The sequence below is a fragment of the Anguilla anguilla genome, chromosome 1 (genome assembly GCF_013347855.1).
Source record: "Anguilla anguilla isolate fAngAng1 chromosome 1, fAngAng1.pri, whole genome shotgun sequence".
NCBI classification, from domain to species: Eukaryota; Metazoa; Chordata; class Actinopteri; order Anguilliformes; family Anguillidae; genus Anguilla; species Anguilla anguilla.
This window is the reverse complement of record NC_049201.1, coordinates 64985319-65263347: the sequence shown is the minus strand read 5'-3', so window position 1 is coordinate 65263347 and position 278029 is coordinate 64985319. Positions and strand designations below refer to the sequence as shown.

Below are 278029 nucleotides of genomic sequence, written 5' to 3'. Positions count from 1 at the left end.
AGGGATATTTTTGGTCCAAAAATGAAGAAATGTCCAGAAAAAAACATCTGATCAGCCTATTCTTATCAAGCATTCTAGATTACAATGGGTCCTCCTAAAGTGGTCAAAGTTGGTCAAAGTTAAGGAGTCAGTCGTACTAATAATGCCAAACAGGCAATTTTGTGAAACAACCACTAGATGGTACTATTATATTTGTAATTTGTGCTGTCTATTTTAAATAAAATCTACAATAAAACAATGAAGATAGGGCATCGGTGCAGGAGAGATTTTTGAAGTGGGGGGGACCAAACTGTGAGCAAAAGAAAGGCCTCAACTTTTAAGCTTATCGAACTACCCCGATCCGGGGGCACGGATAGGGGTCCCTATGAAGCTGGGGGCGACGTATCCCCCCGCCTCCCCCGCCATCTGCGCCCCTGAGATAGGGTGACTGGAATTAATCATCTTCTTAGGTGTAGTTATATAATCTTCTTAATTATATTAAATCCAACAAAATTGTCTTTTTGTTTCTATTTTTCCTTTTTGGGCCCCCAGTTGGCGGCACTTGTCAGTTTTTATATTTCTGTTCATTCCCTCATTGGTTTCCCGTGTTAATTGTATTATTGTTTTCCATTATTGTCTCATTATTTAATCATCATCCCCACCTGCCTCTCATTATCCCTTCCCTCTCGTTTGATTATGTATTGAGTTCACCTGTGTCTTGTCTATTTAAGTTCCTTGTCCCCTTGACTTGGGTGCTGGTTCCTTGTGTTTGTTTCTGACTGTATGTATCTGCCCGCTTTGGTCCTTCATGTGAGTGTTTGTGCTTGTGTTTCTGCCTGTGTACTCTGCCTGCCTGTGTTCTGCCCTGCCCGTGTTTTGAGTTCCTCTTGTTTTCTGTTCTTAGATATTTTGGAGTTTGTGTTTTTGCCCCTCGTGGCCTTTTGTTTGTTCCCTGTTTATAATTTAGTAAAGTCTTTGTTTGAATTTTCCTTTTGGAGACTCCTGTGTTTTTTACTCTGCGCCTGTGTCCAACCGCCTGAATCCCTGACAAAAATCCAGATTTATCCATCATTGATGAGCGCCAGTTATGACTCTCTAATTGCTGCTGTGGCTCAGCTCTCACACACTATACACTGTTGCTTAGGTGTGTGCATCCACCTGCAAACACTGATCTTTTATCTCCACCCAACATCTAGCAGAACAATCTCACCATTGCACATTTGCAGCCAGTAAATGATATGTCCAAGGCTCAAACCTTTGAAGACATGGCTAGCGTCTAGCCTGCAATGGTAAGGGTATCGTAATGCCAGGACCAAATTGACTCCTATCGATTGCTCTGTACGTCATGAAGTCTTGTATTTATTTACTTATTTACACACTCCTTTTCTTCCACCCCATTTCAAACACTCAATCACATCAGCATTCATTGCTGGATCCCCAGCTATATTTAGGAATGCCATGTCATGGCTGAATTTTCATCACATTGCACAGAGATGAGTCTGAAGAAGACAATCAACATGCAGCTTAACAGACAGACTTGCAGGTGCCCAACCAACCAGCAGGGGTTGCTGGAGAACAATGAGGATTGAGTCCCTGCTAACTGAATCCTCTGTAACCCTGGGTGAGGTAACCACCAATTATTTGTCGCCCTTTGGGGCTACTGGCCCCAGTAAGCACTGACACAAGCTGTGGGGCTCATCCGTGCACTTTAACAAGAATGGTGCCTTGATGATTTTATTTTCAATGTTGTTAAATGTTTTATCCAATTAATTTTAATGTGAATGTGAGTAAAATATTTATATTTCCTATAGTCTTTTTTCTGTTCATTTTTTAAATAAGCACGCTGCTTAACCCTCTGCAGAGGGGCACAACTGTCTCCTTGACAACCAAAAAGAGATAGACCATTTTAAACTACTTATTTATTTTCATTAATGTTTATAATGCAATTTTTTTCAGAAACCAGAAATCTAAGCCCTGTAAATGGTACCATAGAGTTAATCACTCTCTTACTGTTAGTGTCAATGAATAAACAGCTCCAGTCAATGCAAAACAACAAGGTTAGCATTCAAAAGCAAAAAAAAAAAAAAAACTCAAAAAATTGCAGCCCTGGAATGATTCCTGTTCAGGTATTATATTTAATTCAGCACATGTTTTCATGTCTTTACCTATGACCCCTTTAGTCATTAGGTTGGCGGTATCACAAATTCAACAATTAAGGCTAGCATATGGAGTAACCTATGCAGTATTCTTAGCAAAACGAGCCTGTTGCTAGTTGAACACAATCTGCTGGGCAGACGCAGGCATGGCCCATCACTCAGCTGGACGTGTGTCTCAGCTTAAGAGTTACTGATACCCCCTGCAATTTTTGCCGGCAATGTCTTCCCCCATACTGGGGTGGCCCCATGGCTGCTCACGGCAGCAGCATCAATAGGGTCAATCACATGACCCCATACAGTGGGGGATATCAGTAGCCTAAATGGAGGTTTGCCTGTAACGTCTGATGTATTTAACTGTTTCTCAGAGACCTCCCATCTTTGAGCTCAAGTCTGGGTCTAGGCTAATTCGCATAGCTGGGAGCTGTCCTAATATGAATTGTGTAATGATGATGACGATGATGAATTTTTTTGTTTTATTTTAATGTTCCTGTATTCAAACTCAGAAACACACTGAAAGCAGGCACCCGTTTTTACAAGTGTACCAAATATACACATAAAATACAACAATTAGAAAAGAAAATAAGTAGCAAAAATTAAAAGAAATATTTAAAATTCAGAAACCCAACGTGTAGTTATTTAAAATACTAATGACAGAGAGAATAAAATCAATTAAATAGATTTTTTAAAATGCAAAAAGAATTAACTTAAAGCGATCACAATTCAGCCAACCAGATTATTCATCATCATTCTGAATTCATTTAGAGACACTAAAGTATTTAAGTACTAAAGTAGTTTCAGAGTTTGCAGTAAGATGATGATGATGATGATGATGATGGTGATAATGGAGGTGGTGGTGGTGATGGTAATGACAAGAAATATAATTATCACTAATAATCATCACTTTTCTTCATCAGACAGTCTTCTATCACTCTGTGGACAATAAAAGCATCTGGTATTGCCTCTAACATTACTGATATGTTTATGGATTTTATTTTTGTTGATGTAAATTCCTGTTGTAAGTCTACAGTTAAATAAATGCCCCTGTGGAATCAAAAGTGACTTCTCTTCAGTTTTGGGAAATATTCCATCAGTATGTTGTGTATTTTAAGGTAAATAATCATATGCTTCAGTCACAGAAGCCCTGGAGACAGGCCTCGGCTTGGCAGGCACCAGAATGATGCCTCTACCAGACTGTCCACTGCCAAGTGTTTTATGTCTACTGGTGATACATGGCTGTGTTCTTACAGAATAAACTGCCAAGACCAGGTCGAATTCAGCAGCAAGGCTGCTGAAATAACAAATTGAGGGACTGTGGGAAAAGTGGATATCTATACCTTAAATTGGATATGAACACTGTGAAACAAGGGACATCACTGAAAAATGTCACTAGTAATCATGTTGAATGATTAAACCCAAATGACACGATTCATCTGTTGTGAAAAGGGCTTTTACTCCACGACAAAATCACTTTTTGTTTTGATTTCCATCCTTAGATATCCTGCAGGAGACAAAACCCTGGGGGTTGAAGATGGACAGTGAGGTCAAAGGTGACAGCTGGTATTTATTGGGGTCAGATGAGGAAGAAGGGGATTCCTTAGGCAAATACTCCATCTACATGTGGGCCAGTTTATCTACATTGCAGCCATGGTTGCTAATTTTCTAGAGCATTTTAGCTGTGAATATGGAGTAGAGGAATGAATAATTAATCAAATGTTCTCAACATGGCAGGCTCATGTGGGGGAAAAGACCCTTTTTCAAAGCTATTATAAATCTGGGATTTTCCATTGAATGCAGGCTATATTTCAGCAATTTATGTGAGTAATGTGATTTGTTGTCCCAGGTGTCATTTACAAGCAGGATTCACATGGTGAGACTAACAATTACAAACTGTTGTCCGGCAATACGGGGTTGTGGTGAAACTGCACGATCAATAAAAATCGTAGTTTTAATGTCCATAGTGTCTACACCAGTGCAAATGGCTATTTGTTGAAGCTGAGCAGCTCAACTCCGGTCAAGAACAGTTGCTTTCGTGCACAAAAAAAAAAAAAAACATCGAATCGGTGCTCGGTGGTCTGCTGTGGAAACGATTATAACATAAAATCCTGCGCTCATTACCTGCCTGTCTCGAATTTCCTCTTCAGTCATCCTTTGGTTTGTGTATCCGCTGCTCCCCAGTAGACTCAAAGTGGAATTTTAGCGTGTTTACGAGCGGTGGGATCGCTGTGTCTTTGTTGCTGAGTGTTAAGTATTACATCAAATGAGGCTGTAGACCCTCAGAAATTCAGAAACATTACTGGTAAGGGATGAATGCTAAAACGCGCTTAATGTTGAGCCCCTGAAATCATCAAAGGGTAAAACTAGTTCTAAACCCTGCTGTGCGTAGCCTATTTGTCCACGTTCCCCCTTCACTTATGACACCGCCTCGCCTCAGGTAGGTCATAAATCAAGATTGCCTGTTTTTATCATGCCTTTTAAGATGAAGAGCCTTCTTATCAAGATTGCATACGGGCTTAATAAAATATTCATGAGTCCACTGACGGAAATATTGTTTTCATTTTGTACTGAACTAGTATTACTGTTAATTGTTGGGGCAAATGTGGTTTTGGCACGTATCGTGTTTAGCAGTAGCTTTCGTGTGTATTTACATCTGAACTGGTGACTAAAAGATATATTATATGCTCCAACAGTACGGCCACTCTTGGTTGATAATTTTACTATCTATGTACCAAAAAAAGGGGGGGATTGTTTTTCAGTTTTGGCTTGGCTGTTTTTTCCCTCTTTCTTTTTTATTGTCCTCAAGGTCGTGCCAATTCATACTCTAAAATATTAAACACCTGCTGGTGAGGGAATGTGATTTAGAAAACCCAGGTAGATTGGACAGGTGGGCAGGCTAGGACAGGTGAGACAGCACTAGAAAGGCCATGGATCATTGGCCTTTACTGGAATTCACAGAGCATGCAGGTGGTTATTTCTGTAATTGTCAAATGAGGCCTGTTATTAGTCATTTCCAACTGCTGTAAATCATGTTATTTGGCATGCCACAGAAATATGACTTTTATTTGTGCTGTAGTTCTTTTGTAACTCTATCATGAATGTGATGTCAATTTCACTGTGTTGTAAATGTTATGTGGTTTGTGCAAGAGGGACCCCTTTGTGTGTGTGTGTGTGTGTATGTGTGTGTGAGGCTGTGTTTGTGTATCACTATTTTATAGTATTCATTTTTAACCTCTATAAATATAAGGTAGTTCTCTTCTTAGAGGTACTTGAAGTCTAATTAATTCCAGAGTTGTGTGATTGCGACATTTAGTTTATTAAAAGAGACCCAGGCTGCACTAGGCTAAAAGGCTAAGTGCTGTACTTTTCCTGTGACTCAACGGAAAGTTGATTGATTGCTTGTGCAACCACACAGAATGAAATCATTAGTTTTTAACAGTTGAAATTATTATAATTCTCCTTTGAAACTGGATCTAAATTTCAGATAATAATTTCCCCCTGTATTATACAATAGTAGCCTACAGTGTGTATATTGTGCACAGCCCTACATGATGTCAGATTTGTCTGTGAGATTATGCTTTAAGGCATTTTTTAAAAAGATACAGTAACAACACAAACAGATCAAAAGAAAAAAACATACAGGAAAAAAATTCAAAAACGCACTTGGTTCTAGGAAAAACAGCTGCTGACAGTAAAGATCCAAGCAAGCTATTCTTGCAAACTAAATCACGGGATGCACTATACAATAAGAAAGTGTGTGTGCGTGGAAAAACTTCCACTTTTCAACAAATAATTGACTTTCCAGACTCGTATGGTTTGATAGTCCGGGAGATTTATAGCAGAATTTGTTCTACATCCGTTTTGAGCCCCAGTTGCCCAGCTCTACTGGATGAAGTAGCCATGGAACCCTCATGAAGCTGATTATGCTGTTATGTCTGGACGTATATGAGGTACAAAGGAATTCAAACCAAACGATTAACCCTCAAACAACTCAATTTTGAAACAGTCCATATCGGACAATACTACCATTACATTTCTGTATTCAGCACATGCCCCTATCCAAAACAACTTGCACAGATCTTTTTTTTTTGCATCCAACCCACTTCTACCATAGGGTAGTTAATGTAGGTTAAGTACCTTACTCCTGGGTACAATGGCAGCACCTCAGCAGAGAATTGAACCCGGAACCTTTGAATCTGTGAATCTGGAATGTTGCTGTGCTTTCTGACTGAGATATTAAATAATTAGATGCTTACTTATCATCCCAGGACTTTATAGTTTTATTTCACCCTGCTGATCTCAGTGAATGTAGTCAGTGACACCTGAGAGGAAATTTTAATTAGGTTTAAGCCAAAGGATTGCAATATATAGTGGTACATACCAAGAACAGCCTGTGACAATCTTTTAAATATGAGTAATAGTTCTGGTCATATGCTGGATTACATTACAGGCATTTAGCAGACGCTCTTATCCAGAGCGACTTACACAACATTTTACATTGTATCCATTTATACAGCTGGATATATATACTGAAGCAATGCAGGTTAAGTACCTTGCTCAAGGGTACAACGGCAGTGTCCTTACCTGGGAATCGAACCGGCGACCTTTCGGTTACAAGCCCAGTTCCTTACCTTACCTTACCCACTGTGCCACACTCCGTCCTGGATGTTAGAAGGTCATGTGTGTTCTATATGCACTTCAGTGTGGTTGCCCCTACAATCAACAGACATGATGTCAATGGGCTCTTCAGTTGTGTAAGTTGATTCAGCCATCATGGAAAATTGTATATCATGTTGACAGTTCGAGGTTGCCAAAATGCAAACAGCAGATGGTTCATTTTTTATACCAGAAATGATTTTCACATCTTTGGACAGGGTGGAGCAGCCTTAATTAACGCTGGGCAACAGATGGTTTCTAGCAGCCTAACTCCTCATACAGACATCCTCCAACAGATTGTGTTTAGCTCATTTCACGGCTGGGAACCTCTGGCCGTCCTGTATTAATGCATAAAGCTCGGCCAAGTGTACACAGAGAAAGATGAATAATTTTGTCATTTTTAAACCTTAACTGTTTAAACGGAATTAAACCAGTTTGTCATGTTTATTCACTACCATAAACACCAGAGCATGATCACAGGTAAACATAACAGATCTTCTCTGGAATTTCACCTTTGCAAATTTGCCTTTGGGAAGTGATACAAATGGCACAGTTAGAATTTATTGAGAAAAATACAGGCTTGGTTTTGTAAGTTCAAATTCTTTGGCAGTGTGTGATTTTCCAGAAGATTCAACCATCTGGTTTTCTGTTTAGCAGAATGGTGCCTAATGAAATATCTTAAGACTCACAGAGTACAGCTGTCTTTGTTACCTCTGAAGTTTTTGCATTTCAAAGTATATATTGTGAATGTGAATGTGCATAAGTAAATATTCATGCCAGATGCTGCTTAGCTAAAATGAATCTGTTCAAGTCTTTTAAAATTGTTTTGTAAATAAAGTCTTTACAGCTTTGAGCACAGATGTATGGAATGTGTTTAATTATACCTTCTGGAGAAAATTACAAGGCAAATTACCTCCATTGCTTTGTGGCATTGCTCCAGCAGTCATTTTTTTGAGTGAGACATTAGTTAAAACACACTTTTTTTTTACTTTTGTAAAAAAGAAACCTCTAACATGATGACAGAAACATTGCCTAGGATTATTTTTAGAAGCTACCGACCTTCAGGGAAAAGAGGTCAAAGGTCTAATTTGTTTTTGTTTAAAACATAGGAAATTACACTGTATTACCTTAAGAACAATACTTAATTCAATTTTGGCTATAGCATTTTTTTTTTTTTTTTTTTTGGTAAATTAGCAGCAGCTAAGTAAGCCAACTGGATATGTGTGTTCTGGGCTTTATACTGCATATAGTTTTAGACCGTAAATTGAATTGCATATTCTGTTTGAATGTTGGCATGGTGGGTGGAAGAATAGCATTGTGCAAATTAAACTGGATGATGTACGACAGTGGACCAAGAGTACACTTTCATACACTGCATGATGTCTCAACGAACATATTTTTCAACCGGAATAAAGTAAATCACATATAAATTATATTTTCTCATTAATGTCAATGGAATTTACGCAAGTAACATAATTGCATAATTTGTTATACAAATGATCGGAAACATTCCCTTTTTATAACGTTTTGTAACAGGGTCCCTTTCTAATTCTTCTTCAGCCTCTCATTACTATCCATAAAGTTTTTAAGTGTTACCATTTATTATGCATACATACATTCTAGGTTAGGCGAAAGAACGCCCCTTCTGTTGTGATGCTGTTGCAGAATCTGTGGTCACATACCGCAGTTTAGACCGTTCGAAATGTGCTGGACTCGGGACGGACAGCTGAGGCAACAGTAGCAAACGTTGGAAGCTCTTCAGGTGATTTCCTTGAAATTCCGTCATGAAATGGGGACTTTCACAAAGTTATTCCAGGTGAGAAAACACGGAGAGTTTGAATGTCGCTTTGATGTATGAAGGTAAAATTCATGCAGAGTTAAATAACCTTGGCAGTAATATCTTGGTACATGTACAGGACCATGGGAATACAAAATCCAGTGGAACGATTCCTACTGTGCCTTATTCCTTCTATCACCTTATTAACGACCAGTGGCTATTGTCAAATGGGTAAGTCAACCATTTTCATTTCATATGCGAGCGTGTGCAACAGCTAAGTTTCGTTGGCCTCATATGATTGTTTTTCATGTTGTTCTGAAGTTTATATCCTGTATTTAAGTAGGTGTTCACATGTGGAACTGCACACTTGAATTATGAATGCACTGAAATATTACCGAAATTATACAAATATTTAGTTAAACATTTTTTTTCTGACTCCTCGCTTGTATAAACACATTGCTCTTTATATCTTTTATATCTTTAATGACTCTTTTTCACGTTGGCCAGTTTATTGTTGAAAAAGGAAACTTTAAATGCAATAGAAAGCTATGTCCTTGGCACAGACTTTCCACAGTAAAATTGTCCAGTTATTATTGATGCGATGATGAAAGACGCTTTAAGGGTGTCAAGTAGCACGATAGTAACAGCTTTAGTTCATAGTTCACCATTCATTTGCTCTGTAGCGACGTAGGCTACAAGACGGTAGCATTGTGTAGGAACAAAATACGCACAGTAGTGTAGCCTAAGGACTTCTGGTTGTGAAGGCTTAGCTTGTGATAATTAACTCTACCCATAAAATGGTGTCTAGCTTTCCCCTGAGGTTTTCGTTATTTACTATGATGTGTAAAGACGTTTTGACACGACCTCTCTTGCGTGTGCTCTAACTCGTGGCCTTAAAACTCCTGGGCTGGGTAAGCACTTTCCCACAGCGGATTCGAAGTGCAAGGGAATCTCCAAGACCGGATTATACACATTTAGAATGATCCCAAACCTTTCGTATGCAATGCAGTTTCAGGACAAAATATTTTCACCAATTAAAACAATAGAACGCACGACTGCGTTTGAAAACATGCATCATTTTCTGCCTGGCGTTTTCCTTCTTGCAGCCCTCAAACATTTCTTGTTTATGCATTTCAACAATTTGTTTGAACATATAAATATAAATGATTAGTATTATTTTTTTTAGGAATCATCTGTAGACCTACTTGTTGTCATAAATAGGCTCTCTTCATTTCTAAAAGAAATTCAAATCGTGTAAACAGTCTTCCTGCAGCTGAAGTGAGATAGGCAGAGACATCTAAGTAGGCTTCAGCACCTAACAGGCTGATGCCTGCTGACTTTCACGATGGCAGAAGTTAGTGTTGTGAACCATCATTTTAGTTCTCACCCATGGTTCTCTGGTCTCTAAAGCCCATGTATATCAGAGGCCTTCTCAGATGTCCTTGCAGTTTGGGTCACATGATTGAATGGTCCACAAGACTAAGCAGTACATCCAGTCGAAAAATCTGTTCTTTAAAATCAAACAAAATGCTGCAGGTGGTGAAAGTGAGAAAACAGCGGGTGGGCTTGTACCCTTTTTGTCACACCTCCTCAATGGTTTCGCTAGAGGAAAAATCTATCAGGAAACTGTCCAGGTGGAGCGCAAGTCAGGAATATCCACTGGCCATGTGCCTGGAGTTAGTTATAAAAATTCAAAAAGGTGTGCTGCCGCAAACCTCTCAGTGAAAGTTTTCCATCCTTCCATGTTTTTGTCTGACTGTCTGGCTTCCACTGAAGAGGGTCCCTCCCCACTGCAATATGACAAGCTCTGACCTCACGTCCAACTTTCACAGCACAGTTGAAATGTGATGGACATAGCCTTTGTGACTGCTTGATTGAGTGGTATTGTTGAGTTGTTTGGGGGCAGGAATGTCAATGATGTTTTCAGGTAATTATTTTTCTCTGTAGAACATTTTTTCTTCTTTATAGGAAAACAGTTTGTCATTCCCACCTTTAAGCTTTGATTTTAGCCTGGTCCATTAGAGTCCAAGCGCACTCGGCTGATGAGGGGAGTTTTGTTTCCTGTTGTTTAGTCCTCAAATTCAATAGATAATTCTGGCTCTGTGGACTGATAGGCCTATATTACCTGGTGTGCACTGACATAGATTTTGTCTTTGGCTCCACATTTCTAGACACACATTACAGGAAAGGTCAATTTAGTCCAAACTGTTTGGAACACATACTGATAGGTGCAATTAGTCTGTGGTCCATTAAACCATCAGGTTCATTGTTCACATGATAAATTTGTGTCTGGCATTCTATGCTTCCGATAAGAGTGTCTGGAAGACTTCAATGGACAGCACGATAAGCCATGATTACATTTATTTAGCCTACATAAATAAGCTTTTGTCCAAACTGACCTTCAAAGCAATTTTAGGCTGAACCAGCTGTGACTCAGGCATAATCAGGTCACTTAAGGTCCTCTATTTTGATGAAGCATTCAAATATCAAAGTCTGTTACTTAGTCTGAAGAGGCATTGAAGTTGTTAGTTTGTTTGACCTTTCTGCTTATCTTCAGATGTTACTGTCTTCTCATTTCTTCTGCTTTATTTATCTGTACTCTTCCTTACAGAACCTTGTTTCTATTTCTTTATTTTGTTTATTCTTCTTATCAAGCTCTCAGAAGGGTACAGGAAAAGCTCTTCGCTATTACTTTATTGTCATCAAAATTTAGAATCTTTACCATTTCACTTCATTTTCCTATACAGTGTCGCTCAAGTGTTCTGGGACACTGTCCTCTAACAGTTTGTGGAGTCTAGCCATTCTTGGGTCCTAGTGGTGTTAGCATTGCCTGGATCTATAATCCTTTTACCTATCTATAATACTTCTGTAAGTCTATGAAACCTCCTTGGACTCTTGGGCCTTTTGCATTTTGCCACACTGGAGAGATTGCAATAGTTGAGCCATGCCTTTAAAGGCGTTATATTTGAAACATAAAACTTTCAAAAGTGTATTGACTTTTGCTGTCGTATGAACCTTATTTGAAATTTGGACATCCGCAACATTTGGACATGCACATAATAATTGGTACTGAACCAAAAATGCTTTTTAGGGTTAATGAATGCTGAGACTTGTGGAAAAGAGTCCATAAGAAAGATGCTATTCTGTGGCTTCGTATCCCCCAGCTGAAAGTTCAGATATTTTTCCCCAGAAAAGTAAATATCGCTCTTTCTATGCATGTAAGGGCCAGATATGGTTATCTTATTAGGCTCAACTGTGTATGCATATTTTAAAAATAGTTGACAGTGTGCTGAATAATTCCATATTTATATTCTAAAATGCTTTCCCCCCACAAAATGTTAAGTATTGCCTAGTAAAAACACATGACTGTGTTACATGATAATATCTAAAATGTGAAAAAATACATTGTCTGTTTTTTTTAATTATAAAATACTCGTCCTGAGACAACACTTCAAACACCAGATGGGTATTTTAATACATTTTATTTTACCATGTAGAAATAACAGCACTTTCAGGTAAAATTCTATTATACAAATTGTTTTTCCTGAGGATATGTTAGTTTTGACTGAAGAAATGTGTTTTTCATCAAATTTTACATTTGTACCACACACTGCTTTTTATGTTATGCAACATACCATATAATTTGTCACTTGAGCACACTGCACTTGTCCCATTTTGATCGTATGTCTTCTCTGTCTGATACTTTTTTTGTTTGTGCTTGTGCTTGTGTGTGTGTGTGTGTGTATGTGTGTGGTTGTTGTCAGGAATGCCCCCGGAGTGCGCTCCAGGGGGACACACGCTTCTTCAGAACCCCTATCGGAGTGTCAGCTTCAACTCTCAGCGGCTGCAGCATTCCTCCCTGCAGGACTTCATCTGCGATCACTCCCTCACTCCTGGCTGGTATCAGTTCCAGATCTTTGACAAGCCTGCCAGCATGCCCACTGAATGTGTGGAGGTAAATCCCCACTTTCCCCTCCCATTTTTGATTAGCCGCCTTGCACAGAGTGCAGTGCCTTAGAGTTCCAGTGCTTCTGTCGTTCTGGAAGAAAATGGGCACCACAATCAGTATCGTGAAGCACTTGGTAATTTGACTCTGGTTCATTAGCTTTTCATCTTAGATAAGGCCCAGCATCGAAATCTGGAATCGACCCATGTTTGCTAGAAAAATAAGCTGAAGTTTGCCTTTTTGCTGCTACTAGCACTAGGGCAGAGCCATCTTGGAATAAGCTAAGTTGTGATAGCACTAGGTTAGTTTGTCTCAGCTGCTCAAGCTATTCCTATTACTAGAATGTCTTTCAATGAGCTCAGTGAAAACAGTGAGCCCAAGGACAGTACTTTTGTATTGACCCAGAATAGTCAATTGAGTATTATCGGAAAAAAAAAACATTCATTTTCACAAACTGCCTCTGACGAGACCACAGGTACTGCACCGCTGGCTGGCCGCCCTGAAATGTCCACCTGTGGGATGGGGGTGACGGGTCTGAAGTGACTTAAAAATAAAGGAGAGGAAAAAATTCTCATACTGTTTTCTTTTGCTTAAAATAGAGTGTACAAATGCCATTTGCTTTATGTGTATTTTTGCATAGCATAGGCAGTAGCAGGTCTTTGAAGTGAACATTGGGTCTTTGTTCCTGGGAGAGTGGATTGAATCCGCATAAACAGTAGCAGAGTTCCAAAGGACATCTGAGATGGAGTGTTTCTCATTTCCTTCCAGCTGGAGATCATGGCCTGCTGTTAAAGCCCTTGACGGCTCCATTTTAAATGTCAACTGCACCTTTTTCCTCTCAAGGTTCTCTGATTCATCGAGGGGTGCATTTATTTAAAACATTAGAACAAGGACACTAATATTCGAGTGGCATGCTGACACAAGATGAACAGAGGGGGTACTCAAATAGCAGCTGATACAAAAGATATATATATACACGCATTTAAAAGGTACACTGAAGGGAATTTTCTAAGATCAGGCATATGCACATAATGAGGCAGAGCCTGACCTTAGTTCTTGATTAATGTGTCCTTAAGTGACCACTTAAAGAAGTGAACTCTGAAAGAAAAGAACATGTACTAACTACAAGTGGTTCTTTCACACTTGTATGGGTCTGTAGGTGAACCACTGTGGGACCCAGGCTCCGGTGTGGCTGTCTCTGGGGGAAGGGGAAACTCTGCCACGCCCCCTGGAGGTGAAGCAGCTCACTGCATGTGCAACCTGGCAGTTTGTCTTCAGCAGCAGCAAGGACTGCTGTCTCTTCCGCATCCCCGTCACTGTGCGGAACTGTGGTGACTTCTACGTGTACCTGCTGCAGCCAACACAGGGGTGTATGGGCTACTGTGCGCAGGGTAAGATTAAGTGCTGAGGATTGTGGGTAAATACGCTGGCCTATGTGCACAAGAGTTTACGAGAGATGATTTTACACTGCACTGAATTTGAAGGGCTCTTTACCCAGTTTGATTTGCATTACTGGCATCTATTGGTGCAGATGGTAAGAGTATATGTTTCCTCGAAGCATTATGGTGATTTACTGCAAGCCCCGACCAGAGTTCATTAAAGGAATGCTCGCCATTAGCTTACACAAACAAAACATTTGATCCTTGTGTCACACCAATTGAGTGTTATGCCCCCTACACCAGCTGTTTGTACAGGGTCTTATTTGTGTGTCTGCTTTCCTTTTAACAGTAATGCCAGACTCAAAGCCAGCTGTCTGTGGCCCGGAGGAGATGGACATGGATGGGATTTGTAAAGGTGAGGTAAACAAAAGCCTCTGTGTGCCACGACAGGGCACAGCCAGACTGTCAACCAGACACCAGAATAATTAATGTCAGAGTTGCCGCACTGGCGGAATGCACCCTTCTCTTCCCGGCCCTCCGTAATGAGCTTAGCATGTGTCTCCTGCATTTTCGCCGCTGACTGTGGCATCCTCCGTCTGCTGGCTCGTTAATTATCCCTCAGCCAGTTTTACTGCTCGCTGACAGGGGCATGGGGCTCTCATCCACGTTTCAGATCTGTCCCACAGCAGTGAAGGGTGAGAACCGGGTTAGCCTTGTCAGACGCACTCTCCCTGCTGTGATAAACGACAGCAAGCATGCACACCAACTTGAATATTTATAACGCTGTCCCCTACCGTACCCTTCACTTGCTACACAGTGTTTTATGTGGAACAGAAGTAGTTACAAATTGTTTCTGTGCGCATCCCAGAAAAAGGCCCCCCTTCGCCAAGGCCACCTGAGATCGCAGCAGAGATTTCGGGCCACAGCGTCTTCCTGAAGTGCAGTTTTGGGGGTCAGAGTCCAAACAGCTCTTTGGGGTACATTGTGGCATGGTCTCGCCTCTCCCCCGAAGGACACAAAGAGGAGCTTAAACAGGAAACGACCGTCCAGACCTTCTCTTTCATTGAGCTGGATGGAATTAACCTACGACTGGGGGACAAGGTAAAGGCTCACACATACACTTTCCTTAACTGTAAAACACTGGGTATTTGCTTTTGTGATCTGTCATCATGCTAATGTTTACCCGCTGTGGCCACTGTTCTCCACTGCCAGATTTACTGTGGCTGCTCCAGTTTCTTCCTTGACTCGCCACATGTTCGAGGGACGCCCGTGGAAAGCAAGGAGTTCTTTGCTGGGATCAGGGTATGGAAATTAAGCTGATTTGCAAGACTCAGTACTTGTAAATATGATTTCTTTTTGTGCAAATGGGTGGTGGTTAGTGAGGAGTGCCTCGGTGTTGTGTATCTAGTTGAATCCAGAGACGATATCTATCTCAGAGGATGGAGAAGAGTATGAGTTGACCTTGGAGAGCACGGTTCCTGTCCCCTGCTCCTCTGAAAGCCAACCAACTGAGGAGTGCACTCTCACATTACACCTGAGTCTGAGCAATCAAGGTAAATGCATCACTAATAACCCATACCTTACTTTTGAGGTGAGAAACCGGGCCCCTCAAGGGTCACTGTCAATCATGTCTTTGAGGTTTCACAGCTTTGTTAATGTTCTGCTAGAACATAAGAACAGTTGATATGATCAGATGGACAGATAAAGACCCATAACTGAGTTGTGAGGAGAAAAAAATGATGTCAGACCTTTCTCTCAATCTGCTCAGGGGAGGATCACCTAGGCCCAAATCTGGCCCTTTCTGCCTGTCAGGTGGAGCTCCCACGATCTCCCTGTCACAATGGGAGCTGTAGCTCCGCCTCGGTCCACTTCACTGCAGTGACTGACTTTGTCCAGGATGGAGACAGGACCACCGCCATCTGGGTCAAACCCATTGTCAGTCAAAACTTCCTGTGGAGTGGCTACACACCCGAGAGTGTGAAGGTAGGAGAGCCATGGCTATGAAACTATACAGTAGTATGCAGTTAATCGTACTCTTGCATTCGTGTAGCCTAATGTAATTAGTTCCAATGTAATTATAATGTAAGTGCTGGCTTAATAACTGCTTTACCTGTTTTTTTTAGATCCATGTAAAGGATGTTCCATCTGCATACTGCTACTCTTTCACTGACCCTCATATCATTACATTAGATGGCAGGTATTTCAACCATGAGCAACTTTTTATCCTTTCATAATTCGTTATTTCTATGTCAGTGCTGCCGAAGGCTGCAAAGGTGATCATAGATGCAATTGTACTGCGACTGTACAGAGGGCCAACCAGAACACTAGCCCCCCAAAAAGACCCAATGAAAATGATTCATGCTGGCTCTTAGAGTGGTTTTATCTTTAGCAAACTATGTGACTAATTTGCACCAGTGGATGTTGCCTGATGTCACCAAATCCATTTTTTTAATACCAAAAGTGCTGTTGACTGAGAGATACTTGGAAAATGTAGTAAGGTTTACTGGACCAAAATACTGATAATTCGTTAATTAGCCATAGCTGGATGACAACCAGTGAGGTGCCTGAGTTTTCCTGTGGTGGCCATTTACCATGTCCACAAATACGTACACAGCATCAGACTGACCTGGCCATGTTTAGAGGTATTATATCTGGATATGATTTTAAGTTTTGTTCTTGTTTGTTTGTGATCCTTTCATTATTTTACCGCTATATTACTGAAGACTTAAATCAATATTGGTATATGTTTAACAGGAAGTATGATAATTATAAGACGGGGACCTTTGTGCTGTACAAGAGCACTGTGTGGGAGTTTGAAGTCCAAGTTCGCCAGTGGGAGTGTAGCAGCCTACATTACCCATCATCCTGTGCCTGTGGTTTTGTGGCCCGAGATGGAGGCAACCTCATCTCCTTCGACATGTGTGACGGAGAGCTGCATGACACAAAGCCACAACTCTCTGTGAAGAAAAGAGACACTGCACGAAGGAGCGTTCGCATTACAGAGTCATACCAGGGCAGGAAAGTTACGGTATGTGTCAGGGTATAAATTATTCACACATACTCATTCCCTCAAATTATATCTTGTACTCTACATGAACTTTTGTTTCATAAATTCACTCCAAAGATAAACATTGACTTCACATGTACATAATCAAGATTACAAACAACATCATTGAAAGGGGAAATGTTACTACACATATTTTGTAGTGATAATCATGTCATACCATGTGTTATTACTTTTATTACAATAATAAGCAGTTGGTGATACTGAGTACCAATTTTAGTAGAAGTGTCCCCAGGACACAGTGTGTCAGCTCTACCTGCAACTAAATAGAAGAATGCTGCAAAAGATTCACATAATGTCATTTTCTTTGGAAGAAAAAGGAGCAGTTGGTCCATATGTTCAAAGTACTGTTTGGCTGCAATAAGAATATGTTTAAATGACCAAATATCAGTCTTGGCCTTTTACCTGATTATGGGTGTTTGTGTGGGAGTAAACAATGTCCTGAATTTCAGATGTTGTTTACAGGGATGAACTGATCCCAGACTGCTTTTTCTTTGCCTTGCACAGTTAGAACTTGTAATTTTTTGAACTATAGATCACATTCTCTTCGGGAGCCTTCGTGCGTGTGGACGTGGCTGAATGGGGGATGAGTCTGACCATCAGAGCCCCCAGCTCAGACTTTGGCCACACAGAGGGCCTGTGTGGGACCTTCGATGGGGATCCCCAGAATGACTTTCACAAACCAGGGGGTGACTCTGCACAGGATGTTGGAACATTCATTTCTGCTTGGAAGTAAGTTTCAGTAGCTGTCCAATCTAGTTTCTGAAAATCAAAACAAAGTATTCTTTAAATTTCACAAGAATATTTAAAGAAGCGCTATAAAATCATCATGCCCCTTCTTCTGTCACATATAAAAGCGAATGCTTTACCTCATGAATAATTATTACTTTTTCAATTTCTGCAGCTATTTGTAGAAGTAATAAATATCTTGTTTAGACTATGCTTTATTTGAATATTTAGTTTCATTCCAAAACTGGACAGTGTGAAGAGATGCTTTGCTATCCTGTGATCACGTAGATTCCAGTAACACTTGAGAAGTATTACAGTATGTACTGAATTGGTGTATTTTTGTCCTCTACTTGTACTCATTAAATTGCACGTTTCTATCTTGCCAGGGTGCCACCTGGCAGCAGCTTGTTCGACAGCATGCCATCCCTCGAAAGCTCCTCAAACTCCAGGAACTACTGCAATTGTGAGCGGGAGTCACGCCAGTCATCTGCCAGACTCCAGCCTCATCTGGAACCCGGTCACCTGACCTCCTGCTCTCACCATGACAACGTCAGGCTCCCGGCGGTAATACCATCCCTGGATGTCACAGCTGAATACATCAACTCTGCGGATCTTGTCAAAGGGGTGGACAAGCAGCAGGTTGCGAGCTCCCTGAGGGGACAGGCTGTCCGCCACAGCCAGGGCGGATGGGCCAGTGATGGCGCCTTTCACCTCACTCTGGGGGCCCACCCCGACGGACCCAGCGACGGGCTGCGAGCTCGGAGCAGAAGGAGGCGACAGGCCTACACGTTTGTCTCCAACTTCCCCTTCCAGAGCCTAAGTCAGTCTGACATCGAGGGCTTTGCCTACTTCTTCCCCGAAGACCACGTGGATAGCCAATCGGAGCCCTCGGCCCCACCCACCTGGCCTACGGAGTCCGGCCTGACACGGGGCCACGCCTTGCAGCTTTGCCGGCACACTGTTGCCAACTCGAGCGTGGGTGCGGGCTGCGGGCGGTTGCTGGGAGAGGTACTGGGCAGCGTGGTGGACATGTGCATGGCTGACCTGCAACTTAAGGATGATCTGGCTTGGCTGGGCAGCGCACTGCCCCTGCTGGAGAACGAGTGCGAGCGCAGGCTGGTGCGGGACGGGGAGAGCAGTCAGCACCAGGACATCCTGTCTTTCCTGAAGTGCCCCAGCCTCTGCAGTGGGAACGGCCAGTGCTCCGAGTGGGGCTGTGTCTGTTTCCCTGGGTTTGGATCCTACGATTGTAGCGTGCTCTCTGGTAAGTATCCCTGGAATACGTATGTGCACTGTTTGATTCAAGTTGCATCTGCTGCTTAATTTGCTTAAGACTCATTTTTACTTAAGTGTCTGCATAGCGCGGAGGGTCCACATTGACCATGTGACCACTGCTCAAGGGTCAGGGCAGCATGCCTCCCAGAGCATATTATTGGTGATATCACAAACCATTACATTACATTACATTACATTACATTCGTTTAGCAGACGCTTTTATCCAAAGCGACGTACAAAAAGTGCATTTTCATGATCGTAGACAACTTCTGAACACGGGTTCAGTAAGGTACAATGACTTATTTTGTAAAGCTATTTCTAGCTGAGAACAAAGAACACTATCCTGGTCTAACATCTGCAAAGCCAAACTAGGCAGAAGAATAAGCTAGAGTATTAGGACAAATACAATTTACCAAGAAGTGCAGGGATGGGGCAACATGTAACAAGTGACAGGAAAAAGGGTTTTTTTTTTTTTTTTTTTTTTTTTTTTAATATATATATATACACAGCGTGGTGGTGGTTATTCTAGGTATAGTCTGAAGAGATGAGTCTTCAGGCCACGGCGGAAGATGGATAGTGAGGGGGAGGTTCGGAGAGGGACGGGGAGTTCGTTCCACCACTGGGGAGCTAGGGTGGAGAAGCTCTGTGATCCCTTTGGGTGGGTGGGAGGGGTTGCAAGACGCCCTGCTGCCGCAGAGCGGAGTGGTCGAGCAGGCACATAGAATTGAGTCATGTCCTGCAAGTAGATGGGGGCTGTCCTGTTGGCAGCAGTGTAGGCAAGGGTCAGGGCTTTGAATCGGATCCTGGCAGCGACCGGTAGCCAGTGAAGTGATCGCAGCAGAGGAGTGACGTGGGAGAAACCTTGGCCTTCAGGCCTTCAAATGCCTTCAAATGAGTGTATGGACACCTCCTGACTGCACCACTCTACTAACCCAGAGCTGCACTGACCCATTATTGGCCAGTTTGATGTTGTATTTTAATTTGTCTTGGCTATAGTTCACATTTTGCAAACATGCTTTGGTGCTCAAAAAAGTGCTCACTGATGCAAACTCCAACACTGCCCTGGTCCATTTTTATAGCTTGTAGCTATGCCTTGTTATATAGTTCCTGTTGTAAGTACAGCAGAGGTTACTGTCAACATGTCTGACACATCTATCAGTGGTGCGTGTGTCTTTGAATGAGGAATGCAGGGACAATTTCTGTCCACCAGGCTGTCAAGCCTATTTACAGCCTTCCATAAATATGCTATATGTGCTAGTCAATCGCATGTCATATCTGAAATGCAAGTGCTAGCCAATTGCATGTCTTTCCTTCACCAGAGAACTAGGCCCACCATCGTCCTCTCTGGACTTGTGCAATGGCTGTTGCACACACCACACCACCTTCTGGTCTTTTTTTTGCCTTCCAAGTCTATGGAGAACCAAATGAGCATTGACCCAAACACCAGCCAGAAAAGCTGGATGTAAATAATTCAATTATCAGCATTTTTGGGTGGAAAAACACCATTGAAAATAGTATCACTGGGTAAAAATATTTCAGGTAGCAGGTGGGAGTTTTTATTTGTGCAAGCGAGAGTTGTAAGTTTCAGTTTTTTGTTGTTTTTGTCAGTGAAACTTCTCTCTTTTTCCCCTCATGTCCCTGGTGTGTCGTTTGGTTTTCTGATATTGTTCCGAAGATCAGATCCCAGAGATCACCGAGCTGGAGAAAGCAGGACTCTGTGATGTCCGGCAGTATGACTGCTCCACCGTCCGTGTGTTTGGTCAGGGGTTCAAAGACTCCTTTGAACTCAAATGTGAAGTTGTGAAGGAGAAGGTATACTTTTGCCCCTTTTATCTTTGAACTAGTATTAATTAAATAAATTAACATCATTTGAGAATAATTACTAGTTTTAACTCGAAAATGTAGTTTCATTCATTGGCCTCTATTTCATATAACTACACTGTATTAAGGGCTAACATTTGATTTTGTTTTGTTTTTACCTTACATAAGCATTCTCAGTTTCAGCCACCCACTGAAGCTGTTGTGTAAGAAACAACAGAAAAGTGAAATGTATCACTCAAATCTTAAAGATAAACCTATGATAAAGATAAGCTTTCATTTAATAGAGGTCACTGTTACATTGCAGCATGCATACCAATAACCTTTCCCTTCATATGTGTGTGTGTGTGTGTGTGTGTGTGTGCAGTTTGTCAATGGGGAGTGGATACTGGAGGACCCACAGTTCATTCCAGCCTCCTTCCTCAGTGCCACGTCCCTGGACTGCAGGCTCCCTCTGGAGAGTAGCCAGTCCTTTGACACCCCGGACTTGGACATGGTGGACGACAAACCAATCGCCAGATGGCAAATTCGAGTGAGTATCAATATTTACCAAATTAAAAAAATGAAATAAAATCAATATAAAATAAAATAACCACATGGCCCCTCAACCACAATACCAAACTATATGTATACTTTTTGCATGTTTACATTCTATGTTAACTTTCTTATGAAATTTTTTATACATTTATGTAATTCTTTATTTGAATGTGTTTCACATGCCAAAAAATGACTAAGCAAGACATTAAAATGCAGATCTCATGCTCTAAGATTGATATCAAAACAAATAAAAAAGACAAATTCACTTGACGAAACATTTAAAATGTACCTTTCAACAAAAATGTATGTCATTACCAATGAATTTGTAGTTGTTGGATCCTGACTGTCAGGCCCATCCTGTAGGTGTCCAATGATGGGTACAGCTTCAGCAATGCAAAGATCCTGACTCTGTTTGATGGGGCATGTCAGGTCTGCACACCCCAGACTGAAGGAGTCTGTACTCTGAAGGTGGGTGACATACTTCTGCTTTCTACTGCATGGGGCCATCGGGGCGGACAGTGTGAACATATATGTTGGTAACATCCATATGCTGAACATATAAACATGTCTTCACTGTTGCCTAAAAAACATATATTTCTGAAAATGTAATTTTCAACTAAATATTTAACTTGCACAGGCAACTTTATTACTTATTACACAGTGCTTAGAGCTTCATGAGAACCTTTGATATGTGTGAAAAATGTAAATGACAAAACAATTGTATGTTTTGACATCCCAAGATACGTGCAGTAATATGGCCATAGTTACCGAAGGAATAAGACATAGCAAAGGCATGTGTATTGGGAGTATGTAGCATTAAAGAAGCCGGAAGGATAAGGACAAGCCAATTCCTTAAATGCAGTTAGATAACTAGGCAGACTCACCTTTGCTCAGCTGTGCAAATGGCCCATTTCAACTGGAGAACATTGATGCTTGTCTTCAGTGGTGTATTGAAAAAGGTCCCAGACTCTTGCAAACGCATTTAAATTTTCCAAAATATGACATAAATATATCAGTATATTACCACTTAAAGATCTCCTGTAAAATATATTATATTGCGGTATATTCCATTTCTAAATATGACATGCCCAAAAAGAAACACAATAGTGCACGTGTGTGAGATGTATTAGACCCTAATCCATCACATTGACTGAAATGAAAATTTCTGCATGACAATTTAAAATATATTGGCTGTGGAGGTACCATATTTATTCATCAAGCCACTGGCCTTGTGTGCACTTAATTTTTCAAGTTCTTTACTAGTCTCATAATGTTAAAACTTAGGCACATTCTTTTTAAACAGTAAAATTCTTCCTGGGCTGGCCTGGGTCTTCAAATAAAACTGATAGAATGCCAAAATACCATCATAAAATGAAAGGCCCAGTGCACCTTCCTCTGTTGGTGCTTATATTTCTTCACAATTACATTTAGAAAATGTGTCCAATGTTCTGTGCAGAGCACTGAGTATATCAAACAAACTTCTGAAGGGTATAACGAGTTGGCAGTGTGCTTTGAGTCATTTTAATGGGTGCAGTATGTCAGCAGGACAGCTAAACAGACTGCGGGCAAGATGAGGAGCTTGGTACTTAATCTGTTCTTCCAACTGTTATTAATTCCCCCTCCCTCAGTTAATATGACTCACATTTCCTCAAATACAGGAAACAATTTTGTGTTTTTTTTTTTTTGTTTAAACTACACATACAGCACACTTAACTTATTCAGGCTCCTTGCTGTGTTTTGTATCAAAGCAAAGAAAAGGTTCTTTTCTGCCTGCTGCCATTTGAGAGGGGGAAGGGAGCATTTTCTGTTTTAACCCTTCCCAGCTCTCATGCAGTGTATGTACCATACCTTTGTAACACACTCCTGTTAGCTTATTTTGCTATTTGTTCCCCTGGATACCATAAATCACAATAAAATTGAAACATACTGCGGTATCATGAGTTATATTACAGTATGGTGCCTGTTCATTGGTAAAGTTACAACCGATTTAACCATGTAAGAAGCACACATGTTCTCTGAATACTGACTCCTTTAATGTTTTTCAGGAGAAGACGTGTAACATTGACGGACTGTGCTATGGAGAGGGGGACCTCAATCCCAGCAGCCCTTGCCTGATGTGCCGCCCTGATGTTTCCAAATTCTCATGGTCAATCACAGAAAGTACATCTATCTCACTATTATTTAAAATTTTATTATTGAATCACGGGATATGTGTGTGCCTATTGAAGTTAATCCAGGTGGAATGATCCTTATTCATTTATTTAAATGCATGTGTGCACTTTGTATTATAAGTCGTGGATAAGTGAGTGTAACGTGATTTAACATATTACCACGTTCATTGACTGGATCCAGCGGGCTGTACTACAGTGTATGCAGGCATGTGTTCATTTGTCCGTTAATTCGGGTGGTGCTCTTGCCTGGACAGAGAACGAGCCCCCAGTGTTCCAGGCAGCTCAGGCCAAGCTGCAGACCTTCCAGGGGGAGAACTTTGTGTACCAGTTCCTGGCATCGGACCCCGAGGGCTCGGCGGTCCTCTTTACCCTGGAGTCGGGTCCAGAGGACGCCGTGCTCTCTCCAGCTGGCCTGCTCATCTGGAAGGTGTCGTCCACCTCTCCGCAGACCTTCCAGTTCGCTGTCACGGATGACTGCAGTGCAGAAACAAGGGCGTTTGTACAGGTGCGACTCACATGCAGAAACCTGCTTCAAACCTGGTTTTTAAGTGATTGTTTGAAACTGAAGCCACAACCTGACCGGCAAATCCATGCAAATATTGCAGTGTGTGGATATACCCATTTAACTGATCATTTTGATGCTCCATTTATTCAATACACATGCAGTATACTGTAACTAATTTAGATAACGTCCATGTGCAGTGTAGACAACTTACAGCCACAAGAGGGAGCTGTGAAATTGAAATTCCTTTTGGCTTTCTTCGAACACAAAGAAAAAGCCAGTGTTTGTGAGCAGCAGTGAGCTGGCCTGTAGCAGTACCTCTGTGTCCTTTCCAGGTCTCAGTGCGACCATGTGACTGTCAGAACGGCGCTTCCTGTGTCACAGATATTAAGTTCCCCCCCGGGAGTGGAGAGTACCTGTGCGTCTGCCCTCCAGGGTTTGAGGGGGACAGGTGTGACGTTGACACAGACGACTGTGGGTCCAGCCCCTGTCACTTGGGCAGGTGTGTGGATGGACTTAACTCTTACACCTGCATCTGTCCACCTGGACTGACAGGTAAAACTCAAGCACTGAGGATGATTGAGAATTTTTTTTTAAATTATGGTTTAGTATTTAGTAATTCAATTTAGTAACTAAGCCATTTGTCAAACCCTAGTACCCATGGTACCTAGTAATGATTTATGAATGTTGATGATGATGATGATTATTATTGTAGATTTTATATCTGTTTTTTTTAAATCAGATGCCTTTCTCACTGTTAATTTACAATAATTTAAGCAATATAGAATACAAAATATTGGTTACATTCAGAATATATTTGGAATATAGAACAAGCATTAGGATACACTGTGTGTTCCAGGTACATCGTGTGGAGAGGATGTGGATGAATGTGCTTCAGCACCTTGTTTCCCTGGAGTTGGCTGCAACAACACTTTGGGATCGTTTATGTGCGGACCCTGCCCTGCGGGATATGCTGGAGATGGGAGGAGCTGCAAACGTGGGTTCAGCCATAAGAGCACTGCTGCATGCTCCACACCGCTCACACTTTCATGAAACAGCAGCCCAGAGGAGCAGGGGAACGTAGATCTGACAGACGTGTTTCTCGTCCTCTCTGTGAAGGTGATGACCGTGATGCAAGCCCTAGTGGGAGGAGCCAGGGATCTCTCAGACCCAGATCTGGTCCTGGTTAGCATCACCATTGCAACTTATAGTCACTGTTGTTTAACCTATAAATAAGATACTGTATGTAGTGTTGTATATCACTATTAGAATGAATTTTCATTTTGTTTAACTGGAACAACTTCTGGCTGTTGGAAGGTTCCCTCTGTTTTAATTGTTCTGTGTCATTGCAGTGGCCCTGAACCCCTGTTCCAGGCGACCATGTTTCCCAGGTGTGCAGTGCTTTGAGAGCCCACTCCTGACCGCTGGCTACACCTGCGGGCCCTGTCCATCTGGGCTCCATGGCAACGGCCACACCTGCACAAGGGGCTCTCCAACTGGTACGAAGCCACATGTGCACCTGATCACTCGCAAGGCATTGATTACAGTTTTAACATTGACACCAACAATCAGTCTCCTTTAATAGTTTATAGATGCAAAGTCTATAGTTGAGATCTCTTACAAAAGAGCCTGTAAGCTGGTCTGGTTCATTTTTAAGGTTTGTCCTCTAACTTCCAGTGTTTTACAGGGCAGAGGCCTGTCTCTGGCACTGCAGTCGAGGTGGAGTCCGTTTGGGACAGGCGACTGTCCTCCAGTGACCGGAGGACTCCCGCAGGCACATTGACGCAGGACAGGAACACAGGACAGGTCCGCAAGGCCGGGGCCAGCCGAGACAGGACACCGCCCCGGCACACCGGTCCAGAGGGGACAGTTCCCCCACGTCCCCTGGTGACATGCGCAGACTCTCCCTGCTTCTCCGGAGTTCCCTGTGAGCCCTCCCAAACAGGGTCCTTCAAGTGCGGGCGCTGTCCCTATGGATACACTGGGGATGGAGTCAACTGCAAAGGTCACCGGACTCTTCCCTGCTGACAATACCTGCTTTTAGTTAATTTGTAACGTTCCAGGACGTTAACCATTCAGTACGGTAGCACACTCAACTGTTCTGATAGGTTACATTTTATTTTATATTTTATTTTATATGACATTTCTACTTGCCCTTTATTGTGCTTATCCCAGACATTTCTCATTACAATCATTTATTATCCCTGTAGAGTGTAAAATGATAACAGTCATTGAATAATGTATTACAGCGGTGTGCCGGTACCCCTGTGGACGTAACATGGAGTGCTCCAGACCCAACACCTGCACCTGCAAGGAAGGCTACACTGGATATGGCTGTCACATAGGTCGGAGGAGGGGGTGGGGTTTGGGGGGGAGTATGTGAAAGCAGCTGAGATGGGACATCCTGCTTGAATTTTACTCACACTAAGACTAAATGAGACCAGAGGTCATGTTAGGTATTCAAGTGGTTCTCAGTTTAAGTTTAAGGGTGTGATTTTGTGTTGTGTTCATAACAGTATCTGGGCTGCGTGTCTGAGCTTTGGCACGGTCGGCCCCTCTAGCCTGGTTCTGTTGATATAGCCACACACAAACACACCCTGACTGCACTGTGCCTCCTGCAGCTGTGTGCCGGCCGGACTGTAAGAACCGAGGGAAGTGTGTGAAGCCAAACACGTGTGCCTGTGCCCTGGGGTACAGTGGGCTGTCCTGTGAGGAAGGTAATGACACCAACACACTGGCCAAAACACCCTGCATCTGACATTACACTACCTGGCCCATAAGGACTGGTGGAGATTATCAATAAAGCCCAAGATGCCCCACTCCCTACAGTATACTGTAAAGTAATAATGTTATCCCTACATTGTTTATCATAAGGCTCCAACACCAGAACTGTTTATTTCCAGCAATGCAAATGGGAACTCTTTAGCCCTGTATGATAATCAGTGTTTATTTTTATTCCATAATAGAATTCTCAGCTGTTTATTAATAACTGAAGAACAGAAACAATACTTGATATAAAATAGGTTTGAAAATGAGTACAAGTAGCCTAAAATAATGTGGTTATATAAAACAGTTGGATATGGATTGAGAAAACACTCAGTTGGATACTTTGAAAAAGGAGCCAGTTAAATGGACCTCCTGTGTAAGAAGTAGTCCCGGAATGGTTGCAATGATTTCCTGTGACTTTAGATATCGACACCTGGCATGATAGAAAGAGACAGAGAGAGAGAGATAAATTTCCTGATCTGTTCTTTCATCTTCTTGTCCAGCTAACTGTGAGCCTCCCTGTCAACACGGCGGAACCTGTCTCGCCAGAAACCTCTGCACCTGCCCCTACGGCTACGTGGGACCCCGATGTGAAACAAGTACGACTCATTTACTCCAGTCCAGTTTCATTACAATTCAATAGATTTTAGTGCTTTCTTTATACGTCTATGCACGTAATAGTATTTAATAATGCAGATGTGATTGCTGTAGGACATGTCAATTCTAGGCTGTCGCTGTGCTTATGTTTGCGATTCTCTGAGGTGCAGTACTTGCGTGTTTCTTTCCGCAGTGGTGTGTAACAGGCACTGTGAAAACGGAGGAGAGTGTGTGTCTCCTGATGTATGTAAGTGCCAGTCGGGCTGGTATGGGCCCACCTGTAGCTCAGGTAAGTCTTCCTTTTCCCCACAGTTTAGTCAAGAAAGAGAATAAAGTTCATCCTGGGAAGATGCTGTAGCATTGTTCCACTAATGTTTTCAATGAAGTCATTTGGGTCTAAAAGTACTACAGGTACTGCCATATGTTTGTAGAATGGTATTTCTGCTTACTTACAGATGTCATTCTTTATGTAATTATGTCTGACTATACATTCCCTTTGCTCCCCAGCACTCTGTAAGCCAGTATGTCTGAATGGTGGGACCTGCATAAAACCCAATGTGTGCGTCTGCCCCAGTGGGTTCTATGGCTCTCAGTGCCAGATTGGTAAGATTCTGTCTCTTTATGAGACACATATCACTGTGTCAGATGTGTAAGATGTTGTCTCTACACTGTGTAAGGAGTGAAAGCAGTGTAGTTTGCAGATTCTACCTCCTCATTTAAATTACACTCTCAGTGCTGGTACATTAAATCATAATGAAATAATGAAAATCATTGAGTGATATGATCATTTTGGCCACAGTCCTGAGTTAGAATCCATATGTGCAAAAAAAAGTCTATTTGAATTCTGCACACTTCAATGACATCTGCTCAAAATTGAATTTGTATTCATGTGAAACTCCTTGGAAAGTGTGTTTGTGCATCATTAGGCAGCTCAGCTAATGAGCAAAATTAATTTGATTGAACATGCATCAACATCAACAAATTACCACCTGAATTTGAGATATGTATCTGTGTGAGATATGTATATATTAAAAAAAAAACATTTCAATCATCTCCAGGTCAGAATCCAGCCCTGTGTAAAGGCTATATCAATGGCTGTATGGTGCATATTGTTTATAAATGCTGTACATGCCCTGTTTGTGTTCTAGCTGTCTGTAATCCTCCTTGTAAGAACGGGGGGCAGTGCATGAGGAACAATGTGTGCTCCTGTCCTGAAGGCTACAATGGAAAACGATGCCAAAAGAGTGAGTATCTCCCGTTAAATATTCCAGCTGAAAACAGATGTGTCTGTGTTTACAATTATCAGGGAGTTGCTTTATACGATGTTCCCATCGGAATGTTAACTTTCCATGGAACAGGGAAATGCATAGCTGCTCCAGATTTAATGTAGCCGCGTGTGTGTATTTGTGCGTCCGTGTGTGCGTCTGTGCATGCATGTGTGTGCGTGTGTGTGTCTGTGTGCGTGTGTGTGCGTGTGTGTCTGTGTGTCCATCCTCTAGGTGTGTGCGATCCTATGTGCATGAACAAAGGGAAGTGCGTGGGCCCTAACGTCTGCTCCTGTGCATCTGGCTGGAGAGGGAAGAAGTGCAGTGTCCGTGAGTGAGACGCCGTTATCCTGTTCACCCTCCACCTCACGCTCAGGGCCTGGTCACTCCAGGCCCACCGTGTGCCATCATGTCCTCTGTGCCTTTCGATGCCAGCATTATTTTTAATGACCTGCAGGCTGTAGTAACAGTGATTAGGACAGGGGGGTAGGACACCAGGGCCTTTGGTGTTTTATATTCTCTCAGGTTCTATGTCAGTATTTTTCTTAAGTGATTCAATACCATTACAGTAGTGCAGAATCAATAGTTGCATTTTTTATTTCAACGCATAAATATTTTAACATTTTGCTTCCATGTTTAATTTTCTTTCTTCTTCTTCTTATTATTATTGTTTTATCTTTTATTGTTGTTTCTCCACCCATGTGCTGAGTACAGCGGTATGCCTGCAGAAGTGTAGGAATGGTGGTGAGTGTGTGGGTCCCAACACTTGCCATTGTCCAGCTGGATGGGAGGGGTTTCAGTGTCAGACACGTGAGTTTCCCATAATCCTTTGAACCCTGTCAATCATGGTGGTGCTCATCTTTTCAGGTAACCTTGACAACTAACGCTTGTTTTACAGCAATTTGCAAGCAGAAGTGTCTTTATGGTGGGCGATGTGTTCTACCCAACTTTTGTCACTGCCGCCCTGGCTACACAGGCGTGGCCTGTGGGAAAAAGGTAACATACAGTTCTTACTATATATCTTATATAAATACCAGGATATGACTATTTTCAGTGAAATCTCATTTTTATTTTGCAATTGTTCCCTAATTGTGACTGACCCTGGCTCTGGAATTCTGCCATTCTTAATGTAATTTTTCAATAGCAGTTTATTGGATTGAATAACGATCCTTCACTATTTCTCAGTCATGCCCGCCCACACCCCCCTCCCCCACTGGCTTTTATATGTTAGAAGAATATGCTTAAATAAACAAAATTTGGCCGGCATTATAATGACGTTTAAATTAGTGTTGATGATCTTAATGAGCTGATTAAATGAACACTTGTGTTTTTTAATGAAATGTTTCAGGTTCCACAGGGATGAGTGTCATTTAAGGGGGTGCCGAAGGAGCTGCAAATGTGATAAACTGCTGGGAGTTCTAAACCCATGAGAAGTACAGCATTGAGAGGAAGTGTGTGTGTGTGTGTGTGTGTGTGTGTGTGTGCGTGTGTTTCTGTATGCGTGTGATTTGCTTTGAGATAATAATCAGAGACAATGAAAATAGACCTTTCTCAGTGTCCATCTGTCACTACCTCATGACACTGTGTACTGTGTGGGTTCTTTGGGTTTTCTCAAAACTTAACCCGCCTTTAACCTTTGACCTTTGTCTCATAGTGTGATCTTTTTTCATAATTTGATTGATATTATTCTCAAAAGTTTTATTCAGTCCCGGCTTTATCATGTAATGCTACTTAAGTTCATTTTTAGTGTGTGTGTTACTGAGTGTGTGTTTTTCATTAATTGATGTGCACTGTGTCATTTTACACAATACTATGCCTGAAACAATGTTAAAGTAACATGTTTTCTCATTTGTATACAACATACATAATTGATTAATTTAATTCCCTCTTTGCTCATAATAGTTTAATGTTTCCCTGAAAGCAAAACATAAACTAGTAACACACTTTCTTGACTGTTCACATTTGCCAAGTCTGCTTGTGAGTAATTATGAGTTTTATTTTTCTCTTTCATATTGCTGTATATTAAAGAGTGAAAGCAAATTTACTTAAAAATCTTGTGCATTGAAAAAAAGTCAGATGAAGAAAGTCGAATACAGAACTTGGATCTGTATCAGTATTTGGAGCATTAAACCTATTCTGAAAATAAATTATAGTTGTTCAGTATTTTAGATATATTTACTTTTGCTGTAAATCAAGTATTTTTAAAATAAAATATTTTTATCTGTATTTGTGGGTTATTTTTCTTGATTGTTACTGACTTTTGTTCATTCTAAAATCTGAAGTTGGCCACTACAATCGACTGCAACCGCTACCAAGACAGATGTTCTCAAATGTTGTATGGGAAAGTAGTATCAGGTGCTTTAAGCAACTTCACATGTAGTGCCAGTAACAACTTAATCATTTGCATGTGAGAGCTATTCTTTTTTAATACAGTCAAGATGTGAGGTAAGGCTTATGTGCATTTGTGTGCATACTGCTGAAAGCATGCTAAGGTATATAATTTTTATTAAAACTGACAAAATCTACTCTGCATACAAATACTGTTTACTGGAAAGGTCAACTTTTTCACATGTTTTCCCAACTTTCCTCTGTTCCATGAGTTCTGTTCTCACAAATTCACGTGAGGAAAAAATAAATGGATACTTTAATTGTATTTTACTAAATTTGGGTTAGTTGCAATTGCATTTTTTTCTTACTGCTGGAAAGAAAATATGCATTGTGGGAGATGTTAGTATGCTAATAATCAACAATAACTGAATAAATGTATTTAATTCAAGTAAGAAGTCCAAGCTGTTAGGTGTTTTGTGACTATTATTTTGCCAATTAAAATACAACCCCCACAGTTGTAACTGACTGCCCGTTTCCAAAACATCACAGTGAATCATGACTCCTATTAACTATACTTTTTTTCCTTTTTTAATAATTGGTATAGACAGAATAAAATGTTTTCAAATATCAGGACATTTTTGTCCCAAATTACAGTTCAGTGATTCATACAATAAATTCATACCAACATTTAAATAGCAAACAGTTTACCTATAGCACCATTGTTTAAAATCGTTAGGTTTACAGATAAAAGTGAGTTATTTTCCCCTTGTTCTCCTGTAGTTCTGGAGTATAAGGCACTTTGTTACCCCCGGTTGTAGAAAGCCTTCTTCTTTTCCTCACATCGTGGTCCAGAGAAGTGGGGGTGACATCTGCACACATCAGGGGAAATGCACTTCCCCCCATTCAGACATGGACGCTTACAGACAGCTTCAGGAAAAAGAGTGGGGGGGGGGATTCAGTATTTATCCATATGCAGCCACAGGAGAGGTGAGGTTAGTCTGTGGATGTATGTCATATCTTGTTCATGAGAGGCTGCTTTGTACTGGTGTCATGCCTTTCATCCCTAAATTTTATCATCTGAGAATTTGGTTTATATAACAATGTCACTCCATATAAACCTTCAAGAATGGATATAATTTCTCATTTACCCAATTAAAACAAAAAAAGGAAAACGTAATTGACCTGTATTTCTGTTTCAGTAATGTTCTTTTTGTTATGTGGACAATTAATTGGTTTTATATAATAATGTATATAATGACATCATACATTTCAATTCCTCTGACAGATATTTGTTGAACTTTGCCTGACTTCATAACCTGAGTAATTAGGAGCCAAATCCACTGGGAGCATGCCTGAAGCTATGCATTCTGGGAAATACATCAGCCAGACCGCTCATTTGTTTTTTCTGGCAAGATATAATATCCCAGACTAAACCAGATCTCCTGTAACCAGGCCAATCCAAAAATCAAAATCCCACTTTGCAAAGAATTGGTTTAATTCACTAATACATAGCACGTTATTATTTTGTAAAGTATATTCTAACACACGTGAGCCTCCTCAGGATGTCTTTATCTAAATCAGACGTATTTGAACATGAATTCCAGCAGTTTTGTTGTGTGTGGCTGTTTCCTGATAAATGATTTGTGTGTTGATGGTGATGGTAGGTGGAACTCACCGGTGTGGCAAGCCCCGCCCAGCCAGCCCTCAAGACAGCTGCAGATTCCTGGGGCCACACAGCTACCCCCGTTCCTGCAGCCCTGGGGACAAATCGCTGCCGAGACACCGAATCATTCGCACAGGAGGCACAAATTAACTTGTGTTCCATAAGAACATGCAGACATTTTAACACTGGAGACAAAAGACTTTTTGCACTGAGGATCACACAGTCATTTACAATACACTGAGAACCATGCAACCATCCACAATCATCTTTAACTTTTATCTCTATCCCTTCTTCTGTTTATATATATATGGGCTGTCCATCTCAATATATAGGTGGTCAGTTTCAATAGTCAAATACACAAATGCTCAAAAATACCATAAAATAAAAGTAAAGCATTTTATCAATAATAAAAGGCATTAATTGCATTTTTTGTTATCTTTATTTTGTGCAACTATATAAAAATCTACGTAAATAATGAGCTGATTGTATGTACAAGTAAGGACACACCTTCTTGACATTTAGACCCAGTCCAGCTGGAGGGACAGAGGCATTTCACTACTCCATTCACTGCAGTGCAGTCTCCTCCATTCCAGCAACCCCCATCACAGACCACTGCGAGACAGAGACACAGTAAGACAACACACATGCACACACACACACACACACACACATGCATGCACGTGTACATACACACACACACAAATGTGCACAAATCACAGAGGGGGAAACTGTGGAAAACATGCATCAAAAATCTTGAACATCTTTTTTCAGAGATGTTCTCCATTCCAGTACAGCACACCTTGCTTGTAATTACAGTAACTACCAAATTTTGAAGCTGCCATACACATTGTTCCTTGCATACCTTGAAATATTCACATAAATGGGACAGTCAGATAAATGTGATGCAGATGCAAAAGTTACCTTTATGACAATATTTTCCTCCAAATCCTGGAGGACATCTACATTTCCCAGGACGAAGGCACTCCCCTCCATTCTTACACTTGGGATAACAGTCAGCTACAATCAGAATTAGTCATTTTTTAAAATTAGCATTATTGCACATTTTAAGTTATTATACAGTGAGTCTTCTCTGACCAGAAGTTCCTAGAACACTATTCTACCACTCAGCATGAATGTATCTAACACAGTCTAAACTTACAGTCCTAAAAACATAATGATACATAAGACACATGCAAATGCAATACATTAATAAATTATTAAATACATACATTTTGAGTTCATTGAAAACATTTTTAGTACATTGAAAACTATTTTCATTCAGCAATACTCAGTGTATGCTAAATTTGTAAATTTAAAAGTAAAACTTACATCATCCAAACATTTTTATGCATTTCCCTGAACAACGGGCCAACCAATATCAATACAATTTGTTCTAGCAAAAGCATTAGCATGTATCTCTAGAAACTCTTGGTTTGACTGGGTAAGGAAATCAAAAGGACGCTACATCACCATACTGGCAGAGCTCTCCCTCATAGCCCTTGGAGCAGAAACAGGTGTTGTTTCGGATGCAGATTCCTGCGTGCTTGCATGGCGGGTCGCATATTGCTTTGGGGTCAAACACGAAGGGGATGACCACCCCACGGGACGCCTCTGAACGGCCCTCACAGACGCTCACGAAAAGACCAACGGAGGCCAGCAGGAGCCCCGTCCTCAACGGGCCAAGAGAGCAGAAAAACAGCACCATCTTCTTCAGAGAGTAGGCAGGAGGAACTGGAGCACACCAAAGCTGAACTCTACTGTAGCCCCACTCAGAAACACTGTCACAGGTTTGCCTCTCTGGTGCCCCCACTGGTGATATGTGGAACTCACAGAGCTCCAGGTACAACAGCTGCAGCTACCCAGCTACCGAGAGGCCAAGAGGGGGAGAAAATGAATTACGCACATGTGGAGATCTGTAACTCAGCTCGCTGTTTCCTCCGCAGACAGGTCACTACAAAACGCTGTATTTGGTGATATATTTCTGCTAATATGAAGCAGCACAAACAGTGATAAGTTGACTGTTAAAACACTCAAGTCTCTGGGGTCCAACGAGATGTCAAAGGTCAGCTGTCAAGTTCCTGTTATGTTTACCCATCTGTGTAAACTAGCATGATATAAAGGCAGTACACTAAAACTGCCACCTTGCAGTAAAAACAAAAATGGCATGAGGTAAACATATCTTCGCTCCCTTAGTAACAAAAATATCAGGTAAAAAATCACAAAAGTGACAACTATTATGCCAAATTACTGTGCCGTCATTTCCTGAATTATTACACTTTTAGTTTCTTTGTAGACACCTTTATCTTAGCATACAATTTTACAATTAAACTTAACTTAAGCAGTGTACAGTAGCAGTTAAGTAAATATTCAGAAATATTCAAATATCAACCCCTATGGTCCAACATGCACAGTTCTAACCACTACACCTCACACAACCTCAAAGTGCAATTGGTTACAAAACATGGTGATGGAGGAATATGAAACTTTAAAAGTAATTTTAAAATAAGAGGAAACATACAACGTAATTTCATTTTGCACCATAACTTGAGGGCGTCATAATGAGAATTGAAATAACAGCATCAAACATTCATAATCTTCATTCGCCTCTCTTCATGCAATTTGAAAGAGATCTTCTCATTGCTTTGTGCATCAAACAATTCCCCAGCGATAACAAATGTGTACATTTGCAATGCAAATGAGCCAACTACTCCAAGAAACAGAATTTAGAACAGCTCTCTTGAACTGCTCCATACGGTCTAGATGCATGTTAATGTAATCATATGAACTGCTTCCCTAGACTCATAGATCATATTTATGTTTCTTTTACCAGATGTTGTGAAATGGCTTCAACAGATGCATTTTTGTTCAGTTGACATTGTGTGCGACTTGCAACTCAACATTTCCCCCCTTTCGTATTTAAGAGTGCTGTTGAAGCAAAAAATATATTTCTGTTTTGCATTGCTTTGTTATTCAACATGACACAGATTAAATGTCATAACCTGAACAATATTGCAAGTATAAAACATATGGACATACAAAACTGGTCAGTTCTATTCAAAATAAATCAAATAAAATTATTTTTGTTGATTGTTCAAGAATTTCCTTTTAAGTCACAGAAGCAGTCAGGCAACTGATGTATTTTGTTTCAGAAGTATAACCTATACTCAAGCTGAAATAGATATAAAATGACCCAAAATAAAAGAATGTTTTCACAGGAGGAAAATTGTCAATGAGAACAACCTCCTCTTCCAGTGTCTATGAGGACAGTGAATGTGAACCATTTCCTCAAATAATTTTCTCATCTGACCGAAAGGATGGGGCCCAGTTTCACCTGATGTAGAGCCGCTGAAGAAAACACTGTTAAAATCTTTCTCACATGTTAAGGTTTTGGCATTTTTACCTCAGTGAACACTGTACAGGAAACCTGAAACCTGCAAGGCTCTCCAGAGGGATTTCAGCCTCACCCACGTGACACAGGGGGTCTTGTTTCTGAGTTGTTAAGTGAAACGAATCTGAGCCTCCATCCTGCTCAGGCGTCTTTAACGACACAAGCAGATGTGCATGCCTTTATCCACGGGAGACTCTCACTTCTAGAGCTTTGTCTCAGGGAACAAAAAGGTAGCACACTGACACACATACACAACACCAGATGCAGTCCTCCTTGGTACAATATCACATCAAACCACTGTCACAAAGGCATTGTTTAAAGCACGGTCAAATGCTGAATAAACCAAATCAAGCAATATTCTGCATTAGAACTCGCATTCTACACGGTACACACTGAGCATTCTCCATCCGCAGGCTGCTGTCCCTGTTTTCCTGATTTGCTGGCTCCGTTCGATCTATATCCTGTCTGTGCTGACCTGGACATGGGGATCAGAGAGCATTTCTCCAAAGCAGCTTGCCACGGGCGACACAGATGGATCGCAGGAGCTTAAATCTTTATGCAGATGTCAACGGCATGGAATCGCTTCTCAGAAAATTTCCCACAGTGGAATACAGACATTTTGAGAAAGATGTTTTTTTCCTATTTGATGCATGCTGTGACATTTTAAAGCATGTGCCAGTTTGAAGCTGCCACTCAGCCTTAGTGCTTTGGATCATGAGCAGTTCCTATAAGTACTAACCTGGCCATTCTGTTCTTGATGCTTACTAGTAATTTGTCTTGCAATGAACCCACTGAGGATATGCTGGTTCAGTTCTTTTTATTTTAGTCTTTGACACATATGCCTATATCCTGAAGAGTCTTCTTGATCAGTTTGACAGTTGAAAAGGGGTTTTCTTCAAAATTGAAAGTAATCCACTACAGTGGTCTTCTCAGGTCTACCGGCTTGTTTGCTATTGCTGAGCTCACCAGTGTGTTCTCACTTCTTGTCAATGTACCAAACAGTTGATTTTGACACACCCAATGCTTTGGCTGTGTCTCTGATCAATTTATTCAGATTTTTCAGCCTCATGATGGCCTGCTTTACAGGAATTGACACTTCTTTGGTCCTCATGTTGAGAGACAACAGCAGGAGTGTTCATATTGCCAGTGGGTTGGCTTGAGTCTACAGTAGGGCCCCTGGTTTTACAGTAGCATTTGTCGTAGTTTCTGTAACAAGATGGCATTTTACGGGGTGGAGTAGTTAGCCCCACGCCCAACCCCCAACCTGGAGGACCAGGTGCTGTTTTTTGTCTGGCCTCTACCCTGAAACCTTCCCGGCTTGGTTGGACCTGCTGGGGGTATGACCCCTGCCGGTATAGCCTTCAGACAACAGCAACAGACACCAAATGTAAATTCCACACCTAGAATCAGCTGTAGACTTTTTGTCAGCATTTAACTGCACATGTTCATTATTTTTTTTTCCTTTTTGAATAAACACTTCAGGTTAGTTAGGCTAAGTAGCTATGTACCAAAAATGAAATATAAGTTCGGAGAAAACTTGACATTGTAGGGTATCTTCAAATGATGTCTACTGCATTCGTTTCTACCAACAGATGCCACCCTGTGGATACTATAGGCAATAGCAATCTAAGGAACATACACAGGGTTAGGGTGATCTAGTCTTGTAATATAGATTTTTTTCTGATATAGATTTTGCTCCCCCGGAAAGAGATGTAAAATTATATGCATTCAGCTGTATGACAGGTAAAATTCTACTATCTTCTACAACCCTCAAAGCAGTCTCACTTATGTTTATCCATTGTTCAATAAGGCTACAGTTTAATTTAATATAAAAACTAATTGTTGAATACAAACCAGTATTTAAGGAGAAAAAGGAACAGGTAATACATTCTCAATTCTCCAAATGGCCATTAGCTAAACTTCAAAAACTGTAGGGCATTTGGGATGCTCTGGTTATAGGAAAGCGAGGCAGTTTGTTGCTAAAGTGAAATTAATGGGCATAGATAATTCATTGCAAGCTCACAGGTAAACTCCATGCGCACCTTCACAGCAGAATGCATGGACATGACTATCCTCCGTGTCCAATCCCCACATGCTTTACCAGCACCATTGTTTCAGGATGCATTGCATTGCACAATATTTATCTAATGTGCACGGTACCAATTAGTGATATGGTATTTAAAGACCTCCAAGTAACATCCAGTAAAAACCCAATAGCTTCTAGGAGCCCCCACAGGGCAGAGTCACTGGATTTTTTAAAGGATTTTTATGTAAATAACAGCTCCTGCAACGGCTGCTTTTATGAATTAATCAACTGATTCTGTATCTAATTAAGGCGTATTTTCACAAATACGCTAATAAAAGCACATTTTCCTTCCAAAACACAATAATGTAAAACATGCTATAATTTATCTGGTAACTAAATTCCCCCAAAAGAGAAAAAAAGACCACAGCTGTAATTTTGGATCATAAAACAAAAATGTTTTGTGGAAGAAAAAAAATAGAAGTCCAAGAGCAAACACAAAATGCACAATCAAAAGTGACTGAAATTTCCATTTTATTTTCATGCTGGGAAGAAACAATAGTATTACATTAGAAAAGCACACATCAGTTAACTGTGGGAAAACAAAATAAAAAATAAACTCACAAAACAAGTATGTAACACATGCCATGTGATGGAAATGTGTGTAAACAAGTGTATTACCAAAGACAGTCCTCTGTGTACTCTCACACAGCTAATTCTACAGCTATGGTCTTAAGAATGTGTGAAGGCTATACAGCAAATAATTGCTGTTCTGCTGTCACCTTGTAATTGGAGGTGACACAACCTGGACATGAATCCTTCAGTTAGATTTTTTTATTATTATACCTTCCACTGTAATATTACTATTACGAAATGCATTTGTACTTTAATATCCATTCCCAAACAAACAGAAAACAAACAGAAGTTTGAATGGATAACATCATCAAAATAACCATAGCTATAAATAACATGTGCAAGACTGCAAAAATGATGTATCATTTGCAAAACATCGTTCTGACACAGAAATCTGAGAAACTGACTGCATCAATTATGCACCATGCCGTGATGACAAAAAAAAAAAAAAAACAAATGTTCAAATGACACTACATTAAGAATGAGAACTAATGCACCGTCACGTGCTGAACACCAGGCATCAGCCTGACGAGCATGCCAGGGCACGGGTTCTAAACCCAATCCCTTCTCACATTCACAAACAGCCATTTCAGCGGCTCTACCCAACCTCTTCAGGCGTCCATTAATGTTACTGCTGAACTGTTAACGGCCTTATCTTAGCAACCATAGCAAAATACAGCATTAGTCTAAACAAGCTGCGGTCGTGTAGACATCAAATGTTTGTGTATGCATTCAGATTCTTGTAAACTTAATTCAAATATTTACAAAGAGAAGTTTCCCAAACCTTTGTAGAAATTATCAGTATTAAAGTAAAGCATAATTTTTAAGTAATTCATCTAGTATAACAAAACCTATCCCATATGCCAGGTAATTTCTTCAACATTTTCCCTTAATAATATGCAAGTCACAAGTTAAACATTTTTTTTACTTGCGAATGATTACCTTTTTTAAAACACGATGAAAGGGACAGCACTTCCAACCTGAGGCTTAAAGGAGACTGTGGCTGCTCCTCATTATCCTCACATCTAAAATTCATCTTGAAATTAACTGTACCTTTCACATACAAGTACAGGTAACAACTAAACTGGAGCTCAACTCTTTAGATGAACGAAGACTTAAGTGTTTGTAAATTCACTGCAAGTAAATTCATTGCTCAATGCACCAGTCTCAAACATACATGGTTTATTTTGTAATGCCTAGATCATGAACATCAATTAGCTTTCCTTGTTTTTTATTTTCTACACTGTGGTTTAGACTGTTTTTTTTGGGGACTTCCCTCCGTAAACTGGGCCACATATTGAACAAACTTCCAGTGGTGTTTCTACATATACCACTGTGTGGTGCTGAGACTTCGATGGAGAAGTGCAACATGAAGAAAAACATGCCTTTTCGACTTTTCAAAATGAAGAGACTATGACATGTCAAATTTACTCAGTAGACACAGGCAAGTAAAGATTCCATTGGCGACAACCCAATTGGGTCATTCAAACAAAAAGCCTTCCCAAAGACTTTTTCACATTTACATCATTCATACAGCAATATTGCACAACAGTGAGATCTGAACAAATAAATACAGAGTAAAGGCAATAAATATTAGTAGTACCATCACATGAGATTATGAGGTGATAATGTCAAATGTAGTAGACAAGAGGTACTTGCACTAAAATATGACAATGGAGAACAAAATGCCTGCTTTGAAGGCAAAAACTGTAGAATAACTCAGAAAAGTAGCATACTGTCCTACCACCATTTACCATATAAAATGTGCTTGAAATGAATTTGACCTTTTATTGACACAATAAGAGTCTGAAAATGAAACCAAGGAAAACTCTTAGTTGGGACAGACCATACCAAACACATTCACAGTCCCTACAATAGAAATGTATGAATGCTTAGTACATCAAACTAGCTCTTTCCTAGGCTTTCACTTTCTCACAAAAGCCTGGGTGTCATTTAATAAAGTGCAAAACATGAAATGAATCAAATATAACCCAAAACTGGTTTGAGATTAGTGAGTTAGTGGTTCTACCATTTTTAACCAAGACTTCTCTTCTGTTTTATGCCATCACAGTGCACTGAATCTTCAATATCCATCTAAAGTGCATCTTTCCTTCCAACATAACAGGGGAATGTGAGGACCATAGAGATGAGGACAACTTTACACAAATGAGCCTTTTGCCCCCTATTCCCACTGCTAAACTTCTACTCCTAATATCACAACTGAGTAAGGGTATCTTACACCAAGATCACCTACACACACACACAGAAATGCATGACGCTTGCTTTCCCTGCAAACTAAGTATAACGGAACACAGTGAACCAGCTGGATGGCCTTCATGAAGGACTATCGAACAGCACTTTTCAATGGACAGTGGTGTTATTCAGGGAGTGCAACAGGATTGGAGATCTTGGCATGCCCATGTAAGGAAGTGGTGTTCCCTCCACAGTCCACATACTGGTACATCTCCTGAGAAACCTGCTCGGCATGCCCAAAGTACGCCGTGGTAACAGTCACACTAGTGACCAAGGAAAAAAACAGTCAGAGGATTTCACAGCATTTTGTCTGCTTGGCTGCCAACAGCGGACATCCAACTGTCATGATTTACATTCTCATATTTACAAGAGAATCGTCTAAATAAGCAGCTATTCTTATAGAATACACTTTAGATTCACCATTTATTAGTGTTTCACAATGAAATCTACTCAGTATCTGGTGGGGTTCAAACACAGGGGATGCAGCTAAATTATTCACCTGGGGTACATTTTCTGATTCTTAATAATATTGAATTTAAAACACAAACATATGTCTATATAAAAAAAAGGGGTACTTACTGCATCATAACCACAATGTTGTGTACTTTTATGGTCTGCAAGGTGCAGTAATCACTAGAAGAGAAAGCAGACAAGTGGTTAAACTCGCCACTTATTTTCTATACCCCAAAAAGAGCAAACATTTTATGTACTAAATTTATTAAAACAAAACATAAATGACAGAGCTGTATACTTACTACATGTAGCTCATTTCATCCGCTATGGTGGTGGGAACCATATAGTCGATCTGGAAACGACAGGAGTGTTACCATTCCCTTCATTTAATCACGTAATTCTTCAGCTGACATAAGATCACTTATAAACAACAGCAATATGGCTGTTGCCCTTTTTACTGCCAAAACGAATAAGACTGTTCCAACGAACCGCTGTTACAGTCATTTATGAAGCCGTGGATGCTGCCTACAGTGGAATTCTCTGTTCGTAAAAGGAAACATGAAGAATAACAGCACTGGCTGGTCTGACCGTTTGAACATGACAATGGGAGGAGTAGCTGACTTTTGAAACAAACGGTGTTCTGCAGGGCAAGTCCAGTAGGTCTAGGGCTACTATATAAATCACGGACACTAGCAACGTTCTCACACTGAGGCCTATAATAACGGATTATTTTCTTTTCACTCCAATTTGTCACAATAGGGGGTGAGCTCCAGCAGGGAGGAAAGTGAGTGATAAGGCGCATTGTTAGTCAGTGCACGGTCATGCCTTTCAGTGTGAAAACTGGTTTTCTGACTCCCGAAGCACGGCGGGAGGTAGCCAGGCTCCAGGATGGATCAATGTGACTTAATGCCAGAGATGGGGTTGGGTTTTCACATTGGAATTAGGCCGAGCCGGCTGGTGCTCCTTTGAAATTCTGAAGCTCAGTTCAGAAATAGGAAAGGCCGTTACACACATTCTGTTAAGAATGCAATTTCACTTGGGTACCTCCGTCACTTGAAAGGCGCCCAATAGACAAGGGCCTGGCTGTATAGTACAAGTTCTCTTTCGGATTTTGACCTGAATTTGGACCTGAAAAGTTCCAACAATGTGGAATGGCTTACCCGCTAACAGTTTAACCACGTGTGGGAGCCGAGCCAAAATGGCCGTACCTGCTGCATGTCCAGGGGTCTGATGGAGGTCACGTTGCTCATACGAGTCTTGCCAATCACCGTCTTGGAGAACTGCACCTGGGCAGTGATATTAGCTACCTCCACAGAATAGTAGTTATTATTGGTGATGCTCAGAGTGTTCTAGAAGCAAAAGAGATGGCAGTTATTTCCATCACCAGTGCACCCACCAGGATCAACAAAAAACCTAACATACACAGCAATGGACACAGTCTTTTTTTAACATCGCAGTCAGTAAAACTGATCTAAAGCATGGTTGATCATTGATGACAACCAAATCAGCATCAGTGTCACTCTGTGAAGACGTTAAGATAAAAAAGGAATGAGGAACAAAGAGTAAGCGGCTCACCGTAACGTTGAGATAGACGATGCGTTTGGCCTGGTCGTAGTTGACATAGACGGACTTCACTCCCACATAGGAGACGTCGATGGAGCGGGGAAACAGGAAGAAGACAGCGAGGCCGGAGAGTAGTAGACACACGCTGACTGACGCCGTCACATACAGCTTTCTAAAGGACCACACGTCATCATTAGGGAGAAGGAAACCCATTAGACTGGACTACAGGCAACACTGAAAAGACTTTCGCTACAAGACTTACAGCTGTCCCCCATATTAGTCCAATGCCCAATGAAGTGGCTATTAAGAAACTGAGATTGAGAGATCATAAACTCACGTCCTTCTGGGTCGGAGCCTCTGGTCACTGTATGGAATCAAAGCAACAAGCTGATTTTCTTGACCTGTGGTAGAAAGAATTTGAAACGGTTAATGGCAGGCAGAATGATGTGGCATGCAGAAACACAATCACATGTGCAGTCACACAAGCATGGTGTCTCCAATCTGAACTTGTACTTCCTTTTTCCTCTCTGGGTAAGTTCACTCATTAACTCTGGCAAACCATGACCGTCTGCCCGACTCCTCCTAATTACACTCACTAAGTACGTCCCAGTGCTTAATCTGAGGGGCTCATTTCCAGTTTTAGCGGCCCTATCCAGGACATTTCATTCCTCAAGAGCACTGAGCCCAGTCATATAACCAATTATTCCCTAGGTTGCACATACTACAAATACAGATTTCTAATTTCCCTGATTCCCAGCCTGAGTAATAGAAAGTGTTCTGGCTTGTAGACATCTGAAAAACCTCAGGCTTGCAGCCATCTCTGTCTGGGGCTGCCAAGTCTGATCTGAACACAGCGCTGAAGAGGAAACAGGAAGCAGGCGGGTTTAGCGCCGTCTGTGCCCGCACCTCGTGGGATCCGGCCGGTGCCCTGGCATGTGGGGCAGGTGACGCTGTCCCGGCCGGTGAACTCCACGTAGGGGAACTGGGACACGTCGCCGCCCCTGCCGTCCTCGCTGTGCGAGTCGGTGTACTCGGGGGCCGAGGTCAGGCCCTCCTGGCACTCATCCTTGTGCTTCGGGTGATGGGAGAGCGACTTGCCCATGACAACAGCTGCTGAGGCGAGGAAAGAGAAAAATGGGACAAGGTCCCAATGGCTTTATCTGCATCCGGTCCCTCTGCCCTCAAGCTTTCCCCAAAGACTTGGTTTTTCTGCGTCGCCAAGAGAGCCTGCGGCAAGGAGGCTATCCCTAAGCCGAGGGAGAGATTCCGACAGAGTTTAGGGGCACTTGGACAGCAACTTGCATAGGAATGCCCAATAATGTGTGGTACAGGTGCAATGGTCTGGTGCACGTGACTTAGGTGAAAGGCACTCTGATTTCCAAATACAAATTTGGAACCAAAATCAAAGTTACCACTTAGTTTCTGCACATACAGTATGTGTAATAAACATTATGCTTCACAAAAGTATGTGGACCTCTATAGGCCTAGACATAAAGTGCTTGACAAGGAGCTAGCTTGTTTATAATAAAAATTGTCTAGCCTATTCAAGTAGCCTCCAAGGACAAAGCCCCTGCTTGAACAAACCAATGTAAGCCAATTTAGAATTTTAAGCATCTAGCCTACACAGCATAATGGTAAGCAAATTATTATGCTGAAGCCTTCAAACTGTAGTTAGTAAAGACAATACATTTTCTTGCAATCAGACTGTTACTTTTTCGGGCAATCAAATGAATTGAGGGTCTGGAAAAAAAAAAACTAAATGACCTGTTCCAGCATAATTTTTGACTGGGGTTAAGAATAGGCTATAGGCTATGTGTGGAGTGTTCCGTTCACAGAGTGCAAATACTCATGCTGACCATTTGTTTCAGACCTTGTGCTGCAAATGGTGAAGTGTCTTTTTAGAAAATGTGCTGACAGTCAACAGATTATTTTCACCCCCTTCTGCAATGTGACATGCGGAGGCTAGCTGCTGCAGCAGCGACTGTTAGAGAGCACAGCTGGCAAAGGCAGACAGCAGGCATCTGATAGATCATAGGAATTACCAGCTAGAGATGAGGTGGGTGTTACCTGGCCGACTAAAGCCCTAAGTCCCTGGCAACGCTATAGTCAATTATGATTCACTCCCGAGGTCTCCCGGCAACAGCTGCCAAAGGCATCGCCCAGATTCTATTCTGGACAGAACCAATGTAGTCTGCACAGGTGCCACCACTGAGTATATCAGTTCAAAGTCATTTTTAAGCATTGCATTTTTGATTATCCGTTTAATCTAGTGGACCGAGTTTAAATAAATTGTTTTGTAGCGTTTCAAATTCAGAACAATTCAATTTGATCACGATCACTAGCACAATCACTACTCCACATAGATCACATAGACTGAAAACAAAGTGGACAGTAACTTTGTATTTCTATTTCTCTTATTTTGTTATTATATCATCATATTAATACAATTCCACTTGATACTGCAATGTGAGAAAATTAAAATGCCATCTTTAAATACCCATAATGCCTCCATTATGTGATCACAGGTAATGTCAAAAATTGTTTCAGTTCTACAAAAAGTAATATATTGCCCATTTTAATGTATAGACCACCTATATTCATACAGAATACAGCAATATTTGAGCACAAGCCCAAGAAACTGTTGTAATCTCAGTCAAGTAAAATAATTTTACTTCAGGCCTTGTTATGAATCGGTGAGTCAAGACATGAAGGTTAACAAAAGCTGTTTAAGCTTTTTTTTTAACAAATTGCCCTCATTTTAGATATATCCAATATTTCTCATCAATTTTACATCAAAAATAAATAATAGCAAGCCAACTGGATTGAGAAGAGCTTCATATTAATATGTGAAAAACCGGGATTCCAGAAGGTGCAACTGAAAAAAGTGTTACATTCGACACAGATCAAAGTTGTACCGTTTTCAATTCATAAAATTAAGCATTTATTTTGAAACTCACTGGATATGTTTGTTGTCATTTATATAAAATGTTGCTGACCTTGAATTGTATTTAGTTTGCTTTTGATCTTGGAGGGGTGATTGTGCTTCTGATCCCATGACTATACTCCTCCAAAGATTTTAATGGTGCTGATTACATTAAAATAAATGGGAGTTTAATCGCTAATAAACTGGCCCTGCCTCCCACATAACCTTATCAGTATCAGAGCCAAATTATTTTAATTGGTTCTAATGTAAGGGTGCATCCCAAAGCTGAATAATTAATTACCTTGTTGCCCTTAAACTGTCCATGTGGCCCTTTATGTGTGTCAATCACACATAACAGGAAGGTCACTGTCAGAGAGGTCCAGTCTGGGACAGTCATTGTTGCAGGTGTAGTGGGTTTATGCCCCCATAGCCTATCAGGCTAGATGTTTTAGTCGTTTCTAAAGTACTCCATAGGCCCCTGGTTTAGAATGTGTTTCATCGCACCTAAATAGGCCACGTTCATTTGGAATTGTTCTCAAGGGAAACGTTTTTACATTTATACCATGGCTTTACACCGGACTATTGAGGTTTCTGTACAGCTTGAAAGCACATATTTCCACCTCTTGCTACCAACACAATTGCCAATACTTCTGTGATTCAACATATTTTGATTTTGTCACACCGACATCCACTTACTGGAAATGCCAGTGCTATGCAGGTATTATTGATAATAATTAGCCTACCTGAATTCAGCCTCGCAAACAAAGATTTATGCTTCGGCAACAAGCATTTTGTTCATAAAATAAATAAGGACTTAAATGTTCCTACTAGGTACACAGCAACAACAACAAAAAATGAAGTTAACGAATAGAGCCCAGCTGTTTGCATTACAAGCTAGGGAGCGTTAGCTATCGATAGTTTTTCTTTAAAAACAAAACCCTGGACTACGAATAAGACAATTGCTAGCATACACGTACAATACTGTAACTCAGTTAGCTATCGATACGCGCAATACATATTTAACGTTAACAAGTCTAGCACATTTCTTTCAATAGTGCACATTCAGCAAGTAACTATGGCGTTAGTGCAGCGTTTGCTATCGGGCACTCTCAACCGCAAATGATGATAGCTCGTGCACAGGGCTATGGCAAGCCGTTTCGCATCACATGTCATGGGCATTCGTCAAAAATAACGCTATCTTGCTAATTTATTAGTTAGGTCGACAGACGTTGGCAAACGTTCGCTACCATAACAACCATCAGATATTCTTTAGTAAAACGAGCATGTGGTCTAGCGTTAATTAGCAATGATCTCCAAGCGCGAAACAAATGTTAGTAAATGGTTGTCTCCAAACACAGAGCTAACGTGATAATGGTAGCTGACAAACTAGCTGCGACTGGTGATTATCACTTAACGTTAGCCTAACAATGCCGTTCGCAGAACATTACGTTTTAAGATAGGGTGCAGCCTACCCGCAATCTGTCGTTATGGATGAATGCGGTTCACGTTGATAACGTTAGCTCTTAGCTAACAGCTGGGTAGCTTCATAACAATCTAAGCTACGGCTGTGGCTAGTTCGGCCTGTCCACCAGTGCGGTCAACACAGTAGCACAATAGTGTGAACAACATGCATGTATCGTCATTGACAAGGTAATTATCACCCTTCATAAAATACAGCGAAACGGCTAACATCCATTCTCATTTGAACAGTCAGATATTCAATGCCATTCCACTCTTACCGGAATGTAATCTTCTGTAGCTATTTTTTTGGCAGTCGTTGGAGATCCTTGCTTATTCCTCCCATTACTTTGACCTGCGTTATTCTTGGTCACGCCCTCTTCGGGTCTCGTGCCAATGAGGATGACGCAACTATCCATTTGTATTGATGAGTAAAAACTGAAATATAGCCTAACTTAAGTATATTGTTAGTTAGTTCCTCAGTGTTGCACAGTCTGATAATATGGTTCATTATTCACAAATGAACCCAACAGACTAAAATAGACAGGTCGACAAAAAACTGGTGTGTGTTTGTGTGTGGGTTACAATAATGGTTCTTTAGGGTTCTATATAGAACCCTATGGAATTTATGGTTCTATATTGAACCCTACGGTTCTGTCCTTGGCTGCAAAGAACCATTTCTCAAAACAGCGTTCTATATATAACTATTTGATAGTCCCTTGCCTTTTGTTTTTGCTTTGCATAGTTTCATAATTGTTGAGGTGATGACTAATGGGGATCTTAAATAAATAAATAAATAAATAAATAAATAAATAAATAAATAAATTCCAGGGCCTCAGAATTTTAGAGCCCTGAAATTGCATTATGAAGCTAACAGGCTATTAACGAGAGCAAAGCAGCAGAAGCCAATGAGCTGTTTGCGAGTACTATTAGTCAATTTACTATTTACAAGGTCACACAAATATTAAAGAATTATGCAATTTGGGTGAACTATCACTTTAAATTTATTGGCAGCAAGCACGGGTTAAAATATAAACCTTCAACCCTACTCAACAATTTACAAAACATATGTAACAAAAAAGTATAGCAGATATATGTGTGCGTGTGCGTGTGCGTGTGCGTGTGCGTGTGCGTGTGCGTGTGTAGTGTGTGTATGTGTGTGTGTTTGGTAATTCAGCCTTAAAGGGCCATACCAGCATTTTTTGGAATCTTGACATATTTGTCTCTTTACCTTGACAGTAATTGTTTGCCCCATGAAGCCTTTTGTTTTATTGCACACTTTGGTTTCTTAAATATTTGGCAACACTAGATTGTTTTGAAAATGCCCCCATATGGGCCCATTCATTTTGAAAGTATATTGAAAACACATTTCAAACATGCACATTCACCATTTTATTATACCAGCATGCCTCTCAAGGAATTTAGTCTGATCCCCCCCCCCCCCCCCCCGATCATTCATTTTATTGCTCTGTCATCAACTTATGAATTGTGTTGCTAAAATGATGCAAAACACCACATCTCAAATTTTACAGCAATAAAATAATTAATAAAAAACTAATGTATACTGATACGTTGGTATGGCGCTGATATGGTCTTTAAAAAATAACTCTAGAGATGAAAAAAGTCATGAAATACCGTAAAAAAGCCAGTTTTTCTGGACTTGCATTCAACAGACAAAGGATGGATTTCACTCTGGAGTTGTAATGAACATGTATCAAGAGTCGGTTCTGAATACCGAGGGAAAATAGTAGAATGGTGTGGACTACAGATCGAAAGCTGTGTGTGTGTGTGTGCGTGCGCACGATTGACTTCCACAATATTCTGCTGTGAAACAAATATATCATTCTTACTCGGGTGCAATTACCTAAAATTCCCATGTTTCAACATGCCCCGCGGCAAGTGTAGGCCTATATAGGCTTCACAACAAAAATGATAGCATAAGAAATTTTGACTACAATAATTTAATTAGCTAAATGAAATACGTGTTGAAGTTTAACATTCAAAATTTGCCATGAGAATGATAAAATCTCAACGGAAAAGCGTTTTTACGCTGTTTTGCGTATTGTAAAACGGTCACACGATTAAACGTTGGCTCTTTGTCGTGCGAACATTCATTTAACTACCGTAAGCTGTGGTGATAACACATACATAAATAAAACTAGAGTGCTGTGGGACAGATGGTCGACATTTCTGTCCTGTTCCGCAGGACGGTGGAATAATCTGAAACGCAGTAGTTCTTTTTGACAAAAAGCCACGTGAGGAACGCGCGACAGCTGTGCTCTTTCACATTATCTGTGTGATTTGATTTCCATTTTAAATCAAGAAAATGCAGAACCGGCATAGAGACCTTGCCGGTGTCCCCGTCCCAACGGACTATTTAAATTGGGATGTGTCGTTCTCAGTCAATGGGGGAAAAATCAGGCAAGATACAACAGAAGATATTTTGACACACATTATTCAGAAACCCAAGTAACGGGGTATCTTCTGGGATGCCTTCAATATGGCGTTTAATGTAAACTATAATACGTAGGCTAATTCATGTATCGTGTTTTGCCTTCGGCACATATACTTATTTCATCATTTAAATATAGGCTACAGACAATGTGTTACGTGTTCGTAATACACCGTGCACAAAGTAACAACTTGTAAATGCACATAATGCATAATAAAATTGGAATCAATAACCCCGCAATAAATTACGCTACAATATGACGAAAGCCAAATAAAAGTTAATCTATCACCCTCTTCATTGCTTGTGGACATGCATTCTGACAAGCAGAAAATCTGAAAATAGAAACCATCGGCAAATTTTAGAGCTTGCACTACCACTTTCTCCAGACGATGGCAGTAGGCAGCTTTTGACATCCATTGGCACCAGATAACAGGGTGTCTACACGTTTTTGTCACGATGCGCACACAAACACATAAAACAATAAAAATAAAAAATCTGTGAAATTTACTGGTCTAATCATGGAAATATTTTATTATATCGTTTCGTCTGTCAGGATGGTCTAGATCCGAACTTGTCGTACTTCCCCGCCGATTTGCAACTTGTCTCATTTTGTAGGGTAGGCCTACTTCAAAGTTGTTGGTATTATCGTTTCCGAGTGCACGAACATATAATCAAAATATTTTACGATACTTCTGTTCTGAAACGTCATTTGGCATGACCTGGGAAAATGAAGGTGGAGGAAAGTAATTCTTCAGGGATGCAGAATAAATACAATTTTGTCATTGTGCCAAAGAAAAGAATGAGCATACATAATCAATGCATTGGTGGTGGTAATCTATGTCTTTCTACCTAGATCCCCTGTGTCAACAAGCATAGATAAAGTTTACCTGAGCAATCTTTTCTCATATTAGTCTTTGAAGAAAGTAAAATTTGCTGATATTTGAATTGTTTAGCAGCGGACCATTACCAACTGGAGCTCAGTTTCACAGTATTGAGGTGAAATGGACAGATAGCTATTAGTAGAGAAGCAGAGGATGTGGTAAGGGTTGTAGCAGTTAGTGTTTGTAGATATGTAGGAATAATGCGGTGGAATCATCTTTGTTGAAAAAGACCCGTGGAGTTAGACAACATGACAATTACATTTATGTTTCATTGGAGAAGGTGGGGTTAAGGTGAAGACCAATAAGAGAGCAGCATTCTGGTGGTCAAATAGATAACAGTCCTGACTAGAACAAGTGAAAGTAGTCCATGTGGTGCAATACAGTGCCCTGGTAAAAATGGCTTTTGAACTCAATGGGAGGTGTTAATTGGACAATCAGGTTGGATTTTGGACATGAAGAATTAAAAGGTTATGGTCTGCACTGCAATGTGCCAGGTACTGTCAAGTTTTACATTGATATTTTTGCTACCTCCCATCCCTCAGGGTCAGGAAGGGGGGAGATGACAAGGTGGTTTCTAAGGTGATTATGAGGCCCTGGACCAGTGAGGACCATCTGCAGGGACACCGAGTGTTGGACTCAGAGAGGCTGAGTGAAGGCTGGTGGGTAATCCTGGTATTCCCAGCAGAGACAGCCCTGTTTGTCATAATAATGGCATGTGTGAATTAAGTAACTGCCATGAAGAATTATTGGATGAAAAGCTAATCTAACACATGCCTAAACAGATGGAGACTTCAGGTTCATACAGTAAAGATATCTATTAGGTAAGCTTTAACTTCCCTCATCCATCTTTGTATAGCCCTGACACAGTTTTAGTGGACTGTGGTATACAGAATCTGCTCATTCAGTGTGTAATATTTTTTCCCTCCTGTGGAGTCCTGCTCCTCTGGCACACAAACATATTTTGTGAAACAGACTCTCGGCTGGTGGGTGCAGCTGCCCACAATATTGGTGAGGTTATACGGCCAAAGTGAAATCAAACAACCTTACAGATCCCTTGACCTAACAAGGCTTGTGCAGAGGCTTGTGAGCTATGGATTGTGCACTGAACATTTCCCACTGCATTTATATAGTTTGCACGGCCAATAGGAGAGAGCTCTAGAAGAGATTCAGAGAGCATATATTTCTAGGAATATGCCTCTCTGATATCAGGTAGCTTGAATTCAATATTCTGTATTATATTGCATCCTGATAGTTTTGCTTCCCCTTTGTCATCTAATCTCAACCATTCAAATCATAGAGGATCTAATGCTCTGAATTATATAAAGAGCTCAATCGGGACTAGAGACAACAAATTCCAAAAATAAACACTTATCTTCACAGATATATTATTTTATAAATGTGCCTATATTCACATATAATTTTAGTGTATTAAGTACTTGTGAAATAAGTACTGAGAGACTCAGTACTTGATTAGTATCTGATCATAGGATAGCTGGCTATGCTCACATAAATGAGGTCAGAAAAAAACAAACAAAAGAAAAATATGCAAAACACAAATCCTTCCTTTTAAGAAACATGCTACTTTCAGTCTCAATGCTTTTTCTTTTCAAACAGCAACAACCTGAAATCAAATTCTGATCAGCTGTATTTCATCAGTGAAAATGCACTGATGCTCTTAATTGATTTTTTTCCTCACTGCTGTGGTTGATATTACCAATACAAATAAGGTTATGAAGTTAAATTCAATTAATAATATAAATTGAAAGCTAATATAATGTAGTTCTATTTGTGCCTGAGTGGTTTAAGTGGTTAAGACTTTCCTGGACCAAGGGAGAAGGGGAAAAATATAGGTTACTTTTATGGCATGAAAAGATACCATTGGTGGTCATACCTCTGTATTTTTTCATTGTGAATTACTATATTTTATGATTCAATGATATCATTTTGGTGATGGAAAGTATATTACAACTGTCAGCGTGGGCAAAAAAGGGCATTGATGGGTTAAAACTCAAAAGTCTGGAGGAATAAGATGTTCTGTGGTCCTCTCATGGAGTGGCAGTTGCCTGCTCAATTTTAGAATGTACCATTATCGGAGGCTGCTTCGCACATACAGGGTTATCCACTGGAACGTGATCAGATTTGCAAATAAATCAAATGAAATAAATCCAGGTGAAAACCTGCTGGACAATGCAGGGAGGTAACAGTCCCCCAGCAGGTCGGCCCGGTAATGCTGCCTGTAAGGTTGAGATAAGGCAACTTGGACTGCGGTGAGGGCATGCCGCACCTCTTCAGGTGTCAGCATTTCAAACAATCATCTGCTGTACAGCGTCTCAGGATTAAGTCCCTGCTGTGAGGGGGAAGATGAGGACTGTGACACAGGTCCAGCAGTGGAATGGAAAATGGCACAGCGGAAAAAGGAGTTATCCTCAATGCTAGTGCTCACCAAGGCAGGGTGACTAATAATTAAGAGCTATGCTGATTTCAGTTCTGCTGCATCTACTACTACCACTACTACTATTACTGGCTAATAATAATAATAATAATAATAATAATAATGTGTCTACAGGTTGCTGGGTGGTACATCTATAAGGACATTTCTTCAGTGAATTGATGTGTTCCACAGTCTAGGATGGAATCCTGACCATTCCTATGCTGACTGAGGCTGGCAGCCCAGTAGATTAGTGCATCATTTCTGCAGCATCACTCAGGGAGGAAAGGTTGTTACTTTCTATGATCTGACTGCGCCAACTTCACTTGTTTTGCTGTCCTCCAGGAGGTAACTTTGAGGCAGTAACATTGCATCTAATCGATTGTGGAATCAACAGAAGTCGAGGCTGGCTGTGCACCCTCCCAAAATGATGCAGGACAGGGCTGCCCAACCCTATTCATGGAGACCTACCCTCCATTAGGTTTCCACTCCAACCCTAACAGAGCACACTGCGTTCAACAGCTAGGGATCTCGATGAGTTGCTAATTAGTAGAATCAGGTGTATCACTTTAGGGGGGGTTATCCTGACCCCCACGGACACCAAACAGATAGCACCTGTACTTATAACACTTTATCCCCTTGCACTATTGTTTATTGTTTACTGTTTACCGTTTGCACTATGTTTATGTTATGTTATGTCTGTTATGCTTCTATTGCACTATGTTTATCTTATTTTATTTATCTATTTTATGTTCACTGTTATGCACCACCTGACCAAAACAAATTCCTTGTATGTGTAAACCTACTTGGCAATAAAACCTGATTCTGATTCTGATTCTGATTCTGAGTTGAAATGAAAACTTACAGGACGGTAGATCTCCAGGAAAAGGGTTGGGCAGCTCTGATGTAGGACACTGCAAAGATGGGAAACTTCATTTTCACATTCAGTTAAAAATGCTAACACCTATCATTTACAATATAGGGGCAAACAATTAAACGGGGAAAACTGTGCCCACTGCTGCTTATGGCCCTCTACCTCTGGACAACGTAACACGGAAAAATAAGAAAATATTTATTTATTGTCATATATGTGATACAACTGCTGGGGCGAATTTATCAAATGAAAAGGCTGCAATTGTCAGTTTGTACTCATAATGGTTCATTTGTAAGTTCACATTTGCACAATTTCCCATTACCCACTGGTTCCGTGACAGGTGTTTTTCCTATCAAATCAACACATCTGACATGACCTTTTCTTCCATCCTGACGCCTGTCACATAACATATACATGCATGTCATCTGCAATAAAAGGCTGACATATGCAAAAGGCATATCACCGCCCGACAGCAGTTGTTTCTTTTTATTTTCTCGGCTATGCTGTTGATCTAGATTAATTTCTCATTTAGTTTATCTGTCTGCCTATTTTTGTGCACCAGTTCTCTCTGTAGCATCACTTCTGTCTTTGTAAGAGCTTTATAGTCTACGCTTCCTGGGGGAGGTGGAGGCTTTGCCTGCCGTATTGGGTAGATGTGATATAGATGTGTCACCTTGTCATGCAATTGGGTGGGTTTTGTGGGGCGTATGTGATGGAAATGAAAGTAACTGTCTGCAGTTACTGTGCCACTAATGCCACGTTAGATGATAAATGCCCGGTGATACCTCCTAAGCTTTTTGTGTGTCACTGCACTGCATGACTTGCACTGTTCATATCTCGCAGATGAATACTAATTGCTTCTTAATCTCCCAGAGGATGGAATTCACAAGAACTAGAGTGTCAGCTCAGAACTCATGCGAACACAAGACAGTGTATAAAACAAATGAATAATCATAATGATGTTTTTTTTAGATAAGCCTTTTATTGTAATCCTGTACTGTATAGCAAATTGCAGTTTGTAATTAATGTAAGATTAGTTTTATTGTTTTATTATTTTACTCAGACTAAATTCTGTTGACATGACCGGGTATTAAATGTGCTGTTATGGGAAAATTTTTACTCAGGGCTTGTTGTTTTTTTCTTCTAGGATGTTTAAGAAGACATGCAACATGCTGCAGGCACACATGTTTTGAAGGGTGTCAATTATTATTGGTGGCTCTTAGTAAAATAACTAAATATTAAGAATAACACAATACCATTCATCATACGAAATATGAAATGAAAAATAAAAAATGACAACAACTAGCAGAAGTAGTTCCTGTATTCATATCCATAATATGTAGTAGGGTTTGGTCTTTGTCCAGTGACTAAATGAGAGGGGGTCACTGTTTTTCTTGCTGATCTAATTTGCTTGGCTCTTACTTGGCACATTATCATCTAGATCTTAGTGTCCTGGGCCAGTCTGGCCCTTGGTGGAATTTTTTAAGAGCATAAAATATCCCCCTGCACCAATCCAATTTCTTTAACTGAGACTTCCCAAAATAACTTTATTAGATTAGAAAGATAATACAGCATAACGACCCACATTAAAATACTAAGGCTATATTCAAATCATGTTTTGCTTCAAATTTAATAACAGTTTTTCTTTGCTTTGCCCTTTTATATCCAATACTATCACATAAATGATGGTGAAATAACATGATATAGGATCCATAAGTAATTAAATCTCAATCTCAAATTAATTATAGTAATTGCAGAGAGTTGAATGTACTGTTGGCTGCTGAATGCTGAGTTGATCCAGTAGAATGCATCCTTGCTGACAAAATTTAAGTCCCCTGAATGACCATTAAAGTGGCCAAACAACAGACTACATTTGCACGGTACATTCAGCTCTTAGCTTGTTTTGAAACTTAACAGATTTCCTTTCAAATGTCCAAGGTCAATCACTTGGTCTTCACCTGTAAATGCGTAAATGAAAAACTTTTTAATGATTTATTTTTTGTTTGTTAAAGGCTATAATTGGATCAGCACACAAACCTATTTGTCTTCTTCTACCTGTGTGGAGTTTATGTTCCATTTTAAAGTTTTGAAATAATAAAAAGAGAGGTCAATCGTATATACCTGCATGCACGTAGATTAATTGTTTATGTTGTGTTGTGTAATAAGATAATTTGTGTGTGTGTGTGTGTGTGTGTGTGTGTGTTTACATGCACGTGCGCACGTGAATGCTTGCCTGTCTGTCTGTCTGTCTGTCTGTCTGTCTTTCTGTCTGTTTATTTGGCCTTTAGCCAGGTACAGAGATGTCAGATTGAGGCAGAGAAAGGGGATTTAATTACATTCACTCCATTGTAATCTCCAAAGTAACCTTTTAATTTATCAAATTGCAGAGCGGTTTGAGGACAGCGAGTGACAGGGCCAGGGCAGGGATGACTGTAGGTCACGCGCGATAAGTCAGACCCGCCGGGCGACTAAGGTCTCAGCACCCTGGACAGTGTCTGATCACTGTCTCGGGGAGGGAATAGCTCAGAGCACATTTGTTGTTCTCCCCCTTCACGAGACGTTGCAGACTGCAGACAAAAGACGAGCACAACAATCCCGACTGCCGCGAAGGGTGGGCTTCCGGAAAGCTGTGCCTCGGTGAGCCAGCACGTCTTGGTACTAATTTTCCCATTGTTAAACAGCCCCTTGGAAATGGAGGATAGGTGGTGTAATTGGCGGCGATGAGAGGTTAACGAATGCTGGACTTGCTCAGTCTGCTCCTCCTGCTTGTCAGGGCTCATCAGTGGAAAATGATGTTGCAGTGATGATGGTTGCCATGGCAGGGGTGAGTGACATGTGTCCAGTTGTACGCTTATCCTGTGGCATGTTCATTAATGAAGGAGCTGCAGAATGGGCCAGGGGGGGATTATAATCACAACCCTGAAACAGCAACATTCCTACTCATTCTGCTATTATTATCTCCTCTCCTCTCATTGGACAAACTTGGATTCTTCCTCACATAGGCAACATCATGCATACATCCATACACATATATATTGTTTGGATTATATTATTTAAATATATGTTATTCCTTTATATCATACATATCTTACACTATCCACATGAATATTAATATTCACATTGCATGTACACTCCCATTGCAAGCAGTTCAAATAGCTAGCGCTCTACAGGTACTGCAATGCTGTATCATAGTGAAAATTAGTTTAACAGATTAATAAGACAAAAAATCTGTGATAATAGTCCTGAACCAGCAGTTCAGTTTTGGCTGTATGTTTGTTTTTAGGACATTGCTTGGAAGTTGAAATTTTTATCCGCTAGACTAAGCTATATGAGCTACATTACTAATTGCCATATTCATTTTCAATCCAATTTCATTTTAATACTGTCTTCACATCTGGTGGATTAAATGACTCAGCCAGAGAAACCTGGTGCTAATAATTTCATAACGCTGGTTCACTGAAGAGCATAGTCTGGTTTCGAACAATATTCCTACACAGTTTCGTGGTGGGAATTTAAAGAGGGATATGCCTGAAGTCTTAATTATTTGTCTTTTAGTCATATGCGAATGTGAACAGTTTTCTGCTGTTATAATCAAGCAACAGGACAATTTCATTCTCATGTTGAGACAACATAATGCACAGAATGGCGGATGGAATTTTTGAGATGCAGTGGCCGAACTGAGAGAGATAATTGATTGCATTCACGCTAATAGCAAATTGGACAAATTGTGGTAATTACGTTCTGTCAAGACAGAGATTCTTGATCAATTGAAATTTTAAATGGTCTCTTGGTTTGATAGGTCTAACGCTAATTTGATTTACATTAAATTTTAACCCCAGCCCGGTTATTGATGGTTCCCATTAACAGTGGTGTCACAATGTTCTTGGTGCCCAGAGTGTGAATTAACTCCCCAAAGAGTGGTGAGGTATTATTTTTTTAGCAGGCACTGAGAGCATAATGGCAGCCCAGTTTTCATTTCCCCAGGGACATGGTTCTGACAGAGACAGACACGTGTCACCTTTATAACCATAAAATGTTTTGTTTATTTGTTTCATTTCATTACTTGGGTAACTCTTAACTACAACCCATTAATATGGACCTTCAATTAAAGTGTTTCCCTGCTTTAGGGTATAAGCAATGTCCCATTTCTATTTTGAACCAATGACCTACGCTTCACAAGTCAGCACCCCAGTCGCTTCTCCACACCAGTACTTAATGCCTTTGGCCCCATGGCTACCCTTTATGTAGGTCATTCTGCAATCACATGAAAAAAAAACTACTGTAAAAGAGTGAAATTCTAAAATAACACAAATGCAGATTTATGTCAGGAGTTAACCTTCAATAAAATGAGTGAATAGTCTGTTATGGTGACACTACTGTACTGTACATTAGAAGAAAATCATGTATGCTAAGTTGTTGTCGGTAATATTTCTGATAGCTCTTATGGCACATTCTGTACAATTATTAAATCTATCTAGCCACTGGGACTCACCCTCAGGTCAAGCACAGCAAAGGTTTTTAATATCAAGAATAACTTGCTGAACGAATAAGACACCGGTAATAGCACAAAATAAACAACAACAAGGACAATAAAAATAAATCAGTTAAAATAAGGTTTGTTTATCCAGGAGTGTCACAGTATGCTATGAGAGCTTCATAGAGCTATGGTTTCCATGGTAACCTGTAAAGTACTAAATGGAATGGAAATGACAGAGAGTATTGTATTAAGGGTATCACATTATTTATATCCTGGACTATTGGTAGAGCTTCAGTCATAATTTGTTCACAAGTGAAAATTGACCCATATTCTGAGCTGCAGTCTCTTTATGCCAACCTACTATGTCCCCCAGAGAGCATTTGATCTGGAGAAACATGTGCTTCTGCAGTGTAAAAAATTCTCCAGAAGAGTGCTATCACCTATTTTATCATAAGACATATACCTTTTTCATTTTAAGCATCTAATTGAATTGCATTTCTAATTGAAGTAAAAATATTTAGGTCACATTGGCTTAAAATGAAATCTCATGGCTGTACATTTGACATTCTATAGATCTTATTTACCTAAATTATGCCATTCATTTTTGAGTAAAGCACAAATTATGTATTATTTTGATATAGACCTATAAGTAATGTTACTTTTAGCTAGTTACATTGTGCAGCTAGATGGCATAAAGCCCTATGAAGCCTTATGGCTATTACATAAACGAAACCACATTTCTGATACCGAAAATGTGAAAATCGGTCAAATTTGACTGGAAAACAACCCAAGGGTTAAGTAAGGGAGCACTTAGTAGTATTTCAAAATTACAGTCTTCTCTTCTGTGATTATACTGATTATGAGAGTCTATGGAAAATAAGAAATGACAGTCTACTGGCTGCATTATCGAACATGTCGTTCCCTTCCTAGGCAGTCTTCAGGAGCAGAGCTCTCCTCTTAAATGGCTTGAATTAAAACATTTAACTGGCAGTACTAAAACAGATTAAATGTTGTAACTGGTGCTATATTTTATGAATGGATTATTGATTGCATTAAGCATTCATACCTGTAAGGGGTATTGAGACCATCTGGTGCCGGCCATAGGAGAGCCAACTCTCAGCCCATATACAAATTCCCCCATGCGGCCAGGAGTTTCCTGCCATGGTGCTCTCTGTGCTATGATAGCATTTTAAATAATTTATAAGGCATATACCAAACATCGGGAATGTGTAAAGAAAACAAAAACAAAACAAAAAGGTAGGTCTTCAATAGAAACAGAATAGCTTGTCAATGTTTCATACACTCAAAATGAGCAGTGAAAGTCTCTCTGATACCAGTAAGAACATAAATTAAGATGCTGAGATGATAGACTGATGCTATTGATGGCTATTGGTCTGTCGTTTTTCTTAGCCACTGTGAAATCAGTCAAAATTCTGACCACTCTAATTATGCAAAAAAATAAGTTGAATAACTGGGTTCTATAAAAAGCGGATGAGCTATCTGAGTTTCTGCCTGTTGAACATTGTGTTGAACCTGATTGTAATGTAATATGCAATGCTAGTGGTTTGCATGCGCTGGATGTGATGGATCTTCATAGGTCCGGTCTGTGCAATGTGTCTTCCTGGTGGGATGTTCTGTTTTCTCATCAGCCTAATTGGTTTTGGCTTCATTAACTGCAGTTGAGGACTGTTATTATGGTTGGCCAGATGGGATTAGAATGTAATCTTTTTTTCCTTACTTTCCCACCATCATATGGTGCCCTGTGACCCATCTGTGTGCAGGGTAGGATAGTGGAGGGCTCTGGAGGAGCCACACTCTGAATGCACATCTATATCTATGCCCCATGGCTACTGACCCCCAACCTCTGCCTAACTGGGGTGAAACACCTGTTCTGGCACATGAGGGGGTAGCTGGGTCTGTGTGCAGTGGGAATGAACAGGAAGATATTGAGGATTGCCAAAGATCCAAAGCATCTCTTTAAACCACCGAAGGTCTGCTACCCTGATCGCATGATTAATCTGTATTTATGTCCTTGTGTTTTGATTCAAGTGGCAAGTAGGAATTAAACAAAACCTAGAGACCACCCAGCTTCATTGGTTAGTATAAAATATTTGATAAAACCCTGTTTGTCTCAGTTCTCTTCAACTTCTGGCAGGACAGAACTGTCAGATGATGGAGCATAATGCAGCATTCGAGCTGATAATCTGAGTCTGAAATGTTGCTCGCATTAACCTTAATGTGTTGCACTTATTCCAGACATATTCAAGCTAGATGTAATTCCTTGGCAGAAGACATACTTCAGACAACTGTGAGCTAGGAAGATATATGGGGCCTATTTAGCTGAATGTAACATGTTTTCACCCCATTACAGTCAAAGATCAAACTGTTTTGTTGAAATAGTTCTGCATTATAGCGATATGGTGGTTTTTTCCTGCTCTTGAAGGAGCTGTTATAACATGAATCGAGTAACATGTGAATAGTGATATTTTCTTTCTTCTGAAAAGCTGTAAGCTTTCAAGTGACCATCTCTCTCTCTCTCTCTCTCACACACACACACACACACACACGCACACACGCACAATATATTTGAAATGCTTTTTGACTGGAATGCATTGTTGTTTGTTGTTGAATTGGGAACAAACATATTCATGACGAATATATTAAAAACAAACAGATGGGATAAAAGAAGAATGATCCCTGCACATCAATAGCATATTGTGTCTCTAAGGACAAAGCAATGTTTCTGTAGTATTTAAAATTGTAGAAAGGTATCATCCACTGCTGCTGCTTATCCAAAAAAAATCTGTCCAATTTGCTTCATGTAAAAACAGAATTTGGTGCCATGTTTGGACAAGATAGTCAATCCTTTCTTGGCAGGTTGAAGACTGGTAGATGAGCTAAAGTAATACAAGCACCCCCATTGTATTCAAAGACCATGTAAATGAGTATTTCCATGTTCACCAGGATTGGTGCACAACTTATATACGATATATATCATTGGGTTTAATATGTAACCTTGTTCTCTGAGTGAAAGACTGGGATGTTTAATGAGGTGTATGCTTCTGTTAGTAGATGCATGCTTAAAGTGCACCTATGAAAGCTGTAGCCAGTCAAAATACTAATGCTGGCGGTATGTAAGATAGCCTTTTGGTACAAATTATTTTTGATTGTCATACAATAAGCTTAATGGCTCCAGTGAACGTCAGTGAGTCACATACTGTATAAATAAAGCTTTGAGGTCAATGGATCAGGGAGACCTTATGTGTGACCAGCCAGATCATAGATTAGGCTTGATGCTGGATATTTTCTGGGGAGGTTATCCATATGTCCACCAGCATTTGTTGCTGAGATATATTTTAAACACAATTAAGTTAGGGTCTTACTTACTTACTTAAGCTTGCTATGTTCATATTGTTCAAAGTGATGTGTTTGGATGCACTTAATTATTACTAGTAGATTGTACTTAAATTATTATCATTCATAATGAGTTAGATTAATTTATGTTACATCCAAGCTACTGTTTGTTTGTTGTTGAAGTTAATGTTTTTTGTGTTAGATCACAAATACACTATTGTGCAATATTAACCATTGAATTTATGAGGTTACTTTTATTTTTAAAGTTACAAGTGCTCTGCGGCAAGGGGGAGTAGGTGGTTGGAGACATATGCAAATTGTGATATGAGGGTGGGAAGTTAGAAGTTAGTATATAATATATTTCTTTATTTTCATCATCACTAAAGGAAGTTATAGTGTATTTATTATAATCTTTACATGTATACAAATTCTGACCTATACATTTTGATAACCAATTTTCATCAGAAAATAAAGATAACTTTCATTCCTGGTCTGGATTGCCAGTACATCTACAGTTATTTCATTACTTTGTTATATTTTGTTTAGTTTTTGAAAAAATAATTTGCCTCCAATTTTTTTTTCCTGTGTGGAATGATATTCATAGGCCTGTCCAATTTCTGCAACATCTTCCGTCAGTTTAGGACAGTTTAGACAAGCATTCACAGCCTGCAAATTGAATAGCCCCCTTTCACTCTGTACTTCATCCTCTGAGTTGTGCTGACATTGTGTCATTTTAGCCGGTGCAGACAGACTGTAGGCTCCTACCTAACTAGAGAAGCAGAATGCCACCTGAATCTCTCATGCCTGGAATGACACTGTGGGCAATTATGCACATCCCTGCAGTCTGAACTCTGAATGAATGCTGTTCCCGAATGTATCACTGAACCTTCCTATTTTTTAAATATTGCAATAGTGCATTGTCACTGTCCAGGGCATATAGATACTCTTATATCAATGTTTATTTTGTGCATTTTAATGATTTTTATAATATAGATTACAAATTATATTATGAAAACACTAGTCTGTTCATCCTAACAGGTTACATTTTAATTCTCAAAGGGAGTAGTTGACTAGGATGTACTGTATGCAAGCAAATTTTTAAACGAATGATTTATTATGAAACCACATTAGTACACATTAATACTCAACTGATTCTATCTCTGGTTACGGTTACACAATCTATATGTGACTATGCTGTGAGTATGAATGTATGTGCTGCACTGTGCAAAGATGGGGGAGTTTATGCAGTCAATTCTTGGATAACCTTAATCTCACTTTACAATGTTCAGTGCTTACCCAGTAGGGTGACTACAAAAAGTAACACGAGTAAAGCCCTATTTACAACATTGAACTAAAAATAAGTTTTTTTCTGGCTGAGTCTTCCTTTACACCAGCTGTTCCACATGTAGGTAGGGAGTGATAACAAGTGTGTGTCTGTGTGTGTACGTGCTTGCGTGCGTGTGTGTGTGTGTGTGTGTGTGTGTGTAATTTGTACTTGGCATATGTGTGGCATTTTGGATCTGTCAGATCTGATAATTCCCAATTACACTGTATTGATATTTTCCTCAATACATAGTATTGGCTCTGACATATTGTTCTATATTCAGTGTTTGTGGTGTAACAGGGTTCATAAAGAGAAGGGTGAATGATAATACAGATCTCTGTCTTCCTCTCTTTTGTTAACCTCTTCTCCTGTGTCAGATGGAGAGGGCTCAGTAATCAATTGCCTGTGCAGCTTTGTCTTAAGAAATGTAGCTGACAGCTCTGAATCTCAACATTGTGCCTTGCTAGTGTGGTGTGTCAGCACCACTGATGCACAGTACTCTATAGGACAGAAGGGTCAAGCTTTCTCTTAACAGAGACTCGCTGCACATGCTCTATGTAGCCATGTATCATTTGTAATTCAGTTCTATTTTTTATGGACGGGTATATTATATACGATTGTTAATAAAATGTTGCTTGTTTTATTGAGTGCGACAAAGCAGTGTAGTGGATAGCACTGTGGCCTCATAGCAAGAGTTTGAAACCCAGCTGGGGTTTTCTTTGTGAAGTTTGCATGTCCTCCCACAGGTTAGAGTCTGAATTTCCCGTATTGTTTGAGTGTGTGAGTGAACGGTGTGTGTGCCCTGCAATGGACGTATTCCTGCCCTGCGCCCAGTGCCTGCTGGGATAGGTCCCAGTTCCCCTGTGACTCGGACCAGGAATGAGTGGGTTAGATAATGGCTGGATGTGTTATTAAGAACATTGTGAGAACAGTCCGGCAAAATTCAGCCTTAAAAGACGCTGACACAACGTATCAACATCGAATGCTGGTCCATGATTTAACTGCAGAGATATAAGACTTCAGCCTCCATAAGTGCCAGCTGAGATTCAATGTTGTCTGAAAACATATTGATATTGGTATTAATTTTCCATGAAAGAAGCATTTATGGTATGTATGAAGTTAAAGGAGTTTTTGAGCACTGAGGCACAAAGGTATAAACAGAGCCAGGATTTAGTGTGACTAATTCTCTGGGGTTTTTGTGCAATTACAAATTGATCCATCGCAGTGTATAGGGTTAAATAAGCAGGAAAGAAAAGGACAAGCAATGCAAATAATTCCTCAACATCAGAAGAGACTTAAGGGCAAGCAATATATATAAAAAATCATTACACATGAGAACAGCTTATCCTCCCACTAAAGTTCAGCCTTCAAAGGTTGATGAAAATGTGCAATGTGAAAGTTGGAATATCAAAATTATGCACACTTCTTCCATTATGATACCTATTTTCATGGAATGCATAACTTGACTCTCACTGAAACCTTGGAACAATGTGATTTGTATGTACAAGGTATGGTAATATGAATAAAAAACAAAGTCCATTTAACATTCTTGTTCCTGGTCTAGATTTCAGACAGCTGCAGTCTTCCCATTTGGAAAAGTCACCTGACTTAAGACATCACTATTTCACTATATCCTGGACTGTGAGTCCTGCCAGACTTTGGCTCTATTGTTGCCATTCAGAAATGAGTCACAGCATCACATTAACAGCTCCAGACAGAGGGAGGTGTATGCTACAATTTGAAGCTGTCTAAACCAGACAGCAAAGGCAGTATTCACTCATGCTCTCAAGCTCATGTCATCCTCATGGCTTCTTCTCGATCCTCATCATCATCTTCTGATTATTATTGTCATGACGATGATGATTATGATTACAATATTATTATAATTATTATTATTATTATTATTATTATGAAGATGATGGCAGGCAGACACCCTTGCCTTACAGACCACAATTTGCTTCATAAATGACTAATTTACACAGAGTAATATTCACTAAAGCACCTCAAGCTGAGTTCCTTGGCCCTCTACAGAATCAAACTGGTTACTTTCTGTTTCAAAACTTCTTCACCTTTTCGTTGATTGTTGTAGTGTTTGGCAGATAGGCAGCGTGCTGTGGTGTTGTGGATGGTGTCAGGCAGCTGTATGGAGCCCATCACAGATGTGACAAGCTGCTAAAGGAGTGCTACATGAAAGACTCCTCCTGCTCTGTGTTGCTATTCCAGGACCAATTACCCCAGTATTCCCACAGGACAGATCCATTCCTCAGCAATTTACTTTAAACACGCAGAAATGCATATATTTCTCTAAGTGGACTAATACTGATAATTTCCCTTGTGTTTCATGCAGGGTTAATTCAGTATTCAGTTGTCATCATGACACCCAGTCAGGGAAAGGCATATGCATATTTTATGCAGCATATTGCATCGCACCCATTAAAAATGTGTGTGTTTGTGTGTCTGGGTATGCGTGTGTGTTCATGTATGCGTTTGTATGTGTTATCTGCATATATCCACCCTTAACAGTAGCAGTCTATAAAATATTATTTACTACTTAACCCCAATCTGCCCATCGCTTTTTGTTAGTTTTCTTCTTGCAATGACAGACCAGCTCACAGGTGGTCACATAAACTCCGCCTCACCTGTCAGTCCCAGAGATAATAAGCCCCTGAATGTCAGCTGGTCAGTTAAACTCAGAGAGACCTTATGAAGTCAACAGTCTCTAAGGCTTGGGAAACCATGCTGCACATGGTAGATTGTGCTTTGCTATGGCAACATGGAGGTCTTGAACTCTGCTGGAAACACTGTTCTGGATCCTAAGAGATTATAATTATGGCTTTGTTCACAATCTCCTTAAAGGCTCTGGACCAATGAAGCAGAAAACACCAGGAATACTGGGGAGGAGATTGGTGCTGGTGTGCTTGATCTGCATGATTGAACTCATTTTAAGGATGATTTGCTATGACAGATATGAACCATTTGGATTAGCATAGAGCTTTGGCTTACTTATTGGAGAAGTGTTAGAGCTTTTAGTCTGCATCATGCATTGGTTTGAGGATTATCAAGCTGAGACCCAATTTTATAGCATGGAGTTATTGTCAAATGAATTTGCTACCTTTAAATATCACTCTAGACCTATACCGCGTGTTTTTTCTTGTCTAAAATAAAATGATTACACAAAATAATGTTGTGCTGCGCATTTTCCAAGTCCCTCCCTTTCTCTGTTTGTGATATGTAATTCTTTCAGGATTAATTAGAGATGGCTTCTCTTTTTTGGCAAGTGTTCTGCGGGGAGATTTTAAATGGTTAGTAAATGATTATTAGTTATACATTATCACACTTGCCTGTTTATATTCCTGTACATTGTAACAGACAAAGTGTCAGCTTTGTTTATATTTTAATAACAGAAAATTATAACAGTGTTAATTGATGTTTATTGAGCCTGTTCAACCCATTGAGTCTCACCATTTTACATACAGGCTATAAGCTAGATTATCTGCCATGGTGTCAATCCTAGTCTTGAACAGCCAAAGTCTCAGCTTTATAGATTTCTCATATGCCTCAACTATGTACCGTGTTGGACCAACTGTCCCCCACAAAGGTCCCTTAAACTGCCGTTTCCAATAGTTTTTGAATTTATGCACTGTAATGATGATTTTTGATATCTCTGTTTTTATATGTCTATAATGATAGGTCTCTTGATGATTTTGTATGCAATGTATCAATTTTACAATACATCATTTATATTGTATTGTTTTTTTGTCATTGGAATCAAGGAGCGTGCTCAAGTGGTTTGCCTTTTCTGACAACTATGGAATAATTCTCCCCCATTTTCAGTTTTTTTCCCCATTCCTTCCTCAATGCATAATTTGCTTTGTTCAGAGCTTTATGAAAATTTCATTGTAAAACATGTAATATACGCTTTTTGAATGATTGATTAATTCAATTATTACACGTTTGAAAATTTATGAATTATACCAATAGGCCTCATAAAATAAGGAACAAGACCACATTTGACCTTGGAGAAAACTAAAGGCCCTCTTTGTTGTATCTGATCTAGCCTCTGATGTTCCAGTTTGTGCAGTCTATTTGCCACCCCTCCTCTCCCTTACCCCCTCCCCCTGCATGACAGCTTGTAAGTGCTGGGTATCCTCTAATTGTTTTTGTTTTCATGTGTCTGCTTTTCATTTTAAATAGCAACTAATTGTCCTCACAGTTGTGAGCTAAACAGTTGTGAAAAATCTAATTACATTAGCTGCTATTGTCCGCTGCTACGCGAGAATATGATTTGTCGGTCATAATTTTCTTTTATTCTTCTTGCACCTCATTTGCATATCTAAATTGGATCAGCCTGACAGGGTTTGTCCCTCCCCCTCCATTGTGGCCCCCTCCCCCTCAAGCCTTCCCCTTTAGCCCTTTTCTTCACTAAGTCACTGATGGGACAAGGTCTGAGTGCACAGGTGCAGTTTTTTTGTAAATCAGACAAATCAAAGCAAATTGCTAAACGTTAATTTAAATATTACTGGGGAAACCCAGATTATTCAACATATGCCAACTCATTTCAGTAAACCCAAAATGACCGACATCATAGAGAGGCCTTGGGGGAACACTATGGAGAAACTGACTTCATACCTAATAAATTATTATTACTATTTTTTATCATGTCTGGTTGTGTTCAAAAATCACAAATCAATCTGAAGTCTGAGGGAGGTTTGTTTCTATGTACAGCACTTACTTGTAACACAGAGGTTTCAAATCCCTCTATAATCAACAAAATGAGTCATTTCAACATGGTTGGAATGAATGGGAGTTCTTGTATGTCTGGTGATCAAATTTCAGTGGCGCATCAATACTTCATATACTAAGCAGAAGTCAGTCGTGAGCACAGCTTTTGCAGTTGACAGCAGTCACGCGTATGCGTATATTCAGAATTAGGCAACATTTGCCGAAAGAATATACACTATGTGTTAAAGAGGCGGTACTGTAAAGGGTGAATAGTGATAGATGACACACCACTAGGATAGACAGGCTGTCAGTTTCTTCCATCCAACATAAGCTGTGATAGACTGGCAGTAGGCAAGTGGCAAATATTATGGCTGTTTGTGGTAATCAGAACAGACGTCTGGGTGCTACATGAATGATTAGAACTGCGCTCAACTGAACAAAGTAATGGCACTCCACTATCAACGGGGAGGGACCTGGCACTTGTGCAGCTATGTGTTTCGGTGATTAAATCCATTAGTTCACATTTTTAGCACATAATCATTAGACGCTGCGTGTGGTACTTTTCTGTTCCCCATTATAAGGTTGATTTGAATGTTCATCAGGAGAAGGCCGATGTTATATTGTCAGCTATCACATGGCAGATGCTGCGTTTGCCGTGTAGTAAACTGAGCAATTTTTGTTCACTGCCATTGTTCAGTGGTGGAATTGTGTGCTGTGCTGAAGTTAATTAAACACTATGTGCAGGAGGTGCGTCTAACTGCGCGCAGCGTGTGCGGCAGGAACTTAATGAAGTGAGAAAATAAGATGGACACAGTGAATTTGATCACTCTCTCATTCTCCCTCGCTCTCTGTCGTTAGTGAAATAAAAAAAGTTAATTGAAATCTCAATCAAAATTTTTTTATTGGGGATTTTATATCTTTTACATTGTAATTAAGATAAGCAGGATATCAGAGACACGCGTTCATGCCTTGAGTTGTCTAGATGATTATAGAGTCGCGAGTTTGAAACAGGGTTTTTGCTGTATGGTGTGATTACCCATACCAGTAAGTAAAACTAAGCAGATCTGCCGGCACAGAAAACCACAGAACAGCCTATTTTGATGATATGGAAAAAAAATGTGCATACTGAACTGTTTGATGTTTTAAAGTAATGTCAGTCTAAAAATTGTTTGCACTACACTGACATTTTCATCCTTGCATTTCTTTAACACTTCCCTGAGTGGGAAGAACGGGGGCTGGAATGGCCCTTCAGGAATGTGGATTGTTCTGAATGCATGGCGCCGTTGAATTTTAACAGAATTGAAAAATCTTCCACCAGACACTTGATCATAGCAACAGTAATTATTTACTGAAAATACCGGGACAATTGATTGACAATTGGGGTGTTTATGAGAAAAAAAGAAACATGTTTTGAATATGTTGTTTGGGCATACACACATATACAAAGTGGAAACACAAATTATTAATATTCAAACACAAATTGTATCATCAGCTAAGTAATTCCCATCCCCTAAGCATGAATCAGTAAGTTGTTTCCCTATTCCCCTTATCGCCTACCTTAACAATATGGTGGCAATATGGTGGTAGGGTATACATTACTGACCAAATATTAGGCTAATAGCTGTGTTACTCCTACATTTAATGGACAACATAATCCAATTGAAACCACATTTTTCTACATACGATTATTAGAGAACGATATATTCTATATATACAAACCCTTAGCTCATTCACAAGTTTTTAAATTCAAAGAATTGAATTAAATTTTAGCATAACCGATAGAAACACATTCCACAAATAATTTCGTAGATATATCAATTTGTCTGCCTCGTTGGTTTTCCTTAGCTAATTATGGAAGGGTGGCAAACATTGCATCAGACAGTAGTGCCATTATTATGAACTGTAAGAGTGCCCATTCTACAAATGTGCTGATGGATTGTGATATAAAATGACTGAAAACACACACTTTTCACCAGTCTGCTCATAACATCTTTGTTGTGGCCACATTTAGCACCTCTGCAGTGTGCAATATCAATGTTACATTTTGTGCATGTGATTGCCTCATAGCAGCCCCAGTTCAGGTGATCTTCCCTCTGAAATGATCAAAACAACGTGGAGTCTTTGCATGTCAGGGGCACACTGTAATTCAGCTAGCATTTCAAATGCTTCAGATACGGACACGCCTCCGTTTGATCTGCGGCTTGTTTATGCCGATTGTGTTTGCTTCCTTAACGTAAGACCCAGTGTGTCTGTGTAATTTCATACATGCAAACAGTACACTTGATCAAGTTAACAGTTGTTTACATAGTTTTTATTGACAGAAGTCTTCGACACACAGCTTAGTGTTTATTTAACTTTAGCACAAAGTGCAAATTACTACCCAGCGATCGTTTTTAATACGTCACTCCAATATATCAATTTTAATAGCAGTTTTATAAGTTTTCATTATTTTCCCTTTTGACCTCTGTTGGTTAAGAAATGTTTTTTCCATGTTTCCTAAACCAGAGAACATGATGGTTAGGCTTAATATGGCCTGGACAAAAGAGATTTGTAGGGTCATAGCCTTTGATGTAGGGTTCAAATGATTTTCAAATCAAAGTGGGATAAAGCATCATAATACATGTAGCTTGGCACTAGATCTATTTGTTGTTTGCTAGTTTTTTATCATATAAAAATGTGTCAACGTAGGCGGTTGAATTGTGTATCCAGTTGCTGTTGCACTACTTGATCGAGGAGAAGACTTAAACAGCTGTAGGTCATTAGATTCTATTTTACACAGCAACACCATGAGGTGTGTGAAATGGGAATGGTTTCTCAGTGCATGCTGTGGGCGCCAATTTGCCAAAAGGTCAATGACATATGGAAAATAAACTGCTGTGCACATTACCGTGTTCTTAAATGGTGTCCTTGCTGGTATTTTAAATTGAATTCCATTTTTGTACTTACATCATCAGGACTGCATTGTTACATTTATTTTTTGATCAAACTATTGAAGTAGGGTTGGGCAGTACAGTTCCTGCTCTGACATCGATGCTTTTTTGCTGTTGTGAACCCTTGGGCTATTATTACTATTATTATTTATGCTTGTTTAAGAATTCTTATCTGTAATCTGTAACAATTACAGACATACACATCTGTAGTCTGTAAAAACTACATTAATGGTGTGTTTTTATGTTTCACATAGTTATATTTGTATTCCTTTTTGTACCTTGTTTTTACCTTTCACCGAATTTGTAATGGCCAGTATGTCATATTTTAGGACTGTCCCATTGTGGAAATGACCTCTGACAAAGCAGCATGCATGTTATCCAAATGTGCCAATATTGTAATGGAGGAATGCAATTCTTGTGTAACAACTCATGCAGGTGGCCAGATAAACCGGAGTTGCTATTGTGGTCCACAGGAGGAAACCCTGCCTCCTTGGGCAGTGCTGTGGTTAGTGATCCATTCCCACATGGGACATATGCCTGTGTGACATTTGGCACAGAAATGGTCAGAATTTAAATTCTGGACCTTAAAGTGAATCACTACACTAAAGACTGGTCTTTGTCTGGGTCTTGAGTAGTCACTCCAACTCTGGTGTCTTGCTAGTTAGCCTGACCTAGGTTCGCTTAAAAGCTCTTCGATACTGATAATCCCGGGTTAAGTTCTCCTACCCCAGTATTAAGCTAAGGAATTCTACACAATCAGTGGAATCTGTTTGTCTCCTGCACAGACCAGTTATGCGCCCTGCAGGGGAAATGCCCAGCTGTTTATAAAATGATTTGCGCGACTTGATATGCCACTGGGATTTTAAATGACTGTCCACACAAGTAGTCAATTCAAAAAAGGAGAGCTGCGCACAAATCTGCCATTATTGGAATTCGTTTAGGAGTTCTTGCTGAGTTTAGAACTCAAAGCTCCTCATAAGAACTGTGAGAGCATATGGTAAACGTTACTATAACTATGAAGCACACAATGGGTTTTGGCTTACATCTTCTTCTGGCAGTGAGTAATGAAAGCAAGAATTTCTTATAAAGGAAGCGATGTACAGTACACCGACAATAAGCTGATAAGGTGTAAGTTCACGTTTGCAGCTTTGCCAGAATATTCAATGTGAACACACCACAGTCTGTAAACTGAGAATATTGTTTTCCCTAATTGCTCTTGCTGCCTGGAATCAGAAAAATGACATCTTCCAGGAACCTCAAACCCAAAATGTTTTTTAGAGATTTAAGGTGGAACAAGCTGTGTGCTTTGTTTATTACTGTACGTCTTGACATCTTCATTAACATTCATCAGCATTTTAAATTGATCATGAGTCAAACATTGGGCAAATACAGCATGAGAGGGTATAGTAATATAGCAGATATTGTAATCCTGTGTTATAAGAGCCACCTCCCTGGTCAGTAGTTAAAACCAGTTTGAGAGAAAATGTAATGCTGCTTTCACAAAAATAGCACAAAGGCCTCATTTTTGCTCCACTTTCTCATGCATTTCTCAGAACTGATCTAGGTTGATGCCTGCCCACGAGCAGTTTCAATTCTCTCTCCCCCCAAAACAACACACAACCACACTTATTTTATTTGTTCTTTGAAGTGAATGCCTCCTCCACAAGTCCATGAGTCCCACTGTGGAGTCTTCTTCACAAGATTCTGTAATCCTGTTGGCTGATCTCCTCTAATTGTTGCCTTGTTAGTACTTCAGGGAGATTTAGTCCTTAATGTTCTAATAGGCATATATTTGTCCTTCAGGATTGGCTGGCAAAAAAGTTTAACGACCCTGAGACAAAGAGGCACACCTACATTTGCTGACCTACTGACCAAGTGGAGGCAGATAGACAAAGGTAATGTGACATCTATAGACAAACTAAGGTCACTATCTATAAGTACATCTATAGATACAATATACACTGCATTCTAACCTGCTCTAACAGTTTTAGGAACTCCCATCATGATTCTCTGAGGGTACTTTAGGTTTGACAAGGCTGGGAAAGATCAAAATGGATGTTTTTGAAACTAACAAATTTCATATTTTCTGCTGGTTTTTGTTTTTCATTTGTTTTCGTTTTTATTTAAATATGGAATGCCCAATCACAACTATATGGTCATCCAAACTAATTAGATACAAGGTAACTAAATGCACCTCCTCTATAGCCCTTCCCATCTTGTATGATCCTGAAAGAAAAATGTTTGTTTCATGCTTGACCAGAAAATTATTACAAATTGGCCTTAACTGAAATCATTAAGGTATTACTGGCCAATAGTGTAAACAGGGTCAAGTAACCATAAAAATGGTTCCTCAGTCACCACGGCAAGGTGCAATTTTGAAGCATCCTCGTGTGACTTTGGAGCTGCTGAACTACACCTTATTCCTTGTTCTGGGACAGCCTTACTTGAGTTACACTCCGTGCAAACTCTTTCAGTCACTGTGGCAGGGACCCTGGCGAGGACCACCGACAGGGCGCCGAGCGACAGAATGCGACCTGCTCCATGCGCTCCGAGAGGCGAGGACTGGAGTGTTACCAAGACAAAGAGGTGCTCGTCTAACCGCAGCCTGGCTAATTTGTTCCGCTGCCTGCGAGCTCGGGGCGGGTGAATTATTTGATCAGCCTCGCCGTTAATCTAATCGGTGTGAAACTGCTGAATTGGGCATGATCGCGATGGCGAAAGTGGGGGTAGGGTGCATCTCGCTTCACTCCCCAAGGAGACTCCCTGAATGATTCCCCTCTATGGTGGCAACTGTCTCGGGGGCTGTGACCTCTTTCACTATCAGGGAGTGAGAATGAACAGCTGCTATGTAAGCAGCATTCATTTGGTTACTTTGTGGTTGGACTCAGATTAAAATGATCACAATATACAGATCTTTAAAAATATATTATTGTCAAATTCAACTTGAATTTCAAGGTACACAGTCTGAAATGACTTTGTAAGTGTCCAGCAGTATTAATGGGTAAGATGAGACGCATGCTAAATAAGGACATCTGCCATGCAAATGAATAATGTAAAAGGGCTCAAAATGATTTGGATTCGCAGTATCATCAAATTAAAGTGATATATTTTATTTCTTTAATGACATTTTGATGCGTCCTGTGGCAGCAATGCATGTAATGAGGAAAAATCTAGATTTATAAAGCATGTGACTCATGAAACAGGGAACAGCTATTTATGGTTCAGCTCAATTCGACCCTAATAATGACACAGTTAAACTTGCTTTCACAAAATTATGCAAATTATACATCAAATGAAATTCCAAGCATAATGACGGATTGGATATAGTTTGTACATCTGAATAATTTGGATCATGCTTTTTTTGATAGACAATTCTTCCCTGAAGGTGATACAGTCTATTTTTGGATGTCTTTAATGACAGGCTCATTCATTTAGGACTCCTTGCCTGAAGGAATACCCAAGACGATGCCTTTGGCTTCTAAATATCTCACAAGGTCAAACTGAACCACTATCAATTAATAATTCATCAGGAATCTTACTTGACTGAGTCAACTGATTTTCCCCTTTTTTGAATGGCTTAAGAGGCTATCTTTCCTCTCCCCTCTTCCCCCCTCTCTCTTTTTCTCTCTCCTTCACCCACACACACACACACACACATACCCCGCCCACTCCTCTCCATCTCTCCTTTGCCTCTCAGTAGCTCTCTCTACCAGCTGGTGTGCAGCTCCAGCTCTCTGCTGATCCTGGGTAACCTGCTTCGTGTGCTGGTGCCCCTCCCACCTCCCCCCTCCCACCACCCTGCACCCTGTTGTTCTCCTGGCTGACGGGAGCGTGGAGGAGTGTTCGCGTGCCCTGAACGGAGGAGAGAGGGGAGGCGCCGCGTCCGCCACGGCACGCGCAGAACCCATCAGCGAGCGAGCGGCAGCAGTGGCCGAGGGCTCTATTGTTACCGCGCGCCCGAGTTAGCGCTCGTTCTCCTTCACTGACAGCCAGCCGGTGGAGAGGAGAGGAAAGGAGAGGATCAGCCACCTGGACTACCCTTTCGGGACGGACCGGACTACTTCGCCCTTCTGAAAAAGGGACAAAAGAACGTGTGCGCTTCCCTTTCAGTCTGCTGCATCTCATTTTTTTGCTCTTCATCTTTTTTTTTTTTGCTTTCTTTCTGCGACCTTTCCCTGTGTGGATTTACTGGCCTCGTGAGAGACATGAGGCTGGACAGCAGGGGTGCAGGGATGCCCGGTGTTTCCACAGAGGTGCTTCCATGCCTGTTTAGAGCCGCTCTGCTGCTCTGTGGCATCTGGGATGCTCGGGGACAAACTACAGCCACCACAAAGTCAGTGTACGTCTGGGAAACAGGTACGTCCACCAATTCTGCATATAGATATCAGTCTCGGCTATTGCAGTAAATATTTAATTTCTATCTTGAAGTGAAATTTTCTGGAAAGTGTTGCAGATGACGTGAATTAAGTTTTAAATGTGAAGCATCCTTATTATCAGCAGCAGAAGTGTTTCTTTTATTGGGAAGAGTTCTAAGTTCTGCTGATTGTGGTGATGTTCTGGAGTACGCTGCGTTTGGTTTGAGGTGGGTACTACAACAATGCGCTTCTCTGAATGTAAGCGTTGCTCAAACTGTGAAATCTCTTTAACCCTTTTGAGTGTTTTCACTCTTCAGTAGTCATCTCTACATAATGATACAAATGTACAAATTACTTTTACTCACCTGCAGTGCATTATGGATTTTACACCCAATTGATTTTCAGTCATTTAAGTTTGACACAATGAAGGATGTTACAGGGATCCGATACAGGAGTCATACCACTGTTTCTTGTGCATATCCACTGCAGTGCTTGATATTTAATTTCTCTCTCACCGTGCTTAAAGGAAGTCAAAAGAAAGTTTCCACATCCACTGTATTTTGAAATACAGGAGTGCTATTGAATTGTAATTCATGTCTATAATAGAAACCATGTAGCCTTTCACATAAATAATATATCATATTAGAGATTTGAGAAGAACAGCTGTATACCTGAATTTGAGCAATTTGACCATATACTGTACATTTATCTCCACAAACGGTGTATATATACATGCGTGTATGAACTGTAATGGAACATTTTTTTGTGGATTGAAATTGAACAAAATGTCAGAAAGGCAACATTCTAGCTCAGTCTTCAGTGGTGCTCGATCAATATAAAGTTTCACTGTAAAACCAGCCTGAAATGGTGCTGGGTCAATGGGTGATTAATTGCCATACCGGACAGAGACGGTCATGGATCAATGCATGATTTCACTGATATCCTCGACAGCAATACCACTTGATCAATATATCGTTTTGCCGCTATCGACTTGGTCCGAGTGGCTTTGTGGAATGAAGACAGCCAATAAAATCAACACATAATTTATAGGCTTGTCTCTGGGTCAAAGTTGATAACCATTTTATCGAACACAGGTTTTCAGCGTATCTAATTATGTGTAACATTGAAATTTGTAAGGCATTTGTTCCCTGAGTCATGTGCTAGCTTGAAGATGAAAACATGGACACAATATGTTTCAATATAGCTTATATATGGACAGGACATGTTATCAGCACCAGCTGTGGCAGTGTTACTAATGAATATATATATTGAAACTAGAGTACGATTTTTCATGAGTTTTCCCTCAATTTTTGCCATTTTGAATCTTAAGTTTAAATGTACATGTAATGGCTACCTATTAACTATGTAACCAGACTCCTCACATTAGGATCTCATGTTCCCCCTCATGTGGCACCCTCGATCAATGGACTATTTCCCCGCTGTCTGGACCAGAGAAAGTCCAGGATCAATGTATCGCTTCCCTGTGCTCTTGAATTTTTAAAGAGAATGTAGCTGAGTAAGGAGATTAAGGAGCCGAGGTTTATACAGCGAAAACACACCACTGACTGTGAAAGGAGAGAAAGGGATCGCTACTCAGAGTTAACCTACATTTGACCGATCCGTAGATCATAATAGGTACAGATGACCGCACCGTGAAAAACCCCTACATTCAAGGTACCTGGAAAAAGTCATTTTCGTTTTATTTAGAAATTATGAAGCGCGCAGTCATTTCTGCAAATTAGATTTTTTTCATCCTTTAGAGATTGAGCGGATTGTATTTCTTTATTCTGTCGTCTGTTCGGTTGTGAGTTTGGGTTTTGATTTGTTCCCTTTCATATTCTAGCCCTGCTCATGAATGGAAGCAAACTTTCTTTGTGTCCTGGGGCACCCCGATATGGGCAACGTCCCTGTGGGCAATAGTAACTTTAACATGGGTGCAATGCGTCTCCCTGATGTGCTGTCTGCCTCCAGAATGTGATGGAAAATCTTCTAATGGCAGGCATGGAAATGTGACCTATGTTAAAGGTGGACGAAGTGATATTTCTCTCTGGAGGAAGGTATTCATATGAAGATAAAGGAGGTGAAGAAGTTCTTTATTCAATACTCCTCCAGGCAAAGGCCATTGCTTTGAAATCCTGAATAAAATATCAATATCTATTTTTATGATGATAATAGTGATGATGGGGATAATTGTGAATAAGGTCAAAATAGACTTCTGAATAATAATATCGTAAGCATGCATAAAGTTTATTATGGAGTACTACCAGCAATCGCTTATTACCCATATGTTTAGCTTAGTTTGTTTTTTGAAATCCAGTCTTTATTTGATAAAGCTCAGCAGCACTTTTTACAGCTTCTGTATGAATCATGCAATATAAATCCTCCAATGGAAATCATGTCAGTAGGTCACATGGCACAGTAAGCTTGCCATATTGGATTTTGTAATAGCTTTTCAGAATACCTGTGCCAAAGTGTAAATGGTAAACACAACATGGCTCAGACTGCCTTTATTCATTTCCATCCTCTGCAGAAGACATGTTACACGTCAGACTAGGGGAAAATGTGGATGAGGCATTAGATGAAACACTGCTTATTTGAAAGCTACAACATCCAAGTAAATTGAATGCATTAAATTACCTGTCAATAATGAAGAAAAAAGGTGGAAAATAAATGCAAAAGTATTGCTTAAAGAGCCATGCTTTTTTGATAAAAAAGTATTTTAAAGACTGCAGTTCTTTTGCTGGTGAGCAAGCAGTTCATTGCACCACTGAGGAAGCTACTGAAGATAAGTATTAATAGAAGATAAAATGGAAACTAAAGCACGATAGACACAGCTTTGTGGTAATTCTTTAATTACAACATAACAAGTAGATATGTGTTTTGTGATGCATAGTTGTGTAAGTTAGTTATGCTATGAATCAGAACTGTCCATATGGCTCTCATTCATTGAGAAGTTTGTGGGTGAAATGATTACTGTTTAATGATAACTGCTTACATTCAGCCTGCTCTTGTGTGGGCAGCATCTCTCTGATGCTCAGAACTGAAGCGTGCTTCGGGCTGCAGGATTTGCTACAGTGCCGCTTTCAAGACGCTCCCCTCAAAACATGCACATCTGATTTTAAATGATAAAGCGGTTCCATTTCCGCTCATCTTCCCCCCACCAGCGCCGCATCCCCCCACAACCCCTTTGAGAGCCGACCTTTGAACCTCTGTCTTAAGAGGCCCCTCTGAGGGGACCTTATCTTGGGGTGAGAGAGGAGCTCTCAGCACTGCACTAAACACCCTCACCCCACTCATGTCCCCCGGCTTGGCCTGCATACGAAAAGCATAATTTGGGCTTCACAAAAGCATTCAGCATCATAATACAAGGCTGTAAACCTCATCTAATAATCAAAACCCATTGTGTGTTTATCGTTGCCTGCTGCTGATGTTTCTTACATTGCCACTCTGGGGTAAGGTGCATACCTATTCAAGACCTGAAAGGGGTTTGAAAGTCATCATAGTTTAGCAAATAATTTGCAAGTATAAAAATTGTCTGCCATGGAATAATTGCAGATGTCCAGCTGCTCCCTTTAATGTGCTCATTCCCTGACCTACACAAGCACTTGGGGTAGCAGCCAAAGGGTGATTTATCCCACAAGATACAGGCACTCGAGCGAGGAAGCCCCGACGGGGCCATTGTGTTTCTTTCTTTCTCTGAAGAGCAGTGGAGGCTCTCCTCACTCTTACTTTCTCCTACCCCCTGTTACTGCCTCTCCTTCATCAGCCTCTTTTCTTTTATCCACTGATCTACTGAATAAGAAGGAATGCCTAATCAGCCACCTGAAATATTCATGGAGAAAGAGCGGGAATGATTTCATTTCTGCTCTTCTCCAAGAACCCTGCAAACCCTTCAACAGAGAGAGAGAGAGAGAGAGAGAGAGAGAGAGAGAGAGAGAAGGATTCCCTCACAGTTCTGTGTGTCTCGCGGTTCATTAGTTTTCGTTAGCGGGTTGACGCTGAGAGTTGGGATGTGCTGTCAGTACCCTGCCGCTGAACACACCCCTTGGAAACGGGAGTAATTACCAGGGAGCGGAGCCAACGCCAGACCCAGATTCATGGGAAAGCTCATCCAGCTGTGGACAACATGTTCCTGCTCGCTTTCGTCCTGGGATCCAAAAATGTTCTATCTTCAGCCTCTGGCAAACACAACATGTCCTAAAGGCATTTGTGTGTGGTCGAGGGAGATACGAGGCTGGCCAGTGCTCTAGCTTGGCTGAAAGGAAAGGTTCACCACGGGATGATTTCATGTGGGTTTTTTTTTCAGCATTGCCATGGTTCCAATTCAAAGTGAGGTTAAAGAAATGTGAAACTGTGCTGCAGTTTGGGTTTTCAGTGTGTTTATTATTCTTATATAGTAAAGAATGTTTATTTTCTGTTATCATTAATAACAGGCAAAATTATATTCTCAGAGGAGTAGCAGCAGGGTTTTTCATTGTTTTAAATGTAAGTCAGTAGCTTTTATGCTGTTCTTCACTCAAAGTTGAAAAGCTGAGAAAACTTTCTCTCCCAGGTTTAGTAAGTCTCACTCAAATGTAGGCTTGTCTAGCATTAATATCCAGAAAACAAAATGGTACTTTCTATGTATGTTTTTCTATCTCCCCAATCGTCCATGATTAACCCAATTCAACTGGTCTTCTCGCCCATTGCTACACGATTCCGCTTTTGGCTTATTAGCCCTGCTGAGCATTAGGATACTCATGCTGAACTGCTTTACACTAACACCTGTGCAGTCTTATCCTAATGTCCCGTGGGTGCTGTTTCACATCAAAGCTTTAATTTCACAGTTTAGTCTGGGGAACATGCAACTTCATCAAGCAATTTCGCCTGAGATATTTTGATTGGTTGACAGCACTGTCAGAGTGCACAGTAAAGGCCATTCAGACTGAAAGGATTGAAAGAGGGAATGTCCAGCATGATGTTAAAGAAATACTTGAAAAAAATGTTCTTCTGCAGGCCTTTTTCACAGCTAACTGTAAACAAGGATGCTTCATCTGGGGTGAAAATGGGGACAGTGCAGAACAAATCTTTTCCTGCAGTTTCACCAAGGAGATCATTATTTTGCCTCTTGTGTCAGTAGTTTTGCAATATTACGGCCTGTCACAGGGGGCTTATGACTATCAGCTTATCATCCATCCACCGTAGGCATTCGAATCTGATCGCCGGCATGAACACCCTGGTTCTTTAAGGGGTGAGCGGTCGCTCGGTTCTTTGGCGGTAGTTCTGGCCGCAGTAGGTAGGGCACGACTTTCTTTGTGGTTCTCCACATCTGCGGCGAGCAGCTTGGGGGATGCTCCCCGGGTACATTTCCCAAACCACGCTGTGTGCGTCTGTGAAAAAAATACATCACCAACCGCGCCTCATTACCCGCCACCCATTGAGCCGCACGCAGCCCACAGCATCCAGGAAGTGTGGCGGCGGCTCCACTCACATAATGAATCAGTTTGATTAGTGCTTCCTCATTAGTGTTTGGCAGATGCCAGTATTCGCTGTTATCGCAAACTGCATGGCAGGCAATTATATTTTTGAAATGCATATGGTGTTAATTTTATGAAATATGCCATCATGGCGTGCATTGAAGTGTATTCAGTGTTCATAGCAAAGAAGACCAGCAAGTCATAGTTATTTTTCTTTCTTCACCCGTGTTATTTGTGATATGGTAATTAATGGTAACCTGCTCATAGTTCATTTGGAAATAGGCCCGTAAACCCTATGACTCTACTGCCCACATTATAGAGGGGAGGCCTGCCAGTGACCCGTTTGGAGGTGTTTTTTCATTGACTGCGGACCCCTGCTACATAAATGACCTGTGCAGATGACTAATTACATTACATTACAATCACTTAGCTTCCTCTCTTTTCTGCAGTGACTTACAGAAGTGGAGATGCTTCACTGTTAAGGTGATGAATGCAAATTGAATTCAAAACACAATTCTTGTTGAAAATAGTTTTTGCTGCTGAAGGTTATGTCAGCACAGTCAAAGAGGCAATGATGACAAATCTAATTATCCGTCAGCACTATAATCATTATCTCTCTAGATTCTCTTCCGCTGATAACTTGCACATAGTAAAGATGTTTGGAAAAAATGGCTGTAATGAATCTGGGAATTTTATTGAATATACACAACTTCTGCACTTTCTGTGCAATTATCAAGGGTATTATTAAACAAATAATGATGGGCTGCTACAGCTTGCTACTGTATATTTGATCGGATTTCCGAAAGCAATACTCGACTTGTACGGAGAGGACAGAACATAAAATAATTTGATGTTGAATATTGCACAAGTAGTATTGCCTCTCTATGGTCCGTTTCTCTTGGGACTTGCATCTGAACATGAGAAAATAATTTCAGACGACAAAGACACAGCAATGTCTGTAGAAGTTACTGACCTTTCAGAAACTTCAGCAGGGTCACAGGGCAGTGAGGGATGGACAGTGAAATAAGTTACTGGAACATTGCAGGGTTCATTCCTAGGTTATGTATTTCTCTTTGCAAATCTAAAATTGCCATTTTAAATGACTAGTTGTATAACAAACTGTGAGTTATGAACAGTATGTCACCCTGGGTAAGAGTGCTGCTAAACAAACAAATAATGATATCACAGGGGACAAAAAAAAAAAACCATAAAATGCAATTGCAATAACACATGTTTAAGAAGCACGACATGACTGAAAAATGGCTTCATCCCATGTGTATCTTTTTCAGTTAAACCCCAATCTCATTTTAGAACATGCACTTCAATACCACCCTCTATCACCCTCATTTCCATATCCCCTGAAGGCAAACATGCCCAGGGAATATGATTGGCTGGCTCACATTCCAGACCCTTGACAACAAGACTGATATTTAGGACATGCATACGAATTAATTCTTTTTTTCTGATGCATTAAAAAAAAAAAAAAATTAAGTCATCAAGAGACATTTTAAGACCAGCATTTGTTTGTGAGCCAATACATTGCCTTTACAGAGCATTTGTTTGGATTCCAATGGAACATAATTATAGGCCGACAAATGAAATTATTTTATAGCAATCTCAGTGAAGTACCCATGATCCTCCCCTGCCTGCTGAACGCTTCACTCGTGATAGTGGTCTACATGAGAATAATGAGCAACACGTTAAGATCTATTCAAACAAAAAATATAATCATTCAAGTATACAATTCATTTAAATTGAGGGTGGCACACATTCCCATTTCTGTGAAATGGAATGAAGACATCAAGATTTTGGTCAGGTCTTGTGGAAGATAAAGAAGCCCTTTATTCATATGACAAACCATGTGGTGTGGGAGGGGCTTGGGTGCTTTTGCAAAGTAGAGTTTCACATCTTTCACTGAGATAAAGTCAACCCCTGTCCGACATTCTAAAAAAAGGAAAGATCTGCATACAAATGGCTCCAGCTGAGAATGAAAATGATTTGACATATTTGGGCTAGATCTATCCTGATTGCTGCAAAAATGTTGAACAATTTTATGTAAGGTTTATAACTGAGCTCCTGGTTAAGCCATAAGAAAAAACAAAAACAAAAACAAGTCAGAGCATTAGATGTAAAATGTATTCATGAAAAATAAGAATTTTTAAAAAAGCTATTATATGATGCTACTAATGTTAGTAGCATGTGCTTTTTCCCAAAAGAAGTGAATTTGATCTCCCTAGACTGGAATAAAATAGGTCAGATATACATTTACACACATTTCGGAAGATCTGCTCTCTGTTTTGGACAAACCTGCATTCATTTATCTGTCCAGTGCAATGGATTATTACAATATTTTGGTGTTTTTGAGAGATTTGGGATGGGAGATTATTCCTGGTAATTAAATAGCAAGTCTTTATTACTTAAGCATACATTGCTTGAGATTTGATATGCTTTGCTGTTTGTTTCTTTTTGAGCCATTTAGCTAATTTGTGGTATCCTGTACCACTTGTCAGGCTGTAGACAGACTGTAATGAAGACAGCAAAAAATACTGAGTGGATATATGTTGTGAGCGAAATGGGAACAAAGGACAATTTTCCAGAAACTGCCCTAGGATAGTGCATTGTGTTTGTCCTCTGCAAGGTTTAAGTGAGTTGCATTAGGTTCTCAATTTATCATTGTTAGGGGTGGGCATTGAGCCGTAGTCCCCACAGGTGTAGTATCCAAATAAAACTCCAGCCTTCCCACAATGCATCATTTCACTCTGTCTGTCACTTGTGCCTCTGGGGTGTATACAGTCTCAGCACTCTCTCAAATGCAGATGAATGTATTGAACAATGTGCTGATCATTGAAGTCTCTAAATGGACTTCATTGAAGCAGATGAAGCACTTCAAATTGAAGCACATAATCATCATCATTGTCATCTTCATTATTTTTGTTTTCATCATCAGCATCATCTTCATCTTCAGCATCATCATCATCATCATCATTAGCATATGACCTACATGACCCTATACTCAGGTGAGCAATAATTTACCCAAGAGGTAGAAGCATATTTTATGGCATTCTATAATTACACTTTGATTTTTGTACATCATTTTAAGCCAGACAGGTGTTCAATGGCAAAAGAAATGTGTAGAAGATTTGGAAAATATGTGTCTGTCATTTCAGAAATAATGTGAATAATGGAGAACCTTTCTGGGTCTGGGTTAGGCAGGGCACACTGTTCTATGGAAATAATGATACAGCCATTATGAAAATAGGACGGCTGTGTATATTTGTACACTTGTACATGAAGTCTCCTGCACGTAGCCTTCAAGTGCTTTTATTGTTCAGAGTTCATGCTCAATATAATGACTTCGGTTTTTGGATATTCAGGTTTTATAAAACATGGTCAGAAGCCCAGGGGAAATCCTACAATATTGCACAATTTACACTGAATCCAGGTCTCTGGGTTCACACATCCTTGAAATGAGGGGGAATTCAACCATTTTTCCACTTGGTCCGTAAGGTGAAATAAAGGTCTCGAGAAATAGAAGTGCTGTGATTTCTTCCAGATGCACCCATGATCATGAGTTTGGCAGGCACCAGAATAGATAGGCACCAGATAGGCATGCACAGAGTACACATTTACAGAGCCCCATTGAAGTTGTCATCTCTTGTGCAACATTAAACATGACAATAGTGTAAAACAGTGATTTAGAGCTGTCTTGGCAAGAACACAGCATGAACAGGGTATTTTAAAAAAGGTAACAGCGTGTGTGAGTCAGCCTGATATTTCGAAACATTCCAGCTCTAAAAATAACATGGGTAAAAAGATAGTTTCCATATCATGGCCTTGTAGAAATAACAGTGAATGGACCTTTAGATGAATTAATGAGGTCAGTCCAGCCCATTCATACGGAAGACAATGGCAGGTTAGTGTGTATATATTGTGTGTTTAGTGTGTGTGTATAGTGAGTTTTTGTGTATATGATGTGTATGCTGGTGTATGTGTGTGTTTGTGTGCATGTGTGTGAGATAGAGAGAGAGAGAGAGAGAGAGAGAGAGAGGCAGGGGGTGCAGAAAAAGAAACTTTACTCATGGCATCTCTTCCCCTCAACTGGCTTGAAATATATGTGAAATGAACTGGCTAAATTATCCCAGCTATAACTATGTGTGAAGCTTTCCAAGGTGGTAATTCAGACACTGATCTAAGAGCAAGAGCCTTGCTGAATTATGAAGTAAATTAAATTTGCTTTTGTATGTGCACATATGTGTAGTGGAATACAATCTACTTTTTCTTTCTCTTGCAGCAAAACATAGGCACAGCTTTGATTGTTATTGTCATTCAGTGCATGGTATTTTTTGTCAGCTACTGTTCATTCATAATTTGAGCCATTGTTAAAGTCCTGAGTAAAGCAGAATAATAGACTTAAATATGACTGAGCTTAGTTCTGTATTTAAAGTAGGATTTAAAAAATTGGTCATGGGAAAAACATCATGTTATATAGGTCATGGAAATTCAACATTTTTGTCATGAAAATCACGTAAAAATCATGGAATTTTACATATGGCTTAGAGTGGGAACCTGGACACAGCTGCTTAACATATGGTTATTCAAAGTCAGTCTTTGCACTGCTTTGATTCTAGACTGAATTCACCATTCTGAAAATGGTAGTGGCTTCCTTTGGCCTGAAACTCCTTGGAGACAGTGCTGTTTGCTTTTATTTTAATGGCAGGGCTTACATTAAAACACTGTCATCACAGCCACAGGGATACAACTTGGATTATTTTTATTCTAAAAACTTTATTTTAAATGACATAAGGGATCTGAGCATTATACCCATTTCTACCGCATCCTGTGGTCAAACAGCATTTGATGGGCATGAAAGACTGTATTTACCCATTAGTAAATTTGATGATTTGTCCAAGATAGGCTCTTATCCTGACAAGCAAAACAGCAGGACTATTATAATAAACATTGAAAATTCACTCTACTCAGAGCAGCGGGGTGATATTACAGCCCAGAAGCTCCTATAAGGAACGTGCAGATAAATGATTGAACAGGCTGACCTACACTTCACATTAAAACTAATCCTCTCCAGAGTCTCGAATAGAGATGAATAGACTCTGATGGCTGGTGGATTGCGAGAGGGCAGTTTCTTTCAATGCAGCGATGGGCAAACACAGCGAGGCTGGGTCAGACAGGGAGCAAGGAAAATGGTCATCCTTCACACAGCCGCTGAATAGGAAACGAGGTGTTTTGATTGAGACATGTGACATTTAAAATTGTGCTTCAAATTACTGTGAGAGGCAATACACCAGCTCCAGTGGGTTTAAAAGAAAAGATACCGTCTCTGAGGTCAGTGACATTTAGTAAAGCAGTCTACCCTGGGCTCCAGTGAGTAATGATGGCATGGAAATTATGAATGGTAACTCTAAACAGACTTTTAAAAGAGAACATGGTCTCTTGTCCATTTGTAAATAGGTCCATACGCCATTCACCTATTCATTTACCTTGTTTCTCTGTCCTGCACTGAAGGATTATATTGCATTTCAGTATTTATTTTATTTTTGATATAACCTGCAGGATGTACAAATTAGAATGATAACCGATATAATTATTACATTTTGCAATCTGTGAATGTAACATAACATTTCACATGGGAAATTTAAGAAGAAAACAAAACAAAGAATGTGATAAAAATACTTTGGTTAAAGTGTTTCCTTTATATATTTTATTTGAATGTCCAAATATACCAACATCTTTGATTATAAAATTATTTTTTGGAGCACAACAAAGATCTCATCTCAGTAGAAGTGGGAGCGCCAATGGAATACATCTGAAATTGAGTAGCCCCTAAAATACGGACTTGGGGTTATACTTTTGTCATGTTTGAACACAGAGCTGTGTATCTGTAATTCAGTGTGATTGGGGGTTCTCCTGTGAATGGCTCATGATCTGCTCCAGAGTGTGTTGGGATCAGAACCCGTTTGAATGAGAGCCTTTGGAATGGACACTCTGACCTACCGCTGGCACGAGCGGGAGTCAGGGCTGAGGGCGGAGGAATCCTTAATGTCAGATTCTCACATGGTCTGGCTAATGATGCCTGACAGTCCGCTGGATTTCCCTGGGCCTGACAGATGGCCCCAGGCTGGGTAGACCTTGGGCAGGCAGTGGGCTGGACTGGCCTGGCACACCCACCCTTCCCCCATCTTCTCCTAGCTTTCAGATGCCTCTTTCATCACTCTATCTCTGCCCAAGTAGTAGTATAAAATAGAAAAAGAAAATACAATACTAATTTTCATTTATAAGCAGTAACGAAGATGTATACTATATAGTATAATAAATATATAAAATAAATCCATATATAAAATCTATGATAAATATAACCTCTATTTGTGAATTATTATGCTGCCAGCTTTTTTTTTTCATTTTCTCCCTCTCCATTTTCTACCTTTCCTCCCCTCTGCCAAATTCAAAAGGAGCATTATTGACATGACAAATTAAATTGTGTTTCTAAAGCTTACAGGCAATTATAATATAAATAAGCATACATTCTTTCTCTCTCTCTCTCTCTCTCTCTCTCTCTCTCTCCTCTGTCTCTGGTGCATTGAGTGCACAGATGGCTATGGTGCCACCTCTCTTAAGTGCCCCTTCACACTGTGGTTCCCTCTCTTCCTCACCACACCTCCACTGCATTCACACCCCACACGAGCGATCCCGTGACATTCACACCTACGGACCCCATGCGTACATCAGACAAGACTGCACGTTTCAACAAGTCTATTACCAGAGAGAAACGCCCCCGAGATCCATCCTGTTTTCACATAAATACTGAGAGGGAAGGGGTGATAAACATTTCTTTATTATTTCATTTTCCTCGGTTCCTCGTTCCTACCTGTCTGATACATTCTAATCCGTCTTGGGAGCAATTAGCTTTAAACAGACCTTTACATTTGCCATGGACGTGGTTGCCTTTCAGAGGTTTGATGCAATGCTACATACATTGTATTCTGATACAAATGGAAATGTAAAGGGCACTGCACAGACATATATAGTTCTAGGGAAATAAGAAAATAGTATTGAATGTATTTCCCTGTCCTGTTGCTGATACTGTGACACATTTCCAGTCCAGTCCAGTCCAGTACATTTATTTATTTATTTATTTATTTTTGACCAACACAATCACTATTACAATTAAATGGCTTACATGTTGAATTGCTGACAGGATGCACTGTGTTGCAATTAGCTCAATATCACAGCCAAGGTTTCATAACAGGATAAAACCCACAATCATAAAAAACACTCCTCAACATGGTCTGAGAAGGCTGTTGAAATATGTTTGGTGGATCAAGAGAAACTATTATGTTGCACACAGTGAAACCGCACTTTGTTCTTGAGAGGAAATGTATTGTCGCATTAAAATGAATACCATACCTGATAACTGACTAGAAGTCACTAATAGCTGATTAATTTGTGCTGTTGTTTGTGGAGAGACTGCATCTATCATGGCACCCTTTCCTGGATGATATTAACCATGGCAGGACTGAACTCTCATTAGTTCACATGCAGTGTTGACTCCCTTCCCATAATCCTTTGCACCATGAATTCCCTTCAGTGCTATGTGAACTCCTTTGGTATCCATTCTGAATTTAAATATATTCTTAATTACAGCTTGAACCCAGAGCAAGAGAAAACTATATGGAATAATGGATCAGCCTAAAACATCAACCAAATGAATCTGCATGGGTAGTGCACTGAATCAGTGTAGTGAGTAGCATTTTTACTTCAATATAAATGGAGGAATGGCTCAGATTTAGTAATGCCTTTTGTGGGGGGCATTACATTAAGTGCTATCTTTATCTTGCTCTTATAATATTTGTATAACTGGTATTGTTAGTGGCAGAGTGCTCCACTCCACTGTCAGAACAAATATTCACTGAGAAGAACCTGTGCTGTGCATCGATCCCCATTCTGCGCCTGACCAATAGATACAGATAATCATAGTGACCTTCTCTCTGCCTGTCTCCAGTTAATAAAATCAATGGAATCCTTGCTTTTTTCTGATGTCTAATATAAAAGCCACTACATGAAGCTGCACACATCTCACAATTTCTGCAAACAAAAAAGCAGTAACCAGAGTCTCAGCGCTAGAATTTCCTTGCCAACAATGTCCTGTGCTTTTGCATCTTAAGGTATCAAAAAAGTCACAATGACCTTTTGTTTGTGCGATGGTATACTGTTCCTTCTACTTCACAGCTTAAGGGAGTCATTACATTATATTACTTTCTTTTTCTTTCCAGATGCCCTTATTAAATGTGGGTTATATTGCTCGTGCTCTGAATGTGATTGTCACTGTGAATATACATGTGATGGGTGTATTTATAATTTTGTTTTATTTGAACACCCTAAACTTGGCCTAATGGGATCACAAGATTCAGCTTACTCTCTGCTGGTTTTAAAAAGGTAATGTTTCAACATGCGCTACCAGAAGTCTATCTATTTAAATGAACATGTTTTCTAGGATGATATTCCTGCAGCATCAGGGATTATATCACATTTTATAATTGCTTAATGCTATGAGCTATCTCATGCCCAATTGAGTGGCATTTCAGCTTCATGGAATAGCCAAGCCATGCTGTTGCCATTGGTGTTCCTGGAAAAAAAAAAGGTTTCATAATCTGACTTTGCCAGGAAAGGCTGCCTTCACTTTAGTGTACAGCATCCATCCTTCGCCTGCCTCCCATTTGGCTGCTCTCGGGTCCAGGCTTTAATGAAGATTGCGCTTTCCGAAAAGGGGACGGAATTACGTCCCTGTCATAGCTGTCACTCATAGCACAAACCTCTACGCGTAGCTGTCAGCTGCATCTATGGCAACTGTGATGACTGAATCAAATTGAGCAACGCCCCTCTTTTTCGCGTTCGGCAAGCTTTGCTTTCATCCCCAGCGGTCATAGTGTTCTTGTTCAAGACCTGGCCATTGGTTCCTGTTCACCAGTAGTGTCATTGAATATGTGTATATATGCGTTAGGTATGTATGTATGTATGTACATGTTAGATACATACATGTGTTAGGCACTGTCTGTGTCAGGTATGTATTTGTACATCTTCAATATGTGAAATGTCTATGTCACAATAATTAAAAGCAATGGGAGACTGTGGCCAAGCTTCTGAGATTCATAAGCAATGCAGTTTGCTAGTTTGTGTGTGTGTTTGTGTCAGCGTTTGTGTGTGTGTGTGTGTGTGCACGCGCGCGTGTGTGTGTGAGAGAGAGAGAGAGAGAGAGAGAGAGAGAAGTAGATAGAGACAGAGAGAGAGGGAGAGAGGGGTGGGGGAGTGAGAGAGATTGCTTCTGCTCTTGTGTCCATTGACACTAAGGTTGTGTATTTCTGGATCTGGGACTGGCCACATCCCCAGAGCACTCCCCACATCAGCCACCCCCTAGTAGCTTCTTGTGCAGTACGCTCACTGATAGCACGTAAACGTCCGCAAGATGAGTGATGTCGTACTATGCTATGTATCTGCTCAGCGTCATTAGAGTGAAGATCCCCCCATTGACCTCTGGCTTTGGCCAGTGGCTGTTTAAAGAGGATTTGTCTCATTAAAGTGAATGTGCATATTTTGCAGTTTTATTCAGTTACCATGACTGTAGATGTGTTTTCATGGCTCCGGGACACAAAGCAGCCGGTGTTCCTATCATCACAGTCAAGAGATTGTCTGTGTGTGCCTTTATGTGTGTGTGTCTATATGTGTGTGTGTGTGAGAGAGAGAGAGCAAGAGAGAGAGAGAGAGAGATGGGGGAGTGAAAAAGAAACTCCCCTCATGGCATCTATTCCCCTCAGCTGGCTTGATATATCAGTGAAATGAATTGGCTATCATCAAAGGCTTAGGTCTATTGCATGGGGATATTCAGTATTAACCTTTGGCAAAGAATGACATTATAAGATGAAGACGTTTGAATGAAGTTCTAATCATGTGCAATGCCATCCTTGTGGAGAAGGCTTTGTTTTCTAAGGTTGGGCTGGATATATTAGAGTGAGAGAGGGAGAGGTGAGTGGGTGGGAGAAACAGCTTCTAATATGCCGAGATATATGTAGGTTTTCAGGAACTGGCAATATTTGCTGAAAGAATAAGCAAGCCGCACAGAATATATTATTTCATATTCAAAACCAAGCCGCTGTCAGCTCCTGTGTGTGATTAAGTCAGACGATGTCTCATTACCAGATCCCGCGCTGTACCATGAGTCTGCTTGTAGCGTGGCAGTATTGCTTTTGGGCTCAAAAGAGATGAACACAGCCAATTTTGGCTGCCTTTCACTCTCATTCCCTGAAACTGGAAGGGGAAAAATGTATCCGCAAATTCAGACACGCGTGTGAAAACCTCTCAGTCAAATCCCTCATGAGAGAAGTTTTTCAAATGAGCTGCCGTATTGCATCCAGCTGATGGAATGGATGGAATTAAGCTTAGCACTGGGAATAGCAGGATTACAAACCCCTTCCTCATTTGTTTTATTTCATTTTTTTCCACCTTCTCTGAATTTTTTGACTGTCACATCAGCAGTTTTAAAATACCATTTTTTGTTATCCAGTGCTGTTCATTTGAATTATTTGGATCCCACTTGTTTTCACAATTACGCCTCCTAATATCACATAATTAATATTTATGAATCAGTCTCAGCACTGAAAGACAAACTGTTTCAAGTGTTTTTAACAACTGTGCGACATGGGCAGGATGTGCAATTTATTTTCATATAAGCTACAAGTCATAGAAAAAAAGAGCCAGGAGGACTCAGAAAATGGTTTCTTATAGACAATATATCACAGGTTCAGAAGCACACATGAAACTTTTAAACACCATCAGTGAAGCCCACTGCACTGAACTGAAGCTGGGAAGAACGCCTTCGGATCACTCTCTGACCCGTCTCCAAATTCACTCCTTTTTCCGTGAGGTACAGGGGGTTCACTGGGGTGTGATGCGCAGGGTACACATGAAGTGCAGACCATGGGACACAGGGAAGTATCAAGCGTCTTTGATCTCCCACCCGCTGGTGGGACTTTGAACTCCTTTCTCCTGATCCAGACGCTGTGACCCACACAGGCAGACGTGCTTGGCTTTGACAGCCGAACCTCTCCTCAGAAATGAGTTCTTTTGGTGATGGAGCCTACTGGCCTGTTCGTTTCATGACCTCTTTCTCTTCTAAGAAGTCAATAGCGAGCTTCCATTTTGGTATTTCTCTTTCGGTGAGTTCCAATGCTTATTAATCAAGTTTCTGTTTGTTTGTCAACAGAAGGCTCTGGAAGTCCTGTCTGAACCTTTTTTTTTTTTTTTTTTTTACCATGCTACACATATTCTGTGACCTTCTGCAATGTGTGCCCTTGTTTTGACAGCTGGTATTGTTTCACTGCTGAAACTGCCTGGATCACTAATCTGGGACGTCTCTGTTATTTTTCATCTGAAAGAGCATTTCTCAATCTTGGACCATATTTCATGGTCAGCATATTATCCTGCACAGCTGTGAAATTGCTATAGATCTGTGTGCAATTGCTGCTTTTTCTCCACTATTTGCTCACAAAATGGATGCGTTAAGTATAATTTCCTCTGGAGTGCCATGGATAGCACTGGAGTGGAGTTTATGGTCTGTTTGTCCAATTCTCTCAAATTTCAAGCAAGTTAGTCTCTATATAGTATAGACGTTGTGCCATTCAGTGTCTGATTGCTTCACGGAGAAGGTTTAATGGAAATGAAAACTGAAAAGTAGAATTTATTGGAAGGCTGCAGCAATACAGTACCAATGTGGCCTGCACATTCAGTCAAGATGATGGTATTTTCAAAGAAATCTATTTATTTTATTTTTCAAAGATAATGGCTGTGCCTTATTTTATTACTACCGATGGCATAATTTTCCTGTTTCCTGTTGGATTTGCGAAAGCTAAGATTTCCCCCCCCCCATATATTTACTTGATGTGAAATAAAACATTGTTTTTTTGTTTTGTTTTTTTTTTGCTCTCCTTATTTGGTTGTCTGAAGTGACCATTCCAGTGATGTCTCGATCTCCAAGTGAATGGTGGATTTGAAAACTTGGCTAAAATGTGGCAGTTAAAAATAGACTGAAATAGGCAGAAATCAACAAATAAGTGCCATTTATTTATACTAAACTGTACTCTTCTGTTTGGAAGACACATGGGCATATATTGGCATGCATTAAGTGTGTTTCTAACCCTAGATGAATACAATGAGAAGGGAGCCTAGCAGTGTAGGCTGTTAGCCACAGACACCACTCTGCTCAACTGCGCAGGTGCAAGCCACCCACACATGCATGCACGTGGGACTTCTCTCCATCTGCGCAGGACTTCTCAGCCAGCACGACCCTTCGTACTGCATCTGATTACGTAGCTTCGTGGTCTCCTGAGCGTGTGTGTAGTCACCCAGTGTGAGGTTCTCCCTCACTGGGAGGAACGAGGTCTAGAAGCCATTGGAGATATGTTCAATACCGTGGATAGCATTTACACATTCTGCCCCTCTGTGTGTATGCCTTCGTATGGATCACATGGGTAGATCTTTTCTTAAATAAATAAATAAATAAATAAGGTTTATCTTATGGGCAGGATTAAAGGGCTGCTTTGATCACTGTGGCAATGGATGTGAGATTGCACTGTTGAAAAAGGCATGCTAACTAGTCTCATAAACCTGTGCTGTGTAGGGTAGAGAATCAGAAAGTTCCCACAGTGCATTACATTATTGATTGCCTTAGCAGGTGCTCTTTTCCAGGATGATTTATGTAGCTTACATTTTACATTTTATCAGCTGGGTATTCGCTGAAGCCATCCGGATTAGTGCTATGCTTCAGGGTGGAGCTTGGTTATAGATCCACTTCCTTAATCACTAGTACTACACAATATTCCAGTAGACAGTTTGCTGAGCACACTGAAAATTCAGAGTCACAGTCTATTTTCCGTCATGATAGACTTCGGTATAATCAGATCTCACAATTCTGCTTACTGTCACAATTTTCTTTCGATGCGGATGTGCTCTGAAGAGAACACGGGCTTACACTGTCATTAAGGAAACACACAAACACAGGGACGCAGTCATGGCGGATGCTGTTTGTTGTGTGTTCCCTCCTCCTGAATCCTAAGCAGATGGCCTGTGCATGAGGCAGAGTGTTGTGGGAAAAGGTGGGGTCTGTGGGAGTTGTGAAGTATGACACCAGCTCGTTCACCTGGCATTCCTCCACTCATCTGCCCCTGCATTGCTCTCACGCCGAATATCAGCGCAGTCCAAACTGAACGGATTCAGCTCACTCTCTCGCAGTTTTGATGCCATGTGAGCAGTGGCGGATGGAGACATTTTTACATGGGGTGGTGAAAAGGTGGCAGGGAGTGTTGCTCTGGCGCGGTTCTAACACCCAAAGAAACGATCAGTTTTGGTGACTTCTGAAAGATAGATACATTCTACCAGACTCAATGTAAATCTGTGAATTTATAAAGGACGCACAACACAAGCATCACGATTATGTGCCTTAAATATTATATCACGTCTTACCTTCTATATGATATCATGTGTCAGTCCATGGGCAGTGCAGTGGGCAGCACTGTTGCAGGTACTCCGGTTTCCTCCCACAGTCCATGCAGGTAGGCTAATTGAAGACTCTAAATTGCCCATAGGTATGAGTGTGTGAGTATAATATTGCATAGTTCATTTTCTCTATGCATGTGAAGTTCTTTACTGGAAGTTTCTTGGCTACTGTATTTTGTGTGTATGTCAAAGAATCCAAATATATATAATCGTAAACAGTTATTTGTGACGAACAGATCAAATAGTTTTGATATAGCATGCTAGCTTGCTGAGATTGCTAAACAGGAAAAAGTGCGGACACCCCACCTGAGGGTTTAAACCAGGGTTGTTAGCCTGTTGTCAGTAGACTATCAATTAACAAAATGATTGGATTTGGTCAACTCAAACCTGATCTTCGTAAATATATTAGACTCAACTTAAGGCTACGTGGTGACATGTGACATCGACGACTGATACAGCTGTTTGGATCAAAAAGACACTAGATGGGAACTGGAGAATGCCACCCTGTAGATCCATCCCTGCATGTGAATAACCAATAGATCCAATAAAATGCTCTTAGCCAGTTTAAGATCGTATGCTATTTTATCCAACCAGACTTACATTGTTTCCTATTCAATCAGACACACCTTAAAGCGTTCCGGCTAAGACCAAAAAATCTGACAAACAGGAACAGTGTGATCTGAAGGCTATGGGGGATATGGGAGGTTTTGTTGAAAGAACTGAATTTTCTATGGCAAATAATCATTATAGAGTAAATTGTTCTGCCTAAAACCCATTAATAGCAATCAAATGTTCAATGTCAAATGAATTAACCATCAAAACATTATTGATTAACATTACATTAATGCATTAAAAGCAGCAGGTATTGTTTAATGTATAATTCAAAGAGCGACCAATCAAACAGAAGCATGGGTGTGGGTCATTCTTTAAAAAAAAAAAAAATGATTGGCTTAAAACATGAACTTCCTGTCATTAAATTGTGAAAAGTAGCCCTGCTTAAATGCTGTGGGAGGGATTGACTGAACTGCATATCCCCTTAAACAGATTAAGTGCATCTGTTTGAATAAATCTGTGCCCTAAATCTCATGGAGTGGAAAGTTCCAGATTTTATTGTGGACTCGGCATGGAAAGGTGCTTTTTGTTTTTGTATCCTCTCTGGAAAGTCCTCTCTTTATAAGACCAACTGCCACACATTCCCACCCATGCCATTGGTTTTGCAATTCATGTTAGCTTATCCTATTATACCAGTACAGAGAAGAATGGCTCTGAGATAAAATGAATACGTCTCTTTTATGTACAATGGTAAAAAAAAAAAACGTGCATGTGTGGTGTGCCTGGTAATTTTGAGGGGGTAGGATTTAAATGCATTCCATGTGGGGAATACAGAACATGCACATGGCTATAGTGGGTCTGCCTCTCACTGTAAACCAGCATCCCATTTTGCAGTATTCTCTCTATGTTCTCTCTGTTCATAGCCAAGCAAAGTCACCACTTAGATGGTGCACACACGCGGCTCGTGTGCCGCAGTGCTCATGACTTGTTTACCGCGCTCTGCCATGTGGAAAAATCAAAGCGAGCAAAGGAAGGAAGGTCATCCATTTACCCCTTTGAATCCAAGATGGCAGCCTTTTATCATCTAGTCATCCGCTGTGAATTACCACAGTGCAATCTCTGACAAGCAGTGTGGTAGTAGGGCCTTGTGCATTACTGGCAAAAACTTTGGTCTCTGGTCAAAACATACTGCAGGCTACAAAATAAAAAAAAATTACACATCATGCATTGATTACATTAGTTTATCATCATAGAAAGCCGCTGCCATACATTTACAAAAAACTTCTGTGAGATGTGAATGGGCACCATGCAGTGTTAGAAGTTTGCAGCTGGAGTGCAAGGAGAAGAGTCAAATGGAAAACATTTACATCCAAATCCGACATTAAATCATGGCTTGTAGTTCATATAAAGCCACTACCAGTTTATTGAAAGGATACATATATCCGTCAGTACTGTGCACCACTGTCCTATATACAATGAATGCAGAGCGGAGTGAACTGTTCATTGGTCAGTAAACTCTAAATCGAGCACTTGAGATTTTATCCTTCATGGATTTCATATGAATTATTGCGCAGTAACTCAATATGGCAAAATTTTTACACAATCATGCGTGCAGGCTCAAGTCCTGCACAAACTGATCGATGATGCTGCTATGTACTAACAGTCTACTTAATTATTTATAAGCAAATCCACCTATTTATTTCCTAGACAGTGCATTCTTTGGGGATCTCCTACTGCCTTGTTCAGGTCAGGATGCACTCATAATCAGAAGATCACATGCAACTTCCCTAGTCTGGGACTGAAATGAATCACTTTGAGTAAAGTTTTAATGCTGGCTCTTGTTCGGCAATGATAATTACTGTACAAAAATATGCTTTAGATTTTCAACAGAAGAGATACATAATGGAGAGTTATGCCATAAAGATTTGACTGACTGAATAGCCCTTGAAACAGTCCCTCACATACAGTACACACTCACTGACCTGTACAGAAATGGAATATTCTGCACTGTACTGCAAACACATGGGCTTTTTGGAATGTCAATAATTATGTTTTACGGCAATGAATTAAAAAAAAATCTACCTGAACGCAAGTATGTTTTTAATATGTGGCCATGTATTGTGTTGTTTGAACATATTGTGGCATATTCCATTTCTGTAAGGGTACTGACATAAAATAGCACTATCCCATAAAGCTTAGGCTCCCTAAAATAAATCAAAGTGAATAATGAATTCAATCTGTGTTGACAGAATGTATTTTTATGCAACAGCACCCTAATTATCATGGTTTAAGCAAATGACAAGCATCTGTACTGTCGCTGTATAGTATATACATTACATTCACAGTACACTTACCACATATGTGGAGCATTTAGTGAAAACACCTGTTGTTCTGTTTTACTGATATTTTGCGAGGATTTGAAGTAACTTTTCGTTACTCTATTCTTCAGGCATTTGTTTGTATTTTTGTCATAATAGACACTCTCTCACTCTCTTTCTGGCTCTCTCTCGTGCTTAATTGAAATACTTATCACCATCTACCATCAGTGCAAGTGTCTAATATAAAACACATTAATGTTGTCAACACCATAAAGTATTTTCATCATTATTCTATATTAATTATGAGTCAAATGCATAACTCAAGAAACCACCCATATTGAATAATGCTGAAAATTCTGACAGATTGTCCAATAAAAATGTACAGAGAGAGTAATCTTTGAATCAAAAGATTTTTGTTTGGAAAACTGAAAATTCTTAAGGAAAGTATATTTTAAGTGCATATTTCACAGTTGAGACTGGAAAATAAAGTTATTTTCTGAATAACAACAGACAATTTTAACATGAACACACACACATCCTTATTTATACAGTGCCATGAAAAAGTATTTGCCCCCTTCCTGATTCCCTTTATTGTTGCATGTTTATCATACTAAATGTTTTCACTGAATGGGGAAGGAGAGAGCTTACAGCAAAGTTCCCCTGATTTCCTGATTGATGATACAGTAGAATTTATCACTTTCCACTTGCATTCATAGTATTGTGAGAACCTCTTTTATTTTGACAGACTTAGCTTTGATTCATGTCAATGACCCACCCAAAATATATGATTTTCCATTATGGTAGCATCTCGTAATCTAAATGATCTTGTCATTTATATCACTGTATCAGATTCCATCTTATAATTTGCAGCTCAATGGTTTTGTGGCAGGAAAAAGAGGTAGCATTCTGAGTGCAGAACAGAGGGGGTGCCTATGGTTCCCTTTGAGGTGAGGGAGACTGTCCTAACCCAACCTGACCCCTTCTTCACATCACAAGCAGGTGATAAATCACAGGTGAAAGGCACAGCAAGGTTTCCCATTAATAACTGCCTACAGCACTCTGGAGAGCCCCATACCTCTACAGATCCGGTGACACACTCATGTGTATACACACACACACACACACACACGTGTAAACTCACCCCTGCATACTCTGCTGCTGAGTCAGTGACACACGCACAGACACACAGACACACACACACACACACACACACACACACACACACACGCACGAACACTGACACATACAGTACATCTTACCACTGATTCATTCAGTCTCATATACTTGAATCAGTGTTTCTCCCTCTCGCCTAAAAAGATTTAGCAACACTGTAAAAGCTTATGTGACCTGGCAGCGCTGAGTCTATTGTCTGTTGGGTGATGAAGCAGATGTAGGCAATAAAAGGACACCTGCACCAGTTTTCTGATGAGAGTCATTTTTAATAAACAGTAGATACGGCTGTTTTTAACTTTCTGTACTGTGGCAATAACACAAGATAAGTAGCATAAACAAAAACACTTTATTTTGAATAAGAAAGAGGACAGTTGGTGCATCATAACCCCCACTTCATATTTACTGCAGGCTTTGAGTAATTCTCTAGGATACTTACGACTGCATTGATGAAAGCTTGTTAAAATGCTGCTTCCGTACACTTCAGGGAAAGATTGAGCACAGATGCCTAAATCTAAAAATGTGTGTGTGTGTGTGTGTGTGTGTGTGTGTGTGTGTGTGTTTGTGTGTCCATCCCATTCACCCCTCCCCCAACCATTAGTATTTCCCCATCTGGTCTATGAACAGAAGAGAGAGGTGTTGGGTTTACAATGCCTGAAGGGTAGTCTCAGTTTTATCGCCTCATCTCAATCTCAAGAGGGAGGGAGACTTGAATGCTATAATTATGAATGCTTTCAGTTTTATTTAAATGTAGTTTACATAAACATCAAGCAATGATCATGCGCCAACACACTCATTATTTTATCTGTGTGTATATAATAGGAATCATAATGATTAACTTACATTGTCTGTTCCCTAAGAATCATTATTACACGCTTATGTTGTCTGGTCACATAGGATTATTTAAAATTATTATAATGATAAAAAAGTGTATGTCTGCATCTCTGAAGAGTCTGATTTGTTCTTCTGAGAAATTAATTTTTGAAGGATGCAAAATCAATTCACAAAGGAAATCTATTCCCAGAAACAGAAATGTATAGGTTACATGCATGTAAATAAAAACGTATTGGAGCATAGTGTGTTTGGGCTACCTTTAACCAAATAATTTATTAAAGTGTAAACCAATTATATGGACATTAATTCAATCAGTTTATTCAATTTATATTTCAGAAATCCTATTTTACGCATATTATCTGCATGAGGTGGCATGCAAAATGATGGCTTAACGAAGGTTGAAAATGTCGAGTCAGGAAATTTGACTTTTTCCAATTTTTTTTTTTTTTTTTAATGAATGTATAGTGAACCAAATGTCACATTACTTTCAAATATAAAATAATTGCTTGTATGATACAAGTGATTCGAAGCAGTTAGACAGATAGAGTGAGTTCACCTCCATTACACTCGTATTTAACTGACTTTAATTGACGGCCAAAAATGCTGCATAAGGGATTCCGGACACCACTGAATAATTCAGCTGTGTTGTTCTCAGCCATTGAATCGACAATGAGATGATAACTCTGGCAACGTGGCTCTGTCCCATGTGTCTGCAGTCATGCCATGCATGTAAAGATTCAATACCGCCTCCTGGAGAAGTCTGATGGACCTACTCTGTGTCATCGATGCCACATCATTTCAATAAATCAATAAAGATTTATTTGTTACAATGCAATAAAGATAAAGATTTATTGTTACAACTTCATTGAGCGGGTGACTACCTTTAGGAAGTGTCTGTAAAATTGCAAAATGAAGGTTACACATAAAGACACCGTAGCCATGATATTTAGTGTAACTTGCTCCAAAAGGGCACAGCTAGCATGGGTTCTCCTCATCAGCCTCTTCAATCACAAATGAATTTGTCTGTAACGTATTGTTTTTTAAAATGTATTTATTTACATGGAGTGTTGAAGTGCATATGCTAGTGGTGTTAGAGCAGGAATAGAGACGGATTACTGATAGCAGTACAGACAGATCACTAATGGGGTTATATGTCTGTCATTCCTTACTTGTTTACATGTTGTATTTTTATATAAGAAACAACAGAATAGAATTGTTTCTATCACTGTCCATCCACTGCATTGCTTTTACTGTTCAGATCATTTTCAGAAGTTAAATAGTTAAGTAGTTCAGCGACATTCCAAGATGTCATCTAAGTAGACGTGAATCCAGGAAATAGGTCTTAAAACTTCAGGGAGACAGTAGAAGAATTCCTGAACTGTGCACTTAATGATTCCTGAAGTCACCACAACCTGGGAACTCCAGAGAGAGAGAGAGAGTTCCCATCTCCCTCTGACCTTGCAGGGAAAAGCTATTTTAAAGGAAAATGTAATAATAAGATAATAAGTGATAATAAATAAATAATTAATTATAAATTGAGTGTACAGATACAGCCATGGTGAAGCAATGCTGAAATTCGACAGTGACCTTTAGGGGAGATGATACTGTGGACATGCAGAGAATATGGATGTGTCAAGACTTTCTCTCTCGGTTTTCACGGTGACAGGCCCTGCATCCATAGTCAGAAGCTGAAAATAGACTTATATTAACAGCTTTGGCTCCTGTCAAGGGAGGCCTATAATAGGACTTCCATGGCCTCTCTATGGTAACATCTGTCGACATGTTCATAACTTTTTATATTACTGTCAAAACAAAAAGTGTTGATTGGCTGAAAACTGCGTTAGCTGTTGGCTGATGCTCAAGATTGTGTCTTTCTGGTTATTATGATGTTAATATGTTATGAAGAGAATCTGCACTCATAGGAGACAGCAGAGATAAAAATGTTACCAAATGCAAGGTTAGCAGGATAATGCTTTTTCTATACCACCACTCATGTAAATAGTGGATAAACTGGGCCCTGTTTCAAATACAGCATGTGGCTAACACAGTAAATCTGATTAGTTTGTTGTCATTTTGGGATAAACTCAGAGGTTTTCAGATTCACAAAGCAATTTCACAAATTAGCCAGACTTGTTCCTGGGGCAACAGTGTCTAAAGCCCAAACCAGCAAAACTGCAGGTCTGGGCTTAAGTTAGCTGGATGACATGAACATAACCTATAAGTGATTGCATGTACATAAGTGTGCATGTATGTTAATGTGTGTGTGTGTGTGTGTGTGTATGTGTGTGTGTGTTTCTGATGAATCATTCTTGGATTCAGATACTTAGTTTAGTACAGTAGTAACCAGTGAAGCCAGTACTCCCACACCCTCTCCTACGTCCGCACTGTGCTTCCCGGATCCAGAACATGGGACTGATCACTGCTAGCCTACATGTGCTGAAATCAGTACATACTGAACTCCACAGCCTAGCTTTACTAATTGGTTCCTCCATGTACTTGGTTTTTGAAGGTCTCATAAGTGAAAAGTCCCGGGTTGCTGCATGTTCAGAATCATTAACAGAGTCCTGAAATATTTTCAGTTAATTTCAGTTAATTATTACTGTATTTGATAGTCAAAGAAATATAATTTAACCATGAAACATCAAATATTTTGATGCTTAGCCAGGTTATTTTGCAGCAGCAGTAGCTTGAAGCAAGATGAAAAACATATTATATTGGATTCAAACTGTACAGCAAAATCTGTTTCCTGAACATCAAAATACAATTATTCCTTGACATCGGTGGTATTCTAACTGTATAATTTAAGCTCCAGGAGTCATGCATTTGCCACACCTCTTCAATTATTACAAGTGCTGAGAGGTTGCTAAAGAAGAGTGCAGTCACATTGTAAAGATTATCTTTGCCCTGAACAACTCAGTACTTGATTATATATAATATTTGTCTTCATATCATGTTGTTTGCCGACAGATTAAAAATACCCCAGGTAATGTAACTTTTCATCAAAAGGCATATCTGCTTCAGCATTTGAAATGTTTAGATCCATGTGTTATTCTCCTTATTTTAAACCCAATCACCAACTACTGAGAAGTTTTTCTTTGATGTTCAAGGAAAAAGGATACAGGCTCTCTCTCTCCCTTTCTAGCCTAGATTTCACTGTATGTCATTTGAGAAGTGGGTGACAGGATGCCCTCTTGTAAAATCACACTGTGACAACTACTGGCGAACTCCTGGAGTTCAGACACCACAGCCTCTGCCTTTCACACTGAGGTTATTGGATTTCCTTCGTTCAGAGCTCTTTTCCCCTCTACACCCACAGCCTAATCTGGTAATGGCGTATAGAAAAGGTGATTACTTTTAGCCAGGTACTGATTTGATTGCATTCAGTCCAGCAAAAGGCCTTGAATCCCCCCAGACGTCTCCCACCCACCTCTCAGCCTCTGAACTCTGCCACATCAGGGTCACGGCTGCCGCCAAGGCCCCCCAGGAGGGTGCAGCTCCCGCCTCATCCCCTCCCCCCTCAGAGTATTCCTTATTCCTTCACCACTGTGGTGAGCTCGCTCCTTGCCCTCGCCGTCACAAGGTAGAAATCTATGACCTACAATTGTGAGTGCGGGCCCACATTCTCCCAGCATACACTTAGCTGACAGAGACAGATGGAGGCTGGGGTGGGGGGGGGTTACATGGGAATTGGCTGAACCCTCAGCGGATCCAGCACAGTTTCTCCTCATCTTTACAGAGTCATCAACTCTGCTAACGCCTTGCAAACAGAGAGGGGATCAAGGCCCATTCAAAGAGGCACACTAGGTTTTTTCTTTGGAAGTATAAGAATCAAGAGCAAGGGAAAACTGTATGGCCAGATGTATACAATCATTCAGAAATCAAATATAAGGTCATCCTTTTGACTTTCAAACACTTTCAAACACTTTCATCAAGATTGATTTGAAATGTGTATTGCATTGACTTTCAGAATCTAGAGTGTCCTTTTATGAACTAAGTGGAGAAGCATGACAGAATGTCATCACAAAGATCATTGAGTACTTAGGCATACCATCTTTTTTCAATGTTCTGCACATTGTCTTAGTGTTTGCTATACTGTGTATAATGACAGGAAGCTACAGGTGCTTCTTATTGTTTTTCTGGTTTATTGCATTGGGCTCATAGGCTAGTTTTCATAATAATTCTTGCACTATCATCACTATACATTATAGAACACACTATACCACAATCAAAGGAAATTCCAGAAGGAATTAAAATGTTGTACAGTAATAAAATATGTCAGGTCTGAAAAGGCCTATAAAGCCATTCTCTTCAAATGGAGAACACTGGTGAACAGGGGTGAATCTTTCCAGGAATGACTGACCTGCAAGGATTTCTGCAAGGGTGCAGCAACAACTTATCCAGAAAGTCACAAAAGATTCCAGAAGAACATCAAAAAAAAAAAAAAAAAAAAAAAAAACTACAGGCCTCCCTAGGCTCAGCTAAGGTCAGTGTTCATGACTCCATAAAGAAACTGGGCAACATCGGATTCATGAGAGAGTAGCAAGGCGGAAACCACTGCTGACCAAGGGAAACATCAGTGCTCATCTCATTTTTGCAAAAAAGCACCTGGATAATCCCCAAGCCTTTTGGGATAATGTTCTATAGACGGCTGAGTCAAAAGGGGGCATTTTTCGATGACATTTTTCCCTTTACTGAATGTCTGGCATAATGTAAATGCAGCTTTTCTCAGTAAGAACATATGATACCAACAGTCAGACATGGTGATGGCAGTGTGACGGTGCAGGTATGCTTTACTGCCTTGGGACCTGTACAACTTGCCATTATTGAAGGGTCCATCAATTCTGTTCTGTACCAGTCATTAGGCTATGCAGAAAGAAATTGATCCAAAACACAAAAGTCCACATCTGGATGGCTTAAAAGAAACTACATTTAAGTTTTGAAGTGGCTTAGTCAAAGTCCTGACTTGAGCCCAAGAGAGATGCTGTGGCAGGAGCTGAAACAAGCAGTTCATGTTCGAATACCAACCAAATTGTCTGAATTAAAGCAGTTCTACAAAAAAAAGAGTGGGCTAAAATTCCTCCACAGCAATGTGGAAGACCAGATTATAAGAAGCGTTTGGTTATACGTATTGCTGCTGAAGAGGGTGAAACCAGTTAGTGGGCATAGAGTTGGTCAGCCCTGCTCTTACTGTTAAATGAGGTACCCTTTGTCTAATATTGCATTTTGGTCTGAATGGTCTGAAACCATTCAGTGTGACAAATATGCTATAACAGAGAAAAACAGAGCAAGAACTTTTTCACAGTACTGTATTACGGTACATCTTTTGCTATTTTTACTGCAATATTTTTACACAGTGCTTTATCTAGAGTGGGAATTTAAAAAAAATACTGTATAAACAATAGAATGTATGGGAAACTACCCCTAGAAATATATACATCAAGAACAAATCTGAAAGTCTTTTCAGCAGCCTCAGGATATGTAACCAGACCCAGACTGAACAGCCACAGGAATCACCTTTTATGTAAGCTGTGTTTTCAATAATGTCCCCTCAGCATCAGACAGATGAGAAATATGCTTGGATTAGGTTTTCAATTGCTGTTTATTTTTCACAATGTGCTTTTTAAAATGAAAATTTAAAGGGCAAAGTATTCTGAGAATGATATTGGAGACCTTTAATATAATCTTAGGCTTTGACTATAGAAGAAATTTATTGTGATCCAAGCATAAATCTAAATTGTGTGTGTTTGTTTGTGATGTTTTTCTTCTTAAAGGCAATTAGATTGAGAAATGTAGAATGTAAAAGAAGTATTTATGTTGTTTTAAATTTGGAATGCAATTCATTCTCCAATTTATACAAACTCCAACCATCATTGACTGAAAGCACAGAGACATGCACAATGCTTGAATTTCAGCAGAATTTTATTGTGGTTGTAATCTTTTCAAAAGAACTGCGAACACACACAGAAAATTAATGCATCATAATTAAGGGGTATGCAGCATATAAAAATATAATTGCTCATTAATTTAGCTTTCTTCATATGTAGTACAATATTATCCAAGTACATATTCATGTTCAAGATACATACAGTATTTCTTTCAAAAATCATGTCTCCTGAAAATAGACAATTTTGAGGTGCAGAACTGTGAAAGTGAACATTGCAATACTAGTAAATTGTATAATCTTATCATGCCTATGGAAGGTGGGTGTGTTGTAAATTCCTGCTTACTACAAAAATCCCTTGGTGATTTACTTAAAATAATTTTCCCCCTTTATTTGGAAAATGGTTCTAGCAACCAATATAGACACTGAGCTGAAGTTAACAAGCTTTTGTCGTGAAATCCCCCCCCCCCCCCCCCCGACTTGATGTTACATTCCATGTTTTGTAATTCAGAAAAAAAGTTAAATCGTACAGTCATATTCAAAACCCACTGTGTTTAGATAAAAAAACAAACAAACAAACAAAAAAAAAAAACAGGGAGTACTGTTTATTCTTGGTTGCCATGGCAGCTGAATGGACATCTCACATAGCCCTTTGCATTCCCTATCACTGGTTGTTATGGTGGCAGGATGATAACCATGACCACTGTCTTCTCAACTCTTTTTGGATGGTAGACAGGCTCCCTTACCTATTCCATGTGCTCCCTCTCATCATGACAGCCCTGCTCATCTCTGTGTTGTGCTCTAAAGTGGTCCCAGAGCACACAACCCTATCTGCTGGATCACATTTCACCTTGTTTACCTTCCTGAGCCTGGTGTGTAAAACCGGCCTTCAGTGACTGATGCTTTTATCTAAAGGGCAGGGTTTTTTTTCTTTCTTTTTCAGAAAAGGCTCACCATTCTTTCTCCTCAGCCACAGTGAAAGCCTCTCTTCCTCCACTTTCACACCTCCCTCAGGGAAGACTTTCAAGGGGGAGCCTCTTCTGCTCACAGTTGTAATCACATGGCACACTGGGCCCTTATTTATATTAACCACTGTGGGCACCAAAGCCTTTTTATTATTATTTTAATTAAAAATAAATATTTGGTATCATAATGATATATACACCTGGAATACCTGTTATTTCCATGTGAAACCATGCTTATTTTATTTACTGTCAATGACCTCATTCTGTAAAGCTGAAAGCAATGTTTAAAGCCGGACAGTTGTTTGCATAATATAGGTTACATTCTAATCACTCTCTTTCTTGAGTCTGATGTGAAAAACAAAAACACAATTTTCTATTTATATTGACGACTTTCAGTTATGTTCTAGTTTCACAGCATTGTCACGTTGCATGTTTCTGTTTCCCTTTTAAATAGGTGTGCTGTGATCAGAGATACAGAGAGAGCTGCGCTCTGTTTGTGGGAAGTAAGGTCATGTGATCTCACAATGTGCCTAATGTTGCATTTAGCTAATCAGATACAGTGGCTGCTAAGCCCTGCGCGTGATGCTCAGTTGACAGCCTGCTCGTTTAAAAGCTTCCTCAAGCATCCTAGTTATTTTCAGATGCTGTGCCTGTGGCAAATTTGGAAAGCCTCCATGTGCTGAATCCATCAGGGTTGGGATTTTCCTCAGTTTTATAAGGATGCTACCGCACAGATGTCTGTTTTCCTGGCTGTGCTGGATCTGGCTACAAGCACAGGTGAATCCATTTATACAGGGGCACAAGGAAGATATTGCTTGCTCATAGGAGAGTGAGAATTCTTAGTCTGTAGACTATTGTGAAGTCTGTAAAAAAATCTGCAATCATTATTAGTTTTATAGGAAGTGCACTATTTCTTTCATTTCCTAAATCTCGGATCTAGTCCTGGCCATGAAAAAATGTGCATCTGGAATTATAGTAGGCCTAGTTATAGATGCACCGTGCCTTGTTATCCTGTGGTTTAGTATTATCCGTTCCCATTTTTCTGTTTATCTGCCTCATTCTAACTGCAATGATACTTATGAAAGTTTGAATGTAAAGGGCTGTAATTGGTAGATGGTAAACCCAGTATGAATGTCTGGTTGATACATAATGATAGTGAAAGGTGATTGGACGATTCAGCTTCCTAATTAATAGGCCTTTTCTATACAATAAAGCATACCGATTGGGTGGGCTGGAGATAACAAGTTTAAAAATGTTCAATACTATCCTACTAACTATTTACTTTTTGAATGAAATTCAGTTTACCAGCTTAATTTTGTGCCCAGGTGATGTAACATTAGCCTACAGCCAGCCGGCGATGTGAAGTGGAGGGTTCTTGAACTACAAATTTGAGTCAAAGTATAGAGATAATTTTATTATTAGCCTGCAAGCATTAAAAAGTTGTCCATTAGATTCTGAACTGCATTAACGTAAATGATCTAGCCAAATTAAGAATAGTCTAAGCTTTAGCTGAATATTTCCATTTATGGAGATGTGAAGCCTACTATCAACTAACTATTGAACTGTGTTGAGCTTTGTAAACTAACTTGTTTTTCATTCAAACCTCCACAATGAGCCGATTTAGCCCAACAAAGATATCCAGGTAGCTAGCAAAGTCCTTGCTTCGCTGGCAAAGAGCTGTTTGTTACTCAGAATTGACCAGACTTGTTTGTGAAGTCATATCAGTGCTATTATTAGGCATGAAACTGAAGTTTCACATCCAGGAGTTCTAAAAGCAGAATTCTTACTAAAATAGCAGCCACTGATTCAGAAACAACTGAGTGCAGAATGTCTCAACTGACCTATCAGAATCAGCTATTGCGCAATGTGTAATAACTACAGATTTAAAAATTCACTGATCAAAGAACATCTTGAGTTTACATTTTCTAAAAGTTGTGGGGCCATGGCTTGCCCTCCAACCACAGTTCCGGCTCCTATACTCAAAATTTGGGAGGAATCAAGAACACTTTTGGGATCTTTTACAATTCTCGTTCCTTTGAGTTCTTGCTTTTGGAACAGAACTTGGACCAATAAATATCACTTCACACAAGTTCACAAGCACACAAGAGCAGACAAAAACGGAAAACTGTCTGCTGTGAGCATCAGCTGAGGTGGCTCTCTGTCTCTCTCCTGCACCATTTTTAAAACTCCCATGAGTCCCCCGCCCCCTCAGCCTAGAACTGAATTATGGAAGCAGGCGAGGGTGTTCAGAGGACAGACACTCCGCAGGCGAGCAATTTCCATCCTCCCATTACTCAGACACCACTGGACACATCTGCAGATGTTTTCTACAGAGACGAGAAAGAGGAGCAGTAACAACGCTGTGCAGGAAGAATAGCTTACCTCTTTGTTTGGGTACATTTAAATGTATCTGTAAATGTTTTATAGTCTGTGTTAAGATTGGTGAATGCAATAAAAATTCAAGTATAGCGTCTTATCCTGTTGCTCACTTTGTACTGTGACTTCAAGCCCGACTGTCTGCCTGAAGTGTTTGTTTATTACAACTATTACATTTGGGCTTAACTGCCATTCAAACTCAGCAGTTGTCATGGTTACACTGTAAATGTATTGGACTTAAATCATGTACATATGAAGTCTCAGCAGATGTGTTGCAATGTGATCAGAGAATGAAAATAGCGCTTTGTGAAGAAAACGGTCACAAAGACACTTTACAAAATAGCAGAAAAAGAGCAAAAACCAGGCCTGAACCCCCAAATAGCAAACATATGGAAAAAAAAAAAAAACTCCCAGTGGCATATTTGGAATATTTTTCTGTAAATATGAGGTTTATATCATAGTTTGTCTGTGAATGGTAAGATATCTCTTTGTTCTTTTCATATGTTATGACCTTTCAAAATCACTTTGGTCTGAAATAGATCCAGCATTGACAATATGGCTTCTGTCATGAAAACATGGTAAAAACAAAGAAAGTCTTCTGCTATAGCAGTTAAATATAGTAGGAATGTCTTACAAATCCAAGGTATGACATTTTGCATATTATTAAAAGCCTTACACAGTCATTTAAATTCACTGCACAGAAAAAAAAAAAAAAAAAAAAAAAAAACAGCACAAATGTAACAGCCCTAAAAAGAGTTTTTGTATGTTGGAAACAACAGCTTCTCTTTAAGAAAGTCCACGAATCCCATGTTTTTTTAATGATACACCCAGTTATATACTATACTGTAATATTTACACTTACTGGTTGCAAGGCTGCAATTTAACATTTCATTTCATTTTTAACTGCTTTCTTCTGATTTGGTACCAATAAGTAGAAACATTAACAGGGGAACCATAAACAGTCTTTACCATATTTTAATAACGCTGGATACATACATAGAGTCTTGCATGTCATGCTTTGAATAATATGCAAGTCTGAACCTTTAACAGGTCACTGGTGTGTTTGTAAAACAGGGACTTGCATTTATCATGATGAAGGCATACGTTTTATAAATCCTCTTCTTAGAATGTGTTTGGTGATGGGTTAAAGCATACAGCTTGTGAACTATACAGACCAAATTTGTCATGTCCCAAAGGCCATTGTTTGTTTCTTTTTAATGAGACTTGCCTACTAATTTGAACTTAAATCAGTTTAAAGCTCCCTAACATTTAGTTGCCATTTGGGTCATCTGGAGAAACTGAAAAGTCATAGTAACAAGAGCATGATGGCCCTTACAAGATGTAGATGTACTTGGCATATCAAGCCAAGCACTTTGCCTGGATTTGATTGTGCTGTAGCAGTACAAAGGCATAGACATACCCAAAAGGTACATGTGTAGGATGTGATTTAGGCAAGTAGTATATGCTCCTGGATCAACATCACTAATGTTGTCCCTGGAACAACATTCCATTTGGGTCATCTGGAGAAACTGAAAAGTCATAGTAACAAGAGCATGATGGCCCTTACAAGATGTAGATGTACTTGGCATATCAAGCCAAGCACTTTGCCTGGATTTGATTGTGCTGTAGCAGTACAAAGGCATAGACATACCCAAAAGGTACATGTGTAGGATGTGATTTAGGCAAGTAGTATATGCTCCTGGATCAACATCACTAATGTTGTCCCTGGAACAACATTCCTATTCTAATCACTGCTCTCTGATCTCACCAGTGTGTGCCGAACAACCTTCCGCTGAGCCATTTCAAAATTCTCTAAAACTCCCTGCTTTCCAGAGAGATAAGCTATTGTGTACCACATTTATAACACTGAAGAAAATCATTGATAAAAAAAAAAAAAAAAACGAACAAAAAAAAACAAAACAAAACAAAACAATACAAAAAAAAAAAACAAAAAAAAAACTGGGTGCTCTTGTAAAAACACCGTATTGTAGTAAGATGGGTGCTCTTGGAACTGGGGGAACAAAGCAAAGCAAAACAGAAATGGTTTTCAAGGTACTCAAAAAATAAAAATAGGAAGAAAATAATAGATAAAAAATCCTTCATTGTAATGGCTCTATTAGAAATGCCAGGACATAAGAAAAGCCAACATGTTTTGACATCAGCTGGGCTTAAAAAAAGGAAGTTCAGGTGTGGTCTCAGCTATATTGACAAGGACCAATAGGAGGCAAATGTGTCACATGAATATAAAACAAATTTGAATATATATACTAAAAAATCCTCGATTTACTGAAAATGTTATAGGTGCACCTGTTTGTTTAAATGAGCACTCTTTGTTGTTTATATTACTAGCTAGCCACACAGTTAGCTTGCTAGTTAAGCCAACAAGTATATTTGTCAATAGTTAGACTAGTATATCATTAGATTAACATTAATACTGACAGCTTTACCTTTGTGAACCACACAAAGACCTGCGATGGTCACATTTTATCTAATCATTATCTAATCTAATTATCTGTCATTTCATTTAACATTATCCTGTATAGATTTGTTAATTTTGATGCAAGGACCATCATTGGCATATTGATCCTGGATAGATTTGCTAAAGTTGAGCCAGGATAATCATTGCCAAGTCGATCCTAAATAAATTTGTTGATCCAGGACCATCACCACCACGTTGATCCTGGATAGATTTGTTAATATCGACCCAGGACAATTATTACATTGTTTGTCCTGGATAGATCTGTTAATGTTAATCCAGGACTATTGTCACCATGTTATCCTTCATAGATTTGTTGATCCAGGAACATCATCGTCATGTTAATCCAGGATAGATTTGCTAATGTCAATCCAGGATACATATCACATTGTTGATCCTAAATAGATTTTATAATGTTGATCCAGGACCATCATTGCCATATACTGTAGATCCTGGATAGATTTGTTAATGTTGATCCATGACCAACATCTCCATGTTGATCCAGGTTAGATTTGCTAATGTTGATCCAGAATGATCATGTTGTTGAATTTTCTTAATCCTATTTCCCTAATCATTTGCCTGTTGTATCACATAAATTTCACATAAAAATGGAATTCACTCTTTTGATAGATATCCCAATTATTGTAACAAATTAATTACTTAATTAAGCATTCGTTTTGAACAGTAATGTGTTACCAGCAAAGTTTAACTACTAATCAGCTAGTTATTTCATCTCAGTTAGGCTCTGCACTACCTCAGCTACAAATATAAGCCACTAAAATATTGCCCATCATTGGCATATCTGTCAAAAAAATGAATGCAATTTTAAAATTAAGTAACCTTAGTCACAACAGACTAATTAACAACAGAGAAACAACAGTCATAACAGCGAAATAGGATTATATATATATATATATATATTTATATATGAATATGCATGGTGGAAAGTAGGTGCCACTGAAATATATTTTGCAAACAGAAAAGCAGAGCCATGCACATAGTAGCACACCTCATCTGGAAACTGGAGGGAATTTTGAAAAGGCTCAGGAACCTGAGGTTGTTCAGCACACACTGATGACATTAGAGGGCAATGATTGGTTAATAGGAATGTTGTTCCAGGAACAGGTCTTGGGTAAATCACATTATCCAGGTAGCACATATCCTCAGCTACTACATTACCTTTTTATTTTTTATTTACAGCTTTCTTTTCGTTGTTTTCTTTGTTCTTTCTTTTCTTGTTTTGCAAATTGTATGGTGTACAGAAGTATGGCATCCCCAATGGACCATAATGAGTTAGTATTACATATAAAAACAAAAAAAAATAGTCTCTTGCTTTTTACAGCTTCATTAAAATTACACGAATGTTGTGTTGAGCTTTTAGTATCATGATTGTTTCATGTCAATGAAAAAAAGACATTTCCCAGGTTACCACTGCATTAGCTCCTCCCAACAAGGTGCCCGATGCTCACAGACTCCCAGCTCTAGTGAGTGAGAGACATGCCTCTTACCTAATTGGCTCTGGTTCTCCTGTGCTACTGTGTCGGTTGTAATGTAGAAAATAGTTCCTGGCTTGTGGATAAATGTTTGAGCATTGTACACACTTCAACTTTAACTTGCAGGTGGCAGAGAAACACAACTGATATTTCTGTGTTGGAAACCAGAACATATACATAAAATAATTGCATCCAGACAATGAAATATAAGCAAAAACGATGTGAACAATTATGAGCAAAATCCTTTAAATTGACTGTTCTCGACCAAAGATAAATGTCTTATTTGCTATTTTTTTCAGCAGGACTGCATATATAAATGAAATTTACCAGAGGAGGCACTTAAAAATGTGATAAACTATTCTGCTAGTACATTCCACCAATATGGAATTTAGGTCAAGTATTAGTAAGGGTGTATTAGCCAACATGGGGCTGGAGGCACAGCCAAAACACTAATGCAATTATTCCAGAATGCTCTCAGTTTTCACATTAAATGCTTCTGGGCCCCAGCTTACTCTATTCTCTTAAGGCATTGGCTCAAAATTTAATCTGAACTCTGGATTTATATTGAATACAACTGTGCAATTTTAAAAAAGGAAATTCATTTGTAATTCAAATGAAGTGATGAAATGATGATTTGGGTTTTGAAGGAGTTATCAAGGATACAGCACTGGGTGTTTGACTATGGAAAGTATCATTCTTCAGCTGCACTGTTGGTACGGGTTATAAAATCTCCTTTCATATCCTAGCTATGCTTTATTGATATTGGCATATCTTTCATCCAGCATCATACTCTGATGCTCTACACTTCTCATGCAATTAAATATGGTGACATTGTTGGGGCACAGTGCTCAGAACTTGAGATTAGCAGGTTCATTGGTGGGGACCTGTGGGCAAGTATTTTCTGCTTCACCCAAATTAATATGTTGTATATCCTGTACTTTATTAATGGAAAATTTGAGCAGTGTGGAGTTAACCAAGTCATCCTGGATTTTACTTTATATTACTGCTAATGACAGAGAGTCTCATAAGCAAATGAGCAGTAAAATACACCACACGTGCTATTCTGAGAACAATATACGAATTGAACGAAATAGACAAATAGGCCTGTAAGTCATTCGTTTAGCTGTTTTTGGCAAATCATTACATTTTTATTTATTTTTGTTAGTTTACATACGGGCTTGTACAGTATTGTTTCAGAGTGAACGACCAAGTTATTACAGATATTCCAAGCATCATTAAACTCCCACGCTGTGTTTTTATTGTGGAAATCGGTGCTGAGCTGTTCTGGAGTGTGGAAGCAGGTTTGTTAATGAGGTGCGGGCTTGGATGGCCTCCAGCTGAATCCTTCATTCTGACAGCTACCTCGCCCTGACTCCGCTCGAACACCTTGTGAACCAAGGGTGTATTTCACACAGCAGGGGGATATTGGCTTTTGTCAGGTGAATACAGCCTCGACCTTGACAGCTCCTACCGGAGATCAGCGTGGGGAATGAGGGGAGGGGGAGGCGTAGGGACAACACAGGATCCGGCTCATGTGCGCACATGACCAAACGCTGTCTGACCCTTCAGAAGACCCCTGTGCTCGGTGCACATGACACTGTGAGAGAGAAACACTGAGTATGAATTAAATAAAATGTTTAATGAAGGATTGCATGGATTGTGTAGTGGGCCTAATATTGTAACCTGCAAATAAGTAAATGCAAACAAAAAAGAAGGGTTAAGGAAAAGCAAGGTTAAGACTAGAGTGAATGTTCGGATACAATAATCAGAAGAGAAGCCTCCTCCATAGTATCTTTTAAAGTCTACCAGTATTTTACAATAGGAAAGTGATGTCATTTTGCTGTTACATTTATTTGAGAGAGAGAAAGGTATGTTTTTGCACTCAGTGTTGAAGTAGTGTGATACTTGATATTGCAGAATTTGATGACAGTAATTGTCTGTCACTGTTGAAGATTCAATTTGCTGCAAGGTTTGCATTGAAAAACTGCATTGAAAATCCAGTTGTGCTTTATGTTTGGACTGTTGTGGAAAGAAAATGCCAATCCACTGGTTTCTCTTTCCATAAATGCTGGCACAAATCCACCGACCGGCACCAGGGGAGCATGGGGAGTCTTGAAAGAGGAATCCCATTATTGTTGGTGAAATGATTTTGCACAGATCTCATTTATTCTGCCAAACGCCAGAAGAGATTAGCCCCATGAACAGTCCCAATATATTTTTATCCCCTACGCTCTCCAGGCAACTAGCACAGATACCTAATTTCTGATAGCTATTAAGTAAACTACATAATCTTATCTGTGAGCAATGTCTGGTTGGAACATGTGAATATGTCTCAGATGCTTGCAAACTCCAAATTCATACACCAGTGGCTACAGTTGCGATGGGGGACGTCATGTTGAGATGGGGTGGTCTTTAATTGATGGATAAGATAAAGGGAATCCATTAAATAACAGTAGGGCATATATCTAAAAGGAATAGTCATGCTAGTCATTCGTGATTGATTTAAGAAGAAACAAATACAGTTCTGTGAAGATGTGTCTGCGGATTTACAGGGCAATCTGGCATAGTAACAAATTGAGGCCAATTACAACCAGCCAGGCTGGCAGCAGGGAGAGCCAATGAGTGTGCTAATGGGTTGTTGTATTTGGCCTTTGGGCCTGCAGTTCACATGACTACAGCGGGCCAATCATAATCCTACTCGTGGCAGACTAAAGCCTTTTTTCTTTGTAGTAATGAAGATGGCTGATCCATGGGGTAAAACCACCACACTCTCACCAACATGCCTGCCCAGTTGTCACATTGCCTTAGGCAACGTGCAAATAAAATTGATTGGAGATGGGTGGTGTTGTCCAATTATTTTATCCCCCCATTATTACCATTGGCCCATGGATAACTGTGTCAACGCGTGACATGGTCATAAATTACAGTGAACACCAGCCGCGAGTTACTTAGCTGAATTACAATACTGCAGTCTCCCTTGGGTTGTTCAACTGGTAATGGGCTGGTATGCAGCATGAAGAGATTAAACAGCCCACATTTTTTGTTACAGAGAGTTATTGGCAATTGAACAGTTTCATGAAAAGTCAATTAATACCAGGAATACATGGTATTTGTTGTTTGGAGGTTTGAAGACCAGCAATAATTGATCTTAATATGCCTCATAGTTACATTAATAAACCAAAAATGGAAGAAAGAAAATGTACTGTTGTTGATATAATATAATATAATATAATATAATATAATATAATATAATATAATATAATATAATATAAATTGTTCAGTCTATTGTGCCTGCAGATGATATGCATAACATGTTAGATGGTTAAAGAGTGAAAACTCCAAAATTGAACCATGTTGCCCAACAAAAAACCCTTGAACTAGATGGGGGCTCCTCCATGGATACACAGAGGAGCCTTTTAGAACCCTTTTTCTGATAGTGTAGGCTAATTTTTCCTGCTGGTTCATAAGCTGATGTTTTTATAGCCTCAGCTTGATTTTTCATAACGGATCCATGAACTGCTGATTAAAATTGGCAAATAAGATTTCTTTAAAGCACTTAGGAGTCAGGTAGCTATTTTAAGGGTAATTGTTAATTATCAAGCATTGTTATATGATTAGATTACAGTTTCTTGTTTCTGTGTTTGTACTGCAAGAGAAAGAAAGCAAGCCTTGGAAGCTTATTCTTTCACTGAGCTCTCGGGAGTTGGGTGGTAAAGAAGTTATAAAACTAGCAAAGTGAAACACATTAGCAATGCAAAAATAGTGGTGTCTTCTAATGTGCAGCCACAAGGCATTTTACCAGACACATTTTTAGTGGTTTAGTTAGAAAAATAGTCAAGCGTATGTTAATATATTCCGAAAGCAGAAAATAGTTGGCAAGGAGAGCAGAAAAAAACAACACGTATGGACTCCATTTCTGTTTAAACCAGACAGAATGAGTATGTACCAGAAGCACAATTTACAAGTTTTTTTATTTACACATTTTTATAAGTTCATTTCCTGTTTCCAATGAAAGTCAATCTTTGTTTCATATCACATCAGAATTGTAGAGTAATTAAATAATAAATATTAAATATATAGAACAAGTCAGCCATTTCATAAAAGAACAGAAATCTGGGTGAACAGTGGCTGATTCATCACACAGTCATTTTAATATGGATAGTATTTTCATTTTGTTGTGTCGACACATTTTTGTGATTATGTTTTAAGGGACTGTATCTGTGAGGTCTCTCTAAGGGAGGGAAGGAGTCTTTTAGCTGGCCAGCATGTGTGCTCAGAAAGACCACTCTAAAGGCGGGGAAGTGGTTTGCATTTTCTCTTTCAAAAGAATATTTATTTCAGGACGGCATCAAGTGTTTATAGAAATGTTTCAAATTTGGTTCAATTTCATATTGTATGTAGATTTCATCTTGGATCACGTCCAACATTTCTTAAATTAATAAAGTAATCTGCCAGTTTGTTGCTGTTTGCAGAGTAACACATCTTATCTCTGTAGAATAGAGAGAAGGAAATGTATTGAGAGAAGAGGGTTGTAAGGCTACCCATGACATGCCTTCCTGTCATGGTGAAAGATCTATTGAATCTCTCATAATTGCTATTATGTTTATTTGAGGATTTTTTGCTTGCTTGCCTTTGAATAAATGTTTCGCTTATGGCTATTTTTCATTTTAATTGAATTATTTCTCAGAAGATGCTGGCTGTTTGTCTCAAACTGCACCCTCAGTTTGCCCAAGGCTTTTAATTTGTTTTGATTTAATCTGTCATCCTGTTATTAAGAGCCTTCCATTATTCGGCTTTGAGAAACACAGCAACATTATTCTGCATGAAAGATTTAACAACATGGGATGGGAATGAGACAACATGAAGAACGAGAAGATGCTTATTTCCACATGACACATGTTTGTTCTCTGTTCCCTGCGCAGGGCCTTGGGGAAGGTGCATGGGCAGTGAGTGTGGTCCGGGCGGGAGTCAGAGCCGGGCGGTGTGGTGTGCCCATATAGAGGGCTGGAGCACCCTCCACACCAACTGCCTGCAGGCAGAGCGACCGGACAACCAGCAGAGCTGCTTTCGCGTGTGCGACTGGCACAAGGAGCTTTACGACTGGAAGCTGGGGGAGTGGGGCGAGTGCGTGCCCGTGTCGCTCAGGACGTCCGGCGGGCAGCGGCCTGCCGTGTGCACGCAGGGCGAGGAGGGCATCCAGACGCGGGAGGTGGGGTGCGTCCGGAAAGCTAACGGGACGCCCGCCGAGGACGTGATCTGCGAGTACTTCGAGCCCAAGCCCCGCCTGGAGCAGGCGTGCCTCATTCCCTGCCCACGGGACTGCGTGGTGTCCGAGTTCTCCCTCTGGACCGCCTGCTCCAAGACCTGCGGGACGGGCCTGCAGAACCGGGCCCGCGCCGTCCTGGCACCGCCGCTCTTTGGCGGCTCGTCCTGCCCCAACCTGACCGAGTTCCGGGCGTGCCAGCCGGGGTCGTGCCAGGGGGAGGAGAGCATGTACAGCCTGAAGGTGGGGCCCTGGAGCGCCTGCGCTCTCCCCCACGCCAGGCAGGCCCGGCAGGCCAAGCGCAGGAAGAACAAGGAGCGCAACCGCGAGAAGGCCGGGGCCAAGGACCCCGAGACCCGCGAGCTCATCAAGAAGAAGCGCAACCGGAACCGGCAGAACCGGCAGGAGACCCGCTTCTGGGACCTGCAGATGGGCTACCAGACCCGCCAGGTCACATGCATTCACAGGAGCGGGGAAACCGCAGAGCCCAGGTGAGTCTTTGCTCAGAGCAGATTATTCAAACTACTACCTGAAAAAGTCAAGGTTAGTCAGGTATGATGTAAGCTTGCTGTAATGGTCGATCATTTTTAACAAATTGGAAAGTGGCCATTTTGTGATATGGTTTTGAATAAAAGAACATTTATCGGGGACATGGTGGAGTCCTGTAAGAACGTTTGTGTGTTTTTAGATCTACTAATTGTGGGTCTATTCGTGCTATAAACACAACTTATTAAAATATGACGATGTGACATTTTGTGTGTTTTTGTTCCTGCTGTCAGAGAGCGAGAGGCAGGAGAACATGATTATTTACCGTATCTTTTTTCTCTGTATTTCTGTCAATGCAATAGTGTGCTCCAGCCTTCTGAAGTCTTCACTGAATGGGAAATATGACAGGTCTATTTTCACCTGTACTGATTTTGTAACATGAACTGAATTGCAGATTGCACTGTACAGTTCAGTTAGAATTGTTATTAATAATCTTAACAGGCAATAGATGGACACACACAAAACAGATCCAGCAGCAATGAGGATTATTATTAACCTTCATTCATGTTTGGGAGGTTGACTGCGTTTTTTTGGATGTGGGATGAATCCGGTGTACCCGGGGGAAGGATAGTCTAATAACCACATGGTGGAGGTTAAGACTGGCAGCATGCAGCAGGCATGCATGCAGCAGGAAGCAGTTTTAGACTGGCAGCGCACAGTGAATCTGGTGTATGTTCAGTGAATTTGGCCAATCAAAGTCTAAACAGCATTTATAGTTTGTTTCTTTCATTTTGTCTGAAGCTTTTGATTCATGTGCAATTGCAGTGTAAAACTCATCTTTATTCATATGCAATTTCAGTGCAAGGCATCTGGAGAGGCTTTGTTGTATTCATTTTCCATATAATGACTTAAACATACCAGCAAGAAACAACCATTATGCCTCTGCTTCACCCGATTGCATTCTGCCTCCAATGAAAACTTGACAAGAGAATTCAGATAGGTTGATGCTATATTTAGGAATAGTGACTAGGAGTGTGCCAACTCATCTGAAGTATAACTGTCACATCAGCTTATGAAAATTAAAAACATGCATCCATGCTTGCTGTTATCATTTTGTTACTTGCTTGCTAAGTCCAAAATTTTCTGACTGGCATCAAAGACTCTCTTTTGATGGGAAATAAGCAGTTAATAGGTCAACAATTTAGACCCCAAAATCCATAAAAGAAACAACAAAGAAAGCATGAATCTTGTTGTGAGGAGCCTCATTTAAAAGTATTTGGGTGTATGGTGGGCTGCAAAATTATTCAAATGAGCTGCATGATGTAAGGTTGGGATGAGCTGTGTTAGGCTATTGCAAGATCAGCATAGCCCTACTAGTGACACACAATGTCATTACAGTAATCAGGAAATGAAAGTGTTCTGGAAAAGGAAATTGAAAATATTAATATTTACTAATAGCCTTTCTCTCTTTCATATTTATGATCTTTTGTCACACAATTGTGACAGCTGCTGTAACTGTCAAAACGTAAATGCTCATTGAATCAAAAGTCACATAAGATAAACAGAAGTGTAAAAAACAGCTGCCATTTGTTAAAACTTGGTGCTACACCATTCTCTGTTACATGCAGTTCTTAGTCTTGGTGTACAGAAGATCTCATAGGATCAATTTCAATATTTTGCCAATTAAATGCAAAGCTTATAAAGAGGAAAAAAACTGGAAGGGGACCAATCATGCATTCCCATAGAGCCTTTTATTGATCTGGATTTGATTATCACACTTCTAAAAATGTGCTGTTCTAATATGAATTATTCCATCTATTCGAGCTTCACTATGCTTGCCATTTTATTTCATGAGTATTCAAGAAATGGCTATTTAAGTCATGTGTGACTAATATACTCTCATTTCCATGACATGCCATGAATGTCTTTATTTAGCCCATTACTGCATGTTGCCAGCCCAGAAACTAGTAAGTCTACAGTGTTACAGAGGCTGTGATGGCAGCAGCATCAACATGTGCAAAATATTGGACTGGAAATGCTTAGTGTCTTTAAACCTGCTGTCTCAAACAACTGAGAAGGAAAGATTACAGAACTATAAACACCACATCTATATGCTCAAAAGCTCTAATTCATGCCAGATATATTTATTTTGATAAATTGAGAATTAAGTTGATATGTTTCAAAATGGTAATATCAAGCAAATATTTAAAACATGCTGTAGATATAAGCACAAAATAATTGATTTAACTTGTAAGTCATATTAATATTTTAATACTATCTACTAATTGTATGTATTGTTTAATTTGGCCTGTGACATTGTTTGTTTATGAAATAATGTTCACTCACAGATTATTCATTGTTTGTATAACATAATTATGTTACGCTGTTAGCCTTTCCACAAGGGCATATTTCAAACCTGATTGATTGAAAAACAAGATAAAATAAGGAAATCGTGGAAGTTATTTTTCCCTCTCACAAGTGTAGTGGTTGTTCTTAAATGAGACGTTTCTAAACTAGGTGGAGAGGAGAGGGAGTGTGTAGTTTTTTTAATAGCATGTCAGTTGCTTTGTTCAAAGATGAAGTGGAAAAGCCAAGTGCCAGAAAATCTTTAACTGTTCTTTGCCAAATGACTGGTCATGACGACTTTGAGAGAGACCTTGCTTTCACTGCCTCGTAACAGGGTGGGGGGGAAATCTTGAAAAAATAAATCACAGGGTTGTTCATAAGGCTTGTACAGATTCAGGTCAGTAACATACCTGGACATTAAAGTGCTTCACACTGTACATCAGTGCTTTTGAAGGGAGCTAAACTTCTGTTTCTAACTTCTCTGAAAAAGTATTACACTTTCCCAGTTGTGGTTATGTTTAATTAAATGATTTATAGATTGACAAATGTGGCTTATGAATTTATTGGTATATTGTGTAGTTCAGTGATTATATATTTGGTTACTTTACTGTTAGACTGTTGACTGGTTGATTTGTTGATTGATTTGTTGAGTAATTGTTCTGTTTATAGGGGTTTTAAGTGGTTGACTGATCAGTTAATTGTTTCTCCATTTGATGACAACTGTAATGTTCTCTCACATCATCACTATGATATCTGCACCAGTGCAATTGCAAATGTGAGCTCATCTCTTATACTGTTAAAAACGTGGAAAGTGTTGGTAGTTATTGAGTGGTCCAGTTGACGCCAATGATGTGGTTTCCTGAAGAAGGAATCCAGGCTAACCTTTGTCCACCCTACCGCAGGGAGTATAAGGCAATCCCTGTTCACAGTTCACTAATGACAAATATGACCACATATTGTCTGTGCCACTGAATTGACTAGCTGATCTATTTTGACTTATTGATGAACTCATGGATTGCTCCCCTCCCTGCCACAGCTTGTGCACGCAGCAGACCCTCCCCATGACGTTCCAGTCCTGCGTCCTCACCAAGGACTGTGAGGTGAGCGAGTGGGCGGACTGGGGACCCTGCTCCAAAGGCTGCCACGACCCCAGTGACCCCAGCGGCGTCCGCTCACGGACACGACGGGTGCAGCAGTTCCCTGTGGGCAGAGGGGCGGAGTGTCCCGAGCTGGAGGAGTCAGAGCCCTGCACCCCACAAGGAGACGGCCTGCCACCCTGCGCCACGTACGCATCACTGTGCCCTTGATTAATCTTCCTGCTTCACACCCGAACCTCATTTTTCACTGCTGTGTCGCCAGCAGGTTAAATTCAGTTCTACCAAGGCATCGATTATGTACACAAACACAGGTGCACTCCAGGGGTGCGTCCTCTCACAGTCGTCTATACATTATTAACTAATGAACGCAGAGCTATACAACAAATGTACAACCTCATTAAATATGGAGATGATACTGATTGTACAATACTGATGATACCAGATCTTTGAAACACAAGTCTGTCATCCGTGGATGGTTTCGTGAGAGAAGTCTCCGATTTTGTAGACTGGTGTGAACAAAAATAGTAGTAGTAATAATAAAACCTCTGCAGCAGGGGACTATAATATATATTATGAAGTGATATGTGGATTTAAAGTGGTGAATGTCATGAATAGATTTCAAATAAAAAGTTTAACATTCTTTTCTGTCATTGATTGACATTGAGTACAATTAGTAAATTTAACTTCAGTTGTATCCCAGAATTCTCCAGTTGACATTGCCGTGTTGTTTTCTTGTGCAAATAATTTGTAAGTGCCCTGATTGATTCAAGACTTGAAAAATCTGCAACTGAGTCTAGTTGAAGTGTTGCCATATTAAGTCGGTCCTCTTGCTTAGCATCAAAAATCCTGCAACATTTAAGAAATTTACGAGTTAGTTAACAGAAATATGGCTTGCATTATTTTTATCAGGGTGGAAATACAAAGTGAATCTCTCTGCTTCTTCACTGAATTTTTTGATATATTGGTGGTTCATTGTTTTGCCTGTGCTGTGCCTGTACTGAGCCCATACCAGTTATTTAAGGTTTGTTTTCCTGTAGACTTCGTTCATTCTGATATAACGACCCCACCATTTATTAGATGCTTGTTTAAAAGTGTACATATTTTTAGATTTTTCACTTTGACCAGTAGAATATTTGCTTCACTTCAATTCATTAATTACAGTACAGATTTTTTATTTTATTCAGGCAGACTTACATGTTTGGGCATCTTACGCAAGGGTACATCAGGTGTATCCCATTATATGAATATGAATCAAAGGTCTTCAGTCCTGTCCTCTTAACCAGTACCCCACGCCGCATATGCCGCTGCACCCTGTGGCAGTGGCAATAATATTTTCTGTCTGCTGATTTGATATTGCACCAGGGAAAAAAACAAACAATGCATGTGGAGGGGGATGTGCAGTGTGCACAGAAGATGAGAACATATGGACAGAGATTGAGATGAAATAGCCAAGAAATTGGGTTGGTGCCAGACAGAGAGGAGGTGACAAATGGAGCAGTTCTGAGAAGGCGTCCGTGTCTGCTCTAATCTGATCCCCCACAGATGGCAGTTATTGACACATCATCGTTTTCCCGAGCCTCATCTCCTGTGTTTCCTGTAGCCGTTAATGTTTTTTTCCCTTTTCACTCCTGTTCTAACACGTGCACTGATACTCCTCAATTTTATCAATTAATATCGCACAAAAAACATTACTGGCTATTACAAATGGTTGACTGAATCTCCCCTCATTGTTATGCTTTCCAAAGAGTAATTCAGATAAGCAATTGCATCATGTCAAGTAATATGTTTCCATACTCATTCAAAAGAGTGCAACCATATTCTAGGCTTGGTCTAGAATTTGTTTTTCCTTTTAAGATATCCCTGAGCATGGTGGGAAGTACAGGGAAGGTGTTTTTCTTTAGAAAGTGCTGTACCCCTCCAAGATTTAGTCAAACATCATGTGTGCTTAACAAACTTGTAAAAGTGTTACATTTTTCAATATGTGAGTGGGTGTGGCCAAGGGGCGTAGGGCCCATTCAAAAATGCTTATTTTGTCCCCCCCACTTTAGGTGGTTGTTTTCAAACGCCACATTGCATTGTGTGCCGACACATTTGTTATGATTTTTAGACAGGTAGGGTGCAGTGGTTGCTAGCAAGATTCAGTTTACGTGTGTGTAGGAAAAGGCACAATAGGTCAGAGAGACTGTCAATAAGTCCAGCCCACTAGAGTTTATGCTGCAAGTCCACCAATCCCTGCTTAGAGATGGTTGCTATATATAACTTCCTCGGACATCTAGCTCCGACAGTGTGTGCAACGGTATAGGTGATAGGAAAAAACGAGTTAGCTAGCTAGCTACAAGTTACAAAGATTCTGTAGTTTCTGTAGATTCTGTGGTTGAAAGCTATTGGGGAACTTGCAAAACTGACACACGTTACCCTGAACGTTTGTATGGGAGGGGGTTGTATTTATTCCATTCCCTAAGATGAAAACACAACTTGGAAAAGTGTCTGTTGTGGATAAAGCTTGGACACATGCGGTCAATGCCAGATACAGACAGATACAGCTAGCTACATTTGCACGAAGGTAAACTATAATCTGCCTATTAATTACATTAGTTAACAGGTCTAGTCTATTAATTGGAGTTAGCCAAGTGATCAAATCAAATCACTTTGTTTAATGTATTTGTCAGATGCACTGTTAACAATACAGCTGATAGGCAGTTGTTAGGTGGCAATGAAAGGCTTAACGTTAGACCACAAGCAGGTCTTTATAGCTACTTGTACACATATTACCGATTTCTCAGTGAAAATAAAGGTTGTGTCACTTAGTGGTTCATGTTACAGTTGAATCAATATGTCCATGCTGCATCATTTACATAGTCATTAGGAGCCACTAGTTATTTGTGGTGGATCTGTCTGATATCCTACACACAGCACACTCCGTAGAGCACCATTTTAATTCTTCCATCTTCATCATTCTCGTCTCCAAGTTCTTGACTTGATTTAAAATAATGTAGCAAGTGAAAAGTGGCCCAGACATTAGGCATTTCTTTGAAAAACAACCTTAAAGACAAATAAGTTGCAGAGGCTATCAGCATCATTCTGTTTATGATCAAATACTTCTAGTTTATAGGGGAATTGTTGTTGTTATCAACTTATCAATAATAGCATTATTAAGGCAATCATTAGTTTTTAGTTTTGTTTGGTGGCCATGTAATAAAATCACCGCATGAAAGATATCTTTGCTACACATTCCTACAATTCACTGGTAAACTGAACCATATCAATTCCTGATAATACCGATAGAGATATGCCATTATTCACCTAGTGTCCTATGGATTAGCACCTTGGTCAGGAAAATATGTTAACTGAGTTTACTGCTCTGGGTGTGTCATCAAATTTTTTGCATTAATTAGCAGTTTACACAAGAACCATGTGACTGTGTTACAGCCACAGTAATTAGTATATTCTGTTCTCAAAAGTCACCAGAAATAAGAATTTACGTGCTTTATTTCAAAATAATTTCCCAGGGGAGCATGCCCCCCTACGTCCCTAGCAGACGTCCCTAGCATTTAGGCATCCTCCCGCCCCCCACCCCAGGATCAAAATCACTCCTATACCCCTGGGTGTGGCCGAAATTTATGAGAAAAATGTGTTACTTTTTTCACTACATGCAAAACTATTCGCTTTGTCTCTATTATTATTTGCCTTAGGTTGCCTGAATGTTACTTTTATGGATTTAAATTACCACAAAGATGACATAAATCAACAACTCGGCTTGAATCAAAAACTGTTATCCCTAAATAATTTTATTAACGGGAACATGGGGTACAGTTTGCAAAAATCTTTAATAAGATTTCCGTACACCGCTATACAAATGGCATAGTCTCCGGAAACAGTCATAACGAATTTAGTTCCGTGATTCTGTATTTGTTGTTCAAAATGTAAGCCTGTTGCAAAGGAGTGATAGGGTCAGTTCTCAGCTTTATTTCTGTGTGTATGAATCCCCTTCCTGTGTAATTACCCTCTGGACTGTGAAAGCCTTTGGTTTTATTTAACTTGGAACTGAGCCTGCCATCTTGAGAGGGCAGAGCAAACAGTCTAATCACAAGGCTGCTGAAATTGTTTAACACTGATACAGTTACGCCGACTTTAATAATACAGTAATTATTGCAAATACTATAGTAAGCAGCACATTTTCTTTCTCAATGGCAAAGTATACCCTCCCAACAGTGGAGCCACTGGCCATAAGGCTTATAATCACGGTACAACATTTACAATATTTTTCGAAAAGGGGAACTTGAAAGGTTTATAAAATTTAAATGTGTTTCTTTTTGCAAATATCATTTGATCATTTTTGTGATGAAAAGTCAGTGAAAAGTCGGCGAAACGCTGCCTATCCGTTCAGGCGAAATGCAGCTACATTTGGTTGAAAAATGAAAGTTTTCAAGCTGACTAGGATGTAGCCAGGCTATATTCAGGTAAAACCTGAGCTATACCTGCAGTTAACCTAGTCTGTTTAGGTAAAATCATCTATCAAACTAGATTTCCACCTCTCTAGATGACTAGATTCTGTTTTTTGCTCACTGAGATACTGCCTAACTTATGTGTGGTAATATTGTTAAATTTCAATTTCAGTCACAGTATTTCATCAGTATTTCTTCTGTTCAGAAAAAAAAAAAAACACAACACCCACTTGTGATTTTTTTGTCATTCACTTTCACTTTCCATGTAGCATCTCAAAATCCAATAAAACAAATGACAGCTAATCATTCTTTAAGTTGTCATCCCTACAAGAATCATAGGTAGGCATGCTAGAAGATTCTTAAAAAAGAAACCCGTGGGAGAACAGACCATTGAATGATGTAACAGCAAAATGTCAAAATTAAATGAAACGTCAAAAACGCATATGGACAAAATTGTGCTTGTTGGTGTCTCTCACAGTTACAGCTGGAGGACTACTGAATGGAGTGAATGCAGAGTGGACATGTTGCTAAGCCAACAGGACCGACGTCGTGGCAACCAGACAGGTCTGTGCGGAGGCGGTGTCCAGAGCAGGGAGGTCTACTGTGTCCAGGCCAATGCTGATCTGCTGTCCTACCTCAGCAATCTCAAGGACAAAGAAGGTAACTAATGTTATGTTTTCTTCATCTTGGCCATCTGCGCCCTCTTGTATGTATTCTCCAACACCTCCCAAATTATAATTTCATGGAATACTTAAAGTGCTGAGCTGTGTCAGTAAGAGTTTTCTCTATGTTGCAGTGATAGTGTTGTGGCTGTGGTAAAATCACACTGGGGCTATAGCTGTTTCCTTTCTTGTCAAAGATCTAAGGCTATCACTGTCTACCATAAGACATTAGATTGCAATGAAATATTTGGCATAGAAAGGTCCCAGACATCCATCTTGTTATCAGTGCTGAAGTCTAATAAAGCTTCCAGTAAGATTAAAGGAGTAACATGGTGGTTTTCACACTTTCTCAGTTTTATGTGCTATTTGCACAAGAGGCATTGAAGAAACACGATGAGTAAAGTATTAAATATGTCCGTTCTTTATTTTTTGGAGAAATATGCATTTTAAATTTATCGTCCTATTTTCAACCGGTTGAGAATGTTCTCAACTTGGTGCTTCACACGTACAGTAACCACTCCCCTTTCCACGCCCCGTAAAGAAATCTGCCTGGACACACCCCCCTGCTCTACACTACAGTCTCTGGCCCTGCTACAATCAGTGTGCTGTGAAGTTTAGGTAGCAAACAACAAGGCTGAATCCTTCTGATGTAATTTACATAGCAACTATACGTTCAGATTGCCTAGTTTCACTCACTGTGGCCAAGTGGAATCAATAACGTTTCAGAAAATATATAACTTTAAAAGGTTTAATTCAATCTCCTACTGGGACTTTTGCCGTTTATTGAGGCTGTGAAAGAAAATTTTGGTGCCGCTGACTATAATCGAATGTTTTTCACGTTTACCATTTGATTGAGCAAGTACCATTCAAAGTACATTTTTATGGGTTAGTGCAGTCCGATTGTGCTAGCTACTTCACATTGACCTTGTACGGCGATAAGTAAAGGCTAACAGCACAGTACCACAGTAGTATCACAGTAGAAGTGACCAATTCTTGTCACTTCTACCACCACTGTAATGAATTAAATAAAGGCGACAAACTACCTTTTCTGTCAGAAACGTATTGTCGAGCTCACGCGCATACTCTGCTGGCGACATTCTAAAGCTCCGTTTTGCCCTCCCTACTGTCAGTCAAATTGCTGTGATACTAGCTAATTCTATCTATCTATCTATGTATATATATATATATATATATATATATATATATATATATATATATATATATGTATATTTGGGAACCCATGGATAACTCGTGACCCATAGTTTGCGCCGCTGGCTTACAGGCAAGACAATGCAAATATTTGATTAACGTTCACTTAAATTAGAGTGCCTTTTAAAAACTATTAGACTGTTTCTGGTTATATTAATTTAGCTAGCTAGGTAGTTTGCTTTCATAAGGTAATGTTATCAATGACGTTAGCTAACTAGTTTTCTTTCATACGGATGTTATAGTTGTGCTTTTATCTTAACACTGCTAGCTAGCTAGCAAAAATTATTATTGGATATAAATCAACGTCCTTATCTTAGCTATCTATCGATACTTGATATACTACGTTGTCTAGCTTGCGAAAATTCAGTCTCCCAAAATGAGCGTGCATCATGGAGGTAGCTATGGTAATGGGGCACGGTCTGTCAATCATAGCTAACTGACAGTTCTCATTACCACACCCAGACAGTTCAGGTGAACTTTTATAGTGGGAAATTTAGGCTTAGAAAAGTTTTAAAATACATTAAAATGACTGAATAATAATTTTAAAAAATGCCCATTTGTTTTGTTGTTGCCTAAAGACAACTGAAAAGTGTTACATTCAACCACCATGTTAATCCTTTAAGACATACTGTTCAGCTAAACAGAGTAGAATAGTAGTATGTAATAAACACAAAAAATGTGTAGTATAAATTAGGGAACAAAGGATTTGGAAAAGTATACAAAATGTCAAATGCAGAACCAACAGTCATAGCTGTTGATAAAAAGGTTGTACTGTTAACATTTCCTCTATTTGTAGATAATGGCAATATGATTAATGAATAAATAATGAGACAGCACTACTGTGCAGTGTTCTGTTCTTTGTAATAATGAATGCCTGGCTGGCTCTGTTAACTGCAGCTAGTTAAATACACACATTAGTGTTAAACGTCTGAACGCACAGTTAAAATTATAGGTCCTTGACATATTGGCATTTACCAATACGGTGAAATATATTCCTCTTGTGCTAATGAGTACAGAAAAGGATAGGACTCTTCACAATCTATTAAGTGCTGTATGCTAGAGCCTTGAATACATTAAAGAAATGAAGAAGGACAACACTGATATGGCAGTTATGTATGCAGATGTGTGCTATCATCATTTGTTCATGTGGCCTTTGTGATGAACACCAGGCTATGACTGTCACAAAATGAAGAAACAAAGTTTAAACAAGTAGAATTAAGTCAAATGTATGGCAATGTATGTTGCAAGCCTTCTGTAATATTACATTTTTTGAGTTCATTTCACTTAATAAATAGTACAGCTTCAATATAGGCAATCATCCATTCTCCGTTCAAGTGCCCTTTCAAAAAAAAAGAAAGAAAGAAATGATTTGTGCGAGTCGGTCTTGACAAGAGCGTCTACTAAATGCCGGTAATATAATGTAATGTAATCCTCAGTTTAACATTTATCTGCCTAAAAAGCAAACCCAGTCAATCTTTCTGTAGACCGTTGGTGTAGTCTTATGGTTCTAAATGTTTAGAGTAGAATATTGCAGCATGTGCTTTGAGCAATAGTTGTAAAGAAGTTATAGATGATGAAAAACTGGAGATGAATGAGTGAATTCAAATGACACGAGGTGGGGAGCACACGTTAACCAGTATCCCAATCATGGTTGCTGTTCAACGAAACCATCCTTATCAATGTGAGACAGAGGTAATCAGGAGGTAATCTCTACAAACTGCTGAGGGAGAGCTTATTAAAACACACAGTGACCAGCCCTCCAATGCATAAACATAAGGGAAAGACAGAAGGAGAGCCGTATCACTGGAGATGGTGTCGCTGATGAGGGACGGAGGGAACACAGGGCAGGAGGTCTCAGCTCCACCTGGGATGACTGAAGGGTGTTTCAGCTAACGAGAGGAGACAGACGCCCACCCCTCTGGGGGTCGCCCCATGAGGTCACACAGAGAAATGCTGATCCCGTTGACACTCGCCATAAATGAGCTCCAAAAGCCATCAATGTCTCTGTCTTTGACTGCTTCCCAGCTGTGAAAGAGAAAAAACAACCTGATGCTTGTGCCGTTTTGATGCTGTCATTTCGTTGATTATGAATAGCCTTCCTCAGTGCCGTGGCTGTAATGCTAACGGGCATGTTTGGCATGTTGCAGAGGTTCAGCCTCAAACCGAGCAGAAGCCCAGTGTCCCTCCCCTCCTTTCAGTCTCCACTGAAATTACAGGTAGGTGTTGAAGCCAGACTGCTGGTGTGACTTTATTCCACCCACTCCATCCCTGCCCGCTAGCACACTGGCAGTGCCAGGATCCCCATGACTCATCTCAATAACGCCTCATCTCAGTGATTAAATTCATCGGTCCGTTTTCAAAAGTTCTGTTGTTTTCAATAAAAGTCATGTTGATTATTTTAAGTGAAATAATTATGCTTGGCTGTCCTTACGGCTTGGGTCTTCAGATACTCTTTGACTGATTGACTGCAGAAAATGCATACTTATTAAGAGCAGTGAAAGTGCAACTTACAATTTATTCCTCTTGGGTATCTGAGTGTCTCTTTGGCTATGTTTACACTGCAGGTCTTGATGCCCAGTTCCGACTTTTGCCTATATCCAATTTTTTTGACCACCTGTTTACATCTACTTTTTAAAGTGACCCGTATCCGATACCTGTGCTCACATGGTTTACACTTGAAACTAAGGTGACTAAATCGAAAGTAAACAACCACTCCACCTTTGCCATGTTTCCATCCACAATGGACACAAAATGAGACAGAAATAATAATTCAGGCTGTTGCTATTCTGAGCATCTTTGGTTTTCCAGTATTTTGGCCTATACCAACTCTTCGCCCCACATACTTAAAAGGAAATAATTATTTGCCACTGGACTGGGCCTTCGTCCTCCATTTAACTTATTTTAACATTTACCATTACCAGCATAGATCAGTTGTGCCTGTGATATACTGTCTGTTACGTATCATTCAAATCCAAAAAAGTATGAGAATATTGCCTTTTGAATGACATGCAAATCGTAATAACCGGGAAATTCTGATCTGTGCATTTAGATGACAGTCGCATTGGCAGATATTCAATCAAATTTATTTCCATATATGAATGTGGCCCAAACGGATCAGAAAATGTCCTATTCTATGTGCGTTTTCCTGTTTACACAGTCCTAGTACATCCGATCTGTGCCGCATGTGTGCAAAAAATCTGAATTGGGTCACTGTTACCAGGCAGTGTAAATGTATCCTTTGTGAACACCAGCGTGGTCAAGATTCCCCAAGCTGGAACTATTTCAGGAACTGATCTCAATTGCACATTTATAGCACAATTTACAGAACAATGTGCATCCTCAAACAACCCGGTCATTTGCTTGACCGTTACACAGATTACATTTAGCTGAACTCTGGGGACTGCTGCTTTCACTGTGCCTTAGAGGGACCTGCAGTGCCTCGGCCTGTAATGTGTGCTTTGGCATTTATCAGGATTTCCAACACTGGGTGGGGATGGCTCAGGGGCTGTGACATGACGGACACTGACAGACAGGACAGAGCAGGGATTTCATTTCTCGTCTCCTCCTCTCTTTTCCTCCAGCTCTCTTTCTATTCCCTTTTCTCTCCTTTTTTTCATTAAGAAGCAGTGCCCAAAAATAAGATGCAAAAAATGCATTATCCACCAGCATGAATATTCATTATTCATGCAGATATGATACAGAGATTGTGTCTCATTCATATAGATACAGGTGCAAGCAATAGATGTGCATCAGCAGGGGGTTTGCTGCTGCTTCATCAACATGTATAGATCTTGTAAATTGCCATCTGATGCTTCTTACGAGTGAAGCATTCTCAGTCACACACATAAAATACCCACATACATAAACATGGGGAAACATACAAATTCTAATATTTTCCATTTCCTTGTTTGTAGGCTGTCACACTGTATGCCTGTCAGTGTGTGCTTATGTGCGTGTGCACTTGTGTGTGAATTTGTGTACATGTGTGCAGTGTGTGCACGTGTATGTGTGTGTGTGTGTGTGTGTGTGTGTGTATGTGAAAGAGGCAAAATGAAGATTGTAGACGCACAGTAAATCCATAGGGGGTCCTTAGAGAGCTCATTACAATACATGTTTCTCCCTTTTTCTTCCTGTCATGCTGTGGAACAAAATCATTGTTCTGTTGTGGGTAAATCCAGTTGTAACCCAGGGATGTGGTGTCTGGAGGGTTCATAATGACTAGCACAGATTTCAACTTCATAAGTTTGACATAAGCCCCCTCCAAACCTGATGCACCATTAAAGAATACAATTAAAAGCTTGTTTACAATCTACAACTTTGTAAATTTCTTGGAAATCAGAAAATGGAATGAAAATAATACATGCCTCATAAAGTTTAAATGAAAAGAAGATAACACATTACATATTCCCTGCTGTTGCTCAAACATCAATTGCACTAATTGAATTATAGCAGTATATAGTATTATTCATTAAACATTGAATATTACATTTTTTAAAATACCTAAATTTGAATATATATATGTTCCTTTGACTCGATAATTGTACAGGCTTCACCACTCCATTGTAATACATGCTGTTTAGTAATAACATTTGTATTTATTACAATTAATAAAATGTAACATGGTCATAATATTCATGTTATATTTATGTTATTTAATGTCAGTTTTATTTTCTTGTTCAGCCGCATGAATTAAATATTTTTACCGGTGGCTCTAAATGAGTTTAATGTGAATTCTGTATAAGCAGGATTAGGTGATTCAAAGTGAGTGCCTGTACTGCTAAGCCATATGTTGGATGCGTGTCACTGTTGAAATTTCCCTGAAAGTTTGACTTTGAGCTAATGCATGACCCACCTCCATTCCAATCATGTGCGGATTACTGCTGACTTTCCAAAGTACGTCTTGAATGCAAAAATGTTGCTGAGGGAAGCCTCGATTTTGCATATCAAAAGAAGCATTCGCATTCTGGCTGTCAACACAATCTCCCCAAACTCTTTCCATTTCAGGCTTTAGCAAGCTCAGAGTTATTAAGAGATCTTTAGGGATCTGGGATTGCAGTTGCTGGGTGGAGTGAAGGCCTTGTGTAGAACACTGCAAACCCAATCAATGTAACCCATAAACAAGCCAGAAAGCACCCCGGTTCATGTTGTATTCCATTGTGTGTTAGATTAGTCAGTGGTGTAGTAAAGGGCGAGGGTTCTATCGGTCATTACATTTTGAATTATGCCCATGTCATACCCGGACATATGTGTGCACTGTGCAGTTCTTTTTTAGACTAGTGCCCCTATTAATTATTATCACCATTGATAAAAATGAGCAAAGAAGGCTATCTAAAATTATTAAATATACAGTACAGGTAATGAGCTATAGTGTATGAGCTATATTAACAAAGAGGAAAATCTGTTGTTAATTTTTACAGAGATAACTGCTCAGATCTTCATATTTTCCAAAAATAAATGTATCGTTATTCACAAATTAAAAAAAAAAAATCTGCATCAAAACACTACTTTTTAAACTTTGTATCAATCAATTATGCAGAAAAGTAGTGTAAAATTGATCTAGTTTCTTTGGGTTCTGTAGTATTTTGTTGGGTTTTTTTTTTGTGTGTTTGAGGTATTATCTGTGGTATTGTGTGTCAAATTTAGGCTGACCAGACATATTCCTAAAAATGTCCTTTCAGATTTTGCTGGTTCTATAGACCATATATAAACAGACAAATAGCCTAGTCTTATGTTTGTAATGCTCTATAATTTGAGAATATTGTTATTTTGGTTGACTCCATTGAATCATTATTAAATAGGGTATTTTCCACGTCAAATTTAATTATAGCTCAGTACTTGTATTATTATTTCATACCCTTATCTTCACACATCAAGGGTTGATTATGGAGGATACTATATGTGACAAAATGCTAGCTGTTTACATACGTGCGTGTATAATTGTGTGTGTGAGTGAGTTCCTACATGTGCATGTCTGTATGTGCTTACACATTTTGGTCACATATCTGAACTAATTGGCTAAATTAATAGCACACTGTTAATGTGTCTGGTCCGGCAAGAAGTTTGTGATGTACCTCGGTGGGACTTTCATTAGACAGAGAGTTGCATTGTTACAATGGTGGGGGGTCTCCCCTCCTCTGTGAGCATGGGAGTTATTAATAATAATGTGCGGTGGAATGGGCAATCTGTGGGCCACTGCCGTGACTCAGGGGTCCTAATTAGGGACACAAACCCCAGGATGGGGGGTTCCCACCATCTGGCGGGCAAACAGGACACTTACCGTCACAACAAGGTCAACCAGCAAGGAGAACTTTCTTAGTAAGTCTTTACTATGATGAGGAGAAGATAAGTTTTTGTCGTCCTCATTCAAGGAAAACTGTAGTGTCTCCCCCACATTTATAGATTGTATGTTTAAATCTAAATGGTCTCCACCATTTAAGAAAGTGCCTTACAAAACACTTAAAGCATGAAATATTATTTACTTTAAGGTCTTGTTCTGAGGGCTTAGATGAGTCGATGTGTAACGCAATAAACACCTCCATATTTGTTATATCAATTATTGTTACAAACGCAAACATGGCTATACACAAGCAATGGCAGACATGTTTGAAGTACAATGTTGTTTTACTGCTAAACTGATAATATTCACATGATTGTTTTTCTCTATTTAAATTGTATTTCATTTAATTGACTGGATTCTACTAGGGTGACCCTTGGAGCATTTGGCAGGTTAATTGGTTCTTTAACATTATGCTTGCCATGCTTGTTCAGCTCAACTTTCTGTGCTATGAAAAGAAAAGCTACAGTATTTGAACCCTCACTTGTCAAGTGATTTGGGGATTTAGAGGAAAACAAAAAATCTTGTTTTGTTGTTTCGTGGGAATTACTTTTGTTATGAGCTTCAGCTGGAAATGGAAAACACACCACTTACCTTTCATGTTTCTAAATTTGAGACTATACAACTGGGGAATGGAAAGTTGAGGGAAACTGAATAGAATATTCATGAATGTAAACAACAGTGTTTCTCACACCTTCAAAAATGCATTCATGCATCTGCGATGAGGGAGGCTGCAGATGATTGCTCAATCTATGTCATGTGTATCAAATGATAGCATCTGATGGTACCTGGTTCGGTCCCAGAATTACCATTTCATAACCCATGGTGTAGGATAATAAACTGTGTATTCTTTGCATCCTAGGAAACTGTTTGCAATTCCATCAGCTGTGGTTTTTTTCCCCTTAAATGTTGAGTAACAAATAGCAAGTATCTCTACAACTTTCAATAACTGAGCAAGTACACCTTCAGTTTTCAATAACTGCCAATGGTTACTATTGGGGAAAAAATCACTCTTGCTTAAACGTGTAATTCAAAGTGCAAGTATTAAATAAGGGTTTAGTATCATAGAGGTTGTATAAACTCGATGCAGAGAAGTGCTTTTGTTTCACATGCATTTTTATGAAAGCACGGATATAAATATATTGCGGCATGACAGTTTCTTATTGATATTTCAGTTATCCTTTAATTCTTATTGGCTGTTTGTTATTCTTCTTGACATTGTGATATACATTGAATGTACCTGACTGCAGTAATGATGAGTAATGATGATATTGTTATTATACAGTTCCTACACATTTTATGGCTATTGCACAGTTTTTATTCATCAAGGTGCATTAGCTATTTTGAAATGCATGGACATTTCAGTTATGTAAAATGCCATGCATTCCAAGCATTCACCCCTTTTTGTTTTGCTTTGTTCTGCATTATGTACAGCGTCCTGTCCAGTGGACAAGAAGCTCTGCCAGGGTGTGGTCCCAAACACTACACAGCTGTGCCACATCGCCTGTCCCATTGAGTGTGAGGTGTCCTCCTGGAGTGCCTGGGGTCCCTGCACCTTCGAAAACTGTGAGGAGCAAGTCGGAAAGAAGGGTAAGACACTGGAAGTGATGGCACAGAAAGCGAGAGATAACACTGCAAACTGTGTTAAAGAAACATGGCAGACATCCTAGATACAAATATATTTATCCTTTCATAGAACATTCATTGAATTATTATAATATTAATGTGTATGGAAATCTAAATATAACTCACTTAGCTATACATTATATTTGTTAGGCAGTGCTGGATTGTAATTGCAAATACCTGTATATTCTATGATGATTTATTTGTGTTGATTTGTTAGAAAAGACTTACTTTGTGGACTTAAATGCTCTTTTGGATGAATAATAATATCCTACTCAGCTTAGGTATTTCTGATATTTAGAAATGTATGGCCAATGTGCTAATGCTATTCCACTGTGCTACCTATGGCAAATATGTGTGGGCTGTCTCAGATGTGCTTTTGTGAGCCAGTGAATAAGAATGATGCCTCCTGAAAGGTTTGTTAGTGGAGGACTTCACGGGGAACATTGGGTGAGATCGCAGCATTTATCCCTGTGTGACAGGCAGTGGTATTTAGTTTGAGCCTGCCTGACATGCTCTGTGACTCTCAGGGAAATTCAGCCATAGACTGATTCATATTTGTTTTCACCTAATGAGCCTGCTGAAGTGAACAGATAAGGGAGGAATTATTTGCCTTTAATTTCTTTTGCGCACGACTGCGTCTGATGGGGCTTTTACTTGAGACACTGAAAAAAGAAGAAGAAAAATGAGCATTTGTGTGTATTGATCTTTGCACATTTACATTCCATTGGAACTCTAAAATCTTTGTGTTGTTTTGTGTGATGTACTTTATGAAAACTTGTCATATGTTCATACTTGAAAGTGAAACTAAAATCTTATTAAACTGGGACTAGGAAATTACAGCATCAGAACTGATCTTGAGCTTTTATTGAATACGATAAAAAAAATGTGAACACTTGTGTAATTAAAAAAATAAGCTATAATTTTAAATTCTGCTCTTTCCCATGCCATTATTAAAGAACCATTAAAAAAATTATTATCTGGATGCCATGATAAATTAGTATATTTTATATAAGACATAAATAATGAGAAAGAATGTTCAAAGCCATATGTCCAAATTATTAATTTCAGTCTCACCTTATCATCTGTTTTCAGCAATAAGGAGAAGAGGTTAGGGCTTCAGTATGGATCTCAGAGGTCATTGATCTTCACTGATATACTACTGCTGTGTCCTTGAGCTGGGAGCCTTTGTGTAAAAATCCCATCTTTCTTAATGGATTCTAGAATATATTACTATCACTTTGGATAATAGCTTATATAATGGAGCAAATTATAATATTCATTTTGTTAACCTATTTGAATAATTTCAGGTTTATCATCTAGTCTAATGGAATCATTCTCCTTGTTACTTTTGAAAATACTATGATTATCATGGCTATGACACTGTGACGGTCAAGTATCATTCGTTTAACTTCACAAATAACGCATTAAGATAAAAAAGCAACAACAAAAAAACCGTAATATTGAACAAGGAAGTGATTAGTAATCTATTTTTTTTTAAATCATGGTGCTTGACAGGCTTCAAGCTGAGGAAACGGAGCATTAAAAACACCCCTACTGGTGGAATGGGGAACTGCCCCCATCTGGTGGAGGCCATACCCTGTGATGACCCAAGCTGCTATGAGTGGCAGCTAGTCAAGCTGGAGGAGTGTGTCCCGGACGGTGAAAAGGAATGCGGGTCTGGGACACAAGTCCCGCAGGTCCGGTGCATTAACAGTGACGGTAAGTCTGGAATTATTTACTCCCTGATACATTAGTTAGCTACAGCCTAAATTCTGAGTGAACTCAGTGTCATTGTCTCTTGAGCATTATTTATCATCTTACAGTATGCATCTATGATGCACAATATGCTGAAGTATTGTAATACTGGCAGAGCCTATGGGGGTTCAGATTAGTTTGAACATTGTATGCAGCCTGTGTGTGTGCCTTAAGGGCTGTAGTTCTCTCCTAGTTTACTGCAGAATTATACTGTAGAAGCATTGCACTCATTATTCAAATCTTACACTTAACAAGTGTTATCAGACCACAGTATCAGTGTGATTTTTCTTCTTTATCAGCTTTTAATGAGCATATTGTATAAATAGAGTAACAGCATTCTTAAACAACCCATAAATGTGTGGCAATGCCAATTCATTTAGGCAAAGCGACACTTGCATAGCTAAATTTTTGTCACCTCTTTTGCAAGTAAAAGTGTTTTTCATTTTATAACCCAAAAGTGTGGAACCAAATTGACTTAGTGGGTTAACAGGATGAAAAAATGTAAGTGATTTCTTAAAAAAAAAAAAAAAAAGTAGTGCAGATTTATTAAATTATATATATATATATAAATTATTTTTGAATTGTTGTTACTATTACTCTTTAAGTAATTCATGGAAAAGCAAGGTAAGGATTAAACAAAAATCTGTGAAAGTTGAGCAAAAATAAATTATTACGAGTGACGTCTTCTCATTTAAAATAAACAACATCATTATTTCAACCACAATTTTAGTCAACAGTGACTCTCCATTTTTGACGTGCTCGAGACAACAACAATTCATTGTTATAATTCTTACATTTTGTGTTAATTGCTGTTGTTGGTGGGGACAATTATGTTGTTGCGGTTGTTAAATTGAAAGAGCAAGTCTCTGGAGGCTTCTTCCCGCTCTTTGTGTGGAAACAGAGAGGCCTGCAGACAGCGCGCGCTGTAGCCCGGCGGAACGTTCTGTAATTTCACCGTAATTGCGCTGACTGTGCGCTAGACAGCTGGGGACCCGCGCGCGCACACACACACACACACACACACACACACGCACACACACATACCGCCTGAGGGATCAAACGTGGGCTCACCTTGAGATGGAACGGGAGGCACACTGACTGCTCCCTCCGCTGGGTTTGCAGGCTTCGGCTCTCTCCTGATATTAATGCTGAGCCTCAGCCTCCATGTTTCAGCCAGAGAGGAAGGCTGCATCTTAATGGGGGCAGTAAATGTATCTGAAATCCTTTAAAAAGTATACAGTTAATAATGGGTGCATACCTTTCAGAAATTATTTGGCAACCTCTGCTGTAAATCTATTTCGAATGACCAGTATACTGTGCTGGCCTATAGTGATTCCAGGGAATCAATTTTAATGGACAACATGCTGATGTGGTTAAACCTGATGTTATGGATTTGCGATTTTGAATGCATTGTACGCACATAGTGAATAGGTTTTTTAATCAAACTATGTATAAGAAAAAAAAAAAAAAAAACATTAACATAGAGTTCCAGAGGCACTGTAGACTGTAGATTGGCAGCTAATGAGGACCCAAGGGAGGATAGAACATCAGTGGCTCTCAATCAGACATTGTGCTAAATTGCAATAATCAGGTTCTCCATTCACTCAAGCAAAATGTGACATGAGGGTGACATCCCAGATGTTTCTGTGGTGATGAATGAACATGGTAGTCTTCATCAGTGAAATAAAAAAATAAATCAAGGCACATTATTAAAAAGCTCAGAGAGAATGGCTGTATTGTTCTGTATCCTATCTCTGACCTGATTACTGCAGGAGTCATGAAATCTCACTATTACAATAGTGATAGCCACTAAGAACAAGAGCATTTACCAGCCAAACCTCTGTGTAGCTAAAGTACAATGAGAATAGAGTATGGTTATGCAGTGGTAGATCATTTGAAAAATACACGTTTTGTCAGCACAAAAAAATGAACAGACACTGCACATGCTGCTGTGGGTTAGGGTGTTACTCCTCATAGACTCCTCATTGATCAGTTGCCTCCAGAAACCTGGATTTAGAATCATGTAGTGGAACGCATATGCGCTGGCCGAGTCTTTAAATATGTTTTTATGCGCTGGACACTCACTTCTATACCCATCATTCTTAGAACACTATTTCATATTGACCCATTTAAAACTGTGATGAATAAGCCGGCCCTTCACCTCTATGAAAAATAATGTGCATTGTTCAAGGTGACCCGCTCTCTGTTGCCACCAACTTGCTGAAATTCTGGTGCGCTGTTAAAGGCTCCTGTAATTTATCATGGCTACCACATGCTCTCTGTGGATGCTAGTCCTCCCTGCATGCGTCCAACTATTGCCTTTCTCTGTGTGCCAGCTCAATTTCTGCCCTCCCATCCCTCACAATTAAATTGTACTTACTGTAAATCAAATTAATTCTCTCTGGCCCAGAAAGTGAAGTCTATTTGAATTTGACATCTGCATCTCTCTCTCTCTCTCTCTCTCTCTCTCTCTCTCTCACACACACACACCATACAAATTGCTTTTTGAAAAACTGACATGGCTCGTATTCAAATGAATGCTACCCCAAATCATGGTACACGGTCAGAATTTCACTGCAAAACATCCAGTCGAATAAATTAATAACATGTAATCATTTTAACGATTCCCTGGATACATATGTATATGAAAAATCTGAATCGGGGGATTCTAAAGCTGTTATGAAGCAGAACTGCCCTTTCAATATCTTTAAAACTACCACTGTGTTTCACACAAGTGCTGTAAACACTAATGACTTGTGGAAGGTGCCACGCGGAGTGTTCCCCGTTGTATAGTGCTTTGTTTAGTGCCGCAAATGCCCCTTTTCCTCCTCCCCCGGCTGTCCCTCTGTGACTGGGTCTTGTCTGAAGATGATTGATCCCCGTTCTCCGCTGATGAAAATTGATTTGCTTTCCCCCCTGGGGTTTTTCGGCCTGTCTTCACACTTCCTCTCCTCCCCCGCCCGACAGGAGCGTGATGGATCAGTCCCACAAAAGGCAGCGGGCCGCGCCGCAGATAGGAATCAATACGGTCTGGCTGGGGGGTCTGGCTGTCGATAGGAAACACCTTGAAAGTCCCTCTGACATCTGAATCCGTGGCGCTGCGTGATGTTGCCCGTTTAAACCCGCTAGCCTGGGCTCCCTCGCGGTTCCGCCACGGCCTTACCCTGCCGGCGTCTCACGCCACCCTCCTCGTTCCCTCAACCTGCCCGCTAACAGGCTCTCTGAGTTTTCCTGTCACATCACATTTGCTTGTTTGGTTAAAGGAAGCTGGACAGCTAAAGATGCATCAAATAAAAATCTTAATACGGAATAATGTATGTTGAAGGAGGTGGACTGAGACTTTGAATTATGCTGGTTTTGATAGTAGGATGTTTTAGAGATGAGTCTGCTGGTGGATAGATGTGTCAGAGATGAGGCCAATATTCCAAATATGGTGATGGCTACATTGTAGGAATACATATGTGAGTTTGAAAACCAAGCATCCCCATGTTAAAAGCCAATGAATAATAAACATGCCTCTGTGAAATGTTTCCTTCTGTGGTCATACCATCTACTAAGTAAAGATAATATGCTTGACAGTTAATAATAATTTGGTTTGAGTTGAAGATCTAGTCTATCCAAGGAGATCCTTGCACTGTGTAAACATTGTCCAATGCAAAGAATGTTTGATACTGAGGGAGATTTATTTCAGACTATACCTTGATCACCAGTGCACTGAAAACAAATTAAAGTAGTTATTTAATCATTTTTGGTAAATAAGATACAACATTCCACTTTCTTAAACTAATAGAAATCATTTCAATAATTATTCTGACAAAAAAAATGGATTTCATTGTTTCATTTCATGAAGCTTTGCTAAGCGTTTTTTTCACTATTGATTTCTGCTCTGGAGTTGGCTTCTCAGTCAATGTATCTTGAGGCCGTTCTGGTCCTGTCTCCCCAGGCAACTCGGTGGACAGACAGCTGTGCCAGGATGCCATCTACCCTGTCCCCATTGCCTGTGAGGTGCCCTGCCCTAAAGACTGTGTCCTTAGCTCTTGGTCATCCTGGTCCTTGTGCTCCCACACCTGTTCCGGCAAGACCACCGAGGGGAAACAGATGAGAGCGCGATCCATCCTGGCATACAGCGCTGGAGAAGGTGACTGTCTCATTTCGATAGGCTGATTCTAAAATGTCAGTGCCTCTTTCTCTCTGACACACACACATGCACACACGCATATGCATGCGCACACACACACACACATGAATACATACTCGCACATACATGCACACATATACATACCCACATATACACACATACATATACACATATTCATAACTTAACATACACACATGCACACACAAACGCGCTAGCATACACACACACGCACACACTCTATTCCTGTTTTTCACTTAGTTTTGTACACCTCCCTGGTTTTATATTAGGATCAAAATCGGTAACATGCAGGAAGCAAACACATTCAGTGCACTGTTTGCTTCTCCACAGCAGCCACAAAGGTATTCACATGGATCACATTGATGTAGGCTAAGAGTTCACAATGCACTTTAGCCTTTAGCCTTAAGGGTACAATAATAAAGTGGTTATGTAACACTGTAAGTGATATCATTGCACAAAAAGTTGTCTGTAAATTGATGGAAGATTTCACACACAGATTTGCCATTATTTAACATAGTGGTAGAAGTTTTAGTTGTTGTAGAAAAAAATCTAGCTTTAGATTTATTGTTTTGTGTAAATGTTTAAGCTATGTAGTATAAATACACCCATAATATATGTCACATATGCATTGTTATTTTTCAAAGGTCTTTCAAGGGTGCCAGCACTGTTTGTTATATCTCTTCTCTGCAGTTCTGTTTGAAAATCATAGTCATATAAATGATACATGGTTCATGTACTATATAGACAGAGGCATAGACGTGCAAGCTTTTCTGAAGTGAATAAATCTGTCTTTGTACTAATGGGGCTTTCTGGCCCAACTTGGGTGCATATTTCCACACTCCCCACAATATGATCTATGTGAAACGTGAGGATATCCGTGTAAATCATGTTAAATTTCTCTCCTTCGGGCAGAGAGCTCGATTGAACAAGTGCCTGATTTGGGCTGTAATGGAGTCATGCTAATGCAGTGGCCTATGGGTTTCACCCGACCCACCGAGCAATTGTCCGTGTCCTGGAGGAAGATTCTTCTGAGCATCTGTTTCCCACGAATAGACAGTGCATGCGAATCGTAGAATTGCCCTTTCTCCGAATCTCGTTTTTCCCCCTCTGTAATATGAAAATGCACCCTCCGTGGAGGGGTCCCATCAGACCGTTGCATGTCGTAATGTCAGTTGCATATTTAATGCGTCTGCAGAGGCAGGAGAGGCATAATGCATTATGGATTTCTCACGGAGTGGATCTGTGAATAAATCAGCGGAGTGTGGAATTTCATATCGCGGACGCGAATAAAAACCCTGCTGCATGCGCCGCGCTCTGTGGGTCGCCTCCGAGCGGTTCAATCAACCGCATCCAAACTGGGGTCCCCCGAGGGGCCGGGAACCAATTACGCGGGTCATACTTCAGTTGTCTGTGTTGTTTAATGAAGTTGTGTAAAGGTCTTTTTCCCCCTAAGTCTTCATTCTAAATTGTGCAGAATTTCAGTATGAAAATATAGTTGGGTCAGGAGGGCCCTGACAAGACAGTTTTCAAATGCCTGTGTTATGCTCAGCAGTTTCTTGTGGCTTGTGGTCGCAACAGTATTCTCGTTTGGCTCTGTCAGCCCAACAAATCCATTTGGCAGGATGCTGTCGTAGTTACAGAGCTTAGGTTGAATTCCCAGGGGTAGGATTGCATTTGTATTGAGAATGGTACTTAGCTTTATCGGTGAAATTTCAAGCTTGAGTATGCTGGAGGAGGGTAAGGTGACTAACATGCAGTAGCCTTAACCCTAAATGCTCGGAATGAAGTTCTGAGCGTTCAGAATTCAGGTTCGGGGTGACTACTTGGGTCTGCTGTATGAAGTTTATACATGAACCTGATGTGCTTATCATAGCCACAGTCCACAGAGATCAGCCAAGCAATAGCAGTGTTTGAATTGATCCACTGGGAAGGTGAACGCAGTATTAGTATAAGATTTGAGGTATGAATTTCTTACACAGCATTGCTATTTGCATGGACAAATTATGGTACTCACAGGATATAGCATATCAAATTCCAGTTGGTTAAACAAATTTTGTTTAATGTGGGTGGAATTGAGGCTGGCCACAGAACACAAGATGCCCTGTGGTAGATATATGCGGGGGAACTATTGGCATGGACATCCAAGCAATTTTTTTTCCTTAGCTATTGGATTTATGAGAATATTACTAATTCACTCTTGCAAGATATTTTCTTTCATTTCAGCTTCTGATGTTATCAAAGAATTGAAGTAAATGTAACATTTCCCTGAGCACATTATTCAAAGTTGGATATGCAAGCTAAGATGCAATAAAAGTTAACCTCCACTTTTGACAGATTTCAAAGTAGATTGCAAGTTTGCAAGTATTTGTTTTTTTAAGAAAAATAAGAAAAAAATCTTTATTTGTTTGTCAAACTTAATGAAAAATGTGGTAAAAAAAAAAATGTAATGAACAAATCCAGGTCAAAGTTGCTTCGCAGTTAGATTGAATGCTGCTCCTATCAGTTTGCACTGGTCACTGTGGCTCACACGGAGGGGAATTGTCTGTGGGTCTTTCCCGTAGGGGGACTTCAGTGTCCAAACAGCAGTGCCCTGCAGGAGGTGCGGAACTGTAACGACCACCCCTGCACGGTCTATCACTGGCAGACAGGCTCCTGGGGCCAGTGCATCGAGGACACCTCTACCACCGCTAGCAACGCCACGGCCAAGGGGACCGGCGACTCCTGCTCCGTTGGCATGCAAACCCGCAAGGTCATCTGTGTCCGGGTCAACGTCGGACAGGTGCCTCCCAAAAAGTACGTGAAGACACTGTTTGTTTTACAAGTGTGTTTTAAGACAAACTCCTGCACACTGTTGCCAATATACAGTATATCAGTATAAATTTGTTTTATTCGATGTGACCTCCAACCCTGGTGAAGATTAGATATACTGAAACCGTTGTCTTTATTGACACGATAAAAATTCACTGGAAATCTAGTGTGCAGGAGTGTTTACCTATTTACTAGGCATTGTTTTCCCCAAGCACCTGGACACAGCAATGAGGTGTGTGAATATTTAAGAGGTTTCACAGCAGAGAAACCTCCTTTCTCTTCCATAAGATTGTCATGATGTGACTGCATATTACGCTCTGCGTCTTTAATTCACTGGCCATGGCTGGACACTCGCTCTCATGCCTGTAGATTCCCCCATTGGCGTTTGCCAAGAGTTTAATCTTCGGTGAAGGCAAACAAAAGAGGTTAAAAATAAGAATGCAATCACAGACTGTGTAATTAACACAGCCATTTTTGCAGAAGTGTAATTCCACAACTGATGATAATGGGTAATCAAGAGGGGTTCGTCCATTTAATGCAATTAAAGCACTAAGAGAGGGCAACTTAATGAGAAGCTGCATGCAACGGAAGACATCACTGTTCTAGCTGAAAATTTGTTTGTTGCCTTAGCTGATACTCTGGAAGAGTATAGTGTGTCTCACAATTTGTGCTCTCAGATTCTTACAGATCAAAGACCTGTGTGCCTCAGGTTTTGTCTGTTTCCATCTCTGGTGATGCTCCTGGTTGCCATGTTCTCTGACAGTGGTGCATGCCTCTGTATTATTTACCCTACCCCCCCCAGAATGGAACAGGAAAAGCTGGCTTTAATAGCAGCCTCCCAGTACAGCCTCACACCCATGCTGCTTATGCAAATGAGAGAGGGATTATTCGCAGGGCACATGGCTGTCTTCAAAGGGCCCACAGACAGTGAGGCTAATGCGGTGCCACAGGTCATCTGTTCAACACCGAGGAGGGAGAAAAATCCCGAATAGACCCACTCTTTATCTGCACCTGCTGCAGCTCAGAGGCTGGTGCCTCGCCACAGTTTTTCATCTGAATCACAGAACACAGCCACATTATTATCATAATCACTGTATTTCTTCATACGATGGGCTGAATGTAATCTGTGACCATTAATGTGATGATAAGCTTCTCGAATGAGCAATGGCAATGTTGGTTTCTCTCTGGTGGCTAAGACAAGATGGCTGTGTTGAATATTGGCCAAATAACTAAGCAATCAACATCTTGACCTCACAATCTTAGTATATTAGCGTGATCTAAGCACATTTGTATGAATTTGGATAACAAATTGAATTACAGGAAACCAAATAATGATGCACATAATAAATCCAGTGTCTGTTCGAGAAACTTTTATTTTTGCCACATTGTGGAAAAGTTCATGTAAAGTGATTCTTATTCCCAGATCATTTCCAATCCTTACATAGCATATTTCATTTCAGGTTGTGCAGGTTGCCAACCTATTTTAGAAGGGAAAATGCTGACCTGTTACTGTAACCTTTGTAATGGGTCCCATATCTCTATTCAACCTCATCTACTCATGTACAACAGTATTTCAGATAAGGACTAATATCAGATTATTTAATGTGCTAATGCAGAAAAAACTGCTTGTGTAATGTAATGATGAACTTTGGGACATGCTACAAGTAAATTATGTCCATTTCCTCTCTCAAACTAGGATGACATTCACTTAATGAAAAAAATAATGATGCTTGGTGGTGAAAACACCCAGGCTAAGACAGTTATGACATAATAATCGTGAAACATAATGACTAGTCTTGGAAAATGCTCAACGCTTCTGTTGCCTCTAGAAGTACATTCAGCAACGGTGTTATACCCTTTCGCACTACAGTATGAATTCATCATGTTTGTTTTTTATGTAGAATTACATCTCAGTATTTGGAGGGTGCATGTAATTAGCATAATGATGACAGTTTAACGCAAACAGTTTTGAAAGTTATCTCTGAGCTTTTGAGAATCTAGTTGCACTAACATTAAATGCAATTCTGTTGTTCAGGGTTTCAATTTTTGTATGTAGTCTGCTTGACAGCTCTGTCATCCCATGTTAAACAGGTTATTCGTTTTTTTCTATAAAAAGCATAGCACTGCATATAGAACATTGCAACACTATTTCTTTGCTAACAACAAGGTTGAAGACCATCACCAGTCAGTGACTTCATTTAAAGCCTGGGCTGTCCATTCAATCTTGGATCCTTCCTTGCCTGGTCTGAGCAGTCCATCACATGATCATCTGGGATGGGGAAATGGGCCCATTCTTACAGGCCTTCTCTTCTGTATTACTGAAATGATGTATTAACATGGCAGAGGATTTAGTTTCGCTCAAAGGGATTTACCACTTCTATTGGTATTAAAAATAAAGCTGTTCTTACAACGCTGTTACTTTATTACGTTGTGGTTATATGGCTCTCTATCTACCTCCAGCAACATCATACCAGTAAATAATGCTTTCCCAGAAGTATCTGGGAAATAAGATGAGACATAGGATCTCCGCATCACTCAAAGCCCTGGAAGATTTGCCTCAAAGATAAGATTATTGGACTTCATTCAGCTGGACAATTTGTTATGTTTATCCTCATCCAGCGGAATTCCGAGGAGGTGACTGGCATTTAAAGCTTGGCTGAAGATTAAGCATGACCCCTGTCCTTAAAACAAATCAGAACCCATCACCCACTGCACCTACAGAAAAAATGATTATGGCCTCCCGATAGAATCCGTTTAAATGCTGTGGCAGGACTTGTAAGGAACCCTCTCAGATTAATAATTAAATACAAATTTGTCTAAATTTCCTGGCTAATCTTTACATCTTGGTGCAGGGTCTCCCAAAATCAAGTGGGAAAAACCGGGCATTGTGACGAGCTGCAGTACCGTGCGGCTGGTATTCTGTGTACGGCGTGGGGGGCGTGGCACTGGCTCTTGTTTACATTTGTCCCAGATTAAACGTGATTATTAGCGTGCGGGTCCAGCTGCATCTATGTTGTCTGCGGCACAGCTTACAGGGATGTCATGGGACTGAGGATTGTTTCAAAAAGTAAACAAAAGCCCCCCCCCCCCCCCCCCCCCCCCCACACACACACACACACATCCCCCCGCACCCCTGGGACGGCCCAGAGCAACCATTGCTTATTTATTCGCTCATCAACCCCCTCCTCTCTGCCACACTCACAGGAAGCACCATGAAAGGGTTCCCAGCATGGCCCCATTGGTTTTAGGCAAATGCGTCCCATCGCACCTTTGTAGCCCTCTCCTTCCATGCAGATACCACGCTGAAACCGTATGAATATTTCTGTGTGTTTTCTGAAGGTGCCCGGAGAGTCTTCGCCCTGAAACGGTACGGTCCTGTCTTCTGCCGTGTAAGAGGGACTGCATCGTAACCCCCTTCAGCGACTGGACCCCGTGTCCCTCCACCTGCCAAACAGGTATTGGACAGGAACCTGCTTTTTTCCCCCTTTTCACTTTATCAATCAACTCGGCACAATATGGAACCATTCGTTTGCTCAACAGTTATGTTTATCCAGGGTACCTTAGATTGCATGTTTTGCTATGTATTATCCATGCATGCAGCTTGATATTTAAAAACTGCAGGCCCAATTCCCCAACCATCAATGTTGCATTAATCAGGGGGTTTATACAGAAAATATACAGAGAATTCATTCCTTTCTCTTTGTACTATAAACCTTCATTTGTGTAACAAGTTTAACAATTACTTTTGCTGTGCACACTTTCTTTTTCAAAGCCCCCATACTTGTAAAAACTTATACAACTTGTGGTATACATTAATACCATATTTTACATTATTCATATGCTCCCTGGCATGTACACAGCTTATTTCATATGATATCAGTCAAAAGATGTACATATCTTGAATGTGCAAGATCCTTCTCTTCATGACACCGCATTCATTATATTCAATATACATACAGCTTGTCATCATGACAGTATTGCATTCGAAGCCTTTTCCTTTGGAAAATGTAATTAATTCTTAAATAACATTCCACTTACAACATTCTTTATTAAAGCAGATGGTCTAGTTGGTTTATTTTTTATGTAAAATTATCTCATTGCCAAACTATAAACGTGCCTTATGAAAGACATAAATCAAGAAAAGGTCTTCACTAGCAGACTTTTTCCTGTGAAATCTGTCTATTTATATTATAAAAATCAATTAGTCAATCTCACCTTCTGTTTTGACAATCAGCACATCTGTTTCTGACAGTGAACCTCCACTTTCCTTTTGTCATGAAAAAGTCTTCTTTTCAGCACGTTGTTCTGTGTCGACTTACGTTAAAATCCAACTGATTCAGCTCCTATCGCGATGCAAGGGCAAATGATAAAACAGAATGGTTTCATCTCACCTGCTCATAATGTATCGCTATCTCTGGTCGGCTTTTTTTGTTTTGATCATTGTTTTCTGAGGTGGGAACGTGAAAAAGAAACAGTCTCGGAATCGCATCATTATCCAGCTACCAGCCAATGGGGGACAGGACTGCCCTGAGGTGCTGTACGAAGAGAAAGAGTGCGAGTCCCCATCAGTTTGTCTTGGACACCGGTAAACAAATTACATTTACCCAATCTTATATTACACTACTTTGTAAAAATATATGCGGCAATGAACTGAGCAACAGTAAACATCTTCATATGGTATTTTTGGAACAAGTTTTCTGTTATTAATAGTAAAGACATGGAGGAAGTGTGGAAACTAGGCTAGCTGTGAGTTTTCTTTTGAACCCCACTGGTCTCATCCGTTGCAGTTGGAGGACACACAAGTGGCGCCGGTGCCAGCTTGTACCATGGCATATTCGTCAGGACAGCCCAGGGGCCCAAGAGACATGTGGACCAGGCCTCCAAACACGAGGTGACCCTTTCAACATCATTACCATGGAAATCAGATCTAACCCCTGTGGTTGTGTGCTTAACACATTTATTTACTTGCTACATAAACACTGTCTGTGTGAATAACAAGAATCCCTTTAAGACATCTGTATAGTAATCACATTTGGGTTACAGTTGCATAAAATACATTTGAAGAGGTTTCATGATCATAAGTTTCCATAGATGATTACTCATGGTCTTAACAACCCTTAAATGACTGGTGTTTAAAGTAAACTCATGTCTGGTTGAAGCCAAAAAAAAAAAAAATCCACTGGATTAAGTGCAACGTGTGCATGTGGTAATGTGGTTGAGCGGACTGGCAGACTCCTGGAGAGAACATATTCTTTGCAAATCATACCTGAGGCTTGTTTCATGTAGCCTTAATTAGACTCATTATGTGATTCTGGAAATACACTAGCAGAATACCGAGCTTACAGTCCTTGTTAAGGATGAGTGCATTGTTCACCTGATTATCACAATATATCCACATGTTCTTTAACTTCCAACAGGTATGAGAATCTCAGGTAGAATACACTGTGGAAATGGTAGTTATTTCAGTCTGTGAGGAGGAGCTGCGTTTTTGCTTCCTGTGGATTAAATTGGAAATATTTTGAAGCCTTAGGAGAAAGAGCTCCTGTATCCAGTGTCCAAGTGCTGTCTCTCTCTCTCTCCGCCCCCTTCTTCATTAGCATTACCTGTAACCATATCTCTGAAGCAGCAGACATGGGGAGAGAAAATTCAATATTCTTCACTCAGTTCTGTCCTTCCATGTCCAACTGGTCTGAATTTGATATGCATTACAGCTATATTTACAGTAAATTGTTTACTTATTTTTGCATTTGTGGTCTTGAGGAGAGCAGTTACACAGTTGTTCCATTGAGCTAGAGATTAGTGTGAGACTAGATATTGAGTTGGCGTGTGGCTTTGGTGAACAATATCTCATTAGATATACTGTAAATGCTGTATGTGAGTGAGAGTGTCTGAAGTTGTGGGGTGTAGAATGGTTTTAAGAGAGAGGAGAGAGGATAAGAGAAAGAGTAGGGATGGTGCAGAGCATGAAAAGTGGAAAAGTTCACAGCAGAACATAGAGAGATGGACAGCCAGTCAGTTTATCATTTTAGTTTGCTAGCTGTAGCATTAACCCTAGATTCAGTCTACATTGCCCTTGTCCCAATACTCACCCTATGGTCTATGGCAAGGGTGTCCTTTCTTATTCGAAAAGGACTGGTGTGGGTGCAGGATTAGAAAAACAACACATACTGAAAATCATGACATACTGAAACAGTGGTCAGTACTGCTTTGTATTGACTGCGCATCGTGTATAAATCTGGACATTGGTGCATTTCCTTGTATCCTGACGTCTACGAGTCTGTGGATTTCCATGGACATGTTTTTGTTACCAATTCAACCCTTTCCACATGAGCGTTATCCTTTCTGACCATCTGGTTCTATGTGCTGTTTCTCTCTGCCCTGTACATGTCATCTGAGGACAGCTATGGCTCCCAGTTGTGAACCATCTAATCAGCATAATGTGTCACTGCTGTACAGAACCATGGGGGGTTTCCTTCCTCTGTGGAAAAGGGAATCAAGCAGGCATGACTTGTCATGCGTTGCCCTTCCGGGGCTCTACTGTTGGCATCCAGCCTGGGACCCATTGGCAGAGTGACACTACTGACACCCTGGGTCTCAACCAACCAGTCAATGTCAGCACGGAACAGACAGGGGCTATCCAAGTAAACAAAATCACCCTGAGGCTGAGCATGAAGTTCTGTCTGCATCACAACAAATCCAAAACATGCTGTGGATGTGGGCTCTGTGTTGTGTATTTGCATGTCATGCAAAGTAAAGTCAAAAAGGTCACAGCCATTCTCTTTGCTTTGCTGATCTAAAAACAGAGAAACATTGTTATGACTCTGGCATATCTTTGGGGCTGACAGCTGGCTTCTTGGCAAAGAAAATCTACTGCTGACATTATAAGTCAGTGACAAAAGAATGAAAAATTGTTTCAATTCTATCATATATCTCTGTATAGAAAAAAATGACCTTCTTGTGGGAGTATTATTATCAGCACATTATTATCAATCATTATAATAACAATTCACCAGCATGTGCCTTTATATACAAAGTGACATTCTTATGGTTCTAGACTGCTGGATATGGAACTCATAATTGTCTGGTGCAATTACTCCTTGAGCCTGTGTTCACTGAAAAAATGGGAACGTATTTTTACTAAGTGAAAATCATGGAAATATGGGTGGTTAGGTTGTGTTGCATTTTTGAGGAAAGGACTGGCGTTTGGGCGTATGGAGTGTAAATCCCTGTTGATTCATTACGTGTGAGTGCTCAGGCTAGTGTGATGACCTCACATGGAACCTGAAGCTGAGAGGGAATGTGCAGCCATAAAAACAACCTAGCTAGCTTGCTCAATATGAGTACGTTTTTAAAATTGCTTCTACGATTTAGTAATATTATCAGCCTGTGTGAGAGAAATTTGTTTCAATCAAAAAGCCAAAATGGAGTGCAACAGGTTGCTTTCTCCCATCGTGAGTGTGACCATCATAGCGTGTTGCATTATGCACTGTATTTTACTTTTTTTTTTTTAAATTTTACCAAAATGACAATATTTTTTAAGGCAGTGTAAATCTGATAAAAATACAGGTGGTTTTGCATGCAACACATTTTGGGTTTTTTTTTTCATACTAAAAAATATATAACAAGAATCGGAACCAGGATTCAATAAGAACCAGATTCAATGAGTGGAATCGGAATGGTGACCAGAATTAATAAAATCTAAACAAAAACCAACTCTAAACCCAACACATTGTCTACTGTAAAATATCTAGGCCTAATGGTGCAGTGTGTGTACTGTACATGCTTGCGTACATATGAGGGTCAGAAGGGGGCCTGTAAAAAGATCTTGCACTGGGGTCCGTCATAACTAGCTTCCACCACTGAGCTAGCCAAACTAAACACACTATCAGAATGTGTTACTAAGCTTGTTAGCTAACTAGTATGTAGACTAACGTACTGTAGGAAGGGTCATTTCTGAGCTCCACTTTAACTTGGTAGAGACAGAATAACTTTTATGCTAAATCCTCAAAGGGGCTTGAGTGAAAACTCAGGGGGCAGCCATGTTTCTGTAATTGCTTTCTTCTGACATCACCGACAGTGCTGCACAATTGTTAATCCACTGGAAATAATATGTGACTCCATTAGAAGATCTTTGTGGGTGTTATAATCTAAGTTTTGGGGACTTTTGAAACTTCCTGCAGTCTCTTCTGTTTCGTCTTCTGATTCACATATTGATGTCCGCGTGAGGGCTTTCTCTGTATTGTTCTGCTAGCCAACTACTAACTTTATTGTTTATTGTACAAAATATATATATATATATTTTTTAGGTGATGAAGTACATGGTGTTTTTGTGCTAGAGGAACAGTTATTTATCTAAAATTGTTATTTAATTTAAAGAATTTTCACTGATTTTTAATTGTGCCCTTGTCATTGTGTGTGCTTATTGTGGCCTTATTTATGACTCCATAGCCATCTCATGTCGGAAGCAGGATGGCGTGCAGGCAGACATTGCAGAGTGCCTGAAGTTGGCCACTTTAATGCCCCCCATCACCCAGCCTTGCCAAATCCTCTGCCAGGACGACTGCCAGCTCTCCAGCTGGTCAAAGTTCTCGGCCTGCGCATCAGACTGCTCAGCAGTCCGAACCCGAAAGAGGGTGCTTGTGGGTAAGGAACTCATCTTTTTTCAGGAATATATTTTCTCTTACATTTTACATTTTAGTTATTTTGTTTGCTTTTTAATGTTTCATTAGTTTCATTTTCATTAGTTGATTCTGTATGTTATTGAGGTCAATGGCACTGCAATGTAAATTGAGAGAAAATCTAAATAATAAGATAATTTTTTAGTTATTCCCTAGATGCAATTTAATTGATTAATCAATTTTAATCCCAAGGAAAATGTGTGAAAACGATTATCATTTTAGATCATTTCATAGAGTCAAAATGAGGAAAAAGTGACAGTATACTTACTCATCATATGCACATAGAGTAAGTGACCTACTTATCAGATCATATTAATTAATTTTCCGAATATGTTTCAGTGAATTTGTTACTGAGAACTATTTTTAAAAACATGCATAGATAGCAGTTATCACCAATCCAGATTTGCCCTTGTGTCGTATTGCACGTGGATACTGATTAAAAGCAATTAGCCATTATCTTGTTGTGTGCAGATTGTTATAGAGCAGGTACAGTAACATAAGACCATGATATCTTTGCTTGTATATGCCTCCTCATTACTATCCTACAGGACATAACTTACTAGTAATTATATTTTCATTGAACTTGTTTTTTACCCAAAGATTAACAATGTTTAAAGTGTATATTGATCTGTATGCTACCCTGCTTTAGGGCATCTGGCTAATTTGTGACAGACAATAATTAAGTAATGAAAAATAGTAAAACAGCAAATAATGTTTCCTCATCTGACTGCAGGCAAGAGCAAGAAAAGGGACATGTGTAAGAACACCCAGGTCTACCCCCTGAGTGAGACGCAGTACTGCCCCTGTGACAAGTACAAAGCCCAACCTGTGGGCGACTGGTCCGACTGCATCCTTCCTGAGGGCAGAGTGGAGGGCATTCTGGGAATGAAGGTCCAGGGTGACATCAAGGAGTGCGGTCAGGGCTACCGCTATCAGGCTGTGGCGTGCTACGACCAGAATGGCCGCCTCGTGGAGACATCACGGTGCAACAGCCACGGTGAGTCTCATCTCATGAACCCCAAATAAACATGAAAACAAGCAATCATGGAGTTTCTTTCAAGTGCTGTGGAAATTGTCACCACAGGTATCTCAAAATGGAAATGTTTTATTTGCAGACTATTGCATCAGTATCAAAAAAATCAGATCCCATGATGTAGGCTATTTCTTGTCTGATAAGTGACCACCACTAAACTTCAGGGAAATAAGGGCCATTTAACAAACCCGAAAGACCTTGAGAAACATATGTTGTAGAATGGAAAGTACTGTTGGATCATGGTTTTGATTAAGTTCATTATTCTAACTGATGAAAATTTTTACAGTGACTCCTGATATTTTTTGTTCAGAAGATCTTTCTTGTCATAAGATGTGAAAAATAATAATAACTCAGCAGCTGTTTTTACATTGGGAATGTTGTAGTCCACATTGGAGTGCAGAATGTTTCTACAGTAAAGCATTTACTATGTATGTAGTGACTTGATTATGAATGATGATCAATGGCATTTATTCATTTTTGCTTTGCTTTGCACTGGCACACTTATTATCAAAAGCTTGAACCAGTGCTTCCATTCAATGTAAAAGAAACAAGATGATGTGCTTCGGGAAAGATTTTCCGATGCACAGTCAATCTGGTCAATGACCATGTGTGGCTGCCTTCCATGAAGCCTCGTAAAGTCCTAGCTTTTCTATAAATATCTGTTGCACCAGATACCAGCTAATACATAGCTATAAGAGGAACTGATTTCATCAGTACCTTTGAAAGCAGGATCAAGCTTTCCTTTATGAGTCATAGGCTTCCACGTCAGTGTAGTCTAGGCGTGGGTGTTCTGATAATGTAATACAGCGGTCCGAAGGAGAAAAGGCATTGAAGGCACTGCATTTTTCAGCTCAGTTAAGAGCCCGTCATCCGCTCACCCTCTGACTGCCTGTGTTAATCTTAATAGAATAGCAGTGATACTGTCATCTCAACTGCTCTCTGGCTGACATTCACCCCTGGTTATGGTGAACATCAGAAGAGGCATTTTTCCCGTTTTCTGGTTATCAAGGGAAAGGGATAAAAATGAAGGCGTGTATTGCTATGAGTATTTCTAAAGTGCAGTTTGAGCTCTCCATACTGCCACTGTTTTCTTTTTGATCAAGTAGGGTGCCTGCTGCTTGTGCAGATATTTGTTACTACACCAAATGCATGCCCAGGGCTCTTTATTATTATTGTTTTTTCATGCTACACTGTGTATTGCAGAGATTGTCTTAACTGTGATTTTATTAGCTTAACAGATAGTTTGCACTTTGGGGATATTCTGAAATGGTTGCTGTATATGAATGCTTAGTAGTCACTAAATCTGTGGAATTGCATTATATTTAAATGTATAGGTATTATGTGTGCATTGCATCAGTGGTGGTTGGTGTGCTGAAAATAGACTGGGAGGAAAACTTCCCTTTAAACTGATCATTGGTCTCAACCTGTTTAATGCTTGAGTATGCCAGCAATCTGAATAATCAACTGGCAGGTAAACACACAGCTTCTTTCTTCAGATCACGTTAGGGAGATTAAAAAATGAATTAAATTTAGAATTTTAATATGTAGACACATAACGAACACATTAAGTACCCACATTACAAAAAAAAAAAAAAAAAAAAAAACTCTGGTAACTACTGCATTAACTTTAATCACAGCCTGTGATAAAGGCTGTCTTAAGAAACATGTGCTTCAAGATTGTTCAATAAACAAAATGTACGCATTGGGTATTTTTGCCATGAATAGCCTATTCTCTGAGTGCAGAAAACAAAGTATACATACAGTATATCCACAGTTTTAAACATAAAATGTGCACAATTTTAATATGCAAAACATAAGATAAAGTAAATAAATAAATAAATAAATAGTCTAACTGAGAAACTATATCTGGCTATATTTGATGGTATTCAGTATTTTGGTAATAATTGCTGTATTGTCAATCATGGAAATGATTAAAAACAGGTTGAGACCAATGATCAGTTTCAAGAGACTTCTGCCCTGCCTATTTTCAGCTGACCAACCACCACTGCATTGCATAGAAACTTATTCTAGGCTATACCATTGTAGCTATATATCAGCATTACCCATCTTTATCAGGAGTGACTTGCTTGATGATAAACTGAAATTTTTGAAATCATTTTGGTGGAGGAGGTTATTGTTGTAGGTTGCTGTTTACATGTTAAAATGTTAAACAAGGCACTGTATCAGTTCAGGGTGCCTGTTTCTTCTAACTACGCAATCGCAATACTTTTTTAAAAGTTTTTTTTTTTTTCCCCTTGTGTATGTTTACCAGAAATATTTATTTTTAAAATACTGTATGTGTTATATGACTGTGGTCATTTTGGGATTTTTCTGCTGAGGTAGAAAAGAAGTCGACACTACTGTGTTTCTCATTCACCGGTTAGGAGTAACTATGGGAAACAAGGCACGGCCAAGGCGATATTTTTAGACACACTGCTCATAAAGGGTGTTCAATGTGATGTGGGGGAGGGGGAGAAAGGGCTCTGAGGTACAGAGAAGGTGATGATAAGTTGGAGGTGGCAGGGGGTTTGTATGATGCTCTGTGACTGCAAGGAATGAGCCTGTGCATGGCTTCAAGGGGCATTCTCTGTGATTGTTAGTGACTTCTCTGTGTGGCCCCAGCCGCCTAGTCACGTGACCTCATTAATCACAGTGCATGCTGGGAATGAGATGCCATTCTGCTGAAAGAACACAGGGAATTACCCCTCGGACAAGAGCTGCGTTTAGCAGCTTTGATTTTCAATTATAATAAACAGCATGAGATCCGTAAAAAATGAACTTGTGTTTACGATTCATTGTCTTTCCATTACTTCCCAATAGGAAACACCTTACCCCTACCGTTTGTTCAGTGTGGTGCCGTCTTTTCTCTTTCAACTGATCATATGCAAGATTTTGAAACAGAAAAAAAAGCTGTTCAAATATAGGACAATGCCAATTATTTTTTATTTTCATTTTTACTGTATCTGTGAGTACGGCAACCACAGAAACAAACATTTGCAGCATGGTCTGTGAGTATTTTTAAATATGAAATGGCAAAACATCACAGCGCTCCAACAGAATATTCACCATACAATTTGGGCAGATTAGGTTTTCATTAAAAAACGACATTCTTGTCCATGGCCAGTCAGTTTATTTTGATCTATGGACAGCCTTGTTAGTGTGAGATTTCCCCCCTAAAGCTATGGTTGCAGGAGAGGCATTGATTGGGCCTGACATTACAAAGACCCACCCCTGATGCCGCCACATACAATCTTGTACTCAAAGTCAGTATTCACCCCGCGCTACCATTGTTGCCTTCCACCCACTTGCTACACCCACATAGATTTACATCATTATCCCTGCCAACCTCAGTTCTCAGTTGTAATGTATATGAATCTTTCTCTCCCTCTCTATGTTTCTCTGTTTCTGTTTCTGTCTTTGTTACCTTCCACCCTTCTTCATCTTTGGCCACAGTACTGTTGATCTGAACAAAAACACTTACAAAAAGCATACAAAAATGGCAAGTTACTCACACATATAAAGCACTGTCTATAAGTCATTCATTCAAGCCTGCAAAACCTAGGCCTGCCATGAAAAATATTGATATCAAAATTATGGCAAGTTACAAGAAAAGATATTTGCCATCTTAGCTCACACAAACTAAACAAGCTGTATTCCAAAGCAATGCTACCCAATGCAACATTCCGAACTCAGTTCGGTGCTGTATAGGTATGAGCATGCCGCCCAACCTAGTTGTGACTTGGAGCATACCTGCCATCCCAATTCCTTGTTTTTAGAAACTTGTGGAAGAGAGGGACAGTATGCTTTCATGCAAGTTATTTTGTATGTTATTTTGTATGTTACGAGGTGGTTTGCTATGGTTGACATGATCATAAGGCCTTCGTCCATTTCTCTCTCTTCCCCTTCCCAAAACCCCTCAGGATTTAATTAGGCAATTAAGTAGTTTCTTATCTATGTACACTAATCTAGGCTGTAATGGTGTCTCCTCTCCTGGACAGTTTTATTTCCTCTCCAAAGAAAAATAACGGAACACACAGCTATTCCTCAGCTCAGCGTGGCCATACCATACCACAGGGTCATGGTTACCTTTCCGGATTTGAATGCCCAATCTGTGATCTTGAACTGAAGAAATCGATTAAAAGTCAGGAATTTACATTTTTGTGGTTGCGGCCAGAGAACAGGAGAGTTCTGCATTGTGGGTACTGGACTGGCCTTGTCACGTGACATCCTTTGCATGTGAATGGGGTTTTGATGGCTGTGAGGTCTTGACCATTATTTTTTACAAACATGACCTTATTGTCCAGAGCAGGAGTAAATTTGTCATTTTTGTTAGAAGTCTTCAGTAGCTAAATTATTGGGATTATTATTTTAAATAAGAAATTAATTTCAATTGTTTTAGATGTGCTGCATTTAGGGGCCTTCTGTTGCTTGTTCCCTTGGACTATCTCTCTAACCTGTTAAAAAGGATTATATAATAGTAGACTAGACTGGATTAAATTGCCACATCATGAACAGTTTCTAGACACTTGGCCTTCTGTACAGAAAGGGTCATAGCAGGGACGTGAACATCCAGTCTCATGGAGGAATGGGCTTAACAAACCCTACGGATTGCACCACAGTTATTCTAGCATTTTTAAAAATCTCAATTTCCCATTTTGCAAATAAGAGCTATGTATGATCGAAGTGTTCTTTTCACATCTGGAATGCTTTTCACCCTCTTCTGTCTCTGTAGGATACATTGAGGAAGCGTGCATTATCCCCTGTCCTTCAGACTGTAAGCTGAGTGAGTGGTCCAACTGGTCGCGCTGCACTAAATCATGTGGCAGTGGGGTCAAGGTCCGGTCCAAGTGGCTTCGAGAGAAACCGTACAATGGTGGACGACCCTGTCCCAAACTCGACCATGTCAATCAGGTAAAGCATTAATATCTGTGATTGAATTTTAATGGCGAGGTGATTTAAATGCTAACAATGCTTAGTCTGCTATTTAAAATCAAATGCGCTTGCAGAATAAGGACAAGGGATTTCATTGCAATGAATGTGCAATGTCATATTTAACAATAAAATTGACAAAACATTAGAAATTATACTATTAGCCTTTAATTGTTATTTATTAAACTTTTTTTAATTCAGAGGAGATGTTAAATAAATGTGCTTACATTTTATGAAATAAAGTTAGACAGCTATATTAAAAATACTGCTGATGTTGGTAGTTTGATTTTATGCACATAACAGTATGATTTTATGCACATAGAACTCCTTCCCCATGCATATATGCAAGCACAGATAAATAGTGGTTGTGGTCACATTTTGCTTTCTGTTGGATCTTTTCTTATACGTAGTCTGGAGTATGTGACTTGCATTTAATGGTGCATTGGGTAAATGTTTGCCCATTGCTTAAACTAATTATTTCAGTTGATCATTATCCAAAATGGACTGATGTGTTCCTGAGCATATTTTATAACCAGTGGTTTACTGCCCCTCCCCCCACACCACCCCTCTGGATTCCTGGACATGAAATATGGCTGTCTGTCTGTAGGCCCAGGTGAGAACATTTTTATTTATTTGTTTATCTTGCTTTACTTATAATGATGAGTATGATAATGACATCTGTGACACTTGCACAAGGCCAAAACTACACAGAATTCAAAAAAGGGGAATAGATAAATCCGAAAGTACAATGTTATTAATTGTCTGTATAGTCTACATGGAAAAAAATGCATACAATGCATGTATTGAAAAAGCATGCATATTCTATTCATTGCAACAAGGCCAACAATGTTCTTGCTGTTCTTGCAATTAGAACACAAGATACTTTATATCCTGACTCATCCATTACTCTCTGAAGGTCTAATTAAGAATAATGTGCATTTGCATATTCTATGGGTCCCAAGATATGATACGAATGATCAAATCCCACTTTTTCCCTCAAGCGCTTTATGAAATTCTTCTTAATGACTCGTTTGCTGTGTCTCACTGGAGATACAGTAGATCTGCATTCACACATGCAGTACTCTTCACACAGGAAAATGAATTATGCCAATGATTTATCTGCCATTTTATGGAAGGTTCTCGCTATAGACTGTCCTTAATGAATACTGATAAAGAATCCAAATCTCAATCTTCTACATTTATTCATTCTGTGCATGTATGTGATTTTTAATTTTTTAATTCAAGAATTCAAATATAAATCAATTAGCATTATCATGGTTGAACACTAGATAATACATGTATAGTTTGATACTGATGTGACATGTATTTTTGATGACAGGTGTATGAGATGGTGCCATGTGTTAGTGACTGCAGTCAGTACGTTTGGGTGGCTGAGCCCTGGAGCGTCTGGAAGGTCAGTAATGTGGACCTGAAGGAGAACTGCGGAGAGGGCGTGCAGACCAGAAAAGTAAGGTGAGCCACTGAGACTGTTTTTCTTTTTTTTGCTGTGTGAACGCACATTGACGAAGTGTGTCGTAAATTTTTGGGCAAACCTGACAGCATATACGTAGTTGGCACATTGCAACCACTGTGGTGAGAGCAGCCATCAATTAGAAATCCCCATGGGAGAACCAAGGCTTCTTCTCTGTAAAGCCAGAACCACTCTGACAAATAGAAAAAAAGGTTTGAATCATTGGCATTGGGGATGCAAGGTACACTGAATGTTCAATGGGCATAATGTAAGACTGCAGTGGCTCTGCAACAGGTGTATGCTGAACACCATTGATGGACCCTCTGATGCGGTTGAGGATTACCTGTGCGACCCGGAGGAGATGCCGCTCGGTGCTCAGGAGAGCCAGTTGCCATGTCCGGAGGACTGCGTTCTGTCCGACTGGGGTTCCTGGAGCCGATGCAGCCTGGTAAGACCCGCTTGGCTTTGCGTTCCCGTGTCATTCCTCTCGAGTGAAATGAATAAAAAGAGAAGACACTCACCAGCCAGATGCTCACCTGCAGTCTGCAATGCATGCTAACCGTGCCATTTATGGGCTTGTTCTCCATTCGTTCTGCAAGGTGCTGACATGCTGACTTCTCACCAATTTAAACCTCAGCACGAACGACTCAGATGTGCAATGCGTCATGGGGTTGGAGACTCGGGGGGGGGAGAGGAATTCTTGGAAGGATGAGCCATCACGGCGCTCTGCGGCCGAAGGACTGTGTCATAAAGCACATTATGTGCAGGTCCCTAGTGGGAAGCTTATCTGTGTTATTCTCAGTGTTGTTCCTGAGCAGACTGCCCATGGATCTGATGAAAATGCTAATTACTGAAGGGATGCCAAGATTCCACGGGGAGCCGTGATGCGCTCGGCCCGAGAAATAGCCTGACATCGGACAAGACGATTATAATCAGCTCATACCAGCTGGGTTGCAAATTTAGTTCAGGTGGTTAAAGGAACATGGGATTTTTTACAGTTAATCTGATGGTCGTACCATAGCCAGTGGATAGCCTTCTACTGATAGTAATTGCTGTGTGCTGAGCAACCACAGGTGAACCAGAGAAGCAGCGCTGATGAAAAATCTTGTTTCCTCAGCCATGCAATGAGAAGAGCAGTCGAGAAAGGACAGCGTACGTCGTCCGCCAGCCTGGAATAGGAAAAGAGTGCCCAGCCACCACACAGACCGAAGCATGTAGCCTGAATAAGAACTGTTACCACTACACCTATAACATCACAGGTAACACAGCCGTCAAGCACTGCACCTGTAACACCACTGGTAACACAGCTACCCAGCATTGCACCAGTAACATCACTGGTAACACAGCGACCCAGCACTGCACCTGTAAGATCACAGGAAACGCAGCCATCCAGCATGGCACCTGTGACATCACAGGTAACGCAGCCATGCAGTATTGCATGTATAAAATTACAGGTAACACAGCCGCCCAGCACTGCACCTTTCACATCACAGGTAACATAGACTAATGGGGCCTTCGTCTCAGCCGGCCCAAATCTTATAAAGTATTTGGAAGCCATGCAAAAAAGGCAAGTGTTAGGTGAGGAAGCATGCCATCTGTTGATTATGTATCAGCACTTTGCATGACACTAAAACTGTATTCTGAACAGGCGGAGAATAGACAACAATGGCTATAGGTATTTTTGCTTAGCGTGATTTGGAGACAAACAATTTATAACACATTTATATTGCTCCCCCACCCTGTTCTGTGATTACAAGCACCTTCACTAGCAGCTTAACACTACATTATTTTCTATTGCTTGCTATGGTTTTGTTGGCTTATTATTTCAGCAATTGGGCTCTATCGGGTTCGAGCTTAAAATTTGGCTGGAGCTTGTTGGGCTGGTTTGGGTCGGCCATTAAGACGTCGTAGTTAGGCAGGCTCAGGCCTCATTTATAGCCCTCTGCTACATTGCTGCTCCAGTACTACATCCACAGTGTCATAGAGTCAAATGTGACATTTCTTTATTCATTCTGGTGGAACATTCAGCTTAAATTCAAGTAATACATATATTCATCTCCATATTAGTGTTTCTCGTTTTGTTCCATGCACAGTGATTTGAGCTAAGTGGGCATTAGCTTCAATAAATTGTTCTGTCAAAGATGAAAAAGGATGCTTTAATTTGTCATGGGGAGTTGACGGCTGAACACATTGTCTTCTGCTTGAATCGAGGTCTGTATGAAATTGGAGTTCACTGTGAGGATTTTATTCATCAGTGCTTGTGCTGTGAGCAGGGCACTGCAAAGACTTCCCATCTTTAATTCTGCTCTCAACTCTCTGGCTTCCCTGTCCCCAAGGTACTCGGGCATATCGGTGTCTAAGTACGTGATATTAGAAGGAAAGCAGATATTTATGGGTAAAGCTTTTTTAATGTGTTATGGACAAAACTAGTCTTTACTTCCCTTCTATCTTTACTGCTCCCCTGGGCCTCTCAAAGCTCTACTCTGTAGTCACTGTGGATTTGGCTTTTTGAAAACATCCACTCAGCCCTGTCAAAGGGTTTCAAATAGACAAACTGTATCATTGCCCCATGATGACTTCTAAGTAGCCTTAGTGGTTTGTATAGATCTCTGTCCTGTTTCGTAGGTCTGATAAGCTTGTCTCTCTAAAGACTTTGAGAATCTACAGAGGCTTGTGTACATTGTAACAGTTTTCCAACGCACACTCATTCCCTTTCTTTTGTGTCTCACCCTGCACCTTTAAAGCAGCGGAGCACCAGTGTGAAATCCAGTTCCTGGAGGGCAGGTTGTGCTGTGCTGGTTTATGTTCTAATCAATTCCCCTGACCCCTATGCATTTCCCAAACTGCACTGCAGCAAAACGACAGCTGAGCTGTGTTTGGTGGAGGTGATTAATTGAGAGCAAAAGTTTGTGCAAAATATCAGCAGCCACAAGGCCCTCCCTCCAGGTATAGAGATTGATGTCTTTACATTGCTAAATTAGCCAAAGGTGGGGGTTTCTTGGTTTCCTTCTGCTGTGGGCTGGATGGACCTGGATGGACCTGATTATTCTCTCTTATGGTTCTCCCCCTTTCATCTCTGTGTCTCCTCCCAGATTGGAGCACCTGCCAGCTGAGTGAAAAAGCCATCTGCGGGAACGGCTTCAAGACCCGCATGTTGGACTGTGTGCGCAGTGATGGCAAGTCTGTCGACCTCAAGTACTGTGAGGAGGTGTGCTCAAGCTTCCATATTTACATTTACATCTAAATAGAGAGTTTCTTAAATGTGCTGCCATTTGCTAGTCCTTACGCTTGAGCCAGTGTTTATATTTCATTCTACCAATCCAGTCAGTACTGTGAATGACCCCGTCTGTTCTTAAAATTCTTGGTCCATATGAAATTATGGATTAATGTGGTGGCGGATTGACTCTGGAAGAATGCTTTTTAGGTCAGGCAAAAAGATCAGCCACACAGATCTGGGGGATATTTCTAACAGAACCAATGTGGAATGTTGAGTAGCGGTAATGCTGAACTAGGGCCGGGTGAATTCCTGTCAAGCGCACCATGCCGTTGGTTCAGACACCCGCTAATTGGCCCCTTTGGGCTCCGAAAGTAATTCGACTTTACTACGATTTAACCCGTGACCCCATTTCGGCAAGAAGCAACCGCTCATTGGGAAGAACAAAGTGCTTGTCGGAGGCTGACAGGAAGCTTTCAGACTATCTAGAGTGAAAGCGGAGGACTCGGGGAAACAAATCGAAACCAGAGACATGCGCCAGAGAACGCGGACGGGAATCACCTGCGTAATATTCATGAAAAGGTGCGTGTGATTGACGCCATGGGTCCCCTTTCTTGCAGCTGGGACTGGAGAAGAAGTGGCAGATGAACACGTCCTGCACGGTGGAGTGCCCCGTCAACTGCCAGCTGTCCGACTGGTCACCCTGGTCCCAGTGCTCACACACCTGTGGGCTCATAGGTAAGGCCTGTCTGGGGCTTGCAGCACAAGTCACGTGCCATTGGAATCACATCAATAAAACAATCAAAAATTAATTGTAAATATATATTTTTGTTTATTGCTACAAACCCTTTGGCATCTAGGGGGTAAATGGGAGTAACATAGGTGTTTGAATGATTTGGTCAGCTGGTTTAGCAATGAACACAAGTGTTTTATTTACAAAAGTAAATGCCGTTAAAGTGAAAACATAAGACTTCAGGGTGAGCCCAGGGTAACAGAACAACAAACTATCTTCACTATCTTGAGAACGTATATAAAAAATATGGCACAAAACAAAATAGCAGTTCACCCCCAATGCAAACACCAAATGCTAAATGCTAAACATGGCAGCTTAAACTCATACAACGCATGTCAGTGGCAAAGATCCCCTGTGCTGGGATGGAGGTGGGTGTTATACAGGCTGTTGGGCCATGATTGGTTGTAGGAATTTGAAATGTGTCAATCATGAAGAATCAGAAACGCGAGTGGCTGTCTGTAGGCAGATACCTGTAGCCTTACAGAGAAAGGGAAATTTGCAAAAAAAACGAGACCCACAGGCCCTGCTGGACTGTGAAATTCATATTCGGTCAAGCTATTAATGGCTTGCACGTTATGAAAAGAAAATTATTATTCAGTGTGATAATTAATATTTTTGCCTGATAACCAAACCACCATGGAAACTGGATTTATTCTACTAAATAGGCTATTGTACAGCAATGTAATCTCAAATCTATTACCATTTTTGTCAGCTGGTCATTGAATGGGACAAGTTTATTAATTTGAGTAGTTTTAACATTGTACATAATATGAATTAAAGAGCCTCACCACACTTATTCTGCTTGGGGGAGATTTTTTTTATTTGAGAATGGTGCCAGATCTGCCTGGGAAGTAATGAAGAGCCTCGGAGTGACCTTATGAGTTATTCCGAAGGATCAGACAATTGATTAAGGCGCATTATGTCCGTGTGCATCTGGCCTGAGGGCCAGCTCTACTGTAGGAGTCTTTGAAGTACCAGCCAGTTTCACCTCAAGCAAAAACATGCAATATACAGCAGATATGGAACTAATGCTGGCCTGAGCAGCTGTGATATCCTTAATCTTTCCCCTGGCTAGAGGATCTTTTTCCTAGGATAGAGTAGCAGATACTGCGGGCTCATTGTGGGAGAAAACAGCTTATTTGCCAGAGGAAAGATTTTTGTGCTTTCATTCATTCTTACTCTTGTGTTTGCTCGGAGATAAACCTTACCTCCGGCAAAATTGAAAACGTGCGCTTGAAAAGCCTGGGAAAATGAGCAACATGGAAAATATACAGAGACCTCTACGATGCAGAAGGGGGAGGCGGTTATTAATCAGGCCTTTTAAAAGAGACGCGCCCCTGACGTATCGAACCCGCGAGCATAAATGATTAAAACGCTTTAATTAAAACATGTTCTTGAGCCAGGTGCGTTGACTGACAGCACGTACCATCTTCTCCTACATGCCTGCTGTTTGCCCCAACCCCCGCAGTGCCAGAACAACCCACGGAGAAAGGTACAGAAATAGAGAAAGAGAAAGAGAGAAGGCATCGAGTGCATGAAAACCTGCCCGAGTTGCATTAGATTGTTTGAAGCCGTGAAGCGAGCGTAGGAGATGCAGCTCTGAAGGCTAATTAAGGCCAGCATTGCCTGGGGGACAGGGGAAACCTTTGAAAGCAGCTACACAGGGAACACTTTGCCCTGGCTCCTGGAGATGAACTGGCAGCTGGTAGCGCTACTGTTGCTGTGAGAAGCACTGCTTCACTGGTGACAGCAAAATATTACCCCCTACTATATCAATCACTTCCCCCACAGCAGAATCATTATGCAGTATATTTGGTTCATATTTTTGAATTTGTATACTACAAAACAGTGATGGATCTGCACCAGGCCATAGGAAGGCCTGGTTCATTTAGTTCACTTTAGCCTTCATTTTGAGCAAAATATCTAAGAGAGATTCTTCAGTTAGTCTTTGTGAAAATATCTATGAATCTATGAATACTTGCTCCCCAGTATTTTGTTCTAATCACTTGGATTGGCGAGTCAGCGCAATTCTTCAGCCAGGAGGTGGCACTAATTAGTGAAATCAGCTTGATGAGTTCATTGGTGGAAGAAACACATGGCTGGACTTTTACTTTCTGATCCCTGGAATTTCCACCATCCCTGTGAACACTGAAGTCTGAATCAACAAATGCCATGAAAGATTGAATTCTGTTTGATTGAATAGAAGCCTGTGTGAGTCTGTGTTTATTGCATGGTTTACAGTGCAGTGCAATAAAATTTTACTTGGCTGATTTCAGATGATTTTTACTTAGCTATATTGTAAATGGGTGAGGTCAAAATCCAAAGGTAGACCAACACCATGCACATCAACTAAAAAATACAAACTCTGCTGTGTACCACAAAGAAATGGATATCTTTAAGAGCTTGAACGGTTGTGGTGTTATGAAATGCTTTCCACACCTCACATCTGAAATTTAAGGTGAAGCATATTCAATCTCATTGAATCTGGCTTTATTGTGTTTGTTATTATCATTTTACGTTAAGGAATTTATGTGCTTTAAGTTCTGCATTCTGCAGTATGATTGAGGCACAATGATAGGGTTTTACCAGTTCTAAAAATAGCATGCAGCCAACAAGATGTTGCCATTGCAACCAGTTACATTTCTGAACATGATTACATGGTAACGCTGTTTTCTGGAATTATTTTTAGGTATCAGAAGTATTTGCAGGGCAGTCCATTAGATATGTGATTTCCCTGTCTCGTTTTTCATGGACAGAATTTTATTTGTCCATGTCCATTTTATTTGCTGGGACCATCTCTGCAAAAAAAAATCCTTCCTGCTCCTCTTATTAAACCCTTTCCCAGCCTGCCTCAATTGAATTTCAAACAACAGACCTATGGTAATATTCGCAATGGTTTCAGGCAGTGGAATTATCATCTAAATTTGTTCCTCTGATTAAGTTACATACTGGAAAGGAAAGAATGAAGCACAGTGGTGTTTCTTAAAGCAAACCTTTGAGGGGATTTTTGGTAGAGAACAAACTAAATCTTAACTTGAGAATTCCTGAAAGGAGGTCTTTCTCTGTAGGTAGCATGTGGTGCGCATATGCCATTCAGCCATCTGCGTTGCCCTTTCAGGCTCACAAATTCATAATTTTTCCCTGGAGTCCTGTCTGAGCAGAACAACTCCGGTTTTCTGTTATCTTGTGGGATCAGCTAGGATGTGTTTAATGAATTATTCTGCTGTAACAGAGCAGTACATTAAAACCTCCCAAATATGCTCTCATGCTCCTTGAACACCTCATCAGCACCCTTTGTTATTTTTTAAAAACCCACACACCTGTCGTTACATTCAAACTAATCATTGTTGTATAACTACTCTCACAACTTGTTATGATTAATTGCTATGGGTCATATTTATGTACTAATAGTGGGTGGTTAGTGTCCGATAGTATGTATTGTATTAAAATGTTTTCATAGAACCTACTTATTTGCTTACTGTTCATATGGCATTAATATATATTTCAGACCTGTACTTATTTCCCATTAAATAAATCATCTGAAAAGCCCATCACTCTTAGCCTGAGTACAGGTCAACATTGAAATTGTATTTGGTTGGCTTTACAATACAATACTGGGCTCATATCGGGGGTGAAATGGGCATTTAGACTCATTATGTCTGGTTGGTTCATGCAGCCTCACAGGTCAACACACAATTGGTTCTGACCCTGCTCAGGGATGGGAGGGTTTTGGTTGGCTGGAATGTACGGCAACCCCTGCTGGTTTATCGGGTATCCACACCTTCATCTGTTGAGCTGCATGTGTCTTCCTCTGGAAGCCTGGACTGCGGTTTTATAAGAAGCAGCGGCTGACATCGCATGCTTCAGTGGAGAGCACAGGTGGACGTGCACTTTCCCAAAATGGCAACAGCCTGTGTGGGCTGTGATGAGCATTGCAGCGTGACCATGATTGGGAATTCCAAACTGTGAAACATTTGTACGTAATACCCTGTAAATAAATAATATATTCAACACGTTTATCACAAATTACAGCCCAGCTCCCTTAAAAGAATATTTGGTGTCTATTTGCCTACCAGTAATAATAACCAAAACACTCCCAGAATCCTTATTATCAGTTATTGTCAGTAAGTAGGAGTATCTGAGAATGAGAGTAAGTGAATTAGTGTGTTTTAAAAAAAAAAGATTTGTTCATAATTGCTGTGGTCGCTGAGGTGTTTCCCTTCTCCTCTCCACTCTAGGGACGATGGGGCGAAAGAGGGCGGTGATCCAGGCCTCCCAGGGGGATGGGAGGCCCTGCCCCGTGCAGATGGAGCAGCGGAAGCCCTGTCCCGTCCGGCCCTGCTACAGATGGCAGTACAGCCGGTGGTCAGATTGCATGGTGGAGGTGCGTCTGTGTCTGAGGAAAACACATCTGACACTCCCTCTCTTTTCCTCTCCATCTCTCTCTCCTCTGTTTATTTCTCGCTCTCTCGCGTGCTCTCTCAAGCTGCTGTAATCTGTTTGACACGGGGGGCGCATTGGGGGGTTTAATTAAAGGCATGGGGGAAAAAAGCAGTCCGTTATTTTTGCTCTTGATGAAAAGAAGAATGCCAAGAGGCAGGCTTGTTTATGGTGTGGAATTTGATTAGAAATGGAGCACTGGCTTTCTTTGTGCTTTTTGTTTGTGTTCATGCCCCTAGAAAAGAAATAAACTGACAGTTGTGTATGACAGAACAAATGTAACCAGCCACCATACCACTGAGCAGACTGCAACTGCTGAACTGCATATTATGGCTGCTCTTAGTTGGAATTTGGATTGTATTTAGTTCCTGGAAATCAATTTTGCAGCTGGATATGGTAATGGTGAGCCAGTTAGACACACTTTCTGGTAAAAAGTTTAAAAAGTCAATCGGGAACACCATACTAACAGAGATCCCATCTATCAGTTCAGCCATTACAAACAAGGCCATTAAATATGTGGGAGTGGAAGTAACAAAAATGTCATGAGTTATTATAAGTTAATGTAAGTACAAGAGATTTGATAAATTTGCAGTTAAATGGACCTGGCAAGAACCTGAGCAAAATACCTCACAGAGATGGAATTTGAAGATATTTTGGTGTCAAGTAGACAGTAACCAGGGCCCCAAAAATGTCTGTATAACTCTTGTCTGTGGGTGTGTTCTTCCAGGGCGCCAGGTGTGGTGAGGGCCTTCGTTTCCGGAACATTTCGTGCTTTGTGGCGGATGGCTCCAGGGACAGTGAGGGAAGCATGGTGGACGAGGAGCTCTGTGGGGATCTGGAGCCATCCGTGGATGGAGACAAACAGGTCAACCTGGAGGAAGCCTGTACTCTGCCCTGCCCAGGTACTGTACACCAGCCATTCTCATTTTAGTGGGGATCAGGTACAGGAATGAGTTCATGCTATGATAGCAGGCGTGCAGTGTTTATGAAAGGGCTTAATGCTGATTACAGTGCGTGATGCTACTTGTGGTGTAAAATACTACCCACAGTGTGCAGTGCTGATCAGCGTGTAGGACTGATCAGAGTGGGCGCTGTTAATCAAAGTGTGCATGTTTGGTCACAGTGAATACTGCTGATCACAGTGTGCAGTGTCACAGTACATATGCAATGCTGATATATGCACTGCTCAATATGCTGCGTTTATCACATTTTGCAGTGTCACTCTGTGTAGAGAATATGGGGCATGCCCCCGCCAAGGCGTAACTTGGCGGGATGGCATACCTGCCATCCCAATTTCTGAGTGTGCAGTGCTATTTGTACTGTAGAGGGTCAGTTAGCGCTGTCCTAGTTCTACATTATTCTTAATTTTGTTTGTTGTCTTATGACATCAAATTAATTTAGACTGTACTGCACAGACACAAACGGGCTATCTGATACTTTCATTTCCCTGTCATCTGCAGTGAGTCATCTTGACCGTTACACTCATTCCATATGGATGATTAGCAACTGAAGTAACAGACTGCGGAGGAAAGGCTGAACAGATGTGCAACATTCATAGCGGTGTTTGATTGGTGCTTCAACCACATTCCTGCACACGGAAAAAATCTGTACAGGGTGAATAACATGCGAAACAATGGATTGGTATTCTTAGTGATGACATTGTTCGCACAGTGCTGTGCAGTGTCAGTAAAGATACAGGAATACATACCCATTAGAGAGTCATTCACTGGAAGTAATGGACACTAGAATGGCAGTACAGCCCTCATATAGTGGCATTCTGGAAATATGTGGTTGAAGTGCTGGCAAAACCTTTCAATAGGGAGATTTTTTAGATTTTTTATTTATTTAACCAGGGTAGGTTTGCTGAGCACTGATGCTCTTTTGCAGCAACACCCTGCTTCACACTCATACACATTCACACCTGGGAGCTGCCCAGTACAACCACAATCCTCTATTGTTGGCCACTGAGCAGCTCCACTGGAGGGAGAGAACATTTTATTAGCCAATTAAATCAGGGGATGATTAGGTGGCAAGTTTTTGCTAGAGCCAGATCTGGGATCCAGGACACCGGGGAACCCCCTACTCTTTGCAATAAGTGTCATGGGATCTTTAATGACCACAGTGAGTCAGGACCTCGGTTTAACGTCTCATCTGAAAGCCGGCATCTCCTACAGAACATTGTCCCCGTCACTGCACTGGGGCATTGGGGTTTATTTGACCAGAGGGAAGATTGCCCCCTGCTGGCCCACCAACACCACTTCCAGCAGCAACACAGTATTCCCTGGTGGTCTCCCATCCAAGTACTAACCAAGCCCACACTTGCTTAGCTTCAGCCAGTCGGCAGGAGCAGAGTGCGTGGTGGTATGGCTGCTGGCCTAGAGATACCCATGTGTCCAGCCTTACGAGTTCTTGCAGATACCTTCGATCTTTCCTTAACTAGGAAACAGTGCCAGCTCATTTTGGCAGGCCTAATAGCCTCCAAGAAGACTATTATAAAAAGTTGGTTTGATCCTAATATCCCAATGAAATCTGTATGGTTACATAGCTATCTAGACATTCTTATCTTGGAAAGGTCCACTGCTTTGCTTCATGAAGCCAGTTCTAATACGGGAAGCGATTGGACAATGGCTATCGCTTGTATGAAACATGTTTTGTAAAATTAACATTCATGTACTGCCAGATTATCGTAAAACAATTTTATTATTATTATTATTATTATTATTATATGCTACATGTATGTATCTTTAATTCATAATGTAACTCTTTTTTTCTCCATTACCCTAGCATGTTTAAACCATTACCACCCCCCCCTTTTTTTTTTTGTTGCATATTCATTGTAATGCTATCCTTTTTCATAATGGTTTGTTCTTGAAAAATACATTACAGTTGTTAACAAAAAATAATGGTGGTACACAATAGAAACTGATAAAAATGATAAAAAACAACAAAGCATCATTGTTGAATTATTTACAAAAAAGCTATTAAAAAAGATGACTAGAAAAGCCACGTATAAATTCAAAGCTACACTAGACTATGATAAAATAGCCTCTGTTTCCTCATAATGCCCGCGTTAACGCTCTATCTCTGAACAAACAGTACCACATGTATGTTACATTTGTCCAATTAACTGTTAGGAGAATGGGGTTATGTACTTAAAATGTCTGAAAATGTGTACTTTGTGTACTTTATATTGTTATGACATTCATTTATTTATTTTATAATGTTTAAATAAGATGTACCTGCAGCTGAGGAATTATATCGTTGCAGTGTTCATTTCGTCTTTTTGCAACATATCGGCTTAAGTCTTTAACATTCTCTGTGACATTGAGAATTCCCATGGCTGCTCAGTTTGATTTGATACACGCAAAGATGTCATTATTTTAAGCGTGGAAGCACATTTCCAAAGTGGAAACATTTTTTGGGTGTGAAAATTATTAGCTTTTAAAAATGTGTAAAATGCTATTTTAAAATGAGTTATCCTAGATTTTGATCATCTTTACTTATACTCGGTCTGTATGTGTTTTGTTATTGTGAAAGGCAATGTAAATTCAGTGTGTGACTATTCCTCCTTAGTTCCTTCTCTCAGAATCTTGTTTATAAAATGACAGATAAAAATGAGCCTTTCAGACTCAACACTGCTCACTCAGTGTTCCTTCCCTTTAGTCATATGAATCCATACTGAAACAAAACCTCTTTGTCTTGCCACTATTTTAAGGAGTGTTCCACTAGGAGTTCTAACATCATTTTCTCATCTTGCCACCTGCCCCCTGTCAGAGGCAATACAGCTGCGCCCACATCCTCCCCTCCATAGCACCCCCCCCCCCCCCCTTCCTCGGCCATCATCACCAGCTCCCACCCCTCTTCCTTGTCTATATCAGAATCATGTCCTATTTCACATGTCTGCCATCTCCAAGCTGCCACTGTCACAGGCGGTCCAGCCAGCCAAATTCAGACCTTGCCTTATACAGCTGTGACCGGTGTTGGGCCAGGAACATGACTGCTGCGATCTCTGATCATTTGGCATGTGCTCCGAAAACATTGGAATATCTGCATCAATAAGACCATAGTTTTGGACCTGTTATGGTTCAGTTCCATCAAAGAGTAGAACATGATATTTGGAACGTTGTTCCATGGTCAGTGGAATAACACATAATAAAACACATTCAAGCTGAATAAAAAGGATAAATACTTTTAACAATTTCATTTGCAGTGTGAGAACATTCTGCCCTTACTCTTGGTCACCAATGTCACCTGCCCATTTGGTAACATACCCCTTTGTGTCTTGTAATATGCCTTGTAACTGCACCTCATTATCAAATTCCATGTGGAGCCTTTTCTTTTCATTCCAAACAAATCTGTACTCAGTATAACAAGATGCTTCCAGTAATTATAATGAGAACTATTTATTCTCAGTGGCATTTTAGTACAAACGCCCTTATCTGAGGGGACTGACATAGGCTAATATGCCCATTCATTGAATTGGCTTTAACTGTATATAAACTATTTACTCTAGATTCAAACACACAAATTTCTGACCATGAGTCTAGCATACTAAACAGTCGTTTATACATTTTTGCCCACTCCATACACAAGCCCCAGAATAATGAAACATTTATCTACGTCTCTGGGGCACACAGGATAATGCGAACCAAAGCTAGACCAGTAAACCGAGCTTGTGAGATATAAAAAGCTCCCATAAGCTTTTTCAATATGTGCACTAAGAAAACACATTAGCTGCTTAATAATAGATGAAGAACACCCATCTCAAAACTATTTCATTAGCATCATCTGGACTATCACAACAGGGCTTCTGAGTGGCTTTAGTACATAATTTACTTTGTGGTTTTGTGGCGTGCTCTGCCCTAATGGCATCTATGTACTCTTCTGGTTGTCCAGTTTTATATGATTGCAACTTATGCTGGTAACCTAATTATGTGGTAAGACTGGGTTACATGCAGGAAGTTGTTCAGGGATTGCCCATCCTAGGCCTGAGGGCCTGGAATGGTGAAGAGTTGGCATTCAGTTTTAAACTGTTACACATGCATAAATCCAGTTAATATTCTAATATCCTTGTGTCATTGAAATTTGAGGCTAACAGGACACATCAGGTTCTGTGGCTTTGTATTCCATCTGAAGAACCTTAAAGTAATGCTTATTTTCAAATATGAGAGAAAGTTGATTGAAGATTATGTCTGAGTTTAAGTGTACACTTCAGTAATTGCAACCACAATGTATTTAATTTAATTATTTAATCCTTGTGTATGTGATAAGAAATAGCAGTACTTTTTCATTTATGCTATTATTATTTATTGTTTTGCTTAAAGGATTATTGTGTCTACTTATATAAAGGATGAACAACACACTTCCTGGTGGTTAGTAGTATTGATCCAGAAATGCTGTTTCACAGGTGACTGCTACCTGAATGACTGGACAGCGTGGAGCCCGTGCCAGACCAGCTGTGTGAAAGGGGTAGATCTGGGACTCGGTTCTGTCCAGGTCCGGTCCCGGGCCGTCGTTGTTCAGGAGCCAGAGAACCTGCAGCAGTGTCCAGAGCAGGAGTGGGAGTCTCGGCCCTGCACTGGTAAGCCCCACCGTCTCCTGCGAGTGAAGCATGCTGTCCTGCATGTTATACATTCAAACAGCAGTGTAGCTCATTCAAAGCAATGGTAAACGCCCTCACGTCCAGGGAATCTCAGGATAAATGGTTACAGTTACAGCTACAGTGAGTTTGTGTTGTCAAGGAGCTGAGCTTGAAAGCACAGAGATGCAGGTTCAATTTCTAAGTGGGGCACTGCGATTGCAACCTTGAACAAACTAATTAGGCTGAATTGTTTCAGTAAATATCCGATAGCATATACAGAAAACATACAGGAAATCCATTGTTCAGTACCAAGCACAAAACAGTTGACCTTTTAAAGCAGATATATCAGTGCTTGATATCAAACAGATACTTTTTTTCTGAGATTCACTTTCTCAGAAGTACCCTGGGTGCCTTTTAAGAGTATAACCACAGTGTCCCACTTTGGATTCAAACCAAATAGCTGCTGGCCAGAAGTCAGTTTCTCTGGCAAATACTTGATGCTAATGCAGTTTCCAGGGTGACCTGGTTTCTCAGTATCACGCAGTCCTGAAGGGGGCTGTATTCAGGCACCATGTGAACATCAAATTGAGTCATGGCTGCACTGCACTTTCAACATGGCTACACGTCACTTTCTCAGCGCACCATCGCTACAGGAGCGAGCCCTTTAGCTGCAGGTAAAAGAGCTGGCGGACGTCTTTTTCGGAAGCACAGATACATTTCTGGGAGTGGGCCAGATAATAATAAAAGGAATGAAATCTCTTCTGGGATTTTGCCTTATGGTAACATTAAGCCTGTTGCTTCAAGGTAACGGAACTTAATATATTGATCCGTAGCTCTAATTTTGGAACAACCAGAGGAAAAATGAATCAATAAACTGAATAAAATCAAGTCATTTACTGACTGTGCAAACCGACTGGAATATAGATGCTCTAGGAAGAATCTTGCAAAGTGGCATTTATGTAATAGATTGTGACAACACAGTGGGAAGCGTATGTGCAGCCATGTTGACTGCAGACACAGCTGGTGTGCATCACTTAGGCAAGCTGTGCTCTCTGCCCCGCATAGATGGGGAGTGTTTCGAGTACGAGTGGATGAACAGTGCGTGGAGAGGGTCCTCTCGCCTGGTCTGGTGCCAGCGCTCCGATGGATTAAACGTCACAGGTGACATTTTTCATTTCTTTAAGTTCATACATGTTTTTTCCCTGCAGTTTATTCAAATAATTAGGCTTCATGTATTTACTGGCAGTGCTGTGTAACACATCTTATGTTGTTCATGATCGTTATCATGTGGATGTGTACTTTTTCCTGAGCTTGTGCCTGTGACTTTGTCGGCACTTGACACTACATTTACATTAGTAAGAAATTATAATGAAACGTGGGTTACAGTTTTCAATAAGGTCACATGAATTGGCATTAACTAATTTAGTTGTTAACATAAACATAAATTAATGATGAACAAATACATTAATTAAGCATGAAATCTAGTTTGTAGTTAACAAATACATTAACTTAGTTTAGGATAAACGTATACATTTATTAGTTAACCATTAACAAATGTATGAACTAACATTAATCGATGATGTACAAATACATTAACAAAACTGTACAGATTAAATTTTCAGTAATTAGTAATTATTAACAACTACTATATTTGATGCCAATCTTATTGTAATGTTTTACTGAAACTTGCTTTATAATGTGACCACAACTTTTATTTATTTATTAATTTTCAAATAGGTTATTTATGAGAGGAGGTGAGCAACTTAAAAAATTTAAAAAAATTTTAAAAAACATGACAATGTGCACCTTACAAAATTAAAGCAAGAATTGTCAGTCAGATTCTTAGTATTCACAAATTGACCAAGCGGACCTACTTTCCAATTTAAATTCAATGTGAATTTAAAATATTTCTGATGTTATGTTTTGACTGACCCACCTAAAAGATACTCTTTAGCTATTAGCTTGTTTAATTGTTTGGTAGGCTTTTCTTTAACTGTCAAAGTAGCAAGCAAGTTTTTGACCTATTGGCTGGTTACTTCACTTGCTACTAGTGCCTCATATTTCTGTGAGTACTTTCAAGACATGAGAACACCTATAATTTTCTCAGGAAATTTATGGTACGTTTTATTTTATTCACCTTATGATCTGCTAAATGAAGTGTGTGTGTGTGTGTGTGTGTGTGTGTGTGTGTTTTTTGTTTTTTTTTTGGCCGTAAACCACAAATCTACAAATGTACCATGACGGGTAGTGTAAATTTAGCAGATTGTGAGAAATGTGTGAATACCTAAATTATCCTTCATCACATACAAAACACTGGACCAATTAAAACATGCACTAAAACTGAAGTAAAGTTAGAAAAAAACTGCAGATTGTGAGCTATCACTTTAACTAGATATCAGATATACCTGAGGCAAGCTAGATGCAATTTCACAGCTTCTGAGCTGTTCTGAACTGCAGTATGTTGGTCAGCCCCAGAAGTGATAGCAGGCTGGCTTGGAGCCCAGGCTAGTAAAGTGACATTAAGATTGCTTAGTTTATATGAAATATGCCTTCTGATAAGTAATGGCTGTAGCATAATGTAACAAAAATGTGATATAGAAAATGAGCTCTGTAATAAATGCAGTTTCGAACGAGTTTATTGATTTGCCCTTTTTTTGTACTTGTGAATTGTTGGCACCACGACTTTCAAATATATTTAATTATTTAGTATTTATGCAAACATTTTGGTACCATGCAAACATTATGAAACCCCACAACATATTGAGCTTACACAGAGTCCTTATTAAAATAGGCTTTTTCAGTGTTTATTCTTGATGAGATACAGCAGTCTTTCTCAAATGTAATTAACTGTTGACACTAGAAATAAACAAACATTTGATCCCCAAGCCACATGTTCCATGTGTGCAATAATTTGCTGCAGTCCTTTTGTGGACTTTCCAAAACAGTCATATGAAAAGCCCAAGCAACATGATATGCGCAACTATGCAATATTGCAAGTGATCTCTGACTAATGTAGTTGTTAACAAATAACAAATGGGAGGGGTGGAAATTGTATCAGGAAACAGAGACTCATTATGATGATGCTTTGTAGTCAGAAGCAGTTGAGATGTACATGAGACATAATTTAAAAAACAATCCACCAGACTGGTTTGCATCACAATATCACAGATACAGCTAGTGTTGGTCAGTTGAAACCAGGCAACTATTTTCAGCAGAAAAGATGCATTTTACGTTGTCAAATAAAGAATCTCTGGGTTGGATGACATTGTCACCCAAGTTACTTTACCTCAGGTAATGATTGTGGACTGTCAGCTGCATGCCATCCTTGTGGTGTGTTGTGTGTTGCTGCATGTCGGTCTTCTGCTTTTTTTACCCACTATGTTTTTTTTTGTATGCAACTTTTTTCCATGCTTCCATGCTGTTCAGTCAAATTCTGTATATTATGCATGAGCAGACCTTCTTATTCAAGGTGCCAGGCAGTAGTTTTACTAATTTATTACATTACAATATTTTATCAGGCAATTCAGATTACATATGTTGCGGCCTACCTGGATTTTCTACCTGTAGTATCCTAGTCTAGCAGTCTAAGCATTTCCCCATGTTCCCACCATACGTTTAGTCGGCAGAACTTGAACGGAGTGTAGCACAGTGGGTAAGGAAGTGGGCTTGTAACCGAAAGGTCGCCGGTTCGATTCCCGGGTAGGACACTGCCGTTGTACCCTTGAGCAAAGGTACTTAACCGAAATTGCTTCAGTATATATCCAGCTGTATAAATAGATACAATGTAAAATGCTATGTAAAAGTTGTGTAAGTCGCTCTGGATAAGAGCGTCTGCTAAATGCCTGTAATGTAATGTAACTTGTGTGATAAACTTTGCCTTTTTGAACTGAGTTACAACTCCCTTTGGGATCTAAATTAGATTTCCAATTTAAAAGGAATTTCTTCCAGTCATTTTTTTACATGTATTTCTGCAATGATAGCTGGTGTTGAGGGCTCTTTGATATTTTATTCATGAAAACTGAACTGTATGTAACAGTTTCTATAATAATACAGCAGTGTAGTGAAATGAAAGTCACCGCATAATTTAGTCTGTATTTCTATCTGTCTCAACTGATGTGTATTGATTTTTTTAACAGATAGATTGTCCATGAAATCTTTCATTTCTTCTTCAGTCCATATTTCAATCAGTAGTTAAGAAGTAATTGGATGGTTCTTTCAAGCTATTTTTTTGTCATTTCAGTACTGTTTCTGTTGCTAGGATACTGTCGTTTGCATTTTTTTTTTTTTTTTACTTTCTCTGAAATTATTTAAGCAATGTCTTGCTGAGTTTTACACCTTATTATTACACCGTATTATTAAAAATAAGTACTTAATATTAAGTACATTTTCTTTTTATTTCCTGGCACAAAATAATGAATCTCATTGTATTTTATTTAATGGCAGCATGAGTTCCATTACTTCAGTACAGTCACCAGTTGTTTAGACATAAACACTGTTCCTTGTTCCTTGGTTTTGTTGTATAAATTTGCAACAAGATGTGTGTGGACAATTTAGCATACCGATTTGCCTCTGCACATACCTGCCTCTGTGTCCAACTGTGTCAGACAGCACTAATAAAGCACTAAGGGGTGACTCACTGCAAACCTCCTGTTTCACAGGTGGCTGCCCTCTCACCAACCAGCCGATGTCAGACAGGTCATGTGACCCACCGTGCGAGAAACCACAGTCCTACTGCTCTGAGGTCAGACGCAGTGTGATGTGTGAGAGTGTTGCAGATGCTGCGTGTTGTTCTGTGGGAATGATTTTTAATGGCTCCCTGTGTCAGGGCTTATTCGAAATTGAAACGCATGAACTGGCAAAAAGGTTCCTCTCATAAGAGATCTACCCACCCACAGGCACAGAGGCTGACACTGGAAGAGCAGGAAGGATGTAAAATAGGTAATAAACTCAGTGGACAGGGACATATAAGAGTGGAAAATATAAAGAGAAAGAAGGAGACATAAATATGCTAGGGAAAAAGAAACAATATAAGTCCAAATGGCTTTTTAGGTTTTTTAAGGCCTTTAGGGATTCCAATTTCAGGACTTTATTATAATCCTGTTCAAAGGCAATACAAACAGTGAGCCCTGTAAGAGCCTTAACCTGAGAGCACCTGGTCAGAATGTACCCCACGCCAGTCTCTTCACATTCAAACGCATGCACTTCTGTCAAGATGCATCGGCACCAACCGTCCTGCTCGGGCCCAGACTCGAGACCCACACGAAAGCCAGGGGGTAAAACTGCTGAAATAGTGCTACATGTCTTCCTCAATTCAACTCGGAGGAGATCAGACTCTCCCTCTGCCATCTGCCAGCTGTGCTGTTTCTGACCCTGCCGCACAGTTGTGTGTGTGTGCATGTGTGTGCGTGTGTGAAAGAGAGAGAAAGAGAAAGAGGGTGAGAGAGAAAGAGAGAGAGAGAGAGAGAGAGAGAGAGAGAGATGTGTAATGACAAATCCCCAGGCACATGTGAAAGTTATACCCTCTTTGGCATTCATTTTAAGTGATGCCATGTACATGTAAATAAAATGATAGTCAGTTATTCACATACATCCCCCTTAAAAAATAAAATAAACAACAATAAATACATCACACATTTAAACTTGTTGTTCTGCTAGCAGCTAATCTTGCTCAATTCAAACACCTAGCAAGTTGTCATCCTTTTAAAAATACCTGCTGTTTTATTTCTGACAGTTATATTCTCTTTTAAATGCCACTTGCCAATGAAACACCTGCTTCCAGTGTATTGTGTGCATTGTTCTGAGCTGTGACTGCGTTGGTGTAACCGTGCTAATACTTGATGTTGCTATGTAGGATTGTATCCAAGGGATGCATTAATTTCCCCATGAGGTGAATTCTGCTAATAATGGAAACCATCATTGTGGTTCAGCTGTAGCAAAAATAAACTGGTGGTGGTGTGGAAGTCTTTTAAGTATAATATGCAAAGAAATTCTACTGTTTTCAGATATAATTTGTACCACAGAAAAAAATAACGTTTAGCTCTTCAGCACCTAAGCCATTGTATCCATCTGCCATACAGTAAGACTGTGATGTTCACACCTGCTCCTGGGCATCCATTGTCCTGAGGTCTATAGAGACGTCATCCAGCCAATGTCTGATTGAGATCCGGGATAGGTCCAAGCTCCCATCCAATCATTTTAATCCAATTAAGTAATTAGCCCCTGAGTTCCAGCTGGGAGCAGAAAGGAGCGGAACAGCAGCGCACGCGTGTTGATCTGTGTGATTCTGCCCCCTAAGGCCGGCGTGTGTGTGTGTGAGGAGGGCTTCACGGAGGTGATGACATCAGATGGGGTGCTGGACCAGTGCACGCTGATACCCGTGCTGGAGATCCCCACCGCTGGCGACAAAAAGGCTGACGTCAAGACGAGCCGAGCCATTAACCCGACTCAGCCAACCACAAGTCAGCCCGGCCGGTCAGGGCGGACCTGGTTTCTGCAGCCTTTTGGACCGGGTAGGCTGTCTGTACCTGAGCTTTCTTTAGAAACATATCTGCAGTATACTGTTTATGATGTGTGTTTGCACATGGTTAGATTAAGGGTTTTTGCACAGCCCACTGGCTTACAAGCATGTCAAGATAAGACCCTTCCCCGTTACTTACCTGTTATGGCTGTTTTTAGGTATGGATAGTGAGGCTGGTGCATCTGTAAAATGTATACTATGCATGAGTGGCCATGAAGATGACCTGCTCCAAACGGATGCCTGTGAACAACATTTATTATTCATTACAGAGAGGTTTCTTCATCCTCACTGCATAGCTTGTTTTATATCACCCTCTGCTGTATAAAGTGGGGAATAACAGAGAATCAGAGGGCCTTGCACACTTTACCACATTTTAAATCACGTTATAGTTATGCTCCATGCAACAACTACAAAAAAAAACTAAATATAATATAACTTAAATTATGTATGTAAGGGTTTCTGTCAGGTGATTTTTGTGTAGCCACTTTCTTGAATAAATGTAAGGACAATAAATTTGCATTAGCAAATTTTATTGGTTATTAATGATTCTGTCTACTGTTATTTGGAAACATTATATTTCGCACTGATTTATATAAAAGTATGTAAAGACAAGTAGAAGATGTTGCTATTAACATTTAAAAAAATAATGTTCTATCTGTATCTGCAAATTTGACAGCCTGTTGAAAGACCACAGGAAGTTGGCTGACAAACCGGCAGGAAATGCTAACTCTCGCTCTGTCTTCACAGATGGTAAACTGAAGACATGGGTGTACGGGGTGGCTGCAGGGGCTTTTGTGCTCATCATTTTCATAGTCTCCATGATCTACCTTGCTTGGTGAGTACATTTTAAGATGTTACCTTCATGACCACATTATATCCATAACTATTGTGTTTTATACAATAAATTAATTTATTTCTTGCCCCTCATAATTTTTATTATTTTATTTTATTATTATTTTTTTTCTGTATTTCATTTGCTGCTAACAGCAGCTACTGTGCTAAATGTCTTTTCTCTGACCCCTGACCTCTCTAATGGAACGGTGGTCGTGATGGGACAAAACACGCATGAGTTGACTTTTACGTGCCCCAAGTGTCAGCAGCCCAACAGCCCATCACTTAGAGGCGTGCCTGTGCCTGTTGAGCTCATGACTCCCACCCCCAGTGTCCCCTGTCCTGCTTTACTGAGGAGCCACTGGCTCAGGTACACAGGATGCTTCACCCTTAGCGGCTGGCCCATCCTCCCTCGCCATTTGCAGTCATGTGACCTTGTTGGACAACTAGCATGTCATAGGCAGCAGGGCACCTTCATAGAGTTATAGATATATTTTTTTTTTTGGGGATGTGGCTTGGTGCAATGGTGTTTATTCACAGGCATATTCACACTGCATCACCAATTCAAGCAAGCCATTCTGGTATCTTTCATTGGTCATTAAAATACCTGGTAAATTATTCGGTTTATTCAGACAACAAGAAATCCACAGCATATACAACTTTGCCCAGAGCAGAATCATTCTGTGTTGGTTCACACTGCCCTCCGATGGCCAAGATTGACCATTCACCTGTAAGACAACCCAATATCCCATATTTCCACAGCCATATGAATTATGCTTTCTTCTGTTTTGTTGTATATTACATACAGTATAAAATTGCTTCATTGCATAATTATTTTGAGTTCAAACACAAATCTATTGTGATTTAAAATGGACTTTTAACTTTTATTTCTATTTACATTGGTTGTTAACTAGTACAGGTTGTATTCATATGTGAATTACAAATGAAGTTGGATCTAGTGTTGAGTTTTGTCTAAACTATAATTCAGCAGCCTACCTTGACTATAGGCCTCACGGTTTCCCTGAGGATAAGACTATGCCTGTTCCTTCAACTCTGAAAGCGGTGAATACTCTGTGAATAAGTCCACGTTCCTGTTTTCTGCAATTTTATCACATTCCAATAAGTACCCAGCCCTCCATAGGTCAGGACCGGTAAGCACAAACACAGTCAGAAAACAGGCCTGTGCAGTAGGTGATGATGTTTCACACTTTCCCTTCTTGAATGATAATAATCATCACCTGTCTGAAGCCATGGGTTGCGTGCACAGGGACTCTTCCAAAGGCAAACAAAAGCCATCCATCTAGTGCGCTCGCTCCATCGTATCAGCCGAAAGGATCAAAGTGAAGGGAAAAGCTCCACTGAGAAGCAGATAGCACTTTAACTTCTGAACAGTCTGCTAAATCATGGAGGCGCGAGCAGTGACAGGCCCGGCTTCGTCCTCCTCCTCCCAGCCTCGCTTATCTCTATTGCTGGAGCATCGCTTGTTTCAAGGCTGACATGTGCTCCGCTGTCCAGCTTCAGTGGAGCCCTGCAATAATGGGCCTGTCCAATCATGGATATAGTCTAATACAATCCTCTGTGTGTGAGTTCTGAATTTAACAAGTCAGTCACTGGATTCTGAAAGACGTTATGCGTGGCTAATGGGTAAACCCGTGTGCGGTGAAACGGGTGTATTTCTGACAATATGGCAGACGGTGAGGTATTGCATTAAAATCTGATATACTCAGACCAAGGAACTCAACAAAGCAATTAATTACAGCGTGGCTTTTTCAGTGGCAATACCTGCTCAGATCTGAGGGAGAACTGTATTGTGTTTATTTATTTTTCTTTTTCTTTTTTTACTGTTTAGGTTATTTGTGACAGTTTGTAGTTGTGTACAGTTTGTAGTATGTCTAAGCTGTTTCACATTCTGCACCCCAATGACAGTTACAACAGCTCAAAATGATGGATAAGTTTCAGACAGAGCACAGTGATTTGCTAGCTGGTTATGATAATTGCAGCATCCTAAAGATAGCTGGATGTTTTTATTTCAGCATGTGATAAAATAAAAGTAGATAAATAAAAGTAAATCAAAGTGTGTGGCGTAAACCAATTCCCTACTGGATTACCTTCTGCCCACTGAATGTGATTTTAGCAGAAAATCTAGTGACATCTTATTTTCTTTTTGCCTTGTTGAAAATCTGGCAAAACTGCTGTAGGCAAACACATAATTGTCACGTTGGACCAATAGGTGCTAATACCATGGTTTTCTCTGATAAGGGCAGGCATTCATGTTTAATGAGCTCCACTTGGCTAGTCACAGCCTGTTAATCACCTTGTCAATTACTCTATGTTCCATTTTTTCCCCCATCTCAGCAAAAAGCCAAAGAAACCACAGAGGAGACAAAACAACCGACTGAAGCCTCTTACCCTGGCCTATGATGGCGATGCTGACATGTAAACCACAGGGAGGGGCTGGGGCCATGGACACCCAGTTCACCTGTCACTGGAGTATCTTATCTTCATCCTATTAGCATCGCCTGCTGCGGTGTTATCTGGAACCGGGAAAAGATGGCCGACTTTCATTCTAATGGAACACAACACCTCAAAAGCAAAGTGGGATAAGGAAAATGCTTCACAAAAAAGCCAAGCTGGAGTATAGCAAGCCCATGCTTACCGGGAGCCTGTTTATTTTTTTCCTTTCATTATTCCTTTAATATTCTGTTGCACGAGAGCCTTTACAAACTTTTCAGACTAAAGGGAATCTGCCTTTACTTTCCTCTTCTTTATTTTGCTGTAATGTGAACTGCTTTCAAAGTGAAGGCTGCTGCAGGGAGTCAAACAAACATATTTATTTACTTTTCAGGAGGTCCTTCGTTTTCTGCTGGTGTTTCTCCACAGTGAAAGGCCGCAGAGGGTTGAATGCTCGCTGGGCTAGGATAGGGGTACACATTGCCAAAAGTCACCCAGGAGATGAGAAGGGCCTTATGGCAATCAAACTCCAGCCACTGGACTTGACGTGCATTAAAAAAATTAACAATTGAAGAATATTAAAAACAGAACACTCCAAGACCCAGTTCTTTTCTTCTATTCATTGTCCCTGCGGTATCCATTCTTTGGAAGATGAAAAATGTACAAATCTTGAACGCTGTCAATCTTTACTGAAACGTTTGCCTGCCTCCCTGTTTTTCATTTCAGGCACAATCTTTGCACTATATTAGTGCAGCATGATATGCACTTATATCTAGTATTGCCATAGAAAACTGCCTCTCTCAAAACAGGATGATGTACAGTCATGCTAGACGTGTATAAAAAGTAGACTTTTTCATGGAACGCATCAATATTTATTGACAGTGACTGGAAATGAATTGTGATAAATTACATTGTGTGACAGGATGGGATTCAGTGTAAATATGTATATATCTGAAAAAAGTTCTTGTCACAACACCATTTTTTAAACGCCAGTAACTTTTTGTGGTCTGTAAAGTTGAAGTCTGATGAGTGTCTTGTTTTCTGCCCGACTGACTTGTTTCTTATACTGTGATTTTGAAGGCTGTTTACAATTTCTTGTTTTATACAGTATTTGTTTTTTTTCCTCCACTGATGACAATAACACAGACAAATGAGTAGCCCGTTGTTCTTCCATATTTAAAAAAAAATATTTTGATAAAGTACATCCAAATCATGTGACAAACCTTCAACAAACAATCTACGAACAGCACTATGTGGAGTGACATGGCTTCACACAACAACCAATATATAATCTGCCTTATTGTCCTTACTGGAAAAATGTCATAATTGCTCTTCAACTCAAAACTCCCTGCGATGATTGTTTAAAAAAAAAAAGTATTTATTTGTTCAGCTGATGCCCTTATCGAAGGTAGCTTGTGGTGCTGATATAGTATGTGTTTATACAGCTGGGAAGTTTTCTGAAACTTAAGTACCTTGTTCAAAGTGTACATCCATACTACTCCATGTGGGATTCAGACAAGCTACCTAGTTCCTTTACCACTATACCACACTGCCACAGTTTAATACATTTGTTGCCACTTTCCTGTGTATAAACTAATGTATTCTCATAATAATATACAAAAGGTAATTGGTTGTCTAGCAGATTATCGGGTGCAGTCTAATGGGAAATCGCAGAACACATACAATACAAATATGCATCTCATTCTTTGATTCGCTAATCTATCACCCATTCATTTCATAGTAGCAGTTTGGCTTTAAATAATAGTGTGAATGTAAGAAGGCACTATGCTTTGTTGCTCACATGTCACATTATGTTATGAAAGCTCCTGACTGATTGAAAATGGTGGCAATGCCAGAAAACAACAACTGCTTATTCTTTTGAGGCCATTCCCTTTTGGGAGCACTGTCATAGGCCTTAGTTCAGCAGCTTGCCTAATTAACAAGTGTCAGAGGTTATTTTTCAGAAGTGTGCTGTAAACTCCTCAGTTTTGTTAATAGAATAATTCTCAAAAATGATTCTCAAATCAATCTAGATTGGAGTACAATTCCACCAGAACCGAAACACTAGTCCATACACTAGTATTTATAATTCACAAATTGATACATTTTTGAATATTCATATTTTTCATTTAATATTTCATTTTAATGTTACTATAAAATACTATTCAATTATAGCAGACAATGAAATGTGCCCATGTTAACTCAGATTCTCTTTTGGGTTAGGAAGTGTGGAGACTGACCCATTAAGAGTGGTTGTTAATGAGATGATGCGGAGAAGAGGTGTTATGTCCTGTTAATCCAGTTAACCCCTATGCCATAACATCACACGCACTCACACCCTCCATCCCTGATAAAGGATAAACCCTCCCACTCCAATGCCCACACCCACCGCACACAGTATGCCAATGTGTGGCTGCAGGTCTGGGGAACAAATCCTGTTTTAGATATGCACTATTAGGCTGTCCTTCCCAATTGGACAAAGCAATCAATGCAAGGGAACGGCAGATTGTGTGCAGAGGTTGCTGTGCATACTGATCAAAGTTAGGGGCAGACGATTCACCTAAAGTGTTTTACATGTATTCTTTAACAGATGTATCTGCCAACACCCAATCCCCCACCACCCTTGTTTTCTTTCCCTAAATTCAAGCTGCTGTTTAAAAAGAGCTCATCTTCACCAGCCTTTGGAGTTAGTTTTGAGGTCAGCTGGTGTAAGGAATGTTAACTTTTTTTTTTTTGGGTTATTTTTGAGTTGTAAATAACTGCAAACTGTATTTTTATTTTTTGAATTACATATGATATATATTTCTTTTGTATGGCACTGAAGCATTTAGTACAAACCTCTCCAGGTGCGTGTGCGTGTGCGTGATGTTACTGATCTTTGTTCAGGTAATGCAGATTATGTGTGGAAAAAAGAGGTACAGAAACAAGGCTCTGTCATTTTTTGTACAGGTTGTTTATATGTATCTGATGAATTGCTGATAATAAATGAAGAAAAGGATCCTGTCCTGTTTATTTTTACATTTAAAAAAAAATAACATTGAAATCATTCTATCAAAATCTCAAACTGAATATGCAATATTGACAGTAGAACTAGGCTATTTACAACTTTGCTCCTGAAAGTCTTGTTTAATGGTCACCTATGATTATCCATCCATACATTCATTTTGTAAATAGCATACTCCTGGTCAGGGTTGTGGGGGTTGGGGGGGTGGGTGGAGGGGGGCTGGGGGGGCGGAGGGTGTTGGAGCCCATCACAACAGACATTGAGTGAAAGGCAGGACATACACCCTGGACAGGTCACCAATCCATCACAGGGCCCATACACCATTTGCTGACACATTGATACCCCAAGGACAATGTAGACTCTGTCTAACCTGCATGTCTTTGGACTGTGGAAGGTAACTGGAGTCACCAATGATTCATTGCAATAAATTAACTGACTGGTTTTACTATTCTAGCACATACCTTTAACTGGAGCAGTCCTGATGCAAATGATTAAAAAGTTTGTTCAAAGGCCAGATAAAATATACCTACGGTGCCAATAAACACACAAGAAAAACTAATTTACAAATACAACAACACAGAATGTAACAATTGATTGCTTTTATGTCTACAGGCTTGGTGTTCTTTTGAGGTGGCTGCAGGTGATTCAGGTCAGTCTGGTTGCGTCCCCAGTTAATTCAAGCAGGCAAGAGTAATACCTTTACTCAAAAAAACCAACCTTTAAAACATCTGCAGTCCAAAGCTATAGATAGATTTATCTCCTCCCTTTCCTCTGTAAACCATATAACCATAGTTCTATCCTTTCACTTCTTGCAAATTGCCTAACCCAGAAAAACCTTCTTCACCCCAGTCAGCCTGGTTTCAAAACCAACTACTCAACAAAAAAAAGAGCGCTCCTTGCTCTGACAGATGCACTCTGATGTGCAAAATCAGCACCCATGTCATCTCTCTTGATCCAACCTGATCCCTCTGCTGCATTACATGCAGTTGACCATTAGATCCTTCTGGCAACCCTGACTTAAAATGGGTATCTCAGGCACGCAAGTGGTTATCCTCATATGTTTCTGACTGATTCTATCAGGTAACCTGGAAGGGCTCTATCTCAAAGTCACACTGCCTTATCACAGTCCCTCAGGGATTTGTTCTTGGACCCCCCCGTTTTCTTTGAACAGTAAATCTATTGGCTAAATAATATCTTCACATAGCTTCTCCTACCAATTGCTTGTAGACACACAGCTACTGATCTCCTTTGTACTGGTATATTACCTCACACATTAGACCCTGGCTTCATGATATCTTGAGTTGAATGATCAATCAGAATGGAATCTCAGACAAAAGTTTCCAGACAGAAATGTTAGTGCAGTCCTGAATAGAATATTTTCTTTCATTGAAAATATTGCAACACTAAGGTAACAGCACAAGGTAAATGCAAATGGGAGAAATGAAGAGAATTTTTTCTGAGGAGTACCATAGGGATTGCACTTACATATCTCGCTGAGGTATGTTTACTCCCTGAAGTTAGCTTTATATCAGCTAATACCATCATTATGAGGTGTTTGCGACAGTAAATAAACTCAAAGCAATTTTTTTTTTTAAAAAGAAGAAAAATCATATAACAACTTAAAATCTAATAGTGGTCCCTGGTTTCACCACATATCCAGGGATGGGTCCTTGGACATGAAAATTTTGAGGACCCCTGCTCTAACCCATTTCCAAATATTACATTCTCGGCTATGGTATCTAGCTCTTAATTGTAAGATTATGTATTGACCACTGCTATTGGCCGTGACCCTGATGAGTGCATCAGCACTCTTCATTGCTTAAACCTGTACATATGCAATTATGTACTGTAAGTCTCTCTGGTTAAGATCATCTAATACATTCTTAAATGTAACTGAAATGTCAGCACCGGATGATTCCAGAATTAGAATTGTTTGTGGCAGTGGCCTATCAGCGTGATATCTGTCCTGAATGGATCAGGAGTCATTGCACAATTGCAAATGGTTTTAGCCAGTGTTTTGTTAATAGAGTCACTGCTACTCCATTTAAATGGATTTGGTTGGGGGGGGGGGGGGGGGGGGTCCATACTGATGACAAGTCAGGTAGTGTTTCTAATGCTTACTTAGAGTTAATTAACTTGAAGCCTCAAAACAATGTGTTCAAAGCAAGTATCCCAGTACTTTTATCTAGCTAGATGATACTTCCCTATTTGTGTACACAGTAAAATGTCCAGTGTTAAATCAGCACTTAGAGAGTACATACGGTCATGCTGTGATCTAGAGTAGAACCATAAGGACTCAGTGTTAAATTGACACAGGGCATTTTACTGTGTAACGTTGCCTGCAACCCATTCCATCGAATGGATGCACACGTGCACCAATACACGCACACACACATTGGAATACATTTTCATCTCAGTTATAAAGTGTAGGTGAACTGTATCCAAAACCCATTTCTGACTTCACATTCTTGACAATGTTTGAACAGTTGTAATAACAGGGCTTATTTAACTCAGTTGTGGCAAACAGTTTGCAAAATGATAACCATAAAGCAGCTGGATGTTTTATGCAAGGAGACAGGACCATTAGTTGCTCATTGCACTATTTATTCCAACCACTGGATGTCCCTGTAGGCCAGCACTATATCAACATGTTCTCATCTGAGTCATGTGATTTCTGCGGCATAGTCTAACTGGTCCTACATTCAAAAAAGTCTAAGGTGAACCTGTATACAGGAATACAAAGGATCCTTCAAAATCATGAGTACAATTCTAGTTAACTGCATCTCTAACTGAAATAAATCATTATCCAGAGGATCCTGAGGTCATTTTAACCTTACACTTAAAAACAAACCTTTTGAATAATGTAGGTCTATATTGCATTTAACCAATTTCTGCCTTGAGAAACTAACTTTGAGGAATGCATTTAACAAAACGTTACTTATTTATTTATTTAGTCTTATATTTAAAAAAGAAACATCATGCTCTATAGAAGCTGAAAGGAAGAACACATTCTTTTCAGAGATCCAAAATTAGTTGCTAAGTTATAAGATATATGTTTCAGATGAAGTGTATGATGATTAGATTGAAACATGGCCTTAATCAGATATAAAGGGCAGATCTAAACAACACCTGATAAGAATTGGAGAGAATGGCCTCAGTGTTTATGCTCAAATTTCTAAGAGATACTCAAGATATACAAATCATGCATTTTCCCTCTGCATTATATTCTTAATGTTATACAGACTTTAGTCTGCCACCATGATATGAAGTCCAGGTCATGCCATTAACTGTGGTATTCGTCTGTCAGTCAGAGTGATAGTCTATGAACAGAAAATTTGATATATCTAAATGGCCTGTTCTTGGCTTTGAAGAAAGGAAGAAATGATTTACTGAAAAAACTTGAAAATGCTTGAGATGCTACATTTATTACATTACATTTTATTTGGCAGACACTTTTATGAAAAACGTTATACAAAAAGTGCATATTGAAGGAAATTGTAACAACTACAGAACACAGGCACAGGTTTGGGCATAATTCTCATTGAGTATCAGTTATCCATAGCCATGAACATCAAGTCTAGTTTGCACATAGTCAAAGTTATTAACCAAAACCACACTAAAGTTATTCTCTCATATTTTCCAATCAGTTTTTCCAATCAGTATTGACAAACCTGCAATCTCATTTGACAAAAAAGAGGGGAACTTTTCTTGCTGCATATGTTGCTTGTGTCAGACTAGGCCACCTGTCAAGGGATTATATGTTGAGAATGCTCTCTACTATGCACCCATAGTTTTTCTCACATAAAAATGAAAACAAATATCAACAGAATCATACAAAATGTTCAATATTGATGTCAAAGGTCAGGAGGCCAGGCTATGGGTAAGATATCAGGAGAAACACTGATACGGTTAAACTCCACACGCAATCCTATGTTCATAATGCCCCCTACTGCTACTGAATAACGGAGTAAGCAGAACTAAGCTGAAGTACCTCCACAGTGTAAAATGATTTATGCCTGCTCGCTGTGGAGGATCTGCAATTATCATAATATCATGCCATATATTCTAAATTTGATTACCTTCATTTAACAAGGATGTCCTACAGACTGACCTGATATATTAAAAAGCTATTTGAAAGCCATTTTTCAAGGCTTTGTCTAGATCTCCAAGTCACCAAGATCAAGTGCAAATAATGCCGAGAAGAAATGTCAAGCATGAAATGGCCTTAATTCCAGACCATTGTGGTCAACAGGTAGAAGATTTCTCGAGGGCAAGAGACACCTGGTTATCAAAAGGTAGAGGCCAGAGGCCTGAATCTTTAAGATGGGGTTAAGAGTGTGTAATTTCAACATGTTTTAACTTTAAGTTTCAGGATCAGTCTCACATGCCAAGACCTGATGCCACTGAGTTCGCTCACTAAAAATAAGACTGGACGTCATGAGCTCGCCTTTCAATCCTCTCCCCAAAATCTCTATCATCTGGAAACAGCCTGATTCAATGCATAATAATGGGGAGGATGTAGTCTTTTTTTGTGATCGACCTTACATTAGACTTCAGCAAACTTCAAATAACACAGTGCGGGCAGGATGAGGAAGTCATCAAGATAATTTGTGTTCTGGTGCCATTCCATCGCCAGCAATTTGAGGAAACATTCAGAGCCAGCTGCATCCTTTGACCGCATATGGGGTAGATGCATTTATCTCTGTCAATGCCTTCAAACCCAGTGGCAGGAACATCAGGGTGGAACGCACTGGCGTCATCTCTCTGAATGTCAGGTTCTTTCGGCGAAGGGGGCTCGCATTCCTTCTGGCCATTGCGGCTCAACCTCTCTGCATAGATGGACCACTTGAGATATCAGCTGCCTGGGAAGGAGCCAGGAGGACTGGCGTCTGCGTGTGCTTCAGGGTCCAGGCTCCCTTTCCGCAACATCTGCCCTCTCAATCACACTTTCAGCTGCACCAGCTGGGCTGGTTCAAAGACACATGATGAAAACTCAAACGATTGCGAGAAATATTCTGGCATGGTTTGTACGCCACACAGAACAATTTCATAGCTCCAAAGTCATGGGAGATTGCAATTAAGAGATTCAAGGCATGAATTATTGTTGTGTTTATCTGCTGTGCAGACACATTGGTTCAGCTTGCTTCATACAACATGGGTGGTAGTGTAGTATAATGGATAAGGAGCTAGTCTTGTAACCCAGAGTTCACAGGTTTAATTCCCACGTAGCACACTGCTGTTGTTCCCTTGAGCAAGGCACTTAACCAGCATTGCTTCAATGTTTGTAAATGGATGCAATGTAAATGCTACATGAAATGTTGCATACGCTGCTCTGGATAAGAGTGTCTAATGCCGGTGATGTAATGTTTCAACCTCCAACCTGTTACAGTAGTTTAATATGTACAGTCCAACCATCTCAGCACACTGTTTCTGATTGAGTAAATTAAATTTGGCTAAAGGCACTTAGCTTATGTGGTGAGTGAGAATCTAAACAGTAAAATAAAACCATAAGACCTGTAGAGGCTTTAATGTATTGCTCAAAGTTAAGGACAACACTAATTTCAGTAAGACTGAATCTACAGCTTCGATTTTGAGCCAGTGCGTGAGTGCTTGGGCTCAGAAAATGAAATCTGGGAAAGAGAGGGAGAGCGGGAGAGAGAGAGAGAGAGAGAGAGAGAGAGAGAGCTGTGGCTTATAAGTCAGTGGGTAAGGGTTTGGCCAGCTATGCTCCTTCACAGCACTACTCCAATGATTCATTCTATGGAGGCAGAGTGTCACATGCTGTTTCTGTGAAGGCTACCAAAGCCATTTGGTGCAGGAACCCATCAGCCTGTTATCTGAGTTATAGTGACAATCTGCACTGTCGCATTGCTGTAGCAATGAAACCTGTACAGATTTATTAAAGATGTCTTCTCCCTTTTATTTTCTGTCTCTCTCTTGCCTTGCTGGGATAAAGGTGAAAAAACAAGGAGAACCGTAGCATCCCATGCTTAGTGCTACTGCTACAAGGATTCTGGCTTGTGAAAGGATGCATATTCAGAATCAAGTTTACTGCAGATCCAAGTTTGAAAAGGAAGGGAATTCTGAGTTAAATACCCCATTCAATCAGACAAGTAAATAAATGTAAGATATAATGTGAAGCAAGCATCCATAAATTGGGGGAATAAGCAAAATTAGGGAAATAAGCAAAATTATCTGCACGTGGTTTTGCAAGGGAAGCATAAGAAATGCACTCTGTTTTCCATAAATATATGCATGCTATTAAGTACTTTATTCCATGAGATACCTGACCAAGAGCTGTCTGGCAAACAGTTTACATTAGGGTGTCTCTCTACTATGCACTGGAGTAAGTTTGACTGGAGCCGAAATCACAAGTGCAACTGTCGACTCGTTTTTATGTGTAAGCGGATGCTCCGTGCTTCTCGCCATGAAACGCTAGTCTGTTGTGCTTCAGTACGTCTTTCAAGGCTCCCTCGGTCTCTGATCTCTCGAACAAGTCTCATCCTGTTTTAATCCTCTCTCTCTCTCTCTTTCTCTCTCTCTCTCTCTCTCTCTCTCTCTCTCTCTCTCTCTCTCTCTCTCTCTCTCTCTCTCTCTCGTCTTCTCTTTCTTTTTCTTAGTCCCTCGCGGGGTATTTCCGTGGTCATCACAGGATGTGTTGAAACAGTACATTACAGAGCGCGCGATATAAAACATTGGGCACCAGTAAAGATCGGTCCCACTAAAACCACTGTCCCTTTCAGAAAGGACTGCGTCTTTAGCTCTGCAACGCCACGCGACAATCACAGATCAGGACTCATCACAAACTATCATTTTCCACTGAATTTGTGGCATTCCCTGAAATATGAGATTGCTTCACTCTTTGGATTAATTTATGTGTAGCCTTAGTTCGTTTCAAGTATAAGCTTCTTTTCTGGTCATGGGGTGTTTTATGTCATTTTTATTAGGCTGGTGAGGGGCTTCCCTGTTATGTAAACCGGATACCAGGTGGATCTATGTTCTTAGAAGACAAAAGAGCCAGCGAAGGGAAATCACTGGAAGTTTAAGATCAAGGAGAATGCAGGCGACGTGTTGGTGCGCGGTCTTTCTCCTAGCACATGCTATCTACCTGGTAAGTTTGGCTCTTTTTGTCATTTTCTCCTCGCATTGAATAACTTTTTAAATACATCGCTTCGACGTGAATAAATATATGTCATTAGGAAGCTTAGTCGAGAAAATACGTTCAGTAATTGGGTAAAATACGTTCAGTAGGGTTTTCAAACTAAAATGTTTGTATGGCAGATTCCAATTGGACATTATCTACGTATACTGCCGTTCCGTTGCGAACTTGCGATAGCATAGGCTATATTCGCATAACTTCCAGATCTGACATCTGACATGCTATAACATAGATAATGATCACTAATGTTTGTCACTCTATTACATGCTCAAAATTACGTAATATTTAATTGCGCAAAATAATAAGTTCTCATTTGTCAAAATGTATTTACACGTAAAGTCAAATAATCTAAAGCACTGATACAGTACCGGACATCTACTTCACAAACAATAACTTTGGCCTACAACTTACAGTCATTTGACACATCATCTTTTAAGGATCATAGCAGAGTAAGTTGCAATTCAAGTGTACTTCCTCAGGAGGGCGCTCAAAACATGGCATCAGAGAACACAATCCAGAAGCTTATTCGACAGCAAAACCCTGGTGGAAATCTTCACTTTACGAATCAACTGCGTCTATTTATATTGTAATGGGAACATTTTAGACACTGTACTTCCACAACAGAACGTACTATATGAAAAGACAGAAAATATAGATATTTGTATTGAATTCATGTATTTCAGAGAAAATTTTAGGTAATTGTTATTTCTGTGTAAGCTATTTATACGGAAACAACACATCTATGAAAAGCTGTGTTTGGTACTGACAAAAAGCTTAAAAGAGGGGTGTAGGCCTAACCGTAGTTATGTTGCTAGACAATGTTATTCTCCTAATTATGTAACATGGTAAATCCTACATTTTAATTGTATTTGTGTCACTTTAAATTTTGAGTTTTTACCTTAATTTGGGCACTCGATTACTCCACATGATAAAAATTAACACTATAAATGATAGATTTCCATGCTTAACTGAACACGGAACAGTCTTTGCCCTCACTTGTTTGTTAAGGTGAGCCTTACCGTATCACAAAAACTAAGGCATCGCTTTGCAATAGTAGTGGCTTGATTATGACCATGAAGCAACTTGTAAGAAAACATTTATTTTTTATTAGACTGTCAAAGGAACTAGCGCGTATGTTTGCGGATAATATATAATTCCGAATTAAATAACAACGCATACTTCTGACATGATATTAGTAGGCTACATAAAATAATGTTGGTTGATTTTCTAAAAAAAAAAAAAAAAAAAACATTTGCATGCTGTTTAAACACATTTCTATTTCATTGCATTCATGAACTATATGATAAAATGAAGCTAATGAGGTGCACGTCTGGTGCCACTTTACAAAGGCTTCTCCAAGGTTCAAATCAAATATAGGACTACCACAAGCAAACGGTTCCGTTTTTAAACGCTGGTCTTTAAACACGTTCCCTTGCAATGTGATATGATAGAACTTTCTCATATTAAGCGTTTTGCTATGAACCTATTCTAAAAACAGAAATTGTGCTTTCAAAACTGTAAGTTTTTTTCCCCCCTCAACATCAGCTTGCCTACTTCTGAGGAACGTTTGTTTTGGACTATGCGGGATATTTTCTTTCGGACGCATTTATTCAAAAGTTTTATCAACCCATACATTTTTCCATTTGGAATACGTGGTATGCAAATTTCCCTTCGGAACTCTAGGAATGGCAAAACATTTTTAATTGAAAAATTGATAGGATTGATAAAATAAGCAAACAAACACAACTCTTCCCTCTGCACGTTTGTTTCAGGGAGAACATAAAATAGCATTAACATTGAAAATGCAATGTATTTTTTAATTGTTCAGTGAAGCTAGTATATAAATCTCGTAAGGCACGGGTATTGAACATTTAGCAAGGTTTTTTTATTTATTTTTTTATTTTTTTAATTTGATGCATTTTCTTAGATAACGTGCCTCGGCTATTTGTCCGTGTCAAACGTGAGTGCTCATGCACGGATTGATTTACTGTCGTTTTCAGTACTGATATCATAGGCCTATTATCACACACATTTGTGTAAACTTAAGAACTGAGTTACACATCCAGTAAGGGATCATGCCATTTATTTTTTTTTTCATTAAAATATAGTAGATAAAATGTTTAAATTGCATCTGCTTCCACTAAACAACTTGAGACAAGGTATGCCAACATTTTGGAACTTTAGAGGTTTGTTTTGAGTGTTTGTATTGTTGGAATTGTGTTTTGAATTTGTTTTACGTCCCTGAATCAACGATTCTACAATCAAACTCTACACTATTAGCATACAGTATTATGTTGACGACATTAAATAACATATACGATTGAGATTTGCCTTCTGAAAGCAAACGTTGGTAGCAATTATGCCTGAAGAAAATTTCAATAAATGAGCACCCCGGAGTTTATTTAACAGAGGAGATCACAATTAGCGGCGGTGGTGTTTTTGCGAGGGGAAAAGGATGGCGCGGCACGACTTGAAATTACTTGGTATGCCTGAACACTTTTAAAGTTTTAGAAATTTTAAGTTCATACGTTGACGGCTATTTAAGGGTATTCGAGTTCTTCGTGAGAGTGTGTAACTTATACAGCTTAACAACTGAAGAATGGCACTCGAGTTAAAGTTAAACAATACTACATCTTCAGCAGATTTCTCGCTTCTGTCAATGCCTCAAGCACTTATCTCTTTTTGGAAGAACGTTGGTTCTGCAAGTGTGCTGATTGAATTCGAGTATCCATTGAGTCCTATCAGTTTTCTTTTTCTTCTTTTTCTTTTCTATTTATAACAATAACATCGACTGCCACTAAAGTGAATGTGTCCACTGTAAACGTTTTCTATGTATATTAATCACATTTTATTAGGATGCAATCCTTAGATAGATAAATTACATATTCGTCCAGCTTAAAACACATTTTGTTAACTTGGCAAGAAGAAATATTTCCTCAAAATAAATTTCCTTATTATCTTTTGAAAATAAGTAAATAGTAAAAATATTTGAGAATGGTGATCAATACAGACATAAGCATCCAAAAAACTATCTTTAGCAAATAGTTTGCATATTAAAACATTGAGTATCTTAATAATCTTAAGCTTCTCAAATTTAGAATAATAACTATTTTAGTTTATTATTATTATTATTATTATTATTATTATTATTATTATATACAAAAGGTTTTATGCGCCTTTGAAACGATTATGGATTTGCAAACGTACACAATTCAGGACCATGGACAGCTCTAATCGTCCGCTTGAAGTTTACATGCAGTTTAGAGATAGGCATAAAGCGCTTTTGACAAACGCAATCGTGCACGTATTTTTATGTTGTTATATTTATTAAAAACAATGCAGAAGCCAGTAACTACAATGCCGTTACCGAATAACTCACCTGCGTAAAACCATGGTCACACACACACTGCCTAGGTCTTTTGCAGTGTTTTACATTGATTAATTTGTATGCACTAAATGAATCTATTTGTAACATTACTTTTCATTACACATAACAATTGCATGGGTGGATGCTTTTTTACATAGTGGCACAAAAACAAACTTCAAATGTACTATCATCATAATTTAATAATAATAATAATAATAAAAATATTGTTTCCAAATATGAAGACGTTAGGCCTACTGTGGCCATGCAATTTAATCTTCCTTTTGTATTTGGAATCAAATTAAATGTAAACCCTATATATGATCATGTTTCCTTACATTCCAAGCTTGATAATGAAAAAAAAAAAAAAATCTAATTTAAGTTGCAATTATTTACTATTCTTTTATCCTTAATACTGCATTGCTTGTATTCTGTATCCAGTATGCTAACTGCAGGCTGCAGTTTAACACATGAGGATTAGAGCTGTTCTTTGATCGTTTCATTTCGGGTTGTAAGTCTCTTGTCTGCTTTTAAGCCCCTTGTCTAGTCTTCTCACCTTGACCCTGATAACCGAGCGGGTCCGCGCCTGAAACAGAATAGTCTGAAGCAGCAGGTATGAGCTGAGCGCGAATGTGAGAAACGCATCAATAAGGGGGCATGACGAAGTGCCTTCCTCATAAATCCACAATCAGCCTTTTCATTCCAGCCCAGAACAGCTGAAACCCAAACAATGCAATCATTATTGATGAAGAATTCCAGCTCTTTGCCGCTTGCAATCTTAATGGAATCTCTTTATTCTGTGTCAGTTTGCGGTGTCGGAGCGCATACTCAGTACATCATGCTACTCACGGCTCAGTGCAAAGGTTCTGCTTGTGGCTCGGAACCTCCTTCACACGCATTCGGTATTATATAGTAAATGCACCACGATAAAATACACATTCCGTATAAGGGAACCCACACAGCATTTGGTGAGGAGTTCACCTGGAAAAAGAAGTGACATTTTTTTTTAAAAAGTGTTTCTTTAAAATTTAGATTCTCGGTTTTACTTCTGTAAGCTGCAGTGAAGAAGATATGGCAGCCGCAGCTCTTTTGGGGCCCGTTTTAGTTGATTCTTCTGTTGGGTGCACTCATGTTTAAGGGGAGGGGGGTGCACATAGCTTTTATTCTGCAGCCCTTAATGTCTCCGTCCTGCATTGAGAAAGCCTGTTCCCCCGTGGATTGCTGCTGAACACTGGCAGCAGCAGTATTAATGGGCTGGTTAGTGTGTTTACTGCTGCCTCTACATGGAGTTGTACTGTAATTGAAGAGAAGTTCCTCTCAGCGCTGTGACTGCCACGCTAAAGGTAATGAATGGGCTGCTCCCCAGGGGCCTTGCGGCCACAGTGGGCCACAACAGACTCCAAATTAAAAGGTTGTTGAGCAGGTCCCAGTGGATGGCAAGCATTGCTGAGCAGGTGACCACACACACGCGTGCATGTGTACGTGCACACCTACGTGCGCACACCTATATTCACAGATGCTGGCTGAAAAATTCAGCATATGCACACTTTTCCAGCCTACCACACATATCCTGATAGGCAATGAGTAAAGAAAGCACACACACAGGAAATAAGGGACTGGGGAAGGGGGAAAGAAGATTAATTACCAGGTAATTGTCAGATGGATTATTGAAACTTCAGCAAATTTCACTGAAATATGCGACTTTTTTTCTCTTACATGACCATTGTGGTGAAACCTGCAAATGGTTCACAGGGAAAATGAACATCTGTCAGAAGCTGATCCTACAATGGACAATCTCAGTCAAGCTCAGACAAACAGTCCAAATGTAATATTCAGTGTTCTCTGCATGTCTTTGCTTATTCAAAGTGGGGAAAAGAAGGAATTACTGTCACATTTTTTTTTAAATCTAATGAAAATTCTATTCATAGAAACCATTTAGGCAATTTCACGGTTGATTAAGTATTCTAATCATTTTACATTGCTTCAGCAGAATGAATAATTTTAAACAAATGCTATATGTTTATTAAGCTTATTGCAAGGAAATGTTAGCATTGGTACCGATATATTGGTTACGAGTTTGTCAGCAGCACTATGTACCTATTTTTGAATAATCTAAAATCATGTATTATAGCTACTGGTCAGCAGTATAATGCATAAAAACTGAGTAGGTACTCATTATTGTTTTCACACTATGTGCATTCCCTTGGGTATCGATAGACTCTCTACATATGAGATGCAGAAATTATTTCATTTAGGTAACATAGGTCATTTGTATGGTTCATTGGACAGTTGTGCCTGTGGAGAGAAGCCTCAACTTCACCTCAATGAGACTGTGATTTTTACTGATGTAATTTGGGTGGCATAATGCTCCGGTCCAGGTGGGGGCGATATACAGTCCTGCAGTGAGGAGTTCGGCTGTTCACTCTTTTTTTCTTTGTTATCCAGAGAAATGTGTTACCAGCAACAACTACCACGAAAAGTACTAAACTCGTCTTAGCCGTTTATATAAATGTATCTTCATTTGGAATATATGGTAGATGGTGTATAGACACATTTGGCTATTTATGATTTTAATCCCTTGGCCTGTTGAACCCACTGTCTGGGACAGGAGTGGGAGGTAAAATTGGAAAGAGCAAACAAGTTGAACGAGGGAGAAGAGCACAAGTCTCTTGGGTTCCTATGTAATCTTCTACACCCTCACAACAAAGCTACTCTGGCCCCAGAGGAACTCTCGGGTCTTTATCAACTAAATTGGAATGTCTTTGAACCTTCTCTCATATATGACCCTGGACAGAAAAATGAGAGTTTAGTGGCTGAAATAAGACATAGGAGATATTCACATCCCTGAAAAGGGGGATCAAAAGCTTTGCAAGATACCAAAATCATGGTTGGTGTATGTTTCAATCTATACTTTAAAATGGAATGTGAAACTTTTTCTTCAAGACATAAGTTATAAAGTAGTCTTTGAAACTATCCTATAACAGATATTACACAAAAAAGTGATGCAGAATGGACATTTTAACTTTAAGAATAATAACATGACTATTTCAACAGCTAAATGTTTTATGCATTAGGAACATGTACGGTTTACTAATTTCCTTATTCCCAGACAGCATATGAATTTATATAGCCATGAATTTATTCTGTCTACTGTCTAATTATTCCTTTGTGTATTGTATGTCAAATAACCACTGTAGAAAACAGTGCCTTCTGTCAAACATATCAACTAAAATGACTTCCGTAACTGTTTGAGTCTTTTGTCAAAATGATTTTGTATGAGACCGAAATTCGGTCACATCATAATATGTTTTCCCAATTGCTCAGATAGTCCTAGACGAGATTTTGGCTGTACCCAGTAGGTAATTAAGGAGACCCACGCTTCACAGACCAGGTCCTGCGAGATGTTGTGGGCTGCTCCATTTCTGGGCTGTTTCCCTTAACGGTTACTAGTTTTCAGCATCCGTCTGCAACGCGAGGCGAGCAAACGGGAGCCTGCTGGTGTGAGGGAAATGAGGAGACTTCATGGGCCGTAGATTTGTGTGTGGGCTCGGCTTTCCGTCAGGAGAGGCATGAAGGATGGACAGGCTCCCGCACCGAGCAGCACGGAGCAGCCACTGCTCACATGAATATGTGAACAGAATGTCTAGCATTCATATTGCCACAGATAAACATCTCATGAAGGGTAATGAAATTAGAGAGCAAAAATAGGTCTGTTCAAATGGCGCGCTCGTAATATGATCTTCAGTCGTGGCGTTTTTGTCTGATTCCTATTGCTCTCTGCACATTATGTCGGATTAAACTATATTACGCATTGCTGAGCTTGATCAATGGCCTGACTGAAATGTTATTTTACCATTTGGTGGGGTAATATACATGCTTAGTGCTGCTGTGTTGATGGTTTTTCATCTGTATGATCGTGCATATTGTATCTTGTTTTATCTTATTAGTTCAGTTTATCAGTCTTTCAATTCCAACCAACAATACAGCCAGCCATAGTTCATCAATAAACACCACCCTGAAACGTTCCTAAATGCCTTACTGCATATATGCACTGCATTTGTGAATAATGCTCTTTGCTTTGCATGCAGCCAAAAACAAGTTGCTGGTTAAATTCCAACTAGTTAACAAACAAGGTAAAATGAAACTAAAAACATCTCACAAAATTACATATATTTACCGTGTTCTGTTACCAAGACATTTCAAGCTAAAATGTGCAATGTGCTACCTATAATACAAAGCAAAGCCACAAATTAAGATGGATAAAATGGCCTTAATTTATGGTTAAGGAGTGTTTGACCATTGATAATTTTTTTGATGCTTTTTTTGAGTATTGGAACCCAGTAGAACAGTAGTGTGCTGTATATTCACAATTTGTTTTTTTGTAGTGTAGCTTGACTGATTAATGACCAGTGCTACAGATATGCATCATCATCAGATTGTAAAAGGGCCCATCTCATCCTTGTTCTGCACCTTGATTAATACTGATTAAACTGCTAAAATGCTGGTTAATTAGCACAAGCCAATGGCATACGCTGGTCGGTAGAACCATCATTATCTGTTCATGCCATGGTTCGCTGATTATGGGTCATACACCTGATTGCTAAATGCTCCACCACCAGGCACTGAGTAAAGAGTATCTTCATCAGCATGGACAAGTGTCTTGCAACATACACAAATGTGGTTTTAGAGGGCATATGAGTACATAGGACATCCCCAACAGTGGACATCTCTACAGTGATGCTGCTGAGGCCGTTCTGAAGGAACGTCATTTGGAGCTCCGGTGATTAATGTCCTCTCCTTTCATTTTCTCCTCCATGCACTCCTCCAGATTTTCAATTGGATTTAGGTCAAGGCTCAGGCTGACCATGGAAGGACATTGATTTTTGAAAATAGAACCAGTGCACGATATGGGTTTGATCTTCAAAAGGATTTTTCTTCCCAATATATAGAAGGAAAGATTTTGTTTTTTTATCTTGGAAGTGAGTGTGGTTGATTCCAGTGGCTTTAATTGTTTGTAATAAATTGGAATTGTCCATAGCCAGTACCTTCATCACCATGTGCAATTCTGTATCTAAATTAACTATTTAACTGTTTTATAAAGAACAGTAACGGCCATTTTAGGTTAATTGTAGATTACCACATTTATTGAAGGTTTCCTTGTTGATTTACCTGGTTAAGTAAAGGTACGTAAATTAACAACTAAATACATACATTAATAATTCACACCTAATACAGTATTTCTAATTACAATACAGCAATGTGCTGCACTTTAGGGCTGAATTGCAGATAAGTCCTGAAAATGCTTCTATGTTTTGACCATGGTTAAAAAATTTTCTGCCTGAATGATTTCTAAAATGGCTTTGAAATGAATATGAAGAAGTTTATTTCGTTTTGCATGGCTGACATTTTTAATGTTACAACCAATTCCTCCAACAAATTTAGGTACAACTATCTTTCAAGCTGTAAAGTGTAAAATTACTATACCGGTATGTGTGTAGTATACTATGGTAAAATGCATGCAATAAGTTGATGCAGGGAAACAGTTGTGTGGAGTCTTAGTTTTTCATTAAAAAAGGCAATCTGAGTTGAATTGACTTGCCTGTGTGGATTAATAGAGCCATAAGATGGCTGATATAAGTGGCTGGGTTGCCGAATAAAATGGGATTGCATGAAATAGTGTTGATCTCTGAGCACACATAGTAGGGTTACTGCACCCCTTGAAAATGTCATTTCCCTTGTATTTCCAGGTCAAAGATGGTGTGTTATGTACAGTATGAGTATGATATTTATATGAAGGTAATTAGGTAGGGCTATCTTCAGCTGAGCCTTGGTTATATATTGAGGGATTTGCAAATGATGCAGAAGACAGATTGTTTTCCAATGGTTGCATTTCAGAGGCGTTGAGTTAGGCAGAGCTGTGAATGCACTGATACATTAAATGGATAACGTGAGGATCTGTCCCATTGCACACTTGTGATGTTCTGTCAGACAGATTACATAAACTAGATTAATTTTAAGAGAGAAAGAATGTGCCACATTTGGTTTTGTTTAAAAAAATGAAATAAAAACATTTGTGTTAATGCTTTTATAAATTGCATGGAATGTTTGGTTGCGACACCATCTCTTCTCGTTTGTAGAAAATTGCATATTAGTCTATGTTAATTTTTGTTCAATAATACAAAAAAAGTTTGAGATTTTTGGTTCATCAGATATAGTGGCTGAAATATTTATGTTGTTTAGAAGTACAGTATTACCATACATAGTATGCAAGAGGATGGTCTTGATATCCAACAGGAGACATTAATTTTGTTTTGGATCCACTTTACGATTTTATTTCTTTATGAAAGGGCATGCGGACTGAAGGCTGCTTTCGTTCAATTTATTGTTTGTCGAGTCCAGGTTGCAGTAACGTTATTGCACTGCAAGACTGTCGCCATGAATTTTCACATCCCGTTTTTGATTTCATCCCTAACACAGGGGTGTGTATTTCTCTCAGATATGTAACCCTATGTTTGATTCCGCTCCGAGTCTGTGGGTGGCAGAAGGGTTGCCGTAGGCCAGGGAGACAAAGTGAGCGACGGAATTCATTCGCACTCGGCTGAATCTGAGACCGGAGTGAGGAGCTCGTCGTCGTGCTGGCAATGATTGATCCACTGATGTCTGCCGCGGCATCCGGAACTCACACCTAATGTTAATGGGAATTACAACTGACACCCGTATCTCCACATCTCTCAGTCTTAAGTTATTGTGATTACCCATGCAAGTATTTTAGCCCCGGCTCCAGGGAGAATTATGGAGGGATTTAAAATCCATGAATGATTAATGCACTTCTGAGCAGATTCAGGGCTGAGGCTTGTACATCAGCGCTGCTCAGGGGAGATCAGAGGGGACAAATTAAACTGTTCAACTTCTTTGAAGTTTTGGATTAATGTGTTGTATTCATATGTACAGTGTTAATCATGAGGTAGATAATTAATCTACCCGAACAACCATGACCAGAAAGTGCTCTTTTGACAAGGTTCCCCTTGATGTCAAGAAAGGCAATCGTTTAAAACTACGCATTGCCGCTGGCTTTCGCGTACGCATTGCACGGGTTAATCGTGAGGATTGAGCAGAATTCCTGCTCAGATAAGTAAGTTAAATGGTCATCTATAAATGGCCTTCATTTAAAGCAACTGATAGAATGTGCTTGCCATTTTACTCAGTGCAATGAGCCACTGTACATAATGAAAGCTCAGAATAAGGAGAAGAGGAAGTAATATGGCTGGTAGATAGAGCAACATGTTTGAAGCGGGAAAATTTAAATCTCTGTATTTTAGAAAACAGCAAAAAAAATAAAAAGTGGTTATTGTAGTATAAAATGCATGTTGTATGTTGACTTGGATAAGACAAAGCGCTGTTGGGTTAATACTTGGATCGGAGACCTCCTGGGAAGCTAGGTTGTTGCTGGAAGTGGTGTTGATGGCCCTGTAGGGGGCTCAAAATAAATTAAATTCTAACATGAAATATCAGCAGAAATCATTGTTTTATAATAACCTGAAAAACATTGATACCATTCTGAGCTAAGGTCTCTCATTCTAGGCATTTCTGTCATTTCTAAAATTCAGCTGTGGCAATTAAAAGCACTTTGAAAGGAAGGGAAACCGGTTGAGTCAGTCATTATTCTGGAACAGTACGTAATGCTACTGAACACAACCCCCTATGTTCGTTTTTCTTGAAGCACACGTTTTCTTGACGTTGCCTCTCATTTAGCTGTCAGTCAAAGGAAAAAAAAAAACAAATAAATAGTTGCATCAAATACATCTTATTGTGTCTTTTTTAAAGTAATGTTTTGTCAGGGTGAAAATTCTTATGTGTGTCTGAGTTGTAAAAGAGAAACAGTCCATGACTGTTAAACAGGGGAGCGCGCCAATCTGCGTCAGTTTATCGCTCGTCACGCAGCAAATTACAGCATTGTGTTACACGGCAAAGCCCCTGAGATTCCTGCGATATTGATTTTCAAAATTACATTTATTTCACCGCCGCTCCGGCACGCAGCCGGCCCAGAGACCCGCCCGCGCGTCCGCGAAACGCGCCCCGGCTCCGCCGTCAGAATCCTGCGGAGATGACACGCTGAAGAGCGCTGATACGGCACTGCAGCCCAATCCCATGCTGGGAGTCTCTGAAGGGAAACTGCGGCAGGAGCGACTGACGCTCAGAGAATGGGATTCCACTGCCGGCGCATTCACTGTATGCATATATTCAATCAATATTTGCTCGTAATTATGACAAAATATAAATAAATGCAGATTGTTTGGTTTTCAACTCATGAACACCATTTGGTGAGTTAATTAGAGTGATTACTGAACTTGCCAAACAGTGTATGTGAGGAAATTTAATCTCTGCCCAAGACCCAGGCTATGGCTATGCTTCCTTCAAGTCATTCATGATGTTGAAACTGGCATTTTGATTGCAGTTCTCTTTTCAGTGGCATTATGCTAATACTGCTAGCCCCACCAAGATCAACCAATCAGTTGTGTGGAACTCATTTTATTCCCTGTAACTATATACTCACTGCATAATTGAACATTTCAGATGTCAATGACTGTAATTCCTGAACAACATTCTTTCCGAACATTCATAACCGTAACAATTTTAAGTGTAGAAAATGTGTAGCTACCATCCTGGAAATTCATGCATTCTATGAACATGTGCATACAATGCAACTAAACTGTGTTGGATGCTCTGTTGATACTAGCTTATGACTACCATAGATGGGCCTTGATTAATGGCCTGTCCTTATCTTCAAGCCTTTTTTTATTTAGTAAACATACACAGATGAATGCATATATACTGTGTGTGCACTTAAACACAGACTAATTTACACAAAATCATGATAGCATGCACACACAAACAAGTATACATGCACGCACTTGCCCACACACACACACACATGCACACACACGCACACACATACTCATAAACACTGTATCGTTTGAAGCAAAGTGCTAACCCTGAACTCGTTCGGCGAGTCTGGACCCTGAACATTCCACTAAGCTCAGCACTTTGCGTGCAAATGTCCATCAATCCAGTAGGGTTACTTTATGACTGGATCCTCTCTGCCCCGGTGCTTGTGGGTGATAAATCCTGGTGCTACTCTTGTGTTAAGAGCAGCATTACTCAGTCAGGACCAAGGTCTGCTTCTGCCAAAAGGGCTAACTCATCTGGTGTTCTATGGCTCAGTAAAAAGAAAACCAAGCCCACAGCACTCACTAAACACTGCAAGTACTGAGCATTCATCTATAACATATGCTGAAATAAACACTGGTTACAGTAAGTCTCTTACACACATCACTTAACAGAGTAGTTTGCTTTCATGTGATTGACAGGTGAATACAGGTGTTTGCAACACATGGACAATATATTAAGCACAATCTGTGGTGTGGTGTCTTGGTTTTTTAACTTTATTAGTAAATTAGAGTGTAATATTTAGGTGTACTATTATTAGACAGGTGTTATAATCAATCAACTGCCACAAATTGACTTATCAGTCAGAGAGGGGACTTTCCCACAGGAATGTTTTGAGGTATTGTGGCACAAATGGGTGGATAGAAGTCCTAGTAGCACTACTACTACTAGGAATTTGTAAATATATATTTTGAAATGTAGGATGGCTTTAGGTATTCTTACTGCTGTGCTTCACCAGGTCAAGAGCCACGTGCTGTCACTACTTCTTCCAGTACAAAATGGCCACCGTACATTACACACACGCAATTGAGCACATTGTTGAATGCACTTAATTAGTCAATTTTGCTTTTAATTGATTTTAATTAAATTTGTAATGACAATTTTAGTGAATTCAATTGGAGAAAATCAAATAAAACCAAAAAACATGAGAAATTGAAAACATAAGTAATGTAAACAGAAAACATATATGAACTGTTGTGCTTTTTTTTTTTAGTGATAGAGAAATAAACAGTTCTACTCTTTGTATTCTGTGCAATATAACAACTACATATTCTTAGTGGCGGTGCGTTTTTTCTCTTGGGGCTGCGGATTACTGCCGGTAGGTCAGAAAGGACAGGGCCTTATCAGTCAGCCCTCTACCAGTCCGGTTTAGGCCGGGCGGGTCCGAGTGGCTCTGAGAACTGACATAAGGTTTAGCCATTGGTTTTGTCTCCTATTCATTTGAACCCATCAATCAAGCAGTTTTTCTCCTGCTCCCCCCCTAGTGCTGGAGTCAAGAGATGTTTTATCTCTTCCCTCTGTTCTCCTCTTATTGTAGCCTATGGCAGACCTGGAGGGAGACCATGGTTTAGCACACGGAAATCTGCCCTCCTTTATATAGAATTGTCCCTTGGAGTGCAGGTAATGGGGTTGCATCGCTGGTCAAAGGGGTCGCTATAGGGCTATGGCTTAATGAATTCTTAAATATGGTTTTAATATGATGATGAAGCGCACTATATGTTTTGAAATAGCTGTCTACCAGCTAACTTCCTATAGACCATGTGTTTGCAGATAGTAGTTAAATCTCACAGAAATCAAACTGACCATCACCAACTAGGTTACAATATATGTTCCACAAAAGGCCCATAATATGTTGTGGTTGTGAATACGTTCTGCAAGTATCAGCAATATAACTGGTTCTGTTCCTGTGTGGATTCATTCATTGTCAAGCATGAGGAATTTGCAGATCAATTATTAAAGGCATCAAATGCAAATAACTTAATGGTTAATAGGCTTAGATACTGTTTCACTTTTCACAAGTGACATTGCCACAGTATTCAAATGGAGGCATACAATAACACACATTATGACAATCAATCAGTTGACAAATTTTTTTCTATCAGTGCTTATGTACTTCACTTGAAGGGGTTACGTAGATCATATAGTAAGACCCTTCATAGACACCTTAGCCAAAATGACCATGACATGTGGTGGTTGCACTGATAAACAGCTAATGTGAAATATGCTGACTATTCCCTGCAGGGACATTACAGCTTGTACACTTGGGGAGAGCAGTCAAACAGCCGTTGCTAAACTGCCCCAGAACTAATTGAATGTGGCTGAGGCTCAGTATTTTTGTAGTCAGCACAAATGCACCGCTAATTCCACTTTTTGTTATTTAAAAATGGTAGCTATCAACCCTTGTGATAGAAAAAGAATTGAAGGTTAATGGAAAATTGAAGTGATGTGTGGAGCCGCGTTCCTTGCGCAGTATTAGTCTCTCCCGATCTCGCTGAATTGAAAATGGATGCTCCAACGGGCAGCACTCCAGTTCGTTCTGTGACAGATAACAGCTCTTTGAAGTGTAACGGCAAATTTACTGCCACCCTGAAAAGCATCTTACCCATTCTGAAAATTTGATTGGCATCTCCTTTTCTTGCCAACACCTCCACAGAGCTCTAGTGACAGCTAAAGAAATGATGCTGATGGATTCAGTTTTAAAAATCGTGGTACATAATCAACATTATAAGTCTTGTATTTGCTATAAGATTATGTTGTGGGGTTATGTGATTTTACAGCCTTAGCTGACAAATAGAAATTTAAACTGTGGAGAAACAATGAATGATCTTTCAGTGACCGTAAATAAAAACTGATTTGAGTGACATACATCAGGGACGTTGGTTCATTTAATGGCTGATTCATATTGTGGCGACGGCCATTCCTGGATCTGTGGTGACTTGTAAGCAGCCCAGTGCCGCGCATTGTGTCCGCACATATGGCTTTCTGGCAGGTGGCGTGTTGTCATAGTGTCTGGTGCGGAAGACCGGTGGAAAGATGAGCACGAGGCCTGTGTTTACTCCCACAAGCTGCTGCCGTAGTCAGATAAATTCCACGCACAATAACCAGATTTTTTTATGGCAACTGTTGTGGATTTGTACTCCAGTTTGTACATGCAGAGGAGAAGAATGGGGACACCTGCTAAGTACTGTTCAGGATGTGTTTGTCAAGGTGGAAATCCTGTAGGGAAAATGTAATTTGCTTTTGTGGGAGAACAGGCCAGGAGTCAACCTGCTCTTACAATTGCTGGAGATGATAACACAGTGTGGCAAAACCATTTAAATTTAAATCTGCCATATAAAATCCACTTTTATTCATAATGCCCGCACATTTATGTATAACCCTAAATGCAGGAATCATGTTTTCATCAAATACAAATGTAAGCTACTGAATACTTTAACTGCTGCCAGCAGAACTGAGACAAATTTGGGAGGTCTCTATTATAGGGATTCTTGTTTCTATAATGCCAAATGACAGATTTACCAGTCATTTACTAGTTTAACCATCTTCAATATTGAAGGTTTAAATGTACCGTGCATGACATGGAGATTAATGAGCAGACCCATTTTGGCTAAGTGAATAGTAAGTTATTACATTATCTGGACACTTTAAGGTCACTAAGAAAAAAATAAATGCAATTATTATAAACATTGAACTTACATGTACACCTGAGTAACATCACATCCATTTTTATAATTCTTTAATAGTTCTGCAACACATTTGTCTTGATTTCAATGATTCTGGTATGTGCATGTGAGATAGTGGCCGGGACGAGGAACTGAAACATGCATTATTTTGTTAATAAATCACAAAGCAAAATGGCCCATTAATAAAAATGTATTGAACCAGCACAATAGTTCAGTGTTTTTCTAGTTGTGTCCCCAACTACGAGTCGGCAAATGTGAGTTTAATCAGGGTAAGAAATGGACTCATTTTCACAGCAGTATTTTTTTGCCTTATTTATTACTGAACTTTTTTTTCATTTCCAGGGTATTGTCTCATGTCATACCATGAAATTGGGAGGCTGTAGTTGTAAATATCAGGTCGATGGTTACATAATTATTTTTTAGATTCTGACTTATTTGCCCTTCTACCTTTTTTAAATTATTGATGCCATTAACAGTTGATGGAGTGTTGAATATCCATACCTTTTCCCAAGTTCTTTCATTTGTATGCACTTCTGCTGTTTAATTCAATATATGAAAACCATTTCACACAAATTAAGTGTAGTAGCTTATGAATGGCACTAATATACTACAAAAAGTCATCTAGCTTGCAGTCCTGTCTAGAAATCAAATCTAATAATTTCAGAATTTATACAGTAAAATGTCCAGTGTTAATTCAACTCTAACAATGTTAATTCAACTCTTAAAAGATAAAATTCCATAGTCGGACCAAATGTTATCTGTTAAGAGTTGAATTAACACTGAGAATTTTACTGTGTAGCAAAACTGGTACATTTAACCAGTGAATGTGCCAGCTGTGGTTTATAATAAATCTGGTATTTCTTAATGGCCAACTCTTAATTAGGACAATATGTGATGTATGAAGACAGTATATAGAGTAAAATCTTTGTTTTTACTATGTAGTCTTACACAGGTATACAGTACACTACTTGTACAGAAGCATTGTGTTTTACAACACAGGTGTTCAGTACACAGTGTGTATTAAACCTCCTGATGGTACTTCTGTTATTTTACAGGGTGAATTTGCTCTGTGCTTTTGATGTCTGTGGAAAATAAAAAAATATCAAAGGGGCATCTAGAAGCATTTTGAAGTAAAAAAAAAAAAAAAAAAAGTATAATAATTAAATAATTAAATAACCGAGAAGCCCAACAGACAGGACTTTCTACATTTCTCTGATGCTGTTTACAAAACATTAATACCACGCGTTTGCTCATCTTGGTCTTTTCCTGAGAGCGACAGCACCCCTTGATTTTCTCCTTGGCTAATACCAGAGAGCAACCAGCTGCTTAAATCACGTCAGTCAAGGTAAAAAGGAAAGACAACATGCTCTGCTCACCTCGGCTCTCTTAGGCCTGCTTTCACTCTGGCAGATAAGCAGTAATCTTGAACTCACATATGTTCATTTAGGGAGGCTTGCCTTGATCTGGGTAATCTCTGGAGCCCAAGTGGGATGTATTACAGGTCTGGCTCTAATCTGAAAGGTGAGGTCTCTCTAAACCTGTTGTCAAGCACCCTAAATCTTACCGCTGACTTTTTTTTTTTACATTATCTTTTTTATTGAGGAGAGCTAACTTTATTTAAATGAAAATTAATTGCATGTCTCAGTATTTAAAGAGTGGCCGAAGGAATCAAACCCAATGAGGGAGCAATTTAGCAAATTTAATTGGAACGAAGAGATCAAGCTCCCCGATTCACATTTCAATGGATGGATTAGGGTAATGCTCCTCCTTCGACACCTGTAAAATAGTTGACATCCTGTTTTGGGTTTCATTGAAATGACACCATCCTGGATTCAGTGATTTATTGGTTTTGCAATTGAAATATTTGATTATTAAGCTGTGTGAACCAGTGTGCTGTTAATTCAGAAACCACATTATCATTATTTGAATGTTTCTGTCTCAAACACGGGTAATATTTGTAAGAGATATGGCACCTGTCCCCTGAAGAATACTTGTTTTGTGCTCGGGCCAGCACAAACACTGAAGCTGAATCCTTGCTGTATGTACAGTGAAGCTGAATCCTTGCTGTATGAACACTGAAGCTGAATCCTTGCTATATGTACAGTGAAGCTGACCGCTTGCTGTATGAACAGTGAAGCTGAATCCTTGCTGTATGAACACTGAAGCTGAATCCTTGCTGTATGAACACTGAAGCTGAATCCTTGCTGTATGAACAGTGAAGATGACCGCTTGCTGTATGAACAGTGAAGCTGAATCCTTGCTGTATGAACACTGAAGCTGAATCCTTGCTGTATGAACACTGAAGCTGAATCCTTGCTGTATGTACAGTGAAGCTGAATCCTTGCTGTATGAACACTGAAGCTGAATCCTTGCTATATGTACAGTGAAGCTGACCGCTTGCTGTATGAACAGTGAAGCTGAATCCTTGCTGTATGTACAGTGAAGCTGAATCCTTGCTGTATGAACACTGAAGCTGAATCCTTGCTATATGTACAGTGAAGCTGACCGCTTGCTGTATGAACAGTGAAGCTGAATCCTTGCTGTATGAACACTGAAGCTGAATCCTTGCTGTATGAACACTGAAGCTGAATCCTTGCTGTATGAACAGTGAAGATGACCGCTTGCTGTATGAACAGTGAAGCTGGCCCCTTGCTGTGTTTTTTTGTTATTTTAGCACAACTAAAGGAATTTTGCTTTTTCATATCCTTCTTGATACCACTCCCTCTTACAATCAGAGTTCTTTGCTTCCTTGTTTTCCTACCAATAGGATTCCATTTCATGAATATTTGTTTCAGCCCAACGGCACATTTTTACATAAAAAAAGGCTTCATTTTTTAGTTACAACAAATAATAAATAGTAAAACAAAGTCTTTCATAATTTGTGTATGTTTTGAAGCATCTTTAAGAAGGATGACAAGCTAGCATAATTTGAAAGCTTGTTTAGAAAGAAAGTTGCCAGTTGTGTCATATCGACCAGCAATCTATTTGTTTCTCTTATAGCTCGCCAGTGATTCATATATCTTTCACTAGGCAACCATGTTTCTCTTTGTTAGCAGTGATTTCCACCTTGCTAATCTCATTTTTCCCCAGTCTCTTTCTTATTTTGGAATCATGAACTCTAACATAGAGAAGCCTGTAGTTCTTTGGATGTTCTTATGGGATCTTTTGTGACTTCCTGGATGAGTTGTCGCTTTGCCCTTGGAGAAATCTTGGCAAGCCGGCCACTCCTGGGAAGATTCAGTACTGTTCCAGTTGTTCTCTATTTTGAGATAATGGCTCTAACTGTTGTTCAGTGGAGTCCCAGGGTTGGCTTTGTTTTAACTCATTTAAGACTGATATATTTAGTCAACTTTTTCCCATTTTTTTCTGGAATTTCCTTTAATTGTGGCATAGACACTTGTATAAACTTAGTAGTGACTACTTTACTCTGATGGAAAGGTACATTGTGAGTGAGGTTAGATTTAACAGGGCTGGACCAATCAAGCCTGGCTGTGCTCAATCAGCTGAATTTAATTGATAATTGACAATGATTTTTTCACACGGATAGTATGGGTGACATAACTGATAATTTCATTTTCACATGGGTGATATGGGTGTTTGATAACTTTTTTCATTATATAAACAAAATAATACTTTTAAAAATGTGTTTTGTGTTTACTCAGTTTCTTTTGTCTAATATTACATTTTGTATAAAGAGCTCTGACCATTCAAAGGTAATTATGCAATAATAGAGCAAATACTTCTCATGGCAGTGTAAATGCTAAATATTGAAGTGGTAGTTTTGTGTCACATCCTAAGATATTTCCTGCTGCTGGCCAACCAACAATAATGACGGGACCTTTTCATTCTCTTATGTGGCTCTGTGTGACACTAAAAGCCAGGCCATAGTCTAGATCCACCAGCAACACATGGCTTTCCCAATGGCTCAAATCTCGGAAATCCACACAGACTAAGATGGGACAACCAGTTAGACACAGAGGTAATTACTGTATGATGAGAGTAATTTCCCATGTGGCTGAATGGGATTTGGAGATTAGCCACACTTAATGAATTAAAGCAGAAAATGATGTCAAATACAGCAAAGCCTTATGAGGTATGGAATATTTTTATTTATATATTTTTCACCATTTGTGTTTCAATTAAGAAGCCTTAAAGCTATTGTTCCTGAATGGAAGGTTATTTAAAAATTACTACCTGTGTGCTGTTTGCTTGATTGTCATAAAATGATAATTCAGATGAAATGGGTGTGCTGGGCAGAGAATGTGAATGTTTGTGCTTTCTCTGAGCCATTGTTTGCTGGATTTGTAAGGTGAGCTGTGCGTGTGAAGGAACTTGTCTATGGAGCTCTATAAGGTCCTGCTCTGTGACAGTAATGGCCAGGGGTGCATTGATCACCCTCCCTGCTCCTTACATTCATTTTCACCTAAAGATGCTCCTGAGAGGCCTGTTCATGAAAATCGCCCCTCTCTATTCGATGTCACTTTATGTGTTACAACCAAAATCGATTGGGACTAACACTAGCTGAGGCCATTTATAAAATACAATTACTGACGCTCAACACGCTAGTAGGGGGCTTCTGTGGTATGTTTTTCAATAGGGTAATTTATGTTGGCTATCACAGAATCATATTGATTAAGCAAGCTGGGCACTTTAAATGAGGTCTCCCGGGTCAGTTGAGCAGAAATGCCAGTTTATTGAATTGCGGGTGTAATTTGATTAAGAGTGACCCTGAGTTTCAGTGTGCACTTTGCTGGAGTGGGCTTCTCACTCTTGCTCTGTTTGAGTCAGGCACCTTCTGTTTAGGTAAAGCATGCAGCTCAGCTTTGCAGTTTATGACCACCTATTATCCTTCTCTTCCGGAGTAGCTTGTTCTTCTCCCTAGTTTGGCTTGGCATAAGTTAGGTCAGAATAGTGTTTACTGTGTGAACTGAACTGTGTTCTTGGCTAGAAATAGCTGTACGAAATGAGTATCGTACCTTACTGAACCTGTGTTTTGTAGTTGTCCAATGACCATGATATGCACTTTTGTACGTCGCTTTGGATAAAAGCATCTGCTAAATAAATGTAATGTAATGGAGTGCTGAGCTATTCAGATTTTAAAGAGAGCCTAGAGCTGATATCTGGAAAAACAAACAGTATGCTAAATTTCAGTTTGATACCATACAGTTTCTAATAAACTTGGACGTCATGATCGAGATTTCCAGTCAAGTATTCACAAGTAGTCCTCAGGGATAGAGTTTAAATTGACATTTACTAAGCGTATCCCAAGTAACAAGACACATTTATACATGCTTGGCATGTCCACTCCAACTGATTCTTAGATTTTCATTCTTTCATTGAATTACCATTTCATCTTCTTAAGCTTTGCTTGCCAAGGTCAACCAAGGTCATATTTAACATGGCTGTTTTATTTCAGAACAGAGGTAAAATGCATCAGAGGTTCTCTGTATAATAACCATTTTAGAATTAAATTAGTTGGATCATAAAGTAAGCAACAGTAAGTAGTTGTGTTATCAGTAGTGTCAGTGAGAGGTCAGTATAAAGGGACCCTTCTCAAGATCATTGCCTACTGACTAATTTGATTCATTCTACTTTACTTGATAAGAAAGATAGAAAGAAACAAAATAACTAAAATAGATTAATTTGTAAAGTTTATGAAAGTCACAGATTGTTTTGCTAGTTTATTAAATGATACTTTACCTACTTTATATACACTACATGGTCAAAAGTATGTGGACACCTGACACCCAACATCTCATCCAAAATTATGGGCATTAATATGGAGTTTGTCCACCCTTTGCTGCTATTACAACCTCCACTGTTCTGGAAAGGCTTTATATTAGATGTTTGAGCAGTGCTGCAGGGATCTGCTTCCATTCAACCAGAAGAGCATTAGTGAGGATGGGCACTGATTGGGTGACAAGGCCTGGCTTTCAGTTGGCTTTCCAATTGATCTAAAAGGGCTCTGTGTAGTTCACGTTTTCCCACACCGTTCTTGACAAAACCCTTTCTCTATGGACCTTGCTGTGTGCCCAGGGGCATCATCATATTGAAACAGAAAAGGGTCTTCCTCTAACTGTTGGGGAAGCATCGAATTGTCTAGAATGTGATAGTATGCTGTAGGATTAAGATTTGCCTTCACTGCAACTAGGGGGTATATATACAAAGTGAGCTCCATAATGTTTTTTTGCAATGTGTAATACATAACTTTGTTGAATATCCTTTGCATGCAATGAGTTCTTGACGTTTGTGACTAATAGACATTACCAGTTGTTGAGTATCTTCTTTGGTGATGCTATGCCAGGCCTGTACTGCCGTCATGTTGAGCTCTTGCTCCTGAGCTAGTTTTAAGTTTTCTCTTCGGTTTATGAAACATGTTCAATGAGATTCAGGTGGCGCGAATGACTTGACCAGTCAAGAATCTTCCAGTTTTGGGCTTTGAAAAACTCCTTTGTTGCTTTTGCAGTATGTGGCAGCCTTTACATGATCAAACCATAACACCTCTACCACCATGTTTCACTAATGAGTGAGGGTGCTTCGGATCTTGGGCAGTTTCTTTTGGCTTCCACAATTTGCTCTTTCCATCACACTGATACAAGTGTGCCGTTTGTCCACAGGACATATTTCCAGAACTATGCAGGCTCTTTTATGGAATTCTTAGTTAAGTATAACCTGTCAATTCTGATTTGCGGCTGACTAGCAGTGTGGATCTTGCAGTGTAGCATCAGTAGTTCGGTTTATGAAGTCTTCTGCAGAGAGTAGTTACTGACACATCAACCTCTGCCCCCTAAAGAGTGTTTCCAATCTGTCAGACAGGTATGTCTTCATTATAGTGAGAATTTTTTGGTCATCAACTACAGAGGTCCTCCTCGGCCTACTAATGATGTTCCGAACAGTTGATTTTGGTAAGCCTGAGGTTTGGCCTACGTGTCTGACTGTTCTATCTTAATTCTCAGCCTCATAATGGCTTCCTTGACTCAACTCCGCACAACTCTGGTTCTCATGTTGATACACACCAATAATAGACCCCAAAGACAATCAAAAACCTAGAATGTAGACTAGAAGCTGAAAGCCTTCTTTTACCTGTGCAAAGGAAGCAACTGAACACACCTGACTAAACAGAGGTCATTTGTCCCAAACATTATGGTGCCCTGAAATGGGGGGACTATATATAAAAAGTGCAGTCATTTCTACATGATGAAACCAAAATATATGAATACACTTAATAAAAGCTGAGATGTGCACTTTAACCACATGTGAATTGTTTGATTACAAATTGTGGAGTACAGAGCCAAATTTCACCAATAGAGAAATATAACTGTACAAACACACCTATACAGATTGAATTTGATATCTTGAATTTGATATAGTACTTACAGTATTCTTTTACTTTCCATGCTTATGGAATTGTATTGTCGTTATCTGCTTGCATGATATAGCAATTGCAATAATCGTTATTGTAAAATTCTTCTTCTTCTTTCTGTAAGCAGATTCTTTGCTGTTGTACTTTGTGGCTCGGTGACTTTCTCTCTGACCTTCAGTTGCTGCCTTATGTCTTTTGGCTCTTGCTGAGCACCAGGCTGTCAGCGTCTGGGGTGGCCCTACAGCTGTTCCCAGCAGCTGCAGGGTAACAGAAAGAGTCGGTTTTCATCCCTCCTTCCTCAGTATTAGCAGGCAAACTTTGCTTTGAGTTCCTTTAAGTGTACTTTTTTAATCTTTATTTTTATGGAAATCCGTTAGCAATAGCATAATTAGGAATGCAGTTACTTAATTCCCTTCTCTAAGCCCAGATGTGAAACATCTCATGCCCCCCTTGATGTGCGCAAGTAAATTGCAGGCATACTGTAGCTCCACTGCATCAGACGTGCAGCCTTTCCTGCCATCAGCTGTGCTAGCATTTGGACTCAATTCCCCTTAAAGGCATGAATTTTCTAAACAGAGCTTGCAGTTCATCACTATTGAGCCAGTTTTCTCCAAGCAATAATGGAAGATGACAGGACAGAACATTGCAATTCATAACGGTTTATGACCTGCCCTGAAAAGTTTTTGACAAGAATTATTCTTTTATTAGGGGTGGAAAAGGTTATTCAATCCTGCTTGGCTTAGTCTGTGTCCAGATGAGATATCTTAAAGGAAAACAGAGTGAGTATATTGTTCATAAGCGAATAGGAGATACAAGAAGTCACCTTTCAATAAGAAACTTTAAATATGGCAAACATTTAGAATATATTTACACAATCCAACATCAGTGTGTATTTATCAGTTTATGTATAATGAAACTAAACTAAAGAACTGCACATTTGTTGCTAACCTCAGAAATCAGCATACAGTAAATCGCTAGCCCCAGTCTACCTATGGTCTCAGAGCCACAAGGAGAAAGAAACACTGCAGTGATAGGGAAGCCACACCCCACATATTCAGTGAAAACAGCCAAGTCAAAGGGAAAGTGCTTTTCACTATAATTTTCACAATCCCCCGCAGATTAATGGAACTCTACTTGAACAAAGTGACCTCTATATTCAGTCAAACCTGCCGAGCAATCTCACAAGGGAAAATAATTGTGTTTCAATACAGCGAAAGATTAATGCGGAAATGTATTTATTTATTTGTTGGTTTTGATTGAGTAGAACTTTCCCTTAATATGACTTGGGGGTTTGATTTAATCCACAGGGTGGTATCCCATCATTCCTCATCTTCTAAAACTCAGGGAGAACATATTTGGCTGGATTATCGATTAGTTGCCGGGGGTGGGGGTGGGTGGACAGGAGTGGGATTGTGGGAGCTTTCCCCATGGAGAGCATTAGTATGATTGGTTCAAAGTGATGGCGTTGGGACCCGGGGGATCACTTTCAAGTCTGTTACATGGTCTGTAAATGTAATTAACTGATTACTGTCACTACTGTACATATGTCATGTGGAATATTTCTCCTTTTGACAAGGTTGCAATTGCTTAAGGGATGAGCTGAAATAGACTGAAATGAATTATCACATCAGAGGAATATACTGTAACTATTGTTGTTCCATTCTTTTTTATAGATTCACCCTCTAATCTTAGCTATTTGTTCCTTTATTAGAGACAATGCCAGTGCTGCATAGAACGTATATCAGTCTATCAAATGATTCTCCTTACTTTCAATTAATTAAATGTGGATAATAAAAAATTAATGTTGTGGAATAAATGTTTCTCAGATTTCTGTAGTAGTGTCTTAGGATTTTCTCATATTGAAATATATACACATATATTTGCACAAAGACTTTTTTTGTTATGGTACATATTTCTTGAAACGCTGGAATGCCATGGTATCATGAGGGTCCAATGTGTTGTATATTTTTTCACAAATTATACTGTAAGTGAGAGGCTATAAGTAGGCCTATATATATTTGCATACTAACACATGTATTGTTTTCTAAATATTTTATTAAAATAATAAGGGTCATGCTACTGGGCGTATAATTAATCCAAATTAATGTATGTTCACTATGTATGTGCAGTCATGGAAGAATATTCTTATTAAAGAATATTCAACAGTGATGTACAAGAGCATTTCAGATCGCAAGCCACAAACTTTAGACCTTGAAAGATGTACCACTATCAGGGAATGGTGTGTGTGACAATTCTGCAGTTTATCTATGGGTGTTTATTTTATAAAGTTGTGAGTCCTATCCTGCATATATCCCAGTGGAGGGCATAATGATAAGAAAAGCATGGAAATGTGTCAATTAAGAGTGCTTTCATTATTCAGTGTTGTTATTGTTCAGTGAGGGTCTAATGACTGAGACTTAATGAAAACACAACGTGAGGAGCCATTAGAATCCTTTGTCTTCTCTGCCCAATCCTTCATTCTGTAATTAAACTGCAGAGGAGTGCCTGCAGTCACTGATTGGATGATTCCCCAAAGTGACAGTTAAGAAGGTGCCTTTTTTCTCTTGAAATGCTTTTCTCTAGTTCCAGAAGATTTTAATTGAGGTGCTATATCACTCATCCAAAGCTTTGACGTATGTCTTTTAAACAGAATTCTCTTTTTGATTTACGATGTCTCACAGTGTGTTGGTTTGATAGATAAAAGAGACAATTTGCATAAAATAACCAATAGCTTTTCTATGGCTACCTGTAATCAGCTTTTGCTAGTATTATTAATTATTTATTTGCCATATATTTATATTTAAAAATCTCACTCACCCACTGCAAATTGGAGAGAAAAATGAATTAGTTTTTTCTTAAAGGGGTATTTTTGATGGGGGATTTCAAATTCTTCGCAATGAGCATCCCACAGTACCAAGACCAGACGTTTTTGAAGCTCACTACCTGGTCTTGTTGATTGACATTGCACTAGTGAGGTTGGATCCAATATAGGTCTTTCAGCCACCCGCTTCATTATAAGTCAATGGTACCAATATGTCAAAAATGAAGTCAATAATGTAGTCGCAATAGATGTTTTCTTCTTCATCTAATGTCTCCCCATGTGCTAATTTGTTAAGTGATTGTGTCATTCTGACAAGGCTTTAATATTTTAATAATTTACGGACAGTTCGGGGACAGTTTTCATCACTGTCAATCAGGCTGTGCCCAGGCAAGAGTTCATGAACGCCCAGACATTATTATCAAATAAGGGTCCCCCTTTTTCCTATGGGAGTCTCTGGCCTCAATTAGTACAACATGGCAGAACAAAAAACTGCACTTCTGCGTCTTCAAAATGCGTTTCACGAACCCATGGAAATTCAGTATGTGAAGACACAGTCACATTGTCACATGTTTTTTTTGTTTTCTTTTTGCAGTCTATGGAAAATATATTGTACACGTACAGTATAGCTGCTGTATCGCTGGAAGGTCCGTGGTCAAGTGAGATTTTGTTTAGAGCCCGACCGATGCCAGATTTTTGGGTCCGATGCCGATCCCGATTTTGGAGAGTCCTAGCCCACTGATTACCGATGTTTTGACTGATATTTTGTCAAAAATTGCAACATTTTCAAATCAATTTGAAAAACTTATATTTTATCAAAGTTTCTATATTTGAGAGCATTTAACTTATAAGCAAACAAATAAATAAAAATAAACACACAAATAACTTTTTGATAGATAAAAAAATGTAAAAGATATAAAATTAAATATATATATTAACACCATCTTCAAGTGGTGTGAATTCAAAATAACTCCACACGTTGCTTTTACTCCTTTCTATTCCAGCCATCTATAAAAAATAAATTTTAAAAGATCAGTTTTCTAGTTTCAAACATGTATTATTATGGATATTATTATTATTGTTGTTGTTATTAATTTATTGTTATTTCTTAGTATCTATTCTCAGTAAGTTAAATTAATTCTATTTTCTTATTTTATTCCTACTACATGATCTCAAAGAGTAAGACTTTATCTAGCGGAGCTAATGAGTGAATCAAGTGTAACGTTAGATGAAACTAAATTGACTGGATGAAATACGTAACGTGAGGCTTGTCCATAAGAATTCGGTGGTGAAAAAACTACAATGCGCTTTCGTGCAGGTTACCTGCGCTAACTGTTGGTTGATTCACTTCTCCAACAGCAATCAATCAAATTTCAATCAACTTCGCTCATGTTATCGCGACAAAGCTAGATAACATGGCTTAAAATGATCCACGTTAGAAGTGTTTTATCTGCGTTTTTACTGTCTGGTTAGCTCGCTACGATGACGCGTGACTAGATGACACACTTGCTTGCAATAATGCGTTGGCTATTGACACAGCATCATATAGTAGCTAATATTATTATCTCAGATAAAAAAAACACGTGTGATGCATTCAATCACCATTTTATTTTGGCTGGTTATTTATTTGAGAATACAGCGATGTCCTCTGGAAATGTAGATCCTACGCTGCTTATGTGCTCACTGCCACTTCATAAAGGCTTGCTAGCCAGCTAGCTTGCTAAAGTGAACCAAATATGTTAGCTAGCTTGCTTGCTTGATAATGAGGATTGAAAAAACATAGTGGTCGTATAAACGCATTTAATTAAAAACTTTCACTAAATATACATACCTTTATTGCAGCAATAGAATCTGTGCAGACAAGTCTTGCAGTGGAGAATATTGGATGAGGCACAAGTGACAAACGTCTTATTACAGAAGTAGCGCGTCAGCTGCTGCAGTTCACACTTGTATTAGAGCTCCCTCTACTGGATAATTATAGTAAACAGCAATTACAACGTTCAAACAGACAAGTACAGATAAATAATCAATGTTTGTTTTTTGTTTATTATACTTATTTAAAAATCGGGACACATCGGCTGCATAACTGCCGATCCCGATGTTGTCAAAAAAGTCAAATAATGGCCGATATATCGGCCAAACCGATATATCGGTCGGGCTCTAATTTTGTTATGCTTTCTTGGAACGGTTCACCATAATGGTTCAGTGTGCAGAAGAACGTTGCGATGCCCAAATCTTCCATGACCATCTTGACTGATTCCAATCAGCCTTCTTGCTTCTTGAGGATTACCTAGCTACCGTGTATTTTAGACTAGTGGTGGCTCCCTCACCTGTGATGTTTCTGACCAGGCACTGTTCCCCCTGTAGCAGACATTTTCCATTAGATCTCTGTGAAACAACAGATTAAAAAACATACAATAGAATTTTTTGACATGATAAAATGATGCCTTCATGACATCAATATGTATCGCCAGAGAAGTGCACTCATATGCTTCATAAAAGGAGAGCTTTTCCCCTCAGCAGCATGTTTATGACATTGATTTAAAGAAAAGAAGTAATGTTCATGACCAAATCCAGTCTATATAACACTATTACAAGTTATTTTTATGCGCACTATTAAGTTTTCAATCATTTCTTTGAACCAACATTTCTAACAGTGTGGTCCCTTTATTTCTTTGTGAAAGACACAGCCTTTAAGTGAGGTGAATTTGAGGGCAATGCTTGTCGTAGCCTTGCTCTTAGCTCATATCCACCCTTAACCCATGCGGTGCAGCGCCTGTGGTAATTGTGTGCTGAGACTGAGTTTGCGTTAATGGTGTGTCTAACAGCTTTGTTACGAGTCCATTAGGCAGTTCTAGTACATGGACACCATGTCATATTAAAATGCTGGTAACGGCCCATTTCCTGCCACTCAGATTCTTTCACCTCAGTGCCAAAGAATTGGAACTAAACCGTGTGGTAAGTCTGGTTACAACTATTTACTCATATACCACAGGTCCATCTTTCATACTGCCTTGAATTTGATTATCCGTTTACCATGTCAACACCAAGCACTAAAAGCATATTACTTTGTCTAATGCTATTTTCAAAAGCATTGTTGAATCTCAGCATTTATGAGTTCCAAAATATGCGTTTTCTTAGTACTTGGTCAATAATCCGGACAAAAAACTGGATTAAAACATTAAGAAAATCATGTTCTTTCTTTGACTGGCTACTTTTTTTCTCAGAAAGCAGAAGCCCTTTGTAATGTAAAACATTAAATTACATTTCAAATTCCTATTTTCCATAACTGGCACAGTACAATACAAGGCTCTTTTGCCTTCATTTGCCTACTGTTCTTTTTTCAGCATGTCTGCATACAACAGTACCACCCAGTGTCCCTACTGTCCTTCAGTTTTATAAGACTTCATTTTACAGTACCAATTCTTCTTTGGCCTTCTTTCTTCTTTTAGGATTATATTCACAATTCCCCCCCATTTCTCTTCAGTGGATATGATTGTAAACCATAAAAGAAAATTACTCCCTTTTAAATTGTCTTAGACAGGATAAGCAATATTTTTAAATGAATCTTGTGTGATTTTCACTGAACGTGAAATTAAGTCAGATTTGTTTTTGTGCTTCTGGCCATGAATCAGCACTACTGGGTGTTAAACAGCCTTTATAATATATAACCACAACATCTGAATCAATAATATGATTAAATGATAAGGTTGAGAACTGTGTATTCTAAAATTGTGATGGAGTAACTCTGTCTGAGGTTAGAATTGAATAAAAATGTGTCATTTTTAGATCAAGATTAAATGCAAGGGATCATTTCTCTTCCGCAGTTTACTGAATTCAGTGGTCACAGAATTTGACAGTCAGAGTGCAACACAAATGTTACATAAATCTGGACCTAGGATTCCTGCATGCATTGCCTTTATGGCTGTTATACAATAAGTGCATTATTGTGCAGTGTATATAATATAATCCCTTTTATCTAGCCAATTTAAAAACTTATATCAATGATGAAAAGCTAATTAAAGCTAATTGATGAGCTAATTTTTAAAATGTTTTTCCTGCTAGCCTGTTTTGCATAAGCCACTAAATGGGAAAATGCTTGTAAAAATAATTATTGATCTTCAGGGGAAATGTTTGACCCACCTCTGACCTTGTGAGGTGTTATTGCAACAATCATACCTTCAGATAGCCTTGAGAGCGGCCCAAATGTTGAGACAACAGCGGAGAAGGAAGGTCAAGAAACAGGGCAGTTGCATTCATATGCTCCATGCATTATGGTGCTACAGGATCGTGAGAGGAAGTTGGAAGGAAAGCAATTTTTATAAAAGTTCCATTGCATATACAGCAACTTAAAAAAAAGTTGACTATAGGGGGATGCTGGATGGCTCATCTGGTTTTAAGGCACCAGTCTTGGTCTAGTGTATAGATAGGCCCCACCATCTCAGATTGAATCCCATTGCCACTAATAAGCCCCACCATCTGGGAGTGAATCCCACTGCCATGTCAGTGTTGGCTGTCATCGGACGTTGCTTATTGGTGGTAGCGTCAACCAGGGATACAGACGGTGCAGTTGATATTCAGCACATGCTCTTATCCTAGGTGACATTTTAATATAAAAATAGTATTCATTAGTACAACTAGATATATACACTTAATCAATGACAGTTTGCTACCTGGGAACCAAACTTGTAACATTTGGATTACAAGCCCAGTTTCTCAGCCAGTATGCTACACTGTATCCTGTGCTTTTTGTGGGAATACATATCAATGGCAAAGCTAGCATTAGCATTCAGAATATCGCATTGGATAAGCTATGCATAATATGATATTTATCTTTGCTTTTTACACAATGTTGCACATGCTTTTGCTCACAGAAAGTAAATGTAGTTCCTTCAAAAGTGTTTCTTACAAAATTGCTAATTAATTTATTTGAACGCGCAGCTTTGCTTACTTTACTTTTCAGCAAAATCAGTTCACTCATTCTGACTAATGAGGAATTTTTATAAACACCCACAAGAAGATTCAAGTAATGAATAAAATTATTTGTGTATCCAAAATGCCAAAAATGAAATATTGAAAAGGTTTGTATTTAGCATGCTTCAATTTTGGCCCAGACCAAAAAAATCCGTCTTCTGTCTCCAAATATTATAGAATTTGGCAGAGCATGGCTTTCCTCAATGCAGTTTAATACTCAGCAGTTCATCAAAGCACACTGAAATAGAGTAAATGCCTTGTGAATAATAATACCGAAGACAGACTGGACACACCGGAACATCAGCCTCAATTACACAAACCAGTAATTGAAGCAAATTCTATTGCCAAGGATACTGCTATGTATAATTGAAGTTGTATGGTGACAGTGTCTCATCTCTATCTTAGTGGATATTACCATCCTAGTATGAAATTGATAATGTAATTTGGCATGTGTGGAGCAGTGAACATTGTCTGTGCATTTTGAGTCATTCACTTCAGCACAATAACCAAGTCTACTCCAGTAGACTTTTATTGACTGAACTCAGGTAGCTTAAAGGCCTTGTCACTTTGATTGTGTTGATCATCATCAGCACTTACTGAACATTTTAAAATGTTCATTATTTTTATCAAAATTGTGTTCTTACATACTTGCTACATTTGCTACTAAGTCCTTGCATTTAATGACTAGCACTGGTTTTATTTTTCTAAACTTGTTTGTGTGTGTGAATGGGTATGTAAATACAGGATTATTAGTATCCTAGATGAAAATTAGGGGGAAAAGCTGAATAAAATAGACAGATGACAAGCTATATTTTATTCTCAGAAATTTTGGAAAGTTATTCCTTTAAAAATAGTTCTATGAAGTAATACATTTTTTTTTAAACCATGGGTATCAAAATTATTTCTACACCCAAAGATACTTTTGAAAGAATAGAATTAGTGGGTGCAGTTAAATCTACAATAATATTATACTTAGTTCAGTTACTCAAGGAGTTGTGTTGTGGCTTTCTGTCACACCTAGTAGGGTGCAGAAATTAGCTACCACACATGTAAAATCAATTATCATGGGGAAAATTAAAGACCTGTTAAATCATGTTGGTCATGTTCCTGCCCAACACAAATCAAAAAGTGGGTACAAAAAATGCATAAATGGTCAAGCATGCCACTAAGCGCACTTAGGGCAATAATGAAATGAAGTCTCAAACATCTGAACAATTGCAAACTTGCCAGGTAAAGGACACAAGGGCACGATGTCCCCACAGTGAGGAAGATGGTAAAGGAGGCAAAGTAGAATCCAAGAATTACAGTTCAGTTATGTAACAAAGCTGTGCATTCTCTGTGGAATTGTTGACTAAGAAGAGAAGGTACATATGTAAAAGTACACTCCAATTAAAGTACATTGTTTTAATATATGGGAAAATTACAATATATCTCAGTAGTGGTATTTGTTTTCTATGCATTTTCATCAGTGAGTCTGGACACGACTGTAAAAGGGGCTTTTGATACTGTTGAAATTACACACAGCACAGTGACTGCATTAGTTATTAGCATTGTGGTAACGTCATTTCCTTGAATGGAACAGAAGGGTGTATTAGTGCACCAGAGTGTGTGTACCATTGTGCAGTTTTCTCATTTGCCCTAGACATATTGTAAGTGACTATGAACATACAATGTTTTTTGCTGTTTGAGTGACTTGGGCACATTCTTCCTGAGGTTGTCCCAAAGCTGAGGACCTCTGACCATGACAAGGGTGTGCGGTGTCTGAAAGCAGCACTGTTATCACAGTGAACACAAACTGAGAATTATGAATATGCATGTTCTGTACATGAGGGTAATTCTTTGGGGTAATCTTTAGAGATACCAATGCGGTTCGGTAACATATACTATACTGTTTGACATTCTGCTCTCACAACAGCAAAAGTCAACACCAAGAGTCCATAAAAAAGCCAATACACCATTTTGTGAAGTGGTCAGGCTTCTTTGACCTGCTACCCCTTGAAAGTAATTAAGAAAGCAATTTTCCCACGAGCACTTTTCCTATTCAGTACAAATCGTTCTTGCTGAAAGCTTTTTTTCAGTAACCTGCCACAGGCACTTCAAAACCAGCATGAAAAGGCAGAATGGCAGATTTTAAAAGGTCATGCATATTCTTTCAGTGGGTTGTCTGTAGATATAATGAATGGTACTTCTTATACAGAAATATACCTATCCATCAAACACTATCATTTGAAAATATCCCCCATTGTTGCCATAAGCTATACCCTTGTTAAGCACTGCAATATTGCCATCACACTGACATGCCTGCCAAGGTATTGCTGTCCAAAGGCCCTTTTGATTGGTGGCAAAGCCTTATTTTCTAAGTATTGATCCTGGGGGCAACCTACAAAATGCAAAGCTTCACCAAGACAGATTTGCTGTCATGTTTTACAGTAGGAATCAGGCAATCAATGTCACATTTGTCCATTGAGTGCTATACGAATCTGGGTTCACTCATCTGTGTTAAACAGGAAAAACTGGGGGTCCATCAATCATCAATTCAAGGAACGCTGTGCTGTTAATAGCCTGGTTTTACTCACGATTCTAATGAAAGGCTGCTGAATTCATTTCTACACGGTGTTGGAATTGCCTTACTCCAGGCAGAAGGTGAAGCCCTGAAAGAGGAGGCAGCAAGCACAATATCAAATTCCCTGCATTCATTTTACATTCATGAAGTCATTTTTCTGTATTCCCCAAATGAGTCCTGACCTACAGTATCGATTAACGCAATCCTTCAGAATTCCTCTAGTCAACTGATTTATTAGTATATCGCAAACACCGTCAATGTGAAATATTACAATGCTGTACAGAAATTTAAAATACATGAAGCAATGATTTTTGCATTTCTGTCTCTTGTGATAATGATTTTTTTTAACTTTATGTCTTTTTATCTGTTTATAGGTTACAAGTGCTAATGCATCCATTCCAGGGAAGACAGATCTCCTGAAATCAGGAAGCCCCAAGTCAACACTAAAACACATATGGACAGGAAGCAGTAAGGACTTGTCCATCAGTCGCCTGCTCTCACAGACTCTACAGGGCAAAGAGAATGCCACGGCTCTTGACCTGCGGTACAACACACCAGAACCATATTCTGAGCAGGACCTCTGGGATTGGCTCCGAAACTCCACAGACCTCCAGGAGTCCCGCCCCCGGGCCAAAAGGCGCCCAATTGTCAAAACGGGAAAGTTTAAGAAAATGTTTGGCTGGGGAGACTTCCACTCCAACATCAAGACAGTCAAGCTAAACCTGCTCATCACGGGCAAGATCGTGGACCACGGGAATGGGACGTTCAGCGTCTACTTCCGCCACAACTCCACCGGCCAGGGGAACGTCTCAGTCAGCCTGGTCCCGCCCACCAAGATTGTGGAGTTTGACCTGTCCCAGCAGTCAGTCATCGATGCCAAAGATTCAAAGTCGTTCAACTGCCGTATTGAGTACGAGAAGGTCGACAAGGCGACCAAGAACACGCTCTGCAACTTTGACCCGTCCAAGACCTGCTACCAGGAGCAGACGCAGAGTCATGTCTCCTGGCTCTGCTCTAAGCCCTTCAAGGTCATTTGCATTTACATTGCCTTCTACAGCACTGACTACAAACTGGTGCAGAAAGTGTGTCCAGATTACAACTACCACAGTGACACTCCTTACTTTCCATCAGGCTGATGTGTTAAATTTCCATGTGGAATGGAGGCAGAAGGGGGACAAGTACATACCCCTTTAATACATCCGCTATTTGTACTGTCCTGAATGTGTCCGCAATAGAAAGATGATGCTGTCTATATTAAAGATGAATTGATTATCTGACCCAGTGAATATTACAATTTGTCATTTTCAAGCAAAAAAAGAGGTTGAACAGAAAGAGGTAAAAAGAAAAGGTATACAATGCAGCAATGAATTTGAAAATTCAAATGAAATTCAGACAGTAAATGTTGATATAAAACATAGTTGTCTGATTACTATGACCTTGTTCCATTCTATATTGTCAAAGGGGTTTCTCATAGAACAGTGGATTGTACCTCCAGTAATAGAAGTTGGTGTCTTGTGGAAACAAAATGTTGCCTTTATTATTCTTTATTTGTCCATCCCATTTTTACCTGAGAGAGGCCCAACTACAGTACGACTTGTAATGGCTTTGGATTCAGTGATACACCTGTATTTAGTTTTAAACACTTTAATATTTTAATTTGCATACATTTCATCCCGACTGAATATGATTGATGTTGCCATGGAGTACACAAAATAGTTCACCCTAGTCATCTTCACCGAAATGTTCTTATCAACACTTTAAATTCTGTCTCGAAAGGTAGTGGCATAGCCACAGTCATCTCCCTCTCAATCATATGCCCGCCCACCCCCCAAACATGTGATCAGACATAAGATAATGAGATAGTTTGCTTCCCAAAGAGAAGGTGGCACATTCAAGGCAATGTAAGTGGCACTCCTTCCTGCAAGAGATGTCTGCACGGTGAGCAAACCTTTCATGATTGGCATGTTTTATGAAGCCATTTTACACATACAGGAATGCCTACTCTCAGGCCTTCAGTATTTTCTTTGTAAAGTTTTGGCTTGAAGTGTGAGATGAGGGCTATTTTAGGCCTCAGCAGCAGGCTTTTATTTGGGAAATGATCATTTATGAAAGGTTTACTGACTGCCACTATGAAAATGTAATGAATTATATATCCTAGAGCATAATTTATATAAATGGTTTGTATTGTACATAGTTGATCCTGTCCTAATTGAGCTGCTTCTGTTTATGCACCAGTGTCTATCTGTCTCCCCAGTCTCTCTCTCTCCCTCTCTCTTTCTCTCTCACGCAGTCTCTCTCACTCTCTCTCTCTCTCTCTCTCTCTCTCTCGTTCCATTTCTGCTTGTTATTGGTTTATTGGTTAACAAAGGAAAGAAATGACTCATTCTATCAATGTAGCTGTGAATTATATGATCTATGGAAATGATGTACAAAAGCAGTAAAACTGTCAAATATATATAAATATATAAATACCTGTCATCTCTATTGATACATTTTTTTCTGGAGGATGGGGGGAAGATCAAAATGTACATATAAATAAAATCCTGAAAAACTTTTTCAGTCAAATCTTGTCTATGTAAGTTATTGAAATAAAAAAAACTTACTGTCACTATTTCTGAATTGAACTAGTTACACATGCAGAGATTCAATCTATAAGTAATTTACAATGGCCTACATATTAATCACCTGCACAATATTAGCAGCAAAACAAAAACAGTCCTGTTGAATGCTTATAATGGTTAAATGGGATGGTGCAGAAATGTACCCAATGTATGATTAATACACTGAAAATCTGTGAACCTGTTCAGCATTGAAATATAAGGCTATATTCTGTGGTTTTCCCTTACATGGACAGCGATTGTGACAAACCCTATTTGTTACTAGTGAGGCAATGACAGGTACCTAGTTGCAAGTTGCCAGTCAGATTGCTGCGTCAGTACTGTAGTTTGTACCGGATCTATATAGCTTGTATTAGTCAGAGCTCATCCACACATCAGAAGCTAGCCAGATACATTGATAAGCAGGCAGAAACATAGATGTTCCAACTGGATGTCAACAGCAAAAAAAAAAAAAAAAAAAAAAAAAAAAAAAAATTAGCATGGCTATTAGTCATGCTCATTTGAGTTAATCTAGTGTTGTCATTGGAAAATGCTGTTCACTAATGGCTAGAGAGTTGGCATCTATTCCTTAGGACAATGGAATATTGAAGAGAAACTGTTAGCCAGAAGATAGCTGGAATTCTGAGAAACATTTAAATAAATTAATGGAAGCCAATGGACACATAGAGGCTGAATTAATGTAAATAATGCAAAATCAACAGTACCTACAATCACAATTTTACAAAATGGACCTGGCCACTGACACCATACATCAGCCTGCCATGTTTCCTGAATTATCTTTCAGCCACACTTAATTGATCTGCACACAAAAACTACGTACAGTAAACACTTGTGTGTATAGTATAAACAATTGTAAGAACTTTATAACTAAGAGATTGATCTATGTCAAGAAAAATATTTGCCATGGCACATAGAGGGGACATTCAAATTTTAAGTCAATTCGAAAACATATTCCTCAAAATGGTTTTTTGGCATATTTGGTTTCTGTTACTATAAGACAATACACCCTTATTAATAATAACAATCATAATTATATTCAGCCACAAGTACAGCAATTTGCTTACAATAAATATAAAGAAATATACCTGGATATTTATTCAATTTTAATAGCTTTAACGTTACAGATAAATTAAATTTAAAACAAAAAATATTATGTAACATCACATGTCATATGACGACATGTGTTGGGTGCTGCAATAAAAATAATAAAAAATGGGAGTATGTCAATAGAAACATTCAATCGTGTGAACCTTTGGTGTTGAATAATGCATTTGGGCTTTAAAACAACCCAGTCCAGGTTTAAACTGAAACACTGCTGCACTGTGCTATTTTGGTGCTTTTATGAATGTACATATATGAATGCATGAACACACAACAGATATGAGAAATATTTTGTTTCTTTCAAAATGATTATTCGATATGAAAGCTGTACTGATTGTTTGCAATTTGAGTATTTTCATGTGCAGTCCAATGCTGGCTATTTAGGCATTGCTCATGCATGGAGTCAATCAATGTTAGCTATTGTACTTGAATGAGAAACGCAAGGGAAACGGAAGACCAGCTCTACACCTGTCAGTATAAGATACGCATTTGTAGGTGCACTGGTTCTTGTTATGTTAATGTTTTAACTGTCACTATAGCCACAGGGAGTACATAATGGGATGCTGTATGTGGCAGAGCTACAGGGAGTACATTTACAGTCAGCTATTTTACAATGGCTGTTAGGGGACAGTTGCTAGCCATTAAAATTATTGCTACTTACTCTATACATTGAGCCCAGAGTGCACCGACAACTTGCTTTCATTTATGAATTTGGCATGGGTAAGTCAACGATAGAATGAACCAATAGAATGTTAAAAATGTGTTTCAGGTGTTTGGACCAGTCAGTGGGACATTGAAAAGTGAAAGTGAAAAGTGACACTTATCAGTATAGTATGATGGTTAGGGAACTGGTAAACGAACATAAAAAAATGCTAAAGCTGTATGTATATGGATTCAAAAAATGCATGAGAGAGCAGGGTACTGGTTGGCTGCTTATTTGTTTCTCTAGAGAGTGTACATTAATCTTATCAAATGCATGTCTAAGATTAATGAAACTTTGTTGAAGTGGTGATTTATTTATTCTAAATACTGGTATTAAATGCAAACTGACTGACAGTAGAGAAACAGAAAGAAGCACTGGTATATCAATGTAAAATTTGTTTTGTTTGAGAGGAAAATAAATGAGAAAATTAAAGTTATTCACTCTCACCTTTGTTTTAATATCATGAGTAATGGTTTATAGAATGGATTTTGAGGGAGCCTTTTATAACACACTTTTTGACCATGACAAAATTAGCAGTTGACTGTGGATCTAATGCACTGTTTTTAAAGGGAAAACAATAGTGTGATCTGATTGGCAATGATGAATTCAAGCTTTAATCACACCCGCAGTTAATTTATTCATATCATACCAGCCTCTTGTCTAACTGTGCCATAGATGTACTAAAGCCTGGTGTCACAAAAATTCATGAAATTGAGTTGGACATGCCCTAATTTACCAGCGCCTTGTGTTATGGCTAGCATTTGACAGTTGCACCTTGGCTGATAAAATAGGGCCCATTATTTTAAAATGCAAAGTTGTATTGATTTCTGGATGTGTAGCAAATTGAAATGGCTGATCAGCTATGCATCTAAGACATTTCATAAACTGCAGTGCGTTCATTTTCAAGTAAACATGGCAAGAAATTTGCTTTGAGCTGCAGATAAAAAAAGCTGCCAAATTGTGCTAATAAATGCTAATTAGACTACAAATTTTTAAAAAAAGCAAAGTAACCTGATCAAAGACAAGGATACATTTCTCCACGACTTCCCCAAGACTGCCTTCATTCCACAGCAGGTGTGATAAAAAAGAACTCTGAATCCAGTCTTTTGGCTTTGTTCTTGAACACTGAACAATGGGGCCTTTTTGGATCCATTTTACAAGACTATAACCCCTGTGTCTAGTGAGATCCCACGATTGAACCAGGTATTGTGAGAAATCCAGTGGCAACAAATGCAGTCTGCAGTTGATGTAAGAATTTGTTGGTAAACCACCCAGCTTGGCTTTCGCTGACAATTGCATGCAGAAGACAGAAGAATACTCTACGTGAAAGACTGAAAACATTGAGTGGTAGGACATTCATCTGGAACATGGACATCCATTCAGAGAGTGCACCCAAACACATTCCTTTCTAGAGTAACAAAAAAAAATTAATCTGGACATATATGCTATGAAAATGAATAACCTGAAGGAAAAAAAGCTGTCAGAGTAAGGCCAGTTAAATACAATGATGAACATATCATGAAAATGGAAAGAGACATTTTAAAGCAGGCCTGTTGGTAACAGAAAGCTTCACTAATGTTTATGTAATATCTTTCTTTGTTTTGCTAATATACAATATCTCCCTGCATCTTGCTTTATCATTTTATCATTCATCTCAGGATTAGGCGGCAGTAGTTGTGTATTGGCTGTGGTTCACTCAGTACATACAGCACTGGTCTATGGCATTGTGGGACAGAAGGTAAGTATGTTAGCCTGGGGGTTAATTTGGGGGTATTAATACTCATTGCATTGGTACTACTACAGTCCCTTATAGTTTTAATTTTTTATCTGTGTTATCCTTTTTGTTCAATACTTTTATAAAATGATACATAAATGATAAATGCAAAAGTTGTGTACCCTCAACCAAACTGTTTAACTGCTATATTGCACAATTATAAGCTGCTTTCTATTTTTGCAAGTCAAAAGTGTCAGTTATACTGTAAATACTGCTACACAAACAACAAAACAAAGTAATTATACAATAAAAATTGTAATAGTCTTCACTTATCCTAAAATAGATCGTTCTAGGCATGTTCTGGGTAAATTACAGCTGTTTCTTTTTTGTAATTAGCATACAGGTGAAGTAAAAGAAATATCAATATCTGTAGCCTACTTTATGCAATATCAGGCTCCACAAAATGTTTTAACATTATGTCAAATACTGTGCCATGTATGATGAGGTTACTATTAACGCAAGTCTGATTAAGGATAGTTAATTTACTTTTTTAATACATGTAAATGAATTGGTGTTGACAAATGTATGCCAAAATATTTCCATGTCACTTTTTCTTCTGTATTTCATTCAGCAGGTTCTTGAAGATGAGAAAATACAGTGTGAGCCATGGAAAGACTGTACAGTGCAACGTTTTCATAATTTGCAGGATAATGAAAACAAAATGTATGGGCATCGCTCAGCTCAAAGTACATTACAGTATATTAGCAAACTAGTGATTGATGTTTTTGGAACTTATTAAGGAAGGCACTCAGCATATTTCAAGTGTGTGTATAAAAGCAATCTGAGATATAAGTGTACTGTTCACATTCAGTCACAGGCATTTTCACATGTAATAAACTCATCTTTTCAGTTTTAAGGACCAGGCAGCCTACCACTTGGGACACTCATCCTCTGCTTATTTATTTTACTGATCAGTGGGGTTTATTGGGTTTAAAAGAACTATTAACACTTCAAGATTTACATGTTAACACCATTCTCCTCAACTACTGATACAATTTAAATTCTTAGCTATGAGGCTGATTTGTTCCTGAGGTTATTTCAGGATAAATTATTTCAGTCACCATTAAAATTATGTTTCTTTTTTTTTTAAATCACTATTGAATTTTGACCATTCTCACATTTCTTTCTTCGGAATAATCATCATGTCTGTGTCTGTCTCACTGACATGACATGCGCACATATAGTATGCACACATACATGCATTCATGCATGCACACACACACACACACACATTTGAATAATTCTGTGAGGTAAGGCAAAAGCCCAATTTGCCCTTTTCAGAAGAGGCGCCACAATGATTGTTGAATACCATTTCATTTTTTCAATTATGCATGACATTAAATGACTCACAAGCACATCTCCAATGAAATTATTATTTCTGTGAAATTAGATAGGGCAAGGTTCCATAAGAGAGTAAAAAAAAAAAAAAAATAGCATACTCCCACTTGACATGAATTGCTTTAGTAGAGTACACTACAAGTAAACCCTAATAGATAAGAACAGAAATATACATTAACACTGGTAATAGACACATTACACCTCCAATTTCACATTTTCGTAAACAGCTGCTTTTGGTCAGTGTTTAGCTATACACAAGAAAGTGCACAGACTGCACCACAGAACTTAATTATATCAAGAAGTTGTTTACTTCTTGTAATTCCAGACCTGGAGCATATTTGGAAACCTCATCACAATTGGGGCATCGTTCTCAGTGTGATGTCAGTGTCTGCTTGTGCGAACACATGGCCTCGCGCTGGTGTCAGTGCCACAGTTTGAGGCACTGACAGACCCTCCACCGCTCAGCAGGCCGCAGATTGATTGGAAGGGAGTTCAGGCCATCGCCAACATCTGCTGATCTGCCTTGCTCACTCGCAGGTGCCAAAGAGGAAAGACAAATATGGGCATAATATTCACAGACATGAAACCAAACAATGCACTTGATAAGTTCCAGCTCCAAGGAATCTTAGTAAAACAGGAGAGTTGTGATATGTTGAATCACACCACAGAACACGTGGTACAGATTCATATCATTCAGATTTGGCAACACTTGTCTGTTTGTGTATTAGACAGGCTTTCCAAATAGATGCCACTTTACATTACATTTCAGGATTTTGAAGTCACAATTTGGGAAAAATATCAAAGCATTACGATATGAAATTACATCAATCCAGAGTGTGGTTCATGGCACAAAAAACACAGCAACATTATAGTTACACTCAAATGAACTGCTATAGCTGTTACCTGCTCCATTATACACCTATAATTCTAACCCTGAATCCAGTCACTGAACCATAACCCTACCCCAAAGCAAAGCATCACCCATAACTCTAACCCTGAACAAAAACATAACCTTTAACCTTCCTCCTGCCCTATTGGAGAATCAGACAATGAATAAATTAGAAAAACATTTCTCTCAAAAACTAATTTTTCTTCATGATTTCAGGAAAAGCAAACCATATGAATTGGTTGCATGTGTAATTATTTCCTTGTTGACTGCTTTATTTAGTCATGTTTGTAGAACATTTGTCAACTGTTCACGAGGAATTTATAGTCTTATAATCATGCAACACATCAGAAGCCTTCACAACAATGAAACGCGGGGAAATGTTTTGAAATAGCACTCACTTTACTTATCAAGTTCACTTTATGATATTTCTTATTTTCTTGAAGGGTTACTCAGAAAGGAACAAGCAATTTTATTTTGCAATTGTATTTACAATATTTAAAATACACACACAAAAAATGCACGAATGTATTAAATTAAGTAACAACTCAAGATTTCATGTGATAAATCCGAAGTCATCACGCAGTTACTGTACATTTTGATGTGTGGAATATAGGTAATCACACAAGTACAGTTATGCATTACATAATATATCCTGAATACCACTATTTTATTAGAAGTGCTGCTTTGAATTTCTAGAGATGCTCAAGTCCTTGTTACCAGAATGTGTTTGACGCTGGTATGGAAGCAGGATTGAGTGTCTCTCCCTATGGGAAGCACAAGTCTGTCTGCAGAAAGACTCTCTTGAGACTCGGCATGAATGAATAGCCTGGATGAAGTGTCTGCATTACCATATTGTGTGGCAGCTTTACATTCTCTGTTAAACTGACAAGCAGTCGCTGTGCACAGCAATCAAGATTTATTAGAGGATCTTTAGGACAATTTAAAAAGGACAAAATCTGTCTACTGTAATATATAGATAAACAATAAATACAAATAAGAAGATAGTTTAGTAGATTTAAACCATGAAGCTGACTACCAAAACTTATTTTATCATGTTTGCATAGGAAGCAATAACTTCCTGGTTGTGTTCAGTGAATAGACATTTAAATGGGATATTAATGTAAATATATACTTTAAAATATGTGCAAAAAAATGCTATGAATTTCAATACCTGAATTCATCATTACATTATTTTGCTATTTATTTGTTGACAAATAAAGGCCAATTAATATTTAATTATAAGACTTGTTCAGTAGATACTTCAGTGTATTTCATACATTCCTCAAACATATAAGACATGCATTTCTTTATGGATAATGGCATTAGCAAGTCAGTATCAAAGCTTCAAGCAGCCTCTCCTCTGCTAGCCTTCACCTAAATAGCCAGGAGATGACTCACTCATATGCATTGCTACTTTGTCACAAAAATCTGAGCTAACCCGCTAAGGTTAGCATCCATTTAGTAATAGTCTACTTGAAACAGTATCGCTATGGCCATTCCCCATTAGCAGGCAAGCAACATGTTCCCACACTATGCAGCACTTTGTTTTCTGGCTGAGTATAAAACTCAAACTAAAATAAACTGGCAGATGCAGACCATCTGTTTCAGACAATGGGGATGGGTTAGAACTCTGACAAATAAGAGAGGAGAACCATTAGGCAGTAGAAACTACTAATTGAGACTCTCCTGTTTCTTTTTTAGGACACAAATGTATCTGATGTAAAATGTCTTACCAATGTTGGATGAAATCCTCGGGTGAATTATATATACCCTTTATTGGATCCAACACAATGCATATTGATTGAAACAGACTGCCTTTTACCACACCATTTCTCTTGTATTTATGACATTTAATACCACATTGATCTGGATTAATGGAATGATTGAACAAAATGATTTGAGATTCAGTTCTCATGTGGGACATCAATTTGACCCCAAGCTACAAACATCTCCAAACCAACAGCCTGCATCAATATTTAATATCTGAGCAAAACACAGATCTGCTCTACTTCACATTCATTGTTTTTACCAAATGCCCCTGTACACATTTACTGTGGTTGTAGTCATTTAAAGCCCCCCTCTTTAAGCCTTTTCCAGTCAATTTCCAGTGCAAGTTTCTTGGGCTTATAATAGTATGAAATCACATTTTGTTCAAGTCTACCAATGGGTGTTGCATTTTACACCATAACTCATTTTCATCATGAACATACATGCAATGATCATTTGCAGAACACATTCGGTTAACATTTGGCAAGCTTGATTTGTCAGTTTGACTTGGTGTGAAACTGTGACATTAGGAGTAACACCTTAAATTAAACCTTTTTTGTTACTGTAGGCCTGGTGAGATGTTCTGCACTGTGCTTCAGGCAAAACGTGCATTGGTACATGGTGCAAAGTGGGCTGCTGGGCAAAAGTGCCAGTGCATGAGTGAGCACCACAGTCTCGGATCGAAGTCGACCCATGCCAGCGCTGACTGTGCCAAGCAGCCCTGTTGGGGTAGCAAACAATTGACTTTGCGTCGCCTAAGGGATTTATGGGAGGGATTCAGTCAGCTGGGCTTTTAGTTGATCGAGCATCATGTGTGTGCTGTCCGCACACATATATGATTGGGTCTCCTCTGTTCCCTCTCTGTGCGTGTGTCACACTCTGAACTGAAGACAGTGTACGGAGTCATATTCAGTTGGTTAATGGAGAGGGCATATCCACCTCCCAGCAGTAAGGTGGCGCTACTAACTGCAGCGGTCTGCACTGTGATAGTTAAATCAGAGATTATCTTCTGTTAATGCTATCTGGAAATGGTGTGGTAATCCGGTGCAGCGAACTCATATGTCCATTCTCCTTCTGTTTTCAGGTAATGTAATATTCACTCCTGCAATCGGTTAGTGTGTAGCGGTAATAGAAAGTAGAAAGTGATATGTTGATATGTTTTAGTATGAGGTTTAATTGCAACATGAGCGTCAGCGAGATTTTGGCGCGAATACACTGTGTATCGGAACGGGGTCGCCGTCCATTTTGGAAAATATTCGGTGATGATGGCTAAATATTCCATTTCGGAATGTAAGCTAAAATAATCGGGTATGGATTGTGAAAGATTTAGAGCATTAAGCGCCGTTTTGCGAAAGGGACCGGGAGACGGGAAACAGAATGGCCACGAAAGTGTACAAAGCGTGCGTAGCTGGATAGCCACAGCAGCCGACCAAGTTATTTTCCGATATGCTCAGTTACCTGCTGTGAGTAAGTTCAGACATGAATAAGTTATACCGGGTACGACGACGTTCCAAAGCCGATGCATGCTGTGTTTATTGAAGGAAGATTCGCGACTTTATTAGTACATCCTGCCTGAGTGAAAGCGAATCTGAAACAATAATTCTCAGAACTAACTCGGAAAGGGAACGTGGGAATATCAGTAGCTGAGCTAATACTCGGCAATTTAATGCATTAAAGTGCACGGATCTGGTATTAAAAGGGACATGTGAAACAGTTAGCTTAAACACAGGGAAAATGCACGGAACTGTATTACCCAGTTTCGTGGGGAAATGAGGTTCGTTCAGTATTGCTAGTGGAGTGCAAATAATTGTTTGTCCACTAGGTGGGAGTATTCAGTTAAATGTAGAGCTATAGAGATTAATAAACCTAAAAATCTTTGTTAATTAGTTTTAGTGACTGTGTGAGATTGCTGGTTTTTTTGGAATTGTGAAATGTGATACTGATGTATGGGATTGATACTCTGTAAAGAAATATGTTTATTTTGGTGATTGAAACAGGCACAAGGTAACTGAACCGTAAAGGGTAAAGTGTTTTCTTTATTTTTGCGACACTGTGAAAGTTAAATCAGAGATTATCTTCTGTTAATGCTATCTGGAAATGGTGTGGTAATCCGGTGCAGCGAACTCATATATGTCCATTCTCCTTCTGTTTTCAGAATTAATAAAAACTTTAAATGTGATACAGTGGCGGGTTTATTTCACGCCAGACCTGTAACGCGTGCACAGTTTGTGGCTGTGATGTGAAAAAAAGGAGCTGGCAGTGAACCACCAATTGTCCTCAGTGTCCTGAACTGGCAGCAGGGATATATATATATATATATATATATATATATATATATATATATATGGGCACGCTTGAACACTTTGTAAATTGGACATTTCAAATGCAGGTGGGACTGGAGATGCCAAATGTATTTCAAATAAAAATAAATAAATAAAAAATAACTTGGGTCCGAAGAACAAGTAGACATATGGTCAGTGTCAGAGCTGTCCATTTGCATTTTCAGTATTTTATATAAAGAAAAGAAAAAACTGAAAAGAGCCAACAGACTAACATTCATTTTTCAGCATTGAGAAATAATGGGATATTGGACATACAGAAAGCATATACATTATGGCACAGTGTCAGGTGGACTGATTCGCAGTTTGGTGATTGGATTATAGAAGGAACACAAGCAACAAGCTCCTGACAAAATGTACCTCTGTCAATTTCCGGTCTCTTATTATAGCCATACTAGCCATAATTAATGGAAAACAGGAATTCCCAACATATTTATGAAGACAATGTACATTTAGGGATGTTGTTTTCTTTCATAATGGATGAGCCACACCTGCATATGTGGATGATCTCTAAAGAATATCCGCGGCTTGGCATGGGTAATAGCACTGTTTACTCTTAGAGCGGTAGCAAAACTCAGTAATAGCAGGATTAGTGTAACCACAGGCAATGCCATTTTCATTGGCTTGGGATCAATCAAAAAACCAGACCATATTAAAAGGATTATAGATTAGCAATTAGATGTCTTTTGACTGGAGGAAGAAACCGGTTTACAAGATTTGCTCGAGGTTAGGCAAGAAGGTTGGTCGATTTTCCACTGTATAATCCAGTAACACAGCCCGGAGAGAGAGGTGGAATGGAATCTCTAATATGATAAGAATGACCAGCACAAACTAAATAGTCACCTGAGAAAAATGTGAGGTTTTTTGTTATTATTGCAATGTAGAAATGACATGTTTCAATATACTTTTTTCTCTGTGGGGATTTGGTGAGCAGAATAGAAAAATACATTTAAATGGTTTTCAAACAGAGAAGTGAATATATATATATATATATATATATATATATATATATATATGCAGGGATCTCCATAATATTTGGGACAAAGACAAAAAAGTTGTGTTCTTGATTTGCTCGGTACTCCACAATTTTAGATTTGAAATCAAACAATTCATATGTGGCTAAAGTGCATATTATCAGCTTTTATGTAAGGACATTTCTATACACATTGGTTTCACCATATAGAAATTACAGTACCTTTTTTATATAGACCCCCCTCCCCTCGATTTCAGGGCAGAGTAACATTTCAGACATTTTAAGGTTATGTAAATGAAAGTAGTCACGTTTAGTACTTTGTCGCATATTCTTTGCATGCAATGGCCGCTTGAAGTCTGTGACCCATAGGCATTGCCAGGTGCTGCGTACTGTCTTCTCTGGTGATGTTCTGCCAGGCCTGTACTGCAGCCATCTTTCAGCTCCTGCTTGTTTTGGGAGCTAGTTGCCTTGTGTTATCTCTTTAGCAGATGAAGCAAATGTTCAATTGGATTCAGATCACGTGACTCACTTGGCCGCTAAAGAATTTTGAAATTTTGGCTTTGAAATGACACTATGTCACCAGATTACCTAATCGTGGTCTTCAATGAAATCCTTGGTAAGTAGAAGCAGGTGCCTTAGTGCTGGCCTAATTTTTTTTTTTTTTTTTTTAAGTCTGCAGCCACACTGGCCTTTTCCCAAGATTGGACACCCCTACTATAAACAGATAGAATAGCAGACTTTCTCAATTATATTCAACATTATCTAAACCTCCTAGATCAAGAGAGACCATTCAAACAATTTACTTGCACTGCAAATTTTCCACTTTGGAGATACGTGTGGCTCAATGGATATTCATGAAAAAAGAAAATTTTATATTGCTTTGTATTAGACATAATAGACAGGCAACATTTTCCCTCAAATACTGCTCCTGACCTCACCTCACCTCAATGAACATGCAAATTATCTGATTGCACCTGTGGGACTGTCATGGTCATTACAATATGTTTGGACATGAAAGAGTAACCCAGTCCTTGGAGGTGAAAAAAATTAATTCCATTCATTCAGTGAAAGCCATTCAACATTTTTTTAAAGGTTATTCAATCCAAGACCTTAGCTTTTCTAGCTACTGACTTGCAATGGAATTTGTACTGCCTGCCCTCCTGTGATTTGTGAATCCAAATGTCCGCTATTTCTTGGACCTCAAATTTTTCTTCCCAAATTTGGATGGATTTATTCAGTGAAAGGTATTTTTCCATCATGGTGAAATGCTAGTGTTAGGAGTGATATGTTTGGCTTTTAGACCTTGAGATGATTAACATTTTTTGGTAGCTTTTTTAAGCCCTTGCATAACTATACAAATGCACATATTAAGAAGTCTTTAAGCTTTAATCAAAATGTTAACATGTGAAAATACATGTTGTCAGATATATTGTGTTTAGATTATGGCCTTACAGTGAGAAATAGTTTAATTGGATAGGGCAAACTTGATCAAGGCCTGTACAATGTCAGACTGTTGCCTGTTCTCCCCGCGACAAACATCAAAGTAAATGTCCTTCGGGTAATTAAAAGACATGCTGATACCCTAATCAAGGCATGCACTCCCTGGGTCCCACCTCCTGCAGAGTTTGTCTCTGGAGAGACACCAGAACACAAAGCTATTTATGGGGTGTCAGGTCCCAGTGTGGACACAGATCGTCATTAGGACAGGATTTCCTTTTTCCCATTTTAAGTTTGAATGCCAATCTTCAGCATTTGATTATAATCATCCACTGAAAGTATTTAAGTCTGTGTGGAACTGGTTGTTGAGGTCTGCCAGCTGGAATTTACAACCGTCACATATGTTATTAAAAGCAGGAGTAAATTTCCATCTTGTAGAGGTATTCAGTAGCTGAGCTGAATTACCTCTTAACAAATCCATGTTTTTGTTTTTGTGTGTCATCTCATAGGATATTTTATATACTTTCAGAAGTTTCTGATGACAAACTGCAATGTTAAATAAGTCTAGTGAAGAATTGTTATGTCCGTACTGTGAGGCATTTCTAACTGTGCCAATTCTTTGCTGTTCCCCTGCCAGTGAGAATTGCACAGGTTTTTAAGCAGCACCAGGTATTTGATCTTCCCCAAACATAGACAATTGCAGTAAATGCATTGAAATATGTTTACACTCAATATAGAGAAGAGTATAAAGTGAATGATTATGAACTATTGATATGTGGATAGTTACATGACTTCAGAAAAGTATTTTTTACTATTATAATTTTATTTTTTACATTTGCCGTGTGTGAGTGTGTGTGTGTTTAGCTGTGTTTTATACCATAAGTCTCACAAACAACTTCTCTAATTTGATAGAGCAAGGCAGGAACTGGACTGTGTCCAATGTATATTGATTTGGTAGGGGTCTGCCATGCCACCCATTCATTATTAGGTGTAAATGCATTGCTGGGGAATGTCTACAAACAAATGGAGTTTATTATTGATTGTGACAGCTCCATTGGATTTGATGGACAGGAACTAATTTTTCCATCATAAGGAAATAGAAGAAAAACAATGTGGGTGCCTAAAAGGCTTATTGCAGCCAGGTGTGCTGTGTACCCTTTAAATGCATATGTCTGTAGATAATTGCACTATATTTTGTGGAGGAGAATGAGTCTGTGAAGGTTGCTGCTTCCTGGAGTATAAACCCTCACCTAGCATCGGCATCCATTTTAGTTTTGTCTACAGATTGATTTACCGATCGAATAGTTTTTGTATCTAAAACATAAATTTAAATATACCTATGAATCTATCTAATGATCTATGTACTGTTTTTAAAAATCTGGAAAAACAAAAGGCTGAGGATATTTTTGAATACATGTGTGAATAAAAATACTGATATGAGCTTGAAGTGAACATTATTAAATAGGTACACAAACTTCAATGGTTTTAATAGCCATTTTAAAGAAGTTGCCAACATCTTTTAGGCTGTCAAATCTATCTATCTATCTATCTATCTATTATTATTATTATTATTATTTTTAGTCTTTCTTCCGGGACTAACTCCGTTTTTACAGATACATTTGTCAAGTTCCCCAAAAGATGACTGGAGTTGCATACAGACTTTGCTTTGGCTGACCGGACAGTTCCAATCAAGAAGGATTTAAGTTAAGCCAATAAAAATGAAATCATTACCTGGCATGAAAAGTAAAGAAAAATAGTTAACCATAATAACATTACTTTATGAGTTGTGTTGAGGTTTGCTGGAGTTCGTTATTTTCATGCTTTCCAGAGCATGATAAATGCTCCTGATGTTTTTTGCATGAATTACTCCTTTAAGTAGATAAATGTTCAGAAGAGCATTTACCTAGGTACTTCACATAGCCTATGTGTATTGACTCAAAGGGTCTGGTGATCAGATCTCATAACTGAAGATTTCTTTCGTAATTTCTATTACTGTCTGCACACACATATAACAAACGTTAAATAAAACTAGCATTGGCTGCTTTTATTCAAGGTGCCCCGATATCCACATCTAAGAGAAGGTAAATTAAATAAAAGTTTCTATTACAACTCAATACACAAGAAACACATTCATTCACCAACGACCCTGACCTGCACAAAGACTCTCACATTTCATTTTGTTAAGACCTGCATTTTGGTTTACTGAGCACCAGGGCTTGACATTTCCACCCACCATCTGCCAAATGCGAGTAGAATTCGGCAGTGGCATGTAACTCCATCTCTCTTACCAGCCACTTTGCTAGGTGACCTTTTAGTTGCATTTTCTATGAAAAAATCACTGTCGTTTATAAAAGGCATCTGAAATAGTTGAGTCAATTTTAGGTGATATTACATTATACTACAACTCCCATGAGCGCTGGTGCACACTACGTGTTCATCCCATTGACCCATTCCGTTTTTCTCTCATGTTTTGTCTCCTCAGTTAAGTTTGGAGTATAATTTAAAAATAGGAGAAGAACCAAAATTGCACCACTGCCAAACACGGTGCCACATTCAAACTGTGTGTAGGGCTTACTTATTGTGATTTTAAACTTTTTGTTTAGTGACACTCCACACCAGTGGAGAGGGCAGATTCACATTCTGTGGTTGTGACTGGAAAAGTTGCTTTAGTTTATTTAGTGCTGCAAAAAAAGAAAAGAATGTAGGCTCGTCGCACCATTTGGTTTAACCTGGTGGCATTTCATGCATGAGCCAACTCAGGTGTAGTTACTTTACCACCACCAATGGCATTTTACAATGGCAATTTAAAGCTAAAGTAAAAATAAATAAAAGCACATCTGCAGAGCATCAAAATTGACATTATTAAATGAATATAAGCATATATAGGCAGGTGAAACTGCTGACTGACTAGTGACTTTGGAAAAACACTAGCCATAGTGGCTGGCAAGCCAACAATTAATGTCATGCCCTGCAGATTACCCTGTTAGAGAAAAGGATTATTAATGAAAAGCCAAAAATGTTAGAATTAAAAGAAAAGTGGAAGTGAATGAGGAAAAAAAAGTTAAATTGTGTTAGCTTTAATCACCTTTACAACAGCCTGGGCACTAAAATATTTGTCCTTAATTTTGACTTATATTTAGATATAGATATTATCCAAATGTGAATCATTTAAATTCCAAAGTATATGTGAATAGACTGACTATACTGTAAACGTATTCAAATGTGAATAATTTCAAATATGTGAAAGGCATCATTTTAGCAACTAATTATCATTCTTCAAGAGATTTTGTAGAAATAGACAGATTATTCTGTGAACTTGTGCATTTAGACAGGCACCAAGCAATGATTCAGCACTGACACACTGTATTGTTACCATTACAGTGACAACAAATGAAACAGTCACCAAGCTGTAAATTCAGTCACCCTACCAGTCTGAAAACCAATCCCAAAATATTAAGTTCAGGGTATACTATACAGCTGATTTCATTGCAATGTGGACAGAGGTGCAAAGAGAGGGAGATGGAGAGAAACAACATAGTTGGCATTTAAAGTGGATTTTACAGCAATATAGATAGAAAGAGAGAGTGGGTGAGATAGGGGCGAGACAGAGATACAAACATAGCCGGAGAGAAACAGAGAAAGTGCCGTTATTACGCTCAGCAGGAGCAACAATCTGAAACAGGCTCTTCATCAATCAGATTAAGCTCTCTCCATGATGAGTCCAGACACCACCGCTGTGTGAGCCAGGCCAGATATTTATCAAAAGCTGAATTAATAACCGCCCTCAGCCGTCTCCTGACGGGCTCATCTCAGCGGCCATGTTTAACATTTCAACGTCATATGTTTGTGTCAGGTATGGGCTACCCAGAGCCTCGATTAATTAACTCTGCCTTAGCGAGCTTGCAGAAAGGTAATAAAATAACATCTCCTTGCAGCTGCCAAGCAGAGAAGTCCAACCAGCCACATACCTTTTTGAAGCTGTAGGTTTGGGAGAAGGTGGATAACTCACAATTATGACTGTAAACATCAGTGGAAGCTTTCATATGGCAATGCAGTTTCATTATTTTGTGTATGTCAATTGGCACAGAATATAGTTGCCTGTGTGCGCATGTGTGTGTGTGGTGGGGGGGTGGGGCAGGTGGTTGTTGGCGTGGCCTTACTGCATATACATTTTGGGGAGTTTTGATGCAGGACCACAAATATTTGGTACTGTCCATGCTGCTTAATGCATACGAACTATCTCATGTGATTTATCAAGGCTGGCTGCAATTTCAGTAAAAGATTATATTGGGTGTTTTTTTTGCCATCTTGGAAAAACTGGGGTCTTAATTTCAGATCAGGAATGGAAGAACTGACATCCAACATCTCATCCAAAATTATGGCCATTAATATGGAGTTGGTCCAACCTTTGCTGCTATAACAACCTCCACTCTTCTGGGATGACTTTTATACTAGATGTTGGAGCACTGCTGCAGGAATTTGATTCCATTCAACCAGAAGACCAGTAGTGAGGTCTGGCACTGATTGGGCGATTAGACCTGGCTCGCAGTTGGCTTTCCAATTGATCCCAAAGGTGTTGGATGACGTTGAGGTCAGGGCTCTGCACAGATCAGTCAAGTTTATCCACATTGTTCTCGACAATATCATTTCAATTTTGGCTAGATTTGCATTTGTTTTGTGTAAATAGTGCCACCGCAAAGGAGGTAAACATATCTAATTCTTACCCTGATTTGGAATATCCATTTATTTTCAACCACAGCCACATTCATGTTCGAACCCCACTGCCGATTTGTGACTAGCGTAGACATCAATGGTTCTCCTCCAAATCATGTGATGTCACCAGCCAGCTTCTTTTCACACCACAGCCCACAGCCAAGCTCACATTAAACTGCACCTGAAGGAGGCCTTTGACATGCAGTGTTGGCATGTGGTCCATGAGAGTCCAATTGACCGGTTGCTAGAGAGCGATGACATGTTATTTTCAAGAAATAATTCAAACTTGATAAATGATAGATTCCAGTATTGTACATGTGATGCAAGTTAAAGTGACAGACCTGTAGTTTCCTGGATGAGTATGGTCCTTTTTTTATATTGGTATTATATTACCTTGCTTCCAGTTGTCTGGTATTTCACCAGTTTACAAAGATGATGTCTGGAAATGGTTTAAACTCTATGAGTGCCCTTGGGTACATGCCATCAGGCCCTGCTGCCTTATTTGTCTTTGGTTTATGTAATTTATCTAGTACTCAACATCTGCTAAGACATTCTGAATACTGGATATGCTTTACGGCCTATTAGTACCCTCCTGTCTGGTAAAAATCTCAACAAAGTATCTATAAATGCAGTAAAAAAACAAACAAAAAAAAAACATTGTTTTTAATTGTGAGCCTAAGTTAAGGACAAAGGTCAATCAAATCTGGGCCTGTCTTGCACTGCCATGAAAATATATCCCTTCCGAAATAGATATGTTTGCCTAAATTATAATCATGTAAGATGATTTTACGTTTGATATTAAAAAAAAAAACATAAAAATACACACCTGATTTATTTTGTTTATGGAAATGAACACTCTCAAATGCTAACTATGATGGGAATGCTCGCCAATATATGTGGCTCACATGGGAGGTTCACAGGCCATTGCAGTTAAGTACAAACTGCAAAGTGGATTGAATGGCTCCCTCAGCATAATGAACAGCAGAGTAAAACATAAAGTGCAGCCAGCCATATCCAGACAAACCTGTTTGTGGCAGATTTGTCAGAGTCATTTTCCTACCTTAGTTCTTCAGTGCAACAATGTAATCTGTGTGCCCTGTGTCCTTGCCTCATCTTTTACCCTGGCAGTTTAATGATCGTCCGCTCTTTAACTCTGTTACTAACAAGGTCCTGATCTACTTCAAGCAACTTCAAGCATTCTGCATCATCTCTTCCCAGAGACTATTGGGTCAGAAACATGCATACAGGAGCTGTAAGGTCAGGGGATGCTCAATGCAAAACAGCTGTTAAATTCATGTTCTCTGCGATTGCATCTCATAAGGAGTCCCATCATTATCTGCTTGATTCTGACCAGGGACTATTTAATGTGCACCATATTAAGACGATTATCCGCACAACATGATAGCAACATTAATGATTTGACCTTTCTTCTGTGCCGTTTTTACATAACAGCTGATTATGTTAGCATGTATGTTAACTTTCAGGTTAGCATGTTACATTAGTAGTGACAATGCTTTGAAATAACATACATTTATTCAAAAATACCCAGAGGAAAAATCTTTTGTTCAGGATAGTCTTTTCTTTAACTCTTGAGAAAGTAGTAAGATCTCAGTTGTACATTTTTTTGAGATCACTTCAATCTGAATTGTTGCTCCGAAAACCCCCTTAGGACAAAAGATGAGATAATGAGAGGATGAATTTGAGACTTCAGTAAGACGAATGGATATTGAATTGAGATGCGGTTGTTTCTCATGAGGTCACTATGAGAAAACTGAGACATATTTGAGAAGAATCATGAGATCCTAGGAGTCATAGCTGAGTTTTCTTTGAGCTCTTTCTCTGACCTCATGGTCCCATGTTCAGGAGACCTAAATTAGACTTATTTAAGATCATTTAGAGATCTCTTGTTTTGATCAGAGTAAGACATAAATGAGATTATATGTGGTTGTTTCTCCTGAGTTGAATTTGAGAAGTAGGAGAAAAAGCCTTTGGTCTCACCTTAGTATTAAAAATAACAAATAAAAATATTTGTGTCTAGGAGAAATGAAAGAAACAACTATGAGATCTCTTCTTGGATTTTGCTTTCCTATGGGTACATTTATCTGAATCCTTTCAGTCAGTGAAAATTTGTGCCAATTCGTCTCAGTCTTAACAGCACTTGCTTTGGGCACCACCTGATATAGTTGTGTGGGCTGTTTGTTCTGAGTTTATGTACCTCAGAGTAGCATCAAAGCCTTCCTCCAGCAATGGGCTAACAGTTAATTAATTATAATTAAAAAATCATATAATTTTGGTGGAACTTATCCAAACCTTTATGTGAGGGGGCGGTGTGGTCATGGTACTGTCTGTGGGCTGAAAAAAGAAGGGGGAGTGGTTTAGCCAACCTGCAGCGACAGCTGTAGGCAATGAGATAATCGGCATTAACCTTTATCTGTGTCGCCTGCAGTGAGACCAGGGACGCGACAGGAAATGCACACAAACACAACAGCTACGGCAACAGCGTCAGCACCAGCACCAGCACCAGCAACAGCATGGCGACAGAAACAGTAATGGCTGCAGTTTCCGTGGTACTAATACAACCGGTGCGCATCTACATACTTGCCGCCTATGTGGATATTTGCACCACCATGTCAAACTTTAATCTGAGTCTATTTTAATCAAGAGGCCAGTTTAGAGAGCCACAAGAAACAAGACAATTTGTAACACATAATATTTATTTACAAAGTAGATTTACAAGATAGAACAATTATAAATAATCTCTTTGATAATCTGAAATCTGTTTTACTCAACCTGTCTTTTTGGTGTCCCTGCTTGCCACATAGCAGGATAGTATCTTTCAGCCACCCGCTGATGGATTCTGCTTCGCCTTCTCGGTAAAGGCCTTTTGATTTTTATTTCTCACTGAAACATTTTGACCTCAGACTTACTCTGAATCTGCTGCCACAAGTATAATAAATTGACCTTTCTTATAAGGACTTCCAAATCAGAATTCTATTTAAACTCAATCTCTGACAATTTAAATAACCCTGCAGAATTTAGGAAAACCATTAAATCTCTTAAATCTACTGTTTCTGTGGCACTCCCAAAGCAATCATAATTTGTAGCTATTAATAAATAAACAAAGCATAATGCCTTTTCAATGAACATTTTGTTTCTGCAGGGTATTTATTGAACCGCATGTATCCTGGTCCTAGCCATATTGTTCAGTGCTTATACCATCTACGTATGATGGCACTTCAGACTGTGTTTTTGCTTTTTGAGTGTATGTCAACAGCTGAAGTCCTTAAGGCTCTTAAGACTGCAGACCACAAAAAAACCTTCTGGCAGAGATGTTCTTGACCCCTTATCTACTGAAGCTTTTAGCAGATCTGATGGTTGAACCTTTAGGCCACAGTTTTAATCTTTCCCTTTTTATGAATAGCATCTCCAAGTTGTCGAAGGAAGCATACATTCTGCCACTTCTGAAAGGTGGAAACCCCACTGATCTTGGTAACTACTGCCCTATTTCAAAGCTGTCAGTTGTTACAAAAATCATTGAGTCATTGATTAATGCTCAGCTAGAAGATTTCTTTCAGGCTAATTGCATACTGGGTGTAGCACAGTCAGATTTTAGTTCAGGCCACAGCACATCTGCTGCCTTGCAGGTGTTAAATGATATTGTTCAAGCCCTTGATAACAAAAAGCAATGTGCTGCATTATTTATTGACTTATCTAAAGCGTTTGACACTGCCAATCATGCTATCTTAACCAATAGACTCCTTAAGATTGAACTGAGTGCCAAAGCAGTCAGGAAATCTGAAAACTGTCTTTCTGACAGGTCACAGAGCATTCATGCTCATGGACAGAAATCATCCTGGGGTGTGCCACAAGGGTCTATTCTGGGTCTAGGCCTGTTCACTATTTACATTAATAACATTGGTTTAGTTATGAATAATTCACCTACATGCAAATGACAAAATTCTATACTACTGCGCTGCTTCCCTGAATAGAGCTGTCTAGAAACTCAAACCGTATTTTAACTCTATTCAAACTGCTCTCAATTAGCTAAAACTGGTCTTAAACTCAAATAAAGCAAAGCTTATTTCTCAAGATCACACTCCCAGGTTGTTACTGCCAACATAGCTACAGTAGATAGGAAAGATTGAGCAAGTGCCTTCTGACAAATATCTGGGAATCTGGCTGAATGAAAAGCTCAGTTCTTAAACGCACAATGACAGTCTTGTCAATAGCTGAAGGTTAAGCTGGGGTTTTAATTTAGAAATAGTCTTTTGTTTGAAGGGGAAGGCTTGCCATCTCTCATTTATCGTAGATGGTTTCATTGGTATATTTTTATTTACAAAGCCATTATAGGGCAACTCAAGGGGACTCACTTGGTAAAAGAAAGGGAGGATAAATAAATAAAAAAATAAAAGAATTCACACATCAGAGGCTTGCATTGTTGCAAAGATGGATTCAAACACAAGGTTTATCTTGACTTCACAAGCACCTAGAGTAGCGTAGCAGAGTTCAAACCTAAATCACCCAACACAAATTTATGAACTCCTCTTGCTGTGTGCTTGGGCTCTATATTACATTATAGCAATCATTTCTTATCGACTTAATGACCAATACTTGAATGAGTAAGAAGTCTATCCCACCTTCAAAGATGCTGGTCAATAGTGCCAAAACACAGAATAACTTTTTGTCTTTGATGCCAGGTGGACATTTGCATCACTGTGCATTCTATGATATTGTCACAACTTCTGACATCCTGACTATTATCAGCATTGTATGGACATTATGGATGAATCCCAGCATTGTAGCTTGTATAGACCATATTATGTACTGGTTGAGCAGATGGAAGCAATATGGACTGTGAAGAATTTAGCCCTTGTCTTACTACTTTAAGATGCAAGATTTGCCTTCACTTTCTTTGTTTTTCTTGGCAGAATATTTCACAATTGATGATAATGGCTTCCTCTGAATCTGCACAATGAACTGACTACCATAGGGTAATCAGAGCCTGTCAGCCATTACACAGTGTGACAGCAGTGTGAGTTTTGACCTACTATATTGGTTGGCTGAATGGCCCAGTGTGAAGGGATTGAGTCACACAGTGTCACCTGCCATTAGGAGGGGGGTGGTTCCCTTTCCATCCTACTATTTGCAGGGATAGATGTTGGTATTTCTTTTAGTTTTCTTGTTTAGTCATATTTTTATTATTTTTATTCATCTGTTCATTATTGATAAAGGTGAGGCACCACATAAGCCCTTCTCGGTTTCTAGCCCCATCTGGCACTGTCTATGTTATTTATTTTTTATTTTTTCCTCTTCATGTTATATCCTCTCATTTTTAAACTATTTGTGTGCAAACAAATAAACAAACAAACAAACACAGGGGACATCTATTTGATATCCCATCCTGTCTGATTTGGTGGTCTTCATTTAATTTATATTCCGCATTCCTTCGTCCAGATATTTGGCAACAGAAGCAGTCCAGAAACGGATCCAGTCCAATGTTTAATCTGGGGCAACGCATTGTATTATAATGTATTGTATTAATGTTATATCTACACTTGAAATATTTACATGTCACACTGAACAGCATTTTAATGATGGGGTGGAAGCAAAAAATTGTCCAGTGACACAACGTCCAAGGCGACTGGGGACCCTTATCTGCTGCAGCCTTTGTCCACCTTCACAGCCATTGTGATTTGTTGCCGTGTTCCACCTGCTCCACTGTTGAGGTACTGGTTGGATTGCCCTTCATCTGGAGCCTCCTCCATGAACTTACTGCAATGGGGGACCCTACCAAGGGGCAACATAGCTCAGGAGGTAAGAGCAGTTGTCTTGCAGTCGGAGGGTTGCCGGTTCGATCCCCCGCCCTGGGCGTGTCGAAGAGTCCCAGAGCAAGACACCTAACCCCTAATTGCTCCCAACAAGCTGATTGGTACCTTGCATGGCAGCCTTTCACTGTTGGTGTGTGAGTGTGTGTGTGATTGGGTGAATGAGAGGTATCAATTGTAAAGCGCTTTGGATAAAAGCACTATATAAAAATGCAGTCTATTTACCAAGAGCATGGCTCTCAGGATATCAAGAACACACTAGTTTCCCCACCATGCCGAGGTGAACCTAAACCCTGCTTCTTGCTTCTGTTTTGCTCTTATATTAACTTCCTTGACACCAGCTCTGGTAACTGACAAGAGGCATGCCCTCAGTGTGAAGTGTTGTTCATTGTCCTACTCAACTCAACTCACTTCTGGTCTGAAGAACTGAGATCATCTGTTGAGAAATACTGTGTTAGACAATGAATTGTTTGAGGACAGAAAAATTGACTATACAAATTGGGAAATATCGTATAGACTTTTGGCACAAGATTTTCCAAAAGGACAAAAGTCTGCACTTGGTGTAGATAAAACTGAATAATAAGGTGTCTTGTAGTCTGAAGGTATGGCTGTAGTCAAAAAGAGAAGTTAAATTTACGCAAGTCCAAATCATTAATTTGAGATGAGCACATTATCTTTTACATTTAATTTTCAATTTGATTATTGCTTCTAATTCTGATGGTGAGAGATTCCGTTTGTGAGATAAAATGAGATAATTATGTAGCACTGCAGATATCACAGCTTCTTCAGAAGGTGTCAAGTTTCATTGCACTATTAGTGGCAATTTCTCAACTGCTGTATCTTGTCTTTGTCTGGTTACTTAAAGGCATATAATACAATCAAAATGCATTGTAAGTGCATTTAAATGACTTGATACATAAACAATCTGCTGGATTACCATTAGGTAAACCTTAAGTTGTATATTGCCATTATTGAACACACAGCATTCACTTTAACCTGGATTCTTGTGTGGGGTGTAGGGTTGTAACTTAAATTTGTGTCGGTTGGTTGTTCTGCAAATTAACATCAACAGTCGAACATAATAATGTGAAGCATGCACACTTACCTCTTCCTGTTTTATGTACCCTGGGTGTTAAGGCAAAAAATTTCCCTGGGGATCGGGCACCTATTTAAACTTCCAGGAGCAGTCTATTGTAACAGAGGAGGGTGTGTGTGAATGTTGTTGCTGTTTAGTGGAGTATGCAGTGCTGTGTATCATTGAATCATATATTGGATTTGTATTTATGTCAATATTTATACCTTGGTGTCATGTTTATTCTTGGTGTCCGTTTATGTAAATATCTATTTTATTATCTGTTTGTTGTAAGTCTGTATTTAAAATTCCCCTGTGGGTGGGATCGTCCAGCAAATCACCCACAGCCATCAGCTATAAAAGGGCAGTCAGATGCTCTTATTGGGTTTTGCTGTAGGTGTTCATGTCTATGCTGGTGCGCAGTGTGATAGTGATAAATGAAAGTTATAGTTGGTGAACTGCATTTTTCCTTGGTTGCATGCCTCCACATTGTAGATTTCCGGCCTTAACATCAGTCAAGCTCACAGGCGGGGTCAGCAGCATGGAGTGATAGCTGGCCTATGGTTACATTGGCAATCTTTTCAAACAATGTAATATAATATTATATAATTTTTGTTTTAAAATATATTTTTTTATTATAAAAATAATGTTAGTACCAATCAATCGATATTACAATATCAGTTCTTAATGGCACTTATTTAATCCTGTATCTGTGCCCCTGTAATCTCCCTATGAAAGTAGTAATGTCTTCTGTGAAGTCTATGTCACGTCCTAGGCATATAGGCGTATAGCATGTATTTTAAAACACAGCACACCAAAAATAATCAATGCACTGACTTTCTGAGGGCTGTATTGTTATGTAACACCATTAACTTTCCAAAGGTTTGCTCAATCGTTGACCTTGGCCTTGCCAAACACTTGATTCAAATCAAGTGCAGGTGTGTTCTGGGCTCAATGTATGAAATGAGTATCCACAATTTTAACTAATGTGCATCTTGCACTATTTTATGGATGAAGAGCCGGTAAAAGAAAAATATTCTGGTCATGTTCCGAATTGTACACTAGTGTTCTTTCTAGAGCATAATAGACCTAATCGCACTGCTCTAGATAGAACACAGGTATGCAGTTTGGACACAGCATCTGTTTGCATGAGAGGAAAATAGCCATTTTGCTTGTGCCCAAGTACATTTCTGCTTGTGTTGCCCAAAATGTCTTATACATAGAGGCTGATGGGTCATTTTAATATTAAGCAAATGTAGTATAGTTTTTCAATATTACTTAAATAGACTACAATGTATTAATCATGAACCCAAATTACCTGACCCGAGTGAATTACTCAGGTATTCACAAAGAACATCTTTGTATACACTTTGTATAAGAGTAATCGAACCATAATATATATACAATATAATCTGAGTAATATACACTTTAGTTTGAGCTGAATTTTCCCAATTGTTTCCAAAACTTTTTTTTTTTTTTTTCATTCCAGGGATCACTGATCTTACAATGTTGTGTTGTGATTATTGAACAGAGGTCTATACGACTTTAACATAAGGGTTGTGGCCATCCATATTCATGTATTTTTCAGAATAATATACAATTGCATTTTAAAAGTCATACAGTAGCCAAGAATCGATTTTTCTCCTGTAATTATTGACTGATGACCTAAGATGCTATATAATGCTCAGTCATTGTTTTTACATTGGGTGTTGATTGCCTTAGTGCCACAAATGAAAAGCAGACCTAAGGAAAAAAGAATTTAAAATGTTCAATTTTATGGGCCTAATGGCATTATCAGTTCAGTTTTCAGCTGATAAAGACATAATATGTTGATACCTGTTTGTGCCCAGAGGAAACGGTGAAGCATAATGAAAATATTTTATCTGGTTTGGGTTTTTTTAATCTGTTCACTGGAAAGGAAGTGGGAACCCTTGTGTGTTATCACATTGGTGTTCTCTTGGGGCTGCTGTCAGTATAGCAATCGCAATTACAAAGGTTCATTAACTTTCCGCAGTTTCACCTGTTACAGGGGTTTCAAATTAAGAAAATTTGCATATCCAGGAAATTAATACCATTTCCTTGAACCCAATGTCATTAAAGATTTAAATAATCACAAGTAAATTCTAAGAGTAGTATTGTCTGATATAAGCATGGGAATACTAGTATATTAGAATATTTGCTATAAACTTCAAATTCTCAAATTCTGAAGACTATGGCATAAGGTAAGGCCATGATAACTCTCCTGTTAAACTAAGTATTTTGTCTAATTGCATAAAATAGCAAAGACATGCATGTGGTATACTGAAAAGATTCTGAAGCAAATTTTCCATGGATCACTTAGGTCACTGATTCGTGGAAAATTACATATCTGCAATTTCATATACTATAGAGTACATTCATAAAGCTGGTTATTTAGTGAAACAATTCAGATAATCAAGTAAATAACCTTGCTCAAGGCTACAGTGGAAGTGATGTAGCTTGGATATGAATCTGTCATTCTCTTCTTTAAAGACCGATTACAAAAACAAAGGTAATTGCCTGTTAAGCATGTAAAATATGAAATTTAAGTGCATAAAACAATCATATATTTGTTATGTATTCCTACTTAGTCTTAGAAAATTCTCTGAAGACCCTTGTTTTATGAAAGTCCTTCAAGTCACACTATAAGGCATGACAAGAGAAATAAGAAAAAGGAAATTGGCGCCTAACAACTAATGATGGTGCATTCAAGTTGCAAATGGTGTCGTACTTATCTGTTGTTCACAAATCATTTTAAAGATAATTACAGAGAAAGACTAAATATTAATCAGTGAATTGCATTAACTAAAGACAGAGAAGAAGCTGTCACTCCACAGGCAGCATGTGGTGTACCCTCCGCATCCTGCTCCCATAAGTGATTGCTGTGAGGTAAGGCCCTCCATTCATTTGCGCTGTATCTGTCAAGTCAAGCAGTTCTACAAAGCTCAAGGGATGACCTTGAGAGCTTAACATCTGTCAGAAGGCTAGTAGTATCCTGAGGAGAGTGCAAGGAGCTACACTTTTCTCATTACACTTACAGAACAAATGATCTCTGCATGTATGGTCGAACAGAACACAGTTTACATAAGGGGAGGCAGGACACTTTTTTTTAAAAATTATGCAATGTTTAGCTTTAAATGGGGTATTACAATAACATTAATTGCTGTGCATACAGTTTTTTGTTTCATGTTTCTGTAGCACATAGAGAACTTCTAGAGGGACCTTTTGAGATGCATAGTCAAAATACAACTCACTTCCATTGTTCTCTGTGAATAAGGACAAAGACACATGGTGAAAATCACCGGTAAAGTAATATGTTTGTATTTTTCTCTTGATCTGGCTCTGTGTTCCACATGTGTAACTAAACAATGTATATGTGGTTAAAGTGCACATTCTCCGCTATATTAAAGGGCATTTTTATACATTTTGGATTCACCATGTAGAACTTACAGCACTTTTTATACATAATCCCCCCCATTTCAGGGCCCCATAATGTTTGATACAAATGGCTTCATAGGTATTTCCGATTAGCCAGGTGTGTTCAGTTACTTAGTGCAGTTATAAGAGAGCTTTCAGTATCTAGTCTTGATTCCAGGATTTTGATTACCTTTGGAGTCGATTATTGGCATTTGTCAACATGAGGACCAATAAAAAGAGTTGTCAGTTGTGCCAATGAAAGTCAAGGAACCCATTATGAGGCTGAGAAATAATGTTGAACATTAAGAAGACAAAGAGCACAGGTGAGCTCAGAAATCACAAAGGTCTTGATAGGCTAAGGAAGACCTCTAATGACTGAATAATTCTCACCATAATAAGAAAAAACCATCTGTCCAACAGATCAGGAACATTCTTCAGGAAGGAAGTGTGGAAGTGTATCAGTGACTGAAGACTTCACTTTAGTTAGCCACAAAAACCGGATGAGACCAAGATTCACTTGTATCAGTGTGATGGCAAGATCAAAGCGTAGAGGCCAAAAGGAATTTGCCAAGATCCAAAGCACCCCCTCTCATCTGTGAAACTGCCTTCATTTATGTAACACTAATATGTCCCAAGCATTATGGTGCCCTGAAATGGGGGACTGTAAACAAAAAGTGCTAATTTCTACATGGTGGAACCAAAGTGTATGAAAATATCCTTAAATAAAAGCCGAGTATGTGCACTTTAACCATGTGTGAGCTGTACTTAATTGAGTACAGAGCCACATTAAGAAAAATGTCTTTGTCCCAAACATTGTGACACTCATATAGTTCATGTAATCACTTCTGTTTGTGTTTTCAATGTTATTTTCCTTGCCTTAACAATGGATACTTCAGTTTTTCATCTTCATAGTCAGGCTCGCCTATTTCACTTTGATGGTTGCTGTAGCTCAGTCTTCTTTTTATTTTTTTATCAGAGCATGCCATGTTTATCAAGGCATATCATGTTTCATCAAAATGTTATACTTACGTTACATCTGGTCACATTAACCTTATGCCTCATAAACCGAAAAGTTAAATAATATTTCCATAGTAACAGCATTGTCCCCAGAAAAACAGTACAATGTTCTGGATGTAAACTTTTCTTTCTAGTTAACTTGCACAGTTTACAGTGTCAGTTAGCGATATCAAACTTTTTACACCCACATTTGTATTTTGAGCATCTCCCTCTATGCTCTTATTTGTGGTCCATGTTTGTTCTGTTGATGAAATCTTCCTGGCGAAATCTTTCTGGCGAAAGAGTTCCACACAAAGTTCCAAGCCTAGACAGTGAGAAACCTAATTGTTTTAGCTTTCCTTCAGTACAGACACACGCATGGAATTTTAAACTGACCGGCCCAGCAGGAGCATTCCCACAGAGAGGCTAAGTTTGTGACCGCATGCTAGTGGAGCAAATGCACAGATGGTGCTGTTTGGATCCAGTGTAAGGTCTCTACTGCAAAATGAGTTGGCGTTTTCGAGAAGGAAGAATTATTATTCAAGTGAGAATTTGTGGTGCCTTAGAGAATACAAAAACACATTTTGGCTCGTGATCAAGCAAATGAGGCAAGACTTTTTCATGATTTTATTATGTTTCCCAGGTGTTGCTGTTAAATATGTCAAATTAATTACTTAATTGAAACCTGTTTTATATATATATATATGTATGTGTGTGTGTGTGTGCAATGTTCAAATTGTAATTGCTAATTGATTATTAATCCATGCAAATTACTTTGAATTTATTTTAGGTGTACATTCTAAATCAACCTTGCAGAAGTTTAACTCTGTGCCTTAGCTCTTACATTAATACATTATAAATTTTACACACTCTCACAATTCAAATTCAAACATTCTAGAGAGGTTGCAATCAGTTCTACAGGGTAGTCTACCCAAAGTTAATCTTAATTATTTACCTATTGAATTATTGCAGCCATGGTAAGAATAACTTTGTGATACTACTATACTGGCACAGTATAGTGGTATACCAAATTCTCTCACCATTTATAAAATTTATCAGTGTATCACTAAATATAAATGCCACAATGCATGCAATAACTAATTCCACACCCCTCTACCTGTAAAATGTGAGTTTTCCTTAAACCATTTGGATTTTATAAACAAATTACCATATAAATAATACAAATAAAATTGAAATAAAATAAAATACAAGATGCAGAAAATAGCAGAACAAACTTAAGAACAAACACATTTTATGTCACAAGGGTATTTCTGCCACTCTGCTTTTAAGACCAGTTACAAAAAAAGAACGGTAATTGTCTGGTAAGCATGTAAAATATCTCATTTAACTGTACCTTTTACCCACTTGTTATATATTAACTACCATTTACTTTACCAACCAGCCTGTGTGCAAAAATTGGGTTTTCAGAGTAATTGAAGGCTATTTACAGTACCTGCAGGTATTAGCACTAGTAGCAAACCATCCAAAAACAGGTACAGCTGCACAATATGCAATTATCAGTTAAAGGGAATAGTTAAAGGGAGCCGACAGTTGTGGGTGCTCTGATTGGCAAGATGGTTTCAATGTTAATGCTGGATGTCCTTAAATGCTAATAAATTGCATCATGCTTCTTCATTATGGACTTTTTTCACATTTGCATCTGTACGAAAAATATTTAACATTCAGTCCAGAAGTGCAGAAGTGAAGCAGTGAGAGATTCCAGACATGGTGTACGGCATGAGACAGAATGACCCTGCAGCTACTGCGGCCAACTGATAAACATTAGCAAGCGAACTCAATTATCACACGCACACTTCGGCAATGCCAGTAAATGTTGACAGTGGAGCTTTTTCATATTTCTGAAACAAAATTTTTAATTAAATATCCTGGACTCAATAATTCTCGATAGCTGATGTCAGAGCAACGCTTGGGAGAGGATAAATGTTTGCGGGGCAGCGGTACAGAGGACTTAGACAAACACGGTGCTAAGGCGGCTTTGGCTGCGGCTCTCGACGTCGGAGAATGCATAAGCGATTAGACAGCCGACTGCAGCAGACAAAAAAAAAAAAACGGGGGAGAAAAAATCTGAAGAAGGTTTAATCCACCCAAATGTCAGTCTAACGTTTACGAGCTGGCATTCCATCTCCAACGGCAGACAAAAGGCCACTGGTTAGTCATCTGTTTAATTCTCTGGCTGCTGTGTGTCATTTGAACGGTGAAGGAAAATCCCTTGATTCACTCTGCCATTTCTGACAGTTCCCCACTAGACCACATTAATCAGTCTTTCAGAGAGAGCTGAATGCAGAGCAGAGCTTGAGGGCGGGTGGCAGCCCAGGAGAACCAAACATGGTCACGGGATAAGTGCTGTGCAAGGTTTATACTGATAACACAATTATCAACAGACACTGATATTAATTATTTCTGAAATACGGTTTAAAACACTAGGTGACACGCTAAAGCGATTAACTGTTTGATGTATACTTCTCCTCTATAATTATCACTCAGCATCCTCTTTGTATTGAATTTGAACTGCAGGGATAAAACAAGTAGCAGAGACTTTCATGAGTAACATCTAAAAATCTGTTTTATTTAAAACACAGAAATCGTGATTTATGCTACCTTTTTATAATTATTTTTACCTGCCATTATAAAATGTTTTTTTTTTTTTTTTTTTTCAAATGAAATAGGTATGAACTCTACAATCATAAATGATTTTAGTTTCACACTGAGCCACAATGTTCTGTTGGCATTTTAAATGTAACCTTCTGCAAGAGCTTGAGAAACTCCGCAACTGATGAATTATATTTGCACTTGTCAAAGCAATTATTCTGAAGACAGGAAATGAATTACCAGAAGCAGATTATTTGTCGGAAGAGGTGAATTGCACATTGAAAGAATTTGCAGGTTTTTCTGGGTTTCAATATACCACAAATAGATGATGTTTTTCCAGGAGAAAAAATAAAACAACAGAGAAGTACAAAGTTGTGAACACTGCAGGGCATCAAGTTTTAAGTAGCCATGAATTCTTTGTTATTTTACTGCTCCAGAATCTTTGCTCTCCAAACTCAGAACACATTGACATTTTTACAGCGTGTATTGCAATGCCAGAAAGCAAAGGAGAAGTGTACATTCTCTAAATAGAACAATATTCTGTTCACACAAGTTTGCTGACTGCAGTACGGTCTACTTCATTAGTATATGTAGCCTAGTACACAGTAAAATGTCCAGTGTTAATTCAACTCTAAGAGAGTATAGTGAATCCAATAAGGACAATATGTTATTTATCACAGAATATTTTACTGTGTATATTCACCTTGCAATAGCAATAACTAAGTAATTGTTAAACACCCAGATCCACTATGTACTCAAATATTTTGTAGAACTTAGAATACACTTTGGAATTCAGATTGCTGGAATTAATGAATACAGAAGTAAAGTTTTAGAAATCACTCATCAGAGTTTGATTCTATGTCTCATTGTTAATGGCTTTTAAATGAGTACCATAGTCTGGGCCTCCTTGTTTGACCATTTATTTAATATATGGTAAATATTTGTGCACAATATTTTCTAATTAGGTTCCACATAAACTGCATGAACTTCCTTTCATAACTCAGGCGTGAATTCAAACTCCTCATTTATGATTCAACATTTTTATTTGTAAGAAGTTGATGTTGTTTCTTAATCATGTGCAAGGCATCATTGATACATTCAGTGTAAATGGGATAAAAAAAAGAAAGAAATAAAGAGAGGACTTGAAAATGAATAAAAACCCAAAAACTGGATGCCATATTTATATGTGAAGAAATACCTGAGTGGTACAAATTCTGAATGATAACTTTTCAGAAATCACCCTGTTTTATTATGAGAGAAAAAAATTCAATTATAATTTAAAGTACATAATTATGATCCCTCATTTTACAGGAACTTTCTTCCACATATTTCTGCCACATGGCAAACTTACACACATTCAAGTATAATTCTCATTTCAACATTAAAAAAAAGAAATTTGGATTGACCATTTATTTCTGATGGAAATTGAGGTATAAATTATTTCAGGAGCAGTATGAGCTGAGGAAAAGTCACTTAGATCAAACTCATCTGCAGATCAATCATCTTCATAATCTTGGTCTCTGGGGCTGAATAAGTGATCTCATCCATGCCCAGAACGAGATCAAATATAACCTTTACCCTGATAAGATTTAATTTACTTAAGTAAATGGGGAAAAAAAATTGGCTCACACTTATCTTAAACTGCTGTATTAAATTACCATTCACCACATCTGCTTTAATTGATGATTGATCTTGGAAATGTCTTTGATTAAGTGCACACTGAGGGCCATGGTAATACACAACAGCAATATATTTATAAAAAACAATAATAATAAATTATTGACTTTACACATTCAGCAAAACAAATAACTGTATATGGCAAATGCCCATTACATTTGAAGTATTTATAGAAACATTGATTAACTGGCACAGGAATCTTGTGAGAATGGTACCCAATAACTACATGTTATTGATACATGTGAACCACATTTAGCCAAGTCAGCTCCACCTTCCATGACTGACACATACACACAAGCCAGCACACTTGAACACACACACACAAACACACCATTAAAATCCAATTAATATTAGGTTATATAACTACAGAAATAGCATAAGGGCTGAGAGGGGTCTACCGATTGTTCCTCTGGGAGTGATTCTGACCACACTGGAGATTACATGTTTGTCCCATACATGCCTGATGTTGGTTTCCTTCTTTGGCCAATAGCATGCATGCGGCAGACATCATTTAAGTCTCAAAAATTCCCAATGGTCTACTGATAAAGTCTCACTGGCTTCTGGTTCTGTGCTTGACTCGGGGGCGTACGAGTGAGTTGACTCTCCACATTTGTCCCCCAGCCGCTAACCCCGCCGGCCCCCACAAAAAATATAGGTAGTGGAAAAGTTAATTGGTTCCACCACAGCCAGCTAAAGGTATTAACGAGGCAGACACATGCTAGCCTCATCCATTCTCAATTGCAAGAGCTGGCTTTGTTGTTTCTTTATTCTTTCGTATGTATGTGAGATATCACCTAGTCAGTCATAGGCTAACAGAAGACACCCTCAAGGGGGCACAAGATTGAAAGAATTGTGTTTAATCAACTTCATTAAACCATATTTAACCTCTGATATTGAAATTTCAGGCACATACAACTAAATACAACTAAATGCAAACATGATAAATGTGCAATAAATGTGTCTTACACCTGATGTGGGGTGCGGATGAGGCATTCCAACTGAACAAGGTTGAGGAAGAGCTACTTGACACCTCAACACCGCCTCCCCTCCACCTCCCTACCCATCCACACCCTCTACTGACACATGAGGAATCTATCAAATCAAACATATTTATTTACATTATTTAAGAAATTATTTTTAGATATGTGCAGGTATAATACATATGCAAAAAAAAGTCTTTGAATCTCCCTTCCCAACTTTCACTCTTAAAAATAAATAAAGAAAAACATTTGGTCACAACAAACTCAACTACATTTTTTGGCTTCCACCCCATCATCAAAATGCGGTTCAGTGTAACATTACATAAATATGTAACGTGTATGTGTGTCAAACGAAGTAATGCAATGTGATCCTGATTAAACGTTGGACCATTTATGTACTGCTTTTGCTGCCACATTTTTGGATGAAGGAATGCTGTAAATAAACAAATGAAGACAACCAAATCTGTCACTGGGCCATCTGACTTTTAACCTGGATAGCTCAGGTGCTATGTTATTAGGCTATATTTGTTGTGATTTTGCTATGACAGTATAGCTGTAGTTTTGAATCAAATGGAGTAGATGGCTAGCTTACTATCCTAGATAGAAAACATTCTGAGACCATTTTGGCCCAAGATCCAAATCTAATACTATGTTATGTGAGTGACAGCAAACCTAGCTGACATCCTACTTGACTAGAATGAGAGGGACTAGAATGAGTTGCTAGGTCATGTGTGCGGTTTGGGCTATTTGCTGGAATCGTTAAGTAATGTTTCCACTGCAACGTATGTTTATTACGGGATGGCAGTGGTTGTTTTTCAGACATTCCATACTGACTCTCATGTGTTGCCAGGGAAATTGCACATTTAACAAAAAGGATCACATTTTAATTTTTGGAGTGTTAACAACATATGCACAGGATAATTCACTCCAAGATAGGCAGTTATAAGATTTTGCGCTACTTTGGTCTTAAAACGAACAAATCTCTGCTTGCTGGTGTATGGACAGCCGACCATTTTGGCCATAAAAATGTACCTTCTTGATGTTTCACCGCTGTCCAGTTTTCTTCATGCTTACCTTTTGTTAACTAACACGTCCGAGTGGCACGCACATCATGTTTTTTTTTTTTTTTGCTGTGAAACGCCGCTTCTATGGCATGCTGAAAACACACAAAAATAAACACACAATTGAAATAATGGTAATGCATGTGATGTGATGTCACTGAGTCTGGCTTTAAACATTTTTATTTTATTGATAACACATTTACTCTGGTGAAATGTATAATTGTATTGCCTGGGTAGGGAGGGAGGGTTTTAGTTGGTGGAATGCACCTGCCACTCTGGGCTGTGCAAGATCTGCTTGTGCCAACATCATGCAAGCAGCAATGGTTTAGCTGGCAGATTTCAATGTGGGAAATGAATGGTTGTCAGTTTCCAAGTGTTTCGCAAGAGATGCATACCAGTCCTCACCCTTCCTCACTGAAAGGATGATGAAATGGGCCTACAGTTATGGTTGGAAACAAATAAAGAGAAATGTCATACTCAAACTTTTCAGGACATGTCTCCTGATCCTTTTGTACACATTGCTACTACAGCCAATATGTAAATGTGGAAGATTGTACAAAAGCATTTGAAAAGTACACTCGAAAAAATCTAATCTAGTGCAAAGCCCACACATTATAAAATTATTCTACAGGCAAAGGTGATATCTTCAGTAACCCTGGGCTGCTGTGATTACACTGAAGCTGAAACAATCTTCTGAGTGGCATCCACCTTCAAAAAATTATTTAGATTTTTTTCAGAGTACAAATGGACTCAGTGGTCATAATCAAGGGAGAAGAGTCTTCTGTACAGCCATGCTACTTAATAAGAGGCTGTTAAAGGTGCCTAGTGTCTCTGTGTGGAGGTGCAAGCACCCCAAATAGGAAGCCGCCATATGGTAATAAAGGAGCACCAGTTTGGGCTAATCAGGACAGAGAATGGATTCCCTAAAGACCGGCAAGTGCCTGAGAGCTAATAATCAGTTTGTTCTTCACTGATTACCGGCTAATCACAGCCCAAACACAGACGAGACCCACCATCATTTGAATAAATTTGCAAGCTTCGCTTTAATCTTTTGGCTGTTCGGAAACATTATCTGTAATGAGCTATCTATAAAAGGAGGGGGAAATCAACAACTATTATCTATTAAGAGGCCTCCCTGGTGTTCACAAGGACAATATTTATATGGTTGTGTGCTCTGATTTGCATTCAAAAGTATGAACAAGACTATTCATAATTAATATGTGAATAAACACACAAACACAGAGCAAATGAGATAGGGATGTGTTTCTCTGTTTGACCTCAGGACTGTTTGTTAAGCATATTGTGTAAGAATGGTTCTTGACTGAGAGGCATGCCAGAACAATGGTGACGCAGACAGATTGCTCTACTAAATTGTGAACTGGTGGAATTTGAACAGCTTCGGAAATATACAGCTGTATAAATGGGTAATGTGTAAAATCCAAGACAGTTACGAAAAGGGATCCATTTTCATAACATTTTATCAGTTGTAACAATAAAGGGGAGGAGTAATGGATCTGCAGAAATGAAGTTGCCAAGCAGATGCGGGGGAAGTGATGGATTCATTTTCCTAGTGTATAATCCAGTGCAGTCATACAGTTAGCAAAGATATGGATGGAAAGTTTGAGTAATATAAAGGAAACATATATTCTTTTGTAATAACCTTATTGCTTTGTGAAATGTTTTCTATCAAGGGATTTTTTCAGCAATACAGATATACAAATGCATATGGAAATATTTAAATTTAAAGTTTCACAATACAGACAATACAAAGGAACCTTTAATCCAGCTGCACATATTGCTTTCATTAACCTTTCTCTATTGATCTCAATGGCGCCAGGAGAACTAATACAAAATGTCGTCTGGAGTGTATACAGTATCTTGTAATATCATGTAGGAAATCATGAAAAGTGTATTTATAAACAGGATGAAATATTAAGCCAGGTCATTAGCTCTTCTTAGTTGGTCCATGTGCATTTAAACAAATATACTACTACTACTACTAATAATAATAATAATAAACTTAGGGGATGAAATGTGATACTCCAATATTTTTCAGCTGATATTCACCTTCTTACAGTAATGAGCACACTCATAAGTTACATTCACTTACTCAATGCCAGTCAAGCAGAAAGTAACTGGAAAGGCAGATGTGCCATCTGCCAAGTTACAGGTTGGTGCGTCATTACCCCATACGTGTACAGCACAGAGAGTATTCAAGGTTTCCCACAGAAATAACTGCAATGACCACACTCTCACTCCTTACAGTATGCTGACACAATGTCACACAGCCATATAATAATGCATATAACCTGTGTTATTCTATGTAAATTCTGTCTTCTTCTTCTTCTTCTTCTTGAACACACACCAGTCAAGACAGCTCTTTGTTGTTGATAGTAGCTAACTGTTCATAGATTTTTTTTTTTAAATGGAAAACATTGTATAAGGATATGCACAAATTATGCTAATATTTAAGGCAATGGACTATATAATAAATAAATAAATAAATAAATATGTATGTTTCTAGCAAAAAAAAATATATGTACACTCATAACACACGATACTAATTCTGAATTTTGAGACATACCTACATATTCATATACTATTTTTTTATCAATAAAATTCACCACAATGTGAAGTTGGTTGTTTACTACACAAAACCTAAAAATGATAGTTATTGATACAAAATTATAGAGGGTTATATATATATATGATCTAAAAAAAATCCTGTCATTCCACATCCCGTAAGAAACACTCTGATATCATATGAAAAGTCTCATACTGGTAGAAACAGGAGAAATATCTTTGTAGAAACCATTATAGTTACCCGTCTTATTCATGCAAACACCTCAGTTTGGAAAATGTCAAGCGTATGAACATCGGCTCATAAAACAATTCCGTGTTGTATGTCTTGAAACCCAGAAAAGCAAATTCATTTTCTGATTCAGCTGAAGCATAAATGGAACTGACATGCAAATGGGAAACACTTCTGACAGTGTTCATTCCTTGTACAGTTATATAATCAAAACAATCTTTTTCAATTTTTTATCCAGGTTTCCTAACAAAAAAAAACAGTTTTTTACATTTACTGTTTCCTTAGACAAAAACTGCATATATCTGAAAACGGTATGATGAAGTGTTCCAGCACATGGCTAAAACACTCTTGCAGCTCACAAACATACAGTAAAACCACTCATGAATCATACTTATTCTGGAAAAAAGTCCCCTGTCCCCGAGTAACAAAACATTATTATACTTTCTCAATTTCTCAAATATTTGTAATAAAATCATAATCAAATGGGACCTGCAGGGTGGCTCATCCTTTTAACGCATGGTCCTAGTGCAAGGCTGGGCCCCACAGCCTGGTAAACTACCCCTGCTGATCAATCAGATACCCACAGTTAGTCTGCTGAGCTCCAAATAAAGGGCCAGATGTATGTATATATGAAACTTGCAGTACAAATTGTGGCCTGACGAGGGTATGTTGGTGCGTGTGAAATGAACACAACGCAAATTTCCTCTGGCCGCAGGTAATTACACAATCCACTGAAGGGACTGCCTACGATGACTGTGATGACTAATGTAGATGACTGGCAAATTGCACTTCCAGCTCTGCGTGTCTATTTCATACCTAACACGCATATATGCCATACCTGCTTCTGAAACTAGTCGCTAAAAACTTTGGGCCAGATTTACTAAAAAAATATTTGAAGTGCAAAACACCTGCATGTAGAAATCTTAAGTTCAACTTCTTGCTGGGAATAACCTTCTTGCCCCGCACATTGAAGATTTCCTTTTTTGCCATATTTCTTTAAACTTTAGTTTTATTATTATTTGACTTGCACTGCAGGCTAAGGGTATTAGGCTACCTGCGGTTTCTTTTAAAAACTTGAGCTAGATAAGATTCCACTCAATTTAATTACACCCCCCCCCCCCCCCTCCACCTCCCACTTTGCAAAATGATTGGATATACTTGCAATAATTGAATTGTAATTAAATTTGCATCTAAGATAAATGTTTTTTAAGTAAAACTTTTTGAGTTATTGTAGGTCCAAATAAGAAATGTGTTTTTTTTTTATTCAATAAATGTGCATATATTAGCCGAATTCATCTCTACTTAAAGTTTTTTGAAAAACACAGGTGGCCTAATACTTTTGGCCTGTATTGTATGCATGAAGTCATTGCTATGCATCAAAGGGGAAGTCGCAGAGTGACATAATCCCTGCAAAATACATCCTAATGGAAAGTTTGACCAATTGAGACCATTAAATCTGATGTAAATACTACAACCTTGTAGCGACTGCTTTTGGATTAGAAGAATCCTCTAGTAAACCTGGCCCTTATTGGTTTTGGCCCAACGTGGCTCCCTCATGTCCATTTGAGCCTGTGATCAGTGGCTAACATTGCATGCTTCGGATGACTTGCTAGTTGACAACAAAGGTTGTGCTGAGCGCTACAGCATGAGCATGACTGGGCACTCCAAATTGGGGAGAAAAGGTGAAAATGCATAATGCAAAACGAATAAAATGCTATTATTGGGGATTAGATTCAAATTTTATTGAAGTCTATGTACTGGTGTTTGAGTGGGTGGGAACGTGTGAAAGTGGGGAAGCTTATCATCAGCAGTGCTGCCTCTTGCAATATGTCTGATGTCTAAGTTGGTCAGTAGGTCACTATGGAAACAGTTGGTCACTGTGGAAACAAGGTCAATAATAGCAGTGCAATAAAACACAACACCAATATAATGTGCACTCAACACTAGACCAGTGTAAATTTCTGAAAGTGTTGTACAGGAGATGATTTATCAATAGTGTGGCGTTTGCTCTCCTCCAGGACAGTGTAAATTTGTAACACTACCAGTGTTTCTTCTGGATCTGCACCTATCTCTATATTAGTGTTCCTCTTATCTGTATCTACATATGTGTTACATTATTTGGCACAATTACACTGTAATTGTGTCATACAGTCAAAACTTGATCTAAAACTTTTTTTCTTCATACAAACACTGGCAAAGTGATGCAATTAACTCTGAGGGTCTTGATTTCCAGATTTCAAATTTTCAGTGTGTAAGACTCAAACTACAGGTGAAAAGTCTATTTTATATTGTGTCAACAAACACAATAATGCCATGTGACAACAATGCGCTGGGTAATATGAATAAATCACAATCCAAAAAGACAAAGTAAGTAAGTAAACTTTATTTATATAGCACTTTTCAAAGACAAGAACCACAAAGTGCTTCACAAAGTGCAAATAAGAACAGCAAATGTATACACACACATCCGTAAAACAACAACATAAAATAAACAATTTGAGCATCAATTGAACGCCTGTCTGAACAAATGAGTCTTTAGACACCGCTTAAAAGTGTCCACAGTGTTCGCATATCTAATATCAATGGGAAGGCTGTTCCATAACCTAGGCGCCACAGTGGCAAAAGCACGATCACCCTTCGTCTTCCATGTAGACTGAGGGTTAGCCAGCAGTCCTTGGTCCGAAGTGCAAAGTGCAAAGTACAAAGAATGACAAAGCTTGCCTCAATGCATAAAACCGCAGAACGTGAAGTGTGGCTATCACAACACTCCCTCTCTTTCTCCCATACACACATAAGGGAGGGTTCTCTGTTCTCTGCATACAGGCTCTACCTGTAACTGCCGTCACTGTACTTGATCTAGCAAGCCCATTTGCAGTTAGTTAGGCTCTTGCTCACTCTGAGCTGCTTGGGGCATCGCCGAGTGAGAAGGTGGATGACAATGAAATTATGATCCCTGACCTGTGAATAATCAGGAAGTATCAATTAAAAATGTTACCCATACAGATTTGTTCAAGTACTGTTTAAATGTTGCTATAGTGATGCTAATCTAATGCTACATCTCATTTGTTTTCAAATGAATGCTTGATGAATTTGTAAATTGAGCATCGTCTTCAGACTGCGTCTTCAAATATATTTACAAATGACATCAGGACTGCCTAGTTCTTTGCACTGCTGGCACTATCCACATTTTCACATAGTGATCATACAGTGCTCCTGAGACCTTATTCTTTTCAGATGGAAAGATCTACAAGTACAGGGCCATTTGCATATTTGGTTTATGCAAAATATGATATGTGGTATCATAATCAAACTTTCCATGATCAAGAAATTATTCTTATTATTTCTCCTGCTCTTAAATGATTTAATTGATTTCTGGTATATATGAATTTTTACATTCTACTGAAGGCCCTGTGACTGCACTCCACTGAAACTACTGATTCATTTTATGGTATGAAACAGAAGTCTGGTGGAAAAATAATACTTTCAATATTCATCTATCTCTGTGAATAACATACAGATTCAAACATTGATTTCTATATTCAGCAACACATGTACCATTCTATCAAGGGCCGAATTAGCCGGTTTCCCACACAATGCCAAAAAAAGGCAATTACTATCAATCAGTGACTAAGCAACAGATTGGAGCATTTAAAAAGACTCATTCATACAAAGATTTGTGGCAGCAATTTGGTGCTTCTGATTAGAATCCGTGGTTTTGAAATGGTTGCTAATTATGCTGTCATAGGTTCATTAAGGGCTTCAGTGACTCAGTTCTCCCTCACCTGCATGCATATTAAATCTCATTAGCCTCCTTGTCTGAGACGCCACCTGCATTAATTGCTGCTGATGTGCCAGCGCTCTTTTGGAGGAATTTCTTGTTCTTCGTGTTGAGTATGGAACATGAAAGTGCCCAGAGGTGAACTTTTTTCAGGATAATAGGACCTGCAGACTTCCAGCCAACCACCTCAGCACTAGCAGCTGTGTGCCTTGACAGCAGCAAACGCCTGTCAGTCTCTTAAACACCGGGCAGCATAAATGATCTACCAAACTCATCAGTTATAAATTTGAAATGGAAACACGTTTAATGTGAAAGACATGCCCTAAAGGATATTTACTGAAGCATTTCCAGGTTAAAGACCTCACTCAAGGGTACAAAAGCAGTTCCACACCTGTGAACAGAACCTGCACCTTCTTGCCAACTTTTGCAGTCACTTAACCACTGAGCCACATTGCCTGGTGTTTTATGGCATAGTGCTCCTGTAATGTGATTCTGGTGTACACCGCTGTGCAAGTCAAACACCTGTTTGTTTACTCAAGTGTAGATGTTCCCCAGAAAAGGTGCCTGTGTTCTACACAGGTACGTGTCATGTACTCAACAGTGTACCACAGCATCTGCGCTCAGGTCAATTCATGAATGTAATTTTCACTTCAAAAAGATGATGGAAATCACACTTAGTTAATAAACAAATTAGTGCTAAAAATATTGTATTTTTGTTATTTTGTTAATATTACATATGTTAAATCGTATGATTAATGTCATAAATGTTATTAATAATACAAAATATTATATTATTCAGCATGTATATGACACTGTGAAGGAAACACACAAAAACAGTTTGTTTTCTTTTCAGGGGAGATGGTTTCAGTGGTGGCTTAAAAAAGGTTAAAATTCAAGTATGAAATTGATAATTACATTGCCAACTTCAACTGACATATTAATTAATTAATAAAAATACTGTCACATACTCAGGGGCATGTTTCATCATTTTTGGGCCCCAGCCAGAGCTCAATCTGTGGTGCTCCCTCAATGCACATTTTCACATCCAAACCACTAAATAGCTTATCTGTTTTCCTTTGTGGTTTCATAGTGTTACACTTATTTTGAAATGCAGCTGCACAGGTGGGCAACCAGTCATTTTGGTACCAAGATTTTGGCAGCCCAAATGAACAATATGGTTGCCATGTTTATATTTGGACCAGTTATGTAAGGCTTAGGTTTATACAGAGTATTTTAATAGTGACAAAGTGATTTTTTATCAAATATGTATTTAATATGTATCTGACCATAATGTACAAAAAAATGTAAATTAACTTTAAATTAATGAAAGTAAATGCAGACATCTGCTGGTCAAATGCTGAAACTGCTTTCCATAAACAGTTTGTTAACTGTCAGTCTTCTATGCAGGAGGAGTCACTTGACCATTCAGAATTTTCCACAATATGTGAAGAAAGTGATAAATTACAGTTTTACAGAGATTATTGTACATTATAGCCTTGGAACAAAAACAAATAGTACTACGACATACAGTACATTAAAGCAATGTTTAGCCACGTAATAGATGTATGGAATATTGAGATTGGGTGAGGGGGCGATATGGCTCAGGAGGTAAGGGCGATTGTCTGGCAGTCGGACGGTTGCCGGTTCAAACCCCAGCCTGGGCGTGTTTAAGTGTCCTTGAGCAACACACCTAACTGCTCTGGCAAATGAGAGGCATCAATTGTAAAGTGCTTTGGATAAAAGTGCTATATAAATGCAGTCCATTTATATTGCTTACAAAACTTAAAACTATTTTGTCAGTATGAGCATATCTTTTCTGCATCTATCTCTCTCACACACACACACACACACACTCTCTCTCTCTCTCTTTCTCTCTCACACACACTCTTCTTAGCTGTCCATCGTGTCCGATGATGATGCTTGCTCCGAGGAGGGGGGGGTGGGGGGGGTTCAGCGTCGTTGATGCTGGTGCCACTTCATGTGGCTGTGGAGGCCGATGCATGAGCCCACACACACACACACACTCTCTCTCTCTCTCTCTCTCTCACACACACACACACACATAAACACACGCACACACACACATATGTTCCTTTGCCTTTTGATAGCCCTAGTTGTAATAATTATCTCAGGTCTGTCAGGGCTATCTTCAAACATGGAATAACTCATTGTGAATGCAGAGCTGATAATGTTAAGTAATATGTAAAGGTCTATAGCAAGTTTAAATGCATGTTTCATTGAGATCAGAAGATCATGTTTTTTTTGAGGAATTTCTGTCATCATAGGAGGAGATATGGACTTATGTATTCATCCAACAATTCTGGTATAATGTAGGTTTTGTTAAATTTAATCTTGATTTTAATCAGCAGGGCCCCAGGCAATTTCCTGCGTTGTCTAATAGCTATGCTCAACATAAAATGTGTGGAATTAAGTTCCAGCGTTAGTCAACTATGTGACTTGATTGGCATAATAAAACATTGTCCAAGTGTTACTAAAATTATGTCTGTACTGCATATTGCATGCAGTAATGCATTCAAATGGGATTTAGCCCATGTGCATCTAACTTTATTAGACCAAATATTTCAATTCTGATTGTCCCTGCATGTGACTCAACTAGTACTCTTTGTCCCAGATTAATTTCCCCGCTCTAATTCATTTAGAGGGGACAGCTGTGGAATGCGAGCTGCCCACTGATACGCTGTGCTAAATGGCATCCATCCGTCATAGCAGCCCATCGGGTCAGGAAGGGTGTCATCCACATGGCTGGCTCTTTGCGTACCTGGAGCATTGCTACCATGTGTACTACCACTGTTAATTTAATATCTACACATCTAATAGCCACGACTGCTGTCAGTCGCACAATGACAATGTATGTGTGCCGTGAAAGAGCGCTGGAGAGACGCCGTTCACCCGGCCAGTGACGGGGAGGATTAATCAAACTGGAACCTAACGACGGCTCTGATACTACTCTGTAATTAACTGTGGTTAGGAGTGAAGTGACATCCAGTAATGAAGTAATAATAAGTACAATATCTTAGAGCTTTTAAATTTTTTTTTTTTTTTCGTACACCCACGCTGCTGATGTGCATTCACACCTCCTAATGCACTCATCCGCAAGAAGGTACACACTACATTCAGACCAAGCAATATTGCAGGAGAGTAGCTCTTCCTGGCAGTAGTATATAAACAGAATATTCATACTTTTGATATATTAAAATGTATTTGAGGAGCCTTGGTCACAGTGCACTCCCCATTATTTTTATTTGAGGTTCTTGTGAACTAACTGAATTCACTAACTGTGAACTTGTGAATGAACTGAAAATCCCTAAATGCTTCTGACCTATCTACATTAAAATAGGGGGTGAAAGCTGACAGAAGGCCAACGCGAGCCACAGAGGGCTGGTGTTCACAAAATGATTCCCATGCTATTGTGGACTTTTAACAATTAGCAGAAAAAAGAGAAAAAAAATCTGAAATTCACAAAGCACCACAGTATATGGAAAGGATGTGAAAAAAACTGCACTACCAGGGAATTAGTGACAGTGGGTCATGCATATTTACATTGTGTAATATTTATTATTTTTAACACAATAGCTAATTTTGCATACAAATAGACGCAGTGCTGGGTACACCTGATCTAAAAATTGTGAATTACCACTCACAAAAAGAAAGGTCCAATTATGAACTAAGAAAACTATGAAATATTGAAGAGGTCCATTTGTTGGTCATTCAGTTGATCTCATCTGTGGCTCAGCAGTTCCTACAGTCATGATTGTTCTTGCATCATGATCTGTACACTGAATTAAAATCCCTTGCAAAATGAAAGACAAGTTTGCAATTAATATCACTGAATCAGCACTAGCTCAACTTCAAAATAAGTGTGAGAAAAGCAATCCTTTTTTATTTGTTTATTCAGAAACACCAAGACCCATTTTTTAATATAAAAATAATAACACTACTGCTCTGAAAACAGGCAAGGCGCAGTCTCAGATGTAAACTAATGTAGCAGAGAAGATTAAACTTGGTGTGACCCTTACTCAAAAAATGTCTCATGAAGGTTGCTATAGAGGCAAAATTATTCACAGTAAAAAAATTGACATATTACTGTACTTGTGAACTGCATTCGTTATTTGTGCATAGTTGCACGGTTACTTAATTTGCATCAATACTTCAGTGAATCAGACATTAATATAGTGCAGATAGCATTTGCATCTGTTGTGCAATAAGCAGCATTAACTGTGCTTGGTATTTCTTTTTAGTGTATTTACCCCAGAGTGACTAATTTCTTATCGATCTTATGTGTAGCTGTAGTTGTTATATTATTGCTTTTATCTTGACAGTGCATCATTACAATGAAATGGTTCCCAACTATATTACGTTACAGTAATTGTGTTTTCTACATGCCCACACGTAATAATTTAATAGATGTTTTTAAATGCTTTTCAGTATTAAAGAAAAAAGCAATGAATAAACTCACCTTTCATAAGGCAGCAATGAGTAGGGGAAATGGCGTTTAATGATATTCTTTCAATAATACAGTGCCTTACATATCCAGGGAGTGGAAACAATGAAATGTCAAAGTTGATTAACAAGACAGATATTTTAGAACCGTGAAAGTGCATGAATATAAATTGAACAGAGTCAACCACACCATGGAAAATCTACAGGGGGATGTCACATCAAATAAAACAAATGAAGCGAGTTATGAGGTGAGGAAACCTCAATATTTCCTTAGTTTTCAAAATTGTGCAGAATCAAGGAAGTGGCATAGTCTATGCACACATTTGCTAGCTTCTTATTAATTTTGCAAATGGGTTATACAGAGACTTAGGTTCCTTTTCACGGTGTGATTATTCACACAGAAAGTCACTCTTTGATCATAAACTGTAGTTTACAGTTAATATATTTCATTTAAATGTCACAAAGACTCCCCTTTGTATGTATGTAGGGGGTAGAATGCCATCTAAGGAAAATTAAGGAAACAATAATTCATGTTGCCCCTGTGCAGCAATACCATTTGTACATACTCTGAGGTGCTCCTAAAGGCATTTATTCAAGAATACCACTAAAAGTACATACAGATATATAAATTATTCACATAACTGAACCCATGCATAATCACCATTTCATTTTGCATAGTATTGCAAAAAGCCAGATGTGCATAAGCAAACATGACTGCAATACACATAGAGTGCTAAGACATCCACCACTTTGATATACACACAGCTGAAATGCAATGTGTATACACTTCCTGGATGGTTAGCTTAAACATGGCTGAATTACATTACATGAATAAGAAATTGTTTTACAAAGACAATGCACAAATAGTTGCACCAATGTGCCCCTGAATATATAAGTTATGCATCTAACTATATGCCCAAATAGCCTACATACAACATATGTAAATGAGGTGACTGACACTTGCACATACAGTACAAATGAGATTATGAACCCATAAATTCAATGGAGGTCAACAGAAATCAGGCATTAAACCTTCTAAGCCTATTAACATTGAAAAATACAATGTACAGTACATGAAGTTACCATCCATGCTACAGTATTTACAAAAACGTGTTATGCTTGTACTAGTGGCATTCAGCAAGGGATACATGTGGGTCAGTTTAAAGGACAAAAATAAACGGACAATAAAAGCAAATAATGGCTGCTTCGCTTTAAAATCCAACCCTTTGGTGATCTAATGAATTATGCAGGCAGAATTTTGCCACCAGGCACAGGACCCCGACATTGACAATGGCAACTTTTGAGTCATCAAGCATTTTATCTAATGAAGGAAATTTCACCCCATGTAGACGATGCACATCAATGTCTTGACAATGATGGGTTCCACATCATTAATTTGTGCTAGCTTCCATAGTGGAAAAACAAAACAAGATTAATTGGGAGAGTGCTGGAAACCAACATGAAACCAAATTAATAACATTCCTGCTAATGGACAGAAAACAAATGAAAGCAATGATTGTTTTTTAGGCTGACTTATGACTCAATTGCAGCGCACAGTCCAAATATCATTTATGTGCAAAGGCAGAACTTAGAAAATTAGGTTTAGATAAGAAAATGAATTTAAAATTGAAGACTAATAAAGGCAGGAATTCAAAACACTGAAATCACTGAAACGGGAAAGAATTTGTGGGTAGAAGTTCTTTGCTTGATATTGAACCA

At 39.3% G+C, this 278029-nt stretch overlaps 5 protein-coding genes across 8 annotated transcripts; 3 read left to right on the top strand and 2 right to left on the bottom strand.

Annotated features, from left to right (window-relative positions):
- The first annotated feature begins 8481 nt into the window (after positions 1–8481).
- Positions 8482–30837, top strand: LOC118223271 (von Willebrand factor D and EGF domains). The gene is made up of 33 exons (XM_035409573.1): positions 8482–8601; positions 8702–8793; positions 12327–12517; positions 13668–13899; positions 14237–14302; positions 14756–14988; positions 15100–15189; positions 15296–15440; positions 15656–15870; positions 16011–16084; positions 16642–16915; positions 17487–17683; positions 18067–18944; positions 20631–20767; positions 21141–21305; positions 21674–21778; positions 23356–23470; positions 23736–23986; positions 24319–24538; positions 24843–24980; positions 25103–25168; positions 25336–25482; positions 25671–25988; positions 26233–26328; positions 26605–26700; positions 27253–27348; positions 27540–27635; positions 27854–27949; positions 28495–28590; positions 28846–28941; positions 29326–29421; positions 29510–29607; positions 29960–30837. Exons 1-33 carry the CDS (start codon positions 8570–8572, stop codon positions 29972–29974), a joined length of 5262 nt encoding a protein of 1753 aa, XP_035265464.1. The 5' UTR covers positions 8482–8569; the 3' UTR covers positions 29975–30837.
- Positions 30838–31523: 686 nt separating this feature from the next.
- On the bottom strand, positions 31524–36985 carry LOC118211030 (von Willebrand factor D and EGF domains). The gene is made up of 5 exons (XM_035387753.1): positions 34073–36985; positions 33524–33619; positions 33110–33214; positions 32615–32710; positions 31524–31866 (listed from the first exon to the last, which is right to left on the bottom strand). Exons 1-5 carry the CDS (start codon positions 34305–34307, stop codon positions 31742–31744), a joined length of 657 nt encoding a protein of 218 aa, XP_035243644.1. The 5' UTR covers positions 34308–36985; the 3' UTR covers positions 31524–31741.
- Positions 36986–38530: 1545 nt separating this feature from the next.
- LOC118211019 (transmembrane protein 106B-like) lies at positions 38531–47725 on the bottom strand. 3 transcript variants are annotated; one of them, XM_035387730.1, is made up of 8 exons: positions 47578–47725; positions 43822–44028; positions 43253–43316; positions 42928–43087; positions 42561–42701; positions 41655–41704; positions 41479–41532; positions 38531–41162 (listed from the first exon to the last, which is right to left on the bottom strand). In XM_035387730.1, the coding sequence occupies exons 2-8, from the start codon at positions 44015–44017 to the stop codon at positions 41024–41026; spliced, it is 804 nt and encodes a 267-aa protein (XP_035243621.1). In that variant the 5' UTR covers positions 44018–44028; positions 47578–47725; the 3' UTR covers positions 38531–41023. The 3 variants fall into 3 exon arrangements, with proteins under 3 accessions (XP_035243621.1, XP_035243611.1, XP_035243631.1); XM_035387720.1 differs by having other exon boundaries at positions 43822–44025; positions 47578–47717; XM_035387740.1 differs by lacking the exon at positions 47578–47725 and adding an exon at positions 47311–47335.
- A 26819-nt stretch (positions 47726–74544) lies between these two features.
- LOC118211966 (thrombospondin type-1 domain-containing protein 7A) lies at positions 74545–187295 on the top strand. 2 transcript variants are annotated; one of them, XM_035389590.1, is made up of 29 exons: positions 74545–75094; positions 117094–117925; positions 121303–121551; positions 126287–126468; positions 129827–129895; positions 135448–135603; positions 137155–137358; positions 141338–141532; positions 144112–144343; positions 147698–147813; positions 148811–148943; positions 149146–149249; positions 152807–153001; positions 153770–154033; positions 158802–158980; positions 159606–159611; positions 160338–160471; positions 160764–160917; positions 161587–161728; positions 163562–163677; positions 164304–164421; positions 168715–168860; positions 169644–169818; positions 174324–174497; positions 175563–175658; positions 179156–179238; positions 180793–181006; positions 181762–181849; positions 184201–187295. In XM_035389590.1, the coding sequence occupies exons 1-29, from the start codon at positions 74944–74946 to the stop codon at positions 184283–184285; spliced, it is 4992 nt and encodes a 1663-aa protein (XP_035245481.1). In that variant the 5' UTR covers positions 74545–74943; the 3' UTR covers positions 184286–187295. The 2 variants fall into 2 exon arrangements, with proteins under 2 accessions (XP_035245481.1, XP_035245490.1); XM_035389599.1 differs by lacking the exon at positions 129827–129895.
- A 6458-nt stretch (positions 187296–193753) lies between these two features.
- LOC118223240 (neurexophilin-1) lies at positions 193754–230516 on the top strand. The gene is made up of 2 exons (XM_035409496.1): positions 193754–194411; positions 228326–230516. Exons 1-2 carry the CDS (start codon positions 194358–194360, stop codon positions 229085–229087), a joined length of 816 nt encoding a protein of 271 aa, XP_035265387.1. The 5' UTR covers positions 193754–194357; the 3' UTR covers positions 229088–230516.
- The last annotated feature ends 47513 nt before the right edge of the window (positions 230517–278029 follow it).

What these genes read in the sequence shown, in the direction of transcription:
- LOC118223271 (XM_035409573.1), top strand. Translation starts at nt 8,570, where the DNA reads ATGAAATGGGGACTTTCACAAAGTTATTCCAG. An exon ending in ACCTACGACTGGGGGACAAG is followed by an intron (nt 14,989 to 15,099) that starts GTAAAGGCTCAC and finishes CTCCACTGCCAG; the next exon opens with ATTTACTGTGGCTGCTCCAG. An exon ending in ACACACCCGAGAGTGTGAAG is followed by an intron (nt 15,871 to 16,010) that starts GTAGGAGAGCCA and finishes TGTTTTTTTTAG; the next exon opens with ATCCATGTAAAGGATGTTCC.
- LOC118211030 (XM_035387753.1), bottom strand. Translation starts at nt 34,307, where the DNA reads ATGGTGCTGTTTTTCTGCTCTCTTGGCCCGTTGAGGACGGGGCTCCTG. An exon ending in GGGAGAGCTCTGCCAGTATG is followed by an intron (nt 33,620 to 34,072) that starts GTGATGTAGCGT and finishes TTCTGATTGTAG; the next exon opens with CTGACTGTTATCCCAAGTGT. An exon ending in TGGGTCTAAATGTCAAGAAG is followed by an intron (nt 32,711 to 33,109) that starts GTGTGTCCTTAC and finishes GTGTCTCGGCAG; the next exon opens with CGATTTGTCCCCAGGGCTGC.
- LOC118211019 (XM_035387730.1), bottom strand. Translation starts at nt 44,017, where the DNA reads ATGGGCAAGTCGCTCTCCCATCACCCGAAGCACAAGGATGAGTGCCAG. An exon ending in AGGCTCCGACCCAGAAGGAC is followed by an intron (nt 43,088 to 43,252) that starts GTGAGTTTATGA and finishes GTGGTCCTTTAG; the next exon opens with AAAGCTGTATGTGACGGCGT. An exon ending in AACATTGTGGTTATGATGCA is followed by an intron (nt 41,163 to 41,478) that starts GTAAGTACCCCT and finishes CTTGGTCACTAG; the next exon opens with TGTGACTGTTACCACGGCGT.
- LOC118211966 (XM_035389590.1), top strand. Translation starts at nt 74,944, where the DNA reads ATGAGGCTGGACAGCAGGGGTGCAGGGATGCCCGGTGTTTCCACAGAG. An exon ending in CCTGGAGCCGATGCAGCCTG is followed by an intron (nt 160,918 to 161,586) that starts GTAAGACCCGCT and finishes TTGTTTCCTCAG; the next exon opens with CCATGCAATGAGAAGAGCAG. An exon ending in TCTGCAGCCTTTTGGACCGG is followed by an intron (nt 181,007 to 181,761) that starts GTAGGCTGTCTG and finishes CTGTCTTCACAG; the next exon opens with ATGGTAAACTGAAGACATGG.
- LOC118223240 (XM_035409496.1), top strand. Translation starts at nt 194,358, where the DNA reads ATGCAGGCGACGTGTTGGTGCGCGGTCTTTCTCCTAGCACATGCTATC. An exon ending in TAGCACATGCTATCTACCTG is followed by an intron (nt 194,412 to 228,325) that starts GTAAGTTTGGCT and finishes ATCTGTTTATAG; the next exon opens with GTTACAAGTGCTAATGCATC.